The sequence below is a fragment of the Schistocerca nitens genome, chromosome 2, assembly GCF_023898315.1.
Source record: "Schistocerca nitens isolate TAMUIC-IGC-003100 chromosome 2, iqSchNite1.1, whole genome shotgun sequence".
In the NCBI taxonomy this organism is placed as follows: domain Eukaryota; kingdom Metazoa; phylum Arthropoda; class Insecta; order Orthoptera; family Acrididae; genus Schistocerca; species Schistocerca nitens.
Window position 1 is genome coordinate 138,249,063 of NC_064615.1, and position 288,358 is coordinate 138,537,420.

Genomic DNA, 288,358 nt, shown 5'->3' on the forward strand with positions numbered 1-288,358 from the left:
TCTCTCCTCCTCCTTTCTGTTCTTCAGGTAACCATCTGCTTCTGCAATACTAACTATTGTTTTGAGAGCGTTTTCAACCAGTCTTTTCACTTGGTCCACCACCTTACTATCTGTCCAGATCACCCACACAGGATGTTAGTGAAATCATGTTATTGGAATCATGACTCACTTCTTAGTAGAAAAGTCTCATACATTAGGCTGAAAAGTAAGTTATTTACTTTTGACCCTTAAATATTAGGGACACAGAGACCTTACAGGGCCAGGAATCAGGAAAATTAAGAACAGTGGAGAATGGAGAATGACAAAAGAGAACAAATATGAGAGATGGAATATAAAGAGGAACAAAATTGTAACACATGAGAGAACAACAGTGGGATGTAAAGAAATATGGACTTCGTAAGACAATTGATAGCTCAAAATGAAAAGGTATATTCTTAAATAATGCAAGAAGGTAAAAACTAGAGGAAATTTTCCAAAGACTGGATAGATGGGAAAGGGTAACTGAACATATGCAAGAAGGCAGACAAAAACGGGGTGAAACACGTGGGAAACTGGAAGCCCATCTTGAGTCACATCAGGTAAATTACAAGAAACAAAAGTACATATGGAAGAACCCAGCCCTACTGTTCGGATGTTAGCAAGATCTGTAGAGGGGAATGGATAGGTGCTTTATACTTTGCACAGAATCTGGCTTAAGGATAAAAAGAACAAAGATGAAGGTGGTGATGAGTAGTAGGAAGCAGAATAATGGCTTATTAACATGAGAATTAAGAACAACACAGTAGTGGAAGAAATTGAAGAATTCTCCTGTCTAGCAGGAAGCAAAGATATATAGAATGGCCATAGTAACAAAAGAGTTCTATGAAGTCAGATACTGATATGGAACTGGTGATGAAGTTCCTGAAACTATACATCTCTAGTACATTTGGAAGTGAAATGTGGGCCATTACAGATCCAGAGGAGAAGAGACTTGATTTGTGGTGCTATTGAAGAATGTTACAAATTAAGCGGACAGATGAGAAAGAACAAGTGAGGACAGAAGGCTATGAAAGACACTAGAAGAACCAAAAGTTAGTGGAAAATGTGGTGTGGAATATGGGAAACATTAATTTGGCATGGGAAGGTGCAGCAAAAAGGAAAATCAGTGGAGATATACCAAGCCTAGAATATGCAAAACATATCAAGAGGATGTGTAAACCATTCACAGTGCATTTGTCATGTCAATTCTGTCCGAAAATTCAACTTTCAACAATAGCCACTGTTGTCACCATCGGGAAACAAAGATTACAGTGGCTGTTGGGAGCAATAGTTATATAGGGATAAAAAGTTATAACGAGATAGGAAAGGACGAAGGACATCAGACTAATGAAAAGACCGATGTCTGTATAAGACTGTGAAGAACAGAAGCAAAACCAAAGAAATTTATTTAATGAACTGTACATGAAACTAGCGAATTATTTGATGACACTGACCAATGTTATGAGAAGAATCATATGCTTTTAAAGGAATGAAATTACGCTACTAAAGTTGATCAGGCAAATGTGATCCTGCAGCAGAAAGAGAGGCGGCAGATATGCAGACTTGCGTTGTTACTGAAAGCAAAAGAGAGGAGGAAGATACTGGGATAAAAAGAATGAAGGATGAAGATAGGCAGAAGTAAATGCAGAAAGAATACGGGTCCAAAACTGGAGTACTGAGTTAACTGTTGTTAATCAACACGACACACCATATGATATGCTAATAATGGTTGACAATTTAAAAAAAAAAGGTCTTAGTCCAGTTACATCTGAGCAAAAATCCAACGACCATTACTAGACCAGAGTACATAACTTGTGATAAAACTTGTTGATGGAGAAATCTTCCTGGCTTTAGGAGGAAAACTACAATTCCCTGTTGCCAAAAAATGAAGTAATATCATTCAAATGAAGTTCTAATAGAAATTGAGCAGAATCTCTGTTGAGCTTACTTCTAACACTGTACACTGATTAACATGTCAATTGCCATGTGGCTAGAGGCGGCCACAGCAAATGGCTCTGCTGTGCCACTGGCAGCCTCATGGCAGTCAAAATGTCAGTATCCAGTTCTGACACCGTATTATTAGCCAATGCTATGGTGGATGCTATTTCTCATACAGATAAGGGACAATTCTATGATTCCTGGTAGTTGGAATTTAACTTCAATAGCTCCCTCTCGATATTTTTTTAAGACAAGGGAAAGTAGGACAGATGTTTTTCTGGCAAACTAATCTGCCATCTCCATGCCCCTTTATTAGGAGAGGTTAAAACTATTCTTCCTTTCAGCATAACTATAGACAGTGTTGATAAACCTTTGTTAGAGATAATTCTCATTGAGTTTATAGTGTGGTTGGTGTAGTAGAGTAGTTAATCGAATTCAAGGGATTCTGCTATGATCTCCACGTGCTTTCTGTAATTAAGCCACAGGTTTTTACTTAAATTAAATGTTACAAGGTTTTCTGCTAATGAGATGCAATAAGGTATTCGACTGTTTTCTGGAAATCATCTGAACTGGTTAATTATGTCATTTTATGTATGTAACATACTGTTTTCCTCATAAATTTCAATATTTAAAAAGAAACAAATATGAAATGGAATTAAAATAATTTGAAAGCCCACTAAAATGCTCTGATTCTTGTGCCGTCACTTGCTGGTGTGCTGCTCCTGCTGTCATAAAACAGATTCACAGTGATATCTTGTTTTTGAAATTCACTTTGGAAAATGTATTACAAATAGTGTCTAGTACCACATTGTGCAAATACATCTACCAAACTTGTGAAAAATTGTTTTTGAGTGTTCCAAAGAATAAGAAGTTTCATAAAATGTAGTTGTAACATCCTTGTAGTGATCTAAATGAGATAGTGTGACCTATGTTTATTTCTATGAGGATCATTTTATTGGAAGTAAAACACCATGTGAACACATTGTCACATGTAGCGTAATCGGTAGCATGCTGGATGTACGTTGTCACTCATACTGTAATAAGTACATGCTGGACATCTACTGTAATGTTTACAAGTTCAATCCTTATTCGGAGCAATTTTTTTTTTGTTTTTTAATTTTATTTTTTCCCCCCTTCACTTCATTCTACTATCTTAAGTTTACTTTATTCATAGTTCAGTTATGTAGGAGATTTGAATTCTATATAATTATAATTTAATATCTATCTCTTTTCATTTATTAGCTTCATTTTACACCTGGTCAATTTCAGCTGGAGTTCATGCCTGATATAGCTCTTATTGTGAAGAATCTGAGAAAACATTTAAAAATTTCCGACCATGTTCTTCCTCCCAAAGAAGTTGTCAAAGACAATAATTTGACATTTCAAACTGTCTCCACTGAGCCTGCTGTAAAGCTGCATGGTTTTGACAAAGAGAAAAATTGAACATCTATAACAATACTGTTTTGTTATTCAGTCACACAACTGCTCCTACAACGTGCTGAAATCCTCGACATGGGGAGTCCAGCAGGTTTGATTCCATGTATCAGAACTGTATTGCACTTGTTATGGGGAAAGATATCAGATGTATGGTCACTCCTCTGCAGGACCTTGTAAAGACCACGGAAAGGTGGCTTAAGTGACACCCATAAAGTTTCATCACATAATATCACATGTGTGTACTCGCACATCACCAAGTTTTCGTGCACAAAAACCTTATGAAATCCACGACGCAGTGGAGGAGCTGTCGTGATATTGCAGATATGTTGCCTGGCTCATTGAACCATCGCCGGCAGTTCAGTTGTGTCAGGCTTCATGTTTCACCATATAAGCACTCCACCAGTGAAGCCCGGAGGTCCTCTTTTGAAAGCATGTGAACACCAAGAATGGCTGCAGTCCATTGTCCGCCATGGCACATCATTGATGCCTTTAGTGTGTGGTGCCACCACTACACCAACCCATTGTTCTGCAGATGGTAAGCAGTGGTGCAAAAAAGTTGTACCCCACAGAGACTTCACCACAATTCTTTGAAGAGTGTGACTCAAATTTGCCTGCCCTTGTCTATTGTTATGGCAGCAGGACAACCAAACTGCGAGATCTGTAAAGCCTCAGCCATCATCTCAGGAACTGCCTCGACCCAGGTGTGACACGATCGACACCCAACAATATGTAATTTTATCCACCAGAATCAAGCAGCAGACCAACAAAATTCAAGCATATGTGCTACAACCCGCCCATTTGAATGTCATAGTGGCTTAGCTCCGGGCTAGCATGCCTGCCTGTTTTGCAGTGTTGGCACGCACAGCAGGCTCAAGTCCACATCTTACAGTGATGCTTCACATACAGCCAAATGAAGCAGTCCATCACGAGTTTGATCATAGGGCAGGTATCCAGGTGTGACAAGTTGTGGAGATTATCAAACATGAGTCTTCTCATTTGTGACGCGTCCAACGGTCAAATGTACCTTTATGATATATCACACCAGACTTGTCTGTCTGTTCTGCGACCAAAGGCCAGTCAAAGTGTTCTGCAAAAGTTCTTTGATTAGTGTATCTTTGTCTCCCGCACCAGTGCGATTTCACCTTAGTTAATGCACAATGAAAGGGCATCCATTCTCAAGAGGATCTATACCACTACATTGTCAGCCCCTTTAATGTGTTGCACTTCGGTTGTAAATTGACTTATGTAGTTCAAATGGCCAAAATATTGTGAGAGCACTCTTTCCCAGGGTATAGCCTCTGTTAACAGTCTGTGATGTGTGAAAACAGTGAAGGGTCCACCCTCCACTTCCATTTTGAAATGACTTATGCCTCATATACTGCTCACAGTTCTTGGTCAAATGCTGACCATTTGTACTCTGACTTCGTAAGTTTCTGAGGAAAGAATCATAGCAGTTGCTGGACACTATCAAATAGTTTTTGGAGCACTGTGCCAATAGCCATATCATTCACTTCAATAGGGATGGATAAGGGAGCACCACTCACACGATGTACTATTCACAGCCTTCTGGAGTGTGATATGGCCAAATGCTATGAGAATTTCCATAGTCCACGTCAGCATTTGCCTACCATGTTTATTTTTGCCTGCCTGTGACAGGAGCTAGAAATGCCACAACCTGTAGTGTTACCTTAAAAGCTGATTGTTCCCAAAAAATGCCTTAATTATTTGTAGGTTAGTGTCTGAGGTAGAGCTTAAAATCAATGTTGTCTTTTCTGTAATGGGTTGGAATCTTGGGGTCATTAACCACATGTTCTAGAAATGTGACTTCCTTCTGGTGTAGTTGGCACTTGTCCATATTGATCTCGACTACACGATGATCAAGGGTGTCAAACAAAGGACAAAGATGTTCCACGTGGTCTACCAGAGAAGACAAAAAAATCAAAATGTCATCGAGGTATGAATCACAAAAAGGAAATGCCTTAAAATTATATTTTATTTATCCACGAAATCATGTTCATGACATGGGATACAAGTTACAGCAATGAATCGTTGAAGCATAAGACTTTTTCTTACATTGACTATATGACAATACAGGGTTATTACAAAAGATTGAAGCGATTTCACAGCTCTACAATAACTTTATTATTTGAGATATTTTCATAATGCTTTGCACACACATACAAAAACTCAAAAAGTTTTTTTAGGCATTCACAAATGTTCGATATGTGCCCCTTTAGTGATTCGGCAGACATCAAGCCGATAATCAAGTTCCTCCCACACTCGGCGCAGCATGTCCCCATCAATGAGTTCGAAAGCATCGTTGGTGCGAGCTCACAGTTCTGGCATGTTTCTTGGTAGAGGAGGTTTAAACACTGAATCTTTCACATAACCCCACAGAAAGAAATCGCATGGGGTTAAGTCGGGAGAGCGTGGAGGCCACGACATGAATTGCTGATCATGATCTCCACCACGACTGATCCATCGGTTTTCCAATCTCCTGTTTAAGAAATGCCGAACATCATGATGGAAGTGCAGTGGAGCACCATCCTGTTGAAAGATGAAGTCGGCGCTGTCGGTCTCCAGTTGTGGCATGAGTCAATTTTCCAGAATGTCCAGATACACGTGTCCTGTAACGTTTTTTTCGCAGAAGAAAAAGGGGCCGTAAACTTTAAACCGTGAGATTGCACAAAACACGTTAACTTTTGGTGAACTGCGAATTTGCTGCACGAATGTGTGAGGATTCTCTACCGCCCAGATTCGCACATTGTGTCTGTTCACTTCACCATTAAGAAAAAATGTTGCTTCATCACTGAAAACAAGTTTCGAACTGAACGCATCCTCTTCCATGAGCTGTTGCAACCGCGCCGAAAATTCAAAGTGTTTGACTTTGTCATCGGGTGTGAGGGCTTGTAGCAATTGTAAACGGTAAGGCTTCTGCTTTAGCCTTTTCCGTAAGATTTTCCAAACCATTGGCTGTGGTACGTTTAGCTCCCTGCTTGCTTTATTCGTTGACTTCCACGGGCTACGTGTGAAAGATGCCCGCACGCGTTCAACCGTTTCTTCGCTCACTGCAGGCCGACCCGTTGATTTCCCCTTACAGAGGCATCCAGAAGCTTTAAACTGCGCATACCATCGCCGAATGGAGTTAGCAGTAGGTGGATCTTTGTTGAACTTCGTCCTGAAGTGTCGTTGCACTGTTATGACTGACTGATGTGAGTGCATTTCAAGCACAACATACGCTTTCTCAGCTCCTGTCGCCATTTTGTCTCACTGCGCTCTCGAGCGCTCTGGTGGCAGAAACCTGAAGTGAGGCTTCAGCCGAACAAAACTTTATGAGTTTTTCTACGTATCTGTAGTGTGTCGTGACCATATGTCAATGAATGGAGCTACAGTGAATTTATGAAATCGCTTCAATCATTTGTAATAGCCCTGTACATAAAATACATATATACATTACAGTCATTCAAGATTGACATATTAGACTAAATTGAAGCTACACGTGACTTAAATTGGTCTCCATAAATTCAGCAACAAAATAAAAACAATGCTGGAGCAATATACTGTTAACTTTCTTCCTGAAAGAGTTTTTATTATTCTTGACTGAGCAAGGCAATTTATTATAAAGTATGCTGCCTATGTGCCTCACACCATCATGGCATTTACTGAGTCTCTGATTATCTAGATGAATGTTACTTACGCCGTGGGTGTCATGATCATGAATGCCATTATTTGTTTTGAAGTGATGAAGATTCTTACTGACAAATGAAACAGTCTCTAGGATGTATATACATGGTACAGGTAATATTCCGAGTTATTTAAAGATTGGTTTGGTAAGTGTGTGTAGTGGCAATCTTAACATGACCTTGACAATTCACTTTTGCATAATGAATATTTTCCTATTTATTGCCCCCCAGAATGGAATGCCATATGAGAGGACTGAGTTCACTAGTGCAAAGTATAGTTTTAATGGTGGTCACATCACAACTTTAGCTAAGAATTCTGAAGGCATAGCACAGGCTACTAAATTTACACAGTAGTTTCTCTCTGTGGATATTCCACTGCAGTGTGTTATCTATCCAGAGACCTAAGAATTTAGTCTCACTGACTTGTTCAATAACTTTCTTGTCCATAATTAGTGGTTCCATATGTGTTGTATGGTTGTTTGAGGGGCAGAAGACCATACGAGTCGTTTTTTCCATATTAAGTAGGAGTTTGTACTCATAGAGCCGTATAGGAGCCTTTCACTGCTGCCAACTAGGTCAGCTCTCACCTGGTGTGGAGAAATGTTGCAAGAGAGGAGGTTTGTATCATCGCCGAATAACACAGGTACTGTTGAGGGTAGGTGTTCTGGGAGGTCATTAATGGAGATAAGGAAGAGGAGAGGGCCTAAGGTTGAACCCTGTGGGACTCCTGATATGACTGGTATTGTATCTAAATGGGCTGTTCTTCCATCATTTGTTGCCATTTCTACCAGCTGCCCTCTGTTTGATAGATATGATTGGAACCAGTCATTACAGACTCCTCTTATACCATATGCATCCAGTTTGTGGAGTAGTAGTTTGTGGTTGACTAGATCAAATACTTTTGTCAGATCAATAAAAAGTCCAGAAGCATAATGTTTTTCATTAAATGCTTCTATTATCTCATCGGTAAACAAAAAGAGAGCCTCATTGATTGATTTATTTTACGAAAACCAAACTGCTGTGCTGTTGGTAGGGAGTTGTTTACAAGAAAGGACATTATACGGGTATATACAATTTTTTCAATTATTTTGGACACAGTTGGGAGAAGGGATATGGGTCGGTAGTTGTTGACTTCATGTTTGTCCCCTTTCTTGTGTAACGGAACTATCTTGGAGGTTTTGAGAGTTTGAGGGAAAATGCCAGTATTCATTGAGCAGTTGATTATGTTGCAGAGTGGTTGTGTTATTCCATTAGCAACCTGTTTTTACATAGACAGGTAGACCATCAAGGCCAGATGAGAGGGAACTTTTCATATTCCTAAAAGTTAGCAGAACCTCTTTCAAAGTTGCAGGTATTAGAAAAATTGATTTGTGAGATCTTATACATTTTGGAGGATAGGATTTTGTTGGTGAATAGCGATCAGATGATAGGCTGTTAGCTATCCCTGAAAAGCGTTTGTTAAATGTATCACAGATATGTTTGATATCCATTATTTGTTGGCCATTGTGCTGAAGATATTCCGGTGTTTTTTGTTTGATGTCAGTCCGTAAAGTTTTTCTGACAATATCCCACATTGCTTTACATTTGTTATTAGACTCATTTATGTATGCTTTATTTGCTAGTCATTTTGCTTCAGATATTACTTTACGAAGTATCTTCTTGCAATATGTGAAATAATTGTGGAAATTTGTATCATCTGTTTTAATGCTCTGCTCACAGAGTGATCTCTTAGTCTTACATGATATTCTTATACCCTTCGTGATCCACCTGTTATCAGTTTTTCTGGATGAATGTTGTACTTTGATTTGTTTTAATGGAAAGGCCATACTGGAATGATGACCCAGTATGTCAAGGAATACTGAAGTTTTCTTATCTACATTATCTTCCTTGTAAACAATGTCCCATGACTGAGATTGAAGTAGATTTTTAAACATTCTAATATCTATAAAATGTTGCCACATTTGCACGTCATTTTAAAAAAAGGCATGAAAAGGAACCAGTACAACCGGAAGAGCATAATGACAGCTGTCTTTGGTACATCTTCCCCAGCCATGAGTATCTGTAGGTATGCCTTTTTGCTATTGATTACATTGAAGACAGATGTCTCTGCCAAGGTGTGAGAAAAATCCAGAATTTTTGGAATGGGGTATCTGCCTCGTACCATTCAAGCATTTAGTGAACAATAGTCTTCACACATTCTATGAGACATGCCCTCCTTCAGGACCATATGTATGGGTGAAGCCCAAGCACTGCCTGATGGTCTCACAAATTCAGCATCGAGTAGCTTGTCCGTAATACACTTTGCTACATGCAATTTGTTGCACCAGATGCCGAGCCTTACAATGAAATGGTGGGCCCGGCATTATAGTGATACGGCGCACTGTCTCACAATTCACACCGTGTATGGCTGAATGTACACACAGCTTGATAGTGTCATTCATCACTTGCATGGGGGTGAAATCTGCATTTAAAATATCGTGCACTGGATTAATCTCGGCATCCTGTTTTGTACCAGATACCCATCAAGGCAGCGACGCCTTGTGGTGTAGGTGCTGAGTAGACTGTTGCTGCTGTTGTCACTAAAGCTATTGTTGTAAGAGGGCAATGTAGTCATGAACATTGCTCAAGTCCTTTCATAAGATGAGAAGTTTCTTTTTCAGTCCTGCATTCACAGGACACAAATTCAGTGGTTCTTGTCTAGTACCCTCTAATTTCTTTGTCATTCTGAAGAAATCTTATTCTAAAACTTTCTCAAGTCCCACATCCTCATTGCAAGAGTCCTGCTGCTGACAAAGAGGTAACGGAACCAGAGGTGGCCCAGAGTAGCTGTAAACTGTCTCCTCATTCCACGACCGGTGAAGTAATTCTGCTACTAAATCAGGTGTGAGATTGAAAAAAACTTAGGAAATTGGCCCCCAACATTAGTTCATTCACTCACCTCTGTGATAAAAAATAGTCGGGTGCACTTTTTGCTAAGGCCAAAGTCTAAGGTTTGTTCCACAATTCCATGATATTTAACAGGAGTGTCATTTGCTGCTCATAATAGTTCCTCCAATGTGAGGGCCTGATGTAACAGGTAAGGTGGTCACCATGGAGCCTGAGTCAATAAGAAAATAATGACCTTCATCAAGCATTGGAGTCAGCTGAGGGCGAGGCAGATGTAGGCCAAAGGTCAATGGACCCTCATCGTGTATCATCAAGATTGCTCGGACTGCTTGGTCGGCAGAGCTGTTGTGGCCCCTTCACTACCATGGATAGCAAGTGCTGAAAATCCTGTTCTCTGTAGTATCATGTTTTCTCGCAATTAACACAAACTGTTGATCACAACTTTGTGGCATGAAAGGCTCCGTCTGTCATCTGGAACGACATGGTGTGGAAGAACTAAGCAGTGCACTTCTGTGATCATCGTACAGATCACAGTAGCTGGAGTAATACTCCGATGCTCTATAGCACCAACATCAACGAACTGATGTTAGCTGGGTGAAATTTCTTGATATACATATTGTTCCCATGCATGGCCGCCATTAGCAGCGTCATCTGTACATTGCATCATGACACTACTTGTGTGTTTTAGTTCCATCTGATTATGATTAATAGACACAACAATATTTGGCAGAACATTAGTCGTTCACTATTCTGCATGAGTTATTGGAATAATGGATGTTCATGTAGTGTATCCATTGTGGAATGGGTACTTGAGTGTCGCACAGGTCCAAAACCGACAAATGAACTGCTGCGTGGAAACGGGATCTCCACTTTAGACAATCCATAGCAGGACTCGTGTGGACTGAAGCACTAACTGAGATACCTTGTGAATACTGTTTTATTGCTATTAAGTGAAACAACACACGCATAAGCATCTAACCAGTGACAGTCCAATATCAGATCTCTTGAACACTAAAGGCATAACAAACATCACTATTCTCTGTTCTTAGATTACATATTGCCTATATTGATACTATTTTGTCATTCAATTACATCTAGGTAGAATGAAGTTCCCATAAACGCATGAGCACGTGGGTGCATGGGCGTTATCATGTCTATCTGTTGCCTCACTGCACAAGCAGCTCCTATGGATTCCCTTCACTTATTGGGAGCTTGTGCAACATCTATTATGATGAAAATGCAGAAGTGACTGTACAAAAGTAAGTCTGGTATCGCGCACTGCGGAATTTGAATCCGTGCCAGATGTCATGGACGTCGAAGATCCCTAGAGGTCTCTGCACCATCTGAGCTGTGGCGGCGCGCGCCTCCTGGCCCGCTTTTAGTGTGAGGGCGTCACAGTGGAACATGTGGTTCCAGCAGCCAATAGCGGCACCCCTGACAGAGTACTTAAGCCCTGCCTCTTGCTCAGCCAGCCAGTCTAATGTCACGTACGTCTGTGGACACATCGCCTCGCGTTAGACAGCTTACTTACTTTCTTGTTCTGTGTACGAGTGGACATATTTGTTAGGGTTCCTTGTGACTCCGTTGTCGATCTTGTTGTTGTTCGTTCTGTCCTTCGTTGGTCAAGTCCGTCCTCTCCCGCTGTGTTGTTCGCGGGCCTCTCCGCGGGTCCCGCCGCACTTTCCGTCATTTCAACCCCGCGACCATCCTGGTCGCAGTTACAACATTTTGGCAATGAGGTAAACGGTAGCCATCGTTGGTATGGAGGCAAAGTTGGTCTGTCTGCTGAAGCAACAGCAGCAGCTCATGCAGCAGCAGCAGCTCCAGTTATACATCTTACAAAAGTCGTTGCAGTTGCTAACGGACGAAGTCGATGCCCGGGACGCGTTACCGCAACAGCTTCAGAGTCCACAGGTGTCCGATGCTTTCCCGCGTCCGCCGTCTTTTCCACCCTTTAATGACACTAAAGAGTACTGGGAAATCTACTTACATCAGCTGAAATAACATTTCACGGCTTTTCAAGTCATGGACGACTCCTTGCAGCAGTCATCGTTTTTGTCTTGGGCCCCTCCGGACACGTTCTTTCTTCTCCGCAAGTTGGCACCGTTGTCTGATCCTGTGGCTCTCTCTTTCGAGGAGATCTGCCTTTTGCTGACAAACTATTATTCCCAACGCTACCATATGGTCGCCTCTCGGCTGGAGTTCCACCAGTACCATAAACAGCCTGGTCAATCGTATCGTTCCTGGGTCACGGACTTGCAGGGTCTCAGCCGTTGATGCGATTTTACATGCACCAATCAGCAGTGTAAGGCTTTGTATGCGGACTCCCTGATCCGGGATGTGGTGGTTCAGCTGGCTCCTGAACCTGAGGTCCGTACTGCGGCGTTGAAACTCGACAATCCCTCCTTGGAAGAGATTCTCCGCATTGCCCACTCCTTTGAAATTGCTCAAGCGGTTAACAAGCGTCTTATGACGCAACCGCAGGTGGCAGCGATCGCGGCGTCATGGTGGGTTCCGCCCTCGTGACGTCAACATGGCCCGGCCGACAAGAGGCCAGTGCCGTTGGGACTCCTCATTGCCCAACGTCTCTATGGCATGGGCGCCTTTGGTCGCCCCTCGTCGCCGGACTGCGGCCCACTCCCATATTTCCCACAGTGCTTTACTGCCCATTCACGGGCTGATTGTCCCCACTGCTGGAAAATGTGCACGCTGTGTAACAAGGAGGGCCACATCCGATCGGTTTGTCATAGTCGCTCAACTCACTCCAGTCCTGCCCCTCAAGATACCGTCCATGTTCTGCAATCCGCCGTCCCACAGGATGACCCATCAGTGCGGAAGCTCTTCCTCACACTCCGCATTTTCACAGAGGATGTCAGTTTTCAGGTTGACACTGGGGCCACCGTCTCACTGATTAATATGGCAACATATACACGGCTGGGCTCTCCTGCGTTGTCACCTCCCTCTCGCCGTTTGGTCGCCTACGGAGATGTTTCCATTCACCCTCGTGGGCAGTTCATCGTCCAGGTGATGTACAAGCGGGTTCCACGGCTCCTTACCCTCTTTGTCGTCGACCATCTGTCGGTTTCGAATATTTTTGGTCTGGATGCATTTCAACTGTTTGGCTTTTCCATTTCCAACAAAGTTAAGGTCATTTCCACAGCTGTTCCCTTTCAGGACTTGGACAATCTGTGCTCCGCTTTTTGATGTTGTTTGCACCAGATCTCGGATGTGCTTCTGGTTTTCAGGTGCACATCACCCTACAGCCGGATGCACAGCCTTGCTTTTTCCGGGCCCGGCCCCTCCCGGTGGCCTTACGGCCAGCAGTCGAGCAGGAACTTGATTGGCTCCAGGCTGCTGGCATGCTGGAGTCATATGGAAACCCAATGGGTCCCTTTGGCTGTGTGGGGATTTCGGCGCTACAGTCAATGCTCAGTCCCTCGTTGACACTTACCCTATTCCCCGACAGGAAGACCTTCTTGCCAAGCTTTCTGGGGGAGAGTATTTTTCCAAGATCGACCTAGCTGAGGCATACCACTAGTTGCCCTTGGATGCCTAATCTCAGAACATCATGGTTACCAACACGTCTTTCGGATTGTATAAGTACAAGCACCTTCCCTTTGGTGTCTCTTCGGCACTGGCCATTTTCCAGCGATTCCTGGAGCAGCTTACACAGCCTATCTCTGCCCGTGTGAATTATCTGGATGACATCTTGGTTGCCAGGTGTTCCCGCCAGGAACATTTGCAAAACCTCAGCGCCTTATTTCACGCTCTGCATTCTGCTGGTCTACACTGTCGGTTGGACAAGTGCTGTTTTTTTTCAACCAGAAGTGGAATACTTAGGCTGGTGGCTTAGCAAAGATGGCATTCGCCCTTTGGGTTGTAATGTCGCGGCAATTGAGGCCCTTCCTCGTCCCAAGGACTTATCTGAACTGCAGGTGTTTTGGGGCAAGGTTACTTACTGCTTAAAGTTCTTGCCCCAGGCTGCCTCCGTTGCTCAACCCCTCAATCACTTGCATCACAAAGGGGTATCTTTCGTTTCGATTCCTGTTCTCCGTTTAAAGGTGATGCTGAAGTCCGTCCCTTGCCTTACTCCCTTCTGTCCAGACCGCCCCTTGGTTGTGGCAGCTGATGCGACGGCATACGGCATTGGGGCCTTCCTCGCACACCAGGATGCCGATAGCTCTGAACAGCCCATCGCTTATGCCTCTAAGACGTTGATCCCAGCACAAGAGAACTACTCCCAGATTGAAAAGGAGGCCCTGGCGATTGTGTTCGCCATCCAAAAATTTCACACCTATCTCTTTGGGGCAAAGTTCACCCTCCTGACGGAACATAAACCCTTGGTTACACTTTTTGGACCCCACTCTCATCTTCCAGAGTGGACAGCTCAATGTCTTCAGTGCTGGGCATTGTTTTTACGTAATTACGTATGCACCATCCGGTATAAGCCCACCGCTCACCATGCTAATGTGGACGCTTTGTCACATCTCCCAGCAGGCCCCAATCCTGCCTTTGACCAACAGGAGGTCCTCTGCTTTCACATTGATTCCACCGGCAGGGATGCGCTGGACGGCCTGCCTCTTATGGCAGCTCACATTGCTTCGGCTACCCGCCACAACCCTGTCTTGCGGCAGGTTCTCAACTACGTGGTCAATGGGTGGCCGTCCTATGTTAGTTGTCGGATGCAGTCCGATTTCAGTCCCTGGCGCCCCCTGTCCCACAGGTTCTCTGTGGTCGATGATATCCTTCTGTTGGCCACGGAGTCGGATGCCCACCAGGTGGTCATCTCTCCGGAATTGCAGCTTCGGGTGCTCAGTTTGTTACACCGCAGGCACTGGAGTATGTCCCGTATGAAAGTTTTGGCTCGTCGGCATCGATGGCGATATTGAGCACCTGGTCCGTTGGTGCACTGTCTGTGTGCATCACCAGGCAAGCCCCCTCAGTCGTTTGCACCCTGGCCTGTGCCTCGCCGGCCCTGGGATCGCATCCATATCGATTTTGCGGGCCCGTTTTTGGGATCCATGTGGTTACTCATTGTTGATGCCTACTCCAAATACCCATATGTTGTCCGCATGGCATCCACCACCACGGAGGCTACACTCATGGCCCTGGCCCAGGTTCTCGCTACTGAATACCTGCCACACACGTTGGTCTTTGATAATGGTCCCCAATTCACGGCGTCCTCCTTCCACGACTTCTGTCAGGCCAACGGTATCAAACATATCCATAGCCCCCCTTTCCACCCTTCATCCAATGGCTCGGCGGAGAGGCTTTTCCGCCAGTTGACTAAGGTGGTCGACTCATCTCCAACCACGTCGGCTCTCACCCTGTTTCTGAGCACCTATCGCACATTGCCAATTGACGGACACAGTCCGGCAGAACTCCTTCATGGACAACAGCCACGGAACCTGCTCCATTTGCTGATGCCATCCTCCTCCCGCCCCTCGCAGCGGTATGCCCCTGGCATGGCCATGTGGGCCCGCGAGTACAGGCGCAAGGCGGGTTGGACACCCGCCACGGTCATCGCAGCACATGGGCGGCGTGTGACGTCGATGCAGACGTCGAAAGAGTTGGAGCGCAGCCATCATAATCAGCTCTGCCCTCGTGCTGCCACAGGACTTGCGCCACCACCTCTTTCCCTACCTCCTTCAGGGGCGGACGTGGTCCTCGAGTTACCATCCCTGCACCCTGTTGCCATCTCCCCAGCTTGCCAGCAGTTAATGGGCAGTGGTGGAGTATATAAAAATGAAGTGTTAAATCATTTCAATTTATTTTCTAGGACTTGCAAGTCCTGAATCATCGCCTCAAATCTCCATCAAAGCTACACAACTTTTTGTAAATAAACCACAAAGCATGTGCCTGGAGGTAATTGTAACAGTGAATGACATCTGAAAGAAGTTAAATTTCCTGTACCAACCATCCTATTAAATAGATACAATTTGTTTGTGAATGTGTTAATTTTATTACAGATGTTAGTAATCAGTAAATCCACACACTGAAGAATCATATGCATATTATTTAAGTGGCTCATATCAGTGAGAGAGGATGAGTTAGTGGAACAGAACAAGACAAGAACATGATGCAATAAGGCCACCTGTAGGATATCCTTACACCTGCGACTGCTTGGTGGGCACTTGTGCCCCATGGGATATAGTTGGAACAAACTGATCTATAAGTTCACCCTGGGGGTAAGTGTTGACAAAATTCCTCAAATATTGTACGTGCACTGGAAAAAGAAAAAATCTAGGAGGAATAGATGGGGGAGATGCCTAAGAAGGTCTCTGGGAGCCTCTGTGTACGTAGGGTCACATATTGGCACAATAAAATACATGTCATTACCATTAGTGACACACACATTCTGACAGCAAATGCACATAACTTGGTGGAAACTGGTGAGGAGTGAAACATGTCATTAGTAAACACAGCCATCCACCCCATTACCACCTATTGACATACACAATATGGGTATTGGTGTCTCAGTGGATGTCAGACATAATTAATAATTCAGTATTCTGTGCCCAATTGATCCCAGGGTATTTTCAGACATTTAAAGTGACTTCAATCTCTCATAAAATAGGACTACTACAAATCATTCACTATTTTCATAGGTCTATATTTTCCGAAGTACTACATGTGTAAATATGACCGATGCATGAATAGAACCGTACACTCACTGAGTTTGCTCTGTGCCCACCAGTTCAAGTTACAAGTGCTGTGCCTTGACAAATGGCAACAAAGCAAGAGCATGAATATTTCACCTTGAAGCTGATATCCAGCAACAAAGCGACCTTCCATTTATCTGGTAGGGCTAATCGCTACAATCCTCATCAATTTGTGGCACAAGAACTACATTTGCAAAAGGTTAATGTTTTCTGTGCAGTGTCACAGACAAAGCGCTATGGACCATTTTTCTTCTGTGAAAAGACTTTGATGGGTACCTCTTATCTTGATATGCTGCAGTTGTGGTTGTTTCCACAACCAACTACTGATTCTGAGAATTTCATCTTCCAACAAGACAGGGACAACCCCTCATTGGAGCATCAAAGTTCATCGCTACCTAAATGGCCCACTTCTGCATCAGTGAATTAGGCGTAGCAGTTAAGATGATGTGACTCTGTTCCCTTGACTCCCTACGTTGCCTGACCTAAAGCCTTGTGACTTTTTCCTTTGAGGGTACATTAAGGACCGTGTTTACATATCCCCACGCCGAGAACACTGGAACAGCTCACAGAACACATCATAGGGACATTCACCTCACTGATGTAACATTTGTAGAGTGCCAAATGCAAGCTTGATGAGTTTAATGTTCTATTCTTGCATCAGTTGCATTTGTACATGCAACACTTTGAAAAATATGGTGCTTTAAAACAAAATGAATCATTCATAGTAGCCCTGTACTTTATTTCTTGAAAAGTGGCATGTTGGCTCAAATGGCTCTGAGCACTATGGGACTTAATATCTGTGGTCATCAGTCCCCTAGAACTTAGAACTACTTAAACCTAACTAATCTAAGGATATCACACACATCCATGCCCAAAGCAGGATTCGAACCTGCGACCGTAGCGGTCACGCGGTTCCAGACTGAAGCGGCTAGAACCGCATGGCCACACTGGCCGGCGGTGGCATGTTGAATTAAATTATGATTGCATGGTACACTATATAACTTTCATAACTGCATGGATGAACCGATTCCACAGAAATACTGCAAAGGGCATTTGGAGGGCAGGAAGAATAATTGTTCAATAAATGCCCCTGTGCGTGCTGTAATTACTCTAATCTCACCCTCAAGATCCCTGTGTGAGAGATACATAGGGGATTGTAGTTTATTCCTTACTCATCATTGAAAGCCAGTCCCTGAAATTTTGTTGATAGACTTTCTCGGGATAGTTTACGTCTATCTTCAAGGAAGAGTCTGCCAGTTCAGTTCCTTCAGTATCTCTGCGACACTTTCCCCTGGATCAAACAAACCTGTGACCATTCATGCTGCCCATCTCTGTACACATTCACTATCCCCTTGTAACGCCACGAGTCAATACACAATAGCATTTTATTGCAGTAAGCTACTTTGAAGTACGGGCTCGTAGCTTTGGAGCCGTTGGCAGTGGCAATATACAGCCGCTGGTATCTTAGCGTGACTCACTCGCATCTGTCGCTAGCCTAGCTGTGGGAAGCGTAACCTGTGTTAGTTCGAGCAACAGAATATTTAAGTCCCTAAGAATCTAAATAAACAGTATCAAATATTATTCAATTTTGTTAAAAGTCAATATATAGCCCTCTGTTATTAAAAGGAAGGTTGTATTAAAATCTCAGCTATCTAGCTGAGACACTTTCAGATTTAGAGACAATTACCTAAAACAACAAAAACTGACACTTATAAGATTAAAATCAGCTAGGATTCATAGTAGTTTGTCTTTTAATATCACTTGGAATTATTACTGAGGTTCACTAAATGGCAGAACAATTTATTAAAATTTGTTATAATTAAAAATGTTCACTATTTTTCATTTTCGTAACATAGAATTCAGAAAGGATTAATATTTATTTAATAACTATTTGTTTTGTTGTGTGAATAAATGAGAGTGAGTGAGTGTGTATATGTGGAACATACGTAAAGATTCAATGTTATCTGATCTTAAACATTACATAACTATGTCATGGGAAAGTGTGAGGCAAGCAGTTGCAGTGAAAGCTGTAATTTCCCTACCTTGGTGGTGACGCATGTCCAAGGGTACATGCTTTCGTAAGAGGGCAGCCAGAATAGCCACTTGCAGAATAATGATTTTCTAAATTCATTTCAAGATTAGTTTTCTTTTAGTTTGAGTTTGTTACACATTTTATTAACATTTGCATGATGAAATGACCTAAATGCATCTGTGAATATTGACTGGCGGAGGACAGTTTTGGTGCGAGAAAGAACTTGGAAGGATTATTTTGATTGGCTGGTCATTTTGAACAACCAATCAGAGTTAAGCATTTCCCATGCTCTATCAAGTAGTTATAGGCCCTGGAAGGAACGGCAGGGAGTCAGTCGTTGGCTAGCTATGGAACAAGCAGGTCATGTTGGACGTGTCCATCTACATTATGAGTAAATTGAAGAAGTTATTGGTTTCTCACATCCGGATTGTATTGCCATGAAAGCAGTTGCATTTACGGACAGATTGTGAAAATTTGAGCTTGGTGAAGTGATTTGTTCGAGAGATAAATGTGTGTGAACATTAAGCCTTTGTAAAATCCCACATGGCGTGTTTCATATTCATCAATGGAATATTTGGCAAGCAGTTTTCTTTATTAGAAATCCACTGAAAAGGACCGAATGTTAAATCTGTGTATTGCAGCAGAGTAATAGCTGTAAATCGCTTAATAATTCAGGTCGGACTTAAGTATATTTCTGGCTGCCTTGTGTGTGTGTGTGTGTGTGTGTGTGTGTGTGTGTGTGAGCTGAGGAAAGTGATATTATTCATTAACTGAATACGGGCTGATGGCACGTGTTTCATTTTGAACCTAAAGAAAATAAAGAACTTGTTGCTGAATTTTGCCATTTTTCTAAAGAGATGAAGTGAATGCCCTCCACCCGAAATTTGTTATAAGATATTACAGGATAGTTTGCTACCAGAGTTTATTCAGACTTTGCAAACGTAAGTATTGATGGTGTTTTTCTTCAACACTGCTTTTAACATCGTCTGGAGAGTATCTGTATATGCAGAGAAATAGGATGGTGATCTGACTCCATACAGAGGTAGGAGGAGGAGGAGGAGATTAGTGTTTAACGTCCCGTCGACAACGAGGTCATTAGAGACGGAGCGCAAGCTCGGGTTAGGGAAGGATGGGGAAGGAAATCGGCCGTGCCCTTTCAAAGGAACCATCCCGGCATTTGCCTGAAGCGATTTAGGGAAATCACGGAAAACCTAAATCAGGATGGCCGGAGACAGGATTGAACCGTCGTCCTCCCGAATGCGAGTCCAGTGTGCTAACCACTGCGCCACCTCGCTCGGTACTACGGAGGTAGGTGGAACTTTTGTAGTGCACAGTACGATGAAAGATAAGTGATCAAACATTTACACAATGCGATTTCTAACCCGCCATGCCGAACTCTGTTAATCATATTTGTATTTGGCAAGGGTCCCACACACTTGAGCAATATTCTAGAACCAGTCACACGAGTGATTTGTAACCACTCTCCTTTGTTGACTGATTGCACTTCTCTAGCATTCTGTCAATAAACTGAAGTCTACCACCTCTTTATCCACGACTGAGCCTATATGATTCTTCCATTTCATATCCCTACAAAGTGATACACCAATGTATTTGTACGAGCTGCCAATTTCAACGTGACACATTGCTATTATAGTCATAGGATACTGTTTTTTCATTCTGTGAAGTGCACAAGTCCACATTTGCATATGGAGGGGGGGGGAATGATATTTCATATGAATCGCTACACACCTCAGACTCCCTTATCTTATTTTGATGATCCCTACACGCTATATATGATGGAGACAGAACTGTAGCAGAATCTACCTTGAACACTACATTAAACTTACTCCACAGTACGTATCTCTGGATTTTAATAGTGATGGCGAATAATTGACTTCATTTTATTGGGAAAATTTTAGTAAAGTGTGGTCCATCTGTAAAGGATACCGTGTATGGTACACTAGTGTAAACCAATTCCTGAATAGTGCTAGAGTGTTTGGGATCCCCACCAGGTAAAAAGAAAGACAATGAAGTGATTCAGAGGCAGGCCACTAGATTTGTTACTGGTAGGTTCAGTCAATATGTAAGTACTACGGAGATGATTCAAGAACCCCAATGGGAAACCCTGGAGGGAAGGTGACATTCGTTTTGAGGAACACTACTGAGAAAATTTAGAGAACCGGAATTTTAAGCTGACTGCAGAACAATTCCATTACCACCACTTTTCATATATGGAAGACAAAGGTAAGAGAAATTAGGGCTTGTATGGAGGCATGTGGACAGTCATTTTTCCTTCACTCTATTTGTGAGTGGAACAGGAAAGGAAATGACTAGTAATGATACAAGATACATGTCCTCTCTCAGTTCATTCAGTCTCTGCCATCAAGCTTACTTCAGGGCTATAAATGCTGTAGTAATACTATAGAACTGGTCAGACTAGCCTCTAATATGTTGTTCCTTTGACAAATGCACTACACATGTCAAACAAATTTCATTATTCCTTTAACCTTCTCTACCTTTTGGATTAGTAATTATATGAAATACTGAAAATCACATTTTTGTAGCCCCTCAACCTGCAACTGAGACAGTGCACCATGAACCCCAACTTAGATTACCCATTAAGTGATAAAGATAGGAGGTACAGGATCTACATTGTACTCCACAAGCCACCTAATGGTGTGTGTGGAAGATACTTCTGATATAACTAACTGGACCCCCCTTCCCTGTTCCACTTGCAAATGGTGCATAAGGAAAATGAATATCAGTAAGCCTCTGTATTAGTGCTAATTTCTCGTTGTGGTCATTTTGAGAGATGTATATGTGAGGAAGTAGTAACCCCCCCCCCCCCCCCCCCCCCATGATGCACAACACCTCAATTATAGCATTTGTTACTGAGTTTGATGAGCATCTGTGTGACGCTCTCATACAAACCAACTGTACAAAGCTCCATAGAAGCTACACCCAACAATCAGCTTTTTGACCTCCCTGCTCTTATTGTTATTCTGGTTTCTTGCTGCCTTAAGCATACTGCAGATTGAAAAGGTCATTCATAAGGCAACTTTTGGTTTTACTGACACAGAATCCTCAGCGGTCATGTGGTAATCATTACAAATAAATAATACTTTTTGCTCTTTTGGTTATCAGAGACTGAAAGACAGTTTTGCTTAACAAGAACAATCTAGATCTTTTTATGACAACTGCTTCTTCTTTTGTTGATACAGCAGCTAGGGGGAAAAAAAACTTACATCACACACATTCATTGGTTTCAATTCTTCAGGACACTGCAGGCAAATTTTCACTGTCACTGTGCAATGTTTCATCCCAGTTTACTTAAATGGGTACATAACTCACTGAACAATTCTTTTCCTATTTCGCCCCTGGTCAACTTGGCATCTGCCTGTCCCATGTTTTCAACAGTCAGCTGACAGCAGGCCATGCTTCACAAGTGTGTGACATTCTTGGTTCACTTGAAGGAACAGATTGGCTCTAGAAATTCACTCATTATTTTCTTATCATTTTGATTAGGCATGAATCTCACTTAAGGTATAACATCGAGTTAGTAAATTCAGTTTTCGAGCCCAGGAAATTCATTCCACCGAGAAGCTGGACCTAACCTTATTTTTCAGTTTCCAAATTATCTACCTTAGCCATAATATTATGGCAATGATAGAATGGCCAACACAGTAGCAGGTGATAAGATCGGCATAATGTGGTCACTTTTCGAACAGAAGGATGACTTCACTGTAAGTTCAGATCTCACTGAAGAATATGTATCATCAGCCATATGCATCATCAGCCATTTTACTGTAATTCTTCAGGCTTTCCTGCCAATCTGTTGACATCTTGAGGTGTCAGGTATTCTGCTGGATATCAATGTTGACCATGCATAACATTTCAATAATATGGCTCGCCTTCATCAGGTGCACCAGATGGAGTCAGACTGTTCAAATATTGTGTATGGACGAGACTGATATCCAACAGAAAACACAAAAGCTCAAGATGTCACCTGTTATTTTCTTACTTAATGTGCAAATAGAAAAATCAAAAATCTTTATATACAATCAGTCATTAGTTTTAAAAAAATTCATACTTTTAGTAAGCATGCTAATCCCCTTCATCGGCTGTAAGATAGTCCACGACCACAAAATCATTCTACTGAATGACAACTATTTATATAAAATTAGGAATTCTCCGTTACTAATTCCTCTCATCATATCTTTATAAGTGTTCTTCCCTGCCAGTTTTATCTTTGGAAGTGGCCTAGTTGAACATAACACCTCAGCCTTATATAGAAAATTTAAGTGATGATAGTTGAACGCGGATTTGAAACCCTCTCCTCCCACTGAATAAAAGTTCTGTCTCACTGCAGCATCACCTCAATCAATCTCTTAATATTCTGAATAGCAATCAAATTATCTCCATACACACTCAATGGAATATTTTACTTCATTTAATGCTATCACATCGTCTACATTTCACATGATTCATAAGATCATGTTTCAAACCAAAACAATTTTCACCAAAATTTAAGCTTTATTTTCTTCCAGTAGAGTGCTGCAATATTTAAACATACAGTGCCCATGTACAATATGACAGTGATAATACTAGAAAATTTTGAAAAGGTTAGTGTGTAGAAGCATAAATTTACTACACCAGTAAGAATATTTGCAAACAGGAAACATGCCAAGCCATTAAAATTCACAGCCTCATACAGCATTGGTACATAATTAATTTCCAACTGTCTTGTCATTTTAGTTGCATACATTTTTATAGAATGAACTGCAAGAGAGCAAAACAAAAACATTTCGAAGAATATGAGTGATACACACAGAACCCAAATTACATAGCCAGTATTGGCAAGTCTGCGTGATACCCCAAAATAGTACTCTGCCAAAATTGTACTTTCCCACATAACCACAATTCCAAGTGCAAGTTTTAATGTTAAATGCACATAGTCACAGAAAAGCCTCCCTGTATCTCTGATAATTCCACCAATATACATTCCGGCAAAATAAATAGCTAGGTAACCTGCAAGTGAAGCAAGTCCTTCACAGTTAGCTGTCAAAAAACTGGACCGTGTGTTGTTGTGAGAGAGTACCAAATCTTGAATGCCAGCATTCAGAAAACACTGATGAAAAAATGACACTAATACTGACAATAACCCCACATATTCAAAGCCGATTAAATACAGCATCACAGATGAAAAGATCTTCACAAAAGCAAGGGTTAGAAAAAAATTCCAGTGAACACCATATTCTGTAACATGTACCTGATATTCAATGTTTGTCAACGTGAAAAACCTTGCTATGCCAAGGACAAATAGTGGTAGACAGCTAATTACACTCTTTAAAATATATTTTGAGGAATTATATGTCAGATTATTTGCATGTCTAACTTCAGGAGAAACAATTGCATTTGAAATGCAGAACAAACCTACACCTACATCCATTACCGAATAGCCAAAATATTCCGTTTTTGCAAACTTTCGTGGAAAAATTGTGAAATCCACGGCTAATATACACAGCACAGTTACCAAGTTCGTTATTGCTCTGAACATGGTTACAAAGGGCACATTCTTAGAAGAAATTTTCGATACCCAAAGTTCTTGTAAATATTTAAGATAATCTGTGCGATGACAGTTTCTTGTATGTGTATATGTTGCTAATGACACCAGTAATATTAAGAAAATAATAACCAAATGTAACACATCATTAAGGACTGTCAGTGTTAAGGTAATAGGCAAAACTAATATACAAAATTCGGCAGAAAACTTAACAAAATATGCTGTGCGACTTCCGCATCTGACGGACACCAATAGCGGTACCGCTAACAGCGAAAGTAATGTTGAGAATGGGATAGGTGCCACTTGTAATATGGTTTCAAAACGAGTTGTTCCATTAAGATTTGATACATGGTCATTCTGAAGTTTTTTGTATTGTACGCTGTCCATCATTACAGTGTCCTACTAGCTCACAAATTCCGTAAAATACGGTGAAAAACACGCACTGATCATCTGATACGTAAAATGTACATTGTTACACCGACTCCGATGGTGTTTCGAAATGTTGTGGATTAACAAGGTAAATTATTCCAATACACGTTTATCTTCTTATTAATGATATTACACCCATTAATAGAATTCACGTCAATGCTGGAAGCTGGCTCCAGATGAATCTCAGATAGTTGTGTTACATTCCAAATAGAGTATGTCTTCTTCGCTTCTCAAAAAGTCCACCACATACTTCCACACAACATTTCGTACGTAACACCGCCCGGCGCCCAGCACGAAATTGATAAACTCAAAATATCGATGGTCAACTTTTGCAAGCAAGTACATCATCGATAATACGCACCAAACGATTAATCGAACACGCAGGTGGCGTTTGTTGCAAACAGTAACCATGGTAACAAGTTTTGAAGTCGACGTACCTAACGTGTAATGTGTTACTTCTTTCTCAGTAGATTAAGTTTTCATCGTAACTGACAAAAGCACTTCGCGTATACTAACTGAATCGACTTCTGTGTGAAAAAAGAAGATGATGTCCAGCAACCGGGCACAGAATATGGCTTGGTAAGAAATAAAATTTTGCTAGGATTTTATCGCACGTTTCGCACATATTCTGTATTGCGAGGTTTATTTCTTAACCTAAGCACCTCACAGTAAAACCAATGGAATCATCGTTTGTAACCACAATGCATGTGAATAAATATCAGCCGGCCGAAGTGGCCGTGCGGTTAAAGGCGCTGCAGTCTGGAACCGCAAGACCGCTACGGTCGCAGGTTCGAATCCTGCCTCGGGCATGGATGTTTGTGATGTCCTTAGGTTAGTTAGGTTTAACTAGTTCTAAGTTCTAGGGGACTAATGACCTCAGCAGTTGAGTCCCATAGTGCTCAGAGCCAGCCAATAAATATCAAGATATAAAACAGAATCGATTAAAAATGACCTGCATCAGATTTACAATTTCTTAGTTGTATCTTGGGGAACCGTAATAACCAAAAATAGTTGGTCGTTGTTGTTCTTTAACTGTACTCTACAAATGGCTCAAAAATTGTTGAATTCTAGAGGTAAAAAAGATTGCCAGGTGCTTATGCATCTGGGAGCCAACAGTCGTGATGATCCATTGCCGACATCTGCACTGTCCTCTGTACAGTCACATCAATTGGGCATGCCCATGCCACATGCACCTTAGCCACAAGTTCCTTATTAGCCAGGATATTTGGATACGGAGATGTAAATTCTACTAAACGCTAGCGCTTATGTTCGTATTAAATAAGTTATGACATTGACATTATCACCTTTCAAGTATTATATAGAAACAGCAACAATTCAGTGTTAAGAGGAGGAGCAGTGGCCTTTTTTCAAAATACATGATTTTCTCCTAACATACATTTCTTTACATAAAGTACTTTACCAGAAATTGCGGTTGGTTTATGGAGGATTTTAAAACTTTTTTTTAATAGATAACTGTGGACCTATGTTCGAAGAAGATTATTAGCCATACTTTATTATTAGTATACTTCACCAAAGTGAAGTACGGTACGTTCAAATGTTGACGTAGTTACTGTGAAGTGATACACAATCGACGTCACGAAACAGGATGGAACGGAAGGTCAAGACATCCCACAGTGTATTTCAAAAGGTGGCATACACTGTCAATGGAAGGGGGCGGAACGAGGTGTCAGTGTTTCTCAGGAAGAAAGTTTTGGCGCTGATGGTAGGGAGACTGTTTTGTCCTCCGCTACATAACATAAGAAAATAACCGATTGGAATTCTTAGTCTTTGTGGTGTAATTCATGCATTTGTGATTATTAATCTTTGTTTTGTTGTCTGCTTTGCTTTTGTGACATACTGAAATGTGCAAAACTCTCGGATATTTTTTTCATGAGTGTTCTTTGACAAAAGAGGTATGATATTTGAAATCGGAAAATGACTCAGATTTTAAAATACTTGGACAAAGAAAAAGCCTAAATTGAGAATAAATAAGAATATGGATTTATGAAACCATTTTCATTAAATATCTATATATCCTAATAGAAGGCAGATCTATTGTTGGAAAAATAAGGCTTTTCTGGCGTTGTGTGTACTTAGAAAAAAATAATAACAATAAAAGAAGTCAAAAGCAGTAAGTATAGCCTTGTAAACATAATTGTTGTGTTAGTATGTATGTATTTTCTCAACCAAGTAAATGTCAATGTTTTGCAATGTTTGGACAGCACTCCCTATTGTTTCACTTCTCAGCAGTTTAAAATACCAAATTTTTCTAGAATATGAATCATGAAGTTTCATTGGACCATTCATAAACTTTATCATTGCTAGTTCCTTAAATCTGATACCATATTCCGACATTTTGTAGCCTACAATGGATGGTATCCCATCATCTGACTTTAACCATATGACATGTTGACTTTCCATCTAGTGTGAACACACGCATTTGATAGTGACATCGCCTTTTGTTCTGTTGATGTCCAGTTTGAATCGGTCTTGACATTTCAGTTCTTTCTGTCAAACACAGACTGAATTTTCATCTTGAGTACAATGGATTTTCAGAGAAGAGTTCCTTGGACTCTGTAGTTAGAATCAGAAATGATGCCGGTCGAGTTTAGGCTCGTTGCATACCTACATCATGCGTTCTATGGCAGCCAGTGAGCGTTAAATAGTGTTCTGAGAACTCTGCTCCCACTGCTAGCATTAAACGTGATTATAGTGATTTAGTTAGTGAATTATGGTTCCATTAGTTTCGAGTTCCCATGGCTGATGGTGGTGGTAAGCGAAAAATTCTACATAAGCGAGTGAGAGACGTAATTTGCAGGATAGACACTTACAACAAGGGCAAAACATGTTTATTTGGGTACCACAACTTTCAAATGAAACCAGCAACAATGCATTCCCCACTTGTTTCTCGACCTGCGCGAACCTCCATCATTCCTGGATTTGGCCATAAGGAAGAAGTGGTCTGAATACTACATTATATTATGATATCCCTTGATATAGAAAACTTTATACTCAGACATCATTACTGGTCTACCAGTGAACAAGGTTTCTGATCTAAAACAAATTCTTGGATCTATCCAAAGGTTATTAACTTGCAGTTGTGTTGTGATGCTCTCTTTATCTATTGGAAATTTTCAGTTCCCACCACTTGCTTTACCATTTTATGATGCAATAACATTACGGTGGATACCTCCACAATGATAATTTCCTAGATAGACTTAATTATGCTTCTCTCAAGCACTAACAGAAGCAAGGAAATAAAACAGTAGTGATGATCTACTGCTGTATGTAATTGGTGGGCTTTTCAGGAACCTGTGGGAAGGTAATATACAAGATAATTTAATAATAATCTCAGTGACACAGGATTTCCAATTTCCAAGAGCACTGCCAGTATAAGAAGCTACATTGAACCTCAGAAGTGATGCATCACAATTAGTGAATGCTACAATAGAGAATTTTTTTTATTATAATAACTACAGTATAAGCAACCAGAATTTAAATTACCATGAAATAGTTGACACAGCAGATAGATAGCCATCAGCTTACCTAATTCATATCCTACAAAGAAAAGTGTATTAAATTTGCATCCATTACAAAGCAAAAGCATTCTAGAATTAGAAAGAACTAGGCACAATGTTCCACAGGGTTCTATCTTAGGACTTCTGTAATTTGCAGCGTATGTCAATCAATTTCTATAAGCAGACACAAAAAAATAAAATTTTGTTCCCTTAGTACATAATACAATTTCTATCATCTGCTAGTAGGACAAATATCCATACATACTACATAAACAGATGTGTGTGTTAGTGTTCATGTGTGTGTGTGTGTGTGTGTGTGTGTGTGTGTGTGTGTGTGTGTGTGTGTGTGTGTGTTCCATGTCTCCTCCTAAATCACTGGATCAATTTCAACCAAACTCGATACATAGAAATCTTACTATCAGGCAACAATCACTGTAGCGGTAAGAACCACCTAGCTGTGAAAGGCGTGCTAATGAAAAACGAGCATAGACCATGACTCGTTAATGCCCAGACTTTATCCATGCAGTATGTGTGAATGAGTGCACTTAGCGACTTGCATAAAACCTTACACATAATTCCAAACTTTTACAAAATTTGTTCTCGCTGACTACACCCACAAAATCATGATTGGAGAAATGTTTAACACTTATTACTCTCCTACTGTTTACATAGTAAAAGTACTGGTTGAGGCATGACTTATAATTTGTTACATCTTTGCTACTAGTTGTATTTGCGACACATCTTACAGACAGTATGCACAATACCACTGAATGTAAGTGCAAAATTACACTACTGGCCATTAATATTGCTGCACCACGAAGATGAGGTTCTACAGACGCGAAATTTAACCGACGGGAAGAAGATGCTGTGATATGCAAATGATTAGCTTTTCAGAACATTCACACAAGGTTGGCGCCAGTGGTGACACCTACAATGTGATGACATGAGGAAAGATTCCAACCGATTTCTCGACCACAAACAGCAATTTACCGGCGTTGCCTGGTGAAACGTTGTTGTGGTGCCTCGTGTAAGTAGGAGAAATGTGTACCATCACGTTTCCGACTTTGATAAAGGTCGGATTGTAGCCTATCGTGATTGCGGTTTATCGTATCGCGACATTGCTGCTCGCGTTGGTTGAGATCCAATGGCTGTAGCAGAATATGGAATTGGTGGCTTCAAGAAGGTAATACGGAACGCCATGCTGGATCCCAACGGCCTTGTATCACTAGCAGTCGAGATGACAGGCATCTTATCCACATGGCTGTAACGGATCGTGCTGCCATGTCTCCATCCCTGAGTCAACAGATTGGGACGATTGCAAGACAACAACCATCTGCACGAACAGTTCGATGACGTATGCAGCAGTATGGACTATCAGCTCAGAGACCATGGCTACAACTACCCTTAACGCTGCATCACAGACAGGAGTGCCTGTAATGGTGTACTCAACGACGAACCTGGGTGCACGAATGGCAAAACGTCATTCTTTCGGATGAATCCAGGTTCTGTGTACAGCATCATGATGGTCGCATCTGTGTTTGGCGACATCGCAGTGAACGCACATTGGAGGCGTGTATTCGTCATCACCATCCTGGCGTATCACTCAGCGTGATGGTATGGGGTGCCATTGGTTACACGTCTCTTGTTCGCATTGATGGCACTTAGAACAGTTGACGTTACATTTCAGATGTGTTACAACCCGTGGGTCTACCCTTCATTCAATCCCTGCAAAACCCAACATTTCAGCAGGATAATGCACGACCGCATGTTGCAGGTCCTGTACAGGCCTTTCTGGATACAGAAAATGTTCGACTGCTGCGCTGGCCAGCACATTCTCCAGATCTCTCACCAACTGAAAACGTATGGTCAATGGTGGCCGAGCAACTGCCTCATCACAATACGCCAGTCACTACTCTTGATGAACTGTGGTATCGTGTTGAAGCTGCATGGGCAGCTGTACCTGTACACGCCATCCAAGCTCTGTTGGACTCAATACCCAGGCGTATCAAGGCCGATATAATGGCCAGAGGTGGTTGTTCTGGGTACTGATTTCTCAGTATCTATACACCCAAATTGCATGAAAATGTAATCACATGGTAGTTCTACTATAATACATTTGTCCAATGAATACCCGTTTATCATCTGCATTTCTTCTTGGTGTTGCAATTTTAGTGGGCAGTAGTGTATATCATTGTACAATACATAGTTCTGGAGGCGTGATACCATAAACCAAGAGATGTGTAAAACACTGCTGCATCATGCATGACATTTAAATTTATTACTTCTTTGCTACTAATTCTGTACACAATAAATCATAATAGATCTTCATTATTGTTCTATTGTTTTGTCAGTCAGAGAATATCCACATATGAAACTGAATGTACTTTCAATTCTGGATGATTGTCGGTCATGTACTTCAGTATATGTCACATCATAAACAGTAAGATGCATGAAAAACTGTTGTATTGTACATGACGTGTAAATGTATTACTTCGTTGCTACAGATTCCATCAACAAAATTATAGCATAGCAGTATGACACACAGTTCAGGATATATAATACAATAAACATTAAGCACAAGGCCAGGTGCTATGTGGTATGGGTGTGGACATGGCTTTAAATAAATACCTCAGCAAAGCTGCATTTCTTGGCTAGAATATATACAGGGTGATAATAATTAAACTATCAAACTACTGTATAAATAACACCACTAATCAGACTGATGTCAAATTGGAACGGAACATTATTGGAGAAGGGAGAAAACATATAGCAGAAGAAAAATAAATAGTTACAAAATGTAGCAATACATGGCGCTGTAAGCATCATAATTTGATAGTGATCGACTAAAAATGACAAAAGAATCATGCAACAATGCCTAAGGTGTACATTTGATGCTAAACAAACTATACTACTCAGTGTACATGGGTGTACAGGTGTGATACTGTTAGTTACGTTAGCCCATTCACCATGGCAAGGTCATATCACATCAGATGGGGAAAATCGGTTTTTAGTTGTCTTGAGACCAAAAACCGCTTAAAGAGCATCAATCACATCTGTTTTTAATTGTCCTGAGGCCAAAAACCATATAAAAAGCATCAATCAGAATCCAATCTCATTATTAATTTCCGCGTGACTGTCGCAAAACATGTTCAATATGCTGTCCATCATTTTCTGCAACAAGTTGAAATCGAGAAACAGCATGTTCCACCAGTGATCAAAGTGTTTCCAGGTCACATTCAGAATGTGTTGCACAGTGCATGCCTTCAATGCAGGTAAGCTTCCAGTCGGAACACTGAACACAACATCCTTCATTTAGCCCCAGTCAGAAGTCACACTGATTAAGATCAGGTGTTTGGGACAGCCGGGCTGTATGGATATGATGGCTGATAATTTTAATATTTCCGAAATTGCACTTCAGAAACTGCTTAACTGGATTTTCAATGTGTGAAGTTGCGCCATCTTGCATAAAAATAATTCCATCCACACATCCACGATGTTGAAAAGCTGGAATGACATGGTTGTGCAAAAGACACTCATAGTGCTTACCAGTGACGGTACAGGTAACAGGACCAGAAGCACCTGACTCTTCGAAAAAATATGGCCCTATGAGATGATTCTGTAAACCCGCACCACACAGTGACCTTTTCAGGATGAAGTGCTACTGGTTGATTTGCATGTGGACTTTCCGTTGCCCATATTCGACAATTCTGTGTATAGACATATCCTGTCACATGGAAGTGGGCTTTGTCTATCTATATCCCATCTTGTCACACACTACTGACATAGCACCCTCTGGTCACCTTACTCAATGCTCACTGCATCAGGCTAGATTCCTGCAAGGGCTCAGGAGAGCGCTTAATGGCTATCAAGCCGTATATATTTATATGTGTATGGCGTCTGCTATTTTGGATATGGCAAAAATCCATTATCAAGTTGCCCACAAGAAAATAAAGTCCTAGGTTACTGACATTAATGTGGAAATTCTACAAGATGTCTGCTTAAATAATCCGACTGATAGAATGCTCACAATTACTGATGAAACTACCACATCATCACAGAAGTTTTACATCTGAACGGAGTTTACATTGGCTAAACTAAGATTTTATAGATATTGTACGAAGAATTTAAAAAGTAGGTGCACCTTAATGTAGAATTGTAGTAGTCCATTGCTCTTGGTGCTTGAAGTACCATTTTTATTAAATGAGAGTTTTGTGAGGTAGAATATAAAGTAATATTGTCAACAGCAAAACATACATGTCAAATACGTTTGTGGGATCAGAGAGATCCACAGCACAAAATGTAGAACAAAAGTTGTTAGCACTCAAAGTCCAACAGGGGAGGTGAGAAAGAAGATAAAGTCATTAACTGCCTTCTGCAAGGGAGGACTGAGGGAAGAGAGCACCAGCTCGAAAAGAGATGAAATGTGAAACAAACACTTAAGACCAACATAATTGTCTCCAGTTAAGAACTAAATATTATGTGCTAGTCTTTCTTCTGTTGATAATAGTTGTGGGTGTTAGTGTCCTGTTTTGTAGTTTTTCCTTAATTGTAGTAAGCAGATACCTAAAATGGTTTACTGCTGTACATCTAATGTTTTGGAACATGGCTAAGAAAGGACGGAGCTTCAGTGCAATCATAATTGCACTAATTCCAATACATTTGTTGCTAGAGTAAAAATACAGACACTCTCCTTTTTTCTTTTCCTGGCAACGTTGTTTGCTTTATCACTAAAGGAGTGCTCAGAAAATTCTAGCAATGTACCAAACGAAACCCATGTAAACAATCATTCGAACACAGAAATAATTATAAGAATAAGCTTTGATGCTCATTTTCTCATATTCTCTTCCCTTCCATCACATCTAAACATTTCTTTTTTCAGGTTGAAGTGAATGATAATGAACAGTTGAATTGTAGTCATCGTTCATTCACCATTGTTCACAACTTACTCTTTGATGATAATGATGCTCAAGAATATGCACACCATGTTGCAATTGAACTCCTAGGAACCATTAGAAAAGAATTAGCATCAAATGATCATTCTCTATCTGCTTCAAAAACCTTGAAATTCTATTTTTTTTTAGAAAATAAATAAGGGCACTAAAGAATTACTTGACAACTTTGAGAGGAAGGAGGTCGAATGAGACAGTATTTACCTTTAGTGTGACAATGCTTGACAAAGTGATTTCAAACTTTATTTATGTATTTTTGTATGGTCTTCCATGCTGCTGCGCCGGCCGGAGTGGTCATGCGGTTCTAGGCGCTATAGTCTGGAGCCGAGCGGCCGCTATGGTCGCAGGTTCGAATCCTGCCTCGGGCATGGATGTGTGTGATGTCCTTAGGTTAGTTACGTTTAATTAGTTCTAAGTTCTAGGCGACTGATGACCTCAGAAGTTAAGTTGCATAGTGCTCAGAGCCATTTGAACCATTTGAAATCTACGCTGCTGCACCATGCAGCTACCACGTTATATGATAAAAACTCAGATTCCAAAATATATAGACAGCTTGTTTGAATATTTACAGTTGACTTTCACAATTAATTGATATGGATGTTTTTTATTCATTCAGTAAAAAGTGATTATAATTTGAAACTAGAAATTTAAGGTTAATTTCCACACAACACAAATTTAATATTACCTATTGCACAATGTGGAATAAAACAACACAGAATAATCATACAAAGGGTTCATAGCAACAGCTTCAATTTACCAACACAAATAATTTAGTAAATATAACATTAATTGTACAAGACATCGATAAACAATTGATTAAAATACTAATGAAGAGGTTTTGTTTCATACATATATAAAGTAACAAGAAAAGTGTTTTCAGAACTCAATAATTCAAATTCTGAATTTAGATTTTTAAATCATTTTCTGAAATAAATGTTCTTAATGCTTGATGATAGAAGACCCTGGATATTAATAATAAAGGATATCTTCAGTTTTTTGAGTCCTTGTACACATCTCCCATGGCTCTCATTAACTTCCTTCACTTAAAAAACAAAAGATTAAATTTCTCCCATTTCCTGAACATTGTCATCACAAGTATCAATATCAGTTAATTTCAAATGATGGAGATGTTATGAGGAAACGTCATGGTTACATCTTGTAAGTGTAATATGGCTTATTGATGTTTTCCTGAGTGTTATAGCGTGATGATAGTGGAATGTTCAGTTGGACGGTGGCATGACATTGCCCTATGGTCAGTCTGTTTGTAGTATACTGATAAAAAACAAAATTATTGTTTTTTATATTTCGTTTTTGTTTTGATTTTGTAAACTTTCCTAAAACTGATGTATTTTGTTTTGTTTTGTATTCAAACATTAAAAAATATTTGATGAACAGATCTCATATTTATAATATTTTATTCAGTCTGCTATGAGTCTTAAAAGTATTTACTACTTGAAGATATTCAAAAAAGTTAAATTTTCCCAAACTGAAATTTTAAATGCTTAAAATTTTCAGTTCGGTATTTTTTGTTCTGAAAACGAATTTATGTCAGTCATGCGCTGTTGTATTGCAATGAGAACATACAGAAATAAATTTTGTTTCATATAATTTGTATTGCCAACTTTACCACAGCTAAACATGGTTTCCATGCTTGTCCATGAAATAGTAGTTAAAATGGAATTATTGAGTACTAAAGAAGCTCATTTCAGTTAATTATTTCAATATACTAAACTGTGCCATATAGCAATTAACATAAATGCTGTAAGAAATATTATTTCTTCTTGATTTTATATAACTTTTAATTTAGTTTTAATTCATGTGTATAAAACAATATAATATATACACTGCTGGCCACCATAAATGCAACACCCTGAAGGAAGCATCTGAATAAAGTGAAATTTACGCCATGAGTTTGCAGCGATGAGATATGCAACTGATTAGAATTTCAGCGCAGACGCACATCACGCGTGCCTGTGGCGCCACCTCATAGCGCCATTTAAGGCTTGGCGATTTCGACGAGTGTACGTTCGGCACGTGTGTTTACCTTGTGGTTGTTTCACAAGACGATCAGTTATGCCTCGTAGACAACAGCGAACATCTTTTGATCAAGTATCCGAGTTCGACAGAGGAAGGATAGTGACTTACCAAGATTGTGGATTATCATACAGAGAAATCGCTAGTCGTGTTGGACGAAACCAAACAACTGTAATGCGGATATGTGACCGTTGGATGCAGGAGGGTACGACGGACCGACGTGGTCGATCGCATTCACCTCGGTGCACCACTGCACGTGCTGATAGGCAAATTGTGCGCATGGCAGTGACGGAACGCTCAGTGACATCCCGAACCATAGCACAGCACATTGCGTCTGTAACGCATCATCCAGTGTCGGCGCGTACCATTCGACGCCGTTTACAGCAGAGTGGTCTGTCCGCAAGACGTCCATTGCTTCGGCTACCATTGACGCAGAACCACAGACGTCTCCGTCGCCAATGGTGTGATGACCGACGGATGTGGACGGCAGAATGGAATGACGTTGTCTTTACTGACGAGGCACGCTTCTGTCTGCAGCACCACGATGGTCGGATTCGAGTGTGGAGACACCGTGGAGAGAGGATGCTGGACAGCTGCATTATGCACCGCCACACTGGTGTTGCACTGGGTATTATGGTATGGGGCGATATTGGATATTACTCTCGCACGCCTCTAGTACGCATTGCCGGTACTTTAAATAGCCGGCGCTACATATCCGAGGTGCTGGAGCCAGTTGTCCTTCCGTACCTTCAGGGCCCGGCCACAGCCATATTTCAACAGGATAATGCGCGACCACACGTGGCACGCATTGTCCGAAGGTTCTTCGTCAATAACCAGATTGAATTGCTTCCCTGGCCGGCTCGCTCTCTGGATCTTTCGCCGCTAGAAAACATGTGGTCCATGGTTGCTCAACGAGTGACCCAGATTACATCCCCAGCTGCCACACCAGATGATCTTTGGCAACGTGTGGAAGCTGCTTGGGCTGCTGTACCCAAGGAACACACCCAACATCTCTTTGACTCAATGCCGAGACGTGTGGCAGCGGTGATCTCCAACAATGGCGGCTATTCTGGCTACTGATTCTGGCAGGAACCACATGTCCCAGACGTCTGTAAACGTAATCATTTGATACTTGGTCAACATGTTATCTACAAAATAAATTTTGTTGTGCTATCTCTTGTCTTTCTTGGTGTTGCATTTACGGTGGCCAGCAGTGTATATTACCATCACATACTATCTGATTAAAAAGATGAAGCACCCATAGAATTTGGTTGGGTGTCAGTATAACTTTGTACTGTTATACATCGTCAGCAGGTATGTAAATGGTTAGAGCGGTTAATGTTGTTTTTGTTTAGCGTTGCTACAAGGCCTGGTAGTTATATATGGGGCATGACTACTGTCAGGTGCTCAGTGAACACTCTGAGGCACATGAAGACACCACAAACTCACAGGAGAGAACATTATCAGCACATGGAAAAGTCTGAAAGAGCCCTAATTGTGTGTTTTGTTTGGGCCAGCTGGTCGAATCGTATAATATCGAGATTTGTGGTGCATTCAAATTTAGCTAGCACAGTGTAACCTCTTTACACGTGCACCTGCCATCCGATAACAAGTAATGTACTCCTTGCAACATTCTGTGTCATCCCACATCATTGGTAGGAGACTAGCACTAGCCAGACCAGGGATTACAATCTTGTGCATAGGCTACTATTAACACCGCCATACGAACGACTGTTTTGTAGAGGTTTTGAGACTAGGAAATATGTACAGCTGATGAAGGACGTCACCTTGTGTTCAGCAGTGTATCATCATTGTGCACTGCCATATACATCCATCATTGCTGCTGATGTTACTCCTGGCATCATGATGTGGGGAGCCATCAGGTATAATTTTAGGTCACAGCTGGTAGTGACTGAGAGAATTATGTGGCACAATAGTATCTCACTGACATCCTGCATCCTTATGTACCACCTCTCGTGTAAGAGAATGGTGGTGCCTTTTTTCAACGGAATAGTGCTTGTCCACACACATGTGAATCTATTAACTGTCTGCGTGATGTTGAGGTAGTCCCACGGCCACAAGATCCCCAGATTTATCCTCGATAGAACATGTGTGGGACCAGCTCGACCTCAACTCTGTCCCAGTGTATAACTCATTAAGCACATTTGCTCAGGGGTAAAGTAAAAAAAATGCTGGTATCGTGAGTTAAAATGCTCAATCGCCCAATAAAGCACTGAGAGGCAAATGCTGGGAAGCGACAAGTACCATGCAGTCAACAATCCTGAAGCAGAAAGATCGAATTGTTCGAAATATATAATACAGTGGAAGTAGAAGGATTCGGAATAGTGAGTTCCCACACGTCCTGGAGAATGATTATAAAAATCGCTTGGTAATCATAGAAGACAAAACTTACCTGTTGTATTTTATATGTCTACAGAAAAGCCATTTGCTGTTATTCTGGACGTTGATGAACTCATCTCCAGCCAGGGATGGCTCGCTAACTTCAAAAAGGGCCATAACATAGTTTTGTCAAATTTGTGGTGAAAGTGCAGCATTGATAACATAGCTCGTTCAGTATGGAAAAGTGAACTAGGAAGCTAGTTGTCAAATTGCGATTCAAGTGTCCAATATTGACAAAATGAAACTTCATTTCTCAAGTACCTTTCTAACAAAACATTGACGTTTGAAGATGAAAAATGACATGAGCTGTGGGAGGGGGAGAGGGGAGCGATATAGCAAAGAATAAACAACACAATTTCTTGCAGTTAACATGTATGGATCTCAGAAACTAAAGCCTGTTCTGATAACAAAACCAAACGTCGCGAGATGGTTCAAGGTAGGGTTGCCATATCTATCTGGGACTATTAGATATTGACTCTAATTAGTCCTCTGTGGGATTATAAAGGTGACCTTTCAATCAAATACGCAATACATCCTATCGCCAGGAACACATATTTTTAGAGAACATTTATTCAACGATGCACATAACAAAGATCAAGGAGAAGACATAAACTATCATACATATAACACATCAAAGAGTAAAATATGAATGTTCCCAACACCCCCACAAGTTCTTGAGATGTCAATTCGTGAACTCTGGAAGTCCCACAGCTTGACAGCACCAGTGATGTTTACCTTTAGGCAGTACTTTTGTCAAAAAAACACACTGAATTTTCCTGTTTTCATTAAATCACGAATATAGTGGTGCTTCATGTCAATGTGTTTTGTTCGAGTGTGATGCACACCATTGTGAATCAGTGCAATGGCACCTCTATTATCACAGTTTCGTTTTCAGTACTCACTGCATTCACAGAATTTGAAAATTTATTTGCTTTCTTCTTTGTTCTACACTCATTCGCCTTGTGACCAGCTTTCTGACATTTATAACGCTTAAAAGGCTTGATATTTCGCACATCACGTTGGATATTCGTCTTTTTGTATTTACTGTCTTGCTTACTATAGTTGAATTCTAGTTGAATTCTTTTATCTTGGCGGCTCGCGCATGCCCGCCCAGACGCGGGAGATTGCTGTGTTGCCAGTTGCACACGACGCACGCGCCAAGAGAAGCAGCGCCATAGTATAGTATAGTTCGCAAGCTTACGTTTAGGGGGGAGCGCGCAGTTTATGAAGTAAAGCCACCACGGCCGCATTAACCCTTTCGCTGCTACAGAGACGTGCTCCCCGCATTCTGCGCTGTGCGCGATTTTGTCACTGCACTGCTCGCCTGTGCTGACACATGGTGTTTCCGACTGCTTTGACACACTTATCATTCGATTCCACAAAAACTAATTGGCCCAAAAATTAGATTTTTACACATCTTCTTGACTGATACCTTCCCCCCCCCCCCCCCACTTCCTTTGACTGATTGAAGTGCTTTAAAATAAAGCCAAACGCGCCTGGTATAAATAAAACTTTTATTACAGTCGCGAAAGACGGAATATTTCTCAATATTACATACGACACCTATGTGGTACTTAAATTAAATGAGATATTGTTATACAGTAAATTTTATATGAAATTTAGGTACATTGTCCACATTTCATTCTCAACATTGTAGCAACTACAATCGACCATATGGAAAGTATACGCTATGGACTTTTTACCTTATGGGGGGAAGGTATAGGTCAAGAAGATGTGTAAAAATCTAATTTTTGGGCCAAATAGTTTTTGTGAAATCGAATGATAAGTGTGTCAAAGCAGTGGGAACACCATGTGCCTGCACAGGCGAGCAGTGATGACAAAATCGCGCACAGCGCGGAATGCGGGGAGCACGTGACTGCAGCGGCGAAAGGGTTAATGAAGAAACAAAGCACTAGAAATTTTAAAAAATTGCATTCAAACGAATAAAATTCTTGAAGTAAGACACTTCGATATTGTTTTTAAATAAAGAAAGTATTTAGCATCGAACAAGTTTTGAACTCTGTACCTATCGCTTACTAACCTAACGCATTAACCATTACGCTAGCGCAGCTCATCCTACAATGTCTCTCCATAAGGACTGTAAAAGGTCACGCAAAATTCTATGAATAATTCGCACTTCGTCGAAGTACAATAGGAAATAAACAATTACTGCTGTTCTTTTTGCGAAAAAGCGGTTCGTGAAATTGATACAAACATCTTTCCTTGCTATCGCCTGAATTAAGAGTCTTATTGCTTGTTTGGTTTAATTAATTAATAGAAAATGAAGCAATTGGTGTAAAAATGGTTTTTCCAAACTTTCAAAAAACAAAGTCTGCTATCAAGACATTGCTTTTGTTCTATTACTTTATTTATGACTGAACGTTTCTAAAACTGAAGACACTCGTCCATGCTCTGCTCTGCAGTCGAGATCTGGCAACGTCGTTCTCTGTTCATTGGCTGACTGTATTTTTTGACGTCAGATGCGCAGAACGAACCTAAACTCGGCCGCCAACATAAATGACGCGCACTTTAGCTACCAGCGCCGAATCTGTGGTCTCATTTGTGGATGCAAACTGACGTTTTGTCGATTCTTGAATTAATCGCTGACTTACTAAATCACTAGTAATCTTGACATCACAATTCTCAATTGCCACAATCAAGGGTTGGACATCTGCCGGGAGTCCACTTAGCATAATTGCAGCTACGAAATCATCGCCCATTTTATTACCAATGCTTCGAATTTGTTGAGCAAGTGACATAATTTTCGACAAATACGCCTCCATATTTTTCTCAGAAGCCAATCGTACATTCATTAAGCATTGTAACAGCCCAATATAACTAGATAAACTCTTATCTTCAAATGCAGATTTTAAATTTTGCCATGCTTCTTTAGCAGTCGTTGCTCCACGAAGTTTTGGATACACAGATGAATAAACAGATAAACATAATTTTGATAATGCTTTCTGTGAATTCTTCTCATTTTCGTCAGTGCCAGCAATTGTGTCCCATAGTCCCTCATGTTTCAGGTACATTTCCATCGTGAATTTCCAGTCGTTGTAGTTTGTCATACCGGTCAACTTTTCAAAACTAAACAGTAATTGTCCACCCAAAGCCATCTTGAATACGTTCAGATAGTTAAACTAATAAATCTTGAAAGTTTCTCTGAAAAAAAAAAAAAAAAAAAAAAAAAAAAAAAAAAAAAACACGATAGCAACACGTTGAACACACGCGAAAATTATGTAAACTTCATTTATCAGTTTATTTCTTTGGTATGGAAAGTTCACTAATCTCTCCTAGGCCCATAACCTATTAGATATTGACTCTAATTAGTCCTCTGTGAGATTATAAAGTTGGCCTTTTAATCAAATACGCAATACACCATATTGCCAGGAACACACATTTTTAGAGACCATTTATTCAACGATGAACATAACAAAGATCAAGTAGAAAACATAAACTACCATACATATAACACATCAAAGAGTAAAATATGAATGTTCCCAACAGGGACCTCTTTGAGACGCTCTGAGATGAGGGTATAGAAATGAAGTGAACAATTTATTTAATACTTCACTGGCACTGTACATTTTAATACTTTTTACTTAGAACACAATAACATGGAACTTATCGTGGCAGAATTAGTTGGTACACCGTATTGTTTGGAAGATTTCACCTTCATCAGTAAATCTTTTTTCCCTTTTGCGTATTTATAAAACCCCATGGAAGTCAGTTTCTAGTTGAACTGGCACTGTAAGTTTGACACCACAGTCACTGGCAGCAGTCGATTTCTTTCGTCAGTCCACTGGTCCAACATCAGCGAAAATACTCTTTTTACAGTGGCGTTGTGTGCAGAAATAGAAAACAAATATTCATATAATTTTAGCTGCTGGCTTTTGGATCCAGGATTTTCGGTGTCCTTAAGAAAGTAAATCCACCTTTCTTCCACAGCGTGTTCTCCCAAGTCATGCTTAGTTTTTAAAAAGCTCTTCATATACATACATTCCTGAAAACAATTGTCATCTGAAATCTTCACACCATTTTAGTCAGGTAAGTAATAGCGTTTTCAATCATCACACAATCTGGTGTTTGAGATAGCAACATGCACTCAAATACTTGATATATATTAAAAGAAATAGACCATTTCTCAAATTTTATCACACAGAAAGCAATTGTCTGTTCCTCAGGTTTCGAAAACAAGTTAATTATTTCTTGTTTAGGGTTCTTAATCTTTTATTTGTTGAAATTCGTCTTGGTTTGTATGCCAATAAAACTGGCAGTCTTACTTACAGTCATACATCTTTTAGTGTCGATTAATATTTTTATTATTTCAATTATTGAGACTTTATTATTCTTCATACTTTTTGTATTTTTTCAAACAGAGCCAAGTTTGACTGCAGAAACACGAAGCAAATTTCACTGATCAGACTATTGAAAAAATCTGATTTTTTTTTTTTTTGGTGATATGTCTTCAGCGTCAAATAATTGTTTTAATGGAATCCAAAGCTTAAGAATTCAACTGTGGACATTAATGACAGCCATTTTGTTTTTGAGTGAGACAGAAGAATCTGATGATTGACATCAAAGTATACACAGAACTCTTTCAGCTTCTCTGTCGTTACCATGTACATTGAAAAGTAATTAAATATTTTCGTGACGATTGTTTCTTTAGTGTCGATAGTTAAGACTCCAGCAGCTGTTGATATACTGTTGTGGAGAATATGGGCAGGACATCCAATACCATCGACATTTTTTCCTAGTTCTTCTTTAATTAGATGAAACACAATCCATTGGCACATCGATGAAACCATCCAAAGTTGGTATTGGTACTGTCTCCGCAAAAAGCAATTAATTTATCTAATGGAATTTGCAGTTGTCTTAAAGTGTTTAGACACAACTTTCCATTTTTCTCCGAACATTCGTTATTCAGCGTGTTAAACTTCAACAGCTTCTGTTGGATTCCATCACTTTCAGTAAAGTACTGAACAACTAAAGAAAACATCTTCTCAGCCTTGTTGTTCGATGCATAGTTGCTTGTGGCGTAAAATGAAACTTCTTGCAATTGTTTTATGCATTCAGACATGGAGTGTGGTGCGAGAATACTTTTAACATTCGCTGTAGCGTTGGTCGGGCTGTAGACTGCTCTGCGGCGACCTCAGAGTCAGGATACACTGTGGCATTCAGTTTTACGGTACAGTCAAGAGAAAGGAAGGACTGATGATGCTTGACAACCTTATAAGTTGTTGTTAGTTCCACAGCGCCAACGAGCAATTCTTCCTGGGGATCTTCTTTAATCATGAATATAGAAATAGGCTTTGGCGGACGATGCTACCACGAATCTATTTGTATGATTCTTTGTAGACATGTGCTGTCTCACATCTGTCTTACTTCCGTAAGTTACTGAGATGAAACAGCTACAAATCCCATACTTTGCTTCTGATCTGTACGTCCTTTCTCGATCAGTGACCATTCTTTTAGGTAATAATCTAAAAAGGCACACTTCCGTTTTCCATCCATTGGCATTTTCATAAAGTATGATAAGTTTATTAGACAGCAAACAATAGACAATAACACTTTTGTCATCGAAGCACATCTTGCACTCATTGTTCACATTACGTTTAGAAGACTCGTCTTATCGGATCGCTATTTAAATGGGAACTGCCCAATTTTTTGCGTGGCGCTGCTTAAATAGTTCCAGCCCTACACTACTGGAGAATTTGTTACTTTCCGAATGATGTCGCTAGATCTAGAAGGTGCTCGCATCGTCAGTACAGAGTTCACAACATGCAACGACATCTGTTAGACGACCTTGTCAACATAAATTTGTTGACGTTAAAAAAACTGAGGCTGAATTTTCATATTTCGCTAACAGATGGCGTTACTTCAGTACTTGAGCCAAGCTTGTAACGGTATTTTGATAATCGAGACAAAATTGTTTTTTGTCGGGATGTCGGGACAAGAAGGTCCAGAACGGTGATGGTGCGATGTATCGAGACGAATGGCAAGCCTAGTTCAAGGATGTCTTACCGCTCCAACAAAAAGTTATTGATGAGAAGAGATTTATTATACTGACAAGAGATTTATTATACTGACAGTTAAATCTGAGAAATGAAAAAATAACTGCACGTTTCTGGACAGTGCGAAAAATAATTTTTGTCCCACAAAACACATCTTCGAATTAAAACCGCTTGACAACGGAATAATTCAGATTTTTAAAACTGAATACCACTTAGAATTTGTGATGTTCCTTTTGGATAACATTGAAGATGATCAGATGCCCAGCGTAATAGTATTAGCAGCAATGTCCATTGCTGATAAAGCATGGGAGAGTGTTTCCCCGACAATGACTTCGAACTATTCAAGAAGTAACGATTCATCAAGGAACAACAGAATGAACGGCAAGTATAAGAGAACAGAGAAACTGACTCTGGTTTCCTCAATACTTGAGACCTTCTTCCTGATTTATGAGATAATGTGACAGTAGATGATTTTGTACATTTTGACGATTATGTAGAAAGTCTAAAGTGACCTGACTGACACTGAAATTTTGGGTAACAGGAACGAAGACGACGAAGAAAGAAGAAAAAGATAAAGTAACACCGATTCCATACCGACTTAAAAAGAGGCAATGCCATCATTGGAACTGTTTCTGTCACACTCAGAAGTACTCAAATGAACTGAATTGCGTTCTACCTGATATGCATGCTCCCCACGTAACGTAACTTTCTTGCATGTCGCCTAATCACTTTTCAGTATCGTGTTTTGACCATACAGAATGATTACCATAGGCGACCTCCCGAGAGCATCAGTCCAGATGTAAATTTATACTATGATACTTCAAATATCAGAAAACACATTATCAGAGATGAGACAGTCCTCAATTTATTACAATAAGTGACAATTTCAAAAAAATTCGCTATGCTCATCTGTAACCAGTGCAACTAACACTTGAATGACATAAATAATACAGTAGTGCTTGGCCAAAACCAATTTTTCTGTTAATAAGAAATTTTGCTACAATGTACAGGCTGCCAAATTCCTATGATAATTCTAAGTACTATTGCCCTTGCTTTGCAAATAGTCTTACACAAATAGTCTATTGAACTAATCAGTTAGAAAAAAACTGTGATTAACATCAACATCAACAATGTATTACTATTAATTCCACTTTAATGATAGCATGTAGATCAATTTGCTGTTCTAAAGTCACCTATCGTCTTTGTTAACTATGAGAAAGTGAGATTAAATATTTAAGCTATTCACAAGCAACTAATTATGCACGTTTGACTCTAAATGAGATAATGGACTGTTTTCTTCTGGATTGAAACCCAGCACCTAAAGCCACTGTTAAATAAGTAAGGCTTTTGTGTCTAACTGAGACTCAAGCATACTACCGATCGTCATTGCTGACTAAGGATAAACAAGACATGAAATATCAAAGTTTTCACCAGGATCAATTAACAAATCTGAACTTGAAATTTCATGATGCAAATTTTTGTACTGGATTGGGAATCCTATTCGGCATGTATGTCCAGTTAGCTAATCATGAAAGACGTTAAATATGATTTCGTAAGTAATGAAGTTTTAAAAATAAAATAAAGCATTCATATGTCTGAACTTGAAATGAAGTGGCATAAAGTTTTGCGATGGATGGTAATTCTAACCAAACACCTGTGGCAACACTCTGACATTCTTTGCCAAGTGAGTTTAGCGCGATCGTATCGCTGACGTATTAGAGCATAATCTTTGCCGCTGTTAGCATAGTGACTTAGACTTGTTTATGTTTATCGTTGTTTTTTCGAGTGTTAAAGTAATAAAAGTTATTCTGAACAACTGCGTATTATTCTGTAGTTCGGGCATACTAGACAGACCCGCGAAGAAAACGCAACAACACACACACCAAGTCGGAATAATAACTACACCGACAATAGTAGCAGAAAACAGTTTCGAGGAGGAACAAAGTACGTCGCCTGCCGTAAGCTCTTCCACAGGAGAACATAAAAGTACGCCTATAGGCCAAGGAAATGTCAAACTCCCTGCTATCTGGACAAAGAGGCCACAGCTATGTTTCACACAGGCGGAATGTATATTTCAACAACGCAAGGTAGCCTGTGACACTGATAAGTTCAACATTCTGGTTTCACGTCTAGACTTGGAAGTGATAGAAGAAGTGGAAGATACCTTGTCACAACGCAATTACGCAGCGTTAAAAGAGGCTCTAATACAATGCTACACTTTACCGACAGAACTACGTCTTCAAAAATTCTTCACTGAACGATATGTGGAACACAAGCTTCCGTCGCAAGTCCTCAGGTCATTAAGCACATTGGCGGGCCCAGATTTGCTGCCAGAACAATCTTTACGGGTACTGTGGCTACATAAACTGCCAGCCAATATCCGCGCCATCATCACCGCACAAACAGATGTAGCGTTAGCAAAGAAGGCAGACACCATAGCAAATAATTTAAGAGAATCTTCTGCTTGTGCAACAGTCAATCACAATAGAAGCACAGGAGTATACAGCAATGTAGAGTCAGGCACCATGGATTCCGGTTCAGGCATTACTTCCACTCATCACCAGCACACATCGCAAGAAGCCGCCATGGAACAGTTGGTAGCACAAGTGGCAAAACTTAACGTCCAAGTCGCCAAGCACCAACAACATTTACAAAGTAGACGCTGGAAAAGACGCAGCAATAACATTCCTCAGAGCCAGTCAGAACATTGGTGCTGGTATCACAAATGCTTCCGCGATTCTGCTCGTCAATGTACCCAACCCTGCAGGTTCCCAAACTTCGGAGACGGACATTAATGGGTGCGAATGTTCGTCACCAATCTTTTAGGCGCCCGGAGACAGGAGGAAAACGAAACAGTGCTAAGAAAACCATATCTATGGTTAGCAAATCGGACAGACTATTCATCCAATGCCTTACATCGGGAGAGAAGTTTCTGATTGATACAGGTTCAGAGGTTAGTGTGTATCCTAGAAGAAATAGTGGCATTCAAAGAACTAAGTCAAATCACGTGCTCACTGTGCCAACAACTCTGCAATCCCCATTTACGGTGAGAAACGATTGGCGTTACATCTCGAACCTGATTACAAACTGGTATGGACTTTCATAATAGCAGATGTACCGGACCCTATTTATGGTGCAGATTTCTCGTGCAAATATCACCTTATGCCAGACCTTGTCAATCGACGATTGATTCCGATACGCTAGGAAAAGACATTGTCTCCCCTCACTTCCGCATGGGGCAAATGCAGTGCGACGTACCCGGTCATTCTAACACTTCCTCGTACCAGAAAGCGTCCCTACTAATTCGTGCTTACAACAATGTTGGACGCACATGTGTGAGCCATGCAAGAAGAAGTTTCTCAAATGTAACAATTCGTTTGTTGTAGGTAATATGACAACATCAAAGGAGGACGCATCTTTTCGCAGCATACTTCAACGCTTTTCAGCAATCACTCGCCCGGCGAACGCCACCAGGAAGTGCTTTCACAAGACACAGCATCACATCCGCTCGAAGCCCGGCCAACCAGTTGCATTCCGTCCAAGACGTCTGTCTCCAGAGAAACTACTTGCGGCGCAAGCGGAGTTTGATCGACTTTTGGCGATAGGTATAGTAACTAGGTCAGACAGTGCGTGGGCTTCACCCATCCACATGGTTCGCAAAAAAGACAATTCTTGAAGGATATGTGGTGATTACAGGACACTCAATTCTCGAACAATTCCGGATTGGTATCCTGTTCCCAATGTGATGGATTTCAATTATAATATCGGCAATGCTACCATCTTCAGTGTGATAGACTGTGCGAAAGCGTACTTACAAATTCCAATGGCACCAGCAGATGTTCAAAACACTGCGGTAAACAAACCGTTTGGCCTGTTTGAATACAACTTTATGCCGTATGGCATTAGAAACGCGGTCCAAACTTGGCAGCGGTTTATGCATCAAGTACTACGAGAGCTGCCATTCGTTTTTTGCTACATGGACGATGTTTTAGTTTTCTCCTCATCGACAGAAGAACACAAAAAACACCTGCAGCTGCTTTTACAGCGTTTTGAACGCTATGGCATTTTTTTAACGTGGCAAAGTGTGCATTGGGGAAACAGGCAGTCAAATTTCTCGGATATGTGGTCTCGGCAGCAGGTCTGTCACCTCTGCCTGAATGTATGGAGGCAGTTCAACAGATGCCCCTCCCAATAACATACAAAGGACTTCGCCGATTCCTCGGCGTGCTCAACTACTACCGCCGCCATTTACCCCACTCAGCGACAACCCAAGAACTACTCACGGCTCTACTCATAGGAAAAAATACTACAGGAAACCGTGTAATACCATGGACATCAGAGGCTGAATCAGTGTTCCATAGATTAAAGGAACATTTGTCACACGCGACCTCGCTGGCTCACCCAGGAGTACATTCGTCCTTGGCGATTATAGTCGATGCAAGCCAGACAGCAGCAGCAGCGGTACTGCAACAGGAGCTTAGCGGTAAACGGCAGCCACTCGCCTTTTTTTCAGAAACCTTGGACCAAAGGCAGCAACAGTGGAGCGCTATCGACCGCGAACTGTTAGCCATGTACCTTGCAGTCAAGCACTTCCGTTCATCGATAGAGGGGCAAAATTTCACAATTTTCGCAGACCATAAACTGCTAGTGGCCATCTACGAGCGTGACACAGACCCCACTTCACCACGGCAATGTAGACAGACAGAATACATCACGCAGTTCAAATCGGATATACGTCACATAGCGGGGAAGAACAACCTGGTAGCAGACTGCTTATCACGCACCTGTGCCAGTTTGAACGCCGTACAATGGTCAGATATAGCAACAGTACAACAACATGATCCTTTCCTGTGCCGTCTCCTACAGGGCCAGTCAACGGCATTACGCATTTCGATTCCGAATGCGCCAGAAGGAATTTGGTGTGATGTGAAGAAAGGAAGGCAAAGTCCTTTCATACCAGAAGAATACCGCCGAGAGATCTTCAAGGCCTTACACGATCTTTCTCACCCTGAAATCCGACAGAAGGACTGCCGCGACTGGGCACGCGCATGCTTAACGTGTCAGCGCAATAAAATCGGTAGGCATGTTTTTGCACCAGTAGCTCAATTTCCAATACCGTCAGCAAGGTTTATGCACATTCATGTCGACGCTGTGGGACCACTTCCACATGTTGAAGGCCACCAGTATTTACTTACGGTCATCGTCCGTTTCACTAGATTGCCAGAGGCCTACATCATAAGAGACATCTCAGCCGAGGCAGTAGCAAAAGCACTGAATGCTCCTGGTTCTCTCGGTTCGGTGTACCACACGACATTACCATGGATCTGGGCAGACAGTTCGAGAGCCAGCTTTTTAAGGAACTTGTGCGGTTATGCGGCTGAAACCATTTTCGTACTACTAGTTATCATCCAGCTAGCAACGGGGTGGTAGAGCGGTTTCACTGCACTCTCAAAACTGCTCCAAGGTGTAGTACGTCTGACTGGCCCGAAGTACTGCCTCTGGTCCTCCTCGGATTACGAACAATCGTGAAAGAAGATTTACAGTGCTCGCCCACGCAGTTAGTTTATGGCGAAGAGTTGAGAGTCCCAGGGGAATTAATCCCGCCACAATCCTCTCGATTGGCCACTTCAGAGATTTACACGCAGTTTGCACAACAACTTAGCAGCAGAATGCGAGAACTGCAGCCAGCCCATCAACCCTGTGAGGCATGGGGAACGAAGGGTGTTTGTGCATAAAGACTTGACGCAAACATCTCATGTGTGGCTTAGAGACGATGCAGTACGCCCACCACTCGTTTCTCCATACTGTGGTCCCTACCGAGCGATAGAGAGAGGTGAACACCGGTTCAGAATCGAGAAGACCGGCAATCAAGAAACAGTGTCCATTGAGCGCCTCAAACCCGCGTACATCGACGCAGACACTCCCAGCACTCAACCCATGGTGTCAAGTTCATCCAACGAGGAACCCATCATGGTGATGCCAGAAAACATGGACGAAAACCCAGAAACACACACAGAGGAACAGGAAGAAAAGGATCGGGTTCCAACAGTGGTTACAAGAGTACGTAGACAAGTGAAGTGTTAATTCCCTGACATGCAAGGAGCACCCTTTTTTTAAAAAAAAAAAAAGAAGGTTGGCTGATGTGGCAACACTTTGACATTCTTTGCCAAGTGAGTTTAGCGCGATTGTAGCGCTGACGTATTATAGCATAATCTTTGCCGCTGTTGGCATAGTGACTTACAGTTGTTTATGTTTATCGTTGTTTTTTCGAGTGTGAAAGTAATAAACGTTCTTCTGAACAACTGCGTATTATTCTGTAGTTCGGGCATACTAGAAAGACCCACACACCTAATCGGTTAACTGAGCACAGTCAAATGTTTTTTTTTTTTTTTTTTTTTTTTTTTTTACCAGTAGCGAGATATTTAAATCTGAAATAACGATACGAATCTTTTTCCTTACCGGGATTCGAAGCTAGTACCTAAAGCCTTTATTTTCTAGCCACGAAAATGTTAAATATCGAACTTCTTTCCACCAGTAGCTTTTCATGTGCGGTTTGAATTAGAAGTGATGAGATGAAAAGTTCTTTGCTGACGTGGAATCTAATCTTGCACATTTAAACTTTAAATAACGTGATGAAAAGATCTGTCTAACTGGATTTTGGAATTAGCATGTAACGTTACTGTTGACAGCACAAAAAATCAAAATCATTTCTAACCAGTAGTCAGGTGCGCAAATATTACAGCTTGAAATAACACGATGAAAATTTTTGTACCAGATCAAGATTCGAACCTAAATACGCATATTTTGTTGAAACTTGAAAGAGTTAGGACTCTTGGGAAAAAAAACACGAAACGATGTAATTGTATCGTCTCGAGCAGGTCAAATTCCATGAAACAAGAGAATGGAGCTCGAACCCTACTCCAGCACCAAAATTTTCATCATACCAAATTCAAACAAAATAAGAGAGAAGTTACCTGTGTCCACCCCATGATGATTGATTCATTAAACAAACTAATATTTCTAGTGTAAGAAAGCTTACTGGTGTTGGAATTTGCTGAGAATGCTGCCTCTGTCGTGACCCAGCCTAGAACTTCTGTCCTTCAGCCAGTAGTGATGGATTGTCGTTTTCAGTGTGGCGTTCGAACCACGTTGCAATCTTCCTTCCTTCGTATTGCATTACTATAGGTAATGGGGGTCTGTTTTTCCGTGTTAAAAAGAGTGACACAGAGTGGGAATCAAACCCAGATCTTGGCCATAACAAGTTAGCATCAACTCACCAGGCCACTGAAGCCCAAATGTGGCTGGGTCATGATTTTCTTGTAACAAAAATTGCACCACGCCGGATGAGAATTGTGGCCATCTGGTGGCTAATTCCCACCTCTTCAGTAGATTCATTTCCTGGCTCGATTGTAATCTTGTTTAACAGACACCATCACTATTTACCAACTGCCTCAGCTACTCTATGCATATTTTCGGTTTGATTTTGATATCACTGAAATAAAATCACATAACGGCCATCTTTATGAACTAGAAAAGCTGTAAAATACGGAATTTACTACAAGATGTGTTGTCATTCACTCAAGGTGTCCTGATACTGTAACTGCTCATTGTGTAGTGGTAAGCTTTGCATAGCATAAACGCAAAGCCAAGAGTTCGATCCCACTCTTACGTTTATTTTTTTAGCTGCACTTGATATGCTAAAAGTATAAATCTTACCGGAGCTCAAGTCCTTATCATTCCCCATGCGATTATGATGCCTTTAGTCCCTTGAAAAAGGTCTTGAAGAGTCAACGGTTCCTGGTGGACGAGGACGTACAGCAGGCAGTTACACACACTTACACATTTGGAAAGCGATTGTTAGAAGTACTTGCAATTTGTGAACTTTCAGTCACAACATTGTAATCTGTTTAATTTTTATAATGTGTTATACACTGACTGGCTGTCCTATTATATACATACCGGGTTATCAAAAAGTCAGTATAAATTTGAAAACTAAATAAATCACGGAATAATGTAGATAGAGAGGTACAAATTGACACACATGCTTGGAATGGCATGGGGTTTTATTAGAACCAAAAAAATACAAAAGTTCACAAAATATCCGACAGATGGTGCTTCATCTGATCAGAATAGCAATAATTAGCATAACAAAGTAAGACAAAGCAAAGATGATGTTCTCAACAGGAAATTCTAAATATGTCCACCATCATTCCTCAATAATAGCTGTAGTCGAGGAATAATGTTGTGAACAGCACTGTAAAGCATGTCCGGAGTTATGGTGAGGCATTGGCGTCGGATGTTGTCTTTCAGCATCCCTAGAGATGTCGCTCGATCACGATACACTTGCGACTTCAGGTAACTCCAATGCCAATAATCGCACGGACTGAGGTCTTGGGACCTGGGAGGCCAAGCATGACGAAAGTGGCGGCTGAGCACATGACATCACCAAACGACGCGCGCAAGAGATCTTTCACGCTTCTATAAATATAGCACTCCGTCTTCAGGCCACAAGTGGCCCATCGGGACCATCCGACCGCCGTATCATCCTCAGTTGAGGATGCGGATAGGAGGGGCGTGTGGTCAGCACACCGCTCTCCCGGTCGTTATGATAGTTTTCTGTGACCGGAGCCGCTACTATTCGGTCGAGTAGCTCCTCAATTGGCATCTAGCAATATGGGGTGGTTCTAATAAAACCCCATGTCATTCCAAGCATATGTGTCAATTTGTACCTCTCTATCTACATTATTCCGTGATTTATTAAGTTTCCAAATTTATACTGAGTTTTTGATCACCCGAGTATATTGCCAGGTCGACTTCGCACAGTATCATTTGATCGCCAACGTTCGAATCGTAAGGAAACAATATATCAGCAGCTCGAATTCGATCGACCTCTTTCGATTCAGTAATAGTTTCCTGCTTTCAAAAAATAAGCAAAAAGACTCACCAAATGTTTCAAGAGGCTTTCCAGGAGGTTGCTATGAGCTGCACACATGTTTCTAACTGGTTTGGGCGCCTTCGGTGTGGTGAGATGAGTGTTGAAGACAAGCCTCATTCAGGACGCCCTGCAACATCGGGAAACGAGGAAAAAATTTAATATCTTGCAAAAGGCAAAGAGGACCGTCATTTCATGATCGAACAAATTTCAGTAGAGATGCATGAATGTGTGCCAGGACTTGAAAACAGAAACTGAAAGTGACCCAAACTTTTTGAACAAAGTTATTACAGGTGATGAGAACAGGTCTTATAGGTATGACCCAGAAACCAAGCAAGCTTCAAGCCAGTAGAGGACTCCCAACTTCCCATGACCAAAAAAAAAGCAAAGCAAGTAAGGATGAATGTGAAGACAATGATCATTTTCTTTTTTGTTGTTCGATGACTTGTATATTGGGAATTTGTACCCATGGCCAGACTGTTAACCAGCAGTTTTATTTGGAAGTTTTAAGATGTCTGCCAGAGGATGTGCAGAGAGAACGCCAGGAAATTTAGCAGGCACGTAACTGCTTCATTCATCGCGATAACGCCACCCCACACACAGTCTTAGAAGTGACCCACTATTTAGCATCTTAGGGATGGTCTGTCGTTCCCGACCCTCTGTAATCCCCATGCCTAGCCACATGCAACTTTTTCCTATTCCCGCGAATGAGAAAAACGCTAAAAGGGAAACTTCGCAAAAAGTACTGGACGATATCAAAGATGAAGAGTTCCAGAAATGCTTCAGAGAATGGGGAAACAAATTTGACAAGTGCATCGCATCCAATGGAGAGTAGTTTGAAGTTGACTGAAGAAATTTCGTAAAAAGTTTATGAATAAATTTTTTATAACAAAAATCTGTTCTTGCTTGGGTCGCTCTAACTATCTCGCTGTGTTGAAAATATCAACATACATTATACATACATGGCTGTCAGAATTCAAATTGGACGTCTACAGTAGAGTTGACATCTGTATTTCTGGAGCCACAGACTGGAAAATCTGAAATAGTTGTTGATGGCATTCCTTCTGACTGTTCGCGTTGCTCCATTCTTTTGCTGGATAACATGGTTTCCTGCAAGATTTTGCTGGCAGAGTACAGACAAATTCATGTTACTCGCCAATCATCTCGTTTCAGATTGGTTCTAAGTAACGATATTGTTAACTACGTCATGTCCCGATTTGATTACTCTTAGAAGACACACGGAAAATATTCGCCGCCGGCCGGAGTGGCCGAGCTGTTCTAGGCGCTACAGTCTGGAACCGCGCGACCTCTACGGTCGCAGGTTCGTATCCTGCCTCGGGCATGGATGTGTGCGATGTCCTTAGGTTAGTTAGGTTTAAGTAGTTCTGAGTTCTAGGGGACTGATGACCACAGCAGTTACGTCCCATAGTGCTCAGAGTCATTTGAACCATTTTTTTTGAAAATAATCACCACATAATTAAGGTAACTGTCCAGATAATAGCAGGGTGTAACTAGGCTGGAGCATCCAGGCTAATGTTCTGGGACCCATGAGAGTAGGCAGAGCGAAGAAAAGAGAGCCAAAATTAAAATGTAAAGGAAAATTTGTAAACTCGATCAGTTTATCGAATTATTCCGCTGCATTCAAAAAAATGAAAGATAGTTCTGGAAATAGATTCACCTACATATTCAGTTAACCGGTGTCTGAGTTCTAGTGCTGACCTGTGTGAAGGAAATAAATGAAAGATTTCCAGAACTGTCTTTCATTTTTTGAATGCAGCGAAAAAATTCGATAAACTCATTTATGTAAGACAATAATTAAAGTCACTAAGCACATACATTTCATTAGCAGTTTACATTTTTACATGGGTGTTCATATTCACACTGATGAGTCAAAACATCATGATTGCTTTATTTTATCCAGTCTGGTTGGAGAACATCACAGCTGTTTTAATCATGACCACTGCCCACCCCGAGACTGAATGCCATCTGGTAGTTTTGCAGGCACACGGCATGGTAATGGAAGTATGCAAGTGGAGCAGAGACGAAAGGTATCTCACTCTAGCAGCGATAAGAGGAACAAATGGGTTAAACCACTTACATAAGAAACTTGACAAATGCCAGATGTTAAGATCCTGTGCTTGGTAATAAGCATCTGGAAAAAGGTGAAGCTAGTCGACTGTTCGCATGGTAATGTCATAAGCTTCTATAGAAACTGGTAAGGAATGGTGAAACCACAAGTAGGCGACAAGGGTTGTACGTCCACGTCTCATCACAGAATGCGGATGTCGGTAGCTTGCCCAGTCTGTAAGGCACGATAGGTGGCAATCTGTGGCAGATCTGATGACTGAGTAAACTGCTGGTGTAGGCACAATTGTTTTGCAGCATACCGTTCAGCACACTCTGCTGAACATGGCGCTCCACAGCAGACTTCTCCTACGTGTTCCTAAGTTGAACCAACGACATCGCCAATTACAACTGCAGGGGGTACGATATCACCGAGATTGAACTGTGGCCTAATGGAAACGTGTTCCCAGGTCGGATGAAGCATGTTTCTTGTTGTCATCCAAGTAAACAGCTGTTCGAGCCATGCACCACACTACAGATACAGGGTGGTGGGTGCAGTATTATGCTGTGGGGAACATTCACCTTGGCTTCCATAACTACTAAAGACTGTCTGAACATTATTGTGGACTGCCTACATTCCTTTATGCTCGATGTTTTCTCTGATGATGGTGGCATCTTCCAGTAAAGTATCTGTCCTTGTCAGAAGGCTAGAGTTGTGCTACAGTGGTTTAACCAGCATGATTGTGAATTCACATTGATCTCTTGACCACTAAATTCAACTGATCTGAACTTGATGGAGCACATATGGGGCATTATTGGGCACAATCTCTGTGTCTACAAACTACCTAGTTTACAATAATTACGTGACCTTCGCATAGGGTATCTCATGTCAAATGCCTCTGGAAACCTACCAAGGACTTTTCGAATCCATGCCACGCAGAATCGCTGCTGTATTAAATTCTAAATGTGGACCACACGATTTCAAGTAGCTGCTAATAATGGTTTGACACATCACTGTTTGTTTTTCTCTGTAATTACATTTTAGTACCTGTATGTGTTACAATGCTGTAGTAGATAGTATTTCACTTTTATGAGACATTTATGTGTTGTAATTAATTTATTTGTAATGTTTTTATTCTGAATATAAGAAGATCATCCGACTAGTTAAAAATAAATTCTCGTAAGAAACGGTTTGGTTTTACATGTACCTTGAGTAGTGTGCAGTATTTGTTATGTACCACTGTGCAGTGACAAATTATATTGTATTGTATTAATAAATTAGGAAAGAACTGTTAAGATTGTATTTTTTTCTACGAAAATCTTTTTTGAAATCTTCAATCATCTGAAAGACAAGATATGTCTTTTGAGTCATCAATACACACTTTTTATCTATCTCATAAACCATATATGGGCTGGCGACTCGTGCTTTTGTCATCGGCTTTTTGGTGTTTCACTTTAGAAAATTGAAATTTTATTATAGTTCAGTAAAGCACTACACAACCACGACTGACTTATTTTACTCAATTAGTTCTACTCAGTGTTCACTTTGCACTATCTAAAATGTTTATTTGCCTAATTTAGTTACCATCCTCGCAACAAGGGTTTGCAGATCACTGGAATAAGTAATCTGATAGCAGCCTCAAAGAATTACATGTAATCTTTAGTCCACTCGTTGAATCTCAGCTCCATCTACTGAGACACAATGCATGGAGTATGGCCATTGGTAATAAGCTATGTTTGTCGAGAAGTAAGGTCAATTTGAAAAAAGTGACATTTTGTTATACTCTGCAACCCACCACTCTGGACTAAAGGTTTCCAGTTAATCCAGGCCCAGTTATTGTTAGGCTTTCCCGAAACCCACAGAAGTCGAGGGTTTTCAAGTGTTGTGCTTCACTTTGAAAGGGGTATCCCATTTAAAGACTAACTGACTCCTGGAGGACACTACCTTGAACCGCTTGAAATTGAAGAGATTCCTGTTAATGAACAAATTAATCTGTTGTTAACCTGCTGCCTTCTTGATGGCTCAGGAATGTTGAGAATCTCCTGGGAGCATTTTTAGCGGAGTTCTCGAGAAAATTCACTATGTAAGCCACTAGGGAATGAGCTACGAACAGCATTGGTCTGAGTAATGGGAGATATGTTGAGACATACCAGTTATTGAGTTAGTTAGTCTCATGTTTCTACACTGCTCTTCCTACATTCATCTACAGCCATCTGGCGTTCCAACTTTCCTGTAAATAACGGTACTGTTTGTAAGCAACCTCAAGGAAATTCCTACGTTACCTTTTAAATATATGTATCGTTTGTATCTCTGTTTGATCGCCTTTCTTCAACTCGTTAAAGCCTCCTCCTTTTCTTATTTTCAAGTGCAATGGATATATTCCTAGAACTACTAACAAACCATCATCCATTGTCGTCTAGTGGCTAGCACTGCTGACTTGTTGCAGGTTCGATTCCTGGCCTGATTGGGGATTTTCTCTGACCAGGAACTGAGTGTTTGTGTTGTCCTCATCATTTCATCGTCATCATCATTCGTGACAGTGGATTGAGTAAAAATTGGGACTTTGTACAAGCGCTGATGACTGTGCAGTTGAGCGCCCCACAAAATAAACATCATCATCATCATCCATGCTCGTACAATAGGCGCCTCTTAAGCATCATTAGGAGTCATACAGCAGGCATCTCTTAATATCTCAGCCATACGACTCAGTTATCACTCTTTTGAGTCCTACAGCTGGCTTCACATGCTGTAATTTTTGTGCCCACATGCTCGTGCCATAGCCTGTAACCGATGAAAATGTAGATGGGTGACCGGCACTGACTGTTTTCAAGGGAAGCCCAAGTTGCGTATTTGTGATTTTCATAATTTTGTGCAGCATGTTTATACTTCTCCTGCCTGACTTCCTGGTTATATTGCTGTGAAATTACGACATTCATCTAGGAATACCCTAAGATATCTCGTTACTACTCTTCTTCTTGGATTTCATGGTAGGTTCTCTTTCAGCTGAATTTATATAGTTTTGTGAGGTACCAGTGACAATTTAACATTTCGACACTAACCTTCTAAGTTCAGGGAATGCAGCATTACACTTATTTTTCTGTAATTTTTCTATTGTATTTTCCTGATTTCCAAGATGGTCACTGAGTAAGACACCCAGGTTCCTCCACAAAAAATAATTATTTAAGAGTTAATAGTATTAAATTTAAATTAGTTTTAACAGGTGTGGACATGAAGTCACATAAGAGATGTGCATCCAGTTTTACATAATTTGAAAGTTGAATCAGGTTTTGGGTAATGTGCAATTGTATGTTCATTATTTATCATTGTCATTGTCCATGAACCATGGACCTTGCCGTTGGTTGGGAGGCTTGCGTGCCTCAGCAATACAGATGGCCGTACCGTAGGTGCAACCACAATGGAGGGGTATCTGTTGAGAGGCCAGACAAACGTGTGGTTCCTGAAGAGGGGCAGCAGCCTTTTCAGTAGTTGCTGGGGCAACAGTCTGGATGATTGACTGATCTGTCCTTGTAACACCAACCAAAACGGCCTTGCTGTGCTGGTACTAAGAACGGCTGAAAGCAAGGGGAAACTACAGCCGTAATTTTTCCCGAGGGCATGCAGCTTTACTGTTGCATGGAGAGTTGCATCAAACCAGTCTCAGGACTGAAGACCACAACAACAACAACATTTTAATGTTATTATTTTACTCTAATGACCAATATTGGCTATGAAGCCTATGTGGCATTATTTCTATGTAATTATTTAACCCAATGGTTGCTATGCCACGAGATCACTTTCCGCACATGAAATTATGGTCACATTTCTGGACTTTTCTCTACATTTGTTATTTTTAGTTTTGTTTTATTTACGTCATTTGTCAATTTCCTTCGATGTTTGTAAGAGGATTACTTTGCTAATCGTGCATAAAAATTTTTAAAAAAGAAGATTTTCTTGTGGCTGACGTTGTATTCTTGCAGTAGTGTCTGTTCTTGTTGCACAAGAGAATATTTAGCGTTACTATTGCGCTTTTTGTTAAAAACAATTAATGGTATTTGAAATTCCGACAGTTACAATGTAGGCCGATTTGTGTGTAACATGAACATTGAAAATTCGATTTAAGCTTCATTATTAGGATAAATTTCGTTAAAACAAGGAAACTACTAGCTTCAGTAGTGTGTATTAGCACCATAAATGTGTAATTAAACGTTTCTAAATCGTGCTTCTCAACACATTTTATATCATTTACTAATTAAACAGACGAGGTGTGGGCCTAAAAATCAAGTGATTTACAATATAATGAATTACAGAATAACATCTAAACTTTATACAGCTAATGTATATAGACTATGTCATGTTCACTGTGTCCATTCGTTTTCTTCACAGTCAAAGAATTCTTGGACCGAGTATAGTGGACGTTGTTTTAGGCCTTCAGCAATTTGTTTCTTGAAGTTGTCCAGTGGCAGGGTCTGCAATCCAACAGGTAGTTTGTTGGATATCCTCACAGCGATCACTGGAAAACTGTCTCTTGTTTTGGACAGTCGGCAGGTTGGTAGATTTATGTCTTCTTTGCTGTGGGTATTATGTTTATGGATGTTATGTCTCTTGCTGTAGGTGTCTAGGTTTTCCTTTATGTGGATGAGGCATAATAATAAATAGTGGCTATAAACAGTCATTATTCCCAATGTACTGAATAAGGGTCTGCAGTGTTCCTGGCTGCTGCTCGATGTCATAATTCTTATTGCCTTCTTTTGCAGTAGCAGCACATCCTTACAGCCTGCTGAATGACCCCATAGCTGTAATCCATTCAGAATGTGCCCATGGAACGAAGAATAGTAGACAGTTATCAGAAACTGGTCTGTAATCACTTTTTTAATCTTCGTAGGAGGTATATTACACGAGAGAGTTTCTGGCAAACATGTACAGTGTGTCCATTCCATGAGAGTTTGTGGTCTATGGTGAAGCCTAACAGTTTCACAGATTCTATATGGTCAGAGTATGTGTTTTTTCCAAGGCTGCATACCATACGCTGGGTTTTTCCTTTGTTTACTTTGATCTTGTTGGCGATGAACCATTTTTTAGCGTTCTCGAACTGTACATCAGACTTCATGACTGCTTGGGCAGAATTTTCCCCTTTGGCAATAAGAGTGGTGTCGTCCGCAAATTGTAGTGTCTCACCAACTTCACTTAGATCATTTACAAAAATGAAGAAGAGGAGTGGGTTCTATGCCCAACCTTGTGGCATGCCGTGTTCTAACTTCTGTTCCTGGGGTAAACGCCTAACTAAACAATCTTGGGAAAGTGAATCCTCTAAAAGCAAAGATACTCCTATCATTATACGAGGTGGGGCGGATAATAGTGGCCCAGAGGAGTCGATACGATTGGAAGTGAATGTATGCATGTATGCTCACCATATGATCCACACTGGTTCAGAGCATAGTGTGCGTTTTGTCAAGGTCTGTTCACACTGTCCATCATGGCACCCTCATGTCATGACACCATCACGTCAAGATATATTCATAGCTTCATACTGTCTGTCACGTCACAGCACTTCAAGTCAATTCAGGTCATGTGATATCAGCTGTAATGGCTGTCCTCAATTGTTTTTTTCGTGGGAATTGCGGTATTCTCAAGATGATTTTCAACTGCTCTTTCATGTGAAATGCGCATACACAGCATGGTAGCTTATTATTTGAGTCCACATTTGTACGAAAATGATATTTATTGAACTCAAATGGTTTGCAGCTTGCAGGGTAGCTTGTATATTAGAGAAGGCAGACAGAAGGCCAAAACAACACAAAAAAGAGTGTGTCCAAAAATATTGTGGGGTGCAGAAAGGGTATTTCGCACATTATACAAGGAGCTCAAGAAAGATGAATCTTCATTTTATATTTTAGAAAGTTCAAGCATCAGTTTTTATATTTATTATGTCAAATTGCAATCAGAATTGCTAAAAGAAACGCAGTGTTATGAGCTACCATCCCATCCCATCAAAACTTGGTTTGTTTAAGGTTAAGTTGCGTTATTGGTCAGTGCCAATTTTTGTCCAATAGTCAGATCACACTCAATACGTTACCCCTCGAGATTTATAGGTTTTCTTATGTCTTGTATTTGGCTTTTAATAGTTCAAGTGCCTTTCTCGTACTGGGGCTAGCTAGTAAAAATTACATAAATAGTCACCATTGTGGTGTGCAAAACTATTTCACACACAATCCAGAGCGCTACTTAACAATAAATAAGCCAGCCACAAACACATGTTTAAACAAACAACTTGCAGTGTCTGGAGGTTTCGGGACTCCTCTTCACAAAACACTACAAACGCTTGACGATATACAAGTAAATTCCTCCTACAAATCAATGTGATTCTATCCCCAGTACTTTTCTCACTTCAATTTGCAGCCATATTCCATGCATTTAATTGTAAAATTTAAATACCGTACCAGTATGTACAGAAATCCACTTCATAAATATAATAGAGGTCAACTAATTTATCATGCTCATGTTATACAATTCAGACTGCTGCCTCACTGCTTCAATTAATCTTTCGTCATTTACTATAAATTTCAACAAAGGAAATAACAAAGCTACACAGTTTTATAATGAATAATGAACAAAAAACAACTGATATTAACCACTAAAACCACAACTAAACGATATAGGGATATCTGTTCATGGCTATACATCGGGGGCTTTTGAATTGAATTGAATTTTATTTGATCCTGTAAGATTACATTGTGTGCAGTAAATGTACGTGTAATATAGGACATGTCAAAGTATTAACATTCACTATCACTTATTTTTCTACACCTTTAGCTTACATTTTTACATCACTGATAATGAATAACAATATATACAAATTTAATGGAATAAGTATTCTGCAACACAGTAAAACTCGTTTTCAATGAGATAGTCTTTAAGTTTCTTTGGAAAGTCATTGTGAAGTATACTATCTTGCAGGTTTTTGGGCAGACTTCTTAGTAGTCTGATACCAGAGAACTGGGGTCCTTTTTCTAGCATTGCCAGTCGGTGGGGTATGCTCCGTACTTCATTCTTCCTTCTTGTATTGTGGGTGTGTAAACTAGCGTTTGTAATCTAGTCCTCACTACCTTTTGTGATATACATTATTGTTTTGTATATATACAACGATGAAAAAGTTAAGATACCTAAATTCTTGAAACAGTTTCTGCACGTTTCAGAGGTCTTTCTTCTTAAAATGGTCCTAATTGCTTTTTTTGTAATGTGAACGCTCGTTTTGTCTCTTGTTTGTTTGAGTTTCCCCACACAGTCATTCCATACTGTAAGTATGGTTCGAAAAGTCAGTGATACACTGTACACAGAAGGTTCTTGTCTGAATACTGTGATAGCAGCATCATTAAGAATATGACAGAGCTCAGTTTCTTACAGACATTATTAATATGTTTTTTTTCCATTTCAGTTCATTATCCACAAGAATACCTAAGAATCTAGCAGATTCTACTTCTTCTAGCCTTGTTCCATCAACCTCTAAATCCATGTCTACAGCCTTTTCCATGTTTTTAAACACTGCATATATAGTATTTTTTAGATTTATAACCAGTTCATTTTCCAACAGACATTGTGCTATGACATTTGCAGATATGTATGCTCTTCTCTCAAGCTGTTCCATATTTTGATCACTATTTAGTATTGTCATGTCATCAGCATACAATATTTTCTTTTCTTCCTCCTCAACACCTATATCATTAACAAACACATTAAATAACAATGGCCCCATTACCGAACCCTGTGGCACTCCATATTTGATGGGTTTGATTTCTGATTGGTACGAGTTACCTAATGATACATACTGCTTGCAGTTGCACAAGTATGATTTTATCCATTCACCTGGTTGCCCCCTAATGCCATAGTTGCTTAATTTTTGTATCAACATTTCATGGTCAATGGTGTCAAATGCCTTTGAAAGATCCAGAAACATTGCAGAGACAACCTTTTTCTCATCTAAGGACTGTAAAATGTATTATGTTAGACTGGCAATTGCTGATTTTGTAGATTTACCCTTTCTGAAACCATGTTGTGAGGGTATGAGAATGTTATGTTTGTCCAAATAGTTAACTAATCTGGTATACATAAGCATTTCTAGGATTTTTCAGAAACCTGATATCAGTGAAACTGGTCTGTAGTTGCTGGGATCATCCTTATAGCCTTTCTTGTACACAGGCACTACCTTCATTATCTTCAGTTTTTCTGGAAAAATTGCATCTCTGAAAGAACAGTTTGCTATGTTCAGCATTGGTGTTATTATCTCCTCACATACCAGCTTTATTACATGATTTGATATTTCATCACCACCAGCTGATTTCTTGGACTTCAGTTTCTGTATAGTTTTCCGCAATTCATCTTCTGTGACTGGTCTTAAGAACATAGTACTGCATGATCTTTTTGGTACCTTAATACCCTTCTGTTTTTTACTATTTCTTTCCAATTTTAAGTTTTCTACTACACTGATATAGTTATTATTCAGTATGTTTGCTATTTCCATACCATCTGTGACTGCTGTGTTGTCTATTTTAATTGACCTAATACCTTCTTCTTTGTTTGACCCATCTTTTTCCTTTCTTTCAGCATTGATTGCATTCCAAACTGCCTTTGCCTTGTTTTTTTTTTTTTATTTTGCTATGGTGGTGTCAATTGCTCTTGCTTTGGCTTCTCTTACTGTCTTTCTATACTTCTTTTTTTAACATTTTATAGTTTTCAGCTTCGCCCATCCGTCTCACATCCTGAAGCTTCCTTCGCTGTTCTAGTATTTCACTGGTAATCCATTGTGTTTGATCTTGCTGCCTTTCTTGTCTCTTTACTTTAAGACATGCTACATTAAAATGGTACTTAATTGTTGAAATAAATGCGTCATATTTTTCATTTACACTCTGGGCCTGTAGGGTTTCATTCCAGGTTTCCTTACCTAACATTGTTCTAAAGATGTTGATATTTTGTTCACTGATGATCCCAATTCCTTTGGTTGTTTGTTTTGGTTCTGATACTGTGTCATTACTTCTGCAAAAGCTGATTAGTTGTCCATGATGATCAGATATTTCTGTATGAACTACATGTGACTCATAGTTACACATATTAGTAATTATGTTGCCAATAACTGTCTCACTTTGTGAAGTCACTCTTGTTGGTGCAGTTATTGTTACTTTCATGTTATGCTGTATTAACAATTCTTCAAAACCCTGTCTTATTATTGCGTCTTTTCCCATGTCAATGTTGAAGTCTCCACATATAATAAGATTTCTCTTCATATTCATTCTCAATAAGGTAGCAATTTTTTTCAGAAAGATGCTAATATTGCCACATGGTGACCTGTACACACAAAACACTCTAAAATCCTCTGCCACTATAACAGTAACTTCAAAGTCTTTTTCTCTAGCTATGGGCAATGTAGCAGCTTCACTGTTTACATTCTTTGATAGAGTACCTATTTTAATATATATACAAACGCCACCACCCTTATATTTAGATATGCAGAAGTAACTAGCTAGTTTGTAGTCCTTTATTGCAACATTATGTATTTTACTTTCAGTTAGTCCATGTTCACTTATGCATAATATGTCTGGTCTTCACTCAGGAGTACTTCTGCTTCTAATATTTTGTTACCAAAGTATTGAATATTTTGATGAAGTACTTTTATGTAATTTTTCTTTTGTTGGTTTACATTTTGTGAGCTGTATTCTGGGTCAAATTCTTTAGTATCGCCTTTTTTTTGTATGGTGCTTATATTTTTCTTTTCCAGCTAGAGTGTATGATTTTTCACCCCTTCCCTTGCTTCTAATGATTTTGCAGACATCTGCAAACATTCTGCTGAATGTTACAGACCCCAGTCTATTTAAATGCAAGCCATCCTCCGCTAGTGAGTTTTCACGTAGGAATTTGTTTGGGTCTATAAAAATTGCCCCAAGACGATCACATGCTTCTTTAAGAGCACAGGTTATTTTGGCGATATATTTTTCACTCACCGACCTGATGCTTATGATTCAGCTAAGTATCAGCCGAGATCCTGCATACATATTTCTTGCAGAACGAATCATGTTTCTTGTTTCGTTTGCCATTTCTTCCTCACTGCTGCTCCTTAACGAATTCGTTCCAACATGTATAAACACCCCTTTATAGTTATGTCTGGTTTCAGAATCTAGTTCTGTAGTATCTTGTCTTGCATTTACCATATTTTTAAAATGTTTACCGAGCTGTTGCGTTCTAATTCCAGGTCGTACGTCGATCTTGCAATTGGGGACAGCGATATTCTTCAGCAGCAAATCACCAATTATTAAAAAGTCATTTTCCTTTTGTTGCGTATCTGTCGCCTTGTTTTTCCTTTTGTGTATGTTACCACCTTCCATTTATATTTGTCTTCCGGTTTTTGGCTTACTGAGTTTACCGAAACATCAACGGGAACACTTGAAATGTTGTTGTTTTTAAAGTCCGATCGGTCACTCGTATTTTTGCGATCTTCTTGCTTTTCCGTTTGATGGCTTTTACACGCACAGGACTTCTTTTTTGTATTAATGTATCGTTTTCTTTCTTGATGATCAAAAGTTCGGTTTTTAATGCCTCAATGTCTCTTTGTAGTAACTGTATAATTTCGTTTTTTGTATCAACTGCACTTTACAAGATCGGCCGTTTCGTCACGTAAACAACCGTGACATGTCCACGGAAAATCATCGCTGACGAACTTTAGATTTACTTTCGCGCACTTTTCGTGTAACCAGAAGTTGCATTTGATACACAGAATACCCTTCATCGCACGCTTTTCACATTCTCTACACGAAGAACTGTTCATTTTTTGCCTTTTTTAGCGAGAGAGAAGCGTCACTACACTTTCCTATCGGCGCCATCTTTAACTTGGGTGTCTCATGATCTACAACGGATGGATGACGTCAGCCGTCTAAACTTTGTTGCTGAGAAACCTTGACAGTGCAGTGACGTGACGTTATGGGACGGGACGTCCAGTACGCATGCCGCCACTTGAAATGCATTGCAGAATGTTTTGATGGGACAGGACTTTATGTGACACGATGGCCAGTGTGAATTAGTCTTCAGTGTGCGTGGAACAGTGAAAAGGGGATGACAGTACTCACAGTGGAGCAGCAGGTATTCAGGGGCGGATATAGAAGTCGGTCTAAGGGGGGGGGGGGGCTAATTGGGGGACGGGGGGGGGGAGTGGTTGGCGGAGTGGAACATCGCTTAACAAAAGGAGAGTTTTGTAAAGAAACTTCTAATAAAATTTAATATTGTTGTGTTTAGGATTAGTTAAATTTCAGAGGACAAGATGCGGCATTTTCACAGTTGTCTTAACATTGTCACATTGTAAACTGTGTAAAAGCGTGTACATCCGTGAAAAGTTTGCAACATTAAGCAAATGTCATTACAGCATACACAGTTGTGTCCTCATTCATAGAATAAGCAACCACCATCTCACATCTTACAAATTTTGTCGATATTATTAATATCAAAAATACGTATCTCCAGCTTTAGTAAAAAAAATACAACAATAAAGTGAAACTTCCTGGCAGATTAAAACTGAGTGTCGTACCGAGACTCGAACTCGGGACCCGAGTTTGAGTCTCAGTCCAATACGCAGTTTTAATCTGCCAGCAAGTTTCATATCAGCGCACACTCGGCTGCAGAGTGAAATTCTCATTCTGGAAACAACAATAAAGTGTTATTTTTCAGTAAAAATTAATTAAATAACGCTGATTTGTGCAGAAAATATTTTACCACCTTATAGGCGAATGGTACATTTAAAAATTGACCTCACTTTTTATGTTTTCAACCAGCTGTATTCTTACCATTAGTTATCGATTAAACCTAATAGCGCTAATCTTACTTAATTAAACTAATAACTACTAGTAAAAAATCTCAGTAACATGAAGGAAGGGTTATTTAAAATTAAGAAAATATGACCCTTACCAATTGTTTTGTGTTGTCGAAATTGTAGACTCTAGATGCACAAGCCTGTGACGCTTCCAATTCTGTAGCTGACAACACATGGAAGAGTTGGAAGGACAACCGACTGTTTTTAACAATCGATTGGTCAGTCGATTGTTTATTCGTCCAGTCGGTTTCTTCACTCGGTTGCAGCCGCTAAATGAATTTTACTCTCGGTTTCGGGGTTTGAGTTATTTTATTTACATTCTCTGTCGGACTTTTCGGTTATTATATCAATTTTTGGTTGGTTTTTAAAATTTAATATCAGATGCTGCCCCTTAAATTTATGTATATATAAATTAACCATCACCTTTTAACACTTTTCTGAAATTTGTAAAGATCCTTTTGGAACATCCTGTGTTTTCCTTACTTCTTTATTGAGATAATGAGAAGCCGCTACCAATCGGCGATCGTATACACCGCAACGTCGCCCCGCTCGACAGACAACTGAATAATCTAAATATCATTTGCCTTCTACTCATTGAGCTGTATTAAAACGGACTTAATTTACATTCATATTCCTTACTACAAATGCGTACTACGTTTAAACATGAACGTCACTATAATGCGCATTCACAAATTCCTGTAACTCTCGTCGGTACGTGACACGCGCCCGCTGGCGTTGCCAGCACTGCAACGCGTGTACAGAATGTATGTGCCCGGGAAAATAATACGATTTGACCCATATGTCGGGCTATTTCTAAGTTTTTGTCTGGGTTTAGCAATTTAAGTGTTGGTAGGCATACCCGGCATATTTAGCGTTCTAGATTATTGTAAGTGGTACATTAATATACAACCAATGTATATTAATAAATAATAAGACGCCCATTTTAAGTTAAATGATATTTATTGGTTTAGATAGTAAGCTGTTTGCCGCTCTTATTCTTTTGTTAAAATGTATTTTTGAAATACATTGCAACCCATATTGCTACATAACTATAAAAAAAATGATTGAATCTGTTGAAGTAATATAATCGCTGATTTCTGAAGTCATTTTATCCAGTATAAAGTGGTATTCCATTAAAGGGGGGGGGCTATAGCCCCCATAGCCCCCCCCCCCTTTACACCGCCCCTGCAGGTATTCATTATAAAAAGTTACTGAGACCAAGAACAAGGATTGGGATTAATTTAGTGAAGATATGTGAAAGGGTGGCCAAACTTGATAGTCATTTGTCATTCCCAAACAAATAGTTTTATTTAATAACAATGCAATCACGAGACACCTGACAGTCACCAAGATTCTTACGAAATACATAGAAATGGTTAAGATTTTTAAATGAAATTAATAATGTATAAGGACAATTGCATCATACATAAAATTAGAAATAGTGCTCAAAAATGTCAACTGTGCGACACAGTGAAGGCCCGACTACAAACAGTTAAGTATTTAAATAAACTTGCGGTGGCACTCTGTTCTCGTAACTGGATCACAACTGTGGGCTAACCCACAACAGGATTTGTATATAAGGTCAACAAGCATTAAATAAAAAAACATGAAAATGCATACATCTCCACTGGTTATTCTGCTCTGATACAGACAAGATACAGCCAAGCTGCCCAAAGGCTACCCACAACTAAAATAAAAGCAACAGTAGTACTTCACTGATTGACCCCAATCGTGTTCCACATAAACCACGTTAAGTACTTAATTAAACTGTCAGGCTCCTAAAACACAATTAAAATAATAATGACAATTAAACCCTTAATTTTTTAAGAAATCAAGAAACTCATTGTTCAGTTTGCCTAGAGACTTTCATTACATGCCCACAAGGGCCTTCCAATAACAAGAGTTACTGAGTCAGTTACTTCCTAATCCACTGGCACCCCCACTGTGGCACGATACCAAAAGAATAACAACAAACTACTCAACCTGAGGCTGGGTCAGGAGATTTGCAGAATCACATGTGACCTGCCAACACTTAGGCCTTGTGCAATGACAGGAAAGCTGGCAAAGCAGAAGGAAAACGCATCCCTGCCCCTCACAAGCAGAACAGCAAATGTATCAACTGCTGCAGATACAAGGCTGTCAACATACCAACATCAAACAGCAAAACAAGTTTGATAAAAATTAACATACACAGTAATACTTACACAGGCTGTTGAAAATGTAACTATCAAAAGTTCAGCATTAGAACTGCCCACTCATAACCACTGCAAGTAAATCTCCGCAGCAATAACAAGAAGCAATGTACAAGGCCATTTAAAAGAATAATTAGATAATAATTTAAATAAGATTTTTAAAAAATCATGGTATATCTTTACTAGGGCCTCTTAGGGGCTAATAGACTCTGTAATTGGGATACACATCAAATGGCAGATGGCTGGTTAAACTGTAGCTATAACCTGAAGGGCTGCTCAACACATAGTAAGAGAGTGCACAAATACAAGTATGCACACACGCGCGACCCAAACATGCACACCTTTAGGCTGCGCACACACAATTTCAGTTACAGGCCAAATCCAATTCGCCCCAGGACTTCTAATAACAAAGATTTTTGTGAGGTAAGTGATTCACGAAAGGTATAGGTTATTGTTAGTCAGGGCCATTCTTTTGTAGGGATCTCTGAAAGTCAGATTGCATTGCGCTAAAAATATTGTTTGTCAGTTTATTGTTGATCAGAATAAGTCAAGAGAGAAATGTCTGAGAACGTTCAGTTTTGCTCAGCTGTTTGAAAATCAAATAATGTAAGAGGTTTATCAGCACAGTAATTCATTGATTTTTCTAAGGGGACGTTACAAACACAAATACAAATTACATCATTAGTTTCAAATAGTCAATATTAACATTGAAAATACTAGTCTGGCGCAGACAGAAACCTCCAAATTGAGACACATAGCATTAAATAGGTCACCAATAGGCATAAAGAAACTGGATTTCTGGCTAACTCGCATTGGGCAGAATTAACAATCTTTCAATGCAGTACTTACTAAACAGTCTTCATAGATAATTTGAAACAAATGCCAAGGAGACCAATATCTTCAGGACTCCAGGTAGGCACTGGATAATACTGCACTGCTGCTCGTGGTTGACAAGTTATTCAATACATCTTGGCATATTTAGCACACCACAACTCACTGACACATATCGGAACCAGGTTACATGCAATGAGAGTTGCCCCTTACCCACTAAACTCACCCCTAGCAAGGGTCAACACTACAGGAAAACTTGAGCCCCCATAGCCCAACGGTCAAGTGTTAACTCGCTGAAATTGCTAGGATGCCGAATATTCAGGCGCACCTGTCCAGCTCCATGTCAAAAACACCACTCACCACCATACAGTCCCAGAGGGAACATATAACCCATCAAAGATGATACGTTGAGGGCCAGAGTTGATGGAACAAATGCACAAGTGGTGCTGGTAGGATCACGCGTGTGCCCTCATGGAAGCTGCCATAACTCAGTTACGTGCCAACAAAGTTGTGGAAACCGTTTGGTCAGTTGTTTGCTAAGAAGTTTAATGGTGTTAAAGTGCCAGCAAAGAGTGTTATGCAACACTTAGTCTGAAAATGGTGTCAGACAGGATCTGTTTGGAACAAGTCAAAAAACTCTCCGAAACCTCCTCACACATCATAAAACGGGGCTGCAGTTCACCAGAAGATGATTCAGAGTCCTACAAAATCAATCCAACGACTGTCATAAGAGACCAGCATATAACACTGATCATGCAGATGAGTGCTCCACCTGGACATGTGCAAGAATCCATACTGAATGTCTGTTGTTCACACATTAAAACCAGCAGATGCTCCTCAGTGCCTCCGGTTTTGTGAGTGGCTGTTCACTGAGATAACAATGAATGGCTTGGCCATTGTTCTGGTCTTTATGTCTGATGAAGCCTGGTTTCACGTAAGTGGTTATGTCAGTTCACAGAATCATAGTTTCTGGGCAGCAGAGAATCCGCATAACTTCCACGAAACACTATTGCATGATCAGAAGTGTGGGGTTTGGTGTGCAGTGTCTGCACATTATTGGTCCCATCTTCTTTCATCAGATGCTGACTCTGGCACATTACATTGCCATCATTTTGAAATCATCTGTTTCAGCATTAACAGAAGAGAAAAAGACCTACAGTTACTTCCTACAGGATGGAGCAACTTCCCATACAGCCAGCCAAACCTTGAAGCATGAAATTATTTTCTGAGGGAGTGCACCTAAAATAAATACTTTATTTAGCAGATGTAGCTGTAAGAGTATTGTGGAAAATAGGTATCTCCACATCTTACAAAGGCTTCTTTAAGGTCATCCAAACCGACAGTTTTACAGACCACTATTCTCAAATTGAAGGCAAATAAAAATAAAGGTGTTTGTGACCGCAATGATTTTGCATTTCATAAGATAGAGTGTAAACTTCATGTATTGCTATTGTCTGGAGTATTAACTTTCTTCTTATTAATTTCATTACTACTGTTAATTCCCAGTGGAAACAGAATTCTGTGGTACATGTCCTTCAACTGCCATAACCCTTTGTGGGTGGCATTCACCTGTAAACAAGCAAAGATCTCAATTTGTGATGATTTGCTCTCCATCGACTCAAATAATACTGAATTCATAAATGGGTGATATTTAAAGAAGAGAAGGAAATGGGGTGACAGGGATGAAATACGATTATGAGCTTAATCCCTACCAAATTTAAATGTTTTCCACATTTATAGTTTATTGTTTTCATGTTTTTCTTTTTTCTTTTGTTACATACTACCTCAAAATTCATCAACCATTTAATTTATTAAAAATATGTGAATGATGGCTCTTAAATTTTCTATTCACAGTGAGCAGCAAGCAAAATTTATTCAAGAAAGAATATCGACAGTTGAAAAACACTTTGCAGACCTCTGTGCAGTGTTTGCAGAATACACCAGAAAAAATGCTAGGTATATTTATTTACAATCCTATTTTGTAGTATGTTCCATAAGTATAATATAAGATTTAGAAAGTTCAAATCATATAACATAGATAAAACAACTGTTCCTTTCCTGTAAGCTGTTTGCATGTGGTGTTTCTAATGCCTTTGTTTCCTTTCCTCTAAGCTGTTTGCATGTGGTGTTTCTAATGCCTTTGCTTGCATTATGCCGTGAGACAATATATGTGCTGACTATTTTCTTAAGTCTGGCAATTGTATGCCCATTTTCTGTTTGCAGCACGAGTTTATTAATGAACAGGTTGTCACAGTTTATGTTTCTGTTGGTTTTTCTTTATGAATTCCAAGTTACACAGTACTAACAATGATGGAATTGTTGGTATTTTTAGGTTTTGCAGATGTGAGCTACAAGGCTCATTTTGTTCTATAGAATACACATGTTTGTCTTTTTGTCAAATAAAACTTCTTTACCCCAGAGGAATAGCGCCATAACATAAGTGACTGGTAAAAGACACAGGGTGCAGTGAGCAGTAGCATATCACTAACACAACTGTAAAATTTACTTGACAGATGTGTAACTCGTGCTAAATTCATGCAAATGTGTTTTTGATGCCAGTTCACATTTCAAATCCAGGCAATTCAAGAAGTTAAACAATGTAGTCACTTAAGACATAGCAAGGTGGAATACTTCCATTTACTGCAGGTCTACTCCTTAAATAACTTTTTTTGTTTTCTATTATACATGTGATTCATGTAGTATACATCCTTGAAATCTTCATATTCTCTACATAGCCTAAGCTATATTTTAATAAACTTTAGTAAGGCAATTTCTGGCAGGATGTATATACTTTTGGAGTAAAGGATACAAATAACCTATAGCAGAAACACTGAGTTATCAACAGGTGAAAAAACTTTGACAGATTTTGGAAGATTTCATGTGATTTCCAGTCAGTCAGTGGTTAGCATTCAAGTAGCACAATTACTATGTAGGCTGTTAATGAGTGGGTAAGTAGTCATTAATGAGTGCACATCTTATTTTCAGTATTTGGTTTTCATTATGTAATTATCAATCAGTCAGTAGTTAGCATTCAGCGAGAATGGCGACTATGTATATTGTTAGTCGGTCTTCAACATGTAGGATTCAATAGTCAGCCCGCTCATAAATTTGTTAGTCAAGATGTTTTGTTATTATGTCACATGTGAGTTCATGCAACCACTTATAATACATTTAGTTTGCCAATCTATGTTAAGAAATTGATGTTTTAACTGGGTTTAATATTAATAAATAGGAAGAAAATGAAAATGTAAATTTTAGTGTTGTGTCTCTGTGTATCCTGTAACTGTTCACCACTTTGAATAATCGTATGAGGACAATTAAAGAGGAAATTACATGAGACTTATGGAATATCAGACAGGTTGGTAAAGTTTCACACTCTCATTAACTTTAGTAATTTAAATGAAAATTATATTTACAGTGTTTTTTTGAAATATTAAGCACATAATTGATTGATTCCAAACTCATGTTAGCTACTCTGAAATGTTCCCTACTTTGCAACATAAATACTTTTAATTCTTCCCAATTGTAACAGAATAGTGTCACCTATGTACAATATGAAACTACACAAAATAATTCTAATTAATTTCAACTCAAGTAACATTGTGAACATCTTATATAATATTGCTGGAAAATACTAATTATTTTTCATCACTCATGTAGTGTCCATTCAGAGAGAGTTATAAGTTTTTTTTTTTTTATTTAGAAAAAAAAAAATTCTTTTAGCGCTGAGATTCACAAGCATATTATGAACAGGTAATCTAGATTCAAGTAAGAATTCTGTGACTTAAACAATATTTTCAAAAGAAAAAGTGAAGAGATATAAAAGAGAAGATTTTGACATCAAAACACAAAGGATAAATTATCTGTAACTTGGTTTTAGTATTGAAGGATCCTTTACAGAGAAAAGAAACTAATCAGTAATCAGAAACAAACAAAATTTTAAATTATGGGTAATTACTATAATATCTCTGAGGGGAAAACACTGTACAAATGGCATGAAAAGTGCACTGACATAGCTATGGAAGCTGAGTAGCTGATGCAGCATTTCTGTCAACTGCTGTGGTGCCACTATCCAAATGGTGTTTGTCATCAGGAGCAGTCTGTGATGAGGTAATGCCAGACTTGCATATAAATCGGTCCATAGTCAGTCTGAATCAGTTATAATGCAATCTGCGAAGTACACACTGATTAGCATATTAATTTCATTTATGGCCCTTCTTTGGGGACTATGTCCACCCCGGCATGCAGATTGTTTTTTCTTGGCTCGATGACATCTACCACCACGCCAATAAAATGTATCACATGGCTCACAGTTTATGTTCATGGTTTGAAGAGCACTAGGATGAGTTTACCATACTCTCCTAGCCACCAAACACCCTGGATTTAAACCCAATTGAGAATCTGTGGAACCACCTCGATCAGGCCGTTTGTACCATGTTATGTTACGTGTTATGTTATGTTATGTGGTTTATTCATCTCATTACATACAATTTTCAAATCATTTGATTTGATGTACAGGAGACATGTCAAGGTTTACAAAAGAAACTTTTTTCACTTTTTTTTAAGAGAAATACAAAAGTTTACATTATATTTTACATTTCTAAGTTACAGCTACACATGTACATAATATAATAAATGTATTACAATCCCTGTGTTCAGATTGTGAAGCTGTCCTCAATGAATTCATCGACAGAATAATAACACTTTTCCACCAGGAGAGTAAAGAGCAATCTTTTCAGTGAACCAATCTCCATTTTAAATATATTACTTCCTTTTATTTTATTGAAAATTTTTAACCCCATGTACTCTGGCGTTTGGGCATAAAGTTTTAAACGATGTGTTGGAAGTTTGAAGTTATCTCTGTGGCGAGTGCTGTAGTTGTGGTCAAAACGGAAATTGTCTAGTGTATGTTGATTTCTATATAGGAACACCACCATCTCATATATGTAAAGTGAGGGGATAGATAGTACTTTTAAATTTTTTAACAGTGGTCGACAGGATTCCCGTTTTTTTGCAACACACATGTTTCTAATTACTTTCTTTTGTAATACTAGGAGCCTAGTGACATTTGCTGAATTTCCCCAGAAGATTATGCCATAACGAATAACTGACTCAAAGTAGCAGTGATAAACTATCTTTCTGGTATCCATGTTTGTGGCACCTGACAAAATACACATTGCAAATGCTAAGTTGTTCAGTTTATTTGCTAAGTAATCTATGTGTACCTTCCAATTTAAATTTTTGTCAAGATTTAGGCCTAAGAACTTCACGTCGTTTGCTTCTGTGATATCCTGATCATTGCAAGTTATCTTTATTTCACTCCTTTCTACTGATTTAGCTTCAAATTGCATCATTTTGGTTTTAGTTACATTTAGTTTTAGTCCATTTTGATAGAACCAAGATTCAAGTTTTTCTAAAGTATTTTTGGCTTTTTCTGGAATATTTTCAGATACCTCATTTTCAATTAGAACTGATGTATCATCAGCAAATAAGACTGAATGAACATCAATAGCAAGTGGTAGGTCATTTACGTAAAAAAGGAACAGATAGGGACCCAATATCGAACCTTGTGGGACTCCTTGGGGAACTGTTTTCCAGTCTGATGAATAATTGGTTCCATTTGAAGTTAAAATTACTCTTTGTTTCCTACCTGACAGGTAAGAGCTAAACCATTTTAAAGCAGTGTCTCTGATTCCATACATCTGTAATTTGTGGAGGAGTAATGCATGGTTCACTGAATCAAAAGCTTTAGTCAGATCACAGAATATGCCTGTGACCTTTCTACCTTTATCTAACGTGGAGCATATTTTTTGGATAAACTCATTTATAGCATTCGCAGTGCTTTTACCCTGTTGGAATCCGAACTGGTTTTTAAAAATTATATCATTTACAGTAAGAAAGTTATTAATTTGTTTTGCTGCAATCTTTTCAAACACTTTAGAGAAGACAGGCAAGAGAGAGATAGGGCGGTAATTCCCCATATCTTCTGTCAATCCTTTCTTGAATAGAGGTTTGATCTCACCATATTTCAATACCTCTGGAAAGCATCCCTGTTCATAAGATTGATTTATAATAGTTGACAGTGGTTGGGAAATAATATCGTACACATACTTGATTACAGATGTTGTTATTTCATCCCACCCATGTGAGGTTTTGTTTTTTAGAGACAATATTTCCTTTTCCACATCCCTTTGGGTTATTTTTTCAAATTGTTTAAAATATGTGTTCTGGCTGTTTTCCAAATTTGTGATGCCCTGATAGAATGTCGTATCCACATCCGATCTTACTACGTTTAGGAAGAATTCATTGAAACAACTTGACATCTGAACAGGGTTTACTATAATTTCATTTTCATGTCTAATTTTCAAAATCTCATGAATTTTTACTTTGGCTCCTAGTTCAGACTGAACAACTGACCACACTGCTTTTGTCTTATTTCTGTGTTCTCGTATGAATTTATTATTTGCCATTTGTTTAGCTGTCGCTACAACTTTCCTAAATAAAGCTTTATACTGTTTGACATAAATAACAAAATCTGGATTTCTGTTTGATTTTAACTCATTGTGGAGCTCTCTCTTTCTGGCACTAGAGATCTTTATTCCTGTTGTAATCCATTTGAGTTTACCATTAACCTTCTTTTGCTTATATCTACGAGGAAATGATTCATTAAATACCTCTAAGAAACAATTTAAGAATTTGTCATAGTTTATCGAGCTTGAACTATTGTAGTCTACAGGCCAGCTAATTGTACTTAATTTACTGCGGAATAAATCCATTTTACTTTTACTGAGATCCCTTTTTATACACACTTCTGGAGGCTTTAGGTTATTTGCTTTTGGGAGCTCAATAAACAGAGCTGAGTGATCTGAAATACCCAAGTCTAAACAGTATTTGTGCTTATTTCCACTGTCAAATATGTAGTTAGTAATAATATTATCAATGCAGGTCACTGATCTGCTGTTTTCCCTAGTGCCTTCAGAAAAATTTAGCTTGAAACCAGATTTCTGAATTAAGTCACGAAATTTTGTGGAATCATTGCTTTCAACTAAGACATTTAAGTTGAAGTCTGCTGCTATAACAACTTTTTTCTTACTTTCTTTCTGGAGTTTTTCCAGGAGGCATTCGAATTTGGTTAAAAACACTTTTGTTACCGCACATCCAGGAATTCTGTAGATTGCTATAACCAATGTATTCAGATCACTCAGCTCTACAGAGCAACTTTCAAACACGCTCTCTTCATTTAAATAATTAAAACTATCTCTTACTGTATAACTTACGGAAGAATTGACAAGAATGCAGGAGCCTCCACGAGATTTGCTTATTCTACAAAAGCTAGCAGCTACCTTAAAATTATTAATACTATTTAGTACTTTTATACTATCTTCTGTTAACCAGTGTTCATTTAGGCAGATTATTTTAATATTTACGGATTCTGAAAGCAGAATTTTTAGTTCGTCGATTTTTGAGAATTTACGACTTGGTAGTTCTGCTCCTAAGCCATTTATATTCAAGTGCATCAATAGATCATTTTTGCTTTTAGTTATTTCACGTGCATCCTTTGTTTGGTACCTAAACTTTTTATTTTCAGTTTGAATTTTTTCTTTGTCACCCCTATCACAATGAATTAGTTTCCCTTGATTCTTAGGACTTTACACACGTCAACTTAGCACAGCAGGTCACAGCACTGAAGCCAGCATGGCTCCACATCCCTTTTGGCACCTTCCAGAACCTCACTGACTCTCATCCTGCATGTCTTGCAGCAATCTGTACTGCAGAAGATTGTTGTTTAGGCTTTTAACAGGTGGTCACATTAATGTGACTGGAGAACATGTAATAACTTTAAGAAAAGAACATGGACACTTATTAGGTCACATGAGAATAGCCAATTAGGCTTCTACTTATATTTATATGATGTAAAATGTTCTGATCAATGTAAAGGGGACTAAAAATTTGCTTATTAGAAACTCTGCCAATTAAAAGGGCAAACAACTGCCATTTTGCATGCCTTGGCACAATGCTGGAAGTTGTTCCATTCTCTAACTGTTGTTAATATTGTTAATTAGTAGGGAAGCTAGAAAACATGGAAACAGAAATGCAAAGGTTAAATCTAGATGTAGTGAGGATCAGTCAAGTGAAATTGAAAGAAGATAAGAATTTCTCATCAGACAAATCTAGGGTAATATCGACACCCGCAAAAAATAGTATATTTGGAATAGGCTTCATTACAAATAAGAAGGTAGGTCAGGGAGTGAGTTACTTTAAGCAATTCAGTGATCAGATTATTCTCATCAGAATCATCATCCAACCAAAGCCAACAACAATAATTCATCTACACATGCTGATGTCAGAAGCAGAGGATGAAGAGCTAGGAAGAGCATATGAGAATATGACAGGTAACACAGTATGTAAAGGGAGGGGATAATCTAAGAATGACAGAGAATTGGAACACTGCAGTAGGGGGAAAGAATTGAAAACAGTGTTACGGGAGGATATAGACTTCATAGCAGGAATGAGAGAGGAGAAAGACTAGTATAATTCTGCAGTAAACTTCAGTTGGCTATAGTGAATACATTGTTCATAAAGCACAAGAGGAAGAGGTGTAACTGGAAAATGGTCTGGAGGCACACAAACATGTGAGCTTCTGTAAATCATGCTGAGAGAGAGGTTCTGAAATAAGATACTGAATTATGTGGTATATGCTACCCATAACCATATATACACTCAGACCACAATGTAGTGATGATGAGCATGCTGAAGTATAAGAAAATCATCAGGAAGATTTGATGTGGAGTGAAATGGGATACTGAGGAATGATGATGTTTGTTTGATGGTCACTGAATGTCAAATACTACAGTAAGCAGCACAGTTGAAAAGGAATGGGCAGTCTCTAAAAAGGGTAATTACCAAAGCTAGGCAGAAAAATGTAGGCGTAAGGGAGGTAACTGTGAAGAAGCCTTAGGTAACAAAGAAATACTTGATCAATGACAGAAGAAAGTACAAAAATGGTCAGGAAAAGGCAGGAATACAGAAATAGAAGTCACTTAGGAGTGAAACAGGAAGAAAGTGCAAGGAAACAAAGGCAAAATGGCCACAGGACACACGTGAAGAAATTGAAAAAGGATTGCTTGCTGGAAGAACAGATTCAGCATACTGAAAAGTTTGGAACAAAATAATTGAAAACAAGTCACTTTTTGAATACTGAAAGAACAATAATAATATCTGAAGGCCTGAAAATGTCTCAGTAAATTAAAAGTACAAATTCCAATGTCAATACACTAAACATGCCATAATCAAAGTCCAGAAGAGATGTGCAAAAGTATAAGTCCAGTGTAGTGCTGGTGAAAAACTGCTGGTCACAGTGTCAGAGGCCATGTCTCTTCAGCGTAGAGGCCACAAATGATGTAGGTCCATAGCTGGCAGCTCCTGGAGGTGAATGTTGATGTGAATGATGTTGTTGTAGCTGCAGCTCCAGAGTAAGATCCTAATTGTAGGATGGTTTCACAATTGGCACCTGGTCCATGAAACTTACTTGGAGTGAACTATTTGAACGTAGTTCAGGTGCTGGTCTAAATACTGCCCCAGCACCAAGATATTACATATACTGCTTTTGATCATGTGGTCCACAGAGGAGAAAGGGTCTGCAGGGCCAGTGACCTCTGCATGCGCTTGGGTTGCCACATGGTGGCAGGGCGGAGTGTGACCATACCTTGTCTGTCGTCTGGAGAGCTGCCTGTGCAAGGTCCATGCCCACCTAACCCATCTACATCTACATCTACATGGTTGCTCTGCAATTCACACTCAAGTGCCTGGCAGAGGGTTCATCGAACCATTTTCGTACTACTTCTCTACCATTCCAATCTCGAATGGTGCGTGGGAAAAAGGAACACCTAAATCTTTCCTATCGAGCTCTGATTTCTCTTATTTTATTGTGATGATCATTTCTCCCTACGTAGGTGGGCCTCAACAAAATATTTTCGCATTCAGAAGAGAAAGTTGGTGATTGAAATTTTGTAAATAGATCTCACCACAAAGAAAACTGCCTTTGTTTCAGTGACTGCCACCCCAACTCACGTATCATATCAGTGACACTCTCACCCCTATTGCAGAATAAAACAAAACGAGCTGCCCTTCTTTGCACTTTTTCGATGTCCTCCATAAATCCTACCTGCTAAGGATCCCATACCGCACAGCAGTATTCCAGCAGAGAATGGACAAGTGTAATCTAGGCTGACTCTTTAGTGTATTTGTCACATCTTCTAAGTGCTCTGCCAACAAAGGGCAGTCTTTGTTTTGCCTTCCCTACAATATTATCTATGTGGTCTTTCCAATTTAAGTTGCTCGTAATTGTAATCCCTTGGTTGTTGTTGTGGTCTTCAGTCCTGAGACTGGTTTGATGCAGCTCCCCATCCCTAGGTATTTAGTTGAATTGACAGCCCTTAGATTTGTGTGATTTATTGTATACCAAAGATTTATCGGATTTCTTTTAGTACCCATGTTGATGACCTCGCACTTTTCTGTGTTTAGTGCCAATTGCCACTTTTTGCACCATACAGAAATTCTCTCTAGATCATTTTGTAATTGGAATTGACCATCTGATGATTTTACTAGACGGTAAATTACAGCATCATCTGCAAACAATCTAAGGGGGCTGCTCAGATTATCACCTAGATCATTTATGTAAATCAAGAACAGCAGAGGGCCTATGATACTACCTTGTGGAATGCCAGATATCACTTCTGTTCTGCCCGATGATTTACTGTCCATCACTATGAACTGTGACCTCTCTGAGAGGAAATCACAAATCCAGTCACACAACTGAGACAATACCCCATATGCACGCAATTTGATAATAGTTGCTTGTGAGGAACGATATCAAAAGCCTACTGGAAATCTAGGAATGTGGAATCGATCTGAGATCCCTTGTCGACAGCACTCATGACTTCATGGGAATAAAGAACAATATTTTCTGAATCTGTGTTGGTTATGTATCAATAAGTCATTTTTTTCAAGGTGATTCATAATGTTCGAGTACAGTACATGCTCCAAAATCCTACAGCAAATTGAGGTCAGTGATATGGGTCTGTAATTCAATGGGTTACTCCTATTTCCTTTCTTGAATATTGGTATGACCTGTGCTACTTTCCAATCTTTAGGAACAGACCTTTCGTCAAGTGAGTGGTTGTATATGATTGCTAAGAAAGGCGCTATTGTGTCTGCATACTTTGAAAGGAACCTGGACCAGAAGACATGCCTTCCTTAAGTGATTTTAGTTGTTTTGCAACACCTAAGATATCTACTTTTATGTCACTCATGCTAACAGCTGTTCTGGTTTCGAATTATGGAATATTTAATTTGTCTTCTTTCACGAAGGAATTATGGAAAACTGTATTTAGTAACTCCACCTTAGTGGCACCATTATCAGTAACATTTCCGTCGCTATCCCGTAGTGACGGTATTGACTGTTTCTTGTCACTGGTGTACTTTACATATGACCAGAATCTCTTTTGGTTTTTTACCATATTTTGAGACAATGTTTCATTGTGTGAACTATTAAAAGCATCTCACATTGACGTCCACACTAAATTTCGAGCTTCCGTGAAACTTAGCCAGTCTTGGGGATTTTGCGTTCTTCTGAATTTGGTATGCTTTTTTCGTTGCTTCTGCAACAGTGTTCTGACGTGTTTTGTGTACCATGTTGGATCAATCCCGTCTCTTATTGACTTATGCAGTATGAATCTATCTATTGCTGTTGATGCTGTATCTTTGAATTTGAGCCATATCTGGTCTACACTTACATAATTAGCTTGGAAGGAATGGAGACTCTCCCTTAGGAAGGCATAAAGTGAATTTTTATCTGCTTGTTTTAAATAGATATATTCTGCGTTTATTTTTAGTAGTTTTGGTTGATATGGTTTTGAGCCTCGCTACAATGACCTTTTCTCCACTAATCCCTGTATCCGTCATGACGCTCTCTATAAGATTAGGATTATTTGTGGCTAAGAGGTCAAGTGTGTTTTCGCAACCATTTACAATTTGTGTGGTCTCATGAACTAATTGTTCAGCGACTTTGAACATGTGTTTTCGTCAACAGACCGAAGGTAGATTGAAGTCTTCACCAGTTATAACTGTATGAGTGTGGTACTTATTTGTAATGAGATTCAAGTTTTCTTTGAACTGTTCAGCTATTATATCATCTGAGTTGGGGGGTCAGTAGGAGCCAATTATTATTTTGGTACGGCTGTTTATAACCTCTACCCATAGTAATTTGCAGGAACTATCTATTTCAACTTCACTACAAGTTAAACTACTACCAACAGACACAAACACACCACCACATACTTTATTTATTCTACCCTTTCTGAACACGGTTTGCGCCTCTGTAAAAATTTTGGCAGAATTTACCTCCGGGTTTAGCCAACTTTCTGTACCTATAATGATTTCAGCTTTAGTGCTTTCTATCAGCACTTGAAGATGTGGTACTTTTCCAACACAGCTATGACAGTTTACAACTACAGTACCGACTGTTGCTTGGTCGATTCTCATCGTTTCTTTGCCCTGCACCCTTTGAGACTAGAGCCCTTTTTGATCTCTCCTGAGACTGTCTAACCTAAAAAACTGCCCAGTCCATGCCACACAGCCCCTGATACCCGTATAGCCACCTCCTGTGTATAGTGAACACCTGACCCATTTAGTGGAACCTTAAACCCCACCACCCAATGGCACAGGTCAAGGAATCTGCATCCCACACGGTCGCAGAACTATCTGAACCTCTGATTCAGACCCTCCACTCGGCTCTGTACCAAAGGTCCATATTGGTCCTGTCGACAATGCTGCAGATGGTGAGCTCTGCCTTCATCTTGCTAGTATGACTGGCAGTCTTCACCAACTCAGATAGCCACCGGAAACCAGAGAGAATCTCTCCCGATCCATAGTGACACACATCATTAGTGCCGACGTGAGCCACCATATTTGGCTTTCTTCCCGTCCTTAGCTGCCATATCCCTAAGGGGCTCCATCACCTGCCTAACATTGGAGCTCCCAATGACAAGCAATCCCACCCTCTATGCTTGTCCAGACCTCTCAGGAACACCGGCCACTACAGCAACAGGCGAAGCCGCCCTTGCTGGCTCAGAAGTATTTTCAGCAGTGGGCAGTACCCCAAACCTGTTACGGAGGTGTACGGGTACAGCCTTGCGGCCAGCACCAATTTTCGCCTTCTGCCCAGGGATTCGCAAACCCGCCACAGTTCGCCAGTCACCATCAGGCAAGTATCGACTGGCAGGGATGTCCGAATCTGAGGGCGCAGTGTCATCAGAAATCCTAGGCGGTGCTACAGGTTCCAGAGGTGCCAAAGCGCTTGCCTCAGGTGTCCCAATGTCACCGCAGCCCAGGGCAATAGCCTGGAGCCTGTCAACCACGGCCAACACAGCTCCCAGCTGTTTACGGATGGTGGCCAATTCCCCCTGAATCCGTACACAACAGTCGCAGTCCCTATCCATCCCTAGCAATTTTGTTGCTCTCTTTTATCTCACAAGGTGTTCAAAACAAACAGATGACTGACAACTATGGGAATTTACACTATATGGGTACTAAAACGCAATGCTACAACTCTCAAATACTGTAATAAGCCCGAAATTTGTGAATTAAACAATGAAAGTACCCAAAACTTGCAAAGAAATTAAGAATTAAACTATGAAACAAATAGGTGAGCTAAGACTATGACTTGCTGCTGCCTGCTGCTCATCCAATGGCGGCAGGGAGCTCACTGTGTTGTTGGTGCTGGCTGCGTAGGTGTAAAGCCTTGACACAGCATTCCCCGCCATCAAGGGGAGGAGAGCTGGTAGTATATCTGGTTGGGTCCTTACTGGCAGCTGGGAAGCTGAGGTCAACCTCCATTGGAGCTGGCACTGGTGTGGCATGTGGAGCAGCTGAGGGCCGCTCCAGCAGGGAGCCAATTGCAGGCTGGAGCTGAGGCAAGGCAGTTGTCTCCAGGGTGCGTGTTGTGGATGACTCTGCGTCTGGAACGAAAGATGATGGTAGACTATAGGATCCAGGGAGAGGACGATGGTGAGGCCACAGTTGTTTAAAGTGCTTATGGCACACTGCGCTGTCTTGAAGTGTAACCCATCCCAAAAGACTGGAAATGACAGCAGGAAATCAATTCTGGCAGCCTTAGGTGAAGACAAGGTCCCTCACAGGAACATGCAGAGGGAATTGGTGGTGGCTGGACTGCTGAGGGGAGGGGCGATTGCTGGTGGGATGGATGATAGACAATTGTGACTGATATGGTCAGCCATGAAGTTTTTAAGAGTCTCGTCCAAAGGGTGACAGCAGTGAAACTTGGATGACTAGAATTTAAAAGTGTTTGGCTAGACCAATAGATGCAAGATGGGGCACAGTATGTATCAGTGCTACACCATTTGTTTGCAGAAAGTGGAGAATCCCATGGAAGTAAATTGAGGGTGGTTATCTGTGACACTTGTTTTTGGGAGCTTTGAACAGTCTGCCCTGTGAACATGCTAGACATTTGTGAGACATGGGAGGGGGGGGGGGGCACTATCATCATATTTGTCGATTAACCCAGAGTATCCCAGGAAGGGCTCTGAGAAATCCAGGTGTGCCCAAGACCAGAGGGCAGAAGTGTTTTCCAAGGCAGAGGAATGATGTGGAGGAATGGCCTGCTACTCTCACAGTGGGGCGTGAGGTAACCATATAGGTGATTGCAGTGTCCGTGCTTTGCCAATAGACAAGTTGGTGGGCCAGGCGCTTGGTAAGCACATTCCTGGCCAAAAGAAGTCTACTAGGGTCAAACATTGATCTTAATTTGAGAAAGAAATTTCTAATTATGTACATTTTGAGCACAGCGTTCAATGGAAGTGATTTGTGGACTGTAGGGAAACAGGGAAAGAAGAGAATCTTAAGTGTTAGAGATGTATTGCTGTAGAAGGGTGATGAAATTATTTGAATTGATAATATAAGAAATCAGGAGGTTCTCTGCAGAATCAGGACAAGAGGAACATATGGAAAACAATGACAAAAAGAAGGGACCATATGATATGTCATTCGGGAATAACTTCTGTGGTACTTGAGGGAACAGAGAGACTGAAATATGTCCAATAACTAGTTATTACTCTGAAATGAAGAGGCTGACACAGTAGAGAGCTCCTAACAGGCCTTGTGAAATCAGCTAGAGGACTGATGACAAAGAATGGTCTTAAATGCTTTACCTTATCATCACAAAACTCTGTCTCTCCCTCCCTCCTCTCACCCCCTCCTACACACACACACACACACACACACACACACACACACACACACACACACACACACACACACACATATATATATATATATATATATATATATATAACATTCCATGTAGGAAAAATATATCTAAAAACAAAGATGATGTGACTTACCAAATGAAAGTGCTGGCAGGTCGACAGACACACAAACAAACACAAACATACACACAAAATTCAAGCTTTCGCAACAAACTGTTGCCTCATCAGGAAAGAGGGAAAGAGAGGGAAAGACGAAAGGATGTGGGTTTTAAGGGAGAGGGTAAGGAGTCATTCCAATCCCGGGAGCGGAAAGACTTACCTTAGGGGGAAAAAAGGACGGGTATACACTCGCACACACACACATATCCATCCACACATATACAGACACCTTTTAGGAAGAAGGTAGAAGGTAGGGGTGTGGGGTGTCGGTGGGGTCAGGAGGTTGATGCGAGTCAGGTGAAAGGTTTTGTAGGGGGCCTAAGGTTCTGAGGATTCCTTGAAGCTCCGCCTGGACATCAGGAATGGGATTACCTTGGCAAACTTTGTATGTGGTGTTGTCTGAAAGCTGACGCAGTCCCTCAGCCACATACTCCCGACGATCAAGTACCACGGTTGTGGAACCCTTGTCCGCCGGAAGAATGACGATGGACCGGTCAGCCTTCAGATCACGGATAGCCTGGGCTTCAGCAGTGGTGATGTGAAAGACAAAGCTTTCACTAAAATGTTGATTGTTGGGCTGCCTTGATACTGCACAGCCCTCTAATTAATGTAGATAACGATGGGAGGTGTCCAATACCTATACACAGTATCAGTCCTAAATGTGACTGACCCATTTCCCTGCAGAACCTATGGGATTGTGTGCTGAAGAAGTGTGTTGGTACCTACTGACTTCACACTCTTGTACAACAATCAACAGGTGTAAGACTGATCTGGCACTCGTCATTAAAGAGAACTGGATGTCGCTGAGTAATTCTAGGTGTTCCCATGCTTATCTTCTTCAGACATCCCAACCATAGGGGTTTGTACTGTTCTTTGTAGTGGAAGCCTAGAGGACATGGAGATGGTTGCATACTGTCTGTGTCAACACAATGCTCCCAGTTGCTGTCAAAAAGGTAATGTGCAGTTCTGTTTCACTCTCTCATGGTGTATACAGACAATAATTTGTAGCTACCATTTGTCAGCTGATTTTGATTGCAGACTACCACCACAAGACAGATCTTCAACTTTTAGTGTCTTATAATAGTGACTGAATATTCAAATGATGTCATGTTAGTGCACACCATTTTGGATGGTGATGTCCAAAATTGTCAACCATTCCTGCTGCGAAGTGACTATATGCAGTTGGTCTAAGCTTGAAATGACACTTTGAGGAATGCTGACAAACTGAGCACTGCACATAAGCTGCACCATCCTGTCCACGATTGTAGACATGATTGCAGCATTTGACTGTACTGGACCGAGAAGACAGGTTTACTTTTACTTCCATGACACAGGTGTTTGTATATAGCAATTTCCTGTGGTCAAAATAGTGTTGAGAAGCAGGTTTATGATTAAAAAACTCATACTATACAACTTGTAACAGTAATGCAAAACTTGAACAATTTCGTTAGCTGTTTGTTTAGTATTTACTTCTATTTCTGTAACAAATGACAGAGTCACACAGTCAGAATGTAGAAGAATCTACAAATAATTGGAGGAAAGATATATTTGTTACTTATTTGGGACCTAAAACTGTGTATTATTGTTCCAGTGTGCGGAATAAAAATGATGATCTAGCGCAGTCATTACAGAATTATGCACAGTCTGAAAATGTCAACAAATCCCTGAAAAATGGTCTACTGGAGTTTTCACAGACGTTATCATTTGTAAGTGATTACAGGTATGTTATATATATTTACCCAATTACTTGCAGAAAAATTACATTTCAGCCTAAGACCTCAGAACATATGGATTCAGTGATGCTTTTGAGGAATAAGATATCTCTCTTTTGTTAGTGGAAATCGACTGAAGTTGTGGGTACAACAACCTGCAGCAGTTAATGTAACAACCCGAAATTGAGACCAAGGAATGTGATGTGTCTTGACATCCTTGTCTTTGAGCTCTTTGAACAGCCTGTTCATGGTACCTGTCTTAAGTGTATTTGTATTGCAGTGTCTTGTATTTGTGCAAAGAAAATGGATCAGTTCTGTTAAAATAGTATGCAAATGTTATTGTGCCCTGCAGCCAGGTGACTAGTGCGAGTTTTGGTGTTCTCATGAAGATAAGTCATTTTAGATTAGAAAACATATAGTTTACTCCTGATTACATGTTGAATAGGTGTATTAGTGAGCCTTTTAAGTGTACCATTAAAGGTTTCATTTTTCTTTATGTAATATAGCAGAAAACGCGAAAAGATCGTACAGTCGTATTTTCTGTTTATGTTTTGCCGCATCAAATCTATAGAATTTCGTTTAGTTGTTCTTTGCTCTCTCCAGAAATTTAACTTAGCGTACCTCTTCATTATTTCACTAGCATTTCTGGAAAGTAGCGTAAAGTTTAAGTTGTTGTTTCAGAAAATTTGTGCTGTTGTTTTTGTTTACACACAATTGCGTATAGGCCAAATTTGTGGAACCATATTTTTGTGTTTATCTGTAATTTAACTGACTTATTCTTAATACACTATTACGTTTATCATGAGTGAAAAGTGCTTGACTTGCCGTAGAATTGTTAGGATGGGGCTTTGGTGTGATGGGTGCTGTAGTTTTTTCGATGTGGGCGACTGTAGTGGCCTGGGATTAGGGGAAGTAAATGAGACTCATCAGTGGTTTTGTAGGATTTGTAGTAGAGACAGGAAGATACTAGAACAGGAGGGGAAAATTGCCACCCTTCAGGTTGAGTTAGACAAGGCCAGGGGAGATCTTGACAGGTTAAGGAGGGAAAAGGGTAAAGAGAGGTGGGAAGTGGCAACAGGCAACAGGAGGAACAGGCCTAGAACTTTGTCTGACAGCTTCGTGGTGAATGTAGAAAATGGATTTGACCTGTTGCTTCAGTTAGAAGCTGGTGAGCCTCAAGCAGTTGCAGGTGTAGACAGGGCACAACAAACTTTCAGCAGCAAATTGAAAAGTGAGAATGTAGGGAAATCAGTAAAGAGAAAGAAAGTGTTGTTGTTTGGTAGTTCCCATGGAAGAAGTGTTGGCCGACTTTTGCAGGATGAACTAGGATCAGAATACCAGGTCACCAATTTTTTTAAACCTAGTGCTGGTCTGGAGCAGATGACAGAGGATTTAGGATCACTTTGCAAAGATTTCACTAAGGAAGACACCGAGGTTATAGTGGGTGGGGCAGGTAATAGTATTGACAGAGATCCTGGGTATAGTATAGAGTGTGACCTGGCAAAGATTTCATCAGCATCAAAGCATACTAGTGTTGAGTTTGTATCTGTTCCTGGGTGCCATGACCGACCTCATTTGAACTCTTCTGTCAAGAGAGATAATTTGGAGTTGGAACGGCTGCTTATGTCGGGCGCAGGGTCATGCACTGGTGTGGTTCCTGTTGATTCTCTCAATAGGTGGGATTATACTAGGCGTGGCCTTCACCTCAACACGAAGGGGAAGGGTAAACTGGCTGAGAAAATAGCAAGAAAGTTAAAGGGGGGAGGCACTGTCATGAGTGATAAAATACCAGTGGTTATAGGGTTCAGAAAAGACCCTTTTTAGGGTAGCGAGGACAGAGAGAAACAAAATTTTAAGAGAGGTTAGAGCTGAAACAAACCTTCAGTTTGAGAAAGAAACCAAAAAACTTAATTCTAGCTTATTACATCAGCATAAACAGCTATTGGTTAAGAATTTTCAACAGTCAGCAGATATTTTAACTCTACCCAGTTTTAACTTAGTTAATGTGAAATGTCAGCTATCTTTATTGCATCAAAATATTCAAGGACTGAGAAATAAAATTAATGAATTAATTATCTGAATAGATGAATTAGAGTCTTCAAAGCCAGCTGACATAATCTGCCTCTCTGAACATCATGTGACCACTGGTATAGAACTTTTAAGTGTTACAGGGTTTAGGTTAGCATCTCACTTTTGTAGATCAGAAATGGAGAAAGGAGGAGTTGCCACATTCATCAGGAACTGTCATAAATTTAAGAACATAGACATTCATAAATTTTGCCTAGAACAGCATATGGAAGCATGTGCAACAGAAGTAGAGTTTCACAAAAAATCCTTCATAATATTAAGTGTATATCGAGCACCTGCAGGTAACTTTAATCAGTTCGTAAACCACCTTGAAGTTGTACTGGCCCATTTAACAACCAAAAACAAAGAAATATTGTTTGCTGGTGATTTCAATGTAGATTTCCTTAAAGACTCTCCCAATAAGAACTTATTTGCGTTAGTAACACTATCATTCAACTTAATCCCCGCTGTAAAGTTCCCCAAGAGGGTAGTCAATTGCTCACAAACAGCCATTGATAATATCTTTATAAAAAAAGTCCAATGAACAAAATTATATTACAAAACCAATAGTCAATGGCCTCTCAGACCATGACATGCAGTTCCTTCTGTTAAATGTTAAAACTGAACAGGATATAAAATCTGTTAAATCTGACCTCAAGAGGGTAATCAATAAGCCAAAAATTGATTATTTTAGGACACTCCTCAGAGACATTCACTGGACTAATGTTTACAGTGCTCATAGCATGAATGAAAAGTATAACACTTTTGCTAATTAAGTGCTTACCGTATTCGAACACTGTTTTCCACCAAAACTTACCAAGGTTAGAGCAAAGTCTACAAAGAAGCCATGGATTACTCAAGAAATAGGGGTATCTTGTAAAACAAAGATAAAGCTGTATCTGTCAATCCGAAACAGTTCCGATGTTGATGCTGTAGCACATTTCAAGAAATACTGCAAAATATTAAAGACTGTAATACGGTCATCAAAGCAAATATATTACAAGGAAAAGATAGTCATATCAGATAACAAAATAAAGACAATATGGGATATAGTGAAGGCACCATCCAACTGGGAACTAATCACATGTGGGGTCCCACAAGGTTCCATTCTAGGGCCCTTACGTTTTCTTATATATATCAAAGACCTTTCATCAGTAACATTACCAGAAGCCAAATTCGTTTTGTTTGCCGATGATACAAACATTGCAATAAATAGCAAATCAAGTGTAGTCTTAGAAAGGTCAGCTAATAAAATATTTGTGGACATTAATCACTGGTTCCTAGCCAATTCTTTGTCACTAAACTTTGAAAAAACACACTACATGCAGTTCAGAACTTGTAAGGGGTGTCCCACAAATATATGCCTAACATACGATGACAAGCAGATAGAAGAAGTGGACAGTGTTAAATTCTTGGGATTACAGCTTGGTAATAAATTCAACTGGGAGGAGCACACCACAGAACTGCTGCAGCGTCTTAACAAATCTCTATTTGCAATGCGAATTGTGTCAGATATAGGGGATATAAAAATGAAAAAGTTGGCATACTATGCTTACTTTCATCCCATTATGCCATATGGGATTATTTTTTGGGGTAATTCATCAAGCCATGCTAAAGATTTCTGGGCACAAAAACGTGCAGTAAGAGTTGTATGTGGTGTGAACTCAAGAACATCCTGCAGAAGCCTGTTTAGGGAACTAGGGATACTAACTACTGCTTCCCAATATATTTATTCCTTCATGAAATTTGTCATTAAAAATATATCACTTTTTCAAACCAACAGCTCAATTCATGGAATCAATACTAGAAATAAGAATAATCTTCACAAGGCTTTAAAGTCACTTAAAATATATATATATGGGAAACATTCCACGTGGGAAAAATATATCTAAAAACAAACAAAGATGATGTGACTTACCGAACGAAAGCGCTGGCAGGTCGATAGACACACAAACAAACACAAACACACACACAAAATTCAAGCTTTCGCAACAAACTGTTGCCTCATCAGGAAAGAGGGAAGGAGAGGGAAAGACGAAAGGATGTGGGTTTTAGGGGAGAGGGTAAGGAGTCATTCCAATCCCGGGAGCGGAAAGACTTACCTTAGGGTGAAAGGGGGAAAAAAGGACGGGTATACACTCTCACACACACATATCCATCCACACACACATATATATATATGTAGTGTATATATATATATATATATATATATAAACAAAGATGATGTGACTTACCAAATGAAAGTGCTGGTAGGTCGACAGACACACAAACAAACACATACATACACACAAAATTCAAGCTTTCACAACAAACTTTCATTTGGTAAGTCATATATATATATATATATATATATATATATATATATATATATATATATATATATGTGTGTGTGTGTGTGTGTGTGTGTATGGATGGATATGTGTGTGTGTGCTAGTGTATACCCGTCCTTTTTTCCCCCTAAGGTAAGTCTTTCCGCTCCCGGGATTGGTATGACTCCTTACCCTCTCACTTAAAACCCACATCCTTTCGTCTTTCCCTCTCCTTCCCTCTTTCCTGATGAGGCAACAGTTTGTTGCGAAAGCTTGAATTTTGTGTGTATGTTTGTGTTTGTTTGTGTGTCTGTCGACCTGCCAGCACTTTCATTTGGTAAGTCACATCATCTTTGTTTTTAGATATATTTTTCCTACATGGAATGTTTCCCTCTCATCTTTGTTTTTAGATATATTTTTCCTACATGGAATGTTTACATGGAATGTTTCCCTCTATATCCTGATGGGGCGGCGGTTTGTTGCGGGGGCTTGAATTTTGTGTGTGTGTTTGTGTTTGTTTGTGTGTCTGTCGACCTGCCAGCACTTTCATTTGGTGGGTCACATCATCGTTGTTTTTAGATATATTTTTCCTACGTGGAATGTTTCCCCAAGATGATGTGACTTGCCGGGTGGGGGTGCTGGCGGGTCGACGGACGCACGGGCAGGCGCAGGCACGCACGCGGAATTCAGGCTTTCGCGGCGGACTGTTGCCTCATCGGGGGGGGGATGTGGGTTTTGGGGGAGAGGGTGAGGAGTCGTTCCAATCCCGGGAGCGGGGGGACTTGCCTTGGGGGGGGAAGGACGGGTGTACGCTCGCACACACACGCGTGTCCATCCACACATATATGTGTGTCTGTCGACACATATATGTGTGGATGGATATGTGTGTGTGTGCGAGTGTATACCCGTCCTTTTTTCCCCCTAAGGTAAGTCTTTCCGCTCCCGGGATTGGAATGACTCCTTACCCTCTCCCTTAAAACCCACATCCTTTCGTCTTTCCCTCTCCTTCCCTCTTTCCTGATGAGGCAACAGTTTGTTGCGAAGGCTTGAATTTTGTGTGTATGTTTGTGTTTGTTTGTGTGTCTGTCGACCTGCCAGCACTTTCATTTGGTAAGTCACATCATCCTTGTAATAGAGGGAAACATTCCATGTAGGAAAAATATATCTAAAAACAAAGATGATGTGACTTACCAACTGAAAGTGCTGGCAGGTCGACAGACACACAAACAAACACAAACATACACACAAAATTCAAGCTTTTGCAACAAACTGTTGCCTCATCATATAAGTACAATATAACTTCTGCACAATTTCAGTGCAGTAATGTGTTCATTGTAAATAAGTGTGTATGTGTGTGTGTGTGTGTGTTAGTAAGTACAATCTAACTTCTGCACCAGTTCAGTAATGTGTTCATTTTAAGTAAGTATTATAGTAGTTGTATTACACGTTAATTACCTTATAAATAAATAAAAAACTTTTTTAATTTTAAATTCAGTGCATTAGTATTTGTAGAATGATTCTTTCATATGGCGTTCATTAAAAAATGATGACCATGCCACTTGGGACCTGTGGAATGGTACATTAGCTTATTTGTTTGAGTTGTAAATATTTGTCATGTATTGATGTTTTTCTGACATGTTCTACATCCTGGAGGACCTCCTCACTACGGATCAATTGGAATGAAAGTAAATCTAATCTACTCACCTGCCTGAGAAATTTCCCACACTGGTGATCAACAACTGCTGTATGTAAGAGCACAAGAACAAGTGAACACCCTAGCTTTTGACACCTTGCAGATTTATTGGTTATTGTTCTTTGAATGCTGTTAAACATAACATAGATGCTGCAGTCTGAAAGATTTGGCACTTAAATCTATGCTACTCTATCCTGTGCAAGCCTCTTCATAGCCAGGTAACTACTGGAACCTGTATACTTCTAAATCTGCTTACTATATTCATCTCTTGGTCTCCCTCTATGATTTTTACCCTCTATGCTTCGACCCAGTACTAAATTGGTGATCTCTTGTGGCCTCAGAATGTGTCCTACCAACTGATCCCTTCTTCTACTCAAGTTGTGCCACAAATTCCTCTTCTCCTCAGTTCTTCTCAGTACCTTTTCATTAGTTATGTGATCTACCCATTTGATCTTCAGCATTCTTGTGTAGCACCACATTTCAAAAGCTTCTATTCTCTTCTTGTCTAAACTGTTTATTGTCCGTGTTTCATTTCCTACAGTCCATACTAATACTTTCAAGAAAGACTTCCTGATACTTAAATCTATACTCGATGTTAATGAAATTTCTCTTCTCCAGAAACACTTTTCTAACCATCGCCAGTCTACATTTTATATCCTCTCTACTTCAACCATCATCACTTATTTTGCTGCCCAAATAGCAAAACTCATGTACTCCTTTAAGTGTCTCATTTCCTAATCTAATTCCCTCAGCCTCATCTGATGTAATTCGAGTACATTCCATTATCCTCGTTTTACTTTTGTCAATGTTCATCCTATATTCTCCTTTCAAGACACTGCCCATTCTGTTCAACTGTTCTTCCAAGTCCTTTGCTGTCTCTGGCAAAGTTGCAATGTCATTGGCAAACCTCAAAGCTTTTATTTCTTCTCCCTGGACTTTAACTTGTAATCCAAATTTTTCATTTGTTTCCTTGACTGCTTGCTCAGTATACAGATTGAATAACATCTGGGATAGGCTACTATCATGTCTCACTCCCTTCTAGACCACTGCTTCCCTTTCCAGCTCCTCGTCTATTATAACTGCCATCTGGTTTCTGTACAGCATTGTCCAAGGCTTTCTGCAAGTCTACAAATGCTAAAAACATAGATTTGCATTTCATTAACCTATCTTCTAAGGTATGTCATAGGGTCAGTATTGTGTCACATGTTCCAACATTTCTACGGAATCCAAACTGATCTTCCCCGAGATCGGCCTGGAATTATTATATTCTTCTTGAAGTCTTAGGGTATTTCACCTGTCTCATACATCTTGCCTACCACATGGAAGTGTTTTGTCATGGCTGGCTCTCCCAAGGCTAATAGTAGTTCTAACACAATGCTGTCTATTCCTGGGGCCTTGTTTCGACTTAGATTTTCAGTGGCCTGCCAGATTCCTCATGCAGTATCATATCTCCCATCTCATCTTCATGTATGTCCTCTTCCATTTTCTTAATATCACCCTCAAATACATTTCCCATATACAGACCCTCTATATACTACTTCCACTTTCCTGCTTTCCCTTCTTTGCCTAGGACTGGTTTTCCATCTGAGCTCTTGATATTCATACAGGTAGTTCTCTTTTCTCCAAAGGTCTCTTTAATTTTCCTGTAGGCACAGCATCTATCTTACCCCTATTGATATGTACTTCTAAATCCTTGTATTTGTCATCTAGCCATTCCTGCCTAGCCATTTTTCACTTCTTGCCGATCTCATTTTTGAGAAGTTTGTATTCCTTTTCACCTGCTTCATTGACTGCATTTTTATATTTTCTCCTTTCATCAGTTAAATTCAATATCTTTGGTATTACCCAAGGATTTCTACTAGCCATAGTCTTTTTACCTACTTGCTCCTCTGCTGCCTTCACTATTTCATCTCTCAAAGCTGCCCATTCTTGTTCAGTATTTCTTTCCCCTGTTCTTCTCAATCATTCCCTAATGCCCCCTCCCCCAACCATCTATAACTCCTGGTTCTTTCAGTTTATTCAGGTCCCATCTCCTTAAATTCCTGTCTTTTTGCAGTTTCTTCAATGTTAATCTACAGTTCATAACCAATAAATTGTGGTCAGAGTCCACATCTGCCCCTGGAAATGTCTTATAACTTCAAACCTGGTTACAAACCTCTGTTTAACCATTATATAAGCAATCTCAAACCTTATAGTGTCTCCAGATCTCTTGTGTGTATACAGCTTTCTTTCAAGATTCTTAAACCAAGTGTTAGTTATAATTAAATCATAATCTGTGCAAAATTCTACCAGGCAGCTTCCTCCTTCATTCCTTTCCCCAGTCTATATTCACATATGAATTTTGCTTCTTTTTCCTACTAGTGAATTTCAGTCCCCTATGACTATTAAATTTTTGTCTTCCTTAACTATTGAATAATTTCTTTTATTTCATCATACATTTCTTCAATCAGCTGCAGAGCTAGTTGGCATGTAAACTTGTTCTACTGTGATGGGTGTCGGCTTTGTGTCTATCTTGGCTACAATAATGTGTTCACTATGCTGTTTGTAGTACCTTCTCTGCATTTCTATTTTTTAGTCATTATTAAATCTACTCCTCCATTACCCCTATTTGATTTTGTATTTTCCGGCCACTGTGGCCGAGCGGTTCTAGGCGCTTCAGTCTGGAAACGCGCGACTGCTACAGTCGCAGGGCCGAATCTTGCCTCGGGCATGGATGCGTGTGCTGTCCTTAGGTTAGTTAGTCCCATAGTGGTCAGAGCCATTTTGATTTTGTATTTGTAACCCTGTATTCACCTGACCCGAAGTCCTAGTCCTCCTGCCACCAAACTTCACTAATTCACACTATATTTAACTTTAAGCTATCCATTTCCCTTTTTAAATTTTCTAACCTGCCTACCCAATTAAGGGATCTGACATTTCATGCTCCGATCCGTAGAACACCAGTTTTGTTACTCCTGATAGTGACAGCCTCCTGAGTAGACCCCGCCCGGGGATTCGTTTGGGGGACTATTTTACCTCCGAAATATTTTACCTAAGAAGATGCCATCATCATTTAACCATACAGTAGAGCTGAATGCCCTCAAGAAAAATTATGGTTATAGTTTCTCCTAGAACCCTTTCACAGTACCAGCACAGCAAAACCATTTCAGTTGATGTTAAAAGGCCGTCAGTCAATTCTTCCAGACTGTTGCCCCTGCGACTACTGAAAAGGCTTCTGCCCCTCTTCAGGGACCACACATTTGTCTGGCTTCTCAACAGATACCCGTCCGTTGTGGTTGCACCTGCTGTAGGGCTATCTGTATCGCTGAGGCCCACAAGCCTCCCCACCAATGGCAAGGTCCATGGTTGATGGGGGGAAGAGCCCTCCAGTGTTAATAGCAGAAACAGTTGGGGCCTTATTACTAAACACACACTAAAATCTCAACAGGGAGATAAGAAGATTCACACACCAATGGCAATTCAGTTTCAAAACAATGCCTTATGGCATAACAGTAGCCAAGGGGCACCACGTGGAATGAAGAATCACCAGGATTTGAATGTTCACATATGGCTGGCAAAGAAACTTCGATTACATTAGAAGACAGTATCTTAAATATTAAAAAAAATGGCACAAATCCTTTTCTCCCAGAATTAACAAGTTAACTAACAAGCATCAAAGCCAATTATATCAATAAATGAGATAACTTAAACCAAAATCCATAAAGCTTAACCAAGGCGCTGGAACCATGGACTTCTGTAATAGGAACAGCTTTGGTCCCCTCATGTCCTCTGGGGCTGCCAGGATGAAAACCTATTCTTGGACACGTGTCCCAACCAGAATACCAAAGCACATTTGTCTGGCAGAGAAATCACATGGCTCAAATGAAAACATACCATGCCTAAAGAGTCCTTCCACTTTGTGCCACTGACCGACTCACTCCTCACACAGGCACTTACTTTTGCTAGGATGGCTAGGATGTGTGCAGTTGCAGGAGGAGTGGGTCACAGTTTGTGAACAGCTGAAAGAGCTTTTGGCTATGGTCAGTCACCTTCAGGCTACTGCCTCAGGGTGCAGCAGTGGCAGAGAATCTGGCGCATCACATGGGACATCTCAAGGGTTGCTTGTTTTTCCCATGGGCTCTGCTTCTGAGGCACCTCCTAGTCAACCGATGCAGTGGATCTGCCCCCACAGCTGGGTGAGTGGCAGGTGGTAAAGCATTTGTGTCACTTGAGGCAGTGGGCCAATGTGGAGTCTTGCCTCCTCTAGAGGCAAAGATGGCATGCGAAAGATGTACCATGACACATTGACATGGTACAGCTCAGTCTCCCCACCCACAAAACTGAAACCGTGTATGAGGGTTTACAAACCTTCAACTATTTATGACCTCATATGACTTGACTCAGATGGACCCTGAGTTCATCTCCATTGTCTTCCTTTTTGCCCCTAGCGTGACTGGAGTGGGAACTTCCAACACTCTATAGAGTCCCAGAAAATGAGGAGACAACTTACTAGGAACTTTACCGTCCCTACCCCCAAAATTTTTGACAAAAACTATATCCCCGACTTGAATGCGTCCCAAACACCCCTTGTTGCATCACACTGCTTCCCTGCTATGGGTGGGCTGATTATCAGCCTTGACTCTTTGCAATGCATACTTGATTGAGTTAATGGCGGGGTTGTCAGGCAACAGATCCTGTATGCACCACAGTTTGGCCAAGGAAGAATTAAGGTGATAAGATAACATAAGCGAAGTTGGAATAGTCTGATGGGTTTCATGTCTAGTGATATTAAAGGCTAAACTTGATCAGGGCAAGGTATGGTCCCAACTAGTTTCAGCCTCAGAGTGGAAGGCATTAAGTGAGGATTTCAAGTTCCAGTTATCGACTGATATGCAAGTACAACTAAAGAGTGGCAAGTTAAGTATTTACCTTTTTCTGTGTTTTCCTCATAGTATAATTGTTAAATATTGTGCATGTTTTTCTGTTTAAGAGGTTTAATCTCACATTTCTGTAAGTGTAAAATCATTCAGTTTGAGTGCAATAGTTGCTCACTGAACATCAAGCTACATAGACCATTAACACATCAGCATCCATTGGTGACACATCAAGAGAGTAGCAAGTTGCATATCTAGAATTCTGTCTGCTTTTATAGTTTGCTTCTTCATTTTACCTTGCTAGGATGGCTAGGATGGGTGCATGCTGTGTACAGTTGCAGGAGGAGAGGGTCACAGTTTGTGAACAGCTGAAAGAGCTTTTGGCAATGGTCAGTCACCGTCAGGCTACTGCCTCAGGGTGCAGCAGTGGCAGAGAATCTGGCGCATCACATGGGACATCTCAAGGGTTGCTTGTTTTTCCCACGGGCTCTGCTTCTGAGGCACCTCCTAGTCAACCGATGCAGTGGATCTGCCCCCATAGCTGGGTGAGTGGCAGGTGGTAAACCGTTTGTGTCACTTGAGGCAGTGGGCCAATGTGGAGTCTTGTCACCTGGCTCTCCCATTCACCCTGTTTGTGGACAGGTGGCCACTCCTTCAGCACGTTCGACCAGGCACTGGGGGGAACGGGTTTACTAGTTACTCAAAGCTCCAATGTTTGGCACGTTTTGGAGCCCATTAGGCAGATAGCGTTCAGGGCTGGAAAGAAAGCCAATGTGCACTCAGTATGTCTGTTGGGGACCCTCATCCGATATGTAAAGGTGGCCTTACCTGTGGCTATTGAGTGTACAGGGTGCAGTCATTTGCAAGTTGTGGGTCACATGGGCACCAAGACTGGTGGTGAAGGCTGCTGGCCTCGTGTGCGGGAAGCAAGCAGAGGTTGCAATTTGCAGCATCATTCCTAGAGTCATTCGGGGTCCTTTGGTTTGTAGCTGAGTGGAGGGTCTCAACCAAAGACTTTCTCATCTCTGTGACGGTCTTGGCTGCAGATTTGTAGACCTGCATCATTATGGGGATTTGTAGGACTCCCCTTGATAGGTCAGGGGTGCACTACACAAAGGAAGCAGCTACTCAGGTTGCAGAGTACTTGTGCAGTGCTCATGAGGGTTTTTTAGGCTAGGTAGTAGTTTGAGGAGCACTGATGAACACTTGCCAGGGTGATATGCAGCAAGGGAAGGCAAACTGTGTTCAGAATTAAGGCACTTCAACTCTCGCAATTTTATCAGTAAACTGTTGAAGTATTCATAATAAGTTTCCCGAATTTACTGACCTCCAGAAAAGTTCTCACACTCAAATTATTCTTGGGACCAAGAGCTGGCTGAAACCCAAAGTGGAAAGCTCTGAGATAGTTAGCGAGTCATTATATCAGAAAGAAAGGTTAGAAGCCATAGGAGGAGGTGAGTCATTGCAGTTGACAAAAATACTTTCGTTTTTGATGTCGAAGTTGAGTGTGACAGTGAAGTCATCTGGTCATGTATAAATGTGTAGGTGAAACCAAGTTAATTATTGGATGTTTTTACTGGCCACTCAATTGTGCTGTGACAGTTCTAGAGTCATTCAAAGAAAGTCTATGAACAATAGTGCATAAATATGCAGATCATGCAATACTAGTTGAAGATGACTTTAACCTACCGAGTATAGAATGGGATGTCTATGGATTCATTGCAAGGGGTACAGACTGACATTCATGTGAAATACTTTTGAACATGTTTTCTGAAAAACTGTCTTGAGCAGCTAGTTCGGCAGCCCACACACAGTGGAAACATCTTAGACCTTGTCGTTACAAATAAGCTGGATCTTATTGACAATATCAGTATACAACAGGGATTAGCGATCATGATGTCATTATAGCAACTATGATTACGAAACTTAATAAATCAGTCAAGAAAGGAGACGGTTTCTGCTAGATAGAGCAAATAAGCAGTTATTACAATTGCACTTAGGTAGTGAACTGGCATCACTTAGTTCCAATAAGATAAATGTAGAGGAATTATGGACAAAGTTTTAGCAGATTGTGGCTAGTAAATGGATAAAAGATAGTGGAGACCCATCATGGTTTAATAACAAAATTCGGAGGGTACTGAAGAAGCAAAGGCTGTTGCAATCTCGCTTCAAAATTGAATGCACAAATGACAAGTGAAGGTTAGTAGAGCAAAACGGAAGCCAAAGTTTTAAGTTTCACGTTCAAGAAATCAGGAGAATTGTATAAAAATATGTCATTTGATCATCGGACGACATAGTAATAAGCATCCCTGGCATGAGAAACAACCGAAATATTTGAAAGCAAATAGATCACAAGGTCCAGATTGAATGCCAGTTCGATTTTACAAAGAGTATTCTATGGCATTGGTCTCTTACCTAGCTTGTACCCAGCACAAAGTACTGAGTGGAGGTGACTCCAGTATATATGAAGGATAAAGGAATGGACCCGCAAAATTACAGATCCATATTCCTAACTTCTGTTTGCTGCAGAATCCTTGAACATATTCTCAGTTCAAATATAATAAACTTTCATGAGACTGAGAAGCTTATGTCAATGAATCTGTGTGGTTTTAGAAAGCTTTGCTCGTGCAAAACTCAGTTTGTCCTTTTCTCATGCTATATACTCAGAAGTATCGATGAAGGACAACAGGCAGATTCCATATTTCTGAATTTCTGGAAAGCGTTTGCATGGTGCCCCATTGAAGGCTGTTAATAAAGGTATGAGCATATGGAATAAGTTCACAGATGTGAGAGTGACTCAAAGACTTCTTAAATAATAGAACGCAGTATGTCTTCCTCAATTGTGAGTGTTCATCAGAGACAAGCGTATCATCAGTGGTGCCACAGGGAAGTATGATAGGACCACTGTTGTTCTCTATATACATAATTGATTTGGTGAACATGGTAGGCAGAATCTGCAGTTGTCTGCTGATGATGCTATGGTGTACAGTAAGGTGTTGAAGTTGAGTGACTGTAGGAAGATACAGGATGACTCAGACAAAAATTTCAGTTGACGTGATGAGTGGCAGCTAGCCCTACAAGAGGAAAAATGTAAGGTAATGCAGATGAGTAGGAAGATTAAACCTATAATGTTTAGATACAGTATTACTAGTGTCATGCTTGATGCAGACAAGTCATTTAAATAGGAAGTAATGTTACAAAATGACACGAGATGGGAGGAGCATGGGAGAACTGTGGTAGGGAAGGTGAATCGCCAATTTTGGTTTATTGGAAGAATTTTAGGAAAGAGTGGTTCGTGTGTAAAGGAGACCATATATAGGACCCTGGTGCGACCAGTTCTTGAGTACTGTTCGAATGTTTGGGATCCGCACCAGGTTGGATTGAATGAAGGCGTGAAAGCAATTCAGAGGCAGGCTGCTAGATTTGTTACCAGTAGGTTTGAACAACATGTAAGTGTTACAGTGATTCTTCAGGAACTCTAATACGAATCCCCAGAGGGAAGGCGATGTTCTTTTTGAAAAACACTGTTGTTGTTGTTGTGGTCTTCAGTCCTGAGACTGGTGATGCAGCTCTCCATGCTACTCTATTTTGTGCAAGCTTCTTCATCTCCCAGTACCTACTGCAACCTACATCCTTCTGAATCTGTTTAGTGTATTCATCTCTTGGTCTCCCTCTACAATTTTTACCCTCCACGCTGCCCTCTAATACTAAATTGGTGATCCCTTGATGCCTCAGAATATGTCCTACCAACAGATCCCTTCTTCTAGTCAAGCTGTGCCACAAATTTCTCTTCTCCCCAATTCTATTCAATACCTCCTCATTAGTTATGTGATCTACCCATCTAATCTTCAGCATTCTTCTGTAGCACTACATTTCAAAAGCTTCTATTCTCTTATTGTCCAAACTATTTATCATCCATGTTTCACTTCTATACATGGCTACACTCCATACAAATACTTTCAGATACAACTTCCTGACACTTAAATCTATACTCAGTGTTAACAAATTTCTCTTCTTCAGAAACACTTTCCTTGCCATTGCCAGTCTACATTTTATATCCTCTCTACTTTGATCATCATCAGTTATTTTGCTCCTCAAATAGCAAAATGTATTTACTACTTTAAACGTCTCATTTCCTAATCTAATTCCCTGAGCAGCACCCGATTTAATTCGACTACATTCCATTGTCTTGCTTTTGTTGATGATCATCTTATATCCTCCTTTCAAGACATTGTCCATTCCATTCAGCTGCTCTTCCAGGTCCTTTGCTGTCTCTGACAGAATTACAATGTCATTGGTGAACCTCAAAGTTTTTATTTCTTTTCCATGAGAAACACTATTGAGAAAATTTAGTGGACTGGCATTTGAAGCTGATTGCTGAGTGATTCTACTGCCGCCAATATACATTACACGTGAGGACCACTAAGAGAAGATTTGAGATATTAGGGCTCATACAGAGGTATGTAGACAGTCGTTCTTCGCTCGCTTTATTTGCAAGTGGAACAGAAAAGGAAATAACTAGTAGTGGTACACGGTACCCTCCACCATGCACTGTATGGTGGTATGAATAATATCTATGCAGGTGCAGATGTAGATGTAAATCTGTTCTGCAAATTGTGGGTGGAGATAGTAGGGCGTAGTTGTGACATGTTTAACCCCGGAGCAGAAATAAAAATTAGGACACTCCGTAGAAGTAAAAGCAGGAGCGTTATTCCTAACTACAACCCTGGAGTGACCAAACCAAGCAAAAATTGTACTCAAATGGCTAATACTTTGTGCAGCTGTAACACCCCTGCTATGCAACAACCAGCTAAACCTGGTAATCCCAGCAACGATGACAAAAATATGTCAATACACGCCCTGGGTATGAAGCAGAGGACTGACTTAATCGATAAAAGGTGTTGCATGGGCATCTCGGCTTGAGTATATTGAAGTAGCCCCCTTTGCCCATCAGCATTAGGTTTGGCCATCTGGCAGTCCTGATACTGAGCAACAATCCTCCTAATATCTCAATACAATGTAGGCTAGGTAAGGGATTCCTAGATATTATGGATTCTTTTATGAAGACCCAGGTGGCCTCTTGATGCTGAACACTGACAGTACTTAAAAACCACTGGAATCAACATGGCCAGAAGGCAAATCTTTGCCTCCTGCCCCTGACCAGCCCTACAACACAAGATGTTTCTCCTCAGCTCGCACACGGGGACCAACTGGCAAGACGCTAACTTACTCCTGAAAGGCCCTAGCTCAGGGTCCTCTTCCTAACGCCCAACCAAATCACCAAATAATGCAGCAATGTCAGTAAGAACAAAATTAACCTGCTGTTCCACCAGGTTAGCAGTACCTGGAGAGCACTCTTGCTCCTCAAACAAGTGACTCAGGGCATCAGCTACAGTGTTATCACATCCTTTTACATGGCACACATTGAACTGAAAGGCGCAAATCCTGACTGCCCATCACTCAATGCATCCAGTTTTATGAGGACAGGCTGGAACCCAGCTGACAGTCTGATTATCTGTCTCTAGAATAAACTTTCAATGTTCCAAGTAGTATTTAAATCCCTTGAGGGCAAAAAGAGCAACAAGCACCTCCAGTTGATAAGCAGAATATTTTCTCTCTGACACTGGTAAACGTTGGGAATTGTAGACCAATGGCCTTGGCTCACCTTGCTCCTGATGAGCTGCCATCCCAGTGTTGTAGGTGTCTGTCTGAATGGCAAAGGGCTAGTTGAAATCAGGTACTGCCAAACGGGACCATTATTTAAGGCAATCTTAAGAGAGTCAAAGGCAGCTTGCTGACTGTCCATCCACATAAAGGATTTTTCTTTCCTGCACAAAATATTCAGAGGAGGTGCTAATTTGGCAAACCTGCTTATGAATTTCTGGAAAAAGGTGGTCATCCCAATGAACAGTGCCACCCCTTTCTTAGTTTTGGGAGGACGAAAGCTATAAATGGACCAGTTCCTTGACTGATCTATTCTTACACTGCCTGCTGAAACTAAATGTCCAAGAAAGGAAATCTTCCTTTGAGCTAGAGTGACATTAGTCAGCTTCACAGTGTTCCAAAACCAAATGCAAGTGTTGAACGTTATCATTAGAATTGGGACTATAAATAACAAGATTGTCTAAATACTTGTAGAAACATTTGAACTTAAGATCGCCTAGCACCGAATCAAGTAACCTTGATAGGACCACTGCTCCAGTGGACAACCTGAATGGAAACATATTAAATTCAAAGAGGTTCCGATTGGTGCAAAAGGTGGTGGCTGGCTTGGATTCATCAGCTAAGGGAGTTTCATAATACTTCTGGATAAGATCAATGACCAAAAAATAAAGGGCCTTCAAAAACCACAAGAAACACCCATGCGAATTGGGAAGGGGTATAGACTCCAGGATCACCTTGTGGTTAAGAATCTGATAATCAACAACTGCTCTAAGCCCCTCCATTAGTCTTCAGAACTAGGAATATTGGTGAGGCATACAGTGAGGTGGACAGCTGTATAACGTCTTCTGTGAGCGTCTTATTCATCAACTCCCACAATATTTTCATTCTAGGAGGTGACAATGGATAAGGTGACTGCGTAATTGGAACCTGATCAGCCAACAAAATCTAATACTCTATATGATTGGTAACACTCAGTTTGGTGCTTGGAACCTCAGGGAAATCATGCAACATCTTAAGAAGAGCCCAAGCATGTTCATGTATCAAACACCCCACATCAAAATATCCTTCCTTGTTCACACTTCTGTGGTTGCTATAGGAAACTTCACCTCCAGGCAGAAACCAAAGTAGAACCTTTTAAGTGCATAATTCAACACAAGCCCTGTCTTGTTGACAAAATTACAACCTAATGGAAGATGAGTATGCAGATCCTTCATGACCAAAGTCTTTACAGAACTGAAAAGACCACGAACACAACAGAAAATCCATACACACCTCAATACAGAAACGGCTCCACCATTAACAGCTCTGCAGGAAAAACCCACTGAATGCAAATCCAGAAACTTATAAATGTGGTGATACGTAACGTACCACTGTTGGCTCATCGAGGAAACGCTGCTACCCGAATCAACCATTGTTAACATAAGTACACAAGAAGGAAAGAAGATTAGTAGTTACAGCTTTCAATGTCTTACAGTGAACAGACATGACAGAGGAAATCCCCCCATTGTCTGCTCCTCTAGCATCAGCTGTTCTGAGCACATTTGACACTAGCCCAGCACTGGCAGGCAAGATGGCCAGGCTGGCAGCTGCAACAGTTGCAATTTCCTCTAATATTGTGTTTTTTACTAAAAGAGGCAACCTCTGGATTGGAGTCCATGTGTGTTAAAAGTACTGCCCTGGCTTCTCCACTTCTCTGATCCGCTTGCTTAACTATTTCCACAAGCATGGAAAAATAATTCAAATCACAGTAAGTCCTTGGTCGCTTCACAAACAAAACTAGCTTAATGCCTTGCAGGGTAATGGCAACAATTTCCTGCTCAGGGAGTTACAAATCAGGGGCTACAGCAGCAGCACACACCTCTCTTACATACTTAGCCAAACTCTCTTTAGTATCCTGAACGTGACATAAATGTTCATTAACAATGTTACTTTTGACTCTGGTTGAGAGACGCTCTCTGAGTACACATGCAGAACTCCTTTATGGATGCCCTGTTGACAAGGACCTTCCCAGTTATCTCCGACAAGGATCCTTGACATGACAGGTATAGGAATCAAAAAAAGTTGTCCATAATAGCTGGAAAACACTAACTTGTACCTGTAACTTCATGATAAACCACAAAAACTCAACTAGTTCCTTCTGGGCCATGAGACTGAGCTGCTCTACCCCAAGAAACACCTGCAAAAAAGGATTAGTTAACTTGAGGAAGGGCACTTGTGCATCCTCCACCTCCTGACTTCAGGCTCCCGGAAGAACTACATTCCTTTCAACAACCTCAGAATCTATATCCCCACCAACATGGCTGCTGCCTCACTCTAAGTTACTCAAACCAATTTGTAAGCTAATTATTTTGCTATGCAGGTGCTTGATAACAGATTGAAATTTGGGATCAGTAGCAACTGCGACAAGGTCGAGTATCCTCCACAGCCAGTGCAAAATATGAGCCTGCATATGATAAATCTGATAATATGAAGGAACACTATCTTTTGAAAGGTTCAAGTTTTCCTTGAGTTCAGGTAGGGAAGCAGTGCAGTACTGCGTGGCAATGCTTACCTGCTAAATCAGCTCCACTGTTACCTGCAACAAAACACCCGCCGTCGCCCACAGTTGTGCTGATAACTCAAAAACATCCCCATCATCTAAAAGGTTTTGGATCTTACATTTATACTGAGGCTGCCCCTTTCTCAAATAACCCCCTCCAATCACAACTTGGGGTTCCAATCGGAAAGCAATGGACCTGCAGCACCCAAAAAAAAAAAAAAAAAAAAAAAAAAAAAAAAAAAAAAAAAAAAAAAAAAAAAAAAACACCTCATCTAGTTGCAACAATTAATTATGCAAAAAAATTGTACAAATTATGTCCAATGCTGTAGATATCTTCTCCACCCAAAGACATCCACACACTGCTACCAAAATGATACATAGCTATTGCGTGATGTTGTCTAGGAGGGGGAGGACTAAACCCAAGCAAGGGCTGAGCATCATTCGTGACCAGAATATTTATTGAACAATGTATGCTTACAGATCAATGAAACCAATTAAGAAAAATTTACATGTAAGTTTTCGACAACTAATTAAAAACACATTAAGAACAACAACAAGAAGTCTCAAGGTAATTGCATTTCAAAAATGTGCACATCCCCGAACATGTGCCGCAGTGTTTAGTTTGCATTCAAGTCAGACTCTAATACTCTGTCACACTGATGCACATTGCACTGTTAAAGACATAGGTAACCCAAAATGTTGTATATGGTTATGAAAATGTGTAGTTCTAAGACAGCAAATGAGCTTTGCGTGTAACTATCACAGCTATGGAAGCAAATACTTTCAACACCTTACATCACAGAGGCAAAGAAATGTGTTGCAGTTCCTTGAGAATCAACCCCTTATCACTAGGTTTCAGTTCTTATAATGAGACACCATGTAATTATTAGGCCACAAATGATTATTATTTATTTTATTTTTATTTTTATTGTTATTATACACTCCTGGAAATTGAAATAAGAACACCGTGAATTCATTGTCCCAGGAAGGGGAAACTTTATTGACACATTCCTGGGGTCAGATACATCACATGATCACACGGACAGAACCACAGGCACATAGACACAGGCAACAGAGCATGCTCAATGTCGGCACTAGTACAGTGTATATCCACCTTTCGCAGCAATGCAGGCTGCTATTCTCCCATGGAGACGATCGTAGAGATGCTGGATGTAGTCCTGTGGAACAGCTTGCCATGCCATTTCCACCTGGCGCCTCAGTTGGACCAGCGTTCGTGCTGGACGTGCAGACCGCGTGAGACGACGCTTCATCCAGTCCCAAACATGCTCAATGGGGGACAGATCTGGAGATCTTGCTGGCCAGGGTAGTTGACTTACACCTTCTAGAGCACGTTGGGTGGCACGGGATACATGCGGACGTGCATTGTCCTGTTGGAACAGCAAGTTCCCTTGCCGGTCTAGGAATGGTAGAACAATGGGTTCGATGATGGTGTGGATGTACCGTGCACTATTCAGTGTCCCCTCGATGATCACCAGTGGTGTACGGCCAGTGTAGGAGATCGCTCCCCACACCATGATGCCGGGTGTTGGCCCTGTGTGCCTCGGTCGTATGCAGTCCTGATTGTGGCGCTCACCTGCACAGCGCCAAACACGCATACGACCATCATTGGCACCAAGGCAGAAGCGACTCTCATCGCTGAAGACGACACGTCTCCATTCGTCCCTCCATTCACGCCTGTCGCGACACCACTGGAGGCGGGCTGCACGATGTTGGGGCGTGAGCGGAAGACGGCCTAACGGTGTGCGGGACCGTAGCCCAGCTTCATGGAGACGGTTGCGAATGGTCCTCGCCGAAACCCCAGGAGCAACAGTGTCCCTAATTTGCTGGGAAGTGGCAGTGCGGTCCCCTACGGCACTGCGTAGGATCCTACGGTCTTGGCGTGCATCCGTGCTTCGCTGCGGTCCGGTCCCAGGTCGACGGGCACGTGCACCTTCCGCCGACCACTGGCGACAACATCGATGTACTGTGGAGACCTCACGCCCCACATGTTGAGCAATTCTGCGGTACGTCCACCCGGCCTCCCGCATGCCCACTATACGCCCTCGCTCAAAGTCCGTCAACTGCACATACGGTTCACGTCCACGCTGTCGCGGCATGCTACCAGTGTTAAAGACTGCGATGGAGCTCCGTATGCCACGGCAAACTGGCTGACACTGACGGCGGCGGTGCACAAATGCTGCGCAGCTAGCGCCATTCGACGGCCAACATGGCGGTTCCTGGTGTGTCCGCTGTGCCGTGCGTGTGATCATTGCTTGTACAGCCCTCTCGCAGTGTCCGGAGCAAGTATGGTGGGTCTGACACACCGGTGTCAATGTGTTCTTTTTTCCATTTCTAGGAGTGTGTGTGTGTGTGTGTGTGTGTGTGTGTGTGTGTGTGTGTGTGTGTGTGTGTCTGTCTATATATATATATATATATATATATTTTAGGAGCTTATGCAAAAATTAAATACAGCATCTATGCTTCAAAATGGCAACTACAAGAAGGATTTGTGTCCCAAACTATTTAGCAATTCACTTTATCATATTTTCTGACAGCCTATTTAATGATTTACAATTGCTTGGCATCATAGAATGTTCCACAACACTACTGAAAACTTACTAAGACGATGGCCTTAAAATTCACATTCAATCCCCCAAAAAGGAGACATACGCATTCCAAAAAAATAAATAATTTAAAAAAATGAGAGAGGTGCAATGTTGTGTCAAGCTTTCTTTTATTTTATTTTCACCATGTGAGTATTGTTGATCAAGAGGCAGCGCAACCCGTGACCTCAGAATCCAAGTGGCTGCACCCAGGAGAGTTACTCAGCGTAAATCAGATATGGACATCTCCCAGATAATTGGGACAATTCTGTGCATGACGCTAGTAACTGCTAGTATTACCTGGCAAGGGAAAGGATCTTTAAGTTCAACAAATAATCAAATCATAAATGATGGTTAGCCTCTCAATCATGGAACTGAACACCATATGGCTATGAGCATGATTACATATCCATGTACCAATAAAGGGGCAGAAACCAAACCCTACAGTATTAATAGAAAAGACAGTTGGGGCCTTATTATTTAACACATACCAAAATCTGAACAAGCAGATCAGAAGATTTTCCAGCCAATCGCTGTTGAGTTTAAAAACAATGGTCGATGGCATAATGGTAGCAAAGGTCCGCCACGCAGGATGGAAAATCAACAAGATTTGAATTTATGTACATGGTTGGTAAAGGAACTTTGATTATATTAGCAGACTATGTCTTAAATACCACAAAATTTGCATGAATCCTTTTCTCCCAGAATTAACAAGTTAACTAACAAGCATCAAAGCCATTCACAGCAACAAATGAGGTAACTTAAACCATACTCCACAAAGCTTTCATCTATAAGAATGTAAAAACACAGTATGTCTTAGTTACTGAAAATAAGTTTATGCTAGTACAATAAGCAAACCAATTCACTCGCCTGAAATAAGGTACCTCACCTTCGATTTAAGATGTCATGCTTCCCTCTTAACCAAGGCACTGCAGATTAGATTAGTTAGATTAATACTAGTTCCATGGATCATGAATACGATATTTCGTAATGATGTGGAACGAGTCAAATTTTCCAATACATGACATAATTAGGTTAATTTAACAACATACGTAAGTTAATATAACAACTTTATTTTTTGTGTTTTTTTGTTTTTCTTTATTTTTTATTTTTATTTTTTATTTTTTTATTTTTTTAATATTTTTTTCTTCTTAATTTATATCTAAAAATTCCTCTATGGAGTAGAAGGAATTGTCATTCAGAAAATCTTTTAATTTCTTCTTAAATACTTGTTGGTTATCTGTCAGACTTTTGATACTATTTGGTAAGTGACCAAAGACTTTAGTGCCAGTATAATTCACCCATTTCTGTGCCAAAGTTAGATTTAATCTTGAATAGTGAATATCATCCTTTCTCCTAGTATTGTAGTTATGCACACTGCTATTACTTTTGAATTGGGTTTGGTTATTAATAACAAATTTCATAAGAGAGTATATATACTGAGAAGCTACTGTGAATATCTCTAGATCCTTAAATAAATGTCTGCAGGATGATCTTGGGTGGACTCCAGCTATTATTCTGATTACACGCTTTTGTGCAATAAATACTTTATTCCTCAGTGATGAATTACCCCAAAATATGATGCCATATGACAGCAATGAGTGAAAATAGGCGTAGTAAGCTAATTTACTAAGATGTTTATCACCAAAATTTGCAATGACCATTATTGCATAAGTAGCTGAACTCAAACGTTTCAGCAGATCATCAATGTGTTTCTTCCAATTTAATCTCTCATCAATGGACACACCTAAAAATTTTGAATATTCTACCTTAGCTATATGCTTCTGATTAAGGTCTATATTTATTAATGGCATCATACCATTCACTGTACGGAACTGTATGTACTGTGTCTTATCAAAATTCAGTGAGAGTCCATTTACAAGGAACCACTTAGTACTTTTCTGAAAGACAGTATTGACAATTTCATCGGTTAATTCTTGTTTGTCAGGTGTGATTACCATACTTGTATCATCAGCAAAGAGAACTAACTTTGCCTCTTCATGAATATAGAATGGCAAGTCATTAATATATAATAAGAACAACAAAGGACCCAAGACTGACCCTTGTGGAACCCCATTCTTGATAGTTCCCCAGTTTGAGGAATGTGCTGATCTTTGCATGTTATGAGAATTACTTATTTCAACTTTCTGCACTCTTCCAGTTAGGTACAAATTAAACCATTTGTGCACTGTCCCACTCATGCCACAATACTTGAGCTTGTCTAGCAGAATTTCATGATTTACACAATCAAAAGCCTTTGAGAGATCACAAAAAATCCCAATGGGTGGTGTTCGGTTATTCAGATCATTCAAAATTTGACTGGTGAAAGCATATATGGCATTTTCTGTTGAAAAACCTTTCTGGAAACCAAACTGACATTTTATTAGTACTTCATTTTTACAGATATGTGAAGCTACTCTTGAATACATTACTTTCTCAAAAATTTTGGATAAAGCTGTTAGAAGGGAGATTGGACGGTAATTGTTGACATCAGATCTATCCCCCTTTTTATGCAAAGGTATAACAATAGCATATTTCAGTCTATCAGGGAAAATGCCCTGTTCCAGAGAGCTATTACACAGGTGGCTGAGAATCTTACTTATCTGTTGAGAACAAGCTTTTAGTATTTTGCTGGAAATGCCATCAATTCCATGTGAGTTTTTGCTTTTAAGCAAGTTTATTATTTTCCTAATTTCAGAGGGAGAAGTGGGTGAGATTTCAATTGTATCAAATTGCATAGGTATGGCCTCTTCCATTAACAGCCTAGCATCTTCTAATGAACACCTGGATCCTACTATATCCACAACATTTAGAAAATGATTATTAAAAATATTTTAAACTTCTGACTTTTTGTTCGTAAAGTTTTCATTCAATTTGATGGTAATACTGTCTTCCTCTGCTCTTGGTTGACCTGTTTCTCTTTTAATAATATTCCAAATGGTTTTAATTTTATCATCAGAGTTGCTGATTTCAGACATGATACACATACTCCTGGATTTTTTAATAACTTTTCTTAATATAACACAGTAGTTTTTATAATTTTTGATAGTTTCTGGGTCACTGCTCTTTCTTGCTGTCAGATACATTTCCCTTTTCCGGTTACAAGATATTTTTATACCCTTAGTAAGCCATGGTTTGTTACAAGGTTTCTTACGAGTATATTTAACTATTTTCTTGGGGAAGCAGTTTTCAAATGCAATTACAAAAATGTCATGAAATAAATTATATTTTAAATTGGCATCAGGTTCACGGTACACCTCATCCCAGTCTAACTGCTGTAGGCTTTCCCTGAAATTTGCAATTGTTAAATCGTTGACCGAACGTACTACTTTGGAGGACTGTTTAGTATTGCTGAATGGAGCTATGTCATATATTGTAACTAGCTGTGCACCATGATCAGAAAGACCATTCTCAACAGGCTGAGCATTTATCTGGTTAAACTTATCTTGGTCTATAAAGAAGTTATCTATCAGTGAGCTGCTATCCTTTACCACCCGAGTAGGAAAATCAATAACGGGTGTCAAATTGAAAGAACCGAGTAATACTTCAAGGTCATTTTTCCTATTACCCTCTTTCAGAGAATCTACATTGAAGTCCCCACAAATAATAATATGCTTCCCCCTGTCTGACAGATAGCACAACAAGGAATCCAAAATTTTCAGAAACAGATGGTAATTTCCTGATGGGGACCTATATACAGTTACAATTATAAATGTGCCTTTATTTAATTTAAGCTCACAGGCACATGCTTCTATATGTTTCTCTACACAAAACGTTTTTGTTTCTATACTTTTTGCACAATGATAACTTTTGACATATTTGGCAACTCCTCCTTTCTCCACATTCTCTCTCATTACATGTGCAGAGAGCTTATATCCACTTACATTTACCTTATCCATATCAGTAACAATGTGATGCTCAGACAGGCATAGTATATCTATTTCATTCTCAGCTTCTAAATCTTCTAAACAAACCAGAAGCTCATCTACTTTATTCTTTAAACTCCCAATATTTTGATGAAATATACTTACATTATTTTTAATTATACTTTTATGAGAACCTTTCCTTATTCTAACCTTTGCAGTACTCTCCTGTCTGAGTTTCTCATTGTGCTTAGGCCTAGTTCCTATACCAGTGGTCACATGGTGTTCAGAGAGGCAGATTATGTCAACTGGGTTGGGTGACTTTAATTCATCAATGCAATTACCTAGGACTGAGATACAACTTGGTGGAGATAAAATTTCTGGTGATTGGTGAAAATTTATAATTGACAGCTGTGATTGGTGATCCAATGTGCTAGAATTGTGCTGTTTAATTTCTTTCCTAAACTGAAGATTTGTTTCAATCCTGACCTCTTGTAGAACTTTACATCTTTCTGTCTTACCTATCCTAAAAAAGGTGCTGCTCCAACACCTGTAACCACTGGTATTTTACCATTCATGGCAGTGCCTCCCCCCCTTAAATTTCCTGCTATTACCCCAGCCAGTTTCCCCTTCCCTTTCCTGTTGAGATGTAGGCCGTGCCTGGTATAGTCCCACCTACTGAGATAATCAACAGGAACCACACCAATATGAGCCCCCGCACCCGACCCAAGCAGCCGTTCCAACTCCAAATTAACTCTCCCAACAGAAGAGTTCAAATGAGGCCGGTCATGGCGTCTCAGGACAGATACAAATTCAACATTGGTGTGTCTCGATGCCGACGCAATCTTTACCGGGTCACACTCTATACTGTACCCAGGATCTCTGTCGATGCTGTTCCCTGGCCCTCCCACAATAACCACGGTGTCTTCCCTGGTAAATCCTTTACAGAGTGAACCTAAATCCTCTGTCACCTGATCCAGACTAGCACTTGGTTTGAAAAAATTTGTGACCTGGTATTCTGGTCCTAATTCCTCCTGCAGAAGTTGGCCTACACCTCTGGCATGAGAACTGCCTAACAACAAAACTTTCTTCCTTTTCGATGACTTTCCTACATTCTTTTTCAATTTCCTATTGAAAGTTTGCTGTGTCCTGTCTACACCTACTTCTGCTTGAGGCTCATCAGTTTCTAACTGAAGCAACAGGTCAAACTTATTTTTGACATTCACCACAAAACTGTCAGACTTAGTTCTAGGCCTGTTCCTTCTGCTACCTGTTGCCACTTCCCACCTCTCTTTGCCCTTCTCCCTCTTTAACCTGTCCAGATCTTCCCTAGCCTGATCTAGCTCAGCCTGAAGGGCAGCAATTTTCCCCTCCTGTTCCACTATCTTCCTATCTCTGCTGCAAATCCTACATAACCACTGATGAGCCTGATCCACTTTCCCAACACCCACGCCACTGCAGTCCCCCCAGTGAAAAAAACTACTACATCCATCACACCAAACCCCGGAACTAACAATTCTACGGCAAGTCAGGCACTTCTCACTCATGGCAAAAATAATACTTTAGCTAGAATAAATCAATTAAATTACCGAAAATAAAAAAAGACGTTACAAGAATTAAGCCTATTCACAAATGTATATAAGCAAGTTTCTGATTTAAAATTCCGCTGTTTTTCTGATATCTGTATTAAAACAATGAAGATATACGCTATTTATTATATATTTCACTCCATGGAATGAAAAAAAGGACAATTAAACGAGATACTTTAACTTTGATTCTCCAAAAACGTTACGAGAATTAGGCCTATAAACAAATGTATATAGGCAAGTTTCTGATATAAAGTTACGCTGTTTTTCTGAAATCTGTATTAAAACAATGAAGTTATACGCTATTTACGGTAGTTTACTTATTTGTTACTGAGAAACTAGTTAAATTACCGTGAAACAAGAAACAAACACGTTTACAAAATTTAAGCCTAAGCGCGACTTCGCGAAGTTACGATCTTTTCATGTTTTCTGAAAAAATAAGGAAAGAAAAGTCAAACCTTTAACGGCAAGACTAAACGATACACTAATGCACGTATTTAATTTGTTGTTGGCGTTAAACTAAATTATATTCCTGTCTAAATCACTTAACTTTCTGGAAATGGTTTCTGGCGTCACTTACTCGGCGGCCATCTGCAACCACTGACTTCTGCATTAGGAATAGATTTGGTCCCCCTTGTGTCCTCTGGAGCTGCCAGGATGAAAACTTATTCTTGCACATGCAGCTCCAAGTGGAATACTGAAGCTCAGTTTTCTGACAGAGAAACAGCATGGCTCAAATGACAAAACGACAACAAGGCATGCAGGAAGAGCCCTTCCTGCTCCGCCGCATGCTGCTGGCTGAGTCACTTCTTACACTGGTATTTACTTACATCAAAATGGCACACCCATCTCTAGAGGAAAAGATGGCATGCAGAAGATGTACCATGATATATTAACACAGTAAGGCTCATTATGTATCAGTCAAGATTATGCGATGAAAAAGGTGTTGCGACATTAGATGATATTTCAGGAACTCAAAGTTCTCTACATTTAGGATTTATAAACATCTAATGCACTAAATGGGACACTGTTTTTTGCTTTTTTCAGCCATTTGATGTATTACAGTTGATACATGTTGTATCGTTGCATATAGTCCTTGACATTTTGATTGTAAAATGACATCTGCATAGTGTTCCCTACAATTTAATATATATGTAGAACAGGTTATGGCATAATATATAGATGCCATTGTACATTGTATTACGTGTTCTTTTACAGTTTATGACTAATTACCTTATGTGTAATTTTACTTGCAAATATTTTGTTTACCAGAATTTAATGACAGTTACTTCTATTTTATTATTTTGGATGCATCATGATTTACATTCCAATAATCAGAAAATTGACATTTTGATGAGGCAGTACTGACCCTATGACTTATCTTAGAAAATAGATTAAGGAAAGGCAAACCTACATTTCTAGCATTTGTAGACTTAGAGAAAGCTTTTGACAATGTTGACTGGAATACTCTCTTTCAAATTCTAAAGGTGGCAGGGATAAAATACAGGGAGCGAAAGGCTATTTACAATTTGTACAGAAACCAGATGGCAGTTATAAGAGTCGAGGGGCATGAAAGGGAAGCAGCGGTTGGGAAGGAAGTGAGACAGGGTTGTAGCCTGTCCCCGATGTTATTCAATCTGTATATTGAGCAAGCAGTAAAGGAAACAAAAGAAAAATTCGGAGTAGGTATTAAATTCCATGGAGAAGAAATAAAAACGTTGAGGTTCGCCTATGACATTGTAATTCTGTCAGGGACAGCAAAGGACTTGGAAGAGCAGTTGAATGGAATGGACAGTGTTTTGAAAGGAGGATATAAGATGAACATCAACAAAAGCAAAACGAGGATAATGGAATGTAGTCGAATTAAGTCGGGTGATGCTGAGGGAATTAGATTAGGAAATGAGACACTTAAAGTAGTAAAGGAGTTTTGCTATTTGGGGAGCAAAATAACTGATGCTGATCGAAGTAGAGAGGATATAAAATGTAGACTGGCAATGGCAAGGAAAGCGTTTCTGAAGAAGAGAAATTTTTTAACATCGAGTATAGATGTAAGTGTCAGGAAGTCATTTCTGAAAGTATTTGTATGGAGTGTAGCCATGTATGGAAGTGAAACATGGACGATAAATAGTTTGGACAAGAAGAGAATAGAAGCTTTTGAAATGTGGTGCTACAGAAGAATGCTGAAGATTAAATGGGTAGATCACATTACTAATGAGGAGGTATTGAATAGAATTGGGGAGAAGAGGAGTTTGTGGCACAACTTGACAAGAAGAAGGGACCGGTTGGTAGGACATGTTCTGAGGCATCAAGGGATCACAAATTTAGCATTGGAGGGCAGTGTGGAGGGTAAAAATCGTAGAGGGAGACCAAGAGATGAATACACTAAGCAGATTCAGAAGGATGTAGGTTGCAGTAAGTACTGTGAGGTGAAGAAGCTTGCACAGGATAGAGTAGCATGGAGAACTGCATCAAACTAGTCTCAGGACTGAAGACAACAACAACAATCAGAAAATTCGCAGAATGAGATTTTCACTCTGCAGCAGAGTGTGCGCTGTTATGAAACTTCCTGGCAGATTAAAACTGTGTGCCGGACCGAGACTCGAACTCGGGATCTTTGCCTTTCGTGGGCAATTGCTCTACCAACTGAGCTACCCAAGCACGACTCACACCCCATCCTCACACCTTTACTTCTGCCAGTACCTCATCTCCTACCTTCCAAACTTTACAGAAGCTTTCCTCTTTCGCAGGAGTCTCTTGATTTTGTCAGTGATAGAGTGGAACAATCTTCGTGCATACTTCATTATTTCCAAGAATATTTCCGCCATTTGTCAAAAATGTTGTTCATGGGAAGGCATGAAAGTTTCTAGACAGGATCAGCCTTATGTGGCCTCTTAGGTTACCTATATAAATAAATGCTTGTACCTTTACAACATACAGGATTAGCTTTTTATTCTTCACTTATGCAAAAAAGAGTGTTCATTAAAGGAAACTGAAAGTTAATGCACTAGACTCAAATTATTATGGCAGAAATAACAAAACTGAGCATGTCAGACAGTACATGTGTACGTCTTGATATTCTCATGACATGCAAATAAATCACTGCCCCAATTTCAATACTAACAGTTTTGGCTAACTTTAGTAATGCTTAGCAGACTGAATTTAATTTACTGCTTATGCTACTGATTGATCTGCCCATGTTAATTTATCACTGAGGTGAAGTCTCAGAAATTTTACAGAAAGCTTTGTTCTCACTGATTTTTTGCATTAACTCTGTATGGTTTTTTTTAAAATTGTTTTTAAAGCTCACAGTGCTTGCAGAACAATGTGTAGCTTCTTCCAGATCCAGCCCCTTCATTAAAATATTCATGTTATCCACAATTAGGGTGACCTTCTGTTGGAGTTTATCAGGTAGGTCATTAATATATACTAAGAACAGTAGCGGCCCTAGATCACTTTCCTGATGCTTGCTGTTTAGGGTCTTCCCCACCTCTGAGTAGTATATATTATTGTCATCATCTAATTTTTCTACTTTTTGACACCTTGTTGTAAATGACACCAAAGTTACCTTTGATTGTAAAAGTTGTTTATTTTAGCTGTGTGGTCATTATAAGGTAGTATAGTGTAAAACATAAAAATTAAAAAAAAACATAGAGTGTACATATAGAATGGTGCTAACTTGACAAAAAATCCTAAGTAGTTCTGGTCTTATGTTAAATCAGTAAATGGATTGAAGCCATCTGTCCAGACACACTGTGACCATAATGGCATTGAAAATGAAAAGGCTGAAATACTAAATGTCATTTTTCAAAACTGTTTCACAGAGGAAGATCACACTGTAATTTCTCCTCTATATCACTGCATGAATGAGAAAATGACAAATATTGAAATAAGTTGCCAAGGGATAGAAAAGCAATTGAAATCACTCACCAGAGGAAAAATCACTGGACCTGATGTCTTGATATCAGTTCGATTATATGCAGAGTATGCAAATAAACTTGCCTTTTTGCTAGCAGCAGTGTTCCATATGTATATAGAGGAGAGAAGCATTCCTAACGATTGGAAAAAAGCATAAGTCATTCCCATTTTCAAGAAGGGATGTCGAATAGATGCACAAATTATAGGCCTATATCTCTTATGCCAGTCTGTTGTAGAATTTTGGAACATGTTTTATGCTCATGTACTGTGGCTTTTCTGGAGACCGAAACTCTCCTCTGTAGGAACCTCCAGGGGTTTTGAGAACAATGACTGTGTGAAACCCACCAGCTTACTTTGTTCATTCACAACAACCAGAAAGCAGTAGATATGGATGTCCAGGCAGATACTACATACCTTGACTTCCAGAAGGCATTTGATACAGGTCTCACTGCCACCTAATTGACAAAATATGAGGTATGGAATATCAGACTGACTGAGTGATTGGACTGAAGAATTTCAAGTAAATAGAATACAGCATGTCAGTCAGAATGGGGAGAATTTTTCAGATGTAAAAGTAACTTCAGGCATGCCCCAGGGAGTGTTTTAGGACCATTAATTTTCATGATATATATATAAATGACCTAATACATAATGTTAGAAGTTCCATGAGGCTTTTTGCAGATGATGCTCTTGTATACAGGAACGTTGTGATGCTAGAAAACTGTAGCAAAATGGAGGAAGACCTACAGAGAATTCATGCTTGGTACTGGGAGTGGCAGTTGACCCTCAGCATAAACAAATGAAACATATTTTGAATACATAGACAGAAGGATCCATTAATCTATGATTACAAAACTGCAGAACAATCACTGGAAGCAGCTCCTTCCATAAAATATGCAGGAGTATGTGTACAGAGTGATATGAAGTGGAATGATCACATAAAAGTAATTGCAGGTAAGGCAGGTACCAGACTGAGATTCATTGGAAGAATTTCCAGGAAATGTAGTCCGTCAACGAAGGAAGTAGCTTACAAAATACCCATTCGACCAGTACTAGAATATTGCTCATCAGTTTGGGATCCATTCCAGATAGGGCTGATACAGTAAATAGAGAAGATCCAAAGAAGAACAGATGTTTTGTTATAGGGTCATTAAGTAAACACAAAAGGGTCATGGAGATGGTCAGTCAACTTCAGTGACAGGCACTGCAAGAGAGCCATTCTGTACTGTGGTATGGTCTACTCTTAAAATTCTAAGAGCATACATTCCTAGAAGAGTCAACTAATATATTATTTCCTCCTAAGCATATCACACAAAAAGACCATTAAGATAAAATTAGAGATTCGAGCCCAAACTGAGGCTTACCAACAGAAGTTCTTTGTGCAAACCATATGTGACTAAATCAAGAAAGGTGTAAATTACACTGGTAACCAAAGTACCCCATGCCACACACCTTAAAGTGGCTTGTGGAGTGTAGATGTAGATGTAGATGCCGTGTACAAGGCAATTATAAAATATTATAAAAAATTTAAAAATAACACATTACTTACATTGTGCATTAGCATATGTCAGTATCTAAAACTCTTCTGACACGTATACATGTCACAAATTTTGCTTGCAACAGTTCTGTTCAGAAATTCTCCCCCCTCTTCATGCTGACATGGAAGGAATGTTAAGCCCAGACACATTCTTTCAGTTTTGTGAACATTGGTTTAACGTTTTGGTACCCAAAGTGCACAAAACGCAGTAACCTAACCTTTCTGTGACTCTTAAAAAGGGTTGTCCTTGAAACCTGAGACACGTGTTCAGACAGTTCAGAAACTGAAAATGAACATCTCGGTTGCACAATTTCATCAACATGTTGCACAAGTTCATGTCATATCTGCTGTCATCATGCACATTTGTGTCACCAGCCATGAATTTTCTTCACCATTTCCTTACAACAGCATCACCCATCCCCATACATGTGACCCAGTAGATGAAGAATCTTGATGGCCTCGACTCCTTCTGCTTACAGGAAGCAAATCATAGAACATACCTCACAAATGATGGGAGACAGCAACACAGTCCATTTCAGTAGCTTGCTACTTACACACTGACCAACAAAACAGAGAGCTGACTGGTGCTACATGACCAACGAAGTCTCTTTTCCAACCACATAAGTGCCACAAAGCTACAAGTGTTTCTTTATTTATAATAAGAAGTTGGATTTTAATTTATGAATAGCCCTCGTACTTAATATTCACAAATTTTAGTTTGTTGTAAGTGTTTCTGAGGTCCAGAAAATCATCACAGAATGTATATTTCTTGAAGTTTTTATCTTTATGAGTAATTTGTTACTATTTATCCATAGAGATGCCAAGGTCAAACGCCTGGAAAAGAAAGTAGTTGAAGAACTGTCAGCATATGATGGAATATGCAAACATGCAAAAGAAACTGTGAAGAATTCACTTTCTGTCAGAGATCGAGAACTAGCAAGAAGAAAACAATTAGATCGTGTAAGGGAGAGAAATCCACACAATAGACAACAGATTGTATCCTTTCTAAGCAAAATACTTCAAGCCAAGACACACTAGAAATAAGTATTGTCATTATGTATGTGATAACAATGAAAACTCAAGGAATTTGACAGTTGATTATAATCAGAAGCTATTCTGTTGCACATTCACTCCAGAGTCTTTAGATTCTGACATTTTAAAGAAGGAGGAAGATAGGAATAGAAAGCTATAGCCCAGAATACATACACATAGGAAAGTATTGTTACAAATTTTGAGAATCCTTTTACTCTGATTCCAGGATGGAAATGTCATTATGGGAGCTTTGGTTTGGGAGTCTTTTTGCTGTAACTACGGGATAGAAAAGTAATTATTGGAGCTTCAGTTCTTGGAGTCCTTGCCTTCTTTGGTGCTAAATCTAAAGTATGTGAAAGAAAAAAGTGGGAAAATAAAATACTGGCTAGTTGCAAACTTTAAATGAAAGTGTCTCCTCACGATGTGAAGACACTGAGGAGTAGCTGGGTGTATAAGTAAGAACTGGACCATGAACTCAGTTTTCTCTCTCTCTCTCTCTCTCTCTCTCTCTCTCTCCTCCAACCCACCACCCTCACCCCCCCCCCCCCCCCACCCCACTCCCCACACACATAACGCACAAAATGTCCCCATCATCTGAAAAGTTTTATTTATTATTTATTTATTTATTTATTTATTCATCCATAAACAAATTTCTTTGTATGGATGACTTCATTATACATATAAATTCATAATATATATATATATGTATATTACACACACAATTTATCATTGAATTACATAATGCAGAAGAACCTGCTTCAATCAAAAGAAATAGATCACAAGACTCCTCTAATACTTGTATGGGTAAATTACAGTCTAGAATGTCCACTTTATAATAGATTAACCTGATTATTTATTTACACCAGTTTTATTCTGCATGAATTCTCTAATCAAGTAAAAACTATTTTTTAATAAATGTTCTTTAAGAAATGCTTTAAATTTACAGAGTTCCTTTGTGTTTTTGATTTCTTTTGGCAATTTATTGTATATCTTGACACCTTGGTAAAACATAGCAGCTGTTTGCTAAATATTGCTCAATATTTTTGTGAATAAAAACTGTAGTTTGCAAGATATATTCAATTGGGATTGTCAGAATACCCCATTTTTTAAATAGTTCACTGCAGTGTGCTCTTTTGTGACTCTTACTCATTATTCTGATAGCTCGTTTTTGCAATCTGAACACATATTTCACATTTTGGGCATTTGCACCCCAGAATGTTATGCCGTAACTTATTATAGAATGCATGTGTGCAAAGTATGTCATTGTCTGGCATGAAATATTGCACACAGTGACTAATATTCGTAAGGCATAGCATGCTGTGCTAATTTTTTTCCCAAGCATCCTAATATGTTCATCCCAATTTTAATTGTTGATCAACATACATACCCAAAAATTTTGTGCTGGCTACACACTCTATGGTTTCATTTTGAACTTTAAGTTTTCTCATATTCGTTTTTTTTCTTTATATAGAAGTTTATGTTATTGTCTTTTTCACGTTAACGGTTACTTTGTTGTTATTTGACCAGTTGTGAACTGCCGTAAGTGCCTTTTCAGCTTTTACATTTAACATTTATAGTGTCCTGTCTGTAATTATTATATTGCTGTCATCAGCAAATAACACTGTTTCACCTTGCGTTACCCACTGTGGGAAGTCATTAATATAAATAAGAAGTAGTACTGGACCTAACACATTCCCTTGAGGTACTCCAATGTTCAAATATTCTTCATTTGAAAGATGTTTCACTAAATAATTTGAGCTACTTGAAATCTGAGATATTTCCACACTCTGCTCTCTGTTCGCAAGGTAAGATCTAAACCATTTATTTACAACCCCCCTGATTCCTAGTGCTTCAAGTTTACCTAGCAGTATTTCATGGTCAACTGTATCAAATGCTTTACTGAGATGTAGGAAAATGCCTGTTACTTGTTCTCCTTTATCTAGGGCTTCTAGAACCACTCTCGTAAATTTTTCTATAGCTGCTTCTGTTCCCTTTCCAGTCCTGAAACCAAACTCTTCTCTGCATAGGAGTTGGTATTTATTTATGTAGTCCATAAGTCTGTTTTTCATAATAGTTTCCATTATATTTGAAAAAGAAGACAGCAATGAAACTGGTCTGTAATTCTCTATATTTTCTGTGTCACCTTTTTTGCCTATGGGAAGAATTTTTGTGTGCTTTAGATAATTAGGGAAGCAACCTGACGAGAATGGCTCATTTATAATGTCTGCTAAGGGTTCTTTTATGCTGCTAATGCAGTCTTTTAGTATACACATTGGAACTTCATCTAAACCTGTGGATGATTTACTCTTGAATTTATGTACAATGCTACTGATTTCCTCTCCATTGGTGGGTAGCAGTAGCATTGTGTGAGATACATAGTTCTTTGCCATTGTGTGTTGTGTTTTAGGAAGCTTTTCTTGCAGTTTTGTTGCTATATTACTAAAGTAGTTGTTTATAAAGTTTGCCAGGTGCTTAGGACTATCTATTAAGCTACCTTTATTTCTAATTTTTATGTTCATCTGCTTTGATTTTAAGTCACCTGTTTCTTGTTTTACTATATTCCAAATGGCTCTGCTGTTATTGTTTGAGTTCTGTATGGTCTTTTCATTTAGGATTCTCTTTGCTTCCTGCAACAGTTTTCTGTATATCTTCTTGTAGCTGAAAAAAAACTATAAGAAGGCTCAGTCACTCATATCATTTTTGATAGCCCTCAAATATTTGAGTGTTTCAGAGGGTTTTCTGATACCTTTTGTTACCTAAGTCTTCCTACTAGATCCCCCAACAGAATGTACTACTTTAGGAAATGTTTTCTCAAATTTTAACTTGACTATATTCATGAATTTGTTGAATTTTTCATTCACATGTGTTTCTGAGTATACTTCTGACGATGTCTGGCCAGTCATCTGTGTTGCAAATTCACAGCTTTTTGATTTAGAAACAACACTTCTGTAGCTAAGCAGTTTTGCTTGTAACTTTGTAGATATTTTAAGTTTTGCCCTTTGACCAAAGTGATCTGATATCCCAAGGTTTTTTAACAGTTACTTCACAGCATTTATGGTTAATATCTGTTAGAAAATGGTCAATTATTGAAGATGAGTGTTTGGTTACTCTTGTGGCATTTGTTACCTGTTGTAAGATACCATTACTGTACAAGATATTCAATAACCTGGTGCTGACTTCAGCCATTTTCAGCATATTGATATTTAAATCTCCACAAATAATAATATGTACTTTAGTATTACATATTATGTCCAACACTTGTATTAATTTAGTGAAAAAGGTTTCGACATCACCATTAGGAGACCTATATAAACACAGTATATACAATTTTTAAGGGTATTTTGTTCTTTTAACTCTACTACTGAAAGTTCAAAAAGTTTTTCTTCACTCAAAGAAATCATATCACTCCTAACTTTGAACTTCAGTCCTTTTTTCACATAAATACATGAGCCCCCACCCCTATTTAATGTTCTGCTATAATAACATGCTAATTCATAAGAAGGTAAAACTGTGTATTCAGTTTCAGATCTTTTGCACCAGTGTTTAGAAATGCGGACTATCAAGCTAGCTATGGCTTCTAGTTCAATTTCTAACTGTTGTACATTCTGGTGAAATATTGTTAAATAATATAGTTACTTATCTTGGGCGCTTCTTCTTCCTTCCTCCTATTAAAAAATCCTTTAGATGTGAAGGAGGCACAGATCTTCTTTTGTTCACACTACTACACGATAGACCTTCTACTGTTGCTGCTGCTGTAGCTGTTGCTTCCTGACCTGTTTGTGGTAATGACACTGCTTCCATCACCACTGTTTTCGTATGTTCACTTCACTGCATCCTGGATCTTCTGTTACTACTGGTTTTGCATTCCTTGTTGTTACTGCTGTTGTAGTAGCTGTTGATGCTGACACTGATTCCTCTTCTGCCATTGTTATCAAAGCTGCTCCATTTGCAACTGTTTCTTCTGTGGCATCTAAATCCTCAATATCTTCAATGGCCAGTTGCTGTTTGAATGTTTGAGTGGAATGTCTTCTGTCTGGATGTTCCGTTGCCTCCAGTGGAATTGGGTCATGTATTTCACTGTTTATGGAAATAGTTTTCATTAACTCCCCAAGCTTTTTACATAAATAGGACTTGCCTTTCTTGTTTAAGTGCATTCCATGTTTTGTGAAGCACATTCTTTCCAAATCAGCTGTATGAAGAAAGAAAACATTGTCCATGGATCTGCAGATTTTTTGGTAGATCCTGTTGGCTTTCTGGATTTCTTTATTTACACAGGACCGTTCTGGTAGATCATGCCTATGAATTAACCCTATAACAATAAGATTTTGATTTTTTATTCTGTTTAGTACTGTCTTTAATGTTCGAGTAGCTTCTCTTAGCTCGTTTTTATAGATATCATTTGCACCACCAAATATTACTATGTACTGATTTTGCCATGTGTGATTACTATTAGATTAGATTAATACTAGTTCCATGGATCATGAATACGATATTTCGTAATGATGTGGAACGAGTCAAATTTTCGAATACATGACAAAATTAAGTTAATTTAACAACATAATTATATCTAAAAACACAGATGATGTGACTTACCGAACGAAAGTGCTGGCAGGTCGATAGACACACAAACAAACACAAACATACACACGAAATTCAAGCTTTCGCAACAAACTGTCGCCTCATCAGGAAAGAGGGAAGGAGAGGGAAAGACAAAAGGATGTGGGTTTTAAGGGAGAGGGTAAGCAGTCATTCCAATCCCGGGAGCAGAAAGACTTACCTTAGGGGGAAAAAGGACAGGTATACACTCGCACACACACATATCCATCCGCACATACACAGTCTGTGGTGTCTGTGTCTGTGTCTGTGGTGTCTGTGTCTGTGCGGATGGATATGTGTGTGTGTGCGAGTGTATACCTGTCCTTTTTTCCCCCTAAGGTAAGTCTTTCCGCTCCCGGGATTGGAATGACTCCTTACCCTCTCCCTTAAAACCCACATCCTTTTGTCTTGCCCTCTCCTTCCCTCTTTCCTGATGAGGCAACAGTTTGTTGCGAAAGCTTGAATTTCGTGTGTATGTTTGTGTTTGTTTATGTGTCTATCGACCTGCCAGCACTTTCGTTCGGTAAGCCACATCATCTGTGTTTTGAGATATATTTTTCCCACGTGGAATGTTTCCCTCTATTATATTCATAACAACATAATTAAGTTAATATAACAACTTTCTTTTTGTTTTTTGTTTTTTTTAATAATTTTTTTTTCTTTATTTTCTTAATTTATATCTAAAAATTCCTCTATGGAGTAGAAGGAGTTGTCATTCAGAAAATCTTTTAATTTCTTCTTAAATACTTGTTGGTTATCTGTCAGACTTTTGATACTATTTGGTAAGTGACCAAAGACTTTAGTGGCATTATAATTCACCCCTTTCTGTGCCAAAGTTAGATTTAATCTTGAATAGTGAATATCATCCTTTCTCCTAATATTGTAGTTATGCACATTGCTATTACTTTTGAATTGGGTTTGGTTGTTAGTAACAAATTTCCTAAGAGAGTATATATACTGAGAAGCTCCTGTGAATATCCCTAGATCCTTAAATAAATGTCTGCAGGATGATCTTGGGTGGACTCCAGCTATTATTCTGATTACTCACTTTTGTGCAATAAATACTTTATTCCTCAGTGATGAATTACCCCAAAATATGATGCCATATGAAAGCAATGAGTGAAAATAGGCGTAGTAAGCTAATTTACTAAGATGTTTGTCACCAAAATTTGCAATGACCATTATTGCATAAGTAGCTGAACCAAACGTTTCAGCAGATCATCAATATGTTTCTTCCAGTTTAATCTCTCATCAATGGACACACCTAAAAATTTTGAATATTCTACCTTAGGTATATGCTTCTGATTAAGGTCTATATTTATTAATGGCGTCATACCATTTACTGTACGGAACTGTATGTACTGTGTCTTATCAAAATTCAGTGAGAGTCCATTTACAAGGAACCACTTAGTAATTTTCTGAAAGACATTATTGACAATTTCATTAGTTAATTCTTGTTTGTCAGGTGTGATTACTATACTTGTATCATCAGCAAAGAGAACTAACTTTGCCTCTTCATGAATATAGAATGGCAAGTCATTAATATACAGGGTGTTACAAAAAGGTACGGCCAAACTTTCAGGAAACATTCCTCACACACAAATAAAGAAAAGATGTTATGTGGACATGTGTCCGGAAATGCTTAATTTCCATGTTAGAGCTCATTTTTGTTTCGTCAGTATGTTCTTCCACCAACGCTCAATGGAACACGTTATCATGATTTTGTACGGGATACTCTACCTGTGCTGCTAGAACATGTGCCTTTACAAGTACGACACAACATGTGGTTCATGCATGATGGAGCTCCTGCACATTTCAGTTGAAGTGTTCGTACGCTTCTGAACAACAGATTCGGTGACCGATGGATTGGTAGAGGCGGACCAATTCCATGGCCTCCATGCTCTCCTGACCTCAACCCTCTTGACTTTCATTTATGGGGGCATTTGAAAGCTCTTGTCTACGCAACCCTGGTACCAAATGTAGAGATTCTTCGTGCTCGTATTGTGGACGGCTGTGATACAATACGCCATTCTCCAGGGCTGCATCAGCGCATCAGGGGTTCCATGCGACGGAGGGTGGATGCATGTATCCTCGCTAACGGAGGACATTTTGAACATTTCCTGTAACAAAGTGTTTGAAGTCATGCTGGTACATTCTGTTGCTGTGTGTTTCCATTCCATGAGTAATGTGATTTGAAGAGAAGTAATAAAATGAGCTCTAACATGGAAAGTAAGCATTTCCGGACACATGTCCACATAACATATTTTCTTTCTTTGTGTGTGACGAATGTTTCCTGAAAGTTTGGCCATACCTTTTTGTAACACCCTGTATATTAAGAACAACAAAGGACCCAAGACCGACCCTTGTGGAACCCCATTCTTAATAGTTCCCCAGTTCGAGGAATGTGCTGATCTTTGCATATTATGAGAACTATAATTACAGACTTTTAAAATTTCTTTTATACAGGCACCTGGTTTGATGAAACCTATAGCTCTGAGTCAATTCTGATATTGTATTTTTTCTGCTAACCATCTTCCATTACTATCTGAATATAAGACAACATCTCTTGTTTTATTCCCTACAATGTTTTGTGTTAATTGATTTCTATTACCATGCGTTTCACATCCAAATGGTCGTTTGATATGTCCTTTTGCACAATCCTGACAGGGAAAATCGGGTATTCCATCATTCACTATATCACGATTTGCCACCTCGAGAATTTCATTGTCTTTGTTTAAGCAATTTACTTTGAGCTTTTCTGGTTTAAATAGTTTGTGTTACCTGAACCGCAGTAGATATATACTTTTGAGTCAGTTTCTTCACAAGTTTCTGATAAAAGTTGTACCATGTGATTCAACATTTCAGCATATGCTGTAATTGCTGCAAGGTCCTGTTGCAGCACGTCTATCACGTTGACTTCCAAACCATTACCACATTTTTGTACTGCTGTCTCGCGACCAGCGTGGTATTTTTCACAATCACAAGATATGTTTTCTAGTTCCAGTCAAATGAAACATGATGCATGATACCATCTGTGTGTTGCTGAACATAGCCTAATACCTTTTGATACAAAATCACCACACATACAACATTCAGCTGACACTAAATAGTCACAATTTATAGTAAGATGTGCTATAATATTATTTCTCGTCGCCATGTTGTGTTCACTTTCTTCCTTATTCTATCAATTGCTGTACCTTAGTTATGGATTTTGTATCAGTGACTTCTTCTATAATGATTTATAATTTCACACACAAACACTTTTTGCAGCTTGTTTTCGACAGTAACACTTGGGAGATATTTCGATTCCTGTTTCCTCAGTAACTGATCGGAGATGCAGAAACAACACACATTGTCTCTTTTGCATTGTTTATCTTGTTTACGTATATTTCTTCCTGTGGTTCTTTATAACAGGAAAAGAAAGCACTTCCTGGCACACTCATTATTAAATTGGATGTTACATTCGTACTGAGCTGTTTTCTTTTCTCAAACACTTCCCTCCAATCACAGTTCAAGGCTCCATTTGGAAGGCAGTGGATTTGCAACAACAAAACCCCCAAAAAAGTAACAACCTCACATAGTTACAACTATCAGCCATGCAAAAAAGAACTTGTATGAATGATGTCCAATACTGTGCAAATCCTCTCCACCCAAAGACAGCCACGCTCTGCTACCAAAATGGTCCACAGCTGCTATGTGAGGTTGTCTAGGAGGGGGAGGACTAGGCCCAAGTAAGGGTTGAACATCATCTGTGACCAAAATATTTATTGAACACTGTGCTTGAAGATCCAATGAAACCAATGTAGTAGCTAGCTAACTAGGAGCTAGGCACGTAAGTAAGAAGTGGACCATGAACTCAGCTTGTTCTTGCTGTCTCTATCTATCTCTGTTTCCATCCCCCCCCCCCTTCCCCCCATGGTCTTACTGCCATTGAACATAACCTTTCACAATGTCCTTCAGACTCAAAATCCACTACCTCATTCCTCATATGCCTAACTAACTTTATCCTAACACACAACTACTTCTCCTTTGAAGGGAAGGTATACAAACAAATCCATGGTGCAGCCATGGGCACCTGCATGGTGCCTTCCTATGCCAACCTTTTTATGGGCCATCTAGAGGAAATATTCCTTGCCTCCCAAAGCACCAAATCCCTAGTCTGGTTCAGATTCATCGATGATACATTCATGATCTGGACTCTGGTCCAAGACACCCCATCTTCATTCCTTCACAACCTCAACATCTCTCCCAATCCTTTCCACCTGGTCCTCCTCAACTCAGTGTGCCACCTTCCTAGACGTCGACCACCTTCTCTCTGATGGTTCCATCCGCACCTGTGTTTACATTAAATCCATCAATCACCAATAGAACCTGCCTTTCGACAGCTGTCATTTGTTTCGACCAAAAAATTTCTCCCATACAGCCTGGCCACCCAGGGATGGTCTGTCTACAGTGACAAGAACTCCCTTGACCAGTATGCTGAAGGTTTCAGCAAGGCCTACACAGATAGGTACTATCCCACAGACCTAGTCCACAAACAGATCTGCCATGCCATTTCCCCTACATCCCAATTCTCCCACCAACCCCAAGAACCAGCCACAAAGGAGTGTCCCCTTCCTCACCCAATACTACCCTGGACTGGAACAACTGGACCATATCCTTTGTCAGGGCTTTGATTACCTACCATCATGCCCTGAAATGAGGAATATCCTGCCTGAGATACTTCCACCCCTCCGAAAGTGATGTTCCATCACCCATACAACCTCCACAGCTTCCTAGTCCATCCCTATGCGACTCCCAATTCCAACCCCTCGCCTTAAGGATCATATCACTGTGGAAGTCCCGGGTGCAAGACCTGCCAAAGTCACCCACACAGCACTTCCTATTCCAGTCCTACCACAGGTTTATCTTACCACATGAGGGGCAAGTCAACTTACCAGGTCTACTGCAATCATTGCACAACTTGTTATTTTGGTATGACTACCAACCAGCTGCCCACCAGGATGAATGGCCACCACCAAACTATGGCCAAGAGCAAAGTAGACCACCTTGTGGCATACCATGCAGCTGAACATAACATTCTTGATTTCAATGGCTTCTTCACTATGCAAGCCACCTGGATCCTCCCCTACACCACCAGCTTTTCTGAACAGTGCATTTGGGAGTTATCATTATAACATATTCTCTGCTCTTGTAATTATCCCAGCCTCAACCTGAGGTAACATATTGTCCCCACACCCTCCTAACAACAGCTTCCAATCCCTCTCTCCTGTCATATTTTCCCCATTCTCTTCTACCATCCTCTTTCCTCTTTGTTTGCTGCCCTCTCCCAATGCACCCTCCCCCCCCCCCCCTATCTTTCCCCGCTCCTCTCCTTTTACACTCCTTTTTCCCCCTACTTCCCTGCCCCACAGCCTCTTGACACAGTGCCTGTTGGCATGCTAGCCCCTGCCCACTCTGCCAGACAGCATTTGTATTTCTCCCAACCCGTACACTACTATCCCTTCCCCTTCCCCACCTCCTCCAGATTGCTGCTTGCATCCCACATGATAGTTGCATTCCGGCCCGAGATACTGGAGGTGGTGGTCATATGTGCACAAGGTGCGCTTGCTTGTGTGTATGAATGGTGTGTGGTTCTCTTTTGCTGATGTAGGCTGTGATCAAAAGCTCTATGTAAGTGTCTTTTAATTGTGCTGTCTGCTGCTTAACATGCCTTCTTTATGGTAAGTAGCAATCTGTCTTTTCCTACATAGTTAATACAAACGAAACATCATGTAAACATGAAGATATATTTGCACTGAGTTGTCCAATATCTGATATGCTGTACTGTATATGTAAGATTTACTGGACCAGATAAATACAAATATAAAAATAAGTATAAATTTATTAAAAACAAAGATTCCAGGACTTACCAAACGGGAAAGCGCTGGTAGATAGACACAATAAAAAAACCCACACACAAAATTTCAAGCTTTCGCAACCAACCAACGGTTGCTTCGTCAGGAAAGAGGGAAGGAGAGGGAAAGACGAAAGGATGTGGATTTTAAGGGAGAGGGTAATGTCTGCTTGTGTCTGTATATGTGTGGATGGATATATGTGTGTGTGTGCAAGTGTATACCTGTCCTTTTTTCCCCCTAAGGTAAGTCTTTCCGCTCCCAGGATTGGAATGACTCCTTACCCTCTCCCTTAAAACCCACATCCTTTCGTCTTTCCCTCTCCTTCCCTCTTTCCTGACGAAGCAACCGTTGGTTGCGAAAGCTTGAAATTTTGTGTGTGTGTTTGTGTGTTTTATTATTGTGTCTATCTACCAGTGCTTTCCCGTTTGGTAAGTCATGGAATCTTTGTTTTTAATATATTTTTCCCATGTGGAATGTTTCTTTCTATTTTATTAATAAGTATAAATTTATTTATTTATCCTTTGGCAAAGTACGTTGTATAGATGAAGATATATTTTCATTTCTTGCACCAACAGGTACATGGTTTTTACTGTCTACTGTTTAACATCTACGCCCAAGAACCATGGACCTTGCCATTGGTGGGGAGGCTTGCGTGCCTCAGCGATACAGATGGCCATACCATAGGTGCAACCATGACGGTGGGGTATCTGTTGAGAGGCCAGACAAACGTGTGGTACCTGAAGAGGGGCAGCAGCCTTTTCAGTAGTTGCAGGGGCAACAGTCTGGATGATTAACTGATTTGACCCTGTAACACTAATCAAAATGGCCTTGCTGTGCTGGTACTGCGAACGGCTGAAAGCAAGGGGAAACTACAGCTGTAATTTTTCTCGAGGGCATGCAGCTTTACTGTATGGTTAAATGATGATGGCGTCCTCTTGCGTACAATATTCTGGAGGTAAAATAGTCTCCGATTCGGATCTCTGGGTGGGGTCTACTCAAGAGGACGTTGTTATCAGGAGAAAGAAAACTACGGATCGGAGCATGGAATGTCAGATCTCTTAATTGGGCAGGTAGGTTAGAAAATTTAAAAAGGGAAATGGATAGGTTAAAGTTAGATATAGTGGGAATTAGTATAGTTCGGTGGCAGGAGGAACAAGACGTTTGGTCAGGTCAATACAGGGTTATAAATACAAAATCAAATAGGGGTAATGCAGGAGCAGGTTTAATAATGAATAAAAAAATAGGAGTGCGAGTAAGCTACTACAAACAGCCTAGTGAACGTATTATTGTGGCCAAGACAGACACGAAGCCCATGCCTACTACAGTAGTACAAGTTTATATGCCAACTAGCTCTGCAGATGATGAAGAAATCGATGAAATGTATGATGAGATAAAAGAAATTATTCAGGTAGTGAAGGGAGATGAACATTTAATAGTCATGGGTGACTGGAATTCAAGAGTAGGAAAAGGGAGAGAAGAAAACAGAGTAGGTGAATATGGATTGGGGGTAAGAATTTTGCACAGAGCATAACTTAATTATAGTTAATACTTGGTTCAAGAATTATGAAAGAAGGTTGTATACATGGAAGAAGCCTGGAGATACTAGAAGGTATCAGATAGATTTGTATTTGTATTTATTTATTTATCCTGTGGATCACATATTGTACAAAGTACACATGATATAGGACAAGTCATTTTTCTTAACAAATATGTAGTTTGGAGAAAAAAAAATAGGCAATGGACAGCCATTTAAAAAATGTACACAAAATTGTTCATTGATGAATATAGTAACTTCACATACAGAGAATACAAACAATTTACATGGGGAACTAAGAAACATGTAGGCAATGTAGTGCTACTTTAAATTTACACAAATAATCACTGAGATTACAGAATAGTGAAAATGTCAACTGGAAACACAACAGAAGGACAATGTCATTTAAAAACTACATTAAACATGAAATTAACATTGAGATTTCACAGACAATTAAGTTTTAATACTTATAGAATGTGTAGTTGTACAGCCAAAAGCGAGTTGAAAAATTTTGGGAAGTGAAACTGAAACATGGTTGTGTATAGTAGAAATTAGGTTATTATTTTGCCTACAGAATGTTTTACTCTAATCACAGTATTTTACAAAGGAACTTTATAATTTTTCATTTCCAGGAATTCTTGTACTGAATAGAAACAGTGCTTTGTCAGAAATGCCTTTAGTTTATTTTTAAATATTGGATCTGGAGCAGTTTTTATTTGTTTTGGAATTTTATTGTGTAATACGACACCCAGATGAGTTATATATTTTTGGTATGATGATGTCCTTGAAAAAATTTGATGGATATTAGATTGCCCTCTGGTATAATGAGCGTGTATATCATTGTTTTGGATTAATTTGCCTGTTCTTGAGAGGTATTCCCTGGTGAATAGGATTGTTTCTTGAATGAATAGGGATGGGATGCTTAGAACATTAAGTTTTATAAATTGACATTTACAGGATTCCAGCTTTTTGAGGCCACAGATTATCCTCAGTGCTCTTTTTTGTAGTTTAAATATATTTGTGCTGTGAGTTGAATTTCCCCAAAAGGTGATTCCATAGCGGAGCAATGAGTGGAACTGCGCATGGTATGCTTGCATTAATGTGGATTTACTTGCAGTAGATTTTAGTATTCTTAGTCCATAGCACAATGATGAGAGTTTCTTTGATACGTTGTTTATATGTGTGTCCCATTTTAAATTTTGTTGGAGCCATAGACCCAAAATTTTTGTTGCATTTACATTTTCAATTTTATCATTATTTAACTTTACTTGGATAGTTTTTTGACTGGATGTGGGAATTAGATGGAAGTTGATACATACAGTTTTCCCACTATTAACAATTAGGCCATTTTTGTTAAACCACTCAGAAAGTTTTTCCATAGAGTTATCAGATATTGTCTGAAGGGATTCAGGGCTAGATCCAGTCAACACTATGCTTGTATCATCAGCAAACAGGATAGTTTTTTGTGGGCTCATACATTCAACAAGATCATCTATGTAAATGAGGAAAAGTAATGGCCCTAGAACAGAACCCTGGGGAACACCATAGCTTATTGTTCTTTCCTCCGAGAGGAAAACTGTGTTATTTATTTTATTCTGTACATTAATACCGCATTGAAGTGATACCTTCTGTCTGCGGTTTTGTAGGTAAGAGCATAGCCAGTTGTGAACCACACCTCTTATTCCTCTTCTTTCCAATTTAGCAAGCAGTATTTTATGATCTAGTACGTCAACGGCTTTAGAGAGATCTAAGAAGATACCTACAGCTATATTATGTTGGTCAATTGATTTCAGTATGTGGTCCAACAGTTCAAAAATTGCTGTCTGGGTGGATAAAGATTTACTAAAACCATGTTGTTGAATGCTGATTGGTGCGTGGTTTTTTATGAAATTTATAAGCCTGTCATAAAAAAGTTTTTCCAGGATTTTTGAAAAGATGCTTAATATGGATAATGGTCTATAATTGGATACTAAATCAGGGGAACCTTTCTTTAGTAATGGTGAGACTTTAGCTATTTTGAGAGCATCTGGAAAAATGCCAGTTTTTAATGATTGGTTGTAGATGGTTGATAATGGCTTTACTATATGGGGAGCGCACACCTTTAATATGAGGTCAGGTATTTCATCATAGCCACTAGAGATTTTATTGCGTAACAATTTTATTATGTTCATAATTTCATCAGGGTTTGTTTCACAAACAAACATTGTAGCATTAGTGCTGTTTGACGTATTGGTGGAATTGAAGAACGATACCTTTCAGTTTGCCTGAATGAGATCTTCTGCTAGTGAGGTGAAATATTCATGGAACTTGTTTACAACTGTGTATGGATCTGTGACCCTAGAATCAGTAAGTGTTAGAGAAATGTTTTCCTTTTTAGGTGTTGAACTACAAGTTTCTTTTTTAATAACTTTCCACATAGCTTTTATTTTGTTTGAAGAGTTTCTTATGAAATTGTCATTCCATAAAAGTTTTGCCTGTCTAATCACTCTAAGATAATTTTTTTTTGTAGGCTTTACAATAGTCAGAAAATTCTTCAGTGACTATGTATTTTCTGGAGCAATATTGGAGAAATCTGTTTCTGTCACTAGAAATTTTGATTCCTTTTGTTACCCACGACATTCTATTTTGATTGCTTGAAGTTTTTGTTTCAAAAGGAAATGCTGTATTAAAGTAATAAAGGAAGGTGTTATGGAAGCTTAAGAACATACTGTATTATCAACAGTTGTTTGCATGTAAACACTGTCCCAATTTTCCTTAGCTAATAGGAAGTTAAAAATCCTAATATTGCCATCTGAAAAGTTTCTTCTTTGAAATACTTTTTTGTGGCTGATTTTACTATTTTCCATGTCAACACTCAGTAGCTGAGCATCATGGTCACTGTATCCCATGCTCAGTACTTCGCCAGTGAATTTGTAACCAGTATCTGTTATGAAGATTTGATCAATTATTGAATCAGTATGCTATGTTGATCTTGTTGGAGAGTGTATTGTGGGGATCATATTAAAGGATTTGGTCATGTTTAACAAATCAAGTTTAGCATTACTGTTTTTTGATAAATCAATGTTAAAATCGCCACAAAGTATTATTCTCATATTTAATGAGCTGACACTATTCAGCAGAACTTCTAATTTGGTCATAAAATTTGGAATATTACTACTTGGTGCTCTGTATACATTTATAATTATATAGTTTAGTTCAGGCAGCTTAACCATAGAAAGCTCAAATTCCTTATCTTCAGATAATGCAATCTGTTCATTTAGGCCTACCTCACTGAATTTTATCTGGTCCTTTACAAATATAGCAGTACCGCCATGTGTGGAGAAATTCCTACAATAGAAGCTTGTTAATGAGTACCTTGGAATAGAGGTTGACTGAATTTCTTCTTTAGACAGCCAGTGTTCGGTAATACATATTACATCTGGATTTATTTGAGACTGAAGTAACACTTCCAGCATTTGAATCTTATTTCTGAATGACTGGACATTATGGTGTAATACAAGAAATGATGGACTTTGTGACTTTTCAGTTAAGGGTTTAATTAATTTATTTTCTAAAGGTATTTCTGACACAGCACTTACCCTAAAAAATTGGCCGAGATTTTATTTTTGTGTGTGGCTTCTTGCACGCAATTTTCGGTAGCAGAGATGGTTTTGAGTGGTTGACACAGTTCTGCTTCCATCAAAGCTTCTGTTTTTTGCCTAAACCATTTTGTAATTTGTGGTTGTTTGGCGATCTTGATACTTGGGGCTGATTTCTTCAGGATATGATTTCGGAGTTTTTCTACTATTTGGTCTTTTCCTAACATATTTAAATGTAGTCCATGAGCTGTATGAAATCTTCTTCCTAAATTGTATGTATCAATCATCTCTATGTTATGAAATGTAGAACATATTTCTGATATCAGTTTGTTTGCAGTGCAAATTTCTTGGTTGACACAGGACCAGGAAGGCAAATCATAACGATGAGGAATGTTAACAACGAGTACATTTGTATGTAATAGGTTGTTTAAGCATTCCTTCATTTCTTTTGCAAACCCTTTTGTTTCATTCCTATATATATCGTTTGAACCACCTAGAAGCATGACAATATCACAATTACTTAAGTGAGATACGTCAGTAGAGTTTGTTAGTTTATTTACCTCACAAAACTGTGCTCCTGGCTTCACAAAACCTGTTACCATTAAATTACATTTATCTTTCAATAGCGCTGAAATTCCATGTCCATGACTGTCACCAAGCACACAAATTTTTGTGTTTATCACAGTTTTGGGGCTAGAAGGTTTTGAAACGTGTTTTTGCTGTGTAGATATATTCTGTTTTTGCACATTTGGTAACCTTTTTTGATAACTATGAACCTGTGTTAACTTTGCGGTCTTGGGAGCAAATTTATTGTATGCAGCAGAAGTTTGTTTTTCACAATGACCATCGTTTTGTAGTAGGATATCGAATTTGTTTTTTTGAGCTATTACTGAAGAGGAAACACTATTTACGATATCTGCACACTTTTTTTTACGCGGACTCTGTTGTGTAGGTTCCACATTTTGCTTAATAACAGGCTTTTCTTTCAGATGGTGCACGATTTGATCTTTTGTAGATAAGCCTACCGTTTTTTGGAACACGGCAGGAGAATTTATTACTAAAGATGACGAAATGATTGCGCTATGGTTAGCGTTACCTGTACACCCAGAATGTGTTGGAAAACTTGAAATGGCGATGGAATCATCGGTTACTGTGTACACTTTATTTCTGTCAAATTCACTTACGCCCTGCTCGGCGGTTTTTAGTTTTTCATGATCATTTTCAAGACATTTGAGTCTATCAGCTAACACTCTGTTTTCTGCCAAGGATCTGCACACAATTTCTTGCAACGAATGAATAGTTTCAACTAGTTTTGCTTTGTCAGGATGGACTTCACATGTTACACACTTACATTTTGATTTGGATGATTTTTCACTGCAGGTTTTTTGCGTAGCACTAGACTTGAAACTTTGCGAAGCACTTTTGTTGATCATCTTCTGCTATTGATGCCAGATAACATTTGAAAATTCGAAATAACTGGAGGCACAAATTCACTAAACTTCTCAATCGCCGCCATCATTCTAACTTTCTAACTTATATAATGGTAAGACAGAGATTTAGGAACCAGATTTTAAATTGTAAGACATTTCCAGGGGCAGATGTGGACTCTGACCACAATCTATTGGTTATGAAGTGTGGATTAAAACTGAAGAAACTGCAAAAAGGTGGGAATTTAAGGTGATGGGACCTGGATAAACTGACTAAACCAGAGGTTGTACAGAGTTTCAGGGAGAGCCTAAGGGAACAATTGACATGAATGGGGGAAAGAAATACAGTAGAAGACGAATGGCTAGCTCTGAGGGATGAAGTAGTGAAGGCAGCAGAGGATCAAGTAGGTAAAAAGATGAGGGTTAGTAGAAAGCCTTGGGTAACAGAAGACATATTGAATTTAATTGATGAAAGGAGAAAATATAAAACTGCAGTAGATGAAGTGGGCAAAAAGGAATACAAACATCTCAAAAATTAGATCGACAGGAAGTGAAAAATGGCTAAGCAGGGATGGCTAGAGGACAAATGTAAGGATGTAAAGGCTTATCTCACTAGGGGTAAGATAGATACTGCCTACAGGAAAATTAAAGAGACCTTTGGAGAAAAGAGAGCCACTCGTATGAATATCACGAGCTCAGATGGAAACCCAGTTCTAAGCAAAGAAGGGAAAGCAGAAAGGTGCAAGGAGTATATAGAGGGACTATACAAGGGTGATGTACTTGAGGACAATATTACGGAAATGGAAGAGGATGTAGATGAAGATGAAATAGGAGATACTATACTGCGTGGAGAGTTTGACAGAGCACTGAAAGACCTGAGACAAAACAAGGCCCCAGGAATAGACAACATTCCATAAGAACTACTGACAGCCTTGGGAGAGCCAGTCCTGACAAAACTCTACCATCTGGTGAGCAAGATGTATGAGACAGGCGAAATACCCTCACACTTCAAGAAGAATACAATAATTCCAATCTCAAAGAAAGCAGGTATTGACAGATGTGAACATTACCGAACTATCAGTTTAATAAGTCACAGCTGCTAAATACTAACTCAAATTCTTTACAGACAAATGGAAAAACTCGTAGTAGCCGACCTCGGGGAAGATCAGTTTGGATTCCGTAGAAATGTTGGAACACGTGAGGCAATACTGACCTTATGACTTATCTTAGAAGAAAGATTAAGGAAAGGCAAACCTATGTTTCTAGCATTTGTAGACTTAGAGAAAGCTTTTGACAATGTTGACTGGAATACTCTCTTTCAGATTCTGAAGGTAGCAGGGGTAAAATACAGGGAGCGAAAGGCTATTTACAATTTGTACAGAAATCAGATGGCAGTTATAACAGTCGAGGGGCATGAAAGGGAAGCAGTGGTTGGGAAGGGAGTGAGACAGGGTTGTAGACGCTCCCCAATGTTATTCAATCTGTATATTGAGCAAGCAGTAAAGGAAACAAAAGAAAAATTCGGAGTAGGTATTAAAACCCATGGAGAAGAAATAAAAACGTTGAGGTTCGCTGATGACATTGTAATTCTGTCAGAGACAGCAATGGACTTGGAAGAGCAATTGAACAGAATGGACAGTGTCTTGAAAGGAGGATATACGATGATCATCAACAAAAGCAAAACAAGGATAATGGAATGTAGTCGAATTAAGTCAGGTGATGCTGAGGGAATTAGATTAGGAAATGAGACACTTAAAGTAGTAAAGGTGTTTTGCTATTTGGGGAGCAAAATAAGTGATGATGGTCGAAGTAGAGAGGATATAAAATGTAGACTGGCAATGGCAAGGAAAGCGTTTCTGAAGAAGAGAAATTTGTTAACATCGAGTATAGATTTAAGTGTCAGGAAGTCATTTCTGAAAGTATTTGTATGGAGTGTAGCCATGTATGGAAGTGAAACATGGACAATAAATAGTTTGGACAAGAAGAGAATAGAAGCTTTTAAAATGTGGTGCTACAAAAGAATGTTGAAGATTAGGTTGGTAGATCACGTAACTAATGAGGAGGTATTGAATAGGATTGGGGAGAAGAGAAGTTTGTGGCACAACTTGACTAAAAGAAGGGATCGGTTGGTAGGACATGTCCTGAGGCATCAAGGGATCACAAATTTAGCATTGGAGGGCAGTGTGGAGGGTAAAAATAGTAGAGGGAGACCAACAGATGGATACACTAAGCAGATTCAGAAGGATGTAGGTTGCAGTAGGTAGTGGGAGATGAAGGAGCTTGCACAGGATAGATTAGCATGGAAGCTGCATCAAACCAGTCTCAGGAGTGAAGACCACAACAACAACTGTTTAACAAAAAAATATTATTTATTACAAAATTATTCTAAGGCTATTTAATATTAAATTAGATTTGTACAATTTTTCTTTTGATACAATAATGGCATTTCAATTGTTTTGAGCTGTAGTGCACATAAATTCATTAACACTGTAATTACAGTTTTCAAATAGAAAATTTTTGAGACTTTTTTGAAAATATTTTATTGTTTATTTCTCTCAAGAATGAAGGTAGTTTTTCAAGGGCTTTTGGTCCAGCATATGATGGCTTTTTTTGTATTTTATGGCCTTGTGTGTAGGCTCATGGAAGAGGTTCCATTTTCTTGTGTCATGGTTGTGTTGTGTGTTCTTATCTCTAGTATTTGCAGAATATTTGAATTTTGTCCAACAGAGGAGTTCGTATAGGTATATACTGGGTAATGTTAGTATTTTGAGAGCTTTAAATGCTAGTTTACATGAATCTTTCCATTTAAGGTTGGCTATCATTCTTAAGGCTCTTTTCTGTAATTTAAGTACTTTATTAATGTTTGTTTTTGTGGTACCTCCCCACAAAATTACATCATAACTTTATGTTGTATGAATTAATGTATAGTATATTGTTTTCATAATGCCTGTATCTTTTAGGTAGCTGAGTTTGTGCAGCACATATACGTTTGCACTGAGTTTCCCCCTTATACGTTCTACATTGTTATCCCAGTTTACATTTTGATCGATAATTATCCGAAGGAATTTTGTATATTTGGTGTTACCTGCTATGCACTCATCTATGCATATATTGATATCTTCACTGTGAAAGTTTCAAAGTCTGAAGTTTACACAAAGTGTGTTAGTAATATTGTTGTGCAGGTTTAATTCAGTAAATCTTTGGATGGCATTTTTTATTTCTATATTGGTTTTCATTTCTAACTTTTCTGTGTCTTTATCCTTGAACAGAAGAGTTGTGTCATCTGCATAGGTAACTATACTACCATACTTAATCATATTTGGGATGTGATTTGTATATGGAATGATGAGTATTGGGCCAAGAATGGAGCCTTGTGGTACAGAGAAGTGTAAAATTCTTGTTTTAGCTCTTATTTTTTCAGCAGTAGTTTTTGTAATTTCAGTATGTTGGTTGCTGTTTGTCAGGTCTGAGAGAATCCAGTCTCCTGCATTTCCTCTTATGTTATATACTCCTAATATTTCTACTAAAGTTTTGTGGTCTACACAGTCAAATGCCTTTGTTAGAGCCGTAAATACTTCTACACATTTATTTTTGGAGTCCAAGTTTGTTATGACATTTTCGATGAGATCTATTATTGCAGCTATGGTGCATTTATCTTTCTGGAAGCCAAACTGATTCTTGTTGATTATTTCATATTTCATCAGAAAAGCAATCAGTCTCTGTGCATAACCTCATTCAAATATTTTTTATATGACTGGTAAAGAACTATAGGCCTATAATTTTCTGGATTGTATTCATTCCCCTTTTTTGTATTGGTTTTATCAGTGCTGTCTTTAAGCACTTTGGAAAAGTTCCTTCTAGGAATGATGAATTGATTAGTTGTGTAAGAGGTTTCTTGAGTTCCTACATTCAGTGTTTAATTTCTATACTTGATATGCTGTCAATTCCACATGACTTTGTTTTAGGTTTTTTATTATCTTTAATGTTTGTTCTTCTGTCACTGGGAAAAGTACCATTGATTTTCCATGGGGATTAATAAATGTTTTTCATGGTTTTTTTTTTTCTCCTACTGTGGCAAAATAGTCATTGAAGAGATTTATGATTTTATTCTGTTCAGTTTTAGTTTTTTTGCTGATCATGAACTGTATTTTGTTGTGTTCCTGTGAGTTGGAGGGTTTGCAAAGTGTATTTGTAATAGACCAACAAGCCTTGCTTTTATTATCAGCACTATTTATGTACTTTTTCGCTTCTAGTCATTAGGCTGCTTGCAGTACTTTAGCATACTCTTTAAAGTTTTCATCAATGCTAGTTTTATATATTCTGTGCATCATTTTTATCTTGTTCCTAGAGACCAAAATGACTTTTGTTATCCATTTTTTGTTTTTATTTGTGGTTTTGGCTTTAGTTTTTATTACTGGGCATGTAATATTGAGATGGTAGGAAAGTGTGTCAATAAAATAAGTCACTTTATGATCCACTGATGGAGAGTCTTTTTTCAGTATTTCCCATCCTTCTTTTTCATGTTTTTTCCTAAGGGCTGTTAAGTTTTGTTCATTTATGCTTTTTTGCCATATTTTTTGTCTTTTCATTTGTGGTGATATGATTTAGACATATTTTTATTGCATCATGGTCTGAAAGGGTCATTTCTATAACTTCAGTTTTATACTGAAAGTCCCTTAAATTTGTGAAGATGTGATCTATTTGAGTACAGGAGTTTGCAGTTATCCATGTTGGAGTAGCTATTGCATCGTATAAGCCATATGTTTTCATTGTGCTTAGAAGCTCCCTGCTGTCATTGGTGTCTTGCAATGTGTTTATGTTTAGGTCACCTATTAGTACAAGTGCACAGTTCCTGCTTAGGAGGATATGTAAGAGCTCTCCTATGTTTTCAATGAACATTTCTCTGCACCCATTTGGCAGTCTTTTTGATGTTTAAGATTTACAGTGAGGAACTACTTAATACTATTTTTTGGGCTGTTACTGCGACTACATTTTCAATGTTGTATTTTTTACATAAGTCAAGGCTGTTTTATGGCTTCTGTTTATATTGTTATGGGTTAGTATAGCAGCTCCACCACTCTTACTATTCCTCCTGCATGAACTAGCTGTTACATTGTAATTTGCAACAGTAAGCTTTAGCATTTCATCCTCATTTAGACCATATTCTGTCAGAGCTAGAGTGTCAAGAGTTTCTTCATTTAGCATTATTTCTAACTGGGTTACCTTATTTTTTATGTATTCTATATCCTTTTGCATTATTTTCGTAATTGAATATCTTGATTCTATGTTTGTTTTTGTCCTATATTCTTTTTTGTTATCACTGTTTTTTGTGGATATCAGATTTCCTAATTTTCACCTCCACTATACAATGTTAGTTTCCCTTGTTTCTAATGATTTTACAAACATCTGCATACATTCTGGTGAGGGTTACTGAACCTAATCTATTTAAATGTGTGCCATCCTTTCCCAGTCAATTTTCACACAGGAATTTGTTTTGGTCTATGAAGATAGCACTGAGACAATCACACTCTTGTTTGATGGCACTGTTTATTTTGGATGTGTATTTGTCACTAACTGACCTCCTTTTTACGATTCTGCTAAGTATGAGCCTGGATCCTTCATAAAGACTTCTTGCTATACGAATCATGTTTCTTGTTTCATTCACTAATTCATATTTGCTGCTGCTTTTGAGCAAGAGTGTTGCAACATGTATAAAAACACCTTTGTAATTTCGTTTATGTTCAATGTCCTGTTCTGTAACTACTTGTTTTTCAATATTTTTGAAATGTTTTCCGAGTTGTTGCACTCTAATTCCAGGTCACACGTCAATTTTGCAGGTGGGGACAGCGATATTTTTCAATAGCGGATCTCCTATTACTAGAAACCCGCTATCTTGTACAGCTGTGGGCTTGTTTCTTCTTTTGGTGTATGTCACCGGCTCCCACTTATATTTATCTGCTGATGTTAGACCTGTTGACTTTTTCGTGTCTTCATTGGCAACTCTGGTATTTTTTTGTTTTTGAAGTTCGAGCCTGCATATGGAGCATGGGATATGTTATTGTTTTCGAGTTCATATATTCACATGTAATTTCGTGGTCTTTTATTTGTTTTTGTGGTTTTCACTGCCTTCCTTGTATTAGTGTGTCATTTGCTTTCCTTGCCTCGAATAGTTCAGTTTTTTCAGTGTCAATGTCGTTTTGTAGCCTCTTTATAGTTTAGTTTTCTGAGGCTTGTGATTCTATTTGATTGATTTCACTCACACAGAGCTGCTTTTCATGTATTAATCTATTATTTTCTTTCTGTATGTTTATATTTTCTGGTTTTAACACCTCAATATCCTCTTTTAGCTATTTTATAACTTTGTTTTTTGAGTCTACTGTATTTAAAAGTTTGGCCATTTCAGCACGTAAACAAACTTGTCGTGTCCATGAAATATTGTCACTGATGTTCTTCAGATTTACCTTTGCGCACTTTTTGCATAGCCAGTAGTTGCACTTTATACACAATATACCTTTCATCACTTGTGTTTTGCATTCTGTTACTTGATTCAGAGAACATTGACACTTAGTTATATAACTGGCAGTGAAAGGGGCAGAAATAACAAATCACCATATAGTAGTGTCATGGGGCAATTAATAGGCACATAAATAAGATTGAAAAATATTGCTAGCCTTTCAAAGACACCCTTCTTCAGAGCATCTGGTACAGAATAGGCACAGAAACATAGGTGCACATCTGCATTGTTCTGGATGACTACACTGTAGTCACAACTCGACTGCATTGCTAGTACAATATGATTGTACTGAATCAAAATTAAATGTTGCAGCCTGTTGATAAAGTGGAGTGTATATGAGGGGTAGCTGTAATGTCATTGATAAAGAGGATGTTGGCTGCAACATTTTGTTTGGTTCCCTTGCTTGGTAGTGTAGCTCAGTGCTATGGAATGAGTGTTTCAGTTGGTAAAACTTTTTGACTAACCCCTTGCACTGGCCCAGCACCTAGCATAATGGTAAGGTTTGGTTTGAAAGTTCCTGGCAGGTTAAAATTGTATTCTGGGCTGGGACATGAACCTGAGACCTAAGCCTGTCAAAAGTAAGTTCTCTACCAACTGAGCTACCTGAACATGACCCACAACTTGTCCTCATGGCTTTACTTCCAGTTCTCCTGCAAAATTTGCAGGACTCGTACTCTTGGAAGAAAGCACTGGTCCAGCATACAGTGTTAATCTTCCACGAAGTTTCATATTAGCACATACTCCACTGCAGAGTGGAAATTTATTCTGGAAACGTCTGGTTTGCATAGTCAGTAATTTGAACAGTAGCCATTACATTTTTGATGTGTTAAAGTGGTGGGTTGTTACATTGTCTTTCAACAAGATGATGCAACAGTGAATATTGCCATTGATTTCCTGACCTACTTTGATACAGAGAAGTTTGTTGCCCTGGCCAGCATGTTCTTCAGATCTTGCACACATTGAAATCATATAGTCATGGGTTACCGAGAAAGTAAGATGTCAACACCTGCTGCCCACTATGATTTGTCACAGAGTTGAAGCGGTTAGGAATGTCACTTATGTCTGTCATCCAAGGTCAGTTTGGCCCAGCACCCAGCCAGATTAGAGCCATTGTTACTGCCAGAGATGGCACCTCTGCATATTAAATTTTTCCCCCTGTATATCCCCAAATCATGTACAAATTTAATTATGTATTCTTCTTACTATACTATAAATGCACAATAAGTAAAATATTATTTGTTCTCTTTTATGTTGTTGCAGTTTGAAAGGCCAGTGTACGTGAATACATGATATCCTTCCTTGTTTGCACTCTTTGTCTTGAAAATGTACAGGGTGTGTACCTGTTGGAATAGACTGAGAAGTTGGTAACACTGTTCCAAAAGAGAATGTAAAATATTTCTTTAAAAAATAATGGTTTATTACTGGACGTATTACAATACTGTGTGCCCAAGTTGTCTACCCATGTGTCAGCTGGTCTGGACAGGGCCAGGATGTGATGGTGCTGAAGACTGACTTTGAAAGTATGGATTTAGGTCCTGTAGAAGTGACAAAAGGAGTACATCCTAACTGGTTGGGTCAAGGCCCAAGAAGGAACAAATGGTAGGGGCTGATGGACCTCAGTGGCTCCCAGTAACATAAATGTAATGCCTCCCAAAAGTTACATTTTGGCTGTGCATGTCTGGTGTTCAGGGGACACATTCTTTGTCACCAATTTGCTGAGGCAATGATCCTGTTTTTGACAGATAGACCACAATGAATTGTAAAACTTAGATGGCGGTACAAAAAATATTGAAACTACATTTACCATTTCTCTCACCTCTCCGGCAGGCTATAAATGCCATGGGGGAGGGGGGTGGGGGAACAGTTCTTTTGAAGCGAACCAGCCAGCAAGCCATTTTTGTACATTTTTATATGAATTGAAGTGTTGTTCAGCGAGAGGGTGTCTCAGTGATGGAAGGAGATGATAATCACGTGGGACCAAGTCTGGAGAATAAGCCGCATGCCCAAGTATTTCCCAACTGAATTCCTCAATCTCTTTCCTGATCTGTTTTGCTGCATGCAATGGTGTGTTATCACGTGTTGCCTTTTTCCATATTCTGGCCATTTTTCATGTAATGCTCAATTTAAATCAATCATTTGCTGTTGGTAGCGATCAGTGTTAATGGTTTCACCAGGTTTTAGCAGCTCATAATAAATGACACCCTTCTGACCCAACCAAACGCAGAGCATTGTCTTCTTTCCAAAGTGATTTGATCTAGCACTGGATGTCGATGATTTGCCTGAATTCACGCATGATTTACGATGCTTAGGATTCTCAAAATATATCCATTTTTCATCACCTTTTACTATTTGACAGAGAAACGACTTTCGTTTGTATATGGTGAGCAGCATTTCGCAGGTGGTCTTTTGATTTGCTTGCTGTCATTCATTCAGTTGGTGCAGATCCCATTTTCCCACTTTCTGCACCTTTCCCACAGCTGTCAACTAAATTTCCTAGAATTTCTGTTGAATCTGAGTATCATCTTCATTGAATAAGGCCTGCAATTCATTGCCTTCGAACGTTTTCAGTGGTTTTCTGTGCTCGTCATTTCTCAAGTTAAAATCACCACTTTTGAATTTTTTGAACCATTCAAAACACTGTGTTTTCCCAATAGCATGTTCACTGAGAGGTTTGACAAGCACTTGATGTGATTCTGCAGCAGTTTTCTTCAAATGACAACAGCAAACCAATGCTGTCCACAAATTATAGTTCATAGGCACAAAACTTAACATGTTCATGGGTTTGAAACTGATACCAATGTAAAGAACTTGGGTTACTGTTTGTTGACATTCATCGTCAGCTGTTACAGGAAGCAGATGGCACTGTAGACACGGTCTCATGGGCCCTACAATGATGGATAGCACCATCTACAGCGAAATTCCTGTTTCATACTTCTACGCCAGGTATACTGGCTAAGATATCTCTCCTTCCATAAAGCTGGTATATGGTGAGTGGAGGCTGAAGTGAGATGTGGAAGGGACTTAAAGAAAGGTGTTACATAATAGAGATATTTATCATGACTGTAAAAGTGGTTGATTTACAAAATTCCCCTTTCACCGCCCGTCACATTAACCAAGCGGCATGGCATTGAAGTTTGAGGTGACAGACTTAGGCACTTGTCCTCATGTCTCTCAGCAGGTGAGTACCATGAGCAGTATAAAGCAGCGTAACCTTGGCTCGCAAGTAATAAGCAGTCTCGATTGCTGTTTTGAGTCTGAGGGCAGGTGTAATGAAGGTCCAGTAGTCTGACCTGTGCAAGCCTCTTCAGCTCTTTGTAGCTGCTGCAGCCTGCATCCATTTGAATTTGCTTACAGTACAGCCAACTGGGGTAACTTTGTACCACTTTTTACTATTTTCTTGAAAATACTATACACAATAAATTACACATCACAACAGACACTGTAACATTTTACATCTGTAATTATTGAGTGCTTGTAAAAGTGAAAATTTATTCTGACTATGCCCTATCAGAGTAAAATTTCAATTTTAATACTAACTGTGCACTGTCAGAGTAAAATGTAAATTTTAAGTCTGATACAAAGTTGCACTGTCCTTCAGAACAACATTAAGCTCTCTTCACTGCCAACACAGTTAAAGGCCAATCACAAGCCTGAGAGCTCCTAGGAAGTTGTAAAGACATTTGAAATATTAACTAGAAATCTCAGAGGTAATAAAACAGTTACTTTTAGTACAAAATAATGCAAGTAGGTGGAGCAACAGCCTTTGTAACAAAAGTGGTAAGTGGTACAAAGATACCTACCCTGTCTGGTAAAAAGTTATCCTGATTGACAGTATTTAATCCTTGGTCTTCGTCTACAGTTGTTACCACCTCACTTCGTTCATTACCAAAATATTCATTCCTTGATGCTTGAGGATTTTGTGGTGAAGCAAGCTGGGATACCTTTAATTCCCCTCTTGTTTTGTCATCTGCCTCTTTAAAATTCATTTTTTCATTTTGACTTAATTAACATTTACATATGTGAGTATAATTTGTATTTTCATAAAAGAGAAAGATTGGCCCTTAGTTTTTAAAGAATATAACACCAGTGTGCTTAGTTTTATGTATGTAATTGATTTTCTAATTTATTTTGATTATTACTAGTTAGAATATTTCATTATAGGGTGAAATCAGTAATTGTTTTGTAACTTAAATTATACTGTTGACTTATAAACAAATATAAATCTGTACTAATTATAAACATTTGGAAGACAAAATACTAGAACCTTAAAGTATCTATCTGGCTCTATTCGAAAACATGTTAGCAAAACCAGCCCTGAATAATTCCAAAGTAATTAATAGTTTTGTCAAAAGTATTGTTTGCATAACTATATTTGTTAATTTCATGATTTAAACAAATAATTTGGCTTAACCCTTGCAGTAGAAGAATTGTTAAAAAGAACCAATTTTTCGATGTAGTCAGTTAATTTAATGAGTTAAGTTTTAATTGTAATTTCTGTAAATTAAACCTCAAACAGTGTGTAGTTTCAGCACCTGTTATTGTGATGATATATAAGGGCCTATTTTTGGTCACAAGTCAATTAGCCCATGGCTGAGTTTCAGATGAGGAACCTGTGTTGGTTAGAACAATAACAATGCTTCAACTTAACTGTGGAATAACTGTTAAACAATTAGGCCATGTGTAAAAGCAATGACAGTGGTAGTGTTGGTACATAAATGTTGCCCTTAATGAAACCTCAAAGGAAGAGGTCACAGGGTAAAAAATCTGATGACTGTGGAGCCCAGGTAAGAAATGCTGAATTGCTGGCTGTTTGATGATCAATCTAATGACTTGATAGAGTTTCATTCAGATATTCACGCCCTTGGCAACTTCAGTGAGGGGGTGCTCAATCTTATTGAATAATGAAGTTGTCCTCATTGAGCCTCAGAAACAACCAGTTTTGTATCATAGCAAGATATTGCTGACTTTTAACCGTGTTTCCATCAATGAAGAATGGGCTGTAAACAGATGCGTGGGATATCGCGCAAAACACATTCATTTTAGGTGAACCTTGTACATGTTCATTGTGTGCATGTGGGTTCTGTAGGCCCCAGATGTGACCACTGTGTTAGTTTACTTTCCATCAAAGAAGAATGGACCACAAACAGATGAGTGGGATATCACACAGAACACATTCAATTTGGGTGAATCTCATACAAGTCTAGTGTGTGCATGTAGGTTATGTAGGCCCCAAATTTGACCGTTGTGTTAGTTTACTTTCCCACTAAGGGGAAAGTCACTTCATCACAGAAAGTGTTATCATTGTCAACAGCATTCTGAATCTTTTCGAAAAATGCCATATGTTTGCATTTGTCATCATGACAGAGCCTGCAACAGCTGTAACTTCTATGGCATCATAACCAACTGATGTCTCAAAACAGACCAAGTTGTTATTATAGGCAGCTGTATTTCCTGACTGGTATGACAAGTTGATTTTGTAGGATTGTGTTGGAAAGCTGTTTGGATTCATGCAATATTTTCATTGGAAATACAAGGACAGCAAGGACTCTTTACTTACACAAACATCTTGTGTCTACCAACTGTCAATACCATCTGTGAATGTTCCATCCAGTCAGAGGATCAGTTTGGTACCTCAACCTGAAACATTTTTGCTCTGTAATTGCAGAATTATGCCTCATTAACTTGAGAACACAAAATGATTTCTGCTGTGAAGTAGCCATTTTTGCAACATGTGACGGTAACCAAGTGAACAGAAGACAACCAACATCTACCGGCAGTCAGGATAAACTAAATAATGTATTTATTCCTCCAATAACTAAGCTATGGCACAGCATTTGATAGTTTTAATAACATAATACTTTTTAATATGTGTATTCTTTTTGAAAAAGCTTCCTTACACAAGCTAGACATATGATGTTTCAAATGCTTTTTATAAATAAATAAGATGATTTCATGAAATTACAATTTATGGTATGTGGTAAACTAATGATCCTTACAACACTAATGTGTGTAAATATTGTACTGAACTTCAGTAAGTATTATTGAGTGTTGATTTCTCTGTTAAACTCTAGATGCATTGTTATATTTCCAACAAAAATATTCATTTGCTACCTGTTCCCCTGTATAACATACTCACAGAGTTCATTTCCCATGTCTAGCCCTTATATATATTCCTTCCAGCTTTCAACTTTCCCTTCTTTGCTTAGTACTAGCCTTCTGTCTGAGCTCTTGATGTTCATCTCTTTTCCCCAAATATCTTTTTTAATTTGCCTGTAGATGGCATTTATCTTTACCCTTCTCTCACATTCTTCTGCAGCCTTGCATCTAGCCAGTCCTGCTTTACTGTTTGACACCTTTTGTCACTTTCACTTTTTAGATGCCTACATTCCCTTATGCCTGCTTTATTTGCAACAGCTTCATATTACCTCTTTTCATCAATTAAATTCAATATCTTGTGTGCTATCCAAGGATTTCTACTGGACCTGCCCTCTCGCCCTTTCTTCTGCTGCATTCACTATTTCATCATATAGTCTGACACATAGAATGCTGGTTTTCTTTTTCCATTCTCGAGAGTAGTCTGCGGCCAGAGATTGGAATGGGGGAGAATTTTATCTCTGCAGTATTTTACTCTGTTGAATGTCATCATTATTAAGCCATGTAGTAGAGCTGCATACCCAGTACTAACATAGCAAGACCATCTTGGCTAAGGTTACAATGAATTATCAGTCTATCAACTAGACTGTTATCCCTGCAACTACTGAGAAGGCTGCTGCATGTCTTCAAGAACCACACATTTGTCTCGCCTCTACACAGGCAGCCTTTGTTGTAATTGCACTTACAGTTGGAGATCTATTGGGGTAGAACTGACCCTCCTCTGCTAACATAAGTCATGGTAGTGAAGTAGTGAGTACCATTGCTTTCAGTGGCACATAAAGCTGCATGTATTCAAGGGCCAAACAACACAGAAGCTGGAGAGCAACAGAATGGAGGTGTGTAATGTCTGACAATGCACAACTTTTCCTCTTTCCAAATGATGCAGTATGTCAAGTGCACCGACAGCCCAATGAGGTATTTAACCTGCAGTTTGTGGAGGGTATAGTCCAGGCCAGAGTTGGTTCTGTTATGTTTTGGAGTTGTTTTTCATACAATGATTTTGGCCCAGTCATTCAGTTTACCTTGAACATGAACTGGGATTTTTGCTTCAACATTTTTCATTAAATAAGTGCTCTCCTTTCTTCTACTTTGTGATGACGAGTATATTGTTCACAATCTTATCTCTCAGAATGACAACAGTCATGTTCATAAGGCTGCACTCATATGTTCCCAGTTTTACAAACATTCAGGCTCCCTATTATGCCTTAACAGGCTTTGTAAATCACCTTATATTAAGCCCATAGAAAGGGTCTGGCAGTATTTGCAACAGTGGGTGAAACAGGAATCAGCATTTCCACAATTTGGTAGCTCTGTAAGACCTAATATTCAATGAACAGCTTCATCTGCATATGGAATACTTGAAGAGACTAGTGGACATTCTTCCTCACCAAATTTTCGCTGTTATCAGGAGTTAAGGTGATTGTGTGCAGTATTAGCATGATGTCTTTTGTCTGTGAAAGTATGACCATGGATGAAAGGCTTCACTACAGTTCAATTGGACTGCATGAACATTTCTCACTCACTACCTGAATTGAGTATTGTTTTAAGTGGAGACACTAAAGTAAAGTTGCTACATAGGAAGGTAACATGCTTTCACTAATATACCATTTTAATGGGTTCCACTACTTCAGTGCACAGCATTGAATAGCAAAGTAGTGTTTCTGTTCAGGATACATGAGTGTACAGCCATCATAATGCTACCACTGTATCAAGACACTGTTCACTTGTATCAAGGTATAACCTGTCAACCACTTCCAAAATTACACACATTTCATAACATTAACATGTTACTGTAGTTCTAAAGCATTTTTGTAAGGAGTTTGTTTAATTCTGTCATGTCACATCTGTTAGGCAGGGCGAAAATGGAAAATGCCACAAATTATTCAGGCATGAGCTGTTGCTATTGTGAACAAAACTATATACCGTGATGTTGTGCCTATAGATGGCTGTAGCCCCCATTCTAGAGCTCATAATTAATCTAAATTTCTTTTTTGTCAGACTAGACTGTACAAAATTGCTGTCTAGTGACAAATTTATTAGAAGCAAACTATTATAAGTAAGACTTTCAAACATGGCAGGCCTCACGTGTTGACAACAGGGGTGGGGAAAGAGATTGTGATATAAATATTTTATGAATGCAATAATATCTAGTACAATGGGAAAAAGTTGAATGTTTGAGACACTTACACATCCCATGGAGGTAAATTATGATTTCCTTAACATTCATTTTACAGAGCATAGCCGAGTCAGAGTTGCTAAAAGCAACAGCTGACCTTTCTCGCACAGTCAGATCTCTTGAAGAACAGACTGACATGTTTGAGAAGAAAAAGCTACATGATATTAAGTCTATCATTTTAAATTACATTATAATTGAACTAAGCTTTCATGCAAAAGCTGTAGAATTATTTACAAAAGCGTATCAACAGGTTTCTGAAGTGGATGAGGAGGAAGACATGGAGGTAAGCACAGTTTTATCCATTTACATTATCATCAATAGAAATGAACAGGTGGAGTAAGTAATTCTTGCTCTTGTCTCTGACTTTAGTATCTACTACAATTTTATTGTGGTTGGTATGCAGTTATTCCGCTATATGATTCACTGATGATTACAAGGGATTTCAGATTAATTGATACTTGCTTACATTATAATGTGTACCTTCTTCTAGACTAGAGTTTCTTAATCTTTTGCAAAATTTGCGACAAAAATGACCATTAATTCCAATAGTATTTGTTTGCAACAAAAAGTGATTTCAAAACTAACACAAACGTTCTTGAAGCAAGATTTCAGATTTTCCCAGTGTAGACAGATTTCAAATATTTCTTAGGTATTTAGCCAAAATGGTGTCATCCAGAATGCACAATATTTTGGCAAACCAACTTCTTGACACCTTCAGGCATTCCTGATGACTGACTGACTTCTAAAATGACTATCAGTCATCAGGAATGCCTGAAGGTGTCAAGAAGCCGGTTTGTGAAAATATCACACCTTCTGCATGACACCAACCAGTTGAATACCTCAGAAGTATTCAAAATTCTTGAAGTAACTTAAATTTAAAATAACATAATCAAAATCTTATTCTGGCAGGTATGCTTAATATTAGGCTTTATAGATGAATGTTCATTTCTCATAACAGATTCAGAAGCAAGTCTCTTGCAACATTTATTTTTTTGTTGACATACAAATTAAGAACCATGTTTTGCACGTTCATACAGTTGCAAATGGTAAATGACTAACATGGCATTTTGTAACAACCAAGGATAGTGATCTTTTACACTACACCAGAATTATGTTAACAGCATTAATTTCAATTTTTCTTTCAAGGATGAATGAGATGTCAGTTAAATAATATATATTTCTGTTGTTGAAATGATTGAAGGTTAAGCCATCATATTGCATTAGTTGTTACTTAAAATGTGTAGTGCACTTAAAATGTGTAGTGCATGCCATGAATGTAAATATATGATGCAGGACATAAAAGCAAACATACGAGTACTACATGTATACAGAGCAGTACTGGAGAGAAGTTTATTCTTTAAAGTGTTTAAATTAGCTGTCTTGAGGTCAGATGGTAGTCTGTTATAAAAGATTGTTCCTACTGTACATTGACTACAGTCTGCAGCCTTTGTTTTTTACTTGAGATTCTGTGAAAGTTTTCCCTTCCCAGTATATTGTACCTATGTGGATTACTGTTTGTTACATTATATTCTGGATTTTGTTTCACAAACATTATTGTCTGTAAAATGTATATAGAGTAAATGATTAGTATTTTATATTTTCTGGAGATTTCTCTGTAAGTCTCTCTCCTTTTTACCTTAACTACCACTCTTACTGCCTTTTTTTGTGGTCTGAAGAGACTGTCAGTGAAGACAGCTTGTGTCCCACCCCTTATCTCAGTACCATACTGAAGATGTTGGTGTATCACTCCGAAGTATATTTGTCTCTAGATGTTATAGTCCAGGAAGGCTGAGACCATTTCAGTAGATATACATTTGTATTGATTTTCTTACAGATATGGTCTATATGTTCTTTCCATAAGAGGTGTTCATCAACAATTATATCAAAAATTTGTGTTTGTTTGTCTAGCTGAGGCTCAATGGAGGTGTAAATTGAATATTATTTATGTTCTGCTTATAGGTAAGCATAAATTGCATTGGCACTGTCTTCTCTTTATTTACAGGTAGCATATTTGAAGTAAGATAATTATATTATAATATTATTTATATATATGTTATAAAATATATTATATTTTATTATTATATTATAACACAAAATTATAATGATTTCACTAATGTTTGTAGTAGTTTGCATATCATGGCCCCAGCTGACAAAAGATATGTCATCAGCATAGTTTATAACCATGCAGTTTTGGGTTCAGTTAAATCATTAACGTACACAAGAAATGGAAAAAGGCCCAGTAAACTTTCTTAGGATACACCACAATGAAGTATCTTGTGGGCCCAATTTGATTGTTACCAACTGTTCATTCCTTTACTTATAAGTTCATTTGACACATTGCTTCCTGTCTTTCAAATAGGAGGTACGTAATTGTAAGGCAACCCCTCTCATCCTGCATGCTTATAATTTATGCAGTGGAATTCTATGGTTCACGGTATCATAAGCTTTACTCATATCCCGTTACCTTGTCTCCTTCCTCTAGTGTGTTTAATGTTTCATGTATAAAAATTGCTATTGCTGCTAAAGTAGATCTCCTTTTCTAAAACCATGTTGCAGATTTTTGAATAGATTATGTTTGACGAAATGTGCCTCAAACTGTTTTAATATTACTTTCTCTAGTAACTTTCCAAGCTCTGAAGTTAATGATATAGGCCTATCGTTTTTCATGTCAGTTTTTATTCCCTTTTTATACACAGTAGGATTTTAGAGATTTTCAAAAGATCAGGGAATTCTACATGGCAGAGGGTGATATTTGTTAGATGTGTCAGAGGATTCACTAACTCTCCTCTGCATTCCTTTAGCAGCTTAGGTAAAATCTGATTCCAGACACAAGATATTTTAGCTTTAAGTTTTTAAATGACTGCTAGGAGGTCCCTCTGAGTAATGCCGTGGATGAATAAAAGATTGGCTATTATTTGTAACATTTAAATTGGGTACCCAGTGACGTGCTTCACTTGTGCCAATTGTACTAAACATCTGTTTGAATTTCCCACACACTTCTTTTTGGGTTCTTTGTTATACATTCATTTTCTTTTAACATTATGCTGGTGTGTTCATGAGATTACTGTCTCCCACATTCTTTATACATTATTTTCCAGTCAGTTTTACTAAAACAAGTTAAGTTGCTTATTTGATAGGCATATTTATGAGCTTTAAGATTAGTTGAGGAAGCTCTGTAGTGTTTCTGATCAGTTTGTACTTTCTTAAATAGTATTGCAATTTAACAATATTATGAAAAGGAAAGTTGCCACTCAGCATATAGTAGAGACCCCGAGTCCCAGATAGGCACAACAAAAAGACTGTCACACATAAAGCTTTCGGCCAGTAAGGCCTTCATCAAAAATAGATGACACGCACACACACACACACACACACACACACACACACACACACACACACACACACACACACACATACGCAAATGCAACTCACACAAACAACTGCAGTCTCAGAGTCTCAGGCAACTGAAACCACACTGTGATCAGTAGCATCAGTGCGAGATGGGAGTGGCGACTGGGTGGCCTTCCTAACTCAGTTCACTCCTCCATCCAACCGTGGTCTATCCCCACTACCCCCAAATCAGCCCATGTTAACCTTCCAGAATTTCATAACATCAAACTTTGCCTCATCATCATTTCCTAAATCCCTCAACATACAAACTAACCTTACATCCACAGAAAGAACTGCAGTCCACCTTCTAAAAACTGATCCCAACCTTATAATACTACCTGCAGACAAAGGCTTTGCCACAGTTGTTTTGTACTGTCAGGACCTGGCAGAAGAAATCTGACAGCTGCCAGATACTTTCACCTACAAACCTCGCCACCGTGGTCCCATTCCAGAAATCCAGCAGGATCTCCAGTCACTCCTCAAATCATTAGGCCCATCCCAGAACCTCTCCCCGGAGTCCATCTCTCTACTCACCCTACCACTCCCTGCAGTCCTACCTTCTACATGCTTCCTTAAGTCCATAAATAACCACCCAGGATGCCCCATTGTGACCGGTTACTGTCTGCTTTCGTAGACCAACACCTCAACCTATTACCCAGAACCTACCCTCCTACATAAAAGATACCAACCATTTCCTCCATTGACTCTCCACAGATCCTGTCCCTTTAGCACACAGTGCCCTGTTCATCACTATTGATGCCACCTCCCTTTACACTAACATTTCTAATGCCCTCAGCCTTACCACTACTGAACAATACCTTTCTCAATGCCTAATGGATTCCAGACCAACTATCTCCTTTCTAGTTGCCATGACCAACTATATCCTCACCCACAATTACTTCTCCTTTGAAGGCATTACTTACAAACAAATCCAGGATACAGCTATAGCCATCCTCATGGCACCATCCTATGCCAACCTATTCATGGGCCATGTAGAGGAATCCTTCCTAAACACCCAGAGTCTTAAACCCCTCACCTGGTTCACATTCATCGATGACATCCTTGTGATCTGGATCGAGGGTGAGGACACCCTACCTACATTCCTCCAGAACCTCAACCGCTTCTCCCCATTTACTTCACCTGGTCCTACTCAACCCAATAAGCCTCCTTCCTAGATGACCTCCACCTCAAAGATGACTACATCAATACCTTCCGTCCATATCAAACTGACTACCCACCAGCAGTACCTCCACTTCAACAGCTGCCACACATTCCATACCAAGAAGTCCCTTCCACACAGTCCAGCCAGCCATGGTCATTGCATCTGCAGTGACGAGCGGTCCCTCTCGAAATATACCAAGGGTCTCACTGAAGTCTTCACAGATCATAATTATCGTCCCAACCTTGTACAAAAACAAATCTTCCATGCATTATCTATCCAGTCTCCCACCACCTCCCAAAGTCCCACTGTCCGGCTACAAACCAGCATTCCCCTCGCAACTCAGTACCACCCAGGAATGGAGCAATGAATTACATTTCCTGCCAGGGTTTTGACTACCTCCCGTCGTGCTCTGAAATGAGAAATGTCTTGCCCACTATCCTTCCTACCCCTCCCACAGTGGTATTCCACCATCCACCAAACCTACACAATATCCTCATCCATCCTTACACAACCCTTGTTCCCAACCCCTTACCTCATAGTTCATACCCCTGTAATATACCTAGATGCAAGACCTATCGCATACATCCTCCCACCACTACCTAATCCAGTCCAGTCGCAAACATCACCTATCCCATCAAAGGCAGGGTTACCTGTGAAACTAGTCACGTGATCTACAAGCTAAGCTGCAACCACTGTGCTTCATTCTATGTGGGCACGACAAGCAACAAGCTGTCTGTCTGCATGAATGGCCACCTAAAAACTGTGGCCAAGAAACAAGTGGACCACATGCCAAACATGACATCCTTCATTTCAATAACTGCTTCACAGCCTGTGCCATATGCATCCATCCCACCAACACTGGCTTTCCTGAACCGCACAGGTGAGAACTTTCCCTGTAATACATCCTACATTTCTGTAATCCTCCTGGACTCAACTTTCATTAGTCACTGTCTTCACCCATTCCAGCTCTACACAGCTGTCATTCTACCACCACACCCATTGTTTTTACTTTTTACTTCTCTCCTTTTCCGCTATGCCCCCACCCCCCTCCCCACCTCTCTCATGCCCTCTATCTGACCTGCAGCACTTCACTGTCCTCAACCCCCACCATATTATCCCTCCCCTCCCTGCCCCAGCCTCCTCCTACCCCCACCCAGTCACCACTCCCATCATGGACTAGTGCTGCTGCTTGCAGTGTGGTTTTGGTTGTCCGAGACTGCAGTTGTGTGTGTGAGTTGTGTTTATGTAAGTGTTTGTGTGTTTGTGTGTGTGTGTGTGTGTGTGTGTGTGTGTGTGTGTGTTTGTGTCATCTGTTTTTGATGAAGGCCTTACTGGCCGAAAGCTTTATGTGTGACAGTCTTTTTGTTGTGCCTATCTGTGATCCAGCATCTCCACTATATGGTGAGTGGCAACTTTCCTTTTCATAATATTTTTACATTACTTCCTGGATTTTCCATTGTGTGAGTGTCGTAATGTAGTATTTCGAATGAGCATGTAACAGCGCTTCATTTTCTCTCTCAGTTCAATGCTTTCAGAAGGGAAATTCTCATCTTTGTGAGTACTAGCTTTGTTTACTTGTTTTACTAAAGGACATGTTTCATTTAAAGTTTTATTGAATAGTTTACAGAAATTGTCCCATTTATTGTTCGCATTTGTTGCATTGTAAACTGGTTTCCATTTTTCATTGTCTAATTCATATATTATTAACAGGCTGTTAATTAATATAAAGCAATCAAAATGTGAAAAAGAGTAATCAAACTTAGAAATAAATCCAGAAGTGATAAGAACTCATGAAAGATATAAGTCACAAATGCAGAAAAGCAGAAATTGATAAAGAAAGGAACAATAAGGAATTTAAAATAAAAATCAATTGAAAAACAAGAAGAAAAGGAATGTAATTGGGACATTGTAGAGGAAGTTTAGCAAAATTGGCACAGGAAATGTGGAATGGTAGTCTTTGTAGGGCAAAAAAATACTATATTCTTTAATCTTCACTATGACCAAGTCCTGACAGCAGGAGACAAAGATGACTCCAGTTATATGTTCAGGGAACTGCGCAAACGATACTCAAAATGTGCCCTAACAATAAACACAAAAAAGATGGAGTATATGGCAGTGGGGGAAGATGACCGAAAATATTTGGACATGAGGTTCTGCAAATTAAAATCTGTACATTTAAATACATGGGCATCACTTTTACAACAAGTAAAAGAAGCACACAGGTAGCAGAAGTTTTATTCAGCCATAGAGCATTTTTACAATGATATTGGACATGTGTTGGTATTACAACTTAACACTAGAGCGCACACGCGGGCTACATGTGTAGCCCAGTGAGTGAAACACTCATTTATTTTCAACAATTGGTGCATTACAGTGCCACCATTTTATGTATTCCTCAGGTAAGAATTTCAGTTCTTGCTAGTAGTGTCCCGACCCACACGGTGCAAGGATGTGTAAATAAATTGTCGTTGAAATCTGTAGCCCATGTGACTGTTCGTGGAAGTTAAATCTCTGATTGCACAAGCTGTGAAACTGAGGTAAATATGATACAGTTGTTGTAATAAATACTACAAAAGCAGTGCACATTTTATAGTATTGTCATTTGTAGGCATTTTTGCAGTTAGTTATTTCTTGTTCCGTATATTGTATTTTTAGATGCTGGATCATATAAACAAGATGGATTAAAAAAAAAAAAAAATCTGAGACGGCAACTGGAGGATGATGAAGATGGTGATGTTTTGAGTGAAAGTGAGGAGGAAGAAGGGTTTGTGGAACAAAATGTTCCACCTGTGTCTCCTCACAAGTCTAATATGGAGCAGGAAGGTGAGAAAGACAATGCTGATGAAGATGCCTGTGTCAGCTTTAGCTACCTTTCAGTCTCGTAATGGCACAAAATGGAGCAAGTTTCCACCACTCACTTCCAGAACCAGATCTCTCAACATTTTGGCTCATCCACCAGGCCCAATAGGTTTGGCCAAAGATGCTAAAACAGCTCTTTTATCATTTCTGCTATTTTTTGATGGTGATGTTTGGAACATTCTTGTTGATTTGTCAAACATTTACATTGACACCATAAAAAGCAAATGTCAGAGTCAGAGATGCATATCATACTGACCTGATAGTAATCAAGGCACTTACAGACATTTTATTAGTAATTGGTACTTACCATAAAGGGCAAAGAACTCTAAAGGATTTTTGGAACAATACGAAAAGTTATGGAATTGGACTAGTATATACAGCTATGTCAGAGAGTAAATTGTAATTCCTACTGCGAGATCTTTGCTTTGAGGGTGTAAGAGACAGGCGGCGTCATCAAGCAGACGACCGATTGGCTTCCATACAAGAAATTACTAACAATGCTTCAGAACTGTAAGAAATATTACACTTCAAGTGAAAATCTTATGATAGCTGAGCAGTTAGCCACTTTCAAGGGACGCTGTGGTTCTATGATGCCAAACAAACCAGAAGAGATCATTATCATTATGGTTGTGGTCGTCAAGTATCCATATTCCTATAATTTTGAGATTTACATAGACAAGCAACCAGACGGACCATTTAGAGAGTCAAATAAAGTGCCTGATATCATCACTCGAATTCTGAGTCCATTATATGGCCTGGGATGCAATATCACTTAGGACAATTGGTTTGCTAGTGTTCCTACATGCAAAGAACATTGCCCCACAAGCTTACAGGCATAGGAACACTAAGAAAGAATAAACCATAGATAACTGAATTGTTCAAAACAATACACAACCAAGAAATAAGCAAATCAATTTTTGGGTTTTGACCTTAAGGCAAGGTCCCTCGTATATATCTCTCACTCTATTTTCCTGGGATTCCTATAGGCCGTGGTCTGTCTGATTCCCATTTCAACCTTGAATTTAATGTACATGTGGTCCGATGAGGATGGCTCTAATGCCACATGCCATTGTGTGACATTGCTGCCCATCATCATGGAACCAAAGGTTATGTCAATTACTTCGTCCCTTCTGCTATTCCTGAATGTAGGTTCGTTGCCCCTATTCAGGACCTCCAAGTTGTTAGACAGGAGAAATTCAAGAAGGTACTCACCTCTATTGTTGGTGTCCTTGCTGCCCCACACTACGTCGTGGGCATTGGCACCACATCCAACCAACAGTTGGTTGCCTTGCCGATGGCAAGCTTCTGTCAGTCTTCTCACCTCCAAAGGAGGAGGAGGGCTGTTTTCATAAGGAAGGTATGCTGAGGCCAAAACAATGTCCCTTGTGATACCTTCCTCACGTTGCTGCATCCTGATGGTCACTAGGTCCCTGGAGCAGAAATCCATTATTGGCATGAAAGCAATTCCATTTCTTACCTAGATGCATGTTCTGGAGTTTCTTAGATTCCTAGCATAAATCAGCTTACCTCCAGTGCCACCAAGGCCCGATAAGCCCCCTTTATATAGGTAGGGTTCTTGTATCAGGGCTACGTCCACTTCCTGTCTCCCCAGGCAGCGGCTCAGGGCAGCAGTGGCCCCTTTACTGTGCTGCAGACAAATCTGCAGCACCTCCAATCTCCATCTTGCTGCCATCATTGTCTTTGAGGTCTTTGATTACCCTCACAGTGACCTGCGAGAACCCTAAAAACAATTTGAGGCCTTGCTCTCACATCGCCTTCAGGGCCTTCTCTCTGACCCCAACCAGCAGGGTTCGTCCTTCCAGTACAAACTTCTGGTTGATTACTCTCCAGTCCTCTGTCAAGACTTTTGGGCTCTGGACCCCTATTTTCTCAAACAGCATCTTCGGAGAGACATCCTTAAGGATGTTTGGTACCCATATTTATACCTTTGTGGTCTTAACAAGCTCTGCTACTGTCTTGATCAACAGCTTTGCATCCTCCCATGGGGATATCATGGGTACCTTGTCCTTAAGCCATTCCACCATGTGCACCCCACATAGACAATGAAGAAGGCACCATGATCTAAATAGACCCTCCTGAAGTTGGGTCCTGGACCAGCATCCCCTCCCAATCTTTCCAAATAGGGCCATCTGTACAAGTTCCTCCTGCTGCGAGATTATGGCTACCAGTGGATAGCCTTCCTGGATAACTGCCATCTTAAAAACTGAGACTGCAGTACTAAATGTCTGTTTCCCTATTTCTTGCCTCTGCTTTTTTTGGGCTCACTTATCCAGGGAGGAGGGAGTCTTAAATTCCTCCCTTATCCTCTTGCTACATGTCTTCGACATTGTGGGGGTCTGCATATCCCCTTCAACCTGAGAGTTTTTTCTGAGGGGTCTTAGGCTTGACCCCTTTTAATTCCCTCCACTTGTGTTTTGGAAGCCATTCTTTTCCTTCCTTTTGTCTCTTTTCCCTGAGTAGTTTCCTCCCCTGGTCCCCAGACAAGGTTTTACTCTTGGTCTGGTACGACTTCTCAGTTACAGTTCCCACTTCTGGCTCAGGTCTAGACCCTGATTCAGTTGTGGGAGTGCACTCCATCAGTCCTGACCCCAATGTCTGGGTGTCTGAGGTCTTAGTTTGCTCCTCAGTTTGTTTTAATTTATTTTCTTTTTTCACGTCCCACGAGATTTGGGGATCTACACGCTCCACTCCGCGAAAACACCGCACGGTGTATACTTACTCAGGGAGGTTGCCCAGTATCCCTGAGGCTCTGTTTGTGACATATCTTCCCATGTGCCTTGCACCCCTCAGCACAGATCACATCACACCTTAGGTTGGGAAGGGAATTGGGTAATGATTAGGAGCGGATAAGAAAGACAAGACATTGTGGGAAACTCTTAGTCTGATCCATCAGCTAGGGCCTTTCTGGCAGTAGGTCCTCTACCTTCAGCATAGCCCTCAGCTTCTCACGGATACACAAGCCTCTGCACCCACACGGACAGTGCTTCATCGAGGTGGTGTGCCCTGGAGAGGCAATTGTATGCTAGTCAGTTATGTGCCAAAGTGAAAGTAGTTTTGTTGTTATGTACACTGCACAATGATGACAAGTGCCTGATATTGTCCGTCAAGTTCTGAATCCATTATATGGCTGGGGATGCAATATCGCTATGGACAATTGCTTTGCTAGTGTTCCTACATGCAAAGAACATTGACCCACAAGATTATGGCCATAGGAACACTAAGAAAGAATAAACCGGAGATACCTGAATTGTTCTAAACAATACACAACCGAGAAATAAACGATCTATTTTTGGATTTTGATCTGATTACACACTAGTCAGTTATGTGCCAAAGCAAATTAAAGTAGTTTTTCTGTTATTTACACTTTACAGTGATGACAAAATCGATGCTGCTAGCGGTGATGTTAGAAAACCGGAAATCATCACATTTTATAACCAAACAGTGTGTGGCATCAATGTTTTTGATAAAATGTGTACACAATACAGCATTACTCAAAACAGTTGCCAGTGGCCTCTCACACTGTATTACAGTTTTGTCAATATGGTGAGGGTAAATGTTCTTGTGATATATGAGAAGAACAACTTTGAAATGAAAGTCGTCTACTGTCACTACCTACATAATGTTGGATTTGCACTAGCAAGACTTTATATTGAACATCTATTATTGCAACAAAACATACCCAGAGCTATCAGACTGAAAGGCATACTACTTCTTGGACTTCCAGAACAACCCATGCACCCTGTTATACTTACTCAGGGAGGAACTGGCTGCTGTTCTTTTTGTAGCAGGTCTCATGATCGCAGCATGCATAAACAATGCAGCAGGTGCACGAGACACATTTGTAGCGATAATCAGGCTGTCTTGTCCCCTGCATGTATGCCATCTAAATGAAGATGATTGTGAAAAATAGTTTATTGGTACCATTAGATGACCAGAAATCAAGAAACTGATAAGTATTATTTTTGAAATTAAAATTATGTTAACATCATCAAAACTGGTGCTTGAACATTGAGTTTTTAAAGGGTTTTTTATTTCTTTGTTTATGATGGATAAAGAGTTAAATTTCATTAATTTTATGTATAAGGGTGGTAAAGATAAAGATGTGTGGTATTTGTACAAAATGTTTTCTTTAAATTATGTCCTAATTTGTAAATAACAAAATTTCTTGTCAGGCCACGCTTGTAGCACCCTCTGTATGCTGAATGAGTGTTATGGGCATGTGCACTCTAGTGTTAAGAACAGGAAAAATACATAATTCATTTACACAGACATTCCTGTCAACAATGACAGGACTCTTGGCCCGGGCCTTGTAATAGGAACCATCCCAGCATTTGCCTGAAGTAATTCATGGGACCCATGGGAAACCTAAGTTAGGATGGCTAGATGAAAATTGGAACCTCCATCCTCCCAAATATAAGGCCAGTCTGTCTAAAACAACAAAATACAATAGTTGCAACATTACCACACAGATATGATCTAATGTATCACTCGTGTGTCAACAAAGAACATTAAAATAAAACAAATGTGTTCTTTGTTTGGAAAATGTAGTGTCCTTGATATAGGCAAATCGGACAGATGTCAGCATACAGAACACGGAATGCATCTAAATTACGAAGGAAAAAACAACTTTGTTTGTAAAACGATAAATGAAATCATTGCGAACAGGAAGAGAGCAAACAGCAAAATTCCATGTACCATTATGGGACCAGTCTCAGCAGCAGGAGAAGCAGCATTGTCAAAAGCAGCATTGTCAAAAGCAGCAGAATTGTCAGTGGCAGGACCAACAGCTGGAACATCAACACATGCAGCAGGAACTGTTGCCCATCCTACATGCAACAGAAAGCAAATCCAACGTTTTTTGTGTTCAGCCCCTCATCCCCTTAACAAGACAAGAACTTCACCACCATGTCATCTGAAGGAGCAGTCAACATTGGAAAAACCATCAAATGGTTCCATCCCATCTCAATAGTTTTTTTGCTGAAGGGCTACAGCAAAACGACAGTAAGATAAGTACAAGTGTAATGTTCTTACATATTAGTGTGCAGTCTCTTAAGAACAAACTTAATGAACTTCAGTATTGGCCGGAAAACTTAAACTGCACTGTTATTTCAATAAATGAACACTGGCTTAGCAATGAGGAACTAAAATTAAATGTGCCATTTGGATATGAATTAGCAACCAGCTACTGTAGAACAAGTATTAACCCTTTGTGTCACAGTGGTTTCACTGCGAAACCACTTTTTGCTGCATTGTATCCCTTTGCGGTATAGACGACTCAATGTGAAACCACCATCTCACCTTTGTTTGTTCGTGCACTCTAGTGGATTTTCAATGAACTAACTCAACAAATCTTGAGAGAGCAAGACTGCGAGCGGGAACCAGCATTCAGCATGTGTTTTCTGTGCAAGTGCAACATATTGCGATTCAGACACATTGTTTTGTGTTATTCAGATACTGTACTTTATTCAATGTAAGTAAAATTTTTATACACGCTACAACATAGGTTCTAGATAAAATATGTCTAAAGTTTGAATATAGCACATTATTTGAAACAATGAGCAGCACAAATGTTGGTGGTTTCACTGTGAAAACACTATGCTAATATGACACCTTTACCATATAAAGCTTCTATTCTTATATACAGTAAGTTCTTTAACTTTTACCTCTATTTAGATGGATAAAAGATACACCTTGGTGGAAGTAGATGAGACTACTGTCTACAACCTACTTTTTGAGGATATTCCAAGCGATTGGTCAGAACTATCAGAATCTCAAGAGGATGAAGATGGTAATCTGGAGGGTATTACTCAGGCCCTTGTACAGGAAGCCCCCATGCTCCTACCTTCTTTAACAGCTGAGAAAGAAGTTTCTGAAGCTCCAGCTGATGTCAGTGAACTACTTCCTTCCACTCAAGACTTGACAGAACCAAAGTGGTCACATGAGTTCGGTGATTATGATCGTGTAAATCTTGTGGAGGAAACTGGGCCTTCGCCCAATTTCGATAATTTTTCTTCCCCAGTTGACTTTTTCCTTGAACTTTTTGCTAATCAGACATTGGAGGAAATAGTGTATCAGACAAATTTATATGCTGTGCAAAAGGGTGGTGGCATCAATCCCCACCCTACAAATGTAAATGAGATGAAAGTGTTTTTAGGTATTAATTTACTTATGGGTGTAAAAGCACAACCTAGGTTTAGAGATTACTGGTTACTGGTCATCTCTCCCAGCATTGTGGGATGAATACATTGCCCAAAGAATGCCATTGAATAGATATGTGTGACTCCTTTCTAATTTACATGTAAATGACAAGTAAATGACATCAATAAACCACCACATAGGGGATCAGCATATTATGAGAAACTATATAAACTACAACCATTGCTAAATTCTCTCTCCACAATCTACAAAAATTGTTACAAGCCATCTAAGAAACAAGGCATTGACAAGTCAATGATTAATTTCAATGGGCAGTCATTTATGAAAATCTATATGCCACAGAAACTCATAAAAAGGGGTTACAAAGTGTGGGTAAGGGCAGACAAAACAGGGCATATTTGTGAGTTTCAAATCTACACAGGGAAAACTGGATCCCAGGTAGAGAAGGACCTAGGTGGGAGAGTTGTTACTGATTTGACAAGATCACTGGTAGGTCAGGGTTATGAAATCTATGTAGACAACTATTTGACATCAGTTTGTTCAAAAACCTTCTATTACATGAAATATAGGCCGGAGGCACAATTCAAAAATGGCTCTGAGCACTATGCGACTTAACTACTGAGGTCATCAGTCACCTAGAACTTAGAACTAATTAAACCTAACTAACCTAAGGATATCACACACATCCATGCCCGAGGCAGGATTCGAACCTGCGACCGTAGCGGTCACTCGGCTCCAGACTGTAGCGCCTAGAACCGCACAGCCACTCCGGCCGGCTAGGCACAATTAAAAGTGTCAGGAAATACTTGCCAAAAGATTTTAAATCTGATAAATGTTATACTCGTGGGGAATCAGAGTGGAGGAACTGGGAGGGAGTAACCTGCACTAAATGGATGGAAAAAAAACCTGTTCTTTTTCTCTCCATTTTCCATAATCCAAACCAAGAAGCCACAGTGTACTGAAGAGAGAAACATGGCTCTCAGGAAGCAATAAAATGTCCGAAAGTGGTATGTTACTACAATACTTCAGTGGGTTATGTTGATAATGCAGACATGCTCAAATCAACTTAGGAATTAGACAGGAAAAGCAAGAAGTGGTGGCACAGAATATTTTCCCATTGCTCGGATGTCACTGTCGTGAATACCTATGTCATATATAAAATAAAAACTGGAGGATTTTAAGATACTAGTGGTTGAGGGTCTGTTTGTGCAAGGCAGCATTTCTCCTGGCAGGAAAAGGAAAGCAATTTCCCGGCGATCATCATCTAAGAATACATTTAGAATGAAAGTTTCTGTGGATAAAAGACAGTCCAGTGAACCACATATTCCTGTATTCCTGTTCATTGCAAATCAAAACATTGTGCAAATTGTAGTTCAAAAAAGGAGCCTCATAGAACCAGATGGTCATGCAAATTATGTGATGTCGGATTGTGCCTAACAGTTAAAAAAACTGTTTTTTGGAGTATCATGTAAAATAGAAAACAAGTGTATGTAATGTACTTTGAAATTTTGCATTAAACAAACAAATTTTTAGGGACATCAGTTTATAAAAAAAATTGTATGAAAGAAAATGGAACATTAGTGTAATAAAATATTGAAAATTAAAAATTAATGGATTTTTGAAATATGTTGAACAACCCCTTGCATCACAGTGGTTTCATAGTGAAACCACCTATATATATTTTTTATAAAAATCGAAAAAAATTTAAAAAATTTGTAGTATGCTCCAGTAATGCAATAAAGAAGGGTAATATCAAATTTCAGTGCATATCAAGTCCAAAAGTATTTGTGTGACTCAAAGGGTTAAACTTGGTAGTGTATCTGTATATGTTAAAAATAGTGTGAACCTAATCTATGAAGTTATAGATGTAAGTAGACTGTGCACAGAAGCAAAATTTGAAGGTGCAGCCATAATTTGCCAAACCAGGAAATTATAATAGCTTCAGTATACCACCCCCCCCCCCCCAAAAAAAAAAAAAAAAAAAGAAAAAAAAAGAGTACTAATATTTGGTGACATCAATATAGACATTAGGTTTAAAAAGAGAAAGGTTGATCACTTGCTAAATACTTTAAGATCCCTTAACTTCAGTTGCGTAAATGACAAACCCACAAGACAGGAAGCATGTCTAGATAACATAATTTGTAGTTTTCATCTAAACAAAACAGAATTCAACACAATCAAGCTAGGCATTTCAGATCATGAGGGCTATGGCTCACACAAACTCTTAACAGTAAAGCAACTGAAACTTCCACAGACTGTACAAAAATTATAAGACCAATTAAGTTGATAAGTAAAATGAATTTAATAAAATGGGATAAAATAATAACCACTGCAGGTGCAAATGAATCTACCAACAAATTTATGGGACTGTTAACTGAAAATTTGGAAGCATGTTGTCCTAAATGCTACAAGAAAATATAAAGCAAAATCGTTACACCAAACCACAAAATCTAAAAAGCTGCTACACCCCACATCTAAGTAGAATAAGAATCATAATGCTACTCTATCATGATAAGTCCAAGCACAATAATGCTGACAAGGAAATGTACATGAAAGTGAAAAAGATTTCCAGGTCTGAAATCAAGGCAGCTAAGTGCAAAGCAAATGATACATATATACTGAACTCAGGAAATAAGTGCAAAGCTCCATGGGAAATTATTAAAACAGAAACTAACTGTGATGATAAAGTATACCAGACACCAATTCCACCTGATATTCTATCTAAATGCACATTTTGTCAGTCCACAATCAGATAACAGCATAATCTAGAATATGAGTAAGGCAGAGACACTGCTGCCAGAAATGAACAGTAAGCAGACAGACAGCTTTCACTGGACTTGTGTAACTGAGAAGATGGTCTATGAATCAATAGCTAAGCTCAGTAATTCTAGAGCAGAGGATTACTATGGTCTCTCAAATTATGTTATTAAATATATTAGAAAACAAATATTAATGCCACTGACTAAAATAATCAACAAAATTTTAAATGAAGGTAATTATCCAGAATGTTTAAAAATATCTGTAGTTAAACCAGTACATCAGAAAGGAGATATAGCATCACCAGATAACTATCGACCAATATCACTTATACCCATAATATCAAAAATAATAGAATACTGCATGCATAAACAGATGGGTCAATATTTTGATCATAATGATATCCTCACCTCCTCACAGTATGGTTTCAGATCTAGCCTTTCTACAGTCAAAGCAGTTGAGAGTATGGCAGCAAAAATATACAATTGTTCTGAAAAATAAAGATATTATCTGTGCAACACTGTTAGACCTCAGGAAAGCTTTTGATGTGGTCTCCCACAATATTGTGATAAAAAAAACTCTACCACTACAGAGTGAGAGAGAATGCACAATGCATAATGCAGTCAAACTTGGACAATAGAAAACAGTTAATCAGATGTCAGAATGTCTGCCAGTTGTGAAGGATGTACCTCAAGGATCTGTTCTTGGACCTTTCCCTTTCATTATTTATATAAATGATTTACCTGCAGTTGTATCATGTGATGCAGTGCTATATGCTGATGGCACAGCACTCATCACATGCGATACCAATCTTGAAAATGTGCAACACAGCATGGCAGTGGCAATGGAGAGGTGTGCTACTTGGTTTGAGGCAAGTGTACTGCAGAAGAATTATAGTAAAACTGAAGCTATTGTATTCAGTCTGAATGCTCCCAGTCATGATAACAAAACAGTAAAATTATTAGGATTTCATATAGATAAAAAGCTCAGCTGGGATACCCTCACAGGAAAGATATGTGGCAAATTGGCACATGCCATATATCTGCTGTACAAGCTGAGGAGCAGTGTCTGTAAAGAACTTCTGTTGTATGCATATTTTGCATTCTTCTATTCGCATATGGGGCAATTCTGTAGGCTCAAAATTAGTGTTTAAATGGCAAAAGAAAGCCATAGGGTGCATAGTAGAACTTAGCACAAATGAATCATGTCGAGATTATTTTAAGAAACTAAATATAATGACAGTGCCTGGCCTGTATATTTACAACTGCCTTGTCTTCATTAAATTGAATCTGAGTAAATTTGACTTAAGGAGAACAGTTAATGACCATAACATAAGAAATGGACATACAGTTAATGTGCCATATGGTAGGCTTGCAAAGACACATAACAGCTACAAATACTTTGGTCCTGTCTACTTCAAAAAATTACCTGAAAATGCCTACACAGTGCCAGTAAATAAATTCAAAACTAGTCTTTGGAAGTGGATCAAACGTAAAGTAATTTACTCTGCTCAAGAGTTCCTTGAGTATGTGACAAATGACCCACATTCCTTATGAGAATGACCTTTAAATTAATTGCAAACCATACATATGCCACACTGTGCAACTATTTCATTACTGTTTCTTATACTTATTGTTAATTATCTGTTTAATTAATTATTTGTTATTCATTGAACTGTGTAGTTCATTTATCTTGTAATTGATCTATTAGGAAACTTCTTGCTGTTATTGAAATTTGCACAAATATGTATTGTATCCATCCTGGATTATTATATTGTAGTTAATAACATTTGTAATGTTGAAGTTTATATTATTATTATTGTTATTATTATGTTAACACCGACGACACCAATTGCATGTAAATATGCGCAATGGTGGAATAAAACATTTGTATTTCTATTTGTAAAACAGTGCTATCTCATTCATTTTACAATGAAGTTATTAAATAATATCAAAGGTTAGTGCTACACTGTTCATTCATTTCTCACTCCTAGTCAGTGCACACACTACTCACATGATATAAAAATTGTTCATACCTTAACACTACACACTCTCTCATCTGTTGTCAGGGCCATTGTCTCAGTGTCTGTTTCCATTTGGGGTACTGCAGCTTCCCATTTGCTAACCTGAAAACAGGGTCAGCATGTCTCTGTAGTAAGTGGGATGTTGAGCTCAGAAAGAAAATAAGGTGTTGGTATAATACATTGCATAGATTTGGGAGTAAGTTTTTCCAGAAAAGGACAAAAGAAAGAAAAAACATACTGTAAAAGTGATATGTGAAGTTATATATGTTTTATTGTTATTGTTATTTGTGTGTATGACATTTTCTTTAAATCAGTACCCTGTGTTGTCTGAGTTGAGTAATCTTTCAGTGTTCAGTATGTATTGCTTTTTTAAATTGCCTTTTCACATAGGACTGTTTTAGTAATCTCTTTGAATCTCCTTGGGCAATTTGTTGTTCAGTTTTATGCCTTGGTAGAAAATGCTATTTTGAGTTTTATGATTATTCTTCCTTGGTAAATGTAAGTTCAGTTTAACTCTTGTTTCATGGTCATGGACATGTTTGTGCAGCAACTATCAATGTTATTTTCGATGTGACACTTAGTTAGTTAGTTTGTTTGTTTCACATTCCATGGCTCACTCAGCATGACAAATTGCAATGATGTGGAACAAATCATTTTACATTCACATCACAAACTGATATATTTGCACGTGTGTGTGTGTGTGTGTGTGTGTGTGTGTGTGTGTGTGTGTGTGTGTGTTAGATAGATAGAGAGAGAGAGAGAGAGAGAGAGAGAGAGAGAGCAGCAGAAATTCTTCTAGGGAATAGAAGGAGTTGTCAAGGAGAAGCTTTGTCAGTTTATTTTAAAAATTTACTTTGCTGTCTATCAAACAATTTATATCACTGGGTAAGTGATCAGAATTAATTATTGCATTATGCACTCATTCTGTGCTATAGACAAACTTAATGTGAAATAATGAATGCCATTTTTCCTTCAGGTAATGTAATTATGTTTAACATTACCTTTTCAACTGCAGTGCACTAATTACAATAAACTTCATGAGTGAGTAAATATACTGTAAAGCAGTAGTCAGAATGCCCTACTTCATAAACAGATGTCTACAAGATGATTGTGGGTGAGCAGCACATATTATTCTTACAGCATGAAGACATCCTATTTAAAGATGAGTCATCCCAGAACATTATTCTGTATGACATTATTGAATGAAAATATGCAAAATATCCCAATTTACTGATTTGTCTCTTCCCAAAATTTGCAATGATTCAAAGAGCAAATGTGGTGCTTTTTTTTCAGTTTAAATTCCTCATCAATAAAGACACATAAGAATTTTGAAGTTTCCACCCTATTTATTACTTCCTCGCCATATGTTACACTTGTCATTGGTGTAGTACCTCCAGATCTGCAGAACTGAATATGTTGTATATTTTTAAAACTGAGGGCGAACATTTGCAGAAAATCAATCAATGATACTTTCAAGAACTTAGTTTACCATTTCTTCTGTTTCTGTATGTATGCTTCGATTGATTACAATGCCATCGTCATCTACAAAAATAACTAATTCTGCTTGTTATGTACTATACAGAAGATCATTTCCATGTACAAGGAACAATAGTTTTTATAGATTCATAGACATTTACCTCTTCTTATAAATGCCTAATATGTATCAAATGACCTGTCCTATATCATCATGTGCATTTCTGTACAATGTATGATTCAGAGGATCAAAACAAACAAATAAACAAATAGTGGATCTAAGGTTGAGCCTTGGAGAACCTCATATATGATTTCTCTGGTCAGAATTACATGCCCAGAATATATTGATTGAATTACTAAGTACAACTTTCTACATTCTTTTGGTTAGGTATGCCATTGTCCATTGGTTGGCTACACCATCAATCCCATAAAACTTAAATTTATCTAGTAGAATACCCTGGTTCACGCCATCAAATGACTTAGATAGGCTACAGAAAATACTAATCAGCACTATTTTATTATTTAATACTTGTAAAATTTGGAGAGTGAATGTGTAAATGGCATGGTGGACATGTAAATGGCATTCTCAGTGGAGCAACTCTTCTGAAACCCAAATTGTGGTTTGTGGAGGATATTGTTGTTGCTAAGGTTTAATAATGAGTAAAAAAATAAGAATATGGATAAGCTACTACGGACGGCATAGTGAACACATTATTGCAGCCTAGACAGACATGAAGCCCATGCCTACCACAATAGTACAAGTTTATATGCCAAATAGCCCCACAGATGATGAAGAGATTGAAGAAATGTATGATGCGATAAAAGAAATTAACAATATTATGAGATGGAAAGTTGCAACTCACCGTATGGCAGAGATGATGCGTCACAGATAGGCACAACAAAAAGATTTTCACACTTATGAGCTGCTTGATATCTTCCTGGTGCAGGCGATCGGGTGTTGTTGCTTGAAAGGTGACATAGAGAGGTGAGGCAGGAGGCAGTCCAGCAGGTGGGTGGTGATGGAGGGCCGGCCAAAGCCATCACTGCCCCTGCCATCTAAGAGAACCTCTGTCATGGGCAAAAGCCCAGACCGCGACTGCGAACTGCCATGACTCTGCATCAAGCTGTGACAAAGACAGTGTGGTAAATGAGAGTGGAGGTGACGTGCAGAGCACACCAGAGCGAGAGTGCACGGTCGTGTGGACCTCAACAGCCTGGACACTAGCACCTCTTGGGCGGCCACAGCTGCAGTTGACACCAGCAGCACATAAGTGTGAAAATCTTTTTGTTGTACCTATCTGCGACTCAGCATCTCTGCTATGTGGTGAGTAGCAACTTTCCTTCTCATAATGTTGTTACATTCTGTCCTGGATTTTCCATTGTTTGATAAAAGAAATTATTCAGATAGTTAAGGGAGATGATAATTTAATAGGCATGGGGGTCTGGAATTTGATAGAAGGAAAAGAAAGAGAAGGAAAAGTAGTGGGTGAATATGCACTGGGGATAAGGAATGAAAGAGGAAGCCATCTGGTAGAATTTTGCACAGAGCATACCGGTAACTTAATCATTGCTAACACTTGGTTTGAATGAAGGGTGTATACGTGGAAGAGGCCTGGAGACGCTGGAAGGTTTCAGATGGATTAAACACAATTTATTGATTATGAACTGTAGACTAAAACTGAAGAAACAGCAAAAATTTAAGAATTTAAGGAGATGAGACCTGGATAAATTGAAAGAACCAGAGGCTTCAGAGAGAGCATTAGGGAGTGTTTAACAAGAACAGGGGAAATAAATACATTATAAGAAGAATTGGTAGCTGTGAGAGATGACATTGTGAAAGCAGCAGAGGATCAAGTAGGTAAAAAGATTAGGGCTATTAGAAATCATTGGATAACAGAAGAGATGTTGAATGTAATTGATGAAAGGCAAAAATATAAAAATACAGTAAATGAAGCAGGTAAAAAGGAATACAAACTTCTGAAAATGAGATTGACAGGAAGTGAAAAATGACTAACAAGGGATGGATAGAGGACAAATGTAAGGATGTAGAAGCATGTATCATGAGGGGTAAGATAGGTACTGCCTACAGGAAAATTAAAGAGACCTTTGGAGAAAGGAGACCCACCTGTATGAATATAAAGAGCTCAGATGGAAAACCAGTCCTAAGCAAAGAAAGGAAAGGAGAAAGGAGGAAGGAGTATATAGAGGTATGGAACTGGAAGAGGACATAGTTTAAGATGAAATGGGAGATACGATACTGCATGAAGAATTTGACAGAGCACTGAAAAACCTAAGTCAAAACAAGGCCCCAGGAGTAGACAACATTCCATTGGAACTACTGATAGCCTTGGGAGAGCCAGCTGTGACAAAACTCTTCCATCTAGTGAGCAAGATGTATGAGAGAGGCGAAATACCCTCAGACTTCAAGAAGAATATAATCCAATTCCAAATAAAGCAGGTGCTGACAAGTGTGAAAATTACTGAACTATCAGTTTCATAAGTCACAGTTGCAAAATACTAACATGAATTCTTTACTGATGAATGGAAAAATTGGTAGAAGCCGACATCGGGGAAGATCAGTTTGGATTCCATAGAAATGTTGGAACATGTGAGGCAATACTGACCCTGTGACTTACCTTAGAAGATAGGTTAAGGAAAGGCAAATCTATGTTTCTAGCATTTGTAGACTTAGAGAAAACTTTCAACAATGTTGACTGGAATACTCTCTTCCAAATTCTGAAGGTGGCAGGGGTAAAATACAGGAAAGGCTATTACGATTTGTACAGAAACCAGATGGCGGTTATAAGAGTCGAGGGGCACAAAAGGTAAGCAGTGGTTGAGAAGGGAGTGACAGAGAGTTATAGCCTATCGCTGAAGTTATTCAATCTGTATACTGAGCAAGCAGTAAAGAAAACAAAAGAAAAATTTTGAGTAGGAATTAAAATCCATGAAGAAGAAATAAAAGCTTTGAGGTTTTCAGATGGCATGTAATTCTGTCAGAGACGGCAAAGGACCTGGAAGAGCTGCTGAACGGAATGGACGGTGTCTTGAAAGGTGGATATAAGATGGACATCAACAAAAGCAAAATGAGGATAGTGGAATGCTGTTGAATTAAATCAGGTGATGTTGAGGGAATTAGATTAGGAAATGAGACACTTAAAGTGGTAAATGAGTTTTGCTATTTGGGAAGCAAAATAATTGACGATGGTTGAAGTAGGGAGGACATAAAATGTAGACTGGCAATGACAAGGAAAGTGTTTCTGAAGAAGATAAATTTTTTAACACTGAGTATAGATTTTAGTGTTAGGAAGTCTTTTCTGAAAGTATTTGTACGTAGTGTAGCCTTACATGGAAGTGAAATGTGGATGATAATTAGTTTAGACAGAAGAGAATAAAAGCTTTTGTAATGTGGTGCTACAGAAGAATGCTGAAAATTAGATGGGTAGATCATGTAACTAATGAGGAGGTACTGAAAAAAATTGAAGAGAAGAGGAATTTATGGCACAACTTGACTAGAAGAAGGGATCAGTAGGTAGGGCATGCTCTGAGGCGTCAAGGGATTACCAGTTTAGTATTGGAGGGCAGCGTGGAGGGTAAAAAGAGTAGAGGCAAACCAAGATATGAATACACTAAGCAGGATGTAGGTTGCAGTAGTTATTCAGAGATGAAGAGGCTTGGACAGGATGCCGGCCGCCGTGGTCTCGCGGTTCTAGGCGCGCAGTCCGGAACCGCGTGACTGCTACGGTCGCAGGTTCGTATCCTGCCTCGGGCATGGATGTGTGTGATGTCCTTAGGTTAGTCAGGTTTAAGTAGTTCTAAGTTCTAGGGGACTGAGGACCACAGCTGTTAAGTCCCATAGTGCTCAGAGCCATTTCTTTTTTTTTTTTTTTGAGCTTGGACAGGATAGAGTAGCATGGAGAGCTGCATCAAACCTGTCTCTGGACTCAAGACCACAACAACAACAACAGCAAGGTGCGATACTATTCTGGAATACATCACCTCAACAGTTTTGGAAAATGATGTCAGCAGTGAAACATGTCAGTAGTTATTGACATCTCTCCTATCACCCGGGATTGGAATGGCTCCTTACCCTCTCCCTTAAAACCCACATCCTTTCATCTTTCCCTCTCCTTCCCTCTTTCCTGACGAAACAACCGTGGGTTGCGAAAGCTTGAAATTTTGTGTGTGTGTTTGTGTGTTTTTTTTATTGTGCCTATCTACCAGCGCTTTCCTGTTTGGGAACAAAGATGATGTGACTTAATAATGAAAGTGCTGGCAGGTCGACAGACACACAAACATACACACAAAATTCAAGCTTTCGCAACAAACTGTTGCCTCATCAGGAAAGAGGGAAGGAGAGGGAAAGACGAAAGGGTGTGGGTTTTAAGGGAGAGGGTAAGGAGTCATTCCAATCCCGGGAGCGGAAAGACTTACCTTAGGGGGAAAGAAGGACGGGTATACACTCGCACACACACACATATCCATCCACAAATATACAGACACAAGCAGACATATTTCCCTCTCCTTCCCTCTTTCCTGATGAGGCAACAGTCTGTTGCGAAAGCTTGAATTTTGTGTGTATGTTTGTGTTTGTTTGTGTGTCTGTCGACCTGCCAGCACTTTCATTTGGTAAGTCACATCATCTTTGTTCCCCTCTCCCTTAAAACCCACATCCTTTCATCTTTCCCTCTCCTTCCCTCTTTCCTGATGAGGCAACAGTTTGTTGCGAAAGCTTGAATTTTGTATATATATATATATATATATATATATATATATATATATATATATATATATATATATATATATAATAGAGCGAAACATTCCATGTAGGAAAAATATATCTAAAGACAAAGGTGATGTGACTTACCAAATGAAAGTGCTGGCAGGTCGACAGACACACAAACATACACACAAAATTCAAGCTTTCGCAACAAACTGTTGCCTCATCAGGAAAGAGGGAAGGAGAGGGAAAGATGAAAGGATGTGGGTTTTAAGGGAGAGGGTAAGGAGTCATTCCAATCCCGGGAGCGGAAAGACTTACCTTAGGGGGAAAAAAGGACGGGTATACACTCGCACACACACACATATCCATCCACACATATACAGACACAAGCAGACATATATCTAAAAACAAAGATGATGTGACTTACCAAACGAAAGCGCTGGCATGTCGATAGACACACAAACAAACACAAACATACACACAAAATTCAAGCTTTCACAACAAACTGTTGCCTCATCAGGAAAGAGGGAAGGAGAGGGAAAGACGAAAGGATGTGGGTTTTAAGGGAGAGGGTAAGGATTCATTCCAATCCCGGGAGCGGAAAGACTTACCTTAGGGGGAAAAAGGGACGGGTATACACTCGCACACACACACATATCCATCCACACATATACAGACACAAGCAGACATATTTAAAGACAAAGAGTTTGGGCAGAGATGTCAGTCGAGGCAGAAGTGCAGAGGCAAAGATGTTGTTGAATGACAGGTATGAGTGGCGGCAACTTGAAATTAGCGGAGATTGAGGCCTGGTGGGTAACGGGAAGAGAGGATGTATTGAAGAGCAAGTTCCCATCTCTGGAGTTCGGATAGGTTGGTGTTGGTGGGAAGTATCCAGATAACCCGGACGGTGTAACACTGTGCCAAGATGTGCTGGCCGTGCACCAAGACATGTTTAGCCACAGAGTGATCCTCATTACCAACAAACACTGTCTGCCTGTGTCCATTCATGCGAATGGACAGTTTGTTGCTGGTCATTCCCACACAGAATGCATCACTGTGTAGGCAGGTCAGTTGGTAAATCACGTGGGTGCTTTCACATGTGGCTCTGCCTTTGATCGTGTACACCTTCCGGGTTACAGGACTGGAGTAGGTGGTGGTGGGAGGGTGCATGGGACAGGTTTTACACTGGGGGTGGTTACAAGGATAGGAGCCAGAGCGTAGGGAAGGTGGTTTGGGGATTTCATAGGGATGAACTAACAGGTTATGAAGGTTAGGTGGATGGCGGAAAGACACTCTTGGTGGAGTGGGGAGGATTTCATGAAGGATGGATCTCATTTCAGGGCAGGATTTGAGGAAGTCGTATCCCTGCTGGAGAGCCACATTCAGAGTCTGGTCCAGTCCCGGGAAGTATCCTGTCACAAGTGGGGCACTTTTGTGGTTCTTCTGTGGGGGATTCTGGGTTCGAGGGGATGAGGAAGTGGCTCTGGTTATTTGCTTCTGTACCAGGTCGGGAGGGTAGATGCGAGATGCGAAAGCTGTTGTCAGGTTGTTGGTGTAATGGTTCAGGGATTCCGGACTGGAGCAGATTCGTTTGCCACGAAGACCTAGGCTGTAGGGAAGGGACCGTTTGATGTGGAATGGGTGGCAGCTGTCATAATGGAGGTGCTGTTGCTTGTTGGTGGGTTTGATGTGGACGGACGTGTGAAGCTGGCCATTGGACAGGTGGAGGTCAACGTCAAGGAAAGTGGCATGGGATTTGGAGTAGGACCAGGTGAATCTGATGGAACCAAAGGAGTTGAGGTTGGAGAGGAAATTCTGGAGTTCTTCTTCACTGTGAGTCCAGATCATGAAGATGTCATCAATAAATCTGTACCAAACTTTGGGTTGGCAGGCCTGGGTAACCACGAAGGCTTCCTCTAAGCGACCCATGAATAGGTTGGCGTACGAGGGGGCCATCCTGGTACCCATGGCTGTTCCCTTTAATTGTTGGTATGTCTGGCCTTCAAAAGTGAAGAAGTTGTGGGTCAGGATGAAGCTGGCTAAGGTGATGAGGAAAGAGGTTTTAGGTAGGGTGGCAGGTGATCGGCGTGAAAGGAAATGCTCCATCGCAGCGAGGCCCTGGACGTGCGGAATATTTGTGTATAAGGAAGTTGCATCAATGGTTACAAGGATGGTTTCCGGGGGTAACAGGTTGGGTAAGGATTCCAGGCGTTCGAGAAAGTGGTTGGTGTCTTTGATGAAGGATGGGAGACTGCATGTAATGGGTTGAAGGTGTTGATCTACGTAGGCAGAGATACGTTCTGTGGGGGCTTGGTAACCAGCTACAATGGGGCGGCCGGGATGATTGGGTTTGTGGATTTTAGGAAGAAGGTAGAAGGTACGGGTGCGGGGTGTCGGTGGGGTCAGGAGGTTGATGGAGTCAGGTGAAAGGTTTTGCAGGGTGTCTAAGGTTCTGAGGATTCCTTGAAGCTCCGCCTGGACATCGGGAATGGGGTTACCTTGGCAAACTTTGTATGTGGTGTTGTCTGAAAGCTGACGCAGTCTCTCAGCCACATACTCCCAATGATCAAGTACCACGGTCATGGAACCCTTGTCCGCCAGAAGAATGACGATGGACCGGTCAGCCTTCAGATTACGGATAGCCTGGGCTTCAGCAGTGGTGATGTTGGGAGTAGGATTAAGGTGTTTTAAGAAGGATTGAGATGCAAGGCTGGAAGTCAGAAATTCCTGGAAGGTTTGGAGAGGGTGATTTTGAGGAAGAGGAGGTGGGTCCCGCTGCGACGGAGGACGGAACTGTTCCAGGCAGGGTTCAATTTGGATGGTGTCTTGGGGAGTTGGATCATTAGGAGTAGGATTAGGATCATTTTTCTTCATGGCAAAGTGATATTTCCAGCAGAGAGTACGAGTGTAGGACAGTAAATCTTTGACGAGGGCTGTTTGATTGAATCTGGGAGTGGGGCTGAAGGTGAGGCCTTTGGATAGGACAGAGGTTTCGGATTGGGAGAGAGGTTTGGAGGAAAGGTTAACTACTGAATTAGGGTGTTGTGGTTCCAGATTGTGTTGATTGGAATTTTGAGGTTTTTTGAGGTTTTGCAGGGAGTCCTGCAAAACCTCAAAATTCCAATCAACACAATCAGGAACCAGAGAGAGAGAGAGGGAAACATTCCACGTGGGAAATAATATATATATATATTATTATTGAGGATGCAGCAATATCAGTTCTGGAGAAGGGGGTCAACTTCACACCAACACCGACTGCTATACCTGTTGCAAATTTCATCAGTGCTACAGAACAAGTAATTTCCACCCTAGTGACAATGCTGAAGAGGTACACCAGAAAACATGTCGTGCCCTCCATAGAGCTGTCCCACTGAGGACGAACATCATGAAAGCAGAAAGAGTTGCCATTTTAGAACTACGGAACAATCTGAGACAGTCATTCTATATGTGGACAAAAGAAACGCCACAGTTCTAGTATCACTGCTGAGTACAATCACAAAATGTATGACATACTCAAGGATCCAGCATATAGAAAATTGTAGGAAGATCTGACCAACAGATTGAAGAAGAAGACTATTGATCTTCTGCACCAGTTGCCACCAAATGAAATCATCGAGAAGCTTTGAGCATGAGTTGCTGCACCACCAAGGTTCTGTGGCTTACCTAAGGTTGACAAACGGGATATTCCTCTATGTACTGTCATAAGCAACATAGGTACACCAATATACCAGCTGGCCAAACATCTAATGGCAGTATAAAGCCCCTAAATTGATAAATGTCAGCATCACATCAGGAACTCCATACATTTCATTCAACAGGTGCAAGAACTATGCCTCTGCGGCCAGGACCTTAGCTCTCATGTGGTATCCCTATTCACAAGAGTGCCACTTGCTGATTCCCTCAAGTTGATCAAGGGGAGATTCAACCTGACAATGACTAATGTCTTCGAATTGGTCCTCATATCAACATTGTTTCTTTTCAGTGGTGACTATTTTGAACAAACAGATGGCGTTGCGATGGGGTCCCCTCTGTCACCAGTTGTGGCAAATTCGCTCATGGAGAACTTTGAGGAAAAAGCCCTGGAAATGGCTGTACTGAAGCCTACATGCTTTTTCAGATATTCTGATGACATGTTTGTGATGTGGCCACATGAGACTGAAAGACTTCAAGAGTTCCTCCAACATCTGAACTCTTTGCACAATTATCAAATTCATCATGGAGGTGGAAGAGAATGACGAACTCCCTTTTTGTATGTCCTAGTCAAGTGCAGAATGAACCACATTGTAGGACACAATGTATACAGGAAAGCCACCAACACAGATTTGAATCTCCACAGTTCCAGCTGCCATCATCCTTCACACTGTGAGGATGTGCTATGTACACTGGTACACAAGACCTGCACAATATTGGAAGAAGAAAGCCTGTCATGGGAGCTTAACCATCCTAAGCACATTTTCAAGGACAGATATGGTGAGAGAGAAATCAGAAGTGCTTTCAGGCAGAAAGTACAAGCTCATCAGACAGAAAATGATGAGGAGGAAAAGACAATTGCTTACCAGCCATAAGCCAAAAAAGTTTCGAACAAAATCAGCAGAATGCTGGTGCGATGTCACATTAATTGCATTTTTCATCCACCTGCAAGATTGCATGCCCTATCAGGTACATTGAAAGATGAGCTGGAACTCCATAAACCAGGTATTTACTGTGTTTCATGTAAATGCTATAATGCTTATATTGGGGAGACTACATGGACAATTGAAGAAAGACGCAAGGAACACAGAAGATATACCAAACTTAAGCAACTAACAAAATCTGTGGTTGCAGAACACTGTATGGTTTGATGGGACTTCATGAAGAAATGGAAGTGTTAAGACAGACCTCGTCATTTTTGGACTGTTTTCTGAAGCAGGCTATCGAAATATGAGTGCCTGACAGGCTGATTAACAGAGACACTGGGTTTACTTGCAGCAAAGCTTGGGACCCAGCACTCAGCCAACTAAAATCACAGTATCGGGTGAGAGCGACTTCTGCACCCAACGCAGGCCACGGGAGTACTAAGGGACCAGAGTTTGTGCTCAGCTTCCAGCAGAGTATGGTCCCTTCCCACGTCACCATTGAACCTGTCATGGCTTGTAGTCAGCAATGGAGGCAGGGGTGGGGGCTGAAGAGTATAATGGAGGCAGAACATAGCAAAGGTGCTCATTCTACAGGTATCAGATGAAGATGATGACAAGGTATGCTGTCAACATATCGTGTTACATAAATGACTGTGCTTGGCAGGACACCTGACAACAGTACAAATACTGGAGGATTTCTATTGGTTCTTACTAAAAGATAAAGTTCCCTTTTCCTTCCACAAGATATTCTGATGCCTCTACTTATTCATGGTTTTTTACATGGCTGTTTAATGTCTTTTCTGATTAGCTAATGCAGAAAGCTGTTTTCAGGTAGTGATACAAATTTATCATGGGAGAGATTAAACATTATGTTAGCATTTTTTTAATAGTAAATTTCATCACAGATCATCACTTGTGAGCTATTCTTAAAAACAAACAAAGGGAACTCCAGCCTGGAATGTCAACAATATTAGGAAAAGGATAGATTGCTACTCAGCATAAAGATGACTCATTGAGTTGCAGACAGGCACAATGAAAGGACTGTTACATATTTAGCTTTCAGCCGAAGCCTGCTTCAGAAATGAAAAAACACACACACAAACACACACACACAATCACACAAGCTATAGTTGAGTCAGTGTAAGTTGATCCTCTGACAGTTGTAGTGGGCTGGCTGTGGCAGTTTCATGGACCTGCCTTAGCCAGTAATGTAATACAATTTTGTTAACATGTCTACAGCAATCCTTCAGTATTGTCACAGCTCAGTAGGCAGTTACTGGTTTTGCCTGTAGCTGTTAGTGCCTTGCAGTTGAAAGCTGGCAACAGCGCTGCGAGCTGTCTGTGATCTTCTTATGCTGTGTCAACTGTAGCACACCTCATGCAAACATGACCACCATCTCTGGCAGCATTACCATAGGTTTAGATTGTGATATCTTTGAAGTGGGTGTGTGTTGTAAGGGTAATTCCCATCTGTGCAGTTCAGAAAAGCTGGTGGTGGAAGGGAGGATCCACGTGGCCCGGGTTGTGAGGCGGCCATTTAAATCAAACGTGTTATGTTCAGCTATATGTTGTGCCACATGTTGGTCTACCAAGCTCTTGGCTACAGTTTGGCGGTGGCTGTTTATCCTGGTGGAAATCTGTTTGATAGCCACACAAATATAAAAAGCTGTGCAATGATTGAAGCAGAGCTGGTATATGATACGGCTGCTTTCACAGGTGGAGTGGCCTCTGATGGGATAGGATAAGTATGTGACAGGACTGTAATATGAAGTGCTGGGTGGATGGATTCGGCAAGTCATGCACCTGGGCCTTCCACAGGAATATGACCCTCGTGGCAAGGGGTGGGATTGAGGGTGGAATAGCAATGGATTAGGAAGACCTGAGAAAGCCTGTTGTTCAGTTGTTCCAGTCTGGGGTGGTATTGGGTATTGATGGGAGGTACTCCTTTGTTTGCTGGTTATTGTGGGTGGTGGGAGGATTGGGTTGTGTGGGGAAATGGCATTGGAGATCTATTTGCAGGAGCCTGTCTGTAAAGGCCTTGAGGAGACCTTCAGCATACTGGGAAAGGGAGGTTTTGTCACTGCAGATAAGTTTTTCCTGGGTAGCCAGGTGTATGAGAGGGATTTTTTGATGTGGTTGGGATGGCAGCTCTGAGATGCAGATACTGTTTGTGGTTTGTGGCTTTAATGTGGACAGAGGTGAAATTGGAGCCAGCAGAGAGCAGGAGTTCAGCTTTCAGGAAGGTGGTACACTGGTTTGAGGAGGACCAGGTTAAGCAGAAGGGAGAGAAGTGTTGAGGTTGTGAAGAAGTGAGGGTAGGATGTCCTGGGCTGGAGTCCAGATCATGATGATATCATCAGTGAACCTGTACCAGACCAGGGGTTTTGGGAGGCTAGGAAGGTTTCCTTTAGATGGTCTATAAACATGTTGGCATAGAAGGGTACCATGCAGGAGCTCAGATTTGTTGGTATACCTTTCCTTCGAAGGGTAATTAGTTGTGTGTTAGGATAAAGTTAGTAGGGTGTATGAGGAATGAGGCAGTGGATCTGCAGTCTGAAGGACATTGGGAAGTTAGTGTTCAGCAGCAGCAAGAGCATGGGCATGGGCATGGGGGCTGTTGGTGTGTCGGGAAGGAAACCATGTCCTTCATCAGGCCTTTGGTTACCTGTCATCATGCCCTAAAATGAAGGAAATGCTATCCAAGATGCTTCCCACTTCTAAAGTGGTTTTCTGTCACCCACCCAACCTCCCCAACACCCTAGCCCATAATTATGCCACTCCCAATTCCAACCTCTCTGAGAGAATCTCTCTTTTCATGGATGAACACCTTCAACTTATTGCTCATAATCTAATGCTCTGTATGAAAGGCATCAACCATTTCCTCCATCAATGATCCACAGTTCCTTTTCCTTTACCACACAGAGCCCTGCTCTTGCTCTTCTCTGTTGATGCCATCTCCCTCTACAGTAATATCCCCAATTCCCATGGCCTCGCCACTATTGTGCGCCATGTTTCCCAATGCTTGACTGACTCCAAAACTACATCCTCCTTCCTGGTTATCATGATCAAGTATCCTCACCCAGGAGTATCCTCACCCAAGTATTCTCACCCACAATTATTTCTCCTTTGAAGGCATCACCTCCAAACTAATCCATGATACAGCAGTGGGCACCCACATGGCACCATTCTGTACCAACTTATTCATGGGCAATCTGGAGGACTCCTTCCAAACCACCCAGAATCCCAAACTCTTCACCTGTTTCAGATTCATTGATTACCTCTTCGTGATCTGAACTGAGGGTGAGTAAACCCTATCCACATTCCTCCTGAAGCTCGACACCTTCTCCCTCATTCACTTCTTCCAGTCCTCCTCAACCCAAAAAGCCACCTTCCTCAATGTTAACCTTCACCAAATCAGTACCTCTGTGAATATCAAACCTGCCAACTACCAGCAACACCTCCACTTCAACAGCTGTCACCCTTTCCGTACCAAGAAGTCTTTTCCATACACCTCAGCCACCCGAGTTCATCACATCTGCTGTGCGTGTCAAGGGCAGGGCATCCCATGAAACAGTCATGTGATCTACTAACAAAGCTGCAATACTGTGCTGTTTTCTATGTTGGCATTATGACTAACAAGCTGTCTGTCATGAGTGGCCACTCAGTGTCTTCTCTATATGGTGTGTATCAATCGATTCTTTTCTGTATAGAATACATGTAAATTGAAGGGGAAGGGGGGCAGAAAGGAATGGAAAGGGAAGGGATTACTGGTGTAATCTGCATTGGGACATTACACAGAATCAATGGCGATGAGCAAAAATGTGTACTGACTGGACTGGGATCTCCTGCTTACTAGGCAGTTGCGTTAACCACTGCATCATCTGGGATAGAGGGTCATTGCAACTGCATAGACTGCCGTGACGCGTCTCATGGCTGATGCACATTCCCACCGAACACCACCTATCCACAGTTGATGTCCATTTCCTCCATGCTCACAGGAATCTCAGGCATTATTTTCCAAAATTTTTGAGAAGGTGATGTATTCTAGAATAGTATCTCACTTTATAAACACCAATATTCTCAACAAATCACAGTTTTGGTTTCAGAATGGTTGCTCTTTATGTTTCAGAAGGACTGCTCTACTGTGAATGCCATTTACATGTTCACTCACCAGATTTTACAAGCATTAAGTAATAATACAGCCCCAGTTGGAATTTTCTGTGACATTTCTAAGCCATTTGACTGTGTGAATCACAGTATTCTCCTAGATAAATTGAAATTTTATGGGGTTTATGGTATAGCCAACCAATGGACAACGGGATATCTAACCAAAAGAATGTAGAAAGTTATACTTAGTAATTCAACCAATACAGTCTAGGCATGAAATTCTGATTGGAGACAAATCATCTATGGAGTTCACCAAGACTCAATCTTAGCTCCACCATTGTTCCTCATATGCGGAAACGATCTTCCGTCTAGTATACAACAAGCAGAATTAGTTATTTTTGCAGATGCCACTAATATTGTAATAAACTGAAGCATACATACAGAAACAGAATAAATGGTAAACATAGTTGTTAAAAGTATCATTGACTGGTTTTCTGCAAATGTTCACTCTCAATTTTAAAATGGCACTACATATTCAGTTCTGCACATCTTGGGGTACTACACCAGTGATAAGTGTAACACATGCTGAGGGAATAATAAATGGGGTGGAAACTTCAAAATTCTTAGGTGTCCATGTTGATGAGAATTAAATTGGAAAAAGCACATTCTGGAACTCCTAAAACAACTTATTTCAGCCACATATGCACTTTGAATCATCGCAAGTCTTGGGGAGAGACAATCAGTAAGTTGACATATTTTCATTCAGTAATGTCATATGGAGCCAACTGCCTTGTCACAGTGGTAACACTGGTTCCCGTCAGATCACCGAAGTTAAGCGCTGTCAGGCTGGGCTAGCACTTGGATGGGTGACCATCCAGTCTCCCAAGTGCTGTTGGCGAGCTGGGTGCACTCAGCCCTTGTGAGGCAAACTGAGGAGCTACTTGATTGAGAAGTAGTGGCTCCACTCTCGTGAACTGACATGCGGTTGGGAGAGCGGTTTGCTGACCACCTGCCCCTCCATATCCGCTTCCAATGATGCCTGCAGGCTGAGGATGACACGGCGACCAGTGAGTATTGTTGGGCCTTCATGGCCTGTTCAGACGGAGTTTAGTTTAGTTTTGAATGTCATATGGAATAATGTTCTGGGATAACCCATCTTTAAGAAAGAAAGACTTCATTGCACAAAACCATGGTGTAAGGGTAATATGGAATTACTCCTTCACTGTGTATTTACTCTGTCATGAAGTTTGTTGTAATTTATACACTGCAGCTCAAAAGGAAATGGTGTACATAATTACTATACCAGGAGGAGAAAATTACGTTCATTATTTTGCATTAATGTTGTGTTTAGCTCAAAAAGGAGTTCACCGTGCTGCAACAAAAAATTTTGATCACTTTCCCAGTTATATAAAATGTCCGACTGACAACAAAGTAAAATTTTAAAACAAACTGAGGAAGTTTGTCCTTGGCAACTCCAATTCCCTAGAAGAATTTCTGTTGCTGTGATGCGTAAAAGTTGGTGTGTACGATGGCATTTTTTCAAAAATATATGCTGATGTGGGATAGTAAATCCAACATCAGCATATATTTTTGAAAAAAAAAACCATCTTAGAAATGTTCAGAATGTACACATATGCACAAATTAATTTTTGAAGTGAATGTAAAATGACTCATTCCACTTCATTATGATCTATGATGGAAAATGATCCATGGAACATGTAAACAACTAACTAACTATCCATACAAGTTATTTAATCCAAGTTTTGTATGAGATGACTGATTCAAGTGGTGACTCATTGATACTGTCGTCATAGCATACTACATTTTTCCCTTTTGTCAAGTTCACAGTTTTACATTTATGAACATTTAAAGCAAGGTGCCAACCTTTGCATTTGAAATTTTATTAAGATCTGACTGGATATTTGTGCAGTGTTTTTCAAATCATTTATGACTGCATCTTCTGTAAAAGGTCTTTGGTTACTGTTAATAGTACTTGTCAAGTCATTAATATACAGTATGAACAGAAAGAGTCCTAACACACTTCCCTGGGACATGCCCAAAGTTACTTCTACACCTACTAACAACTCTAAGTCTTAAATCCACAAACTCTCTCTCCATACTTTTGTTAAACAGCACTGATTTGGTACCTGACTGGTTTGATCAATGGGTTTAAAGGTGTCGTGTGGGGAAAAGCACAAGTTTGGTTTTTCATTACCAGTGTTATAGGAATTCATTCTGGATGGCATGGTGCACTTCTATTACCCTCTTTGTAAACAGGTGTGGAGTTTGCTTTCTTCCCTCTGCTGGGCACAGTTTCCTGTTAAAGATATCTAAAGTAATTTATTGTTTGGAGAGGGGCTGACACAGTCACAGATTCTGTATGGAATTTTACAGGAGTTCCATTGGGCTCTGGAACTCTGTTCAGTTTTAGCAGTTTTACCTCTTCTTAAAGCTACTGCTGCTAATAACTCATATTTTCAGTGACGTAATATTAAACAGTCTTAGTATTCCTGAATTTTCCTTTGTAAAGGAATATTTGGGAACAGAGTTCAGCATTTATGCTTCTGTTATGCTGCCCTCAGTTTCACTTTGTTCCTGCGTCACAGATGACAGTGCCCGAACATTTAATTTGCTGCCACTGTCAGTCTTTACATAGGACCATAAATTCTTCATGTTTCATGAGTTGTGTTTTGATAAGATGCTGTTATAGTAGTCACTGAGGACTGCATCTATTGCCTTTTCGACTAACAAATGTCTCTGTATATATCCTTTAGGTTTGTTCTACTGATACTGTGCAGTAGTTGCTGTTTTAGAAGATAATTTACAGAAGCTGCCTATCATGGAGATCTTTCCCATCATCAAATCAACTGCTCTACTAGATAAATATGATATCCAGTGCTTGATCAAGTATTATTCTGAGTATGAGGCACAGTTCCTTTTTAAGCTTCAGACCAGAACTAAATGTTTCAAGTTTCTCCTTGAGAAGTGACGCTACTGCTTTATCTCGGTTACTGGATGAGTAAATTTTTCTTTGTGTTGATATTGACCATTTTAGTCTTTTAATCATTGTTTCTATCATTCTCTCATGGTTACTGATACCAGTTTCAATGTGATCACCCTCAGTGAGGTCAGGTTTATTCGTTGCTATTAAATCCAATACATTTCTGTCATGAGTAGGTTTCCAAACTATCTTTTATAATTAGTTTTAAAGAAAATGTTTAGTATTATATTGCTGGATGTCTTTTCTAGGCTTCCTTTTACAAAAATTTAGTTGTCCAAACCTTGCCCGATCATGACAGTATGACTAGGGAAGACGCACATCAGCGAGCTTAGGTTCTCTTTTAAGTTACATCTAGAGGTGAGTCTGGTAGTTAATAGAAGGACCCAGTTGTAAGTTTTTGCACTCCCTTAGTACTAAGTCTTGTCCAAATGACCTCACATTCAGATGCTTCAGTTTCTGTCTTGGTGGATTTGAGTTTCTTGTCTACTGTGATTAAAATACTCCCTGCATTGCCAACTAGCTTCTCCTTTTCATATACACCTACACTTACCCCAAAAATCTTACTTTTGTACTTAGTACTAAATGAGCTCCTTTGCTCTTTAAGACTGCTTCAAACTCAGTACTTTATTGTAAATGTGCCAGCAATTTATAAGTAGTATTTTAATCATTTCATTTATGGGATTCATTTCTTTTGGACTCACTTAGGAATCTCCTAGAGCTATCATTATCTGGAATTGATGGAAAGTCATCTAATCTAAAAAAAAAAAAGTCCTTGTGTGCACATCACCTTCGAAAATGTTATACTGAAAACATACTAGGTACATTAAGTAAACGTTCTGGCAGAATGTAAATAATTTGGAGAGAAGAATTATTAACATTAAGATAGTCTTACTCACATATCAACAGAAAATGATACACATTTGAGCAAATACAAGCATTGTGTCCCAGTTCCATAGTAAGATTGTCCTTAATATGACTGTTATACACTGAAGCACCAAAGAAACTGGTATAGGCATGCATATTCAAATACAGATATATGTAAACAGGCAGAATATGGTGCTGCAGTCAGCAAGACCTATATAAGACAACAAGTGTCTGTCGCAGTTGTTAGATTGGTTGCTACTGCTACAATGGCAGGTTATCAAGATTTAAGTAAGTTTGAACATGGTATTATAGTCAGCGCACAAGCAATGGGACACAGCATCTCTGAGGTAACGATGAAGTGGGGATTTTCCCGTATGACCATTTCACGAGTGTACTTTGAATATCAGGAATCTGGTAAAACATCAAATCTCTGACATTTCTGTGGCTGAAAAAAACTCCTGCAAGAACGCGACTAATGACAACTGAAGAGAATCGTTCAACGTGACAGAAATGTAACCCTTCTGCAAATTGCCACAGATTTCAATGATGAGCCATCACAAGTGTCAGCATGCAAACCATTCAACCAAACATCATCGATATGGGCTTTCAGAGCAGAAGGCCCACTCATGTACCCTTGATGACTGCACCACACAAAGCTTTACACCTCGCCTGGGCCCATCAACATCAAAATTGGACTGTTGATGACTGGAAACATGTTACCTGGTCAGACGAGTCTCATTTTAAATTGTATCAAGCAGATGGACATATACCTGTATGGAGACAGCTTTATGAATCCGTGGACTCTGCATGTCAGCAGGGGACTGTTGAAGCTAGTGGAGGCTCTGTAATGGTGTGGGGTATGTACAGTTGGAGTGATATAGGACCCCTGATACGTCTAGATATGATTCTGACAGGTGAGACATATGTAAGCATCCTGTCTGGTCACTTGCATCCATTCATGTCCATTGTGCATTCTGACAGACTCGGGCAATTCCAGCAGGACCCAGCGAGACCCCACACATCCAGAATTACTACAGAATGGCTCCAGGAACACTCTTCTGAGTTTAAATACTTCCGCTGGCCACCAAACTCTCCAGACATGAACATTATTGAGCATATTTGTGATGCCTTGCAGTGTGCTGTTCAGAAGAGACATCCATCCCCTCATACTCTTATGGATTTATGGATAGCCCTGCAGGATTCATGGTGTCAGTTCCCTCCAGCACTACTTCAGACATCAGTCAAGTCAATGCCATGCCATGTTGCGGCACTTCTGCATGCTCATGGGGTTCCTACACAATATTAGGCAGATGTATCAGTTTCTTTGGCTCTTCAGTGTAAATTATTACTGTATGTGTCTCTAGTCTTCTTTGTTAGTGGTGCTTTATCACTACTGCAGTTTTTCTGTCAATGTTATTACTGATTGTATTATTTTAGATTATATCTTCTGTATCTAATGATTATTTGAAATTAAAAGAAATGGTAATTTTTCAGAACTTTCAGCAGTTGAGAGGAAACTTTGATGGGGTAAAACATTGTTATTTTCTGCATGTTGCATACAACAACTTCACTTACACATCCTGAATGTGAACAATAATATTCTGTAATTGCATGATATGGCTTCCTTATTTTGTCTGCACATCAGTTTGCTTTTGCAACAACTATTCATCACAGTTAGAAATAAAAAATAAAAGCCAGCCACTTTCATTCAAATTTTAATATCACCTAGCAGCTGAATCAGTAAGTGTTAATTAATTCTAGACTCATTATGATGCTGCAAGAAAGAATTATGGAGAGGAAATAAAATAATAAACCACCGTGAGCTACAATGCATATATGAATCACAAATTTTGCAAAGAAAAATGTGAAAGAAAGGGAAAAAACTTTGGAATCAGGTATATAATCAAGTTCGAAAGTGGAGGCTTCATATACATATTTTTTAAATTGTTATGCAATCTTTTGTTTAATTGAAATTTTCCATGCCATAATGCTTGTCATGAAAATAATGTATGGAAGATAATAAAAATGGAAAAACATTTTAATCTTAACACATTCACAATTTAAGAATTAGAAGTAAATGGCGTGACAATATAGGGTAATATTAATGGTATCTCAACTTGGTGTCTCAGTGTGTAATTGCCAGATTACAAACCTAAAAGTCTGAGGGTTTGATCCTTTGTCAGTTCTAAGCTTTTATCTGTCACTTATCACTTCTTTCACCTCTTGCAATGTTTGTTATCATGAAAAAATGTCAATTCAAACCCGTAAGGCTTTCTATGTCAGTGACTAAAACTGTTTCATGATTTGTTAACCAATTTTGGTTTTCCATTTTGAACAAAACTAACTACCTTTGCAACTGAACAGAAAATATGTAAATATCACAAACTTATCTTTTGGTGTCCACAATGATGATGTTCCACAAAGATATTTTCCATAAATCACTTCCTCATAATCATTGTCCTGCCATGCAGTCACATTCTTGGCTAATAATGCTGGTTTTGACATCCATAATCTATCATGATTTTTAACATTTTCCTTCCAAATTTATGTTTTTACGATGCAAATCTGAAACTTGGAAAGAATTAATATAATAGTCCTGATGTTTTTAGCATATCCCAGCTCTTCCAGCAAATTTAAACATGCCAGTCTCCTAGGAGCCCACTTAACTTAAAATCTACAGCTTGAGTTGTGGGTTGTGTGACTCAACATGACAAAATATAAATAACTTCTCTTATAAACAGTGCCTGCAATTCAGTATGCAATATCAGGACATTTGTTCAGTATACTAATTACAGATAACATAGTCAACACACCACAGTTAAACTTTCACGTTTATGAAAAGGTTAGACTGTTACTCATCATAAAGATGACATGTTCAAATCAAACAATGGAAAATTCAGGATGGAATGTAACAACATGAGAGAAGGAATGTTGCTACTCACCATATAGCGCAGATGCTGAGCCGCGATAGGCACAATAAAAAGATTCAAACAATCTAGCTTTCGGCCATTCAGGCCTTTGTCAGCAGTAGACCCACACCCCCCCCCCCCCACACACACACATGAAAGCACAACTTGCACACACATCTGCAGTCTCAGAGAGCTGAAACTACACTGTGAGCAGCAGCACCAGTGCATGATGGGAGTAATGGGAGTAGTGACTGGGTAGGGGTAAGAAGGAGGCTGGGGAGGAAAGGGGGAGGGATAGTATGGTGGGAGTGGTGGACAGTGAAGTGTTGCAGTTTAGACGGAGGGTAGGAGAGAAGGTGCAGAGGGGGGAGGGCATAAGTAGCGGAAAGGAGAGAAATAACAATAAAAATAAAATGCCACCTCTCTGTACACCAACATTCCTAATGCCCATGGCCTTACTGCTATTGACCACTACCTTTCCAGACACCTTATGGATTCCAAACCAACAACCTCCTTCCTAGTCTCCATGACCTCACCCACAATTACTTCTTGTTTGAAGGCATTACCTACAAACAAATCCACGGTACGGCTATGGGCACCCACATGCCACAATCCTATGCTAATCTATTCATGGGCCATCTAGAGGAATCCTTCCTAAAAACCCAGAATCCTAAATCCCTCACCTGGTTCAGATTCATTGATGACATCTTTGCTATCTGGATTGAAGGTGAGGACACCTTATTCACATTCCTCCAGAACCTCAACAGCTTCTCCCCCATTTCCTTCATCTGGTCCTACTCAACCCAACAAGCCACCTTCCTAGATGTTGACCTCCGCCTCAGAGATTGCTACCATCCATATCAAACCTACTAACCACCAGCAATACCTCCACTTCAACAGCTGCCATCCATTTCATACCAAGAAGTCCCTACCGTACAGCCTAGCCACCCGTGGTCATCGCATATCCAGTGACGAACAGTCCCTCTCTAAATATACTGAGGATCTCACCCCGTAATTATCCTCCCATCCTGGTACAAAAACAAATCTTCCATGCCTTATCTTTCCAGTCTCCCACCACCTCCCAAAGTCCCACAGTCCGGCCACAGAGGAGCATTCCCCTCGTAACTCAGTACCATCTGAGACTGGAGCAACTGAATTACATTCTCCACCAGGGTTTCGATTACCACTCGTCATGCCCTGAAATGAGAAATGTCCTACTCACTATCCTTCCCACCCCTCCTACCGTGGTATTCCGCCGTCCATCGAACCTACACAATATACTCGTCCGTCTTTACACAACCCCTGCTCCCAATCCCTTACCTCATGGCTCATACCCCTGTAATAGACCTAGATGCAAGACCTGTCCCATACATCCTCCTACCAACACCTACTCCAGTCCGGTCACTAACATCACCTATCCCATCAAAGGCAGTGCTACCTGTGAAACCAGTCATGTGATTTACAAGCTAAGCTGCAACCACTGTGCTGCATTCTATGTAGGCATGACAACCAACAAGCTGTCTGACCACATGAACGGCCACCGACAAACTGTGGCCAAAAACCAAGTGGACTACCCTGTAGCCGAACACACTGCCAAACATGATACCCTTCATCTCAATGACTGCTTCACAGCCTGTGCCATATGGATCCTTCCCACCAACACCAGCTTTTCTGAATTGCGCAGGTGGGAACTTTCCCTGCAACACATCCTACATTCCCGTAATCCTTCTGGCCTCAACCATCGTTAGTCACTGTCCTCACCCATCCAGCCCCCTCCCTGTTCTCATTCCAGCACTACACAGCCATCATTTCATCGCCACACCCAGTCTTTTAATTTCTTTTATTTTTATTTCTCTCCTTTCCGCTACTTACCCCCTCCCCCCTCCTCAGCTTCTCTCCTACCCTCTGTCTAAACTGCAACACTTCACTGTCCGCCACTCCCACCATAATATCACTCCCCCTCTCCGCCCCAGCCTCCTCCTTACCCCACCACTCCCATCATACACTGGTGCTGCTGCCCGTGGTGTAGTTTCAGCTCTCTGAGACTGCAGATGTGTGTGCAAGTTGTGCTTTCATGTTCTGAGACTGCAGATGTGTGTGCAAGTTGTGCTTTCATGTGTGTGTGTGTGTGTGTGTGTGTGTGTGTGTGTGTGTGTCTAATGCTGACAAAGGCCTTAATGGCCGAAAGCTAGATTGTGTGGATCTTTTTATTGTGCTTATCACGGCTCAGCATCTCCGCTATATGGTGAGACGACATGTTCAATCGCAGACAGGCACAATGAAAAGACTGTTATACACTGAACCTTCAGCCAAAGCCTTCTTCAGAAAAGAATCGGGAACACACACACATTCACACAAGCAGACACACCTCACACATGTGCGAGCATTATTTCTGGCCACTCTGGCCAGACAGAAACTGTTGTAAATGAAAGCTACAATCTGGAGTGAGGCAAGGAACATGGTGGAAAGCACGGTATGGATTGGGGGAGTGCCTGGCGGAGTGTGATCAGGGACTAGAAGATGCCAGGACAAGGTTACCACGCAAAGTGTCAAAAGGCTGTGGAGGAGGTGGGGCGGTCAGGGGGGTGGGCAGAAAAGGAGAGGAGCAGAAAGGGGAAAAGACTGATGGGTGCATTGTTAGGGAGTGACATTCATTGAGAATGTGGGGACATGAATTGGGACTAAGTGACAGTAGGACAGAGGAGGTGGAAACTGTAGGGTGAAGGGTGTGCAGACTATGGTTTGTTGTAGGCTAAGGATGGGATAATTTTGAGAGCAGAAATGTGTTGTAAGAATAACTCCCATCTGTGCACTTCAGAAAAGCTAGTGGTGGAGAGGAGGATCCAGATGGCGCAGGGTGTAAAGCACCCATGGAAAACAAACAAGTTATTTTCAGCTGCATATTGTGCCACAGGGCAGTCCACTGTGATCTTGGCCACAGTTTCACAATGACAGTTCATTGTGATGGAGAGCTGGTCAGTAATCATGCCAATATAAAACCGTTGTGCAATTAATGCAGCAGAGCTGATATATGACATGGCCGCATTCACAGGCAGCCTGGTCTCTGATGGGGTAGAATAAGCCTGTCACAGGACCAGAACAGGAAGTGCTGGGTGGGTGGATTTGGCAGGTCTTGCACCTAGATCTTCCACGTGGATATAATCCCAATAACAAGAGCCTGGCACTGGGAGTGACTTAGGGAAATGGTGGCTGGGTTGTCATGAGAACACCACTTTAGGAGGGGTGGGAAGGGTCTTGGGTAGGATGTCCCTCATTTCAGAGCATGATGATAGACAATTGAAGCCTGATGAAAGATATGGTTCCATTGTTCCAGTCAGAAGTGATATTGGGTGCCTAAGAGGGCAATGCTTTTTAGTTGGTTCTTGGGGTGGTGGGAGGCTTGTGATTGTTGTGTTAGAATGTGGCATGGGAAATCTGTTTGCAGGCTAGGACTGAGGGCAGTGCCTGTCAATAAAAGTCTTTGTGAGACCTTCAGTATACTGGGCAAGAGAGCTTTTGTAACTGCAGATATGTTGTCCCCAGGTGACCACACTGTATGGGAGGGATTTGTTGGTAATGAAGGGATGGCTGTTGTCCAAATGCAGGTACTGCAGGTAGTTGGTAGGTTTAGTTTGGATAGAGATGTGGATGGAGCTATCAGAGAGAAGGATGTTAACATCCAGGATGGTGGCACATTGAGTTGAGGAGGACTAGCTGAAGCATACGGAAGAGGAGGTGCTGAGGTTGTGAAGCAATGATGACATGAACTTGCACCAGACCAGGTGTTTGGGTTTTTGGGAGGATAGTATGGTTTCTCCAGGTGGCACATAAACAGGTTGGTATAGGAGGGCACCATGTGGGTGTGCGTGGCTGTACCGAAGATTCGTTAGTATACCTTTCCTTCGAAGGAGAAGTAGTTATGTAATAGGACATAGTTAGGAAGGTATACCAGGCAAAAGGTAGTGGGTTCAAGTCTGAAGCACATTGGGAGAGGTAGTGTTCAATACTGGCAAGACCGTGGGCATGAGGACTGGTGTATAGTGAAGTGGTGTCAACAATGACGAGTAGGGATCCAGGTGGTAAAGGAGTATTGGACTTGTCAGAAGAGTACTTTCTTTCTCCTGATTCCAGCAATGGAAACACTTATTTGCCACCTTCCAACCAAAGCCAACATAATCTGAACATTGAACCCTGCCTCTCTTAGTTCATATCACCATTCAACTGTGACCCCCCCCCCCCCCCCCCACCTAACTAGCTCCTGGTCTCTTTGATAAATTCCTTACTTTCATCCTGGCCTCATCATCCTTTCCCAAGTCCCTTCCTAAGACCACCAACCTTTCAGCAGAAGAATAGACACCCTTACACAGCCTCAACGCAGATCCTAACCTACTCAAAGTACCTGCATACGAAGGCTCCAGCACTGTTATGAATCACAGTGACTACCTTGTGGAAGGCATCTACTAGTTGTCTAATTCCTGCATATATAAACTCTGCCAGAGTGATCCCATCCCAGATGTCCAACATGACCTCAAGTCACCACTTTAAGCCTTTGGCCTTTCCCAGAATCTATCCCCTGAATCCATTTCCGTCCTCACCCCAGTGACAACCAGCACACCTACGTACATGCTCTTGAAAACGCGCAAACTCAACAGTCCTTAACACCACACCATAACTGGTTATTGTGCCCTCACTGAAATAATTTTGGCCCTCATTGACCAACACCTCCAACCCATTGCCAAAAATCTAGCATCCTACATCAAAGATACCAACCATCCTTCACAGACTCTCCACTATTCCCACCCCTTTACCTCATAGATCCCTACTTGTCACTGTTCATGCCATTTCTCCATACACCAACACCCCTCATTCCCATGACATTGGTACATTGCCACTATCCAAATGTCCTTCAGACGTCAAACCCACTACCTCATACACCTTACTAGCTTTATCATAACACACAACTATACCTTCTCTGAAGGGAAGGTACATAACCTTCCTAGCTTCCCAAAAGCTCAAGTCCCAGGTGTGGTTCAGGTTCACTGATGGTATCTTCATGATCTGCACTCAAGGCCAAGACACCCTATCCTCACTCCTTCACAACCTCGATACCTTCTCTCCCATCCACTTTAACTGGTTCTCCTCAATGCATGTGCCATTTTCCAGGGCATTGACCTCCTTCTCTCTAATAGCTCCATCCACATTCAATCAACCAACCACCTACAGTACCTACATTTGGACAATTGCAATCCCTTCCATACCAAAAAGTCTCTCCCATACAGCCTGGACACTTGGAGACAGCTTATCTGCAGTGACAAGAATGCCCATGCCCAGTATGCTGACGGTCTCACAAAGGCCTTCATAGACAGACAATATCCCCCAGACCTAATCCGCAAACAGATTTCCCATGCCATATGCCCATACATTCCTGCCTATCCTCCCACCACCCGAAAAACCAGCTACAAAGCACTGCTCCCTTAGGCATCCAATTCCACCTCAGATTGGAACAACTGAACCACATCCTTCATCAGAATTTGATTGCCTATCATATACTAGTTCTGCTGCAATCATTGCACAACTTTTTGTATTGGTATGGCTATTAACCAGCTGTCCACCAGCATGAATGGTCACTGCTGAACTGTGACCAAGAGCAAAGTTGACCACCCTGTAGCACAACATACAGCTGAACACAACATGCTTCATTTCAATGAATGCTTCACAACCTGAGCCATCTTTATCGTCCCCTCCACTAACAGCTTTTCTGAACTGCACAGATGGGGTTTATTCTTACTACACATTTTCTGCTCCCAAAATGAACCTAGCCTCAACCCACAACAACCTACTGGTCCCACACCCTCCACCAAACAGTTTCCACCCCCTCTGTCCCACCACCTCCTCTCAGTTCCCACCCCCTTGCCCTTACTGTGCACTGCTCTCTGCCAGTGCACCCACCAGTTGTTTCCCCTCTGTGCTCCTCTCTTTGGACATGGTCTGCACATTGTGTGTCCCAGTTGTCGTTATCTAGGTCATCTAAAGTAGCTACAAGCAGCCCCTTGATCACCTTCACCTCAGTGGCACCAAAATTAAGCTACCTCTGTCTCCTGTACATGTACAATGCTTCTCCAAACAAAACAATATGATGCATCCAACATATCTTTTTCTTCTAGTGGCTGCACTGCATACAACATGTCGACAGGCAGCTCCTGCTCCATACACATCCAGAGCATCTTACCACGCACTATAACAAGCAAATTAAGCCATAGAGTTTTTGTCCAAAGTTTAACCAATGTGCCCTTTAAGATACACAAACACTGCAACAGTTCTTCACTGGCAACTGCTTGCCCTCTAAGTTTCTCCATGTGTCACTGAAGGTCAATTTTGGCATGCAGTTGGAGCAGAAAGTCTAACCCCAGGATTGTGCAGTAACCCTCACTCACATGAGGCACTACTACATGTTGCTGGTATTTCTCATCCCCAACCTGAAAAGTTAATACCACTTAACCTAGTGATTTTACATCATTCCTCCCTGTATGAGATCCACTGACACAGCCATCTCTGTGTCCAACAGAAATTTATGTTTCTAGCTCCTCACAATTCATACTGCACCACATTCAGTCTCTGCATACATATCTGTGGCATCAAAACTTAACATCCATTCCTTTTACAACCCCATTGTCAGTGTCCTGCCACACCACTCTTTTTCACACTGAAGCTGACGACTTTGTCTTTGGGCATGCCTTGGTTGTTCATACCTATAACACCTTATGTCAGTGGAAATCTTGTGTATCATTCCCCTCTGTCACTATATCAATCTCCTTTAACTCCATAGCCATACTGATGGCAGCGCACAGGTCTTTCATGATACCTGTCTGAATTGTCATAGAATTTCAGGTGGAAGACCCCTCAGGAGGGTATCTAGTGCCCTGTGCTCAGCTTTTTGGAGTATAATCTTTTTTTCCTCATTGATTTCCCCCAGCTTGTAAATCTGTACATTAATTTTCTGTATTCTGTCAGCAAAACTTTCCTTTGTCTCATTGTGTTTCTTCGCATTTCCACTTAATTGCCTGTGGGAAAACAGTGCACTTTTGTTTGTTTTTTTTTTTTTTTTTATGGTGTTGCTGGAGACCCTGCTTCAACTCCTCAAACATCTGTGCATTTTTTAACCCTCCAAACATCTGACATTTTTTTAACTTTTCCTGTCAACCTCAACGTTTCCATTTGCAGTAGGTGAGTATCCACCTAATCCCAATTTCTGCTGCTGCTTCCAGGTCATCCAAGAAAGACATTACAGCCTCAGTTGCCTTGCCATGGAAGGGGGTAATCAAAGTAATGATAGCTGAATCTATTAGAGGGCTAGCTGACTTGACAACATCTCCTTTTCCTTCATAGCTGCCAGTTGTCTGTGCCTCTCTCTATTATCCATCGACAGCTGCGCTATCTGATTACCTAGTAACTGACTTGCCCCCTACACAGAAACACTCTGCATCCCAGACTCCGCCACTGTGGAGTGTTTACCCTCAAAACTTGATCAAGTATACAAAACAAAAGCACTGCAAAATGATAGTTTACACACTAATAACCATAACATACCACACACACCTGGTGTCAAACCATAGCTACTTTGACTCAGTGCATTGCCTACCAGTTGGCCATAATGGCAACATGTAAAACACTCCACTCATACAGACTCAGTTAATGGTGCACAGTGATAGTAGATTGCCCTTCGAGCACCTTGTGGTTACAAATAGTGTTCCTTGGCATTGCTGTGAAATTGTGATAAATTAGTTGATTATAACAGCTTCACAAATGCCATCTTTAAATTCCAATGAACTCACCTCCCATACACACTAAAATAGGAGGAACAAATCAGTCCATTCACTCACCACATGATTTGTTGACACTGTGTGCTGTGAGTGTGATGTGATGCTGCTTGTGGCTGCACATGTCGGTGGTGGTCAACTATTCCAACTCTTCAGATGCCAGTTGTAGTGGCCCAGCCTCTATGGTGGCCAGGTTGAGTGGCAGCAGTGGGCCATTGTCAGGATACTGGCTGTCAGTAAGATATGAAAACAGTATAAATAGTCAAAACTTTTATTCATATTCATGCTGCAACACTCATAATACTGCTTCACAGTGACCACACCCTCCTTTGGTGCACAGTGAGGACAGCATATGGAGAACCACTGAGGCCTGTGCACATCCAGAGGCCAGCTGTGACATGAGCGACTAGAGTAATACTTATGTGCAGAGTCTGTGCAGCAACATGTGCACTGGCTATGCACAGTGCAGCTGCTTGCGGCAAGGTGTGCCAGCAGTGCAGAGGTACATGTAATTCTTGCAGGGGATATCAGTCCTCGGAAGTGGAACTCTCCTTTGCAAGTGAAGGCACAGAGTTCCAGGATGCCCACACCAGTGTAGAAGGGCAAGTAGCTGCAGTACATTGATCTTGAACAGCTGCCCACCAGGGCAGGAGGGGGCTTGCCAGTGGGAAGGCATGTAGACTTAGAGCCTGCAGTCGGACCAGTGGTGGTAGAAGCCCAAAGGTGTGGCGGCTGTTTACAGAACCATATTGCCCTGTCACCTGGTGCAGCCCTCTCCTTGAGATTGGTGCTGCCAGCCTGGAACACCTCTGGCTAGAAATGATGGGTATTTTTGAAGGTAGCCATAGGCCACAGCTTGTAGGTTTGGGGCAGTGCCAGTGGCTACAACTGACAACCCTGATATTTATCATACTGATGTACCACTTCTAACCAAATATGATTCTGTTAAAAAAAATTCCAGAACATTCATAATTTCACGCCAATAGTGTATTGGAGTGAAATGTGGTTGGTATCCCTGCACATGCCTGTGTTTAATGTATAACTGCCAGAAGTTTCATTATTGTATGTCTGTTAGTAATTGTTCAGTGCTGCATTGAGTAGAATGTTGTGTTGCACAGTTTGTGAATTTCGAGCTGACAGAGTTAGAGGAGGAATGAAACTGTGCATGCCAATCGAAGACTGTCTGTCCAAGAGATTGCAGAAGAATGTAACATTTCAGTTGGATCATGTCATGAAAGCCTGACACAGCAGAAATGGATCGCGCAAATGAGAATGAGCTGTTGCTTAGAGAATCATAACTGGTGATGAGACATGGATCTACAGTTATGATGTTGGGAATAAAATTCAGTCCTTACAATGGGTTGGCAAAGGTTCTCCAAGACCATAAAAAGCTCATCAGGTCTGGTCAAACGTCAAAGCCGTCCTGATAGTTTTCTTTGACTTTGAAGGATTAGTTCATCATGAATTCATACCACAGGGACAAACTGGTAATCAATGGTACTATCGAGATGTGCTGAGATGCCTTTGAGAAAATATGAGAAGGAAATGGCCTGAAATGTGGCGAGACAATTCATGGCTCTTGCATCATGATAACGCACCTGCACATTCATCCCTATTGGTGCATGACTATTGCACAAAAAATGAAATCACTGTGCTGCATCATCCTCCATACTCTCCAGACCTCCCCCTGTGGAATATTTTTTATTTTAAAAGTTGAAAACCCCATTGAAAGGACAAAGATTTGCAATGATAGATGAGATAAAAAAAAATTCACAGAAACTGCTTCACAAGATCCAGCAAGAGCCAATGGAAATGGTGTTGGAGCAGTGTATCAAATGTGGAGGAGAGTATCTCAAAGGAGACCATGCATAATAAGTAATAGGCAAACATACAAAAATTTTGTGGACAAAGTTCCAGAATTTTTTGAACAAATATCACAAATGGTATAAAAAGTCCATTGCTTGAAGGTGTAGAAACCAGCCAGCTGCTCCAACAGTGCCCCTGTCCTTTTTCTGTATCATTGTTATTGCAATGCTTGGCTCTTAATGTATAGAAGGGTGGTTACTGCAGCTACCATTATGGTGTTTTGGTTCTCGCCAGTTACCATGGCTTCTCACAACTGCTGCTATTTTCATAGTAGTTCCCAAAAATTAATGGCTACTTATAATGCTAAAGTTCTGCCAGGCTTTGGACTTGGAATGGTGTTGCCCAGTGTGAGGGTAACATGAAGATAAGCACATAATTGATGGGAGTGGTTGTCATTTTTTTCCTTCTTTGTCTTACATTTGTTTACTAAATCTTCTGTCATGCCATTAGATGTAGGCATGACAAGGGTGTGTAACATACGTAATTCCATAGCAGATGCAAATCACAGGAAACTTAAGAAGTAAACTCTGCACAATTATCTGTGACAAGATTTCATGGAGTGTATTTAACAGAAAAAATATTTGAAAGGCCCTTAGTGGTATTTTCTGTCATGGTCTGTTGCATTTTTATTGTATATGGAAATGAGAATATGTGTCTATCAAAATTAACTTCGTGACCTTGAAAAGGCCCACAACATCTGCATGCATCTGATCTCATGGCTAGGTAGTCATAGGCCATATTTTATAGATTTGCGGCAGTGTTTGTTGCTGCAACTGACAAGCCTGACATTTCTGAATCACTCTTGCAGTACCCTCATCTACCTCTTCACATGGCCAATACACATGCAGCCAGGCAAGATTCTTCATTCCAGAAATGAGTCAGTGATAACTGATACATGAGTTGCAATATATAGGAGCACAGAACCTCTGATTCACTACTCAACAATGGCGGTCATCCTGATTCAATAATAACATCTTTGATGAGATGTCACGAGCAAAAAAAGGGCCACACACAACAACAACAACTAGTTTCTGTGGAGTTTACCTAAAGAGGCACCTGCCCCATTTTGTACGAGCTGGAAAATCTGCTTCAGGAGTAGATTGTAATGCATGGCTACTGTTACATCTGTGGAAGTGATTGTAAACTCTTCCACCAACTACTCTTAATTGTGAATCAGTCTGGAAACAAACAGTCTCTTGTTTATCAAATTCCTCATCCAGACCATTGGGAATCTTAATAATGAGTCAGCATTCATGTGCTAAGTTGATGTACCGTAATGTATAGAATAGTGCTAAATGAAATTTGTTGCCATACAGGAATATTGGGAACTTCTGGGCACAAAATATAAGTGCCAGTGCCTCCTTCTCGTATTTGTCATTTTGTACGAGCTGGAAAATCTGCTTCAGGAGTAGATTGTAATGCGTGGCTACTGTTACATCTGTGGAAGTGATTGTAAACTCCTGTTACATCTGTGGAAGTGATTGTAAACTCTTCCACCAACTACTCTTAATTGTGAATCAGTCTGGAAACAAACAGTCTCTTGTTTATCAAATTCCTCATCCAGACCATTGGGAATCTTAATAATGAGTCAGCATTCATGTGCTAAGTTGATGTACCATAATGTATAGAATAGTGAAAATGAAATTTGTTGCCATACAGGAATATTGGGAACTTCTGGGCACAAAATATAAGTGCCAGTGCCTCCTTCTCGTATTTGTCAGTAAGTTCTTTGTATTGTGATAAACATCTTAGAGATGAATATGATAGGTTGTACTGAGCCATACAAGTACTTGTGTGATAGAACAGCCATGTTGGTGTCTCTGTGGCTAACATAAATGGTAAATGAGGCTGATACAAGCCTAGACTTGGAGCAATTTGGAGGCACTGCTTCAACTTCAGAAATGCTTGGTGACAATCTATGGACCATTGGGAAGGGATCTCTTTTCTCTGCGGCTGTTTCAGTGGATGGGCTATCACCACAATTTGGGGAATAAATCTACATCTACATCTATACTCTGCAAACCACTGTGAGGTGCGTGGCACAGGGTATGTCCCATTGTACCAATTATTAGGGTTTCTTCCTGTTCCATTCACATATGGAGCATGGGAAGGATGATTGTTTGAATGCCTCTGTGCATGTAGTAATTATTCTAATCTTGGTATCACAATCCCCATGTGAGTGATATGTAGGGGATTGTAGTATATTCCTAGAGTCCCATTTAAAGCTGGTTCTTGAAACTTTAATAATTGACTTTCTCTTGATAGTTTATGTCTGTCTTCAAGAGGCTTCCAGTTCAGTTTCTTCGGTACCTCTGTGACTGTCTCCCACAAATTAAACAGACCTGTGACCAGTCATACTGCCCTTCTCTGTATATGTTCAATATCCTCTATTAGTCCTATCTAGTATAGGCCCCACACATTTAAGCAATATTCTAGGATGGGTGACATGAGTGATTTGTAAGCAATCTCCTTTGTAGACTGATTGCGCTTCCCCAGTGGTCTACCAATAAACTGAAGTCTACTATCAGCTGTACCCATGAATGAGCCTATGTGATCATTCCATGTTATATCCCTACAGAGTGTTACACCCAGGTAATTTTATGAGTTGGTCGATTCCAAAAGTGACTCATTTGGTTTTTTGAAGCACACAATTTTACATTTCTGAACATTTACAGCATGTTGCCAGTCTTTGCACCACTTTTAAATTTTACCAAGAACTGACTGAATATCTATGCAGCTTCTTTCAAATAGCACTTTGTTACAGATAGTTGCATCATTTGCAAAAATCCTGATTTTACTATTAATATTGTCTACAAGATCATTAATACACAAAATGAACAGCAAGGGTCCCAACATGCTTCCCTGGGGTACGCACGAAGTTATTTCTACATCTGATGAAGAATCACCATCCAAGATAACATGCTGTGCCCTCCCTACCAAAAAGTCATCAATCCAGTCACAAAGTTCACTTGATATCAAACATTATGACAATAAGCATAGATGCGGTACTGAGTCAAATGCTTTTCAGAAGTCAAGAAATACTGCATCTACCAGATTGCCTAGATCCAAAGCTTTTAGTATGTCGTGTGAGAAAAGTACAAGTTGTGTTTCACATGATCAATGTTTTTAGATTCCATGCTGGTTGGCATTGAAGAGGTCATTCTGTTCATGATACCTCATTACATTTGAGGTCTGAATATGTTGTAAGATTCTAGATCAAGTTGATGTCAAGGATATTGAACGGTAGTCTGTAGCTCACTTCTACAACCCTTCTTGTAGATTGGTGTGATGTGTGCTTTTTTCTAAGAACTGGACATGGCTTTTTTGTTCAAGGGATCTACGATGGATTGTAGTTAGAAGAGGGGCTAACTCAACCACAATTTCAGTATAGAATCTGACAGGTATTTCATTGGGCCCTGGAGCTTTGTTCAACTTTCCAAACCACTGGCACTAACACCTATTTCATTCACCTTTTCAGAGGTACGAGGATTACATTGGGACGGTTCTCCTGGGTTTTCCTTTGTAAAGGAACATTTGAAAATGGAGTTAAGCATTTCAGCTTTTGTTTTATCACCATCAATTTCAGTTCCAGTCCCATTTGCTACAGACTGGACACTAATTTTGGTGCTTCTAACAGTCTTTACATTCGACCAGAATTTCTTTGGGTTCTGTGAAAGATCATTTGACAATATTCTGCTGTGGTGGTCATTGAAGGCATTGTGCATTCTCTCTTGACAGCCAAACATGTTTCATTCAGCATCTCTCTGTCTATAGCCCTACACCTTGTTTTACACCTGTTATGCAGTAATCTCTGTTTCTTTACAGTGGCTGTATGCCATGGAGATTCCCTCCCATTATGGACTTTTCTACTGGGTACATGTCTGTTCAATGCATGGTCAACTATTGTTTTAAACTTGAGCCATAGTTCCTCTACATGCTCCTGCCCTGTCCTGAAATCTTCAAATTCCTTATTGAGATATGACACTACTGTTTTTATCTAGTTTGCTGAACATATTTAACTTTGGTAATCATTGTTCCCAGAACTGTGTCATAGTCTCTGATATCAGTTTTGATGTGGACACCCTCAATGAGGTCAGGTCTGTTGGTTGCCAGAAAGATCATTTGACAATATTCTGCTGTGGTGGTCATTGAAGGCATTGTGCATTCTCTCTTGACAGCCAAACATGTTTCATTCAGCATCTCTCTGTCTATAGCCCTACACCTTGTTTTACACCTGTTATGCAGTAATCTCTGTTTCTTTATCCAATATGTTTCCATCATGAGTGGGGTTCTGAACTATCTGTTCTAGAAGTTTTCAGAGATGGCACTTAGTACTGTTTCACAGGATGTCTTATCATGCCCACCACTAACAAAACTATAATTTTCCCAGTTAATTGTTGGATGATTAAAGTCTCCAGTAATTATTACAATATGATTGGGGAACTTATGTACAAGTGAACCGAGGTTTTCTCTAAAGTTTTCACTTACATCAGGAGACAAGTCTGGTGGGTGATATAAGGGTCCAGTTATCATTTTGTGCTCACCCCTGATACTGAGTCTTGCCCAAACACATGCAGCTCCAATTTCTATCTCAGTGGATTTGAGTTTCTTGCCTATAGTGACAAATACACCACCTCCATTACCCATTTGCCTATGCTTTTGATATACATTTAAAATTTCCCCAAAAATCTCACTGCTATGAATTTCAGATTTCAACAAACTTTCTGTGCCTTATATTATGTGAGCTTTCCTGTTTTTCATGAGCACTTCAAATTCTGGCAGTTTGTTGCGAATGCTTCAGCAGGGATGTCTTTCAGTCTTACGCTGATACTTCTGGGTTTCCTACAGCTATCATTATCTGGATTGGATGGAGAGTCATCTAATCTAAAAAAAAAACCTTGTGTGCACCCCACACATAATCAGCTACCTGGGTAGCAGCCCCTGATGTGCAGTGCCACCTGACCCAGTTATGGGGCCCTACAGTTCTCAAACCTATGGTGCAAGTCGAGGAAGTCACTGCCTAGCTTGTCACACAACCTTTGAAGTCTCTGGTTCAGTCATTCCATTCATCTCAGAGCCCAAGGACTTCAAACAGTTCTGGGGACAGTGCCACAAATTGTGAGCTTCATTAAAACTCTATGCGCAAAGCTGGTCTTCTCAACCTTCTCTGCCAGTCACTAGAATTATCCGAGTATGACCTTGGAGCCTAGACAACAAGCATCATTTGTTCCAATGTGTGCCACAAGCTGAAGTTGGTTGCACCCTGTTCCCTCAATGGCTACTGATATAGCCTCTTCAACATGCTGAATGAAGCCCCAGGCACACACACTGAATGCACCTGGTGCCCTTTCCCATCCCTTGCTGCCATTTCTCTGAGGTGTACCATCATTCACCGTATGGTTGAACTGCTGATGATTAATAGACCACTACCCTTTTGTGTTTGCCTCCTCTTGCCACCACACAGAACAGGTTTCCCCAAAGTAGGTGAAGTGAGTCCCAAATGGCTCAGTTTCAGTTTCAGTGAGAGAGAGTACCTCAAACTTGTTGGTTATGAGGCTTGGTACAACACCTTGTGTCCTTCCTATTCCCTGTTCAACTGTACAGGATGCCTAGATCTGCCATTGACACACCACTTGCAGTCAAGTTGGCAAGTAATGACAGAGCCTCTGTTTTTGCAGAGGACAAAGGATCCACAGAAGAGGGTAGTACTTGAGGTTCTTCTGATATCGGTACCACAGGTACACAACTCACAAACTCTACCAAAACACCATTTCACAGCAGCTGCCAATTGTTTGACAGTAGTCGGGCTGATATCCAGCTGCTTACGAACTTCAACCAGTTCAACCCGGGTTCAAGAACAGCATTCACAGTGGGGCTGTATTTTGGCTGGTGCAGTGTAGTTATTACAAGGCAGTGAAAAATGACCTTTAAATTAATGCCACTGATTATCTTTTAATCTGTTGAGCTAAAAAGTAGCTAATTCCCTGTAAGAACTGAAACAACTACACAAAATGAGATTTCTATTATAGCAACACAGAAACCTGTGGCAAAAATTACTAGTTTTCTAAAACATTTTGAGGTTAATTATGCAAACTCGAATACAGAGTTATTTACTATAAATGCTTATAGTATATGGGGCTACTCCTCTTTAAGGGAAAACTAGCTGTAATTACACATAATACATAACTTTAATCATAGAAGCCTTCATATCCTTGATGTTCTTTGGTATTGAAATATAGGAAATAGCCCATGTTCTCTGGCATCTTTTTGAGATCTTTCCAGTTAAAGACACATATATGTGATTAGCAGAAAGCTGAAAGAAGGAGCATTTTTCAAGTTACATTTGTGCATTGTAGTTCCAAACAATCTTCGCAACTACTATTGTAACTCTGTTTCATCAACAACACAGTATTTATTGAATATCAGTTAAATGCTATTAAAGCACTGAACCTCCTCAGGGGACACTACTTTAATGTAGCACTGTCCTTGTGGGTGAGGAGGTTTGTGTGCTCTGGATCCGGAGGGCTATGCCGGCCATAGCTTAGCTATCAGAAGGGTCGCCCAAGCCGGACAGGCCAAAGGGGAGGAGCCAGACAAAGTGTGTCCCACAACGGCCTATCGCTCCCCCTTTCCTATCCCAAACCTGTCCTCTCCATGTCCTTTTCCTGTCATTTCCTGTTATATGTATAAGACCTCAATGACTGCAACAGCGGAGAAAGAGTCTTTCGGAATGGTGAAGCAGGCAGAAGAGGCACCTTTTCTCTTTGGGTACAAAAAGAGTACATGTAGTGACTGTACCCCAGAGGGGCAGCTACAGACAGCGTCTGACTCATAGTGAGTGGCTGATTTTGGGCTGGGCACCCTACTGCTTATGTGGAAAATAACAGGAAACTACCACTTTACATTTCCAAGCAGTACATGGTATGTCTCTCCATGTGAAAGATTCCGGAGTTAAAACTTCCCCTCATTCGGATCTCTGGGAGGGGAACACATTAAGAGTAGACATATTTGAAAGGAAGAAAGGGACAGTGAAGGAAGGAAAGACAATGATTGGAATATGGAATGTGAGGACACCGCTGCAAGCAAGAAAGCTAGAGAACGCAAAACAGGAGATGAAAAGGAACAGATTAGATGCCCTTGGTTTGTGTGAAATGAGATGGGAAGAGAATGGGGAGATAGGAAGTGGATATTATAAGCTCTTTTACTCATGGGAAATCAAGAGCGGTGAAAACGGAGTAGGGATATTGATAGGGCAAAAACTGAAAAGTAGGGTAATGAAGGTAAATTCTATTGATGGAAAACTGATGATAATATGACTGAAGGGTAGTTCAAAAGATTTGGTGTTAATACAGGTATATATGCCAACCAGCCAGCATAGAGATGAAGAAGTGGAAGAATATTATAATAAGATACAAGAACTCATCAAGAAAGAAAATAGAAATGCCTTTATCATCAAGGGGGACTGGAATGCAGTGGTGGGTGAATGAAGAGATGAAGATACAGTAGGAAAATTTGGATTAGGGATAAGAAATGAGAGAGATGAATGACTAATTAGCTTCTATAAAGAAAATTCATTAGCAGTGGGTAACACATTATTTGAACACCGCAAAAGGAGACGTTACACATGGATATCAAATTTGAATAGGGAAAGATATCAATTGGACTACATCCTGATACAAAAACGGTTTAGGAACTGTTTGAAGAATGCTAAAGCTTATCCAGGAGTGGATATAAATTCAGACCACAACCTATTAGTGGGAGAAATACAAGTGAAGTTGAAGAAAGTCTGGCGAGGTAAAGCAAAAGAAAGACTAAACACATAAAGACTCAAAGGGTTAGGAAAGGCATCAGATTTGGAAAACAGATTTATTGAAAAATGGGAAAGGGGTAGTGTTGATGACAAACGGATAAAAATGAGGGGAGGACTCATGGAGTGTGCCAAAAAAGTAATAGGAATTAGAGGATCCCAAAGTACCAGGAAAGAACGGATAACAGAAAACATGTTGAAAAAGATGGAAGAGTGGAGAAAGTGGAAAAAAGTAGAATCTGAAGAACACGAACAGAGGTACAGGAAACTGAATAAGGTATTAAGAAGAGAAACTGAAGAAGCAAGGGAAAAATGGATGAAACAGAAATGCGACGAAATAGAGAAAATGAAGAAAGAGGGAAAGTATGAAATAATGTATAGACTGGCTAGTGAGATAGTTTTTTAACGTAAAAGAAAGAGGAATAACATGGAAATAGAAAGAGTGGATGGTACTCTAGCAGAAGAACCACAGGAGGTTTTGAACAGATGGCAAGAATATACTGAAATGTCTGTATAAGGGGGATGAAATACAAAGCAAAATTAAGGTTGAAGAGGAGCAATATGTGCTGGAAGATGGAAAGGGATTCACCATCTTGGAAGCAGAAGTAGAAAAGGCACTGAAGGAGACGAAGAATAGGGAGACATGTGGAATTGATGATTTGCCAGCAGAACTGTTGAAGAGTCTGAGAAACAAGGCAAAAAAAGAAATAGTCTACCTCCCTAATGAGATATTATTATACCAATAGAGTAAAAGAGAAAATAAGACCATCAGTCTAATTTCTTATGCAGCTAAAGTCTTGCTGAGAGTGTTGAATAGTAGGTATATGGCAAGCTGGATAGAGGAATTTTAGAGGAGCAGTTCGGATTTAGAAGAGGAAAAGGAACAAGAGATGCTATTGGCCTGTTAAGTACTGCAGGGAAAAGATATATGGAAAAAGGTAGAGAAATCTTCGCTGTTTTTATAGATTTAGAAAAGGCTTTTGGCAGAGTTCAGTGGAACAAGCTGATGGATATTTTGAAGAGGAAAGGAGTGGATTGGAAAGAGAGATAACGGATACAGAATCTGTATTTACACCAGAAAGTAAGGATAAGGATGGGAAATGAAGTGTAAGAAGGAAGCAGCATTGGACAAGGTGTTAGACAAGGTTGTTGCCTTTCCCCACTGTTGTTTAACCCATACCTTGAAGAGATTATTGCGAAAGGCTTAAATGGGAAAAGAGGAATGTGTATTGGTGGAAAGAGAACAGAATGTATAAGATTTGCTGATGACACGGTATTAGTGGTAGAAAGTGAGCAGACAGTGAAAAACATGCTGAAAGAGCTGAATGAAGCTTGTGTGGAATATAGGATGTAAATAAACACAGCAAAACCAAAGAGTATGGTCATCAGTACAAGAACCAGACTGTTCAATATTAAAATAGGACAATCTACCATTAGCCAAGTAAGTGCATTTAAATATCATGGAAGCACAATAACTGGAGACTTGAGATGTCACCAAGAGGTGAAAACTCGAATTGCCATAGCAAAGGAGGCATTCAACAGAAAGAGGAGACTCTTATGTGGCAAATTAGTTAAAGGTCTAAGGAAAAGGCTTGGCAAATGTTTTGTCTGGAATGTGGCACTGTATGGGGCAGAAATATGGGCACTGAGATGAGAGGATGAAAAAAGGTTAGAAGCAATTGAGATGTGGATGTGGAGGAGAATGGAGAGAATAATCTGGATGGAAAGAGTGAGTAATGAAAGAGTATTGGAAAGGGTTGGTGAGAGAAGATGTGCTGAAGGTTGTAAGAGAGAGGAAAAAGAACTGGTTGGGTCATTCATTGAGAAGGGAGTGCTTGCTAGCAGATGCTTTGGAAGGATTGGTTTGTGGGAGAAGACTGAGAGGAAGAAGGTGATACAAGATGATAGACGACTTAAAGGGAAGAGGAAATTATGCAGACCTGAAGAGGATGGCAGAAGACCGGACAGTGTGGAGAACTACCATGTGAAAACCTGCCTTTTGGCAGAACACTGATGATGATGATGATGAAAGCACAGAAAATAATAGATCCTGACTGTCTTTGAACCCAGCAGAAACAAATACTTCTAGAAGTGGATACCTTTTGACAATTAAAGCACTCTGAAGATTAACTGAGTAACTCAAATGTTAGTTTTGGGGAACACTGTAACTTTGCCATGTTGGGGAGCACTCTACAGACCACTCTCTTGGACCACATTCATGATGTTGGTGCACTCACACTAGCTACAAAATGCTGTTGAAATGAAAATGCACATCATTATGATAATAGACATGTCTTATGCAAGCCCAACATTGATGGCTGGGAATAACAGAGTCTGTATCAGTGTCACAAAAATAGCTTAATATTACTAGGTCATAACAAATAAGTCCACTTCAGAGCATTTAGTACACTGTATTACTTGTTGAATTATCAAGAGTCCAACCGTTTCAAAAATTTATAAGTCCAACAAGGATAGAAAACTTTAAGTCTGATGCTATCTTGTCAGACAGTAGAACAGTGGCATAAATTATACCATGTTCCAGTGGGCACATCACAAAACAGCGAGAGTCCCAAGGTTGTGGAGGCAGCATACTGCCCAAGGCAGCAGCTGAGTCCTTGGTGCGGCATAGGGGAAGATCTTCCGGTTGCTGGCTGCAATGAAGCTGCTGTCCAGAGCTTATGTGCTGGCCAAATAGCCACCTCACTGAAGGATACTTGCAGGCCTTTTTTCAGCGTGTGACATGGCCAATGCATGAAGAGGAGCAGATTGTCAATGACCTCTGTCATCACAGTGTACACTGCCTGATGGCCTGGCCGGAGCACTGTTGATGCCAACTGCTGGCCTGGCCCTGAGTTCTGGGGTTGTGAAGTCCTGCATTATCTGAACTGCAGGGGCTGAGCTTAGCTTGCTGCAACACACACAATGTATATGTTGTGCATGGTGTCATTGGCACCTGGTGTCTAGGGTGCCATGGCAGAGACGGTCCTTGGCAGTCCTTAAATCTGTCACTGTTGTTTACCTGTATGACTTGGTGCTACCAGATGAATCACTATCACTCTGCACCACACATAGTGACCTCGCCAGGCATATCTGTCATTATATGGACTATATGTTGATAAGTCTGGCACAATTGTAAGATAACCCAGATCTATATTTATTACCACACAGTGCATGGCATTGCTTATGTGTTTGCTCTCAGCTTGTTGCTTTCAAGCTTTAATTCAGTATATGTTATTATTTCTATTTTGAATTTTATCATTAAATTACACACATCAAAAAAAGTATTGCATCACCTCGGTTCTGAGAGTTCCGGAACCTGTACAGAAAATTGGAATAAACATCATTTCCTCCCTTTTTATTGCTCATGAAAACCACACATTGCATGTTGTACCACCATACAGCGAGACTTTCAGAGGTGGTGGTCCAGATTGCCATACACACAGGTACCTCTCATACCCAGTAGCATGTGCTCTTGCATTGATGCAAGCCTGTATTCGTCGTGGCATATTAACCACAAGTTCATCAAGGCACTGTTGGTCCAGATTGTCCCACTCTTCAGCACCGATTCGGCGTAGATCCCTCAGAGTGGTTGGTGGGTCACGTCATCCATAAACAGCCCTTTTCAATCTATCCCAGATGTGTTCAATAGGGTTCGTGTCTTGAAAACAGCTCTAGTCGAGTGATGCCATGATCCTGAAGGAAGTCATTCACAAGATGTGCTTGATGGGGGTGCGAATTTTCATCCATGAAGACGAATGCCTCGCCATTATGCTGCCAATATGGTTGAATTATCAGTTGGAGGATGGCATTAACGTATCGTACAGCCATTATGGCACCTTCCATGACCATCAACGGGGTACGTTGGCTCCACATAATGCCACCACAAAACAGCAGGGAACCTCCACCTCACTGCACTCACTGGACCGTGTGCCTAAGGCATTCAGCCTGACCGCGTTGCCTCCAAACATGTCTCTGACAAGTGTCCAGTTGAAGGCATGTGTGACACTCATCAGTGAAAAGAACATTATGCCAATCCTGGGCAATCCATTTGGCATGTTGTTGGGCCCATCTATACTGTGCTGCATGGTGTCATGGTTGTAAAGATGGACCTCTCCATGGACGTCGGGAGTGAAGTTGCAAATCATGTAGCCTATTTCACACAATTTGAGTCATAACACGACGTCCTGTGGCTGCACGAAAAGCATTGGTCAACATGGTGGCATTGCTGTCAGGGATCTTCTGAGCTGTAATCCGCTTGCAGTGGTAATCCACTGCAGTAGTAGCCCTTGGGCGGCCTGAGCGAGGCATGTCATTGACAGTTACTGTCTCTCTGTATCTCCTCCATGTCCAAACAACATTGCTTTGGTTCATTCCGAGATGCCTGGACACTTCCCTTGTTGAGAGCCCTTCCTGACACAAAGTAACAATGCAGATGTGATTGTCTAGGCATGGTTGAACTACAGACAACATGAGCTGTGTACCTCCTTCCTGCTGGAACAACTGGAACTGATCAGCTGTCGGACCCCCTCCGTCTAATAGGCACTGCTCATGCGTGGTTGTTTACATCTTTGGATGGGTTTAGTGACATCTCTGAACAGTCAAAGAGACTGTGTCTGTGATACCATATAGACAGTCAACGTCTGTCTTCAGGAGTTCTGGGAAACGGGGTAATGCAAAACTTTTTTTGATGTTTGTATGTTTATAACATCTGGTGCTTCTATCATCAGTCTGCTTTTAATGTAACTAATTTATAAAAAAATCTTATTATTATATATGTTTACAAGTACGACAATATTATGGAAAGGATAGTTGCTACTTACCATAGAGTGGAGATGCTGATTCACAGAAAAAGACTGTCAGCAAGAAAGCTTTCAGCCAAAAAGGTCTTCATAACAATTAGACAACATACACACTCATGTATATGCAACTCACACACACATGACCACAGTCTCTGGTTACCGAGGCCAGATACATATTTTCTCTAACAAACTTTTGATTATCTGCCTTTCAGTCTCAATATTTGATATATTTTACATGGCCTAGAAATTTTATTATTATTTTTGCACTCTGTTATATGTATTTGGTTTAGAAGAAAATTACTGATTAAGGAAATTGTAAAACTACTTTTCGTGTTGTCATTGACTCTGTAGAGTCTTGCACCAGAGAAAGCAAGGGAGAGAACGTTGTGGCCAGTATCCTCTTCTGCAACATAACTCCACACATGTATTAACAGGGTTCTTTATTTACCAGAAGACAAAGCTACTTATCTTTAAGCTAGTCCATTTGTTGTGTGTACAATATCTTCTGTGATAGTCCATGTTGGCCTCACTGCTGGTGAAGTACAAGTCCCTCTATAAACAATATACTCTCGTAGCCGGTAATGTAAACTGACAGACACCAACTAGAATAGTGACTGAGCTAGAAATGCGACTGACTCTGATCTGCAACTGAGCTGTCTGCCTGTGACTGACTCTGTGGGTCTGCAACTGACTGGACCCTCTGGTCGATGGCGGCGATCTAAATACTGGGGGCAAGAGGGCATTGGCGGTGCATTGCCTTCGAGTCTGTCTTTCTCCTGATGGGTGTGCTTGCTTCAGTGCCTATTATCAATCTTCTTGCAGCCTCTTTGCCGACTTGTGTGCTGCCAACTGCTTACACCAGCAAATTCTCCCCCCCCCCCCCCCCTCCCCGCACCATTGTCGTGGAGTGAGGCCGCAAATGACAACAGGAAGAGAGGCAGGATGGTGGATGTAGAGGAGAGCTGGGAGCCATAGCTGTGGAGGACAGCATACTCCTGACCATGTTCCACCATCTGGCTTGCCAGGGCACACGCCCAGGTCTGAGGGCATGTCCTGGAGTGATGACGGTTACGGCGATGGTGATGGTGATGGTGGTGGCAGGTCCAGGTCCATCGAGTCGGTGAACAGGTACAGCGGGGGCGAGGGTGCATCATCCTCCTAGATGCCCTCGTGCCATCAGTAGGTGGCTGTCAAGGCTGTATGGTCCCATGAGACCATGAACATGGGGGAAGAAAAGCAGGAGAATCATGGGTCAAATGACATGCACGAACTTGGTTTTGGTGACGGCGCTGCAAACCATCAGGACCTGCAAATACATAAAAGAGCCGATGCATTCCTGGATCACACCTCTTTCCCAGCACCCACAGTTGTCATAAACCTTGAAAAGAACAAGATTGTACAGCACAAAGTGATACTTGTGGACCATTGGCAGCGCTGGATGCTGCAGTGAGTGTAGTAAGTGTAGCAGCATTCGATGGCGGCGGCCATGCAGAAGTTCCTCTGGTCACGGTCCATCTCATGGGTGGGAATGATAGGAGGTGAGAAAGAGTTGCAACCCCTGATCTCATGTGCGACAGGTGCGAAGCTTGGCCATTTCTTGTTTGTAAGTGCCTATAAAGTTTGCTGCTTCTCTGTTGGACTGGGGGTGAAATAGGCACCTGTTAGATGACAAATTTCGTTCACAAAACTGTTCAACATCGCGTGAAGTGAACTGTGGTCCATTATCCAACACAAGTACTTCTGGCAAACCTTCTACGAAAAATATGGAGGACAACACTTGAATGGTGCTATGTGATGTGGTAGAGTTCTTAGGCACCACAAATGGAAACTTGTTAAAAGAGTCTACCACTATGGGCCAACGAGAGTACCAAAATGATCCTGCAAAGTTTATGTGCACTCTTTGCCATGGCAATTGAGTCTTAGACCAAGCTGAGAATGCCTGTGGTGGAATGGATTGGTTTTCCCCTCATGCACAACTCTATGATGTTATCTGTTCAATGTGGGCTTCCATGCCATGCCAAGTATGGTGCTGGCACGCTAACTGTTTAGTACAAGCAATTCCCCAATGTCTTTGATGGAGCAATCACAATACATCCTTTTGCAACACTTAGGGAATAAGCACACACAATTATCCACCATCATTTTGAACTAGAATCACACCTTGTTGAACTGTAAGATTATGGCGATGAGCAAAGTATCAGCGCACAACTGAGTTCTGGATACTGTTCAATGAACGAGGCCAAGACATTCAAATGTAATGCAACAAAATATTGAGATCTGGGTCTGCTTTCATGGCCTGTGCTATTTTTCTGTAGTGAAAGGGAAAACATTCCAGCAATTCAGAGTCCTGTGCATCAGTTTGGTAACAAGATGCGGCAAATGCACTAAAATCAGAGTCTGGGTTAATCGGAAGGTGAGATACGGCATCTGCATTGCCATGCTTTGCCATAGGATTGTACACAATTTCATACTGATACTGTGAAAGCAACAAAGGCCAGCGTTGCAACTTTCGAGCAGTGCATGTAGGAATCAGCTTTGACGGATGAAACAAGGACTGTTAAGGCTTGTGATCTGTCACTAAATAGAACTTGTGACTATACACATAGTGATGGAATTTTATCACACCATACACAATAGCAAGAGCCTCTTTTTCAATCTGAGAGTAACTGCACTGAGTTTGAGTTAACAATTTTCAGTCTTGTGCACCAATTCTGCGTGAAAGCACAGTGCCAATTCCATAGGAAGAAGCATCGACTTGCAAAGCTGCTGGCTTGGCAGGGTCAAAATGCACTAAACATTTGTCACTAAGCAAAGCATTTTTGAGTTTCTTAAATGCATCTTGACAATCTTTACTCCAGACAAAACATACATTTTTGCGATGCAAGCGATGCAGTGGAGCCACAATCTGAGTGGCATTCGGTCTGAACTGAATGTAGTATGTTATCTTGCCTAGTACTGACTGCAGTTCAGACACATTGTGAGGACCAGGCAGGTCATGAATTGCAAGCAAATGGGATTGGAGGAGATACAGTCCCTGACTGTTTATCACATGACCTAAGTACTGTAGTTCAGATTGAAAAAGGTCACACTTTTTGAGCTAACACTTGAGTCCTGCTTCTGACAACTCTCAAAAAAGAGTATGCAAATTGGCAATGTGTTCCTCTGGTGTACAGTCTGAGATGACAATATCGTCAAGGTAGTTTGAACAAAGTGGCACTTTTGCAGTCAGCTGTTCCAAGTAACATTGAAAAATGGTGGGTGCAGATGCACTGCTGAAGGGCAAACCCAAATACTTGAACAGTCCTAAGTGTGTATTTACATTGAACACTTTCTGTGATTCTTTATCCAATGGAATTTGCAAGTAGGCATCACACAATCCTATCTTAGAAAAGTAATGTCCTGCACCAAACCTGTCCATGAGTTCCTCAGGGTGAGGTAACAGATAAGTGTCAAGTTTTGACTGTAGACTTGAAGTCAACACAAATGCAAATGATACCAGAAGGCTCAGATAACTAAACGAGAGGACTTGCCCATTGGTTATCTTGAATGGAAGCAATTACACCATTATCTTGCAATTCTTTCAATTCACTGGTTACTTTGTCTCTTAAAGCAATTGGAACAGGGCAGGCCTGGAAAAACTTAGGTGGCACATTGTCTTTCAATGTAACATGCACTAAAAAGTTATTTGCTTTTCCCATTCCTTGTGAAAATAGTTCAGGAAAGTCTTTAAGCAAGTTAGCAACACTGTCTTTCATGCAAATGTAGAGACTGACAGTACATTCTCGTGGATGGTAATGGCAAACAGATCAAAGGCATCTAAACCAAAAACATTCTCACTGTCTCTGGATTTCAACACAGTAAAGTTCTGCGTCCTAGGGTGAGACTTGTAAGTGGCAGGCAGACTGCACTGTCCAAGCACTGGAATTTCATGTCCATTGTAAGCAGTGAGGTGCTTGTTAGATTTAGAAAGATGTGGTGAGCCTAACTGTTCATACGTGGCATGATTAAGCAAAGTTACTGAGGCACCTGTGTCTAACCGAAAGTTCACATGACGGCCAGCAATTTGTAATGAGACAAATAGTTTGTTAGAATGTTGTTGCACAGCACTAGGGTGAGAAAGAAGCACAACCTTAATCTTACTTTTGTCACAACCAGTTGTAGGTTTGGAAAATACAGCGTTCACTGCATGCACACAAGCCTGTTTTTTTTTTTTTTTTTTTTTTTTTTTTTTTTTTTTTTTTTTTTTTTTTTTTTTCTGGGAGCAGGTAAGATTGGCATTTTTGTGCTGTTACTATCAAACTGCTTGGACATGGCCTTGTTTTCCACACATGTAACAGGTTGTGTTACGTAATAGGCAGTCCTGTCTTTTATGGTGTGCAAAACATAGACTTCACTAAATTCCCAGGCTTGTTTACATGTCTACATATCTGTCAGTGCAGCTGTGTGTATGCTTGTTGTTGTGGCTGCTTGGGGTGGTCATGAGTAAGGGGCAACTCTACCTTACAAATTGGGGCTTGGTCAAACTTACCAGCAGCTATGGCACCCAAATCATATTGCTTTAAGATTTGCAACACTTGAGGAAGTGATTGGTCAGAGTACTTTAGGATCTGTTCCCATATTCTACTATCAGGGACACTGAATGTTACTGCGTCCCTGATCATTAAACCACTGTAAAAGTTGCCCAAATACACTTAAATTTACACTTCCTAGTCATGCCCATTAGCTCTGTGTACCACTGACAGTACATCTGTTCCAGATTTTCATGCAAGCAAAAGAACTGATACCTGGCTGCTGCAACATGGACTTGCTGGTCATAACATTGAGTTAACGTAGCGATTACTTGGTCATATCTGTGTTCGTCAGGAGAGGCGGTTGGAAATAGTTTTTGTGTCAGCCTGAACACTGGGGACCCTGCAATATTCGAAAGATAGTATTGTAGCTTTACAGTACCTTGAACACGATGGACTTGACAATGTGCTTGGAACTGTGTCATTAAATTGCCAGAACATTTGTATGCTGGTCAGTGGCACTTGTTGGGCTGGCCAGTCGGTTGGTTGTTGTTGTGTGGCTTACGCAGCTTGTGCAGCCAGAAGTTGTTGTACTGTCATCAATAAGGCAGCAATTTTTTTGGTTCTGAAACTGAAATTCTCGAGTTACATCCATCACATTGGCCATCTGCGGCTAAGGTGCGTGGGCAGGGGGTGGAGGGGCTGGGGAAGCCATGGTTTCACAATTATGTTACAGCAAAGAAACAAGCAAAGCCTTGGAAAATAGAAATGTGATTAGTTCTGTGGCTCCCCTCCTGGAGTTCATGCAAGAGCACAACAAGAAATTAGCAAAATGAGAAGCCCTACAAGCTAAAACACAAGAGAGGCAATCAAAATCTTCTTCTGCACTAAATTACCCTTGTCGCTACTTTCGTGTCGTCGTTGACACTGTAGACTCTTGTACCAGGGGAAGCAAAGGAGAGGACATTGTTTGGTGGCCAGTATCTTCTTCTGCAACACAACTCCACACATGTATTAACAGGGTTATTTATTTACCAGAAGAAAAAGCTATTAATCTTTAAGCTAGTCCATGTGTTGCGGTACAGGTTCTTCCGTAACAGGGTTCTTTATATACCAGAAGAGAAAGCTACTTGTCTTTAAGCAAGTCCATGTGTTGTGGTACAGGTTCTTCCGCAATAGTCCATGTTAGCCTCACTGCTGGTGAAGTACAAGTCCCACTATAAACATTACACTCTCATAGCCAGGAATGTAAACTGACAGACGCCAACTAGAATAGTGACTGAGCTAGAACTGCCACTGACTCTGATCTGCAACTGAGCTGACTGTCTGTGACTGACTCTGTGGGTCTGCAACTGACTGGGCCCTCTGGTCCATGGTGGCAATGTAAATATTGGCAGTTGAGAGGGTGTTGGCGGCGCATTGCTTCCAAGTCTGCCTTTGACCTCATTCGTGATAGATGCCCTTGCTGCAGCACCGGTTATTGATCTTTTTGCAACCTCTTTGCCGACTGGTGTGCTGGCAACAGCTTATGCTAGCACACTTCATGGAAATACTGAGAGATAAGAAGTTTAGAGTTTAATGCCTCATCAATCAACAGGACATTAGAGATGGAGAACTAGTTCATTTGAAGCCTGTAGAAGGAAATTGACCATGCGGTGTTCAAGTAACCATCTCAAGTTATAAAGAAACTATACAGAACATAAATGTGGCTACCAGATAGGAATGTGAATCCCAGTCCAGTCTGAATATGAGCTCAGTGTGTTAACCACTGTGCCAAATTAGTAAAAATGAGAAATATGAGCTATATGGTAGAGGACTCAGTGAAAACCCTAATAAAAAAATTCACTTGGTTTCTGCAGACTCAAATTAGTTGGAAATTCGTTTACCAATTTTGTGAAGCAGTCCCAGTAAAATTAGTCATACAGTCACCATAGTATGTGCCATGGTATACAGATTTAATAAGTGATAACATTTTATATATTAACTAAATTCTCCATTCGTTCTTGGCAGGATATGGAAATAACATCAAAAAATGGAACTTTACTGAAAATAGGTTTCTGAGTAAATAAGAAATAGTTGCAAGACATCAGAAAAATACTTCATTTGTATAAATAGCTATGTAAATAACTTCAATGTTTTCATAAGATGGAATACATCTCAACAAGATTCTAAGTCCTTGTTAAAATAACTAGAGTTGAATGTAGTTATAGGGAAGTAAGGGCACAAGCATGTGTGCTCATTTGCATTTGCTTGTACGTGTACTTACACAAGAAAAAAGAGTGAAAGTTCTAGGAATTTTCTGATCTGCTACATGCCACAGACCAGTCATCTGTGGACGAGTGACTGCTTTCCCTCATTGTTGCTTCCATCCTGCAGTTTCAATTATTGTAACAATTATAGACTGCATATTCAGTGTGAAATGACATTTGAATCGTTAGTTTAAATTTAATTATTTATGGGACTGCAGTCTTTCAGGAATCTGAACAATAAACGTAATATTACACTTTTCCTAATGAATACTTCTTCTGTACTATGAGATTAGTTTCACATTTAATTTTTGTGATCATTTTTATTTTATTTTTAGAAAGAAGTATTGAACTTGAAATATATGTAGTAAAAATTTCATCTTCTTTGAATGAGCCACTGAGTAAGAGTACATAGCTGTTGAGTATTATCACTATTATGCTAAGGAGCAAATTCTCAACTGTCAAGTTTGTGTTACAACTATTGAAACTATGAACCGAAATTATGCATGCTACAATTCAGGCATAAGAGTTGCAGATTTTGACAGCTGCCTTTTAGAGCATAGCTTGTGATTGCATTTTTTGTTGGCAGTGTAGATTCTGTCTGTGACCATTTATCTCTTTGAATGGTTAATAGTTGTCACAGCAACATAAAGTTGGCATTTGGTATACCTTAAAGGTTATGAAAATGATATGTGAATTAATTCAAGACAGGGTTTGTATCAGAGATCATCACACAAATATAAACAAACTTCGTGAGAGAAATATGGGTTGAGATGGAGAAAAATAATCAGCTGTCAGTTTTGAAGACTGCATTTTAGGTTCTGTGATCCTCATTTCAAAACACAACTTCTGCACACTTTAGTGCTGATGAAAGTGTTGATTGTGGCATTCTGGCCATCACAGTATTGTGTTAAATAAACGTAAATGTCAAGTGATTAGGGCTCCAGTTGGGTAGACCGCTCTCCGGGTGCAAGTCTTTCGATTTGATGCCACTTCGGCGATTTGCATGTCAAAGTATTCTGTTAAAGGAGATACACTCCTTGGTTGTCAGATGTATTTCAAACACAATACTTATAATTGTAATACAGTATAGATAATACCATTGGTAATTAATGGATGATCCCTATTGTTAATAACAGTTAAGTAGTTGACTCATGCAAATAATTTGCACTCTATCCTACTCAGTCACTAGAAGGTATGAGGTTTTTTTTTAAGTAAGGGCCGTTCGCGCGTATAGTCCCGTAGTTCGCACGGATGCCGCAACAAGCCACCGTGCCACTTGCCGGCATCCTTCCTGTTCACACTGATGCAAGTTGCAGCTCTGTAGCTGACGTGTACGCATCGCTGTGCTACTTTATTATGTTTACGATTATTGAATCGCCCGTCGCGTGTGAGATACGGTCAGTGATACGTTTTTTGACCGCGAGAAGCCTATCAGCTGCAGAAATTCATCGTCAGTTAACAGAAGTTTATGGCTTGAATGCAATGAGTGAAGGTAAAATACGTCAATGGGTTAGAGAGTTAAAAATGGCCGTCAAAACGTCCATGACGAAGAACGCTCAGGCCGGCCCTCTGTGATCACTGATGATTTGGTGGCTGCAGTCGAAACAAAGATTCGTGAGGACAGAAGATTCACAATTTCCACTCTTTCTTTGGAATTTCCACAAGTTTCAAGATTGGTTTTGTACAAAATTGTGTCTGAAAACCTAAACTTTAAGAAACTGTGTTCTCGGTGGGTACCCAGACTCCTCACAGAGGACCACAAAGGGAAGAGATTTGCCACTTCATTGGACTTTTTGATTCGTTACGAGGAAGAAGGGGATGACATGTTGAGTCAAATTGTCACTGGAGATGAAACATGGGTATCCCATATCACTCCCGAAAGCAAGCGACAATCGATGGAATGGCGACACACAACCTCACCCGTCAAGGTCAAAGCCAAACATACGCTGTCAAAGCGCAAGATTATGGCAACTGTGTTCTGGGACAGGCGCGGTGTTTTGCTAGTGGACTTTATGCCACAAGGAATGACAATCAACTCAGATGCCTACTGTGCAACTCTAAAGAAGCTCCGCAGAGCAATTCAAAACAAAAGGCGCGGCATGCGGACAAAAGAAGTTTTGCTCCTGCACGATAACGCTAGGCCTCACACCTCTCAAAAGACTCGGGATTTAATTGATTCTTTTGGCTGGGAAGCTTTGGACCATGCACCATACAGCCCCGACCTTGCTCCTAGCGATTTTCACATTTTCCGGTACCTGAAACACCATATTGGCGGGCAGTGCTTCAATGACGACGATGAAGTGAAAGCGGCCGTGAACTCTTGGCTGTCGGAGCAGGTGGCCGAATTATTTGAAGAGGGAATTAAAAACTTAGTTGTACGGTATGACAAGTGCTTAAATAAACAAGGAAACTATGTAGAAAAATAGGTAAAAGTGTGTAGAATCAGAAAATAAAAGTTTTTTTACAAAAGTATTTGTATCTTTTTTTAAAAATAAAAACGGCCCTTACTTAAAAAACAACCCTCATAAATAAGTAAATGCAAGTATTTATTAATAAAAGGTATTATATTTTGAATAGTAGTAAAAATAACAGTCACACTGTAAAAAACTGTTATCATTATATACAATATGGTTAACTGTAAAACATTTTATTATTTTTTTTAAACTTCCTTATTTTAGAAAACATTTTCCAAAACAATGTTATCAGTTATAATATGATCATTGTTTACTTTTTGGCTGTATGTGTCTTTAAGACAAACATAAATATCACTGGAAGTGCGAACTCCTGACAAAGCCATAGGTTCTGGTAAATACAATCCAGTCCTTTGAATTGTCTGATCTTGTGCTTTGGTAATGCTCATAGCAAACGGTACTTTTATTGGACATTGTTTCTCATCATTTCTGCAAAGTACACAATTATCGCTCAAACAAATTAAACAACTGGAACCACATTTGTGTGTAAAAGTAACGTAAGATTGTCAATTGATCACACTCTCTAAACTCCTTACGTCGACAGGTGCGACCGAAATCACTTGATAGACTAGTTTGCGTATCTAATCTAGACAACTGCAACAGCTGGCATTCATGATAGTTAAACAGACTGTCAATAGGTGGCACCTTCTACATTGTTTTTATCAAAATGTTTTCAAAGTAAAATTTTTAATAAGAACAGCAACTTTAAACTATTTGCATGCTTTTATCATTAATGGTGAACAAAATCTTGCAAATGATGTCTCAGTCACTAATTTAAAAACAAACCTGTTTAGAAATAATATATATGACTGATAATGTAGTGTACAGAGCAGTTTAGCAGTCTGACATTGTTGTGTCTTCTTTGAGGTGTTTGTAGGTGTAAAAATCAATTTTGTTAAATAAATTATATATTGGCTCATTCTGTGTTATTATATGATAAGTCATGCAAATTATTTTTGGAACCAGTAACTACTGAACTGCATTTCCAATGTTCAAGATGGACTGGTGGATAATCATGTATTTAATCCAGTATATTTTATAAGCATTCAACATTTCATCTCTATATTTCAGCCACTGAAGCACTGTATATGAGTAACTACTTATTTTAGAATAATAGTATTTTTGTTTGTTACACTTCTGCACACACGTAAATGAAACTATCTACTAAAAATTATTAATTTCCATTGTGTTGCTGTCAAAATGTTTGTATGTAACTATGTTCTAAGGTAACAGTTTTGTCTCTCATGCTTTCAGGACTTTCGCAATGCACTTCAGATTCCTGATTCAGTAGCACGACTGGAAACAGTGAAAAGGATGTCCTTCAAAAATTCATCATTTTCTTTGTCGAATCTGTTTGCTACACCTCATTCAACACATGGAGGACTTCAGTCAACTGGATCATCTGCAAGGGAATCTTCTGTAAGTTTATTATTCATTTATTTACTGGGTGGGCAAAATAACACTGACCCAGAAAATATTTACTATAAGATTACATAGTATTGATGCTTGTTAATGAAACTCATACAAGATGCTGGAAATTGCCATCATTGACTTTGATGCAGTACTGTGCTTGATTTATCAAACTGTGGGACACATGTAGTAGCTTTGCCTAAGGGATAGATGCAGTAGCACTTTGAATGGTCCTCTGTAACTCCTCCAGTGAATGAGGATTATTTGAGTCCACTTAACCATTCAGTTTGCCCCACAGGTAAAAATCACAGGGAGACAGATCAAGCAATCAAGGGCACGAGAAGATCACTCTGCCTCTGCTGATTGTCCTCTCCTCAACAAACACCTCATGCTGTCATGACAAGGTCATCAAGGCAGTGTGTGCACTTGCTCCATCTTGCTGAAAATATCCATACAGTTGTTCTTCTGTTAGTTGATTCACTTGTGGATTAAACAGTTTGTGCACATACCAGTTAGCATTCACAGTTTTTGGGTCAGTTTCATGTTGTCCATCCTGTATATCGATTTTCAGAACAAAGAATTGACAACATTTCATCAACCCAATCTGAATATTACTTTTTAGGTATAACACTCATCCTGAGAACTCATGGGAGAGTGCATGTAGAATGTGAAATGCATTAAAAAGTTGACCCAATTTTATCCATATCTTACGATTAATATCTCTCACCAAAAGTATATCTGTGATACCAATGAGACCAGAAAGACAACTTGACCTGCATTCATTCTCATTGAGAAACCCAACAGATTAGTTACCACCCAACATAAATTAAATATTTTTTAAGATCCCAACAGCCATCTCATATGTTAGCACTAAAAATTTGAAGGAGAAATACTTGTCACAGAACACCAGCATGTTGGCCAAAAAACAACCTTACATCAGAATGTGTAGCAGGTGCTGTGAATTGAAACCTCATATAAATGTCAAAACAAATACTAACAATACCACACAGTCTGAATGAAGTCCATGCAGCTAGCACACAAAAGACCATAACTAACAGCACTTAATAACAAAGCCATTTCGGAGATCTCAGCATTATGTTATTACCTTTGCATAGGCTTTTGAAAATATAATGTAACCAGATAACAAAACTGCTCACCAAGCAGTGGCAGGAGAGAACACATGTAAAGGGTTGAAGTTTGGAAGCTTTTTTAACCAAAGGCTCCTGTTTTCTGGCAGAAGGGTTGAAGGGGAAGGAAGAGGGGTGAGAAAAAAGGACTGCTGGGGTTATGAAATGGGGAGAGTTTGGAAAATTTGCCTGGTACACCAGGCCAGAGGAGACTTATAGTGCAGTATGAGAAGAAAAGATTGATTGTTGGGGACTGCACAGGATGAAATTTGAAAATCTGAGAGCTTAAGAATGGAAAATAAGGTAATATGCAAGACAGAGATTGCTGACAAATCATTGTGTATCAGTTAATAAGAGCAAAAAGCTAAGTGCATTTTATGGGGTAGACAGATTGGGGGGGATTGACAGGTCAAAAACTAAAAAAACTTTGAAAACTAAAAGGGAGTAAGAAAGGGATAGTTACTGAGAGAAAATGCTGAGACCAAAGAAATTAAGGCCAGATAGATAGCAAGAACCTACAACATGTTATAACACCAGTTCCCACCTGTGGAGTCCTCAGAAACTGGTGTCTGGGTGTAATCCAGATGGCACATTTGGTGGAACAGGCACCGAGGTCAAGATTGTCATGTTGTAAGAGCACGCTCAGCAACAGGCTGTTGTGTGTCACCAGTAAATACACTCTCCTTATGTTCATGTATTGTAACTAATAACTTGGTGCTAGTCATGCCAATGTAAAAGGCCAAACAGTGTTTACATTGTAGCTGGTACACAACATATGTCATTTCACCTGTCACTCTCCCTTTAATAGGATATGTTTTGCCACTTACAGATCAGGTATAGGTGGTGGTAGAAAAGTGCATAGAGCCAGTCTTAAAGTGGGGATGGTCACAAAAAAATGGTTCAAATGGCTCTGAGCACTATGGGACTCGACTGCTGAGGTCATTAGTCCCCTAGAACTTAGAAATAGTTAAACCTAACTAACCTAAGGACATCACAAACATCCATGCCCGAGGCAGGATTCGAACCTGCGACCGGGATGGTCACAGGGATAGGAGTCATAGGTAGGGAAATGAGTGGAGAAGGAGCTTAGGATCTGACAAGGATATTGCGGAGATTGGAAGGGTGGTGAACAACTATTCTAGGTGTAATGGGCAAAATGTCAAACACAGTGGACCTCATTTCAGGGCATGATTTTAGGAATTCATAGGCTTATCGAAGTAGCTGATTAATACATTCAAGGCTGGAATAATACTAAATGACAAAAGGTGTACTTCTAAGCTGTTTATCGGAGGGGTCAGCATTACCAGGATTAGATGTGATGGCCCAGGAAATTTGCTTTTGAACTAGGCTGATAGGGCAATCATGTCTAGTGAAGGCTGAGGTGAGAATTGTGGTGTATTGCTGTAATGAGTCTGTTTCTGAACAAATATGTTTGCCTCAAATGACAAAGCTGTGGGGGAGGGAACATTTGACTTGGAAGGGATGGAAACTGTTAAAGTTTAAGTACTGTTGTTTGTTACTAGATTTAATGTGAACAAAAGTGTGTAGCTAACCCTCACTGAGGATGAGGTCAGCATCAAGAAATGTGGCATAGGACTGAGAATAGGACCATGTGAAATTTAGTTGGGAGAATGTATTTAGAGATTCCAAGAATTTTAACAGGTCACCTTCACCAAGAGTTCATATGGCAAAGATGTAATCAGTGATTTGTATAACTTCAGTTAATTTGTTGGAATATTCAGTATCTTGCTTGTAGTACAAAATTTAATTCTGTTAACATTTTCAAATGCTTTTACGAGTTCTGTAAAAATTATATGACTGTAGGTTGAATTTTTGTCTTCTCATATAATTTTTTACACCATGGCCCGTTTGTCCTTTGATACCCATATGATTTACACATTGTTGCCCACGGCAGGTGTCTTGAGCATGGCTATTTCTCTCCATTCAAGTTAGATTCTTGATATGATTACACATGAAAAGCCCAGTGCCTGGTCTGCGTCAAAGATGGAGTGACCATGTGTCAGGAATCTAAGAGCTGATCACAATCAGATGCAGTGATATTATGTGTCTTGTCTATGCTGTGCTTGATTATTCCGCTGATTGCCAGTTTAAGTTGTTGACATCCCCATCATGTGACTGTCTGAATTATACCATTTGCCAAGGCAACAGAAGTGTTCTCTCCTCAGAGGAGATCTCTCTAATTCAGTTGCCCACAATTTTAAATGTAGTGTCTGTACTTTTGTCTTACCTATTTAAATTTAATCTGTACTTCATTTACCATGCTTCAACGAGCAATTAGATAAAACATCACTTCCAGTAGCTATCTTCATAGCCTCCTAGACATCAGGATTGTATACTTTCTCACTCCTTGTAGCCCACCAAAACTAAATGCCTATTCATTTCACAAATTTTAACATTTTTTAGCACCTGCTTTGTCCCTTCCCCAATCATTCATTCTAATCACTATTATCATATTTTCACCTTCACAGAGTGCCCTTACCATGATACAAGTACAGACTCCAGTACACTCATTTGCTACTCGATGCTACTCTTAAAATCTGTCGGTGCTTTGGTATGTTTGGCTTCAAAAGACCTCCATTGGCTTCAAAATACCTCCATGCTCAGCTGCATAGTGCACTCGCCTGAATTAAGCAGTATTTGGTAGATAATTTCATTATTGAGAAATATGCTCCTATTTACCTATGCCAGTCACAACAGTCACTAAATTTTCTTGTCTGATTATTACAATGAGTCTCCACCACTTAAATAATTTCAGAAAAGTGCTTTTCCAGCTTCTCTGCCTCCCTTAATACTTACTTTCAATATAATTTGTCTGTCATTGAGAATGTAATTTGATCTCAGTCACTCCTAAATTCTAAAAAATTCTAGTCCACATTTGAGACTTTCTGGTCCATACTTGGAAACCTAATTGAAAACTGCTGGTCTGAATTTTGCCTAGTGCCACCTGGTTCATAAACTGCAAGGTCACTTGTAATTTCAGGTCATTGTCTGTAATCATATTGCATGTGTTTACTACTCCCACATCTGTCTCTGTTTCTGCTCCATATTTCATCTGTGATTGAGTCCTGTTCTGTAATATTTAGCCCAACTCATCAAAATCATTAGCTATTATCCCAGAATGAGGATATGAGGTGCTGGCAGAAGTAAAGCTGTGAGGGTGGGTCATCTCTGGATAACTCAATTGGTAGAACACTCTTTCACAAAAGGCAGAGGTCACAGGTTCAAATCCCAGTCCAGCACACAGTTTTAATCTGCCAGGAAGTATCAACTATTACATTCTAACAATCTTAAGCAAAGTCATGTAGTAATTCAGTTTTAAGAACATCATCACTTTCTGACATGGCAGGCTCCATCCCTTGTACCCATAAAACATTAACAGATTCACAGGTATTAAAAAGTTTTGCTTTTTATCGTTTTCCTTATGTCATACTCCAGTCCAACAATCTGGCTAAAGCTGCTGGATATAGTGGTCATGTGTGCGTGAGGTGTGCCTGCTTATGGAATGTGTCTGTGTTTTCCTTTCTTTTCTGAAGAAGGCTTTGACCAAAAGCATAGTGTGTAGCAGTCTTTTCATTGTGCCTGCCTGCAACACAATGTGTCATCTTTACAATGAGTAATCTGTCCTTTTCATAATTTTTGGTATTACAATCAGCAAGTCATTATGTGTAACAGACGCAAGCTAAAACAATAACTGCCCACTAGTATCACCACAATTCCTGCATCAGCAAATACAGAAATTTACAAAATTGTCATGGTCTAAGAAGAATTGTAACCTGAATGTACAGGGTGATTCAAAAAGAATACCACAACTTTTGGAATTTAAAACTCTGCAACGACAAAAGGCAGAGCTAAGCACTATCTGTCAGCGAATTAAGGGAGCTATAAAGTTTCATTTAGTTGTACATTTGTTCGCTTGAGGCGCTGTTGACTAGGCATCAGCGTCAGTTGATGCTAAGATGGCGACCGCTCAACAGAAAGCTTTTTGTGTTATTGAGTACGGCAGAAGTGAATCGACGACAGTTGTTCAGCGTGCATTTCGAATGAAGTATGGTGTTAAACCTCCTGATAGGTGGTGTATTAAACGTTGGTATAAACAGTTTACAGAGAATGGGTGTTTGTGCAAAGGGAAAAGTTCTGGACGGCCGAAAACGAGTGATGAAAATGTAGCACGCATCCAGCAAGCATTTGTTCGCAGCCCAGGAAAATCGACTCGCAGAGCTAGCAGAGAGCTGCAAATTCCACAATCAACTGTATGGAGAGTCCTACGAAAAAGGTTAGTTATGAAACCTTATCGTCTCAAATTGGTTCAAGCACTGTCTGCAGCTGATAAGATTAAAAGAATCGATTTCAGTGATTTTATCCTTGCTCAAATGGAAACAGATGAATCTTTCGTTTCAAAGATTGTGTTTAGTGATGAAGCAACTTTCCACACTAACGGGAAAGTCAACCATCACAATGTCTGTATATGGGGCACTGAGAATCCGTGGGAAACAACTCAGTATGAACGTGACTCGCCTAAGGTGAATGTTTTCTGTTCCATTTCAGCCAATAAAGTTTTTGGTCCCTTTTTATTCGAAAGTGCTACTGTAACTGGACTACAGTATCTGGAGATGTTAGAGAATTGGCTGTTCCCTCAGCTCGAACAAGAAGCACAACAATTCATATTTCAGCAGGATGGAGCGCCACCACATTGGCACTTATCTGTCCGTAACTACCTGAACGTCAACTACCCGAGGCGATGGATCGGCCGCCAGGCAGCCCGTGACAGAGCACTTCATCACTGGCCTCCAAGAAGCCCTGATCTTACCCCCTGCGATTTTTTCTTATGGGGGTATGTTAAGGATATGGTGTTTCAGCCACCTCTCCCAGCCACCATTGATGATTTGAAACGAGAAATAACAGCAGCTATCCAAACTGTTACGCCTGATATGCTACAGAGAGTGTGGAACGAGTTGGAGTATCGGGTTGATATTGCTCGAGTGTCTGGAGGGGGCCATATTGAACATCTCTGAACTTGTTTTTGAGTGAAAAAAACCTTTTTAAATACTCTTTGTAATGATGTATAACAGAAGGTTATATTATGTTTCTTTCATTAAATACACATTTTTAAAGTTGTGGTATTCTTTTTGAATCACCCTGTATAATTACATGGAGAGCTTGTGTACTATCCCGTGGACTGTCATATGGTGGAGGGCCTTCATGTTCAGAGACAGTGGCTCTGTGTGTGTGTGTGTGTGTGTGTGTGTGTTTCATTGTACCTGTCTGTGACTCAATTCCTTCTCTCTGTGGTGAGTAGCAATCTATCCTCTCCATATTGTTGTTATTCTATCTTAGACTTTCCGTTGTTTTATGTTCTTTTTATGAAATATAGTGTAGGCAGTATGGTGTGTACACCAAACATCAATTCAAAAATTAAAACTAAGTGTTGACTGTAAAAACAGGTCCCCCAAGAGTAAAGACTATGAAGAACAGGGTGTATATGATCCGGGACAACCGGGAGATCTGGGAAAAACCCTGGAATTTTTTCATCCGGGAGAAAACCGAGATAAACCCAGGAATTTTTCGGAATTCTGGGAATTTTTCGGAATTCCAGGAATTTTTCGGAATTCCGGGAATTTTTCATTGTTTTAGTTTTCAGTTAAATTTTTTTTGATTTTGATGGGTAAGAACCAATACTCTAACAAAGGATATTACTGTGTCCCACTTCTGCAGAATAATACTGCTTCAACAAAACATGAATGAGAGAAAAAAATGAAAATAAAACTTAAGTCGCAAAAGAAATACGCCTTATACAACAATAAAACACAGTGCTCATACAAGCAGTTTGCCAACTGCAAAGTGTGTCAAAGGCTTTGGGAAGACTATGCAATGCTTCCTAACAACAAATTGTCTCCAATGAGCGTGACGTCACAACTGTTAACTTTAGATTCGTTTGAGCAGTTGCGGGCCGGCTCTTGTCCATGTGCAGTTGAGTCGCATGTGAGAAGTACCTTCTCCAGCTTATGGCTACAGATGTGTGGTTGGGTGCCACTATCTAGTATTGCCCCAGTTCGGAAATATCAGAGATCCGGGGCTGATCCACAGAGCAGGATGAGTTGTTGTGGGGAGTCTCCACGTGACCCGTGTATATGTTTAGTGATTTTGTTGTTTCCTCTTCATTCATTGCTCTCACATTAAACGAAAACAAAACAGGTATCTATGGCCGTGAGCTATCAAATGAATTAAAATATGTTCGCATAATTACGGAAGGCTAAAATATGTTATTAGTTTCAGGTTTTATCTCCACCTTTCTGACAGTCGAGCATTAATCGCCTTGCAGAACAATGAAGTTATTTTTGTCGGTTTGCTAAAGAAATTTGTCTTTTATTAATCTTTTCCGCTGGGTCAGTCAATTTATTTGAAACGAAGTGTTTAATTCCATACTATGGGCTAGTTTCAACTGTTTGCTGCATTTCAAAAGTGCATGTTTTCATCTTCTAGCACGTATGGCATTATGCCATAATAAAGAACCAAACATGAGATAATACAGTACCGGTACTCAGGAAAATTTACATCCGAATCTGGACATACGAATGTGCACTTTAAGCTGAATTACACATTGTAGTATGGTTCACGAAATTCCGATGTTCTTGGAGTATCCTCTTAAGTCTTGTTTCTTTTATGACATAGTGTAAGATCTTTTAATGTTTCACACCTACGAACATATGGGCTTCCTGCATCATCATAGCTGTGCAAGCATGGTGACGCCTGTTTCTGGCGCTCTCTGACGACTACTTAAACAAACTTATTTCTAACAGGTCACGGGAAAATATTGTGAATGGTTGTTTGAAAAGCGTTACTTTCAGAGTAAATTTCCTTTTATGGAAGATGAATTATGTGCGAGAATGTACAATGAATTTCTTAAATCACAGAGCATTTGACTCTCATTTAAAAATCAAGTCTTTGAGGATGTACATTTAGAAAAATTTCGATCTCCAAAGATCAGACATTTATGTCTTTATTAAAAATTTTACTGACACATGTGTGTGATGTACCTTAAATTGTAACATGCACAAAAAAGTCAACATTATATGTGAAAGCTTTTCTTTTCTTGTAGTAATGCTGTGTATGTTTTTTTTACTGAGTTTGGTTTTATAAAGGTCTGGGAAGTTTTACGCCAGTGTATAAAACCATGACCATTCAAATGATTGATAAGTTTTACAGTTCTGAGGAAAAGTATACTGTCACTTCACATGGAAAAAGTGTATTTACACCTGGAAGAAAGTGTAATTTTAACCGGGAAATCCAGGAATTTTTTTTCTTGTTCGCATATACACCCTGAATAAGTACTACACACAAACACACACAGATACACACACACACAGAGAGAGAGAGAGACACACAGGCATATGCAAACGCAACTTTCACACATATGAACACTGTCTCTTTCTGCTGAGGCCACATTGTGAGCAGCTACACATGATGGGAGAAGCAATCTGGATGGTGAGGGTAAGGAGGAAGCTGAGAGGGGGAGGGACAGCAGGGTAGAAGTGGGGGCAGTAAAGTGCTGCTTGTGGGAGCACATAGGGACGAGGTGGAGAGAGGACATGGCAGCTAGGTGCAATCAGAAGGTTAGATGGGGGAGGGTGGGGGGGGGGGGGGGGGAGCAGAAAGAAGAGAAGTAAAAAGACTGTGGGTTTGTAGGTGAAACAGAGGGCTGTATAGTGCTGGAGTGGGAACAGGGAAGGGGATAGTTGGGTGAGGAACAATGACTAATGAAGTTTGAGGCCAGGAGGGTTAAGGGGATGTAGAATGTGTTGCAGGGAGAGTTACAGCCAGCACAATTCAAAAAATCTGGTGCTGGTAGGAAGGATCCAGATGGTACAAGCTGTGAAGAAGTCATTAAAATGAAGAATGTTATGCTGGCCAGCGTGCTCAGCAACTAGGTGGTCCAGCTGTTTGTAGGTGGCCATTCATGCAGACAGACAGCTGGTTGGTTGTCATGCCCACATAGAATGCAGCATAATGGTTGCAGCTTAGCTTGTAGATCACATCACTTGTTTCACAGGTAGCCCTGCCTCTGGTGAGATAGGTGATGCTTGTGATGGGACTGGAGTAGGTGGTGGCGTGAAGATGTGTAGGATAGGTCTTGCAGCTAGGTCTGTTAGAGGGATATGAGCCATGCGGCAAGGGGTTGGGAGCAGGGGTTGTGTAGAAATGGATGAGGATATTGTATAGGTTTGATGGGTGACAGAATACTACTGTGGGAGGGGTGGGAAAGATAGTGGGTAGGACATTCTTCACTACAGGGTATGGCGAGAGATAGTCGAAACCCTGGCAGAGAATGTGATTCAGTTGCTCCAGTTCTGGGTGTTATTGAATCACAAGGGAATGCTCCTCTGTGGCTGGATGGTGGGACTTTTGGAAGTGGAAGGGGGGGGGGGGGATGACTGGAGAGATAAGGCATGGGAGATCTGTTCCTATACAAGGTTGGGAGGGTAATTACGATCTGTGAAGGCCTCAGTGAGACCCTTGCTAAATTTTGATTTTGAGAGGACTGTTCGTCACTAGACTTGCAATGGCCATGAGTGTCTAGGCTGCATGGAATGGGCTGGTTGGTATGGAACTGACACAGCTGTTGAAGTGGATTAATTGCTGGAGGTTTGATATGGACACAGGTACTGATGTAGCCATCTTTGAGGTGGAGATCAACATCAAGGAGGGTGGCTTGTTGAGGTGAGGAGAACCAGGTGAAGCAAGTGGAGGAGAACATGTTGGGGTTCTGGAGGAATGTGGATAGAGTGGTCTTACCCTTGATCCAAATCGTGGAGATATTATCATTGACTCTAAACGAGGTGAGGAGTTTGGGATTCAGGGTGGTTAGAAAGTATTCCTCCAGATGGCCTATGAACAGATTGCCAGTACCCACTGCCATACGCCAGATTTAGTTATAGGTGATGCCTTCAAAAGAGAAGTAATTGTTAGTGAGGATATAGTTGTTCTTAGTGACCAGGAAGAAGGTTGTAGGTTTGGAATCTGTCGGGGACTGGGAAAGGTAGCGTTCAATAGTTGCAAAGCCATGGGCATTAGGGATGTTATTGTAAAGGGAGGTGGCATCAATAGTGTCGAGCAGGGCACCATGTGGTAAAAGAACAGGAATTGTGGAGAGTCAGTGGAGGAAATGGTTGGTACCTTTTATATAGGAGAGTCTGTCCTCCATCTAACCTCCTTATTGCACCTAGCTGCCCTACACTCTTAACACTTCATCCCTGTATGCTCCCACAAGCAGCACTTTACTTTACCCCACTCCTACCCCGCTATCACTGCCCCTTCCAACCTCAATCTTACCCGCACCACCCAGACCGCTTATCCCATCATGCACAGCTGCTCGCAGTCTGGCCTCGGTAGCCAGAGACATTGGTCATGTGTATGTGAGTTGCTTTTGCGTGTGTGTGTGTGTGTGTGTGTGTGTGTGTGTGTGTGTGTGTGTGTTGGCCAAAAGCTTACTTGTTTGTCGGTCTTTTTGTTGCACCTATTTGCAACTCAACATCTCTGCTATATGGTGAGAAGTAATCTACCTGCTTCATGATATTGTCAATATGATTCAAAATATCAGCAGAAATATGTCTAGGTAGTAGGTGAAAGTTTCTCTCTTAACACACTTCTTGACCAGATGATATAATGACTGGCATGTGTTGTCCACAATGTCTAATTAATATATGCATGAAAAGTGCAAATATGTTTAATGTAGGTGAATTTATACCGTAAACACATCAATCAAAGTGTCCTGTAATTTACCAAGTAATTTTCATATCCTTGAGACCTAGGACATAGTTATAGTCTTCATTGTGTTACATTTTATCGCCTGGCAGACATCAGAGACGTTCTAAATTTTCTTATATTTACTAAATTAGTAAACAAATACTTTCAACAGTGGGAGTAGAAAGAACACTTAACTGTTTGTTCATACACATGCTGTGGCCACTGCATTATGAAATAGTCCAAATATTGCCATGGAGTTCATTCAGTGGCAGAATAAGCACTGACCTCTCCATATGTTCTAACATACTAATAATTAGTCTTGCACCCTGTACTAAATTTATTTCATTTTTATCATATTCAGCCCTTTCCTAGACCTAGCATTCAGTTTGGATGAAAAATGATCATCATTATTTATTTAGAATGTCTTGGATATAAATATTATAGGAATTTTAAAAAATAAAATAAAAATATGAGATCAATTTTAACTGGAGAGAAGAGTCAAATTGAGTTTATTTTACATAAAACTTAAATGGTATTTCAGCTGCTCAACAAGTTTCAGTCCTTGAAGTATTTTCTATTAGAGCAGATTATGTGGTAGTACGCAAACACCTTTCTCCATAACTTATTATTATTCTTCCCTGTAGCAGGTGATGAAATGTTGTATGGGAAACTATGCCCAAGACTGTGGGTTAAAACCCAAAACCAGGTGATGCCAAGATAGTGAATATTGGCTATGACATCCTGCATTATGTGAAATTTTCACTGTTATTAAAATACATTGCCTGAATCATCAATTCCTCAATAACTTTTTTTATTGTTTCTAGGGAAGTTTGAAGGAACTGTCTCAAGTAGAAGATTTTGCAACTGGTGATTCATCATCAGTAGCATCGGAAGAATATGAGAAATATTCAAGAAATAGATCTAAGTAATCTGTTATATTTCCTGAAAAATAAATACATTGATTTTCTCACTGAGTACAATTATTTGATTTCTTTACACTGATAGAGTGATACCTCCCTATAATGCTGTAGAGAAGTTACTGAGTATATCTCCATCATATGTTGTTTCTTTCTTGATCTAACAGTCAGAGTGCCTAATTCTATTTTTCAGTTCACAATGCAACAGTTGCCATAGGAATGCTCTGCAGAATTTTCCCAGCTGGCCTCCATGTTGGTAAGACGCTTTTGTGATAGTGCATTCCATTCCTCAACCAGCACAGATGACAACTGCTGGATGGTTGTTGTGTATGCGGACATGCTGCAATAATATCTCCCCAATGCATCCTACACATGTGATATAGGATTTAAGTCGAGAACATACCGTAATATGGAGAGAGGTGGAAACACATAATACACCCAGGAACTTTGTCAGACATGAACTTTTCAGGGTTGCATTCGGCCCTAATTCTACTTGTATGGATGACATTGAGCAAACACATCGAACAGCACAGGTGGAGGAGCTCTTGGAACAAGAGGATATTCAGCAAATAGATTGGCCTGTCTGTTACCCCAACTTAAATATCACTGAGCAAGTGTTGATGCATTGGGACAGGTATTGCAGCAGGTCAACATGCACCAACAGTGCAGCAGTTCTCAACCACACTGGTGGATGAATGAAATGCTGTACCACAAGAACTGCTTATCGCCCTTGTGTCCAGTATGGGAAAATGTTGTAGAGCATACATTGCCATCCAGCTGGTCACACATCCTAATAAGAACCACATCTCATCTCACCTTTGTAACATCCAGGAGATGACCATAAATGGCAGTGACATCAGTGTAATTATTGTCAGTGAATAAAAGTGTGATATCTGTTGGTCACATTGCATATCTTTTCAGTTACCTTCTGTACCAGAGTGTAGCACTTCTTTCTAAGTATGGTCCCAGTTTCATCAAGCTGCATTACTTGACAATGACACATCATGCAACAGCATCACAAGGAATTAAAAATATAACCAACAAAACAACTTTTTTCACAGTTGTTTCAGATAACATGATAAAATAAAACATAAATAAATATAAAATAAGCACATGTTGTAAGTCCATGTACATTAGCACTGTCACACAAGATGATGTAGCAAAGCAATAAAAGGAATAAAAACTCCAACTCTGCAGGAATTGGTAGTGTCCCTGGAACAATCTTAAAGAAGAGTGTTCTAAACCTAGTTGAAATACTTCTACATATATGTGCCTGTTGACTTCAAGCATGCACTTTCCTTAATGCACTGAAAGCAACTAAGGTAATTCCAGTTTATAAACAATAAGGGAGGAATAATGAAATCACCATTTCCTCTTGCATCTCAAAAATATTAGAAAAAATTGTGTATGACATACTTGTGGAATTTGTAAATAAAAACAAAATTCTGTTTAATGAACAATTTGGATTCAGAAATAAGAGGTCAAAGATAATTGCATTTTATGAGAGTGTTAGTTGCATACTAAGCCTATAGGAGAGTATTTATTGGCCAATCAAAGGCTTTTAACGTGGTGAAATGCAAATGCTGTCAGAATTTGAAAAGTATGGTATTTGAGGTCTGTCCAATGACTGGATTAGTTCCTTGCTGAGCAGTGAGCATCAAGCACATTAAGGTCAACCTTAAAGTTATTTCCGAACACTTTTCAGAGTGTAATCTAATTAAATATGGTTCCTTTTGCGCATTAACAATCAAAGCTTAAATGGAGATTGATGGTGTGTACGAAAATAAGGTAAGCAGTTACAAAGCAACAACAGGCCATTTTTGTATGTGAAAGTACCTTATATGTAATAAGCTGGATCTTCCTTTCCTTCTTCACAAATTCTTTGAATCCAGGTTCAGACGTCAGCTGGTGCAGGAGATTCTTTTTCACTGATAATAGAGCTAAGTTTGTAAACCATTCTTGAGTTTGTGAACTATGTACATAGTTGTTTATTGTTTAGGACTGAAAAGCTTCTCTCAACTGAGCCACTGGTTGCAGAAATAGTCAAAATAAGCTCACAGTGCTATACAATTCTTCAGTACACTGTTTGGAGTTCATGTGACTTAATAAATCTCAACAAATACCAGCAATTTTATTATGCATTTCTCCTGAAATATGCATAACCACTAGCTCTGATCTTAAAAAGGAAAAATAAAAAGTAGATCCATTGTAGTCTTTTAGTAATTTTAATGCAAATTCTATGAAACACTATTTATATTGACAAAAATGTACATTTAGAAGTTCTAAACATAACAGAGAGTGCAAATTAGTGAACCTGTCTTGTAACTGTCTCATCAGTGTGTCCAAAATTCACTGCAGATTATTCTGAAATTTGCTTCCAAATTGACTGCAACATCATACCTAGGATGTTTAGTTAGTGGTTCATCCATATGTTGGCCATGAATAACTCTTTTCTATTTTTTTTTCCAAATCTGTCATGTTTGGTTTACAACATTTCTTTGAGTTTATTAATTTAAGTTTCAAAGTAGCCCAAAAGAAAAAGGAAAAATCTCCAGGACCAGATGAGATCCCTGCTGAAGCAATACAAGCCTTATATGACGTATTAGATATTTGTTTGTGTGAAATGTATGAGTGTCTTACAAGGAAGAGTCTCTGCACCATGGTAGAATGCTGATGTGATTATTAGTAATAGGCAAGACGAGGATCCGATGACATCTAAATCCTTCAGACCAGTTTGCTTTCTGAATGTTTCCAGTAAGGTATTTGAAAAACAATTTGGCAAAAATTTACAAAATCTTAAAATGCTACATGGGATGAGTCCCTGCCAGTGCAGGTTTAAAAGAGGCAACTCAACAGAAGTTGCAGTTATAATGTAATCTTGCAAGCAACAGACATCTATTCTAAGAATGTTCTAGCAATGATGACAGATGTTACTGACACTTTCAATAACCTATGGAGGCTGTCTTTCTTTGCTTGCCTTAGGGAGGAGTACCCAGAAGTGCTGCACAACTGCCAAGAGAGCATCTCTGCAGGAGACGTATCTTTAATATGTCAAGGAAAGGAAATGACAAAGACCACTGTCTGCAGGGATGAGTGTGTTGTTTAGTTTCAGGATGTAGAATTAGAGTCCATACTACAGAAGTTACATTACAGAAGTAATGTAAATTGACTGGTAGCATTTGCATATGATGTGTTGTTAATTGTCAGTGGTGACTCCAGTAGAAGTATAGAAGACAAATATAATGCAGCAATCGATGAATTTGAAGTATGGTGTCCGATTGTCACTAGCACCTCACAATGCTACATACCTACTGCTGAAAGGGAATCCAGCAAGCAATTCTAAAATAAGATTAAACAGTGTGTTGTTTCAAAGTAGTGCACTAACATGATATCTAGAAGTATTCCTGGACGAATGTTATTATAGGGGTATGTGACGATTTTGTGGAAATTGTCTTAAGCGATTAATTACATCACTTTATGCTCCTAACATGCTTTTTTCCCTCTTGAATTTTGGTATTCCTTTATAAAAATGGAAACGAAATCCAAACAATTTGAAAGCCCACTAAAATACTCCATTTGAGTTGTGTGATACCTGTGATGTCACTGGCTAGCTTGTTGCTCCTGCTGTCATAATGCTAATTCACAGTGATGTCATGTTTTGTAATTTATGTTTTGGAAACTGGGTTACAAACAATGTGTATTACCATTCTGTACAAATACATTTATAAAAACTCCAGAAAAGTTGTTTTTGAGTTCCAGACAAGGAGAAGATGTTTAAAATGTCGTTGCACTGTACCAGATAATTGTCATCACATTGACACATAAGTTTACTAACTTAATTAAAAATGTGTCACACTGTGAAGTTATCATTAACTTACTTCCAAGATATACTCTCCCACTGTTACAATGAAGAACAGCATCATTTAAAGAAATTAAACTTCTAGTGAAAATTGTCATTTTACCCAACTACACCTCAGTTATTTGGTAGCTCAGTTGTTAGAGTGGTAGACTGTCGAATTTTATAAGATTATTCCATAGATCGCTGGTTTGAATCTAGGCTGAAGGAGCCTTTTAATTAATTTGTAAAACAACTCAACAGTCATCTGGCATGAAAACAAATCACAACTACAAAACTTCAATGTGTTTTCCTTGCTGTTCACATGCACTTACATTTGCAATCACTGTTCACACACATCACGATCAAAAAGATATTTTCTACTTAATATGTCCACACACTTTTTACTTTATTAGAAACAATGCTTTCATCTTTGTACTGCCCAGCTAAGATCCTTATTGTTTAAACTTTTGCTGTTTCATCATCTTACATACAGATGAAGGTAAGTCTGCTTCAGACGCTAACATTAGTTTACTCTCACAAACAGTACACCCCTTACGTTTGTGTTACCTGCATGTTGTACATGCTTTATGTCTCTCCTTATAACCTCATCGTCCTACATATTGTGGTACTGTGGGCGTATGGTGATATCATCACTACTAGCAATGCTTTCCAAAAAAGTGAATTGTTTTTTCATGAGTAAATGCATTTATACTCTGTTGTCTATTTCTCAGGCTGAGAATGATGTGAAGCAATATATAATAAGTTCCACAATTAAAACAGCTGCTACAGTTCCTTCTTGCTAATTCTATTTTTGTATTTTGTGTAAAACTTTTAAAAATATATGATCTCATACTTTGCAGTTGTGCTATCCATTGCACCACTTGCTCCATGCTAAACAAACTATCACTGCTAAATGTCTTTTAAAGAGCAAATCACCACCAAGTTTCACCAAGAATAATTTATTGTGCTTTGGATCATAGCTCATGACTGACAGTCGACAATCTAGTTGTAATATACAGACCCATTTGCAAAAGATCTACAAATCCTTACTTTTGAGCGAGTTTAATGATATTGCAGGAAATAGGGAAAATAATGTCTGTTGTTGTACATACTGCCACTATGAATGGGTGGAGCATAAGTGCATCAACTTTTGCAAGGCTGCCACCATTGGTGTTCACAAAATTACTTTCTGTTGCTGCTTAAAAGTTGTAATTGCGTTTTCAGTCACTAAAGAGCTAAACTGTTTTCAGAAAAAGTACATAAAAATCTCATAATTTCATCTAACACTCCTATAACATGTCTAAAGCTTCATCTTACTCCTGGTCTGTGATGTCACCAGAGTGTTAGCCAATAACAGAGCATTTTCGATCATGTGACAAAATCTCGATATTTAATGATTTTTAAGCTTTGATTACATAAAAATTATGGATATTTTGTGAGATGTTGAGTAAATGCTATTTAAATGTTATAAATCAGAATAACAACAGTCTGAACCATATTTTTAACATGAGGCGATAGCCAATTGTGCACATCATGTAGAGGATATTATATCTCTTTAAAAAAAATAATGTGTAACTAATATATTTTAGAGGAAACACTCTCCTGGTAAATTTGTTTGTCCTTTGATTTATCATGATCTGTTACTGATTTTTAGTGAAGTTAGTTTTTACGTTTAGCTTTCAAAAAAATACAAGAGAGATATAACAAGCAAAATAATGAATTTCGTAGGTTGCCAATTATGTATTATATCTGGTTTCATCCAGCACCAGGCTCTCTACAAATTACTGTAAATGCAATAGCGTAGTATTACTCAGCTCCAGTTCACTGATTTGAAATTATTACTATCACAGAAAATAGACAAGTTTTAATAAAATTATTTCATTGGATTCCTTCACTTAATCTCACTGAATATTTTTACATAATTTCTTCTGCTCCAGCTAACTGACATTGTGCTGTGAAAAAATATTTTTAAATGTACCGGGTAATGGCGGCTAATTGTTAACAGTCAGAGATCACTGTTACTCGCTCCGCAGCAGCTGGAAACATGCTAAATAATTTTCATTAAATATTCTTTTCATAAGATAAATGTGGCATAGGTTCTTGAAATAACACACAGAGATCACTTTATACTAATATATTCCTACTAGGACACAGTTTACACCATTAAATATTTGCAATTACGTTATGACAGAAACAAATGCTAGCGCAGCACAATAGCTTGCGTACCTTATTCCAGCTAACACCAGAACGAACAGAACAAAACAGACTAGACAGAAGAATGAGCATTGCATTGTTTTTTATACTCTTACAAAGATAATAATAATTCTTTTAATTACTTACACATTATAATCTCATACAATAAAAATAATGTCTTTTCTGCATCGATCGATCTATATTGTATATTTTTACAGTTAGTGTTATTACCTTTCACAGATAAATCGATGTTTGCAGTTCATTTTGAGTCACATACAGTCATTTTTATTTATGTTTCACCTCAGTAATGGTGAATATTGCAAAAGGGACACTACGAGGAGACAGGCATAAAACGTACAAATGAGATGAACAAAACTGTAATCATCACAAATAGTCAGTTTAGACTTTCTTGAAAAAAAAATCAGAATGTACCACCAATATGTATTAGCAGCAGTCATAGTATATGATGAAACTGTTTGGATTCAGAGATTGCAGCTTGTGAAGCCAGCTTCATTAGTCAAAAGAGTTCAATGAGGAGTGCTACTTAGGTTAAATGGCACCTACTGCACTACTCTGAAAGATGCATTGTTAGCAATTCAAACTTGGAAATCAGAAGAGCGGAGCCCTTTATTAACTAAAAATGCAATCAAATGGAAGTATGAAAGATGCTTGGAAATGAAGCCAATATGAAAAAATTATTACAAGATTGCATAGTACAACTGTTGGGAAAATGAATGAAGCACTTACAGGCGCAGGCAGAAGAACGTAATGAATCTCTTCCTACCATCAGGGAGATACTTAAAATGAGATTCCTTAACCCATGAAATGGACTGATGAACTACCTGACCAGTCATACCCCATGTTACATTTCTGTACAAAATCAAAGGCAGACTGAAATGTAACAAGGTAGGGCGGTGGGACGGTAGGGGGTAAACTTACTTGCTACAGTTCTACCCCTTACAAATATAATTTTTTTCTATCTTCTCATCATGTGTGTTATACACACTGACAGAAAAAAATTGAAACACCAAGAAATAATTAACCCTCTGGTGAGCAAGCCTATGTATAAAGTGTGCCAAACACAAATAACATTGTATTGTACCACTCCACTGTTGTTTTACAGTTGTGAGTGCACTTCTATTCCTTCATTATTGCTTCAGATAATACAGCAATAAAACGTGTTGTTATATGTTCAAATAAGCATCAGTAAAATAAAATAAACAGTGAGGCAGGTGAGAAAAAATTTACAACAGTGCAAAAAAAAAGATCCAGATTTTGAACTAGCAGCACAACCCCCTAATCAGGCATTTCCCTACGAGATAAGTGCTTATCAAATAAATGTTTGGTGAGGATCTCATGCTGCGTTGTTTAATGCTTGTTCAAAGAAAACTTAGTCTTATTTCAAATAGGTACCCCATTCATATAGTTATAGTCAGTGGTGACTTCAATTTACCCTGGATATGCTAGAAAAATTATATGTTTAAAGCCGGCAGCAGGCATAAAACATCATCCAAAATTGTACTGAATTCTTTCTCAGAAAATTATTTTGAACAATTAGTACATGAGCCCACTCAAAGCGTAAATGGTTGTGAAAGCTTACTTGACCTCTTAGCAACAAATACTCCTGGACAAATAGGGAGTGTCATGATGGTTACAGTGATTAGCAATCACAAGGCAGTTGCTGCTAGGCTGAATTCCGTAACACCTTCAACCATCAAAAATAAACGCAAAGTACATTTATTTAAAAAAAGCTAATAAAAATGCTCTTATCGCCTTTTTAAGAGAGAGTCTCCACTCCTTCCGTTCTGATCATGTAAGCAAAGAAAAGATGTGGAATAATTTCAAAGTGGTAGTATTGATGGCAATTGAGAGATATATACCACATAAATTAATAAGTGATGGTACTGATCCTCCATGGTACACAAAACGGGTCATATCACTGTTGCAAAAGCAATGAAAAAAGCGTGCCAAATTTAAGAGAACACAAAATCCCCAACATTGGCAAAGTTTTGCAGAAGTTCAAACTATAGCGCATACTTCAATGCCAGATGCTTATAATAACTTCCATAATGAGATTCTGTCTTGGAATCTGGCAGAAAACCCAAAGAAATCTAGTCATATATAAAGCACACCAGTGGCAAGACGCAATCAATACCTTCACTGCGCAATAACAATGATGAAGTTACTGATGACAGTTCCATGAAAGCAGATTTATTAAACACGGTTTTCCAAAACTCATTCGCCAAAGAAGACAAAGTAAATATTCCTGAATTCCAATCAAGAACAACTGCCAAGATGAGAAACATAGAAGTAGATACCCTAGGTGTAGCAAAGCAGCTAAATCACTTAATAAAGGCAAGGCCTCTGATCCAGATTGTTTACCAGTCAGTTTACTTTCACAGTATGCTAATAAAATAGCTCCATATTTAGCAACTATATTCAACCACTCACTCACAGATAGATCTGCACCTAAAGATTGGAAAATTGCTCAAGTCACACCAATACCCAAAAAGGGAAATAGGAGTAATCCGTTGAATTACAGGCCCATATCACAAATGTTGACTTTCTGTAGGGTTTTGGAACACATACTGTGTTTGAAAATTATGAATTATCTCAAAGAAAATGATTTATTGACACTTAGTCAGCACAGATTCAGATAATATCATTCTTGTGAAACACAACTAGCTCTTTATACTTATGAAGTAATGAGTGTTATCGACAGGGGATGTCAAATTGATTACATATTTTTAGATTTCCAGACAGCTTTTGACACCCTTCCTCACAAGCGTCTTCTAACCAAACTGCGTGCCTATTGACAGTTGTGCGACTGGATTCATGATTTCCTGTCAGAAAGATCACAATTCGTAGTAATAGATGGATAGTCATTGCTTCCCCAAGGAAGTGTTATAGGCCCTCTGTTGTTACTGATCTATATTAATGACCTAGGGGACAATCTGAGTAGCCCTCTTAGATTTTTTGCAGATAATGCTGTCATTTACCATTTTGTAAAGTCATCAGGCGACCAAAATGATTTAGATACGACATCTGTATGGTGCGAAAAGTGGCAAGTGACTCTGAATAAAGATAAGTGTGAAGTTATTCACAAGAGTACTAAAAGAAATCCGCTAAATTTTGCTTACACAATAAGTCACGCAAACCTGAATGCTGTAAATTCAACTAAGCACTTATGGATTACAATTACAAATAACCTAAATTGGAACAATCACGTAGGTAGTGTTGTGGGTAGAGCAAACCAACAACTGCGATTCATTGGCAAAACACTTAAAAGGTGCAACAGGTCTATTAAAGAGATTGCTTACACCATGCTTATCTGCCCTATTCTGGAGTATAGCTGTGCGGTGTGAGATCCGCATCAGGTGGGACTGACGGATGACATCAAAAAAGTTCAAAGATGGGCAGCTTGTTTTGTATTATCGTGAAATAGGGGAGATAGTGTCACAGACATGATATACGAATTGGAGTGGCAATCATTAAAACAAAGGCATTTTTCATTGGGACGGGATATTATGAAATTTCAATCACCAGTTTTCTCCTCCGATTGTGAAAACATTCTGTTGGCACTCACCTACATAGGGAGAAATGATCATCATGATAAAATAAGAAAAATCAGTGCTCACACAGAAAAATTTAAGTGCTCATTTTTCCCGTGTGCCATTCGAGAGTGGAACAGTAGAGAGACAGCTCGAAGGTGGTTGATTGAACCCTCTGCCAGGCACTTTACTGTGAATAGCAGAGTAATCACATATATCTAAAAACAGAGATGATGTGACTTGCCAAACGAAAGCGCTGGCACGTCGATAGACACACAAACAAACACAAACATACACACAAAATTCAAGCTTTCGCAACAAACTGTTGCCTCATCAGGAAAGAGGTTAGGAGAGGGAAAGACGAAAGGATGTGGGTTTTAAGGGAGAGGGTAAGGAGTCATTCCAATCCCGGGAGCGGAAAGACTTACCTTAGGGGGAAAAAGGATAGGTATACACTCGCACACACACACATATCCATCCACACATATACAGACACAAGCAGACATATTTAAAGACAAAGAGTTTGGGCAGAGATGTCAGTTGAGGCAGAAGTGCAGAGGCAAAGATGTTGTTGAATGACAGGTGAGGTATGAGTGGCGGCAACTTGAAATTAGCAGAGATTGAGGCCTGGTGGATAACGGGAAGAGAGGATATATTGAAGAGCAAGTTCCCATCTCCGGAGTTCGGATAGGTTGGTGTTAGAGGGAAGTATCCAGATAACCCGGACGGTGTAACACTGCGCCAAGATGTGCTGGCCGTGCACCAAGGCATGTTTAGCCACAGGGTGATCCTCATTACCAACAAACACTGTCTGCCTGTGTCCATTCATGCGAATGGACAGTTTGTTGTTGGTCATTCCCACATAGAATGCATCACAGTGCAGGCAGGTCAGTTGGTAGATCACGTGGGTGCTTTCACACGTGGCTCTGCCTTTGATCGTGTACACCTTCCGGGTTACAGGACTGGAGTAGGTGGTGGTGGGAGGGTGCATGGGACAGGTTTTACACCGGGGGCGGTTACAAGGGTAGGAGCCAGATGGTAGGGAAGGTGGTTTGGGGATTTCATAGGGATGAACTAAGAGGTTACGAAGGTTAGGTGGATGGCGGAAAGACACTCTTGGTGGAGTGGGGAGGATTTCATGAAGGATGGATCTCATTTCAGGGCAGGATTTGAGGAAGTCGTATCCCTGCTGGAGAGCCACATTCAGAATCTGATCCAGTCCCGGAAAGTATCCTGTCACAAGTGGGGCACTTTTGTGGTTCTTCTGTGGGAGGTTCTGGGTTTGAGAGGATGAGGAAGTAGCTCTGGTTTTTTGCTTCTGTACCAGGTCAGGAGGGTAGTTGCGGGATGCGAAAGCTGTTGTCAGGTTGTTGGTGTAATGCTTCAGGGATTCCGGACTGGAGCAGATTCGTTTGCCACGAAGACCTAGGCTGTAGGGAAGGGACCGTTTGATGTGGAATGGATGGCAGCTGTCGTAATGGAGGTGCTGTTGCTTGTTGGTGCGTTTGATGTGGACGGACGTGTGAAGCTGGCCATTGGACAGGTGGAGGTCAACGTCAAGGAAAGTGGCATGGGATTTGGAGTAGGACCAGGTGAATCTGATGGAACCAAAGGAGTTGAGGTTGGAGAGGAAATTCTGGAGTTCTTCTTCACTGTGAGTCCAGATCATGAAGATGTCATCAATAAATCTGTACCAAACTTTGGGTTGGCAGGCTTGGGTAACCAAGAAGGCTTCCTCTAAGCGACCCATGAATAGGTTGGCGTATGAGGGGGCCATCCTGGTACCCATGGCTGTTCCCTTTAATTGTTGGTATGTCTGGCCTTCAAAAGTGAAGAAGTTGTGGGTCAGGATGAAGCTGGCTAAGGTAATGAGGAAAGAGGTTTTAGGTAGGGTGGCAGGTGATCGGCGTGAAAGGAAGTGCTCCATCGCAGCGAGGCCCCGGGATGTGCGGGATATTTGTGTATAAGGAAGTGGCATCAATGGTTACAAGGATGTTTTCCGGGGGTAACGGATTGGGTAGGGATTCCAGGCGTTCGAGGAAGTGGTTGGTGTCTTTGATGAAGGATGGGAGACTGCATGTAATGGGTTGAAGGTGTTGATCTACGTAGGCAGAGATACGTTCGGTGGGGGCTTGGTAACCAGCTACAATGGGGCAGCCAGGATGATTGGGTTTGTGAATTTTAGGAAGAAGGTAGGGGTGCGGGGTGTCGGTGGGGTCAGGAGATTGATGGAGTCAGGTGAAAGGTTTTGTAGGGGGCCTAAGGTTCTCAGGATTCCTTGAAGCTCTGCCTGGACATCAGGAATGGGATTACCTTGGCAAACTTTGTATGTGGTGTTGTCTGAAAGCTGACGCAGTCCCTCAGCCACATACTCCCGACGATCAAGTACCACGGTCGTGGAACCCTTGTCCGCCGGAAGGATGACGATGGACCGGTCAGCCTTCAGATCACGGATAGCCTGGGCTTCAGCAGTGGTGATGTTTGGAGTAGGATTAAGGTTTTTTAAGAAGGATTGAGAGGCAAGGCTGGAAGTCAGAAATTCCTGGAAGGTTTGGAGAGGGTCTATGATTTTGAGGAAGAGGAGGTGGGTCCCGCTGTGACGGAGGACGGAACTGTTCCAGGCAGGGTTCAATTTGGATAGTGTCTTGGGGAGGTTCAATTTGGATAGTGTCTTGGGGAGTTGGATCATTAGGAGTAGGATTAGGATCATTTTTCTTCATGGCAAAGTGATACTTCCAGCAGAGAGTGCGATTGTAGGACAGTAAATCTTAAGGTAAGTCTTTCCGCTCCCGGGATTGGAATGACTCCTTACCCTCTCCCTTAAAACCCACATCCTTTCGTCTTTCCCTCTCCTTCCCTCTTTCCTGATGAGGCAACAGTTTGTTGCGAAAGCTTGAATTTTGTGTGTATGTTTGTGTTTATTTGTGTGTCTATCGACGTGCCAGCGCTTTCGTTTGGTAAGTCACATCATCTCTGTTTTTAGATATATTTTTTCCCACGTGGAATGTTTCCCCTCTATTAATTTATATCATAGAGTAATCACATAGATGTAGATGTCAATGTAGATGTAGATGAATGCTCCGAGTGGGTCATTACTGTCCAGTAACACTTCTATGCAGCAACAGAGTGTTACAATGAAAGTTATTTTGTTATTGCTTAATTAAACAGTGATTTAGCTCATATAAGTTTATTTTATCATCTTTCAATTAAACTGAAACTAAACTGTGATTTTTCTCTAACATGTTTACCTCAGTAACATAAAGACAGCTATCTTTCACATATGTATAAAGGTATAAAGTACATCACACATCCACTTGTCTTATGAAAATTGGTGCACTGCCTTGAGCATTAATGTAGAGTAATGAAATTGTGGGAACACGTTTGCCTAGGTAACATATTTAAGTGACTAACATTGCAAGATCACAGGTTAATGTAAGTGTGAGATAAGCCATTACAAATGTGAATTGCTGGTACATTAATAACCAGTGTAACTGCCAGAATGTTGAATGAAAACATGCAGTCTGTTGTACAAGCACCAGATGTCAGTTTGTGGGATGGAGTTCCATGCCTGTTCCAATTGGTCAGTCATACAGGAATAGTTAATGATGTTTGTGGATCATGTTGGAGCTGTTGTCTGGTGTTGACCCGTATGTGCTCGATTGGAGACAGATCTGGTGATTGAGCAGGCCAGGGGAACATGTCGACAGTCTGTAGAGCATGTTGGAAAACACAGCCCTGGAATGCTGTTCATGAATGGCAGCAAAGCAGGTCAGATCACCAAATTGACTTATGGATTTGCAGTCATCAAGGTGCATAAGAAATCGCACCCAACACCATAACTCCAGGTGCAGGTCCAGCATGTGTAGCACAATCGTCACTGGCACTGAGGTGGAACCAGTTTTCATCAGAATACACAACAGCCCTCCACCCTGCCCTCCAGTGATTGCTTTACATCCCAGAAGTTGCAAAAGGCAGTGGTGTGGGGTTGCTGGAATGGACGCAACAGGGCATTTGGCTTGGTGCTGATCTGGAAGTAACTAATTTGTAACAGTTTGTTGTGTCACTGTGGTGCCAGCAGCTGCTCTAACTGCTGCTGCAGATGCAGTATGTGTGCCAGAGCCATACACTAAATGTGATGGTCTTCACTCTCCACAGTCCCATGTAGCAGTCAGGAGCCCAGTCTTCTTGCGACCATACATTCTTGTGACCACCATTGCTGGCAATCGCGCAGTGGCTGCATTCCTGCCAAGTCTTTCTGCAGTATCACAGAGGAACATCCAGCTTCTTGTAGTCCTATTACACATCCCCATTCAAACTTAGTAAGTTGTCGCTAATGGCATCTTTGTCGCCGTAGAGGTGTTCTTGACTAACAGCAACTCACCATGTCCAGTCTACAACTAATGATAGTTACATCATGTATTTAAGGCAAACCTGATTTGCATGCTTATATTGGTGCTACTAGCACCACTCTCGTGCATCTGGTGCAAAATCCGAAATGGCATCATCTTCCAGTTGTAGAAACATGCCTACCAACTTTCATTTATGTCGCACCATTCCCTCTTGACGTTTTCTTGTGTAAGTCTATATGCTACAGACAATAAAATTGCATTTATTATTCAAGAAACATTATGGTTCACCAAGTACTTTTATGAAATTTAAATGTAAAAGAATAGTTAATTTACCTAGATACAATTCATTTGAAGAATTATTAAAAATTCCTACAGAACATGTGGAGTTAAGATTTCCAGTGAGCAAATAATTTGCGGTTTGTCAGACAATATACCTTAGTCAAAAGCCTTTCAGTTACTTCTTTTTGAAAGCTAATCATGTTTCCCAGATACCTATTGTTTAAAAAGATCTCCGTGGTGGCACACAATAAATTGAAGTCTCATATTCTGAAACTGTCTTTAATTTAAAGTTTCACTGTTCAACAACACAATAGGTTTTAGTGTGGGTTCCTTTCACATTTATGTATATTAACCAACTTTTGTGATAAGCAGTTCAAAATTCGTCTTTCTTTTCTTTCTTTCTTTCTCGGGGCCTTTGTCCTGCTCCAACTCGGGGTCGGCTTTGTTATGACGGATTTGGCAGTGTTAATGGCAGAGAGTGGCCGGATGCCCTTCCTGACGCCACCCCGAACCCCCCAGGACAGAAGTAGTGTACCCCAGCTGTCTGCGTCGAGTGTATGTCATGAAATAGTGCGAACGCTTTCAAATGTCTGTGAGTAGTGTAACTGAGGCAGAACTTGGGGACCAGCCCAATATTCACCTAGTGAAATGTGGAAAACCGCCTAAAAACCACATCCAGGCTGGCCAGCATACTGGCCCTCCTCGTTAATCCGCCAGGTGGATTCGATCCGGGGCCAGCATGCCTCCCCAAGTCCAGGACGGCTACCCTGGCAGGTTTAGCAGTTGAAAATTAGCCTTGTAACATTATTAATTGTTTGTCAGTAAGTACACAGTCATTAAATCTGTTCTGACAAACCCATTTTCCTTCCAGCTACACTACTAAACAAAGTTAATTAGTGCCCATAATAGGTTAAATAGAGGTAATTTGTCCAAAACTGATTCCTGTCTTGAATTTGGATGAATGCTGATGACAGACTCAAATGAAGTTCTCAAAAGGTATTTACAAATAGATGTTTGTGATTTGATGGCTAAATAGAAACTTCCACACTGGCAAACTTTTACACTAAGGCATGGACTTGAGATTGAGATGTTAACTGGCTGATTCCCAGGAGCAAACTCTGACACATAGATGTTAATCGAGTGACTTATAGCCATGAGCTCTTTCATAGAGATGTCAATTGTATAATTGCTATCCTCAGACTTTGTCTCTGATGCTGTAACAAAATGACTGCTGCCTTGTGCCTTGTAATAATGTGAACTAACAGATTAACTAGGTGATAATGGCAGAAACAGCAAAGGTGGCAGCATATTCAGCAACAAGTGTACCAACAGGTCATCCAGCTGTCCATTCTGCAGCAACATTTGAAATACCTACAGTGGGAACCCAGCCACTTAGATCATGTCATGAACAAGAAGAAGAGAAGAGACCTCCAAGAGTAGAAGCAGTATCAAGTGTAGCGGGCAAACGGAAAACTGTACCTCCATTACGTCTAAATGGTTTTTTAGTAGAAGGCAGCAAGGGGAAGAAGCCCATAAGATTAATAGTACCAGAGATTTAATAGCCTCTCAGCAAAATAGTGCATCTGTAAAGAAAGACAGGTTTGATTTTATAATCTGTTATCTTAACATTGAAGGAGTAAGGGATAAAGAATTTATTGTCAATGACTTTGAATTAGAAAATAAGTTTGATATCTTTTGTTTAAGTGAACACTGGGCAAGTGAGAGTGAACTTACATTTATTAAATTAGATAATTATAATCTAGCCAGTAGCTACTGCAGAAAATTGCATTTAAGAGGTGGTGTGGCAATCTACGTTAACAAGTCACTTAGCGGCATAGTCAGTAGATTAGATGTAGATTTTCTGTGTGATGAACAAAACTTTGAAGCTGCTGGTATAGTAATAGACAGTTTTAAGTTAGTTGTAATCTCCCTGTACAGGTCACCTAAGGGTATAACTAATGCATTTTTAGAAAAAATGGACCTGCTGTTACATGTACTTACAGATACTGGATGGATACATTATGATATTGTGATAGGTGGAGATGTGAATGCTGAATTCGATGTTACAACACAAAAACACACTGTCACTGAACTCCAAAACCTACTAAGACAGTGCAACTTACATTCAGTCAATAACAAGCCTACAAGAGAACATGCATGTCTTGACAATATTTTTGTAAATTTTAAAACAACAGAAGAATCATGTTTTGTGACAGTATTTCCATATTCTGATCATGATTCAGTATCTTTAAATTATACAAGTAGGTTCCCTCTTGATAAGAGTAATATAAATAAGCCTGTCCCAGAAGTTGTGGTCACTAGACCAGTCACAGATGAGAAAATTGACAGGTTTCATACGTCCCTTTCTAACAGAGATTGGTTCGGCATGTGTTATGATGACACACATTATACTCTAAGCAATTATCTGCCAGCAAAGGTACTGTTTGATAGGTTTCTTAAAGCATTTTTGGGACACTTTAATGACTGCATTCCAATAAAGAAATGCACAGTAACTGACAGAGTCCTAAAAGCAAAAGTTCAAAATAGACAAAATACATGGTATACAAAACAGCTGTCTACTATGAAAAACCAAGTTATGTTGTTGTACAATATTTATAGAAATCTGAAAACTAACCATGCTAAATTAGCCTATGTCAGATCTAGGAATGAGTACAAAAATGTCAATTGTGGAAGCCAAACAAGCACACAATCTCAGAAGTATTGAGAAATCCACCAATAAGTGCAAAGCAGCATGGACACTAATAAATAGTGTCGCCAAAGATAAAAGAAGTGACAAAATTAGTATATCTCCCCAGGAATTCAATGACTTTTTTATTAAATCAGTTGAGGAAGTAGGAAGTGCTATAATTAAACCTGAAATCAGCTCATCACAGTTACTGTCAAAAAATGTTGCTAGGTCATCAACAAACACAAGTACCTTCAATTTTTCTGAGGTCTCACCTGGTTTTGCGTTAAGAATAGTGAAGCAGTTAAAATCATCAGACAGTGTAGGCATATATGACCTGCCTTGTAACATGCTGAAGAAAGTAATAGACTGTATAGTGTACCCCCTAACATATTGTATAAACAAGTGTACTCTGGAGAGTTTTTTCCCTGATGAGCTTAAACTGTCTAGGGTAGTTCCAGTACTTAAAGAAGGAGATAAAAATTCTGTCTCAAGTTACAGGCCAATATCCATAGTCCCAGTTTTCTCAAAAGTTCTAGAATGCATAATTTACCAACAAGTATCTGTTTACTTTGATAACATAGGATTAATAAGTGGATCACAGTACGGCTTTAGGAAAAACCTAACCATTGATGCCACAGACAATGTTGTTAAATACATCCATCAAGTATTTGAAGATAAATGCTTTGCTCATGTGACTTTTTGTGACCTAAGCAAAGCCTTTGACTGTGTAGAACATACACTACTACTCGAAAAAATGGACTTTTATGGTGTTAAAGGTAACAGCCTTAAGCTATTAAGATCATATTTACAAAACTGTAAGCAAGCCGTCTGTGTTGGGAAAGAAATGTCCAGTATAGAACAAGTTAAGGTAGGTGTTCCACAGGGATCCGTGCTGGGCTCTTTTCTTTTCCTAATAATGATAAATGACCTGCCATCATTTATTAAATCCAGAACAGTACTCTATGCTGATGATACAACGTTTCTGAACAGCAGTAATGATCTTAATAGCCTTAAAACATGTGTTACAGAGACAATTGAGCAAGCTTGACTCTGGTTTAAAGAAAATGGGTTCTTGCGTAATGAAAGCAAAACCCAGCAGATGGTATTTAGTTTAAAAGACAAGTTTCCATCAGATGATCCTAGTTGTGTTAAATTTTTGGGGGTATATTTGGATGATAAACTTCCTTGGAATCCACATATTAAGTATATTAGTGGTAAATTGTCTAGGGTAATCTATTTGTTAAGGCAATTAATGCACTGTGTACCTAAAAATTATGTTAGAGTATCTTACTACTCATTTTTCCAAAGCATCATATCCTATGGTATTATTTTATGGGAAACTTCATTTGTGTGCTTGATATACTATTGCTGCAAAAGAAAGCTACTAGGATAATTACAGGCTCACCATACAAGGCTCATTGTAAACCTTTGTTTACTCAACAAAAAATCATGGCAGTAATAAACCTATATATTTATTATGTTTTAATCTACACAAAAGAGAACTTATCTAAAGTAAAACGTGGGGCAAATATACTTTGTTACAACACTAGGACAAACAGCTGTATCTATACGCCCTACCACAGACTGTCAAAATCAGTTAACAGTTATGAACTTATGGGCCACAAATTATTTAACAAACTTCCACAAGCTATACAAAATTTTCCAGAGCAACAATACAAACAAACACTTTATGACTGGTTAGTTGTAAACCCATTCTACAATATAAAGGATTTCATGACCTGTGATATTAAACTGTAATGTTAATAACAATTCTATTCTTTTATAGCATGTACTGCATTGCATTTTGTGTATGACTTTGTCTATTGCTGTAATGGCTTAAAGACAATAAAATTATTATTATAACCAGATGCCACATTTTTACACTGAGATGTTAATGCAGATTCCATGAAGGAGGCTGTCACCCAGGTAGTAGCTTAACTTGCCCTTTGACCTACATGGTGGTGAGTGTATGTAAAGACAGGCATAAGGATAGTTAGTGAAATTTGTAATTGCATTTTACCTTACAATAATACAAGGACCAAATTTAATAGTAGTTAATGAGATAACCGCAAAACTGATGAAGCCAAAGAAGAGCTGCCTGGATAGGAAGTTTGATATTTGAAGTAAAAGACGTACATCTGTTGCCAGTATAATAATTAAAAGAAAAAAACACTTATCTAAAGGGTTAGAAGAGAAGGAAATGAAGAAATTACACCTCGATATGTTTCATTACCCCCATTGGATTATATAGACAGGTGAAACAAACAATATTTAAACATTTATATTTCACACATATATTTTGAAATTAGAAAAAATAACAGATACAAAAATTCCATAAAATATAGTAACAAATGAATGTGAGGCTGAAAGTGGTCATTGTTCTACACCACAAAATTTCAAACTTTCAATTTTTTATCAATCTCAGAGTATGATTATAAAGTGTTATTTAATAATATAGATAATTTTTAAGTCTTTTCAATTTTTGATTGTTGTTACAATTTTTACTTTAGCTTGTAAATGTCTTATTTGAAGCATTTCACATCATTCAATATGATACCCATTTCCTCTTAGGCTTTGATTAATAAAATCACATTCGTACGCATTTCCAATCATTGCACAAAGGAGATATGGAAAGTCTTACTTTGACCCCCCGCCCGCCCATCCCCTGGCCACCATTATTTCTGTCATTCAACTTCGAAATCTTACCATCATCATCATCCATTAGTTCTGCCCGAGGCTTAATTTTTTTAGCACTGTTAACCTTCCGCTGTGTCCATTATCCCAATTAAATGTGTGTCCTTGCACACACACATGAAAAAAGATCAAAATTTATGCTATGTTAGTGAAGTAAAACGTTTCAGAGAAAACCTGAAAAAGATATGAGTAATCTCTATACTGATTAAAATAATCAAAGCATATATACAATAAAGTTTCACTTAGTGAAGTATTAATTACTTTAAGGGCATGGAAGCTGCCCAAATCAAAATGATCTTGAAACCAAAGCAAATTACTTAACTTCTCAATCTTTAATTGTTCAAAAACTGTGTATCACTGTTGTTCATTCTTGTCATGTTTTTACAAATTTATTTTAGTTGTTTAAAATTATTAACCACCAACATATTTTTCCTGGAATATTACAACTTAAAATCATTAGTACACAATAACATCAATAACAATGTCATATCAGAAGAAGGTAAGAACAGCAGTATCCCAAAAACCTTTTATTTACAGCAGTTTTTATCTAAGGGACTATTGGAGAAATTAGGATTTCATCCAGCCTTTTCAAATAATTTATTGTATCCATTTAATGATATCATCATTTTTGATAAAATAACCAATTGTTTTTATCTATAGTGCCACAATTTTCCTAAAAGTTCACAAAATGTTGATTTATATAATACAGATGTTTCATTACAGTGAAAACTATACATTATACATAATCATATTCTACCACTTACTAATGGCTGTTATCTCATTAAATTCTTCTCTTACAGACTTCTTAGCTAAAGAAATTCATCCACAAAATAAACTAATACAAAGACAGAGTCTCTAATAACTTTCTGAAACATCTCTTCAGTGCTTAATACTTCTCACATTTCCCATTATTACTTCATGAACATCATCATTACATATACCTCATTATATAGGGAGATTCCATGATGTTACAACAATCTTTCAGGGATGATGAAGAAGGGTTAAACATGTCTGTATGAGGTAATGGACCCTGGTCCGAAAATGCCAAGAGTTGAAACTTATAACCAAATTTGTTCTGATATCTCTTACAGTGGACCATTTTACAGCAATCTCTTTGCTTTCCATAATTTTGGAGTACATAGTATGGACCAAAACAAGAAAAAATATCCAGTAAACATGGGCTCTAATGTACATACCTTAAGAGCTTTGAGAGCTTATTCAAATTTGCAACCATGAAACATCTCTTCTATTGAACACGTGCTCATAGCTTTTAAAGTATGTATTTTATAGCCTTCTTTATTAGACGGTTTTTCCTTCTTTTGGTTCATACTCCCTTCTCCCAAAATACGAAAAGCAAAGAGCTTGCAGTAGAAGAGGTTCACTGTCGGAGATGTCAGAATGATTTTCGCTTATAACTTTCTACTCAGTTGTGTCCAGACCAGGGTCTCAAAACTCAGTTTGATGCATTTAGCCTACTTCATCATCCGTGAAAGTTTGTAACATTATCACAGAATCGCCATGTATATCGTCACTTTATTACACCTCATTGATTTATGGGTTTAGTGTTGTAGGATTACCAAATCCAATGATGCACAGTATACCAAATGTAATGAGCACTAGTTTATTACTCAGAAGCACACATATACAGTTATATACATTCTTGATTCTCTGTGCACATGTGTACTCTTTTGTGCACAGCCACAGACTGCCGCAAAGAGCTTGCCAAAACAAAGAATTACCCATTACTTGGTCGATAGTTGTCACATTATGCCCCCACCCCACCAGAGTGTGGAGCACAAAACATAAATATTGGGGTGTACATGTAAAGGAAGCACCCATGGTGGAGGGAGAGAGTGTTTAAACTGAAACCATACCTTACATTACATTACATTATTACATTAGTAACTGAAATCTTCGAGCTAGCGAGGGGGGCGGATGGTCCTGCCTGACCGGGTGAATCATCATACAGCAGTCGAGGGAGACAGGGAGGAGACGGTGGGTTGCGAGGAGCTGGGGCAGTGGACCTGAATGCCTGTTGTGGTACATAGTACTTTTACCGTTGATGGGTCAGTACCAACAAGCAAGGGGACAGACTGGAGAAGATGAATGTGGGTTAAGTTGTCATTGGAGGAACTGGCTTGTTCCTAGAAGATACATACATTATCCAGCTGCATAACAAAAAACACTTTAGAGCTGCAAATAAAATCTGTGTTGACATTCACTACCACTTCCGTATATGGGTTGACAAGCTTCTAAAACACAGGTGAAGAAATATTGGCCAATGCTCCAACAGATGAAGAAATAATGGCTGACAGATGAGGCACCAACACTTTTTCTAAGTCCCTACAGATTGACGCTGATAGGGAGGAAGAATATGGTGTAACTTCTCCATGGCTGTTAGCTACACAACCTCCTCCATTTCTTGTTGCTAATGCCTTGGGGCTGTCCACAGTGGATCTCCACACAGCTACCTTTGTGTGGGCATGGGTCTTTGGATGCCAAGAGAAGTGGATTCTGGCAGTCATCAGCAGCCATTCAGTGGCAGTGGGGACACTGTGTGTTCATTTCAGCCACAGGGGACCAGACGATGATATGCCATCAAAATCAGCTCACCTGAATTGGGGGATACATTTGCTGCTGGCTGCAGGCCCTTCAATGGGCACACATCACAGTGACGCCACCCTTTGTTTCTCTTCCACCGGACCCTTAGCTATCTTCCCTTCTGCTTTTGAGCTGTTGCTGCCCTCTAGTTATCAGCCATGTTTGCCAATGCCACCCACTCCCTCATCTCCCTCTTTTCATGTCTGCATTGACTGGGAGCTGGTACAACTGGAGGGGGCATCCATGCTTCTGAAGAAATTGGCCTGGTTCAGAGCACTGCCTAGGCGTCCGGCTAGATATGTCTCAATTTACAAGACACAGTTAGCCACTTCCCCATGGAAGAAGGAATGTGGTAATTCAATTGGCTAGCAACTACACATCAGGCACCAGCCAATGCCTCTCACATCACGCAACTGGCACATACAATGCCACAGTCACTCTGCATCTACTATTATGAAACATGGCTGCCAGGGGGAGAAACTGTGGCTGAGCAACTGTTCATGATGGCTGCGCAGGCATCTCTCAGTACCACCTGCGACACACCATCTACATATGCAATCACTGCCTGTTCACCGCCCTCAGTCTGCTCTCGCTCAGCGTGATATTTACTACTCTAACTAGAACTGTACTGTACCTGTCTTGCCATATGCCTAGGCTATACTCTGTATCTGTTGTGAAGTATTGTCCTTCAGGAACATTAAATATACTCATTCTGGAGGTACCTTCTCATGCTTTTCCTTTCTTTATGGTGATTGTTACAACATACAATATGTCGAGATATAAGGTGAAAGTGATACATTGCAATTTATATAATTATAAAATATTGAATTTTTTAATTTAAGTAAATAGAAAAACATTAAAAATTAGAAAATTGTCTGAAATTGTATAGATCAATAAGATAAATTGAAAATAACAAAGGAAACTAGAAGTTATATGAAATTTTAAGATTTCTAAGTGCTCAGACTGTAATTCCACCAAATTAACTTTAAGTCCAAATTAAACCTATTGTGAGAGGATAGGGTAGCCAGAGTCTGTTATGCTACATATAGGAGATCAATGATTTTTAAGATTATTTCTTGTAACTACAGAAGGTAAGCACAGTCTGTTCTGATTATTTGAGTTCATACTCAAAAGCAGGCGCTTGTAAAATCTTGCTACTATAACTATAGAACTGCAGCAGAGTCAATTTTCAACCCGTACAAAGTGTAAAACCCGATTAACAGAATCAAGAGGTTACCATAAATGTTTGTTGCATTTAAGCAGTACCATATCCATGTAGAAAGTATGTTATTATCATCCCCATGTATTTTTCATTAATTTTCTAACATTCAGTCAAATGTCATTGCCAGAAGCAAAATCAATAAATAATATGTAAGATGATTGTTACCATAAGAAACATTACCATATTGTTTATTTATGTATAAATAAACGTAGAGAGAGGTAGCAGGAAGAGTTGTGACTCACAGCTGAAGACTTTTTAATTTTAAAAACATTTCATAGTACATATGTCATGTAAATAAGTCTACACTGGAATAATTCATCTACATGAGGGAGTATGCAATAATACTTATGGGTGGCTATCTTCTTGATGGAATTAGGGAACATTTAATGGTAATTTTGAGCTGTAAAATTTTTCTTTCCCATCTCAGACATAGCATATGTTTGTGGAACTGATCCCATCCAGAAATGGTACATGTTGCAGGCCAAATGCAGTTCATGAGTTGGAAACTGATGACAAGGTACGTTTCCAAGTCTTACCTGCAGCAGGCTATCAACAGAAAATGTGACAAGACTGTCACATGTGTCTCTGGAGATTGCAGACACAGTATGGGTTCTGAATCTGTCTCTTTCTGCCTTCAGCCTCCGAATGACAACATGCAATCTTCCTTTCTTCCTGTAACTTTGCTCCATTTAGCTCCTCCAAGCAGCTGGTGATGTGTTCACATTCCCTACATGCACCTCTTGTATGCTGTACACAAAATATAGAAAACTGTATACCTATCTAAGTTTCCTGTTTTCATTTCAAATAACTCCCCTTGGATGCCCACTCCATAGTCCTTCCCTTGGTCCTTATACAGTACAATACGGATCAAAGTTTCAATGCCCCAGTGCCTAAGACTGTGTAGCCTGTCAAACATTTTGTGGTGCATGGTGAGCAAATTACGGGCTGTGGTCTATCCTGAGAAACATTGCACAACAGTTTTGTATAACTGGTGGGCAGAGTGCAGTGTTCCATCTGCAGGTTTGAAGCAATATTGTGAAGAACATCCATGATGATGAAGTCTTTTGCTTGCCCAGCTGCCATGAGTTCATAATTGTACTGCAGGGAGACCATACAGATTCAGGACAGATAATCAGTAACAATGTTATCTGCACCATGAATGTGATGCACATCAGTAGGGTACTGCATGATGAAGTATAAGAGTCTACACTGCTGAGGCCTGGCATTGTGAGAGGGATTTGTAATGGCATCAACCAGTGGCTTGTGGTTAGTGTATGTAGTCACCTAATGAGATATAGTGGGCATAGTCTTAGAGAATAATCCTTAAACACAAGCCCCAGTACTGTGGTGCATTAGTGCTGCGTACACTACGTTGGGCAAAAGTTTTGGTGGTGAAGGAAGTCCATGCTGATAATAGACTCATGCACACCCAAGACATAAAATTTTGAGGTACATTGTAAATCTGGTGTAAGCTAAATGGTGGAGATTTCCAAGTCATCTGCCAAGTGTAGACTAATAGTTGGCAACGGCTCAAAAGCAGGTTTACTGTCATAGTGCAGGGAACTATCAGAGCTCCTATCAACAAGGAAGAATTGGTTTGCAGTTAAGTCTTGAATGATGAGGCATCTGTCCACTGGCACTGTAGCAGTGATGTAAGCTCATGCAATAAGTGAAGGTGTTGTGGTGAGTCGGTTGAAGTGCCTATTTCAGCCCACTGACAGTGTTTGAGAACTCATATGGTTTCAGACATTTTCGAGCTGACTGCCTGTAGGTAGTATGAAACCAGCAGAATGACAGTCATGAAGAGGTTGCATCACCAGGTGTTTTCTTTTCCCATAATAGGGGTGGTACCCTCCTGCTGCCGTGTGTTGGTGCCGGAAGATGAGGTGAGCCATCACACTCGGGTTGCATCAAGTTGGCTCAGCTGGCAGTGGTTGACATTGAAGAAAATAATGCCCTTGTGCTGCCTGCGGTTTCATCATCCTGGTTGTTTATGAATCAATGATGATGGAGAACATACAGCTGGCTAGTATGAGTCGTTTGCCGAGAGATTCAGATTCATGTGTAATCAGTGCTAGTTGTAGTCCTGTCAGCTGTTTAAGCATCCATAGTGTCCATAGCACCATGTTTGACATGAGGGCACAGTCAATAGGTGCATGGAGATGTCATCAGAGATGTCATGGAGTGTTGACATGTAGCTGTTCATCATATGTAGCTTCCTGTACTTGTTGTTCTGAGGTACACGAGAGGCGCTGCTGGAGTGTGGATTCACTGCATCGTACTCATTTGTTTGAGATGGTAACAGTATGCCATCACTGATGACTTCTGCTTCACCTGCTAGATGATAGAGTAAACTGACTTATCTAGCAATGTCATCAACGACTCCTGTTGCCTTACAAATACTGTCAATCATCACAAACCACAAGGAGGGGTTGGCAACATCAAAAGGTGACAATTTGAGGTGAGTAATAAGCTTTGGACATGAAGCAAAGGACGAATTCCAAGCATTGTCTCTTGCAGAAGGCAAGGTAGCTACTGATTGTGCATGAAGCCCTGTTGGTTGTGGTGAAACAGTAAATGACTGGGTGTTTGCATTTCGTTGCAAGGAAGATGCAGGAGGCATGCAATTTGTGTCATATGTATGTTGCACTATGTATTGAATGGAAAAATTGCCCACAAAGGCACTATCCCCTCCAAATCTAAAAGCAGGTCCATAGTGTGAGTCAACATGGCTGGCAATTGTTTGTGCCACATGAATGGTTGGTTCAAATGGTTCAAATGGCTCTGAGCACTATGGGACTCAACTGCTGAGGTCATTAGTCCCCTAGAACTAAGAACTAGTTAAACCTAACCAACCTAAGGACATCACACACATCCATGCCCGAGGCAGGATTCGAACCTGCGACCGTAGCGGTCTCGCGGTTCCTGACTGCAGCGCCAGAACCGCGCGGCCACTTCGGCCGGCATGAATGGTTGTTGCAGGGCAGTATGCAAATGTTCATATTACATATGCAATGTGGAAAGTACAAATGATGTGAAAATGTTCCTACAACCAGTCTGGAATCATACTACACCCTTAACAATATTAATATTGGAGCTGTACTCAGGGTGTATGAATGGATTCCTCAGTTGTAGGCATCATTGATGTATTGAGGATTCCTCCAAGCCATAATCCGTAGGTAGTGGTCATCCACTGCAGTAGTAGCCCTTGGGCGGCCTGAGAGGCATGTCATCGACAGTTCCTGTCTCTCTGTATCTCCTCCATGTCTGAACATCAATTTGGTTCACTCTGAGCTGCCTGGACACTTCTCTTGTTAAAAGCCCTTCCTGGTACAAAGTAACAATGCAGACGTGATCGAACTGCGGTATTGACTGTCTAGGCATGGTTGAACTACAGACAACATGAGCTGTGTACCTCCTTCCTGATAGAATTACTGGAACTGATCAGCTGTCAGACCCCCTGCTAGGTGCTGCTCATGCATGGTTGTTTACATTTTTGGGAGGTTTGCAAAAACAGACATAATGTCTGCAGGGATACCGCAATCACTTTTTATGCAGTGTTACTTATAATCCGTCTTAATTGCAAAATATTTGTTCACATAACTGGTTTCGGTTCCTCTAGAACCATCTTCAGATCTTCAATTTCGGTTACAGGAGTAACCTGTCCACACTCAGCAACCTTCACATGCTGCGTCACATTAATTTACAGCTATCAGAAAAGCCTCTGATTTTCAGGTCATATTTATTGCAGGGAAGGACATATACTTTGTAGTCATCCTCACTGGTATCAGGGATCCCACAAAAGGTACCACATACCTTCGGAAGTGTGGAAGAGGTGAAATGCCAGATGTCTTCTACTCAGTCACCTCAACATTTGCAGAGTGTCATCTCATCACTTTCAGTCATGCCTTCAGTGGCTGTGATTCTAGCCCATTCTGCTTTGGTCTGGGGAAACTGAAATTGCTTCAAATCTGCAGCAACATGTAGATCTTAAAGAGACAGGTGTAGTTTTCTCTAATCCAGCTGTGACACCTGCTGAAGTACAATAGCTGAAACTGGGGAGAAAATTATCATTGAGCTCTATGGTGGGGAAAGGTCCAGTCAAACACTCAATGACCTGTGCTATCAGCTTATCACAAGAACTGCAACCAAGAACAGCTTCAACTTGGCCAGACTTCCTCCCATGCAAGATGCTACAAAGCTACATTCATTTTGCATGTAGCAGTAACTGGGTTGAAAAAAAAATCTGCTTAAATGTGGTTGGGTTGCTACAGTCCAAGGCCTTGCCCAAGATGTCATTGAAGGAAGTAGGGCTGCTAAATACAATTTCCTGCAGTTGCAAGAATGGTTGCAGAAACGCTTGCAGCTGCAGGAAATTGGGTTTGAGGTGTTTAATTGCCTGCAGAACCTGCAATCCTGCGATAACCTGCATGAAAATGCAGTAGATGTTGCTTTCAACACCCATATTTGGGTGATGACAAATGAGATGGAAAAGCTGCTCAAACAAGTCAAACAATATCAGGTTACTTACACTCATATTGTTGTTTAAATTTACTGTTATTACTTTTAATTAATACTTACCAACATGTGTACTGCATATGTATTAAGACTTTTTTACTTTGGGATAAACAACAAATAAATATTTACATTCCATTTCAGGACATCCAGGGTGAAAATGGCAATGAAGAGACAGATTTGCTTGGCTCTAGTCCTTTGAAGAGGGGAAAACAGCTTGAATTCACATCTTGTGTATAAAACCATTACTTCATGTACACTTTTTGTGTACATCTCATGTAAATGTTTGTTAAATAAAATTTTATATACAGTCTAAAACAGGCCTCAAAAACTAAAACTAACAGCCTGCTATGTAGAGATCTTAACATAAGCACAGCAAAAATAGATAATGTTACTAATGCTTTTCTGAGCACTTTATGTAACTTTGGAATGGCATCACTAGTCAGCAGAGCAACAAAGGAAACAACACACTCAGCCTCCATTATTGATCGTATAGCCACTGATATTGGCACAAAAAACTGTGACTTAGAACTCAAAAATCTGGAACTTTCAGATCGTCTTTGTCAAATTGCACAAATAAATGATCCTATGGAGAAAGCAACCAAGCTACATTCATGCAAAATAATCTACTCAAAATCAGCCATGCATAATTTTACTGTACAGTTAAGTCACTAAACCTGGGACAATGTATATGCACAAACAGATGCCAACAAAAAGTTCTGTCATTTCATGTCATTGTTTAAGCTCAAATTTGAAGAATCGTTTCTCAAAGTCCTACTTCCTGTTGGAGCACAGAGCAAATTGAAATGGATTACCAGTGGGATTGCAAAATCTGCCCAAACCTGCAGACAGCTCAGCTCTATAAAGAATTCATGCAGTGACCCTGGTTTTGTAAGCTATTACAAAAACTACAAAAAAAAATTACAGAAAGGTACTTCAGGCAGCTAAAAGTCAGCTAACAACAAACTGATAAAAAATGCAAATAACAAAAGTAAAGCTGCTCGGACTTTAGTTAAGCATGAGACTGGAAACAAAAAACACACACACAGCCAAGCATTAAAAATCAAGAAATCAGGCAATACAATCAGTGATCAAAAAGAGCTGGCTAACTTAATAAACTTATCCTTCACTAGTATTGCAAAAGACCTGCAGAACAAATTTCCAAAAGGATCTGATATTCCAGTGCAGAAGCACATAAAAATTTCAATGGTTCTGCTCCCCACTACTGAGAGAGAAGCAAGCAGTACCATAAAACAAATCCTCAATAGGACTGGACAAAGTCCCAGTTTGTGTGTTAAAAGAGTGCATAGGCAGCATTATAGCCCCTTTAACTTACATCATTAACCAGTCTTTTATGACTGGCTGCTTCCCAGACTACCTGAAACTAGCTAAAATCATACCTCTTCACAAAAAAGAATGGAAAATTACAGACCAATTGCTTTACTTCCAGTATTTTCCAAAAGAGTGGAGACTAATGAAAAATAGACTTACGAGCTACTTAAATAAATATAATCTTCTCTGCAAGGAACAGCATTGCTTCAGACTGGGCAGAAGCACTGAAACATCGCTCAGTTTACAAAAATTGTTCTTGAATCACTAGACAAGGACAGTTATATAACTGGAATTTTTCTAGATCTATTGAAGGCCTTCAGTACTGTTGACCATGACATTCTTCAACACAAGTTAGAGTCTTTGGGAATCAAGGGAGTGATAAATAAATGGTTCCAATCGCACCTAAATAACAGAGGGCAGAGAGTAGAAATTTCACATAGCACATCCAAATATGTGGTAAATCACCCGATCCACAGTATGTTAATATAGGAGTCCCACAAGGAAGTGTCTTGGGCCCAATATTGTTCTTAATTTATATTAATGATTTCTCACTATGTATGGAGCATGGAGAAAAAGTACTTTTTGCTGATGACAGTAATATACTGATTACCAGCAAGACACCTGATCTGCTATTGGTAAAAGCCAATGAAGCACTAGCAGATGTTTACAAATGGTCTACAGAGAACAGAGTAACTCTCAATATTAAGAAAACAAGCAGCATGTACTTTAGAATAAACAAGAAGTACATGTCCATAAATTAAAAACTACACAACACTTCAATAACAGATGTAACTAGCACTAAATTCCTAGGACTGTACATCGGCAGCCCACTAAAATCGAATGAACATGTCATGATTAACTCAAAAAGGGTCTCCACAGCATGCTACGTGCTTAGAGTTCTTGCATCAGTATGCAGTGACATCTGTGTAAGGTGAGCTTACTTTGGTTATGTGCATGACATCCTTAGCTACAGAATAAGATTTTGGGAAAATAGTATCCAGAATCTACAAACAGTTTTCAGATTACAAAAGAGAGCTGTAAGAATAATGACAAAATGCAATAAATGGGCTCATTCTGAATGTTCCTTGTGAGTTTACTTTTCAGATCATAATGTATGTCAGAAAAAAATCTTGACAATTATAGCTTGAAAAACATTATTCATGATTGTAACACAAAGTTGAATCATTGCCTCCATTTAGATAGAAAGAATAAGCTAAAAGCTCAGAACAGTCTTGATTATCTAGGTGTGATAATCTATAATAAGCTGCCACAGAATATAAAAGAAATTAGCAGTATATATTCTTTTAAAAAAAACTGTAAAACTGTTTTTGCAAGAGCATTGTTTCTACACTTTGGATGAATATCTTAAATGAAAACCAAAGAATTGTTGGGAACACCTACCATAAGTTAGACCTGACATCATATATATAATAGAGGGAAACATTCCACGTGGGAAAAATATATCTAAAAACAAAGATTCTGTAACTTACCAAACGAAAGCGTTGGTATGTTGATAGGAGACAATAAAAAACACACAAACACACACATAAATTTCAAGCTTTCGCAACCCAAGGTTGCTTCATCAGGAAAGAGGGAAGGAGAGGGAAAGACGAAAGGATGTGGGTTTTAAGGGAGGGGTAAGGAGTCATTCCAATCCCTGGAGTGGAAAGACTTACCTTAGGGGGAAAAAAAGAACAGGTATACACTCGCACACACACACACACACACACACACACACACACACACACACACACACACACACACACACACACACACACACATGTCCATCCGCACACATACAGACACAGGCAAACATATGTAAATGCAAAGAGGTTGGGCAGAGATGTCAGTCGAGGCGGAGGTACAGAGGCAAAGATGTTGTTGAATGACAGGTGAGGTACGAGGGGCGGTAACTTGAAATTAGTGGAGGTTGAGGCCTGGTGGGTAACGGAAGGAGAGAATGTATTGAAAGGCAAGTTCCCATCCCCGGAGTTCTGATAGGTTGGTGTCAGTGGGAAGTATCCAGGTAACCCGGACAGTGTAACACTGTGCCAAGATGTGCTGGCTGTGCACCAAGGCATGTTTAGCCACAGGGTGATCCTCATTACCAACAAACACTGACTGCCTGAGTCCGTTCATGCAAATGGACAGTTTGTTGCTGGCCATTCCCACATAGAACGCTTCACAGTGTAGGCATGTCAGTTGGTAAATCACGTGGGTGCTTTCACACGTGTTGTGACTAGAAGATGACACCACTCGGCTGATAACCCATGAAGATTTCATAGCAGATAAAATTCATACATATCTCCATAAAAATCTTAAAAATTCTATGATTGCACAAAAATAAAGTACATATCAACTGACGAGAATGTGTAGCTCGATACCAGTCCAAAAAATAAGAATGAGCAGCCTTGTGCTTGTCTAAACATGCAAACAATATTTATTAACTACATGAAAGTTGCAGGACACCGTGAATACAAAACAGTTGCACACAAAGAGACTGCACACTGTGCTTTGGTCATCTCCCAAGCTGCAATTGTTTGTTCCTAACTTTCCTTGCTGCTGTAACTGATAAATATCATGGCATCAAGTATGATAAATGAAGTCATGACTATTTTGTACATAGGTTTTCTGTGATTTCCCTAAATCACTTCAGGCAAATGCCAGGATGGTTCCTCTGAAAGGGCATGGCTGATTTCCTTCCCCTTCCATCTCTAATCCGAGCTTGCACTCCATCTCTAATGAATTCTTTGTCAACAGGATATTAAACACTAATCTCCTCCTCCTCCTCCTTCACTATTTTGTATAGTTGTCTCTGATGTGTATAACTGTTTCACAGACTGCATCATGCTTACAGAATTGGAACAGTGCCTTTGGATTTGTATGAGATTCCTCAATAAATCCTTCCAGATGATAAATCCTGCAGGTATTATTGTGAGAAATGACTGCACAGCCAAGGCTGAACATAGGGTAGACTTGTCTCTGCATAAAACTTAAAACCATTGATCTCTTTAAAAATATTGTAAAAACCTTTGTTAAAAATATGATCTAGGATCATCTGTAGCTTGTTAAATTTAATATTTCCCTGGTTTTTCACTAAATAGGATGGAGACTTATTCTGAATCCTTTCTGATGCTACATCATATACACCATGTCCATTAGACAGGACAGCCATTGATAACATTTTTATAGACAAATCAAAGGAACAAAATCATATCATAAAACCTGTTATAAATGGACTATCAGATCATGACATGCAGCTCCTTGTTTTAGATGTAAATTCTAAGCAGATTATCAAGACTGCTAAATCTGAGTACAGGAGAGTAGACAATCAACCAAAAATTGAGTGTTTTAGAAAACTGCTCAAAGATATGAACTGGAAAGATGTTTATAGTGCTCATGACATGAATGAAAAATATAACACATTCATGAACAATGTCAGTACCATGTTTGAAAACTGTTTTCCTCTAAAAGTTACTCAAATTAAACAGAAGTCTATAATAAAATCATAGATTACACAAGGAATAAAGATTTCCTGTAAGACAAAAAGGAAAATGTATCTGTCGACCAAGAATAGCTCCAATGCTGATGATTTAGCTAAATATAAGGAATACTGTAAAACATTAAAAAAAGTAATTCAGACGTCTAAACAAATGCACTACGAGAAGAAGATAGCAATGTCAGGGAACAAAATAAAAACAATATGGGATATAGTGAAAGAGCAGACTGGTAGAACCAGAAAGGAACAGGAGCAAATAGCACTAAGGGTAGATGACACATTAGTAACTGATGGGCATAGTGTGGCAAATCTATTTAACAAGTACTTTATATCCGTTACTGATACAATGGGACTTTCAGGATCAGTAAATAATGCCCTTGAATATCTGAAACTAGCCTTCACAAATAGCTTCAAGTACATGAATATATCACTCACTTCACCAAAAGAAATAACGTCCATAATAAAATCTTTAAAAACAAAGCATTCTAATGGGTACGATGAAACATCAACAAAGTTAATTAAGGCATGTTCTTGAGAGTTTAGTACAATTCTAAGTTACTTGTGTAACCAGTCAATTATAACTGGGACATTTCCTGACGGGCTAAAATATGCAGATGTTAAGCCTCTATTCAAGAAAGGGGATAAAGAGATACCATCAAACTACAGACCGATTTCACTTTTGCCAGCATTCTCAAAAATTTTAGAAAAAGTAATGTACAGGCAGCTTCTCAACCATCTGACCACAAATAACATATTATCAAGAACACAGTTTGGATTTCTGAAGGGTTCTGATATTAAGAAGGCTATTTACACCTACAGTGAAAATGTACTGAATTCATTAAATAACAAATTACAAGCAGCAGGTATTTTCTGTGATTTGTCAAAGGCATTTGATTGTGTGAACCACAACATCCTTTTAAGTAAATTAGAATTCTACGGTGTCACGGGCAGTGCTGCAAAATGGTTCAAGTCATACCTCACTAACAGGAAACAAAGGGTGTCAGTGCAAGGGACTAGTGAATTAAGTCATCAGTCATCATCAGAATGGGAAGAAATTACATGTGGTGTCCCACAAGGATCCATCTTAGGGCCATTGCTTTTTCTTGTGTACATTAATAATCTCTCATCAGTTACACTGCCAGAAGCAGAGTTCGTTTTGTTTGCAGATGACACAAGTATTGTAATAAATAGTATGTCAAGTGTAGTTCTAGAAAGATCTACTAATGATATTTTCATGGATATTAATAAATGGTTTAAAGCCAACTCACTGACATTAAACTTCGAAAAGACTCACTACATGCAATTCAGAACCTGTAAGAGTTTTCCAACCAGCATATGCATAAAATACGAGGAAGAGCAGGTAGAAGAGGTTGACAGTCTTAAATTCCTGGGATTACAACTTGATAATAAATTCAGTTGGGAAGAGCACACCACAGAACTGCAGAAACACCTTAACAAATCTGTATTTGCAATTCGAGTGTTAGCAGACATAGGCGACATAAAAATGAAAAAGCTTGCATACTTTGCCTACTTTCATTCCATAATGTCATATTGTATAATATTTTGGGGTAACTCTTCAAGTCAAACAAAAGTTTTCAGTGTCCAAAAGCGTGTAATACGTATTATTTGTGGAGTAAATTCATGGACATCCTGTAGAAACCTCTTCAAAGAACTGGATATACTAACTACTGCCTCTCAGTACATTTACTCATTAATGAAATTTGTCCTAAATAATATATCTCTTTTTCCAACAAACAGCTCAGTTCATACATACAATACCAGGAACAAAAATGATCTGCACAAGGACTTAAAAGCACTTACTTTAGTTCAAAAAGGGGTCCACTACTCAGGAACACTCATCTTCAATAATTTGCCAGTAAACATAAAAAATTTAGTTACAAATAAAGATCAGTTTAAAAGGAGCCTGAAAGACTTACTAGTGGCCAACTCCTTCTACTCCATTGACGATTTTTTTAATAGAAACAAATGATGTATTGTATATATTCATACTATTAGTATTGTTATTTCAGCTTAAAAAAAAAAAAAATTGACGTTCCACATCCACGAGGATCTCCTCAGCACGGATCTATGGAACGTAAACTAATCTAATCTAATCTCTAGATACAGCTTCACTTTAGTTAAGCAAGAGTACTGTCAAATACAAAATCCACAGGCCTCACTGAAATCCTCCAGTGCAGTCACAGCAGGAATGATTAACAGTTATGCATGCATTTGTGTCCGTGGAAAACTTAAAACCAGTATTATGTGAAAATAAATACAAGATATGTTTATAGCATTGAATCCATGTCATCTTATTTGTTTTTTCCTGAATTTCTGGATTTTTGATTAGCCAGATCCCTGTGGTCCCACCTGATCCATATAAATAAAGTTCCACAGCACTTCCAACATTACATCTACAATATTGGCATTTACGGAAGGATAAAACAGGGGCATGATAACGGAATGTATAGTTGTAGGATTTGAAAAGTCACTGCATTTAAAGTAGTCATCCTCCTTTCCTATGTCAATGGATATTATTGTCACTTGTGATCCCTGTATACTGAGGAACTATTGTTGAAAATAGTGTGACATGGCTAAAAATGGAGAGTTAAATGTACAAGTCAGAGGGACATGAGTCACAGATCATCCTTTCATTCCTCCTCACACTGGTAAGGGATGCCACCTGGAGTGCGCAGGTCTGCACTACATTTTTTTTTATTTTTATATTTTTATTTAAATGTCAAGTTCCGTAGGACCAAGTTGAGGAGCAAATCTCCAAGGTCATGGAACGTGTCAGTACATGAACTTACAACATAAAAAGTAATAACAGATAAAAATAAATGTTCATGAACCTGAAAGAAAATCAGTCCATAAGTTAAAGCAAACGCTATCAGCAATACAATGAGAATCATCTTAATTTTTCAAGGAACTCCTTGACAGAATAGAAGGAGTGACCCATGAGGAAACTCTTCAGTTTCGATTTGAAAGCACGTGGATTACAGCTAAGATTTTTGAATTCGATTGGCAGCTTATTGAAAATGGATGCAGCAGTATACTGCACACCTTTTTGCACAACAGTTAAGGAAGCCCGATCCAAATGGAGGTTTGATTTCTGCCGAGTATTAACCGAGTGAAAGCTGCTTATTGTTGGAAATAAACTAATATTGGTAACAAGAAACGACAATAAGGAATATACATATTGAGAGGCCAATGTCAAAATACCCAGACTCGTGAAAAGAGGTCGACAAGAGGTTCGTGAACTCACACCACTTATTGCCCGAACCGCCCGTTTCTGAGCCAAAAATATCCTTCTAGAATGGGAAGAGTTACCCCAAAACATAATACCATACGAGATAAGTGAATGAAAATAAGCAAAGTAGACTAATTTACATGTCGAAATATCACTCACTTTCGATACCGTTCAAATAGTGAAAATGGCAGTATTAAGTCTTTGAACAAGATCCTGAACGTGGGATTTCCACGACAGCTTACTATCTATCTGAACACCTAGGAATTTGAACTGTTCAGTTTCACTAATCATATGCCCGTTCTGGGAGATTAAAACGTCAGGTTTTGTTGAATTGTGTGTTACGAACTGTAAAAACTGATTCTTACTGTGATTTAATGTTAGTTTATTTTCTACAAGCCATGAACTGAGGTCATGTACTGCTCTACTTGAAACCGAGTCAATGTTGCACACAACATCCTTTATTACCAAGCTAGTGTCATCAGCAAACAGAAATATTTTAGAGTTACCCATAATACTAGAGGGCATATCATTTATATAAATAAGGAACAGGAGCGGCCCCAACACTGATCCCTGGGGCACCCCCCACTTGACAGTACCCCACTCAGATCCCTCATCACAGCTGTTATCAACATTGTGAATAATGACCTTTTGCTGCCTGTTGCTAAAGTAAGAGGTGAACCAATTGTGAGCTACTCCCCGTATTCCGTAATGGTCCAACTTCTGAAGCAATATTGTGTGATCAACACAGTCAAATGCCTTTGTTAAATCAAAAAATACGCCAAGCATTCGAAACTTTTTGTTTAGCCCATCCAGTACCTCACAGAGAAAAGAGAATATAGCATTTTCAGTTGTCAAATGACTTCTAAAGCCGAACTGTACATTTGATAGCAAATTGCGTGATATAAAATGATCAATTAACCTTACATACACAGCCTTTTCGATAACTTTTGTAAACACTGATGGCATAGAAATAGGTCTAAAATTATCTACATTATCCCTTTCTCCCTTTTTATAAAGCGGCTTTGCTACTGAGTACTTTAATCGCTCAGGAAACTGACCATTCCTAAAGGAAAAATTACAAATATGGCACAGTACTTTAATATTCTACTAGACACTCCATCATAACCATGACAGTCCTTAGTCTTCAGTGATTTGATTATTGCCTCAATCTCCCTCTTGTCTGTATCACAGAGGAGTATTTCAGACGTCAATCTCGGAAAGGCATTTGCTAAGAAATTTATATAATTTCCTGTAGATACTAAATTTTTATTTAATTCACCAGCAATGCTCAAAAAATGGTTGTTAAATACTGTACATATATCTGATTTATCAGTAACAGAAATATTATTATTGCAAACTGACTTTATATCGTCAACCTTGTGCTGCTGACCAGACACTTCCTTCACAACTGACCATATGGCTTTAATTTTATCCTTTGAATTAGCTATTCTATTTGCATACCACATACTTTCTGCCTTGCTAATAAAATTTTTAAGCACCTTACAATAATGTTTGTAATGGGCTACTGTAGCTTGATTGTGACTACTTCTAACAGTTTGATATAATTCCCGCTTTGTTCTACACGATATCCTTATCCCACTAGTCAGCCAACCGGGCTGTCCATTACTGCTAGTACCCCGTTTAGAATGTTCTAATGGAAAGCAACTCTCAAAGAGCATGAGAAATGTGTTATGGAAAGCATAGTATTTATCATCTATATTATCGGCACTATAAACATCTTGCCACTCTTGTTCCTTGACAAGTTTTGAAAAACTCTCTATTGCTGTTAGATTAACTTTCCTACGTACTTTGTAATTAAATATGACATTGGTTAGAGTACAAAAACCTTTTAGTGTTAAAATTTGTGCATCATGGTCTGAAAGGCCATTCACCCTTTTACTAACAGAATGCCCATCTAGTAATGAAGAATGAATAAAAATATTGTCTATGACTGTGCTACTGCTCCCCTACACCCTAGTTTGAAAAAACACAGTTTGCATCAGATCATATGAATTTAGGAGATCTACCAACATCCTTTTTCTTGAACAATCATGTACAAAATTAATATTGAAGTCACCACATAGAACTACTTTCTGGTACTTCCTACAAAGTGAATCAAGAACCCTCTCTAGCTTAAGCAAAAATGCTCTGAAGTTGGAGTTAGGGGACCTATAAACAACAGCAATTAGAAGTTTTATTTCACTAAATTCAACTAATGCTGCACAACTTTCAAATATCTGTTCAGTGCAATGTCGTGATACGTCTATGGACTCGAATGAAATACTGTTTTTTACGTACAGAGCCACTCCCCCACCCCGCAAGGAACTCCTTGAGAAACAGCCAGCTAATCTGTAGCCTGGTAAAGGAAGCCTCTGAATTATCAAATTATTTAAGTGGTGCTCTGATATACCAATAATTTCAGAGTTAACATCTATTAGCAGTTCACTAACTTTATCTCTAATACCTCTTATATTTTGATGAAGTATGCTAATTCCTTCTCTACTTGGAAACATTACATCCTCTGGAGGTGAGCCCTTAGTTAGAGGCACTTCCTTTAAGCAGGTATACCTATCAGCTGACTTCAGTCTAAAAAAGGTGCAGCTCTAACACCAACTACTATAGGAATTTTTCCATGAGTGATACCACTACCACCAGCACCCACTACACTGTCACCTGTAAGCTTAGCCAGCCTCCCCTTCCCATACCTATTGAGGTGCAGGCCATGCCTAGTGAAAACCCATCTACTGATCGACCCAACTGGCACCACTGAGATGTGATCCATGCCCTCCGCCATCAGTGCCCTCCCCAGCCCCACATTAACGCGCCTAACAGCCGCATTAAGGTGAGGCCGATCATGACGCTGAAACAGTTGCACGAAATGCACATTAGTACCACCAGTTTGAGTAGCTATCTTAACCAAGTCACCACTGACATCATATTCCCCGTCCCTATCGAGACTGTTCCCTGCTCCACCCACTATCACTACCTGATCCTCTTTCGTAAAATTCTTACATAACTCCCCTATGCTTTCAGTCACCTGAGCCAACCCTGCACTAGGCTTCACAATTCTGGTGACCTGGTACTCACTCCCCAACACTTCCTGCAACTGCTGGCCCACACGTCTACCGTGGGAACTACCTAGCAGCAGAACCTTCTTTCTGCTGGACTTTGCAACTAACCTAAGCCTCCTAATTGCTGAGGACTGCTGCAAGTTACCTACATCTACGGCTACACGAGGCTCCTCTCCACTCAACTCTGACAGTTGGTCGTATCTATTGCATGTATGCAAAGTAAAACTGTCTGAGTACCTCCTCTTCCTAGCTACCTTCTTGCCAACTGCCAGTTCCCATTCCCCACCACCCTTCACCCTCCTCAACCTATCTAGTTCCTCCTTTGCGCATTGTAACTGCACCTGAAGGGCACAGATCTTACGCTCCTGCTCCTCTATTAACTTGTTTCTACTACAGATTCTACATTCCCAGGAGAGGATCTCCCTAAGATGACCACTACATTCCCCCAAATGAAAATACTTTGAACAAATCCCACACCGTAATCCACTGCTCAGAAACCTACGACAGAGCCCACACTTTTCACTCATGGTAAATTTTACAGTTACTGAAAAAAAAACTATGCGTCTACGTTACCAAAGTTCAGTTACACCAGTAGAACTATTAAAGAACTAACAATAATGGTCTCGAAATTCTCTGCCTACTAAGAAAGCAGCTACTTGTATTAATACTACTACAACTCAGCCGATACCAATACCAATAAAACTTCACAAAATTATTAGCTACAACAAAAAAATTAAAACTACCACTGTAACACTAAGCGAAGATAAAACACTATATGAAAATTTTACTGAAATATTTCACTAGAAAGAATAATAAACATCAGTTGAAAACTAAAGCACGAAAATTACTAACGACTTCAACACACTGAAAACTCTCTAAAACACAGCGAGCAAACAATTACAAAAGTTTATTAAGTCATTATTTCGCCACAAACGGCACGCAACACCGCTGAAATCTATTAAATTTAATAACTGTATTACAGATCAGAAATAAGTCTGTCAGTACTTAGCTTATAACCGCTACAGCTGCAGTGCACGCCGCAAAATGTAAACACACTACTGAGGCGCGAGGCTTAGACGAACTACGAAAGCAGACTCACAAATAACAGACCACTCGAGTCAATAACACAGGAAGAAAGACTGAGATTAATGAAAATCCACTAATAAGTTACTTTTACGGCAAATATTAAAACAAATAAACTTTAAAATAAGTAAATGAAGTCTAAAATTTATAAAATATTAACGAGCTATTTCAACAGCAGTGCAGCACACGTGACATCACGTCTCTTTTTCCATCTCAATCTTGTAGTAATACTTCAGTACAAGCTCGCTTCCACAAGTGGCATGGGTAATCATTTTGTAGCAGAATTACATCACTAACTGTTGGAATGACACAGCATTTCTTTCTGTTGTACCTCATGGAAACTCCAGACTAACAAAATATATTCTCTTCCTATTGCTTCCAAAAGTCCACTGAGACAACATATGGCTACTCACTGTTCTAGGCAAAATGATGAGAGATAATTACAGACTCATTGTTAACAAGGTTTGCCGAAAGAGACATTTACATGATCCAAGTTCATCCAAAAAATTTTTCTTAAGCAACATTTAAGTGCTGATATTAGCCTTCCTCAGTGTGATGATGTGCTGGATGAGAAATTTGTGCATCTGGATGGCAGAGGAGAAGTTCCAGAGTTCAGTAATGTGGTGGTGTTGCGCACGTGAAAGGTATGTGGCAGTCTTGCTCTTCCAACAAACTGCTCAAATTTTAACAGCAATTTTTCCATAGGTATATCAGAAAAAAGTTTCAAATACACATCCCAAGTAATAGCAAATGTGAATTGTGTGGTGTAATAATGTTGTGGAAGCTGTACAATATTTCAACGAGACAGCTACTCATCATCTTCACATGCTCACGACATGTTGCTACAGTGGCTCACAGATTTATATGCTGGCTCATTAGAAAAGTGCAGGTGCCAAGGGGTAGGGCTACAGCATCATTTTGAACAAATCATAGAGTTCGGTGACATCCAGTGCTCCCTGCTGGAGAAATGGGTCACAGTTTTCGCATGTGGGCTGCAGGAAAAGCATGGTCGCAAATCACAACCCAGCATATGTGTGGGCAGAATGTTGATGCACAGTTTAAATGTGCGGATTCCAATTGCCCATCTGTGTTGACTCGGATTCATTCGTTTACCACAAATGATGCCTTAGTACCACCAATGCTGTTTCCCACATATTGCTGAGTTGCAATCCCATGTCTCGCGTCTCTGTTAATCAGGCCATTATGTGTACATAGCTTGACTGTTTCTTTAATGGTGGAGTCCCAGTACGTGGAAGCAGATGAAAGGATCTTTGTCTCTCCACAGTTTGTGCTATGTCCTGTGTCAAGACAGTGTTCAGCAACAGCAAACATTTCTGGTTGACCCAATCTGGCGAGGCATCTATGTCTAGTGTATCTATCCTTAACAATGGGACCCGTCTGGTCAGTTTATGATTTTGCACACTGGCACAGGATTTTATACATTACTGGTCTCCTTAGACTTAGGTTGTCTTTAATAAAACCCAACATTGTTTGCTCTTGCCCTGTATGGTGGAAGACACATTTTAATTCATGTTTCTTGAAGAGCCTGCCAATCTTAAAGGATAAGCCACCAATATAAATTAGAAAAACTATTTTGGTTGGAGTCTTCTGTTTATTCTGGCTGTTCTTGAAGTTTAGTATGTGCATTTTGAACTGCACTATGAATCTGTTTATCAGAGTACCCTTTTTATACAAACACAGACTAAAGATGGCTAAGCTGTGGTGATAAGCTCCCTGAATTTGAGATAATGAGATAACTGCATTGAGATGGGTGATGAATCTTCTTTTCTGTGGACCAGGACATCTAAGAACAGGAGGTCTCCATTTTTCTCCACTTCCATTTTCAAGCAAATGCTCAGTCGGAGGGAGGTAAGGTGTTCCAGAAATGCAGAAAGTGTTGCTGCAGCATGTGGCCATACTACAAAGATGTCGTCCACATATCTCCGGAAACATTTAGGTTTCAACACCGTTGACTGAAGTGCTTTTTCCTCAAAGTATTCCATAACAAGATTACCTACTATGGGAGGCAAAGGCCTACCTATTCCATCTCCACCAGTGTGCCCAAAATATTGTTTATTAAATAAAAGGTAAGTCTAGGTAAGGCACATGTTTGAGTAGATGTAAGCTGTTTTCCTCCAACTTAGCTACTGTAAGTTAAAATGAATCCGCCGGATGTACTCGCGTGAACAAAGAAGAGACCACATCGAAACTCACTTATATGTAAGTTGGTTTGAGATGCAAAGTCTTCAATTGCTGTTGCCTGCAACATCTTACATTGGTAAGGTGATGGATTTACTGCAGGGCTCAGTGTATTAGCATCTCCAGAAGGATACAACTGATGCAGTACAACGGAAGGCATCTGCCCTCCTCAAATCCAGCCAGTTTCTTGAACATCTTAAAAATAGCACAAGAGTACAAGTACCAGTTCCACCACAATTTCATGGGCTGCCTAATATCCATAAGGAAAGGGTTCTGGTTCACACCATTGTGAGCAATATAGGAACCCCAATATATTACCTAGCAAAACATCTGGCTTCGCTTCTGAGCCCTTTGGTAAGAAAATGTGAACATCAGAAGAAACTCAGAAGATTTTATACAGCAAATGAAGACTTTGTGTCTCGAACCATCTGATGTATTAGTGAGTTTTGACGTGGTCTCTCTGTTCACATGAGTACCTCTGGTGGATTCATTATGACTTACAGCAGCTAAATTTGATGAAGACAGCTTTTATCTATTCAGACACATGCTTACCTTGTCTTACTTTATACTTAATAAACAATATTTTGTACAAACTGATGGAGTTGCTGTGGGTAGCACTTCACCTCTCATAGTATCTAACCTTTTTATGGAAGACTTTGTGGAGAAAGCACTTCAGTCAGTGGTGCTGAAACCTACATGTTTCTGGAGATATGTGGATGACACCTTTGTAATATGGCCACATGGTGCAGCAACACTTCATGCGTTTGTGGAACACTAACTCTCTCCATCTTAGCATTTGCTTCACCATGGAAGTGGAGAAAAATGGAGATCTCCTGTTCTTAGATGTCTTGGTCCACAGAAAAGAAAATGGTCCCTTGGGACAGAGTGAGTTTCATAAACAAACTAACACTTATCTGTATCTACGAGCTATGAGCTGCCATCACCCATCTCAATTCAGTGGCATATTATGGACTCTCATTCATAGGTTTAGAGTTATCTCAGTTGCAGGAAGATTATCAGCAGAGCTTACCATCTTTGCTCTGTGTTTTTACGAAACGGTACTCTGTTAAAGAGATTTGTAATGCATTTAACCTGCACACACTAAACCTCAAGAACAGCCAGAAGAAACAGAGAACTCCAAAAGGTTGGTTTTTCTACCTTATGTTGGTGGTATATCCTTTAAGGTCAGCAGGTTGTTCCAGAAATATCAAATAATGTGTGTCTTCCACCCTCCATCACAATTGCAAACTATACTTGATTCTGTTATAGACACCCTAGGTTTAAGGAGACAAGGGATGTATAAAATCCTGTGCTGGTGTGGCTAGACATCTCACACTGTTAAGGATAGATGTGCTGAACATAGATTGGTTCAATAGGAAAACTCTCTTGTTTGTGAACACACTCTTGACATGAGACATAGGATGAGCTAAGCAGAGATGATGATCCTTCCATCCACTTCCTCATAATGGGACTGTATCATTAAATAAGCAGTCAAAATATGTATAAGTCATGACCTGATTAATAGAGATAAGAGACATGGGATTTCAACTCAGCAAGGCATGGGAAACAGCAATGGTGGTATGAAGGCATCACCAGCCATAGACGAATGAATCTGAATCAACACAGATGGGGAATCAGATTCTGCACATTTAAACTGGATGCCAACACTCTGGTCATGCACATGCTGGCCCACAATATGCACCTGTGATTTTCCTGCACTGGGCATGTGAAGACTATGCCCCATTTCTCTAGGAGGGGGCACTGGAAATTGCCGTACTATACGATTTGTGTACAATGACACCCCTTGGTGCCTGCACTTTTCTAATGAGCCAGCAGATATATTAGACATCCACTGTAGAAACACATCAGTAAGGACATGAAAAATGATGAGAGTCTGTCCCATCGACATATTGTGCAGCTTTCATATCTTTATCTGACACAATGCCCCTGAAGCAAGTAAGCATTTATTATGTCAGGAAAGTCTCAAACAGCACATTGGTGTGATGTAGCTTTGTCAATATTTTTTATTAATGGTGGCTGAAAGTAGATTCCCAAACTGCAAAAGACTTTCACAGCTGGAAGCAATCAGCAGGAAGTGGCACCTCTATTTGTTGACAAAGTGATAAGTCCTTTGTAGCTAAACCTCACAAAAATAGGTCTGCCATTTTGTCACAACTTTCACAAAAGAACTATACAGGTGGTGGTGAGCTGTTAATGGTTCCCATCATCCAACAGCAAGAAGAGTTTTTCCATCAGTTGCGGTCATTTTTTGTCCAGCGTAAGGTAATGACTGAGACTGTCCACAAAGTTGCCTTTAGAAGTGCAGAATTCATAACTTTGCAGATGAACTGTAGGAGTCTTGTACTTACAAGTGCTGCAAGGAGTTCAAAATGTGCTAGTGTTATCTTTTCAATCAAATATAGTATTTCCTTACTGCATCCCAAAAGAATGATGGGAGTTTCATTACTTCATGACCATAGATAAATAACAGTCACACTGCTATCTGGAAACAGAGGAAAAGATGTGCAAAGAAAAAAATGTAAGAATCCAATTCAATTGCATCTAACCATCATGGAGTGCGTATTTCATACGTAAGTTCAATATCACAACACTGCTTGGCAATGTCTGGAGGTAACGTCTCATGAAAAATGATACCTCTGATCCATGTGCCCTGCAATAATAGTTTTCCCTGAATAGTAACTTGTGAGTACAGATTGTATAATCTTGAAGTAATTTGCAACTGGCAAATACTTACTAGTTGAATTAAAGTAGCCTTTACTGTGTTTGCAGTTGGAGCTCTGATTGTATCACACCTATTTTCAAATAATTCCAAGGATGTGTATGTTCAATGGGAAAGATGAATCTTGAGGACAGTTTTGCTGGTGCAGTGAAGAAGAGTTCAAGGCCCATAAGAGCTACTTCAACAATTTCATAATGTCAGTTAGTTCAGTGTGTACTTTGTGTTCAAAGGCAGTGATAAAATCTCCACAAACATGTTATTGATGAGAGGATTGGCCACTAAGTAGTCATCTGATTATTTTGAAGCCAGTTCTTATGGTGCTGCTGGCAGAAGTCATAATGGACATCATGTGAAATATGTCACCACTTCACCAGTGGTGTGATACTTGCTTTTGTTGTCATACAGTACACTGGAGCAGAACAATATTGCGAGGTCTCCATCACCATGGTGTATGAAAAGCATAGAAAGGCTTGACAGGTGTCTCCTTTGACCATATACTCATGCTTCAGAATTAAATTCAGTCATCAATTGACAATTATTTTTATTTTGATTTATCAGTTTCAATAGATTAATCTGTCATCTTCAGATGCCTACAAAATTTGGGATGTAATAGGTTGTTCAAAATAATTAGAGGAACACCTGTGCCAACATCTGGTATGTTACATGTATTTTGATACACGTGGTACCTGTGGTCTTACTGCATGGGTTGAGATCTTTGCTTTCAATGTATGCACGTAGGTATCAGGTAGTGATGAATGCTCACGGAAGGCATACATGTTATTGAAGCTCTCAAAGTCAAATGAAAAGCCCCCAGGATTATGGGATGAACGATTGTTTGCACTTTGTTTTCAACAGCTGTCAGACATTTCAATTCTTTTTATGTAAATGTCTGAGGATGTAATGATGTTTTGTGGGGTACTTAATTTTTGAAAGACGAGGGTGTGATGACATATTACAGTGATATGTGGCTGGTTGAGAGTTGAGAGTTGATCATAGTCCAAAGATAGTACTTAGGTGGCCAAGGAGTTTGGCACTTGCATTTATTCTTTGTGTTTACTGGTTGTCAAAGCTCTGATGTTTTCCAAGAAAAAAATACATGTACAGTTTTTGTTTGACATGAATTAATAACCTAGTTACTATAGAACACAGAGAACTGCTACAAAGGTATAATTTGGTAACAAAACCAGTCCTCAATTATTGCTCAATGGAATATGGCAGATGCTTAAAGTCACTTTCCCCTAATTCATTCGAGCAGTGTAAATCATTAGGCCTCAGCCATATATTTATGTGACGTATAGTAAGTGTATTACAAAAACTTATTTAGTATTGGTTTAGCAGATGTCAATATCTTCTTCACAGAAGCATAGTGCCATAACATGTCCAAAAATGTACGTACTGTATGTGATAATTTTGAACACAAATTGATAAGTTACAGGAAATAAACCACATTTTTGTATACAGTTAAGTTTTGCTAGCAGCAAGGAATATTTATAAAAGCATATAAAAATATAACTAAGATATATAAAGGAAGTTATATATTGCCTTCGGAGGAAGGCAATGGTGAACTACCTCCGCTAGGACCATGCCTACTCGGCGGTGCAGGTCTCCCGCATCATCCCCTATGCTCCTTTGAATATGGGACATCATCATCATCATCATCATCATCATCATCATCATCATATATAATACATTTGAAAAACATGGCACGTAGTTCCACACAAGCTATTGCTGATATTAATATCTAAAAGGAATCAGCTAATTTTCACAGTTTTATGGGATGCTATACAATCAAAATAGTGTCTAATTTTCAACAAGCTGACTGTTCAACAAATCTTTTGAATTTAGGTAGGAATGTTTATATATTTCAAACAATTATAAAAACATTCATTTTGTAACTTTTTTGAACTGCGTGTAAAATTTCCATCTTAAGAAAGTATGGTAGAGGAAAAGTGTGTTTCTCGATTTTGAAATTTCTGCAAAAGTTGCCTGATATGGAGTGTCATCATCTTCATTGAGAAATTGCTCATGAAAGTAGGTCTTACAGGCCTCCCTACCCCTCATTTATAAAAGCTTGGCATATATATATTACATTGAATTTTTTGAACCCCAGATTTGAGAAATTTGTCTGTTGCAGGCAAAAGAGCAGCTTAGTGACATTATTGGTGGTATAGGAATCCAGTCCTGGACTCCTACAGTCATCAGGAGAGAGCCAGGTGGGATGCATTGGTGAAGACCTGGTTACACTCGAGAGGACCAAGAAAACATCATTGACAATAACATATTTATTAGGCGATACACAGGATTCTCTTCCAAAGTCAGCTGGGCCAGGAGAGCAGCACATCATCAGCAGGAAAAGGTTGACATGTCCTTTTCTTGCAGTACTGCCAGGCCATCAAAGTGTTAGGTGGCAGCTGTTATGTCTTGGGGCAACAGCCGACTCACAGACTACAGTGGCCTCCAGCTCCATAAATCAATCTCCAAAGTGCACTCATTGACATCAAAGATTTGCACTCAAGAATCAGGCCCCAGGTCCATCTGAAGTACACTCTGCCATACTGCCATACAGGGGTTGGCTCTCAGACCCCATTTAGGACACAGAGTTAGCAGCTCCAGTCTGCCACAGAAATGAGATAAGCAGCAGCAGTGTCCCCCCCCCCCCCCTCTCGAAGGTGGATGACAGAAGACAGCATCAAGATCACACAGGTCAAGCATCCAGCAGGCCTGGGGGGCAATAGTGGCCTCTGTGCCCCATCAGTGTTCCTAGGAAATTGGCAATATAGCTGGAAGCAACAGTATCCTTCCAGCTGGACTCATGGTTCCATTGACAACTGAAGACAGCTGTAGCTGGAGTCAGAAATGTTGAAAGGCGAGTTGTGACGTTTGCTTGCTTTATTGCTCTTCGTTGATTCGTTGATAGTCCTTGGTGTTGATGTGCCACATTTTTATATTGGTTGAAAAATTGGGGGGGGGGGGGGGGGTGGAAGTTTGACACTGACTACTATAAATGATGTAGTGAACTGTTGCACAGTTGTGTTTTACAGTTCTTTACTCTCAATGTTCACCACCCCCCAATATTACTGATATATGGCCAGTTCACCATTGGTAAATTTAGATACGCCTCATTAATAGCTTGCAGACAAACATCAGCTACTGGAACAATAATTTGCTGTTCAACATCTATGAGCAGTAAAAACCTAACCATACAGTTAACAGTTTGTTCAGAATAATACAGAAACTGTCATTGTTTTAACACACGACCTATTGCTGTTACACTAATTCCACTGCATTATTGTTACTCTAACTGATACAGATTTCCCGTCTGAAAATCAGCCATGGACTGACTGTCTCAGGACCAAAAATTGGGCCTTTATATATCCTCACAATAATAGGCACTGAAACTATACATTGTTTGATGTTTCAGTTATAGGAATTACAATTAAGTTTGAACTCAATTAACTGAATACATCAAAAAATCCGTTCTTTTTAACAGTTTCTTCTACCACAAAGGTTAAGCCAAATTATTTGTTTAAATAATGAAATAATAGATATAGTTATACAAACAATACATTTTGACAAACCTTGTAATTATTTTGGAATTAAATAAGTGCTGGCTTTGCTAACATGTTTTCAAATACAGCCAAATAAATACTTAAAAGAATCCTAGTAGTTCTTCTTCTAAATGTTTATAATTAGTACAGAATTTATATTTGTTTATAAGTAGAAAGTAAGTCATGAAACAATTACTGATTTCACCCTATAATAAAATATATTAACTAGGAATAGTCAAAATAAATTAGGAAATTGATTACATACACAAAACTAATCACAGTATTAGACCTGATGCCATATTTTTTAAGACTGAGGGCCAACCTTTCTCTTTTATGTAAATGCAGATTATGTTCATGTATGTTAAAGGTAATTAGGCAAAAAGAAAATAAAATGAATTTAAGCAGGTAGATGGCAAAACAAGCGAGGCAGTAAAAAGATACCAGCTTGCTTCCTCACATTACCCCCTCAATGGATTGAACAGGAAGATATTGCAAATAGCTAACTGGGCAATTCAGTGGCCACAAGTGACCCCATAAAGTGGATTTAACATTCTACACACAAAATAATATTACATGATAAATCTCCTTGTCAAAACTACAGTACATATGTTTTTCAAATTTCTACTTATATGTACTGGCCATATGAAAATTCCCATACAAAATATTTACAAATAGTGTATTGTACAATGGCACAAAATATTCACAATTTATATTTTTAATAAAAATTAGGCATCTCCATCATAAGTGATGTCCTTTTTGGATAAACAAAGATTACATTCTAAGATATGTATCACTTTATACAAGCCCTGTCTTGCTTCAGAAAATAAATGTTCATGGGTTGCAAAAAATTAAATTGCACTGCACATTGCATTTCATTTTCAGACAGAAAATTTCACTTTTGCAATGTTTAGTATTTTGCACAAGCACTTTCACGCTTTTAATGAGATTCAACACATTTTCTCACCAAGTCATCCACACCTTCAACAGAGCCAAGTGGCAGTTGGTAAGGAAATGCACTGCTATCAGTTCCTTGGAGGTGGTTCTCCTCCGCCACAGTACATGAAAAAATTAGACAAAATACCCTACTTTAGTACACTCACTTTTACTTCTAAAAAGTATAGGAAAACAATGTTTCACACTAATGGCAAATAATAGTCATTACTTCATAAATAGATACATTACACAGTTCTCATAACATCACAATAACTAGCACTAAAATTGACTATAGTGGAAGGTGGGGACTAGTAAAAATTTTGAAATCAAGTACACATTACACTACAAAACATTACTCTAGGTCATAATTCTGTCTCAAACTGGTTAAACTTGAAAGATTTGGGTTTCTTTTCCATCTGCAAAATGACTGATATGCCAAGTCCTGGTTTGAAATTCACACCGTTTATGGACTCATCTTAATGCCCAAAATATTTACTTTACCACTAGCAAAAACTCAAGATGTTCAGTAGCACAGATATACTAATCATTACATTATGAAAAAAGAACACAGTCACCATCACATAACTTAATTGCTACTCAAATCAAAATTAAGGGGATGGAAGTTGTACAAAATCATTGCCCTACTTCTCCACTCAACTCTGAGCACTACTCTCATTCAACCAGAAAATTAAAACCTCACAAAATGTCAAAATGTTACCAAATAGTTGGTCTGTCAGAATATTCACATCACTCAAGCGCCACAGTTATCAGTTAATCAGCAAAATTTCTTTTCTTTGTTCCAGTATTACTACTTTAAGCTCATAATTCCGCAGAACAGAAATATAAGTTTTCAGATAACGTATAAATCCAATAATGCTGAATTATATGACTTGTACTTCACTAAAATATTGCTCTTTCTGTTAAGCCCTCATTCCCAGCTGCAGTGTCATGAATTGCACAATGTACACAGTAACCGATGTTGCCTAGTTCGAAAACTGATCATATATATAGATACACCACATTTGTTTATATACAGTTACCTTTTTCATTAATCAATCATGTCTGTCATCTCCATTATTTTTACAGGATAAACACTGCTACACACACCATCATTCAACTTCTCACTAGGATTAGACATTACACTCGTCTTACTACTATCATTTACATTAACCTTACCTGTGATTATAGCACATTTGCGTACACATGGCTCTTCATCACCACCTGCTCTAGTGCAAGCCAAAACTGGAGCATTATCTAGTTTAAATGGTTTGATCCAAAATTAAAATCATCTCCTCCATTTCTGTTACTTTAATTTCTCCTACCATTTCTGTGCCCATTCTGGCTATCCTTCACCCAACCATTCCTTGACTTTCTAGTATAATTAGTCCTGTTCTCCTATTTACCTGAAATTCTCTCCCTGATTGATTATTGTCATCAAAATTCCTCCTAGGATCTTCCACTGAGGGCTTCACGCTCTCCACTTTATCAACATAATTCAAGAAATCACTGATATTACCCCTAGCAGGTACAAGCAATTCTCTAACTTCCTGAGGCAACTTAGTTTCTAAACCCATAATTATTGATTCACTGCCTGGGCCAATATTCATCTAAAAATGCTTTCTTAAAACTATGCCACAAAGTACAACTATCAGCTACCGGAGCTGCCCATCCGTAAGTCTCCACTTTCAAATAACTCACAAATGACATTTCCTCTTTGTCATTCCATTTTTCAGGCAAATCATTAAATTCCCTATTGAAGTCCAATGGCTGCACTTCCCCATATGGTTCAAAATTATTAAATATTTTACAACTACCTAATGAAGGACTGTTTGGGACCCTACATACTCTGTGTACCTCTT

The 288,358-nt window shown here is 39.7% G+C and overlaps 2 protein-coding genes and 1 pseudogene across 3 annotated transcripts; 2 read left to right on the plus strand and 1 right to left on the minus strand.

Moving 5' to 3' along the window:
- Positions 1-23,172: 23,172 nt before the first annotated feature.
- LOC126234875 (uncharacterized) lies at positions 23,173-24,947 on the minus strand. Its single transcript, XM_049943615.1, has one exon. The coding sequence runs from the start codon at positions 24,607-24,609 to the stop codon at positions 23,173-23,175; it is 1,437 nt and encodes a 478-aa protein (XP_049799572.1). The 5' UTR covers positions 24,610-24,947.
- Positions 24,948-25,086: 139 nt separating this feature from the next.
- LOC126235834 (CBY1-interacting BAR domain-containing protein 1) lies at positions 25,087-236,940 on the plus strand. Of its 2 annotated transcripts, none has more exons than XM_049944691.1 (8): positions 25,087-25,227; positions 71,283-71,384; positions 86,463-86,591; positions 120,028-120,208; positions 152,178-152,402; positions 190,766-190,798; positions 224,952-225,116; positions 236,821-236,940. In XM_049944691.1, the coding sequence occupies exons 1-8, from the start codon at positions 25,193-25,195 to the stop codon at positions 236,923-236,925; spliced, it is 975 nt and encodes a 324-aa protein (XP_049800648.1). In that variant the 5' UTR covers positions 25,087-25,192; the 3' UTR covers positions 236,926-236,940. The 2 variants fall into 2 exon arrangements, with proteins under 2 accessions (XP_049800648.1, XP_049800647.1); XM_049944690.1 differs by lacking the exon at positions 25,087-25,227 and adding an exon at positions 33,406-33,505.
- Positions 186,187-186,304, plus strand: LOC126237984 (5S ribosomal RNA; annotated as a pseudogene).
- Positions 236,941-288,358: the final 51,418 nt, after the last annotated feature.

Coding starts and splice junctions, on each gene's coding strand:
- LOC126234875 (XM_049943615.1), bottom strand. CDS start 24,609: ATGATGGACAGCGTACAATACAAAAAACTTCAGAATGACCATGTATCA.
- LOC126235834 (XM_049944690.1), top strand. CDS start 33,453: ATGGTCGCAGGTTCGAATCCTGCCTCGGGCATGGATGTGTGTGATGTC. Junction 86,592..120,027: donor TCATTTGTAAGTGATTACAG/GTATGTTATATA, acceptor ATTTATCCATAG/AGATGCCAAGGTCAAACGCC. Junction 190,799..224,951: donor TGAGAGGAAACTTTGATGGG/GTAAAACATTGT, acceptor TCATGCTTTCAG/GACTTTCGCAATGCACTTCA.